The following is a 288,358-nucleotide window of genomic DNA, read 5'->3' on the forward strand; positions in this document are numbered from 1 at the left end:
TCATTTGATTTGCCCATGCTTCATAGACAGTGAACAAACATCCACTTTCTCTTGATTTTTATTTTCTTAATATACTAATGCAACATTTCACAGCTTCCTGAAAAGTTGTCCCTGTGAAGAAACACCTTATTTATGTGGCCAAAACATGTCATCTGGCCAGAAGGACACATGACTCCCTCAAAAACCTATGAGTTATTTTTGCTCTCAGAAGAGAGCTGTAACAGTGCATAAATGCTTCACTGTCTCAATCCTCTGCTGCAAGTCTGCACAGTGCTGGCCAATAGGGTTGAATGCATGGACCCTATTTGCCCTAGTGAGTGTGCATGGACCTTCTCTGTTCCACTGATCATGCGCAAAGGCCACTTTTGCCTTAATTACTGTGTGCACGGACAGTATCTGCTTTAGTGACAATTCAGGCAGCTCAAGCTTAAGTTTATCATCATGGATACTTGAATCTAGCACATCCATCAGCTGAAGGGGAGAGGGGTGCCCATAGCTGCTCTCTGCTCCAATGGGGAAGGCTGAGCTGCCTCACCTCCAAAAGAGAGATGACTATAAGCAACCCGATGTTTGACATAACAGTGATCCTTTCCTTCTACTTCCTTTGCTTTCTTCCTCTTTCTCCAGTACATTTCCATTTCTTCATATAACTGATTCCTATTTCATCATTCCTCTTATTCATCTAAGTCTGAAATTACTGTAAGATTTCCTAATATGAAGAGCAAGAAAGCTACACTCTCTGGCTTTCTTTAGAAGTTATAAGTTTTCAGAAATTAACTACCCTGGCTGTAAACCCCAGGGCATCTTTGTAAATGGATTGCTGATCAGAGCCTTCTGTGGAGCCCTGAATATGTGCTTGGTCACATAATTGTGTGTAAGTGATGCACATATTTTGGAGGCAAGAAGCAGTCATGGCTGGAGGTGAGATGGAAATTGAGGGAAGTGGGCTCTGCAGTAGGAGCTTTGGCTGCCCACTGGAAGATGCAGTAGAGCCTAAGGGCTTTCTTGCTAGACAGAAAGGAAGATGAGCATAGACAGAGTGAATCAAGTAAAGATATATTACAGTTATACATCCAAATACATACAGATGCTTAACCTAAATTAAGAAGATGTTAATTCTGCAGCCACTCCAATCACCAAGTCCACATTTCCAAGGCCGTATTTTAAATAAATAGTTAATATATTTTCTGTTGGGGGATAGTCACAGAGAAGTTTTAACTTAAAGCAAAATTAATTCTTTCATACGGAGCTTTTTGGGATAGGAGGAACTGAGAATTTATTAGCAACTCTATGATTTTTAATCTATAAAATGATTTTCATTACTTTTCCAATTGGCTGTCTCCTTCACTGCTTTTCTCATTTTTTCTGCTTAAGAATTGTTTGGGATCTCTGACACTAATTTGTTTAACAAATATAGAGAGCTCTAACCTCTTTGCTTAGCATATTTAGGAGGTAATTTTGATAAAAGTTTGGCATGGGAATTAAAGCTATGCAAAAGCTGTTAATGCTGAAACCAAACTGAAAGAAGTATAGGCATAACGCTGATATGTACCATGGGGACCATGAAAAATAGTGATGAAGGGGCACACAGTTCTTTCCCTGACATATTCACCATCACAGAAAACATATCTCAGTAAGAGTAGTTATTTTATTGTTCCTTTTCTCATGGAAAAAAAGTTTGGAGGACTGGTTGTTGTGGTTGTTTTTAAATACGTATTTAGTGGAATATGCATGATCATGTAGCTTTTAATGAAAAAAAAACAGAATTCAGATAAAACTGCCCTATTTTGATAGGTATGGATATTATTATTTATGGGAACTAGACAGTAATTCACACAGCATGAGGTAGTTTGCACTACAGGTTAAATGATCACCGTGTTGCTGAAGAGGAAATATAACTGGACAAGACTTCTGATTGCTCACAGGACTGAAATTGAGAGCAGACCTACAGAAACCTTATGCTGGAATTCTAGGACTGCTGAAAGACCTCTATTTTTCATTTTCTATTTACAGAGAATCAAAAGTCACCCACTCAGCTACTCCCTGCAGCATATCTGCATACTCCAAGCTGCCAGGCAGCAGAATAAATGACAAAAGTATTCATTTCCTCATCCTCAGGCCAAGATTGCACACTCAGACTGCAGGTTCCCCAGACACGTTGATTACAGCCACAAAGCCTCAGTTGTTTTCAGCTCAGAAAGCACTGCAAGAGCAGCAGGTGCTGCTCTACCGCTCGTCTGCCCCTACATCTCTGTCAGTAGGCACAACTGCAGGCAGAAGCAGCCAAGGAGGCAATCAGAGTTTAACTTATGCTCATCTCCAGCACATAGCTGAAGGAAGGTGAGATAACAAAACAACTCCATTTTGTATCCCTATGCCAAGTATGTGTTTGAAGCTGTAGTCTCATTTCTCTGGTGTTGTCAATAGAGGAACTCAACAAGAGATGCCAAACTCGTTGAGTTGATCTTTAACCCAGGCACAGCCTCTGGTCTCTGTCAATTCAAGTCTGATCAGGTGTTGAAAGAGCAAATATGGGGAAAATAAAGAAGTGGCATGATTTCTGAAAGCTTAGAGGCAATCCACTGCTAAGCAGTCACTCCGCAGCCTGGAGGGCTTAACATGGTTTTGTCTTACTAGTGGAGAAACTCCTCACTAAGTACATAGAGATGTACATATGTGCAGACAGGACTGTTGTTTAGTTGAGGATCAGAGAAGTTTACCTTTAGCTTTTCTTCTTAATCAACCTATAAACCTGGCTCTTTGCAGACAAAGCTTTTAAAAGAAAAGAGATTAGAAATGGAAACTGCAAACAGCAAGCCTCCAAAATAGTTTTCTCAATGACAAGCCACTTCAAGTCCTTCCTCTTTCTATAGCCCAGAAGCACTACAGAAATCCACTCAGATTGTACCCTTTGACGCATAGCACCCTGCCTTCCTTTGCTTTCCACCCAGTAGAACTTCTCCCAGTTGCCTCAAAATGTTTCAGAGCAGTTTGGGCACAGGCAGTGTTTTGCAGGAGAAGATGAGAGCAGGGATGGGCAGCACCATCCTTTCAAAGATTTCCAGCCAGCAGCTAAAGTTTCATCCCATCAGCTGTTCCTTCTTGGAACAAAAAGGGGATGGTTTGCTGACAAGCCAAATTGCGGCTGCAGTGGCTGTTGCCTGGAGCCTTTACAATGGAATTGATTGTGTGTGGTGAAAAGGGATTGAATGTGAGCAGATAGGAATGAAGATGCATAAGAATGCTAGTGTTAGGCTTTTTCCTATTGAAACAGCAGCTAGTGAGGAGCAGCTGTGGTTATCTAAAAACACTCGTGCATGGAAGAACAATTTTTCTTCCAAAATCTGAAAGAAACTCTAATGATGAATCATAGGCCAGGCTATAAATAAAACATGTCTATGGATTTGCAGACCCAGAAAAAATCTCATTAGAGAATGTTGTTTTTAGGGCCAAATTGTTTTTTTTTTTTTTTTTTTTTTTTTTTGTTTCCCCTAATCTATCAGAACCATTTTGGAATAATTACATCCATGATGTCAAATCCCTTGGAGAAGTGGAGTTTGCTGCATGAGCAAGTGATGAGCACTAGGGTTAAACAAATGAGCCTGGCTAAATACCTGCTAATTAGCATGACTCACCAGCATGATATTCCGAAGTTTACAGTATTCTTCTATAGATATTAAATGAGAGTAGGGACTGGAGCTGCCAGTCCTCGACCTTCTTGTGCTGAAGAACTGAACGTTTTCTTGAGCTTCATATTCCAGATGGAAAGGTCAAAGATGTTTTCTGCATCTGACAAACAAGATGGATTAGTGTAGAGATTGGGGTATTTACTAGTAACAAATATAGGTAAATATATCTAGCAATAAAACCCATTCTTGCTACAGAACACAAAGTTATCCCAAACCAAAAGTGAAGCGTTTGTGAAGGATTAGAAAAATTGGGGTAGAGGAATCTGTTCAGTAGACTTTGTGCAACTTGATACCCAGATGGCAAAAATTCTGAAATCTTGTCCTCTGCATGTATGCTGTGTCTTGTGTAGGACTTGGAAACCGGGAATCAGAAATAATTTAATAATGCTCTGTATGCAGATCTTCATTATTATTTTGTACCACAATCAGCATAAACAAGTTTTACTGCCCTCAAAGTTCCAGTGAATTCTGCAATACAGAGTCTAGGTATGCTATCTAGGAATAAGGTCGTTTTCCATCACAGCATAGTTTGAAGTAATGACAGAAAGACTTTGACACCACATTCATTTGAAAGCAGAAAATTAAGTCTCACCAGAAAGTTGAGTTGGTTCTCAATTTCTTTTGTATCTGAGTCTCATTTTAACTGGTTCAGCCAGTTATGATACATAGTAAAAGCACACCTGTTTATCCTATCATCAGCCCTTCCTATGTTTTTTCACATGAGCACTGGTAAGTTTTTTATCCTGAGAAGTTCAGTACTGCTGAACTCAACATTCTGTCTTGCCTTGATTCCAAAGACAATGTTCTCTATATGAAATATCATCAAGGGACTGTAAAACTGTGTTGAAAAATGATTACCAAACAAATGTTAACAAGTACACTAATATTTAGTCAGCCATTCCACAAAAATACAGATACACGTGCTTATTTAGGTAAGAGATGTTTAAACAGGGCTATTTTTTTTTCACTAGATATTCTCTATTTTGTTGTTGGTGGATTTTTTTTGCATTTTTAAAAAAATGTGAACTGTATTTCAGCACTTGATGTGTCACTAGGCAAGTGAGATTCATTGAACTTGTCAGCAACCTCTTGCAATAAAATTTTCAATAAAATAAAGATATTTCATATTGATACATTTACTTTATTTTCGAGAGTCATAGCCTCACTACTCTTCATTTCAAAGTGTATAGAGTTTTTCTGGTTTGAAATTAACAGTGCCATTTTTTCCTGAGTTTTCTTCATGTGTTACCTCAGTTTCTTCCCGGTTTTCCAGTAGCGTCAGACAGCCAGATAGGGTTGCTTCTGGTCAAGAAGTGCACTCCCTGTACAATGGCAGGTAATACATTCTCAACTACAACCTTTCCTTTATGCCTGGAATATCTCAGCTGAGAATTTCAGCTCAGGAGCAATAACCAGCACATGAGCTGAATACTTAAATGCATTTGAAGAACAAAAAGGTGAGAGTGATGTGCTTATTCTAGTTTGGATATCTTCTGTATATGGATGGTCTATGTATCTTGCTACAGATATTTTTTGTCCTCAGCTGCCTTCGTTTTGATCAGTCAGATGTATTAGTACTGCAGGACTGTTGTCTATCAATGCTACAATAGGACGGGGAGGAAAATGAACAGATCTCTTCAGTTAATGAGCTATTGCTGGATAGCTGGTGGATGCAATAATTACAATTTTCTCTTGATCAACTATCAAATTCTTTTTCTATCATTCTTTTCTATTTATTCAAACCGTCCCTCAAAGAGCTTCTTTTCTCCCCTGGAAAGTTCATGTTTCTTTATTGCTCTCCCTCTCTCTCTCATTGTGTGCATCTACTACCAGAAACTGATGGCATAAAATTGCTTATGTTGTCATCTGAAGCATAAGTAAGATACATAGCATACACTTTCTGAGTCAAAAAATCCAGGTTCTGTTCCACTGGGATCCAGTACAGCGTTCAGATTCAATCTACTAGCTTGCCATATGGATAAGCCCTGCTTACAAAGATGCCATCTGTCTAGCTATATGTAACCATGTATTCATACTTTCTATTTTAAGTTTTTTTCTCCCAATCTTTAAAGTTGTTTCTGTTTTGGCATTTGACTGGTCACCTGATCAGTTATAGTAGGTTTTATGAATTATTCAGACACATTGCATGTGTTTTGCAACATCTGATGGCAGAAAGCCCTCCCAGAAGGCACTACCAGCTACCAATCCTCCATCTCACAACAAGCCTCTGGTGGCCACAGTCCCAGATGGCCCTCAGTGGCCTGTGGGGGGAAATGGCTTCAGGATAACTTCAGGGGCTCTCCATGCTTTGTCCCTGGGTACCTCCAAGAAGTATGTTCCCATGGTTATGCAGTGCCTGTGGGCATTCATGTGTCTTGGGCACCAGGACTCCATGAGACCAAGATAATGACACAGGTGAGTCAGTAGACCAAATTAGTGATCCTGGTTAAGAATTCATGTTGCATGAGCTAAGATAAATATTTTGTAGATGGACAGGAAGCAACCTCCTTCTATTATAGTTGCAATAAGTGATTTATTTTAAGAAATAAATGTATTTTTTCTTCAAAACTTATGACAGTGTTTGTTGCTGTTAAGTAGTAAAATACTTTCAAATCACTGAAATGAATAAAGTGGCCCTGACGGATACCCAGCTTGGGTCAGTTCAGAGATCTGAAGATACAAGGTGAACTTCTCAGCTTTGGACTCTCCACTGAAAGAAGCCCTAGAATCAACGACATTTATGGAGAAACTGCCAGTGATTTCAAAAGGAGACAGTATTTTACATGGTATAAGTTCCAGTCAAAATAATGGCCTTTTACTGTTATTAAAGTATCATTTAACTTAGAATCACAGAATCACCAAAGTTGGAAAAGATCTCCAAGACACAACTATCCACCTGCCATCAGTATTTCCCACTAAACTATGTCCCTTAGTACAACATCTAAATGTTACTTGAACACCTCCGGAGATGGTGACTCTACGTGCCTGGGCATCCCATTTTAGTGCCTGGCCATTTTTTCAGAGAAGAAATTTTTCCTAGTATCCAACTGAACAATCCCTGGAGCAACATGAGGCCATTCCCTCTCACCCTATGACTAGTTACATGGAGAAGAGGCACATGCTTACCTCACCACAACCTCCTTTCAGGTAGTTTTAGAGCACAATTAAGTCTCCCCTGAGCCTTCTTTTCTCCAGACTAAACAGTTCAAGTTCCCTCAGCTGCTCCCCATAAGACTTGTGCTCCAGACCCCTCACCAGCTTTGTTGCGCTTCTATGGACACATTCCAGGGCCTCGTTGTCTTTCTTGTAGTGAGGGACCCAACCCCAGTTTCCACATATCCCACAACAGAATTTCAATAACATTTCAGGCAGAACAGGAGTCCTTAATATCTTTAAGACATGCCTTTCATGCTTTTTCATGTTGTTATTTTTAGAGAAAAGACAATGAACTGGAACATTTTGTTTTCTTGGTGACTCTTGGAGGAGGCAGTCAATGGTAGAATTGATGATCGTGGCAGAAATTTAAAGATAATTGAACAGTAAAGGAAAGCATTTTTTTTTTTAATAGATATGTATCTCTGCCATCTGTAGAAAGATGAAAGAAATGTTATCTAGTGTAAATATCAAAAGCTAGGTCAGATGGACAGATAGTTACACAACAAAGACCTTCAGGAACGTACGTACACACTGATGAAGAATGGTAACTCACTCAAAAAATTCCAAACAGGTTTCTTCAGTGCCAAAAAAACCCTACAAGGATAGGACTACAAGTGTACTCATCTCCCAGCAGGCATACAGCAAACCTAAAAAAATTGGAAATTATCTGAAAACATCTGAACCATGCTGAATTTTAAGTCACTCTGTTTTGAATATGTTTGGATACTCTGGAGGACAGCAACGCTGCTGAAGTGGTAGTAAATGAGTAGCAGGATATCAGGTTCCTGCTCAAGGGTGAACATTGCTTTGCTGATAGAGTAACTGGGATCTTTAGGATGATTTGTGGAATGGAAACAAAATAGTGATAGGAAAGTTTAAATATCAAAATGCACTTTTTAGCAAAAGAGATTACATTCTGACTCTCTGAACGCAAGTGAATTCATTAGGAGACCTATCAACGCAAATATTACTGGAAAAAGAAAGCCAGTAAAATGTTCTTTATTTTCTTCTTCAAGTGTATGATTAGCCAGACAGTTAAAAAAAAAAAAAAAAAAAAAGGCCAATATTGCAATATTGTTTGGACTTTTCAACCAGCAGTCTTTAATTTAAGGAATCTAAGGAATCTAAGGAATCTAACAAGTTCTAAAAACTTAGTTTTTTACTCAAATCTACTGGGATTTAAAAAAAAAAGAAGTGCAGTTGCATAAATTGACTTTGTCTCACTGTCTTTGAACTACTGTGATGTGAAACCTTCCAGAAGACAAACCAGAGATCAAACACTAAGGTGTTTAGATGCTCTGAGAAATAACTCTCATCATTCTTACACAAAAAAAATTCCAAGAGAGAGCACTGATGATAATAAAAAGCTCAAGGACCGTGTGACTAATTCTGATGTGCAATATGACATCAAAATATTTCCACCAGATAAGAGAGTTGTATTGTATTTCTGAGAGTAAAAGGTAACTAGACACTGACAAATGTTATGCACAGCTTCATAAATTAAAGCATGATAATTTTGCCTTGCTAGAATAATGATGATGATGAGTGGAATTAAGTACGTGATTAAGAATCAATTTCCTTACTCTTGGGAAGTCTCAGGCAGGCATTTTAGCTTCCACCATTTGGCAACTGCTCCTGAAATCTCTTTTTGGTGCAGAGAAACCAGCCTGTGCAGAACTCAGGCCACCACATGCCCTGTCACACCTCAGCCTAGCCAAGTCCCCCTCTGCTGACAGAGACATTGCTGCCAGATCCTACAAGAGAACCTCATTAGTCACTGAGAAGCTAGCCACTGTTGCCAGGCTGGTATGAATTTGGAAATTCTGTCAAACAAATGCCAGAATTTTGAAAGAAAGGTGCAAATTCATAATGGCGAGTGAAAGAATTATGCTCTTAATAACAAGGACGTGTCCTTTTTAAACCAAGAGGCATTTTTTGCTAAGGCAGCTGGAGGAAATTTGTGATTTGCTAAACAATTGGAGATTTCTGTGCTCAGTGTAACACACAGGAAACCCTCATAAACAGCATAAGCTCTTTCCCTATTCTCTGCTCTCAGCAGGTCCATCTTGTTCAGCCCTGTCAGCATGATGTTGGAATTTGCCCACATCTTTCTAAATGTTGACTTCAGGATCAAATCTTGCATTAGGATTTACTAGGCAGGAATTTTGTACAGCGCATTTGGGGCACAGTAGTCCTGTTTGTGCATCTTCACCTCCATGCAGTTATTCTGTGCAGATACTTGGCTCATGAGTACGCATTTAAGATATTTCAGAGAAATGAACACATTCTTAAAATATTATGCAGTGTGAAATCTTGCAGCTTGCAAAAAGACAATTCCCCAGACCGCAGGGAGCTTGTAGGGAGAAGATTAGTATATTTCAGTCTTAACCTCTGCTCCTGAATTTTCTGCTCTTTCAATATGCACCCACCTGTTGCCATGGTTTCTGGTGCCAGTTGCATCTTTGTCTCATATTTGTCTTTTTCAGATATAGCCTTTTTATGACAGGCTTCTGATTCCTTGTTCTGGGCAGAGCTGTGTGGTCCTGTCATTCTCTTGTGCTCTTCCCCAGCAACTCTTGGCCAAGTACATTTGGCCCTCACCTGCTTTCTGTGCATAACTGTGGCTACATTCTTAGCACTTTTTTTTTTTTTTTTTTTTTTTTTTAATAGTGAAATGCATGGTTAAATGGTAAATTCCACATCAGGAAGCTCTGTATAATGTAAAACATACTGACTTCTGAAAAAACCACACCTTGTATGGAGGCACAATGCTATACCATTTCTTTATCACACAACCCATGAGAAAAGCAGAAAGCAGAATGGCTTCTTTCTCCTCCTGAATTACTTCATTCTGTTTCACCTACTGTGAGTCAAATAATCTTAAGAATTCTGCTTTAAGAATTCTCTGCTTTAACTCCACAGAGCATTAGTCCCGATGAATATCAAGATTTATTGGCAGAAAGATCTCAGCCTATGAATTCTTACTGAGCAGACAATAAATCTTCCTGCTCACCAGAAGATCTCAGATTCCCTATGGTTACAGACATACTGTATAAGCAAGGTCAAAATCTAGTTGACTCTTTACATTGTTCATTTTTGGGTTGTTTTTTTGAGGGGGGTTTTTTGTTTGTTTTTTTGGAAACATCAACATAAATTAGAAATTGGATTAAAAGTCTCGTAAAAGTGTTACCTGCTGAGAGTCTAGTCAAAATTTTCTATATTGCACTAAGAAGTTATGAATTCAGGAATTAATGCTACAGAGATCTCACAGGCTGGAAACTCACAACATCTTCAGGCAGTCTGCGGACAGAATTTTTCTCATATTTTAAAATATGTATAAAGAAAAGATTAAAAATGAACAATAAAGTAGAAATATAAGTCTTGCAAAAAAGATAGATAAATAAATAAACTGCTGTAGGTCCTGGCAATGTATATTTTCACAGCAGTTTCCTTTTCAGGACAAGAAATTCTAACATCCATGCTGATTCAAGTTTGTTCACAGCTTCAGGACTATTATAAATAATATAGGGGATGAAACTGTGTCAAACAGACCAGGATTGTTAACAAGATGATAGGAGAGGGAAAGTAGCCAAAAAGTAGACAGGAGTCAGAATTTGCTGTGAAGGCTACATTTTACTAAGTTTCACTAAAAGTAAAGTAATAAAACAAGGGTTTCACATAACTTTCAGCAATGCTAAGCAAGCACAAGAAATATGTAACAGAAAACAAAATTGAGAGGCAGGTTCAGGTAATGATCCAAGATATGGTAATGATCCATTTAACCTGATCTCATCTTCAAGGAAGCCTTGACTTTTAGAGAAGGGACAAATTTCTAAAAGGCAATACGACAGCTGTATCTATCTGACGTATTCACAGTTGAAAGAAAATTGACCCCATACGAGCACAGAGATCTGCTCTACAGCTGAAATTATTCATTTACATGCAAAGATTGCAGAGTTGTAGGGACGTGCCCACATCTTTCTCCGAATTCATCCTCGGTTCCAATGAGGAGACCTGTAGCCTTCTGAACAAATAGATGTGCAAATAGGCTAAAGGAATGGGGAATAAAAATGAAAAAAAATGTCACACTATGTTCTTAATGCCTGTCAAAAACAGGCATTCTTTCAGGGCATGTTAGCTTGTCTGGTGGAGTGGATATTTTTGATTGATAGGACTGAAATAAAAAGGCTGAAGTGTTGTTGATACTTTCTGCAGTAAAACAGCTGTATTAAATTACATATTTCCCACTTTTTGTCAACAAGTTGGCAGGGTGTATGCAATGTGTCAGCTCTGCAATGACAGGCACCACTTTAAACAGCAGTTAGAAGCACTTAGCATGCCTGATTGTTTTTGTGAATAGGTACCTCTAACGAGGGAAAATATAACCAGTCATGTTGAGAATCAGTGGGTAATGTGTGTCAAAGGCATGCTCCAGCCTTATAATATTCAATTCCTCTGTCCAGATACTAATTGGCAAGGAGGAATATTCACAGTCTGAGTCATGAACTCCTGCACTTCAAGTAACAGAAATCCCATTCCTGCGGTGTTTCTAAGCAGACGCTCCATTCCTTGCCTACTGTGTGGTTGGTGATGGTAACAGCACACTCACCATATGCTTGCTGTGGCACTTTGGAATAGCTCTGTTGGTCCTGGCCCAAAACGAAGGAGAAAAAGTCAAAGAAAAAATGTGAAAGAGCCACCAAAAAAAATTGCAGACTTTGGTTTGATATACCTTTGAAGTAAGTTACTGAGGTGGATCTCATGCAATTGTTTTGTATATCCTCTGGATATGGACAATTTTGTTCATTTTACTCTATCCTAATGCCTAGTGCTCCCTGGAGCACCCAGGTACAACTACACCTCATCTGATGAATATGAGGCTTTGAAAATTATGTTTTCAGATACCATTTACAAGACCCCATACAATTCCACACACTAAATATATGCTTTCTTCCTGTTGGCTGGCAGTGCACTGTTTCTGCAAGATATTGCTGTTTTAGAACCACATAGCAGGGTTAATGCATAAAAGCAAGGCAAAGAGAGGGATTTCGCTCACCTCCAGTGAGAAAAGGGTGAGGGAGCTCACAAGCAACACAGCCCTGTCAGTATGGTGAATGTAGTCCTGGTAGGAAGTGGAATAGGGACAGCTGAGTGGAGAGCACGAAGGATGAGTGCTGCTTTTGCCACGTAACCATAGTGACTACAGAGAAGGTGACAGCTGTGACACTAACCCAGAAGGTTATTGCATCTGTCTCCAAACAGAAAACCTGCTCCATCACCAAAGGCAGGAGGAGACAGAGAGCAGGTTGGCCTGAGATAATAGGTCTGCCAGTCAGAATATTTTAGTCAGATTTTTTTTAGTCAGAATTCTTTCTTGGTTGAGTAGCATTCACACCCACAATGAAATGCTTTTGGTATGTGTCAGTATTGACAGCTTTTCATTTAGGAGGAAAATGCCATGATACTGAAAAGCCTATTTCAAGCATTTTGGAAAAACAATATTGAAAAGCCGTTTTAAAGACAAAATTAATATAATCATGCTTTCATGAAAAGGTGAAATCTGAAATGAAATATTTTGTTTCCTCAAACCAAAACCAAACAATCCAGACAACTCAATACAGTTTTCAGAATTGTGGATGTCATTTTGTTACTACAGAGCAAAGGAAATATTGAAAAAGAATAGAATTTGAAGGGAAAATACATTCCCAATTCAATTACTCAGCTTACAAGTCCTATGCAAATCTGACAGCCACTTAGCTTTGTGCATATATTAGCATGAGTTTGCACATATTCCACACATCTATCTGGAAATATTTTGGTATTGCTAATGCCATTTCACCTTCTCAGAGACTATTTTGATCTTTCCTTCTGAGTTATCTGGAGTAGGCTCTCAAAGGAAAAGAAAGGAAATTTTGAGTCTGTAACTTCCCACTAAGTGTATGTCCTGTGTATTAGAATCCTCATTTGGAATTTTGCTGTACTTTCCAAAGCAACTGTGCACATCCATGGTCCTTAAATGCTCCCACTGCAGCTGGCTGTGTCCAGCCTAGGGCTACCCCCATCTCAAAGGGGAGACCAGCAGCACCCAGGTGTCAAAGCCTTCACACCTCCCTGGTTCCAGGCTCCACTTTTTGCCAGGAGAGAACTTTAAAAAAGTAATTTAGACCTCTGAACATGGAAATTATCTCATTTTAATTGAGGAATTATCTTATTTTTAGCCATCACAAGTTTAGACTGTAAATGTAAGGTAATGTGTGGTCAGCTTTATAGATGCTGTAGGAAAGACATGCAACTTAAAGGGAAATGCAACCTACCAATTTTAAATGCTTTTCTTTAAATAATCTGCATCACTCTCCAGAGGTGTGAATGCTTTCTTTTGTCTTGTCCTCTTGTAGAGGAGATCCTGGTTACTGACATGACTAAACATCTCTTTCAGACATCTCATGCTTAATAATCTTCAAGGCCACGTGCTGAAATGAACACACAGCTCCCTTTCTTTATCAGTCTATGTAGTTGTTCCTGTATGCTGTTCTTTAAGGAAGAGGCTGACGAGTAAGAAAAGGAGAAAAACTTTTAATAGAAAAAAAGATTAGACAAGAGAAGACAGCTATACAGCCTGTAGTCTGCAGGCTGTAGGCTCGCAGAAAGCCAACCTGCCCTCATGCAAGTCCCTGCCAGACAGATGAGAGCAGCCACTCTTCTTCAACATTGAGCTTTTCTGCTGAACACAAAACCTCAATGTGGATAACCTAAATAATTTACAGATTGTAGTTCTGTAGCAGCTAAATGTATCTGGCAGCCTTAGAATTTAGATATGCTATCATTCTCTTGCAGTCAGTTGTATATGTTTGACAGATTCACAATCTGTAAATAAAATCACTGCCATGTATCAGTGACAACAGGAGTACCTGGAAGACCTTCGCAAAAGATGAACTATTTTAAAAGATGTAAAATCTACCACTAAGGCTATCTCCCCCATATACATATTCTACTGTCATATTTAATAACATTTTGACAAGGGAGGGCATTATATACTCCAAAGCTTTCTTGTCAGTGAACATTAAGGCCCTCTGTTGTGTTAGCCCAAATACCTGATGACACAGCTTTCACAGTTTCAAAGCAAAGTGTTGAGCTGCCCCAATTTCAATTACAGCTGATAATGATAAATGGCAATGTACTTTGTTCCAAATATTTCATTCTTTCTGAACAGATAAATTCACAAAGTCTGTCATACCAGTTGCTGTTCAGTTACTGTTCATTCTTTTCTGCATTTCAAGGCAAGTTAATTTGAACTGACTTTCATGGTGTTTACTTAACTGTATTTTCACAAAGTTTTAAAATTTTCAGTTACGTTTCTGTTATCTACATCAGGTTTAATTCTATGTTTTGTAACTTCAGTCTCTCACAATTTGCTGGAACTATAATTTAAACGACTGAAATTATCTTAAGTTTTTCTATGTTTTATTCTCCCAGCTGTTTGAAACCAGCAGTATTTATTATTCTTTATTATATTGTTATTCTATAAATTGTTGAACAGTTGATCTACCTCTACAGATCTGAGGTGATCCCACACATGTAAGAATCCAAGGTTGGATAAGATCTCCAAGATCGTTCAGTCTGACTGTCTACCTACCATCAATGTTTCCCCAGTAACCCATGTCCCTTAGTACATCTGCATGTTTCTTGAATGCCTTCAGGGATGAACACTATTTCAGAGAATAAATTTTTCCTAATGTCCAAACTGAATCTCCCTTGGCACAACTTGAGGCCATTTCCCCTACTTGTCCTGTTGCTAGTTACACGGGGGGAGAGGTCGACCCACATTTTGCCACAGTCCTGTTTCTGGTAGTTGTAGATAACAAAAAGGTCTCACAAATTAATATTCCCTCATAGAATTCCTGCTTTTGAAAAAACACAGGAGCCCTATTCCTCTTAAAAATATCTTTTGTTCAACAGCCAAAGAATGTAACATTTCTCAAAATCCTGTCTTATGTTCTTGGTTGTTTTTTTTTCAGGTTGCATAATGTTCCCTGCAGAGATTGCCCAGGCTGGTTTCTGTGCCATAGTGCTCTGTGCTCACTGATGACTAGTAAGATGTACAAATCAAAGCTAGAAAACTAGTGACTGCTTTCTTTCTGTCTGATTCTGAATCTACAGGTGACTGACAGGATGGCACAAATATAGGCTGGAAGCCGAATGATTGTTTTCATTTTATTTTTTTCTGCCCAATGGTGTTTCTTTTTGATTTATCCTTGGTTTCAATAAGATGTACAGTCTCTTTTTATTTCTTGTTACACAGCATTTCTGTAGGCTGATAAACAGCTGCCAAATATTTTCTTTGCCAAAGAAGATCATAGCAGTGGTGGAGAGAATGTAATTCTTACAGAATAAAGGAGACATTGTGCAAACAAAAGACTTTTGAAGCCTCCAGGCTACAAGGTGTCATCCAAATAAGACAGTGTCGCCCACAGCCTCATGTTCTCTGTAAAAATAATCAGAGTTAAGTGTCAGTTTAGATGTGCATTTCAATTAGGGTCAATAGTTTTACATTTTATGACTCATAAGAAAGCGTTTGTTTTGGGGGTGAGGCAAGACACACATGAATTTTGCCTCCAAGAGGGATGTGTTGGGAAGGAATATTTTGCACATTAGTCTGATGGTTGAACAAAAGCACTTAGAAATCTCTGTGTTTGAAAAAGCACCTAGAAGCTGATTTCAGAGTTCTCCCAAAATACAATTAGAATAAGCTGATAGAAACTGTAGCTCCTCTTACCTGCTGAGACATAGGATCCAGCATTATTGCCTTGGAACTGCAAGCTGCAAAACTGTCACTCTGTGTTATTAAATTCTTCAGTTTTCCTTTATTTTGTTCTCGCTGAATGGTTTTCTATTCTTATGCAAGAACTTGGATGCATGTAAACCCTCTAGTGAATGCACTTTAATACTTGCTGATCAAGGATGACCAAGAATGGGGAACCAGGGTAGGCAGCAGTTCTTGCTTCCCTTTAGAAAGAATTCTGTAGCAAAGGGATTCAAGATGATAGTAAGAACCCAGAGATGACCTCGAAACCTGGATCAGGTGATTAAATGTACTTGAAGATGTGGGCCTTGATACTGTTTGTTAGGTGCCAACAGCATATACTGTTTTACATATTAAAGCATAGTGAAGAAGCCCCATACTCTAAAGGACTGGCAAGAGGCAAGACAGTCAAGAGGACATTCTTACTGCTGAGTATCAGCTGCAACAAAAATCTTTTTTCCTTTCTTTTTCTTACAGACAAAGAGGTTGTCACGATGATGCAGGACTTACATGTCCCTGATGTTTTACAAATAAATGTCTGTGATATCATTTGCCTTCAAAGGCAGTTAGTATTTGTATCATCTTCAAAGGAATCAAGTGCAGAATAGCACTCATTTCTGTGAGTTATGTAGAGTGTAACCACAAGGAAAATAAAAAGGAAAATACGTTGGTAACTGAAAGAGAGCAGAAGTTGTACAAAAGGAATCACGAGCTAGAAGCAAAAGTAAAGCTGTGTTCAGTCTGAGAGCTCAGTGATGCTTCCAGACAAAGAAGAGGAAGTCCCACACAATAGAAAAAAAATGTTCCAGCAATTAATCAGCAGATAAATAGGATTTTATTTATTTTATTTTATTTATTTATTTTATTTGCTATTTTGGTGGAAATGTATTGGACAGAGATCTCAAAGGGCTCTGTGATCCTCTGTCCTGCTGTCACAGATCACCACTTTATTTCAAATGGGGCACACTCATTGAGAGCAAGAGTTACTGGGGCTGCCAACAATTTCTACTGACACAATAAGATCCAGGCAAGTATTTTTTAATAAGGAAGACTTGGATTTGTGAAAAATGTGCAGTTTTCCACACAGCTGAAAAACAGGTTTACAGAAAAGAACGTAGGGGTACTCGGGTGTCCTCTAACCTCAGTCATTCAACAGTTAAATGAAAATGCAAGGTAAAAAGAGTTAAAAACATTGATCACTTCATTTTATAAAAGGTAAAAGTTGTTTTCCATCCAGCACTGGTAACTAAATATTGAGTTTTACCTTCTGCACAGTCTCCACAGGCCTTCATCACAGTGTATGTGTCTCCTTGCTTCACCTGCACACATCTTCTTTTGCAAAAGCGTAACACAACCCTTCAATAACTCTTGAATGACAAACAGCTGACAATCAAATAGCCTAATCTGAAGCCCATCTACTTCATAACATCACCATTGCATTTTTGTGGAGAATTAAAAATTCTCCTGTCTTCAGCATTCTATTGGATTTTCAGACTGAAGTGCCCCCAGATATACATGGAAGGACAGAGAGAGCTAAGAAAGTGACCAGCTGAAGGAGACTATTATTTTGCTGAGGGTTTGATCATGGAGCCATGGTGAAATACAGAGAAGTGGGGTCCTGGTTGCATTAGGACAGCAGCTTTAGCATAGTAGTCAGAGCTGTGTTACGCTGAATTTCCAGAGCTGCTACCTCAGCTAAAGGTCTCAAAATAAAAAATGATCAGGCGTAAGTTTCTAGGGTGCTTGAACAAGCACAGGTATATACAAAAAAAAAATTATGTTCTGAAGCCCACTGCTCCTAGCAGTTAGAAAATAAGAGTTAGAACTCAGAGTTAGAACATAAGCTGGAACCAAGCAGCTTCACTCTGCAATTCTCCAGAATAATCACTAGTGCAGATTGTTAGATGGGGCCCTTAATTTCCAGGAGAGGGAAAAATAGTGTAGAAGATTCATGATATGGTGTATTGATCTGATTTGCAAATTCTTGTTTTCCTTCTCATTTGTATTACTTATATCTGTTGGTGCCTTCAATCATCAACAGTCAGTTACAGTGCTGTCCATCTAAAAGGAAAACTAGCAGTAGAAACTGAATTGCATTCACTTGGTGAAGACAGAAAAAAGTCGTAAATTCTTCATAACAGCATTCTTCCCACACTTATAATTCAATTGTAGCGCTGCAAATAATTATTGCATGAATCAGTTGAGTGTTGTTTTTTCTATTCTTTTATTTTTGACTCCATAAAGAACTTACAATTCAAATGGATTCATGACCATTTAGAAATATACACAAATCACAAATAAATTTGACCATGTCTCTCTTGGCTTTCTTGTTTTGGTTTGTAAACTGACATTAATAACTTGTTTCAAATAATTCAGCAATATCAAATTGACTCATTCATTTTCCATCAAGGAAGTATGAAATGTAAAGATTTTGGTATCGTTAACTTCAACCAGACATTGCATTGTGTTGTATTTTATCTACTTAAAACCACTAAAATTAACCAAGCACGAATTTTTGGCCATGGGATTTTATTTAGCAATACCAATTCCTTCATATCAAGGGTTATTAAATTTATGGATTAATTTATTTTCATTTGAAAGCTTGGTTAAGTGGTAAGTTAATGTAATATTTCAAATTAAAGCATCTTATTTCAGTTAGAATTAATTGCATCCAAGACAACATATCTAATACTGCAGAAGGAAAAAGCTCCAATACAGCCATTAAATATAATTTCTTCATTAAATCAAAATAATTCTATTCCATTCTCCATCAAAAAGAGAGATTTTTCCTTTTAACTCCAGGCTGCTTTCATCTGGTAGAGAGAAAAAAACAAAGTGAGTTCATATCTTGCTAAGTTACTACCTGAAGCAATGTAATGCTCAGTATGGTGTGCCTATAAAGGGACAATGTGATTTTGTGCAAGATTCTCTTTGTGGGAAAGAAATTTCCCACAACATTCAAAATATCAAAAGGTACAAACCGAATCTAATTCAATGATACAATTCCTTATTGCCACTGGCCAGCTTGTTGAACAGCAGAGCTGCTGATGTTCTGGTTGCATTACCTTTTGCCGTAAGAAATATTTTATTTTTGGAAGAATTTATCCTCAGCATAGCTAGAGTCTGACAGTACTAATAGTTAAAGTATAGCGTTCCAAAGTTTAAAACTTCTGCTGTATCTGAATCAACAGCATGGAATTTGGTAGGTGTTGTTTATTTATAACTTTCTGGCCACGTAGAGCTTTATGGAGATTCTCCAGCTGACAACATGGAAATTCTCCCCCCATCAAATCAAGTCTGTTTGTGGGGTGGCTGATTACTAATATGTCCCATTACATAGGCAGAATATTCTTACTTTTAATGGAACAAAACAAATCAGAAAAAAAGAAAAAAATCTAACATTTCCTGTTAATCCTATCTTCCTGTTCTGCATATAATTTGGGAAGTTCCAAGAGTTTCTGCAGGCAACTCCAGAATGCACATTAAGGACAAGGTTCTGTCAACATTGTCCAGTACGAGGATTGGGGACTTTACAGGGTTCAGAATATAAATGCTGTTGAAGGATGCAGGTACTCAAGGAGTAAGACGACATCTCAAGCCTGCTTGCTGCCTTCTCCTATCACATCAATTGTGCTGAATAATCAGCTAATGGAACATTTTTCTTCTAGTAAGTTAAGCCTTATTTGCAGGTAGTAGGAATCAGCACCCTACTGGAAGGAAGCCAGCTGGCCCAAGTGGGACACTTTAATGACAACCTATTCTAACAGTCTGGTTCACTAAGTGAATAAAGAAAAAATCACTGCAGATTATCAGACTCCATAGATTTGGGAGCAGAGGTTGTCATGGAATAAAACATATCTACATTTTTTTCCTTAAAGAATGACACAGTTTTTGCCATTCTACTTGACATTAAAATCCTATCTTCATAAACTCTTCTATATAGGTCACATTTTAATTACAGCAACTCATTTGATACCCATTAAGGAAGCTATATAATCATTATGCCCTACTGACCGATGAGCAACATTAAATTCCACTGAACAATCAATTCAGTACAGGAACAGGGCACAATGACAAAATATCAAAGGTCTGACACAGCTCATACAGATAGCAATACGGGCCTTACACAGCACAGCTGGCAAAGGATTTATCAGCTAATTTACAGAAATGTTGCATTTTTGGCAGAACGTCTTCGTTACCCTTCAGTTTCTCAAAATGATGTCCTGCAGAGATTGAAAAGTCAGTCACTCTAGTATCAGTGTTATTAATAACATGTTTTTATTGCTGGTATTATGTCAATAAAGAACTCCACGTAGTTTTCAGGGCATTTTGATTATCTTCTGTAAAGGAATAAAACTCTCATAAGACCTGACAGCTGCAAAAAGCAATCAAAAAAATTTGAATTAGGGAGCTCCCAAACCATCAGGCAAAAGGATAGCACTTGCTTAGTGACACTCAGAAGGAACTCTCAGGTTTAAAAACATAGGCTTTTACATATCAGTATCAGATTTTAGAGAAAGCCAATCTTTCCCTTACACTGTCTTGCTTTTCTGCCTGCGCAGACTTTGTTTCTCTTAATTATCTCAGTCTTTTTTTGATTTTATTTGTTTTGAAGGATTTGCCCTTTTATTTTCAAGACTGTTATTCTCTACATGCAACTCTGGGAAAATCCATCTACTCACATCAAAATCAACAGGAATTTTGCCATACTTTCATGTCATTTTGAGCTTTTCTTTTTATTTATTCTGCATTTTTTGTCTTGCATTATTTTCTTTTCTCTCCCCTTGTCTCATAGAATCATATCATGGAATCACAGAATGGCTTGAGTTGGTAGGGACCTCCAGGATCATCAAGCTCCAACTCCCTGCCACATGCAGGGCCGCCAAGCTCTCCTTTAATTTGTCATTATATCTTCCCAGAAGCTTGTCATTGCTTAGCAATTGCTATGTTGCTGCACTTCACTTTTGACATTAACAAGACTCTAGATTTTATTTCTCCACTGCAGTTGAAGATAATTGTGAATTTATAAGGAGAGCTCTGTATAGTCCAGTTCCTGAGATGAAAGCAATACCTCCCTTGTACAGCCTAGGGTTCTCGTGTAAGAAAGGGACCAGAAAATACAGTGTTCTCAGGAGGAAAAAATGTGGGTGATCTGATTAAGTTGCTCATTCTTCAGTTATACTGATGTTCCTGGATCCAAAATAAGCATTTGCATTTAGAAGCCTACATTTAGAAACCTGAATCTATAACCTCAAGCTCTACTTGAATTAAATAAGGGCTGCTCCTGCCATTTGTTTCCACACTGAAACAAAACACTCAAAAAAACAAACAAACAAACAACAACAACAACAAAAAAACAGGGAAAAGAATTAATCCAAGCCACTCCAAGGGGTAGTTTGCAGTAAATTTCCATTCATTGGATTCATTGGTTAACACAAGTTCTGTCATTCATTCAGAAATGCACATTTCCAGCTTTTAATGCAAATGAGTCAAGAGTGAAAATAAAATATGTGAAAGTATAAAAAATAAAGTTTCTTAACAGAAATTGATGATGCATGACCTGGAGAGGTCAAAATACATGGACTTAAATTGAAAAATCCTTTCAAAGTGGGTGCAATTAGTTGAACTTAATTGCCTCGTGTAACACCACCCATCACGCTTGTGTTACATCATGCTTGTTGGTTTTTAGCCACCATCAGGAAGGGCATTTTAGCTTATTGATTTTATCAAATGGACAAATCATGCAGATGAACCCTTTAGATTTTCTCTCATAATATTAATACTAATTGAATAATAATTGAAATAACTTCTGCATTAGCCTATTGTATGTTTGAATACTGATAAACTTGGAGCACTATAGGAATTTAAGGTGTTTCTGAATGGGAAAAATATATATATATATATATATATTGTTCTCAGTTTCACCATTCACCTGGAAAGTCACCTAGGAAAAAAAAAATCAAATGTAAATACTTTGGGTTAGCCCTGCATATAAAAACTGCATGCCCAGTATGCTACTGCCTACCCAGGATCTACCCTATGAAGATACTTTTGTAAATCTGATGACAAGCTTCTCTTATAAGGTTACTACCAGCATGGAAGTGTTTTAAGTTGAAAAAAAGAGTAAGAAAGGGATTTTCATATATGAGAAAGACACTTTGGTTACAAACATGGGAATGATAGTAACTTAAATATCATGGGTAAACAATGAATATGTATGCTGGAGTCAAAGTAAAACTGTGTCAATGATGGCTTTTGGAACTGGTTCTCTAGAGACTACTGCTATGGTTCTTTGATTTCTGACAGATAAAGCATATCAGAAAGCTCCTTTGCTGTTAGAAATTGTTTTGATGATATCAGTGCAAACAACTAACTTGGAGGGCACTCTGGTTGGGCACTGCTTTCAGAAGAAAGAAAAAGAATGGAAGCTGAATCCTAGGCAGTGAAACTCATGCACTTTGAACACCTACAGAAAGCGAGACAAACAGCTCAAACTAGATTTAGCGAAATTTACTTGGAAATGTACTTCCATTATACCAAGACGATAGGTCTCCTTGAAGAAGAAAGGTGAAATTTCAACAGAGCATTTTGGAATCATCTGCAATATAAGAATGTGCAAATATCAGTTAAATATTTGCAGATCACTCTGAAATTTAATAAACTTCAGAAAAAATACATATATCCTTGCTGAATTTTTTCTGAATGACATATGAAAGATGTGAAAAGATTTGTCTTAGGAATCCAAGCTTAAAATACCACCTTCTCAGATTCACAGAATCACAGAATCATACAATGGCTAGGGTTGGAAGGGACCTCAAGGATCATGAAGATCCGACCCCCCCACCATAGGCAAGGCTGCCAACCTCCACTAGACCAGGCTACTCAGGGCCCGATCCAACCTGTCCTTGAACACCTCCAGGGATGGGTCATCCACAGCCTCTCTGGGAAGTTTGTGCCAGCACCTCACCACTCTCTCTGTAAAGAACTTCCCCCTGACATCCAACCTAAATCTTCCCTCCTTCATCTTAAAACCATAGCTCAGTTCACGATATCAAAACTCTGATGTCATCAGTTACTACTTATTTACCTGAACATGCAGGTAAATGCATGGACCTTCTCTCATCTTTACAGTGCAATGCTCGTTTTTAATATCTGGAGTGTTTTCTGGTGCTACCTGACATCCTGTGTGTAACCACAATCTCTGTGTCGCCTTCCAGAGTTCCTAGTTGCTAGTTGCAAAGAAAACCTGGAAAATACACAAGTGCTTAAGCAGCAAGAAAAGAAGTAAAAAATTAATACATTTATTATTTAAGTCATCATTCTAAGGGTATTCTTAAGATTATCAGGGTTCTGGTGAAGGGTTTCTGAATATCTTGCTGAGTTACATCCAGGGTTTCACATAAGGATAGACAGAGATGAATTATGATGTTACTGTTCCCCTGGCTTATTCCAACAGGTCAGTAGGCGGTAAAAGAGATATATGACCACTGCTTAGCAAAGTCAAACACCTCAGAGCTCAGGGCATGAGATTTTGCAAAGGAATGATTGACGAATGATCACATAGCCACAGGCTGCTGCTGCTGCAATAAGCACTATCAGAGGGACAGGAACAAGCAGCTGCAAGATGCAAGTGCCAGAAAGCACCTCTTCCTGGCACTCGCTGTGTTGATGTGCTTGCAATCTGAGGAAGAAGCATGAAAGCATGCACAGAATTCAAAGTATGGTACTAGAATTTGCATGAGGTTTGTTTATCCGGGTGCTTACATACTCACCATTAGCTGCTTAAGGGTATAGAAGACAATATTCAGAAGGTAGCCCAGGTTAAGAATAACAAGGTTATATATGCTTCTCCAACAAATGAGATTCCTGTTTAACACTGTGTACTGTACCACCATAACTACGTGGTGGTAGACAAGTCTGCATCTCTGAATGCTGTTAATAGAAGCAATGGAAATTTTAGCATCTGAATCTGCACTGAGAAGTTTAAGTGACATCTGCTGCACTTCAGGGCTGGACAACAGCGCTGGTTCTGCTCCCACAAAGACATCTTTTTCTTACTGTACCAAGCAATATTGACTGAGTGATTTGGAAAAGTTTATTAGAAAGTGTTCAATTCTTCCTTAGTGTTTTATATTCTCATTTTCAGACAGCTTGATAAGGCTGATTTCCCACTGCAGCATGACAAAAAAAAAAAAAAAAAAGTCTTCTTCAAGAAGTTCTCCGCAGGAGTTGAAAATAAGACACTGAAAAGTATAAAGGGCTCATCAGTATAGATAGATTGACATCCATGATAGGAATAAGCAACTGCATACAGCATGGGAAACTCATTGCCAATATCTGCATGTCCTCAGTGTCACTACCATAAGCTTTCAGTGACTAATTCTGTTTTACAGTATGACTGTAAGGAACTGTAATGAGGGTTGATAAGGTTGCACACCTAACTGTCACTATCTGAAGTCAGACATCCGGTCTAATGTAGGCATCTCTGCTTTCTACATTCAATAAAATTACCTCTGAAAGCAAGTCATCCCATTTAGCTTCGACCCTTATCTTGGAAGTGGCATGAACTGCCCACAGGAATTTCCTATTTCCACTGCCTCAAAGGAAATGGCTTAGACATTACATTCTCATTCTCATTCCCTTAGTATTACTTAATTCATGAAGGTGGATTGGTTTATTTGTTTGTTTTCAAGTGTTCAAGCTTGGTCACGTCCTTTGTTTTACTTTGAGAGGCACATAGATGATCATTTTTACTTCAGAAACTCATGGTTAAATGTTGCTGGAATTGAACATAATGATGCCCTTTGAGAATGGGAAGCACTTTCTCTAACAGAGAGCAATGAAATGTACCTTAAATGTCTGCAGAAAATATGGGGACTGAAAAAATGACTGTAATTAGCTGAACAACTTCATTGCTGCGTGAACACTAACATGTATTGTTATTTTGATCTCCCATTAAGGCTAAATAAAACTAAATAAGTGAATGAGGAAACAGGTGAAAGGACTGCTAGACTAGAACAAGCAGCTTACTGGAGGAGCTAAAATGTAACAAAATAGAGTTCGGAAGTTCAAAGTAAGAATTGCAGACTGTCTCATATTACATCATAATGAACAGTTCTGTGTAGCTATTTAGTTTCAAGAACCGTAGCTCAGCCACCAGCAGTCTCAACAAGTCTGTCATAGGCTTAAAATGCAGTGACTCTTCCATGACTACATGACATGGAGATCTTCTGTATTTGGTGCCCATAAGCTGCAAGGGGACAGCCTGATCCTCCATGGGCCTTTCCTGGGCTGCAGGTAGCTTCCTGGAGGCTGGGGAGGCCATCTCTGCAGCCTTCCACTACCAAAACCTTGCCTCATAAAACCAGTACATTAAGCTATTCTTACATGACAAGGACCTTACCTCTGGCTTCCAGAGACCTCTCCAAGGTGTACTTGAATTCTTTAAAGCATTCACTACTTTTATAGGGGGAAGTGCTGTCACCATTAATGGTCACCTACTAATGTCTTTTACCTTTGAAAGCATTGATCAGAATAGGGAAACTACTGAGAGGTAAAATACAGCACCGTATCATTTAAAACTTGACTGAAGAACATAAGAATGTCTTCTGTATAGAAAGAGCAGTTATTTATTGAATTTTGGAACGTCTTCTATATAGAAAGAGCAGTTATTGAATTTTGGAAGTCCAGTTTTTCACTGCTCTTTCAGTGCAGCATGACATTTAAAGCTGCCATTAATATCATCATGGGAATTTCAGAGCTTGGTGCAAGGGAACAAATTCTCTGATTAGTATTTCACTGGATAACTATACCTGATGGAAGTTGGAGACAGCAAAAATGACAACCTGAAATATTACTATATCCATTATATGTCCATAGTCCCTAAATAATGTAAAAAAAATGTATATGACTCTTCATATAGTATGCAGCCCCTCCAGTAATGATTTCTATGATGGGTGTTTGGAAACTTGTAGTTGGTGTCAGCTATGATTTTTTTAGTTTTTTTTTCAAAAGTTAAAAGTGACTCCTTTTGTCAGCTTAGCTTTACCTATTTTGTTTTATGGCTATGATTCCATCTTGAAAGAAACAACCTCAGAAAAGCACGGCTAATTTGTTTTCAACCAGATACCATAATTTTTCTTTTAGAACCTGCAGGTTTGTTGTGACTTGCCAATGAAATGATGTGTGATACTTGTACTTCATAACGTAAAATTTTAACACAGACTATTTATCATTACAGTCTCTCTTCTGCCTAATGACACCCAGATGAGTGAGGACTCCCCATCTAGACAGAAAAGAATATTTTTTTCTTGCGACTTAGCTTCTTTAAGTGGTCCCGATAGTTTTGCTGTGGAATTAGAAACCATAGATCTAGTAAGAAAATCAACTTATTCTGCTTGTGAAGAAATCCAAATAACATTTACTTTATAGTTTCCTAAATCGAATGGATACAGAAGGTATGCCATTACCTCAGGCACCCTCCTGTTCCCATCTGGAAGAGAAGCTCAGAACTTGTGGCAGTGCTCTCACAAGCTGACAACTATCTGTTCACCATGTTTTTTCAGTTTTTTATTCTTAATTCATATGTTATTTGCTACGAACTGGTATGAACGGGTATTAGCTCTTGATTTTTTCTTTTGTTTGTTTGGGTTGGTTTTTTTTTTTTTTTGGTGGTTGGTTGATTTGGTTCTTTTCCTGAATTCTACATGGGACTTTTCATCATGACATCTTAAAACAATTTAAAAAGGAGACCAGGATTGATATCCTGGTTTTTACAGATTTGGAAAATTAAGGCACAAGTTGCCTAGGCCATGTAACTGAGCAGCCCAAGGCCAACCCATGTCTCCTGAGCATTCAAGGTATGATTAGACAAACCCAAGAAAAACAGAACTAGCAATTTGCCTGAGGTGCTTGTATCTGCCCATGCTCTACTCACAGATCACTGCCTTGCCCAATAAAACCAGTTGAAGTGGCACTGAGGACACGCAGGGCTGAGAAAGTCATAACTTCCAGCTGAGGAGGCATCAGCTCAATGAAAACTGCTGGCTCATACGCAAACAACATGTGTAGCCCAGCTTTCTTCTGCCTTCTCTGACTCTCATTGCCTTGCTATCTATACTGAGCCACGTACTTGGAATTTGTTTAATTTATTCTTTTGCTCTGCTAGTAACAATCAAAACACTACCATTATTTTATTTACTTCAGAGAAGGGTGCCATATTTTAAAAGAAGTTGCCAGTTCATTGCAGATATTCTATTGAAAGGTTAATAGGTGCTGTTGCAAGCTATTAGAAGCTGTGCAGATAGGTGACTAGGACTTCACCTGCAGTCTCCATGTTTTTTTCCAAGGTAAGGGCTCTTTCATGGTGTTCGGGATTTGAGAAACCCCTCTGGATGCAACATGCAACCTGTTATCCTCAAGCTCATAAACGAGTATTCAGAAAGCTTCCACCACTTCATGTATTTTTTATAACATGAATGGGTTGGGTTTCTGGGAACAGTGTGACTTCAGTTAGAGGTTTTTAAGCCCAGCATCAATAAATTTTCCTTGAAAATCACTAGATAAACTTGTGATTTTTGGACTTATAACCAGCAGCATATACTTTATTATTCCTCTGACCAAAGAGATTGGTAGATCTGTCTTTGTGGTAGGAGGTAGTGATCTAGAATTTAGCAGCAGGTTGAGATTCCTGTGATATATACTGCCTGAGCCATGCCATTGTTCATAATTATTGCTCAACACAATTTACAAGAGAAATGACAGTAATCTACATTTCCTTTAAATCTATTCTCATTCTGCTATGACACTAAAATTCAGCTGCCCTCAAGAAATGTTTCAATAGGAACCTCCATATATAATACATGTGTTCAATTTATTATTAATGCACTTCAATCTGAATCGCAAATTCAACATGATGCCTGCATTTTTTTCATACTCATTCTGTTCTGTATCAGCTCTTATAACATGTTCATTGCCATAGCATCTGAGCAACAGACCCATAGTGCATTAGGCGATGGACTTAAAAATCAGCCACACACTGCTTAGCTTCTCAGCTTTGCCCCAGAGGTGGAAGCCTGGTCAGTGTGGAAAATGCAGTTTTGGTAGGGTTTTCGTGTAGGTAGCTCCAAAAGAAATGCCTCCTATTTATTTCCATGGATACTGCCACAGCTGTGAAGAGCACAACGCTATTTGATAGAGAAAATTCTCAGCTACCAAATACTATTTTTCAACATAGTCACCATCGTTAGCTGCATAAGTGCCAGAGTCTGCATGTTTCGCTCATAAAAATCTGCATCAGCAAAGGTGCCCCACTGTCGCTGTCACCATTGCTGAAAGACACCACCCATCGCCTCATTGTGCTCATATCCACCAGGCGGTCTCCATAAACATTCAGCAACTGTCAATGAATGCTAACGGGTGCCATTTTTTTCTGCACAGAGGAATTCAATTCCACACCTTTGCTTCATACACACTCCCATGCCAGACACCGTTCTGTCAAATTGCCCCTCTGCTGCCATCTGTCACACAGCAACAACATGGAATGGGATATTGGTGAGAAGGTTCATCCTGTACTGCCAGCATCTGCCTCTGACATCAGGGGCTGACATAATAACATAGGAACAGAGCAGCCCTTGTATTTAGTTTGATCCGATACAGTTTGTTTAACATCTTCATTTTTGTGCAGGTCAAAGTGATGGCTCTCATAATCAGAGGACATGGTGGCCAGGTTAGTGACAGTCCTCAGTTCCTACAGTTAGATGCACAGTTTCAGCTCAGCCATCAGAAAAGGACCGTGCCCAAGTCTCACCTCTGTGACAGAATTCACGTTGTCACTTGGCAGTTGTCAGCTTTGATCTTGATCCCAGCATGTTAGGACATTTTGAAGAAATTCTGGGCCCACGTTCAAAATAAAGACCAAAGTTTAGCAATTAGCTACAAATCCTACGACCTAATCCCATCTGCATGCTGAGCCATGGCAGTGTCAGCCTGTGCTTGTCTGCAGTGCCAGACTGACAGGGCAGCGAGTCACCTGCACACTGCTTGCACCTTGGCTGAGGAGTTAAGCCCTCTCACCAGGCACAACTGTTTCTAAAGCTTGTTGGGTCTCTTCCCAGCTTGTCTCTTGTGGAGAGGAGTTTTAATAACTCTGTTACCGCCTGGTGGGAATAAAAACTGTGCCACCAGGCATGCAGAGCCAGCAGGATCATTAAGCTCAGATCCAAATGCTGATCAGTGGGATTTCATTAACCCTGTTCAGGAAGCTTGAGGAAACTCAAGGGAGAGTGGAGCCAGAAGCAACTTAGATGCCACACATTGTCATTTTCCCTCATAGAAATCTAAAAAGGAGCTATATGGAAGTACAGACTTTATACAGGGTTGGCTCTTTCCAGGAGCACAGAATATTTTGCTGTCAATGTAAATATTGCATTTATGACTGTCATCTTGTTATCTGGCTCCTGGAGGTTGTTTAAAAGGCACCCCTCAGTATACTTCCTCTGGCAGTCAGTGAAATACTAAAAATCCCACAAGTCAAGTCATGCTGTGCTACAAAAACACAAGCACAATGTGCTATACACCAGCTGGATGAAGATTGTAAGTGCATTAAAGTGTCCCTTTGATGTTCTTTGAGAACATGTTTGGCAAGCTAGTAATGCAGTGATACTAGTGATCAACTCTGTAACCAGAGATGCCAAGAATGAGATTGCTTTACTTGAAAGGAACAATCCAGCCAAATTATCTTTCAAACCTCTAAGAAGACAAAAAAAAAAAAAAAAATCTTTCATACAAGTAAGCATATCAGAAGAATGCAGCTCAGCCAAATAATCATCATTTTGACATTTATAAAACACACTTTGATAATGACCTCAGTGCACAGTGCAATATTAATGCATTTATAAGCGCTGAGGCACAGAGCTTAACCTCGTCATGGCATCAGTAAGACAGTAACGTACTGTTTACTACAACGGATTGAGAAGGAATATTTTCAGTAAATGCTGGAAAAATAGTAATTTTTAAGGAGTTACATTCTATTATCAGCATTTAATTCAGAAGGGCTCTCTGTACAATGTGGAAAAAGCCAAGCAGCATCTCTTAGCTGCTGTAAAAATGAGGTTTATAGGGTGAATCTGTGACCATGGAAGAAATACTAAGAGCTTAGGTGTTTTCCTTATGCCTATCTGTGAGCTTCATGCTCTGCATGCCTGCAAATCCCCTGTGCTAGGCAGTCAGTCATTCCCCAGTACAGGCCAACCTGCTGATCACTTCTTTCCTCTGGATGGAATTCCTGTTCATGAAAGCCAGCTGTCTTTCTGGTGTTCCTATTAAATTTGTAGTCCAGAGTGGTCTGAGTGCTTTAAAAATTTACCAGTGCTCCATTTGTGTGAAATAGCTGTATGATATTCTAAGGAATTATATTGTAGTTTATAAATACTTGATTAATGCAGTTGCAAAAATAATACCTTATCAGCTCTTCTCTATGTTTTATCCATATAACGAGTTGAAGAACAAAGTGTACAGAAGTTGCAAGGTCCCATTATGGAAACGATAATTTGGGGGATGAAGAAGCTCAAAGAAGGCTGAGGTGACACGGGATCAAGGATGCGGTGACTCACTTCCAAGTACACAAGAGACATTTTGTCTTCACAGTTTGATAGCTGTACCCCCAGACCTAATGCTGAACACATGAAGGTATCATCCCAAATTGAGGGAGGTCTGATGCCTCCCAGCTGCTGGTCCATCCAACACAGGAAAAGACAGGCAGTCGTGTAGGCAGCTGTGAGAATTTACTGCTGGTGGTGGAACATCTGAGACTTTGGGAGTTAGCTACCAATGAGTACTATCTTGGAGGCACTGGGTGTTGGACATGGGAAAGCCCCCAAGTCTCTGTATATCAGCTTTACTGATTTTGCCATGAAGAGTTATAATAGATTTCACAAAGAAAAGTCTTCTTGGATGGAGCGGTACATATAATTATGTTAATGAATAACCCAAAGATGTGCAGTCTCCAGAGACATTAAACATTTAATGCTGCTATTTCCAGGTTAATTTATGCTAGGCATTTTTTTTCCTACTGTCTGATTATTAGTAAGCACAAGCTATAATCGCCCTTGAAAAAGAGATTCTGTGTGAAGCTGCCAGAATTTTCCTGACCTTGTTAAACATTTCCACTGGATATTTTTGATGATCAGGTCTGAGTCACCTGACTGAAAAAAGTAGAAAAGGAAGTAATCATTAAACAATATTGCCTAGCAATGACTTACTAATTCTTCATCTGTTCAAAAAGCATTATTTTGCAGGCTAGATTTTGAACATTAGGGTGATTCACTAAAGCACTTGAAGATGTGTTTTTGGTACATTTAAAGTCAATGAGTCTTGCATAAGTCCATGCATTCAAGTGTACCTAAATGCTCTGATGGAAAGAGACTGTTTCTTAGAACAAAGATTTTATCTATTAGCCCTGACATTCATCTGAGCCAAGTGCTTCTGGCAGAAACATGCTCTGTGTGAAGAGCTTACACATTCAGCCTCAGAAACAGTTTGCCTCAAGTCAGAGCTCGTAAAGAAAGGCCATCGGGAAATTTTGAATAGAAGATGAAGCAGCCACTGGCAACTACCTTGGCTCTACCTTGGCTATGAGTAGTGGATAAAATCCAAATCAGGAGTACTGTGGACAAGCACATAATCCTCAGTTGCTTCCCAGGTGAGGAAGGGAATTGGGTAAGATGTTTGTGACACATCTTCTTGACTAGATTGACAGCATAAGAGCAATTACTAGGTAAAGGCATTTGGTGGAATCGGGGGTGAAAATCTTTCAAGAGCACAGGAAGCTAAAAAGTTCTGCATATTTATGAAGCAGAAGACAATGTGGCAAAGAAGAGATAGTAAAGAGGCTGTAAGAACTATCTCAGGTACTGGGATGCATTCAGTGTGTTATGTCTGTCCCCTGTCCAGTCTAGTCACCTCAAACTGTCTGGGTTTAGTAGATCTTGGGGGTGCCAGCTGGATCCTTTAACAGCAACATGTGCTTTGCAGCTGTATTCTAAGCTCTTCACAGAGAACTGGGCAACTTTCGTAACACTCTAAGTAAAAACGAAAATCAGCATCACCCTGTGTCCTTATACAGATAATAATGGCCTCTGCTGACTATCAAGGTACTTTCCAGGAGGTGAATATTACCAAGCAAAGACAAAAGCAGAACCCTCAGGAAGGTCTAGAACAGGACTCTGTCTGCACTGTCTGATGACAACCCTGCCTGAGCTCAGATACAGTGTGAGCTGGGGCTACTGTAGTGCAGCTAAGGATGACAACTGGCAGAGGCAATCAAAGTTATAAGCAACCACATGAAATGCTACCATGAGCATTTTCTCAGCCCCTAGTGTCAGTGAGAGGGAGACCTCTCAGTAATTCATTTTTTTAAATCTTTCTAGAAAGAGGATGGTGTGTCATTCCCAAATGCTTACAGAAAATATATTTAAAGGCTATGTGAGGGTTATTTAGGGACTGAAAAATTTCAGGGGGAACGAGAGACATTTTAGGTTGACCTCAGATGAACTGTGGCATTATGGAAAGTCTGCAGGTTTGTCACATATGCCAAAATACGTAACAAGTCAAATGAAACAGCACATTTTGGTACCAAGGAAAGAAGAAAAACTTGCTGCCTGGAGCAAAGCAGGCATTAGTTTGTTTAACCTGGTGACAAAAAATGTTTCTTGTTCAGATCTATTTTTAAAAACTAGCGGAGTCTCTTTTCTAGATCTGGATGTAGTGTGTCAAGCATCACACATGAGTCATCGCTTGTATTTTAATACACTTATTTGAACCGTTCCCACAGAAGTTTTTTGGTATTGCTTTAAAAAAGTACTTTTGAGTTTTAATCTTAGTGGCACCTCAGTTCAGTTTCGGTTAAATCCATTTGTGAGCAGATCAAATTAATTCAGTGCATTATTTTAATCATAATAAGAACAAGCAAGTTTTAGGACAGCGAATGCTTGCTGTGCTGGCTTTTGAAGAAGATGCCAAGCTGTGGACACACATAACTGTGGAAAAAATGAGCATTTAATTGACAGATAATAGTGATTATAACAGAAATGTTGGTTCACTGAAAACCTGGTCCAATGAAAGGATATATACTCTAGCAATGCAGTTGTTATAGTACCAGAGATAGCCCCTGACAAGCTGAAACAAGGATCACTCATAGACCCTGTGCACTCCACACTCTCAATAACTGATATTCAAATTCATTTTCTCCTGTTAGCATCCCCAAATGATATAAATATTAACATCTTGGAGCAAAAGAAACCTTATAAGAATAGGAAAATAAAAAATTGTTCCAGAATGATGTCTAAGATTTCACCCATACACTTTATGTTCACAAGTATGTACACAAATTTTCCCCCAGATCCATTCCAGGAAATCATACTCTACTTAAAAGCACTAAGAAAGGCCAAACTTTCGAGCTGAATTTTTAGTTCTGAATTATAAGCTTCTTGCTTACTCCATTACTTTTTCACTTTCAGAGCTGGACAGGTAATCTAGATTTCCTTTCACAGATACATTTCATCAACATTAATCTTTTCCAGGCAGAGCAGGTTACGGTAAAACTTTGTGACTCAGCAATGTTATTACTTTGTTGCATCTTTGCTGGTTTTTTTCCACTCTGCACAAAGACGCATTGATAGTTCAAAGATGCCTGCTCTTGGCACTCCGCATTTTAACTGGTGGCTTCTGATGTCTGACCATGACAGCATTCACTGATGCTTTTTTTTCCCTGCAATTCTATATTTTTTTTTAATCATCAGCTTCAGTCTTCTTTTGTAAGGAATAGCTATTTCCTTCATCATGCATTAGTGCTCTTCATGTCTTCGCAATTTGAAAAGAAAATTTCACTATGCCACTTTGGTTTGAAAATGGGAATGCAGCTGCCATTTTGATGCTGTTCTAAAGAAAAGAACAAAAATTGTGCTTGAGGCCAACTTGTGAGCCGGTGTGAAGTTTAAGGTGAGTTTTCAGGAAAGGCCACTTTCTGTACTTACGTTGCTACTGCTGAGGAATGTGGGAAATGTGGGAAGAAATTCAGAGACTCTGTATAAAGCAGCAGCAGTATTCACAGCCCCTCACTCTGACTGTGAGTCACTCTCTAGTGCCACTCACGCTTTTCTTCTGGTGGTCAAGGGAATTACACTTGTGTAAGGTCTCCATGGTGAGAGAGAGAGTGAGAAATGAGAACACATAAGCTGAGGAAGGGCTGTTGTCCTTGTACTTCCTCTCTGTATTCTAAGGTTCAAGTTTCCTCTGGCTGTGGCTATGGTGGCAACAGTCTGGACTCTCTCACATTCAATTTTAGAGGTCAAGGAGGGAAATGAACTATGGACATCCAGTGTTAAAGGCAAGAACACTGTTCCAGCAGATCCTGATCTGAGGTATGTTATTCTGGTCTCCTGTCTTTACACTTGGTGGGCCAGTGTAAGCTCTCTATGCCAATCACGAACCACTAGGTTTTCTTTTCATCACGTTGTAAATGAATTTTTCATGTAGCCAGTATGCATAGGATAATGTATATAAAATTCTGAGAACAAGATGCACTGAGGTTTGGACAAGGTTGATAGGAAAAGCAAATCCTTCTCATACTTTTCAGAAGCAGAGGGCAGCTTTGTTGTTGTTTTTGTTTGTTTGTTTGTTTGTTTTGTTTTGTTTTTCTTAATCCCAGAGTACCTGGACAGGCTTCCTGACTGTGGAGCAACCTTACCTGTGGCTGATGTGGGCCTTTTGTCCTGCCATTGAGAATACCCCTCCTGCCTCCTGCCTATGTGCAGCAGGAAAACACCGTGCGCTCTCATAGCATTCATACTGCTTTCATCAGTAATTTCAAGTCCGCATTTTGAAACTGTGCTCCTAACCCTACATGGCAGGAAGAAATGTCTTCCCTGACAGAAGGCTGGCTGTGCTGTGAATAGAGGAACAGGTGAGGCATTCAGTATTTGTGTCAAGTAGGAGTGCTGGAATAGCGCTTACACCAATTACAGCTGTTTGAATGACTATGGGGCTGGGGCCAAAGGCTGTTTGTTTTGTTTGTGAAAAAGCTGGTGTGCATCACACACTTGTAGCAGAAGAGCTCATCTCTCTGCAGTGCTCACTGTGTGCTCAGGCTGTGCAGTCAGTGAGACAGCTGGGAGCGTGACCACTCTGCATGGTTACACCATGACTGCAGCACAGGGCTCTGAGCTGCCTTCTCCACGAGGATGCATGTCTCCTTGCCGATGAGTCAAAGCAACCACAGCAGGAACAGCTTACTCAGAAGCTAAAGCAGATTCAGCAGATGTTTAGCAATATTGATGAAAGCTGAACGTTATCTCAACGGAACGGACTAATAGATATGGCATCTGAAAATAACTCAGCTGAAATGGAAGTTTCATTAAGACTTCTATATGCAATGTACAACTTTCCTACTTTCAGCTTGCCAATCATCATTTTTTAAAATAGTTCATAGTCATATTAGTCTATAATGTCTTTTGCTGCTTCTTACACAAGGGTCAAAAGCAAAAAAGTTGAGAACATTAATGCTGGACACTGTCCACACAGCACGGCTACTGTTATAGCCTGTTCCAGTAGTGCTTGATGTTACATTACATTATTGTTTCTGTCAGTGGTACAGGATAATATTAGTGTGGGTGAAATCTCCATTGCAAGTCAAAGAAATTGTCAAATATTAAGAGAAAGTAAAGCTGAATTTTCTTTATATGTAGATGGAAAAAGTAACTCAGTTTGATCAAGATGATAAAAATACAAGATACATTTGAGATTATAAAAAGGGTTGCTTTTGTTATTATTGTAGTTTGTTTATAAACAGGCAATAGGAGTCTTTTCAGTGACAGACCCAGGAGATGCAAATTGAGGAACTATACTAATGGGCATCCAATAGATTATATGAGTTTTGTTTCCTTCCATTATTTTGGGGGAACTTTTTACCAACATAATTCTTAGCCATTATATTAAACAGTGTTCAAAGCTTCAGACTGCTGCTTTGCAAATAGAGTTTGCTTTTATCCTTGTTTCTTTTTCTCTGAGAAAAAATAAATTAAAAAATAAAAAATAAAGTGCTAGTTAGTTCGCTGACAATTCAGAGGAGCACTTCCAAAGGAGGAATGATGTCTGAATTAAAGCTGGTAACAGGTTATGAAGTGCCCATGGGCCAAGGGAATACCCCAAAGGTGTCCCACAGGAGGCTGTAGAGATGCTGCAAACTCTTTTCCTTTGGGGCACAGCTCAGCCTGATGTGATGCAGCCAGCTGCCAGGCAGGGCTGCACTGTCCCTATGTTTGTTGGACAGCTGCATGCAGTGTGATAGAAAACCCTGGCAAGTCATGGCAGTCCATGTCATTCAAAAAATGCAGTGCCTAGGTCTGAAATGTGCAGTTCATTTGGTCACTGCATTCACATTCACAAACAGAACTTACAGTGTCTGAAAATCACTTTCAGGAGTATTTTTGTATTGTATGCTAGTGCAGTGTGGCTTAGGAATTAGCATTCTCCTGAGGTCCCAGCCCTGCTGGAATCCAAGTGCTCCCCAAGTCGCCTGTAACCAAATCACCACCAGCATCTTTTACAGCAGTTGTGTCTGACATGCAGACTGGGAGACACTTCTTTCCAACTGCACTGCATCCTCATTTGCCCCAAGGCCAGTCCCAGGCCAAAAGTACCATTTAGCTCAGTTCTAGCCTCCTCCTGCAGAGTGCATTACAAACAGAACACCTTTCAAGAGTTTAAGCCTAGAATTATCTGTTGTTTTTGGTCTTTGATTTTTTTTTTTTATTTTTTGTTCATTTTTAAAAAAGGAAACAGAAGCCCAGACACTTGGCATTTAAGGCACAACAACACAATTTAAAGATCAAAGTTGGAATACCAAGGCTCCGGCTGCCTCATCTGGAGCAGATTCACTCCATCTGCCATATCCAGAAGCATTTACAATCTTAAACCCCATAGATTTCAGTGAATGCTTGGGCCCCAAATGGCAGGCTGTCAACTTTATCATTGGTCCCCACTGTTTCTTTTTCCCTGGCTAATGAGCAGAATAGCTTGACACTTCCACCCACGTGAGCAGGTGTGGGACAAGAGCAGTGCAGAAACTAGTTAGACTGGAGTGTTCATGTTGGAAACCCCTTGCTGAGCCATTCTCTCAGGCTCTGCCTTCCCTGGGACTTCTGGAGCAGGAGAAATGTGAAGTCAAACACTGATAAGAGGGAGAGTTCCTGAGAACCTTCCTTGAACGTTTGATAGTAAGTACAGCATTCTTAAAATCTATTACCTGAGATCCACAGAGTGAACAAAAGGACAGAATTTCTCCCTTGTTTATTCTTAGATTGAATCCTTCATGAGGATGAGGAGATCAGCCATAAGTATCCATTCTAACAGACACTCCTGTTCATTTGAAGTTATGTAAAGTTAAATTGGAAACACTGATAGCCTTGTAATTCTGGTGAGGCCAAAGCCCACATGTAGCTATGGAACTGTGAGCCAGGGCCTGCATTTCAATGTCAGCTGCCGTGCTTTTGATGTTTCCTTCAAAATGCCATAAGTTGGTCTTGAAAGAGAAAGTAGTGTTGAACAATGGAAAAGAAGGAATTTCCTATGTAGAAGCTAAATTGGATATTCAAGCCTGCCTGACTGAAGGAATAAATATCTATAAAAACAAACAAGCCCTGCTGTCACTTCAAACACAAACAAAAGCAAGTTCTGGAAGAGTATGTACATTCTGTATTGAAAATGCATGCTAATAGTCACTTCTGTAGAGGCAGGGAGCCCGCATCCAGCCCACGGAGCCAATTAATGAACCTTTCCTTTGACCACATTGTTTTGGACTGGTTGCACTGACAAAATGCACATGGTGCCAGCCTTCACGGTGACCTGAACTCCTTTCAATCTCCAAAAAAAGTATTCCATGCCATTTAGCACTTAACAGCTGAGCTGCCAGAGGAAAACTCCTGCTGAGAGATTTAGGGCAGAATGCAGACTCCTTGTGCCACACTATTCCATCTACAGTTTAAAACAAGCAGCATATGTGACTTGATAAAACACTGAGATGTAGAATTAGTCAAATATTTTTATGATGATGTAAATTTATAGCAAGAGGGCTCTGACACATTCAGTGCCCACTATACAGCTCTGTTGCAAGAAGCTTGTGTGCTAAGGAAAACATGCTAAATAATTTCTCCAGATATGAGGAGAGAGAAACCCTGCTTCAGTGGCTGCTTCTCAGGCAAGCAGCACATACTGTATGACTTGCTAGAACTTCTATTAGGGATTGCACAGATGCTGTTGTACTTACTATGCACAGCACCACCAAACCAGGTATCTGCCTGCAAATATGAGTTATCAACATCATTGTTCTCCTAAATTCAAAACACAGCATCATAGCAGCAACAATGAAGAAAATTTACCCTATCCCACAATATCAGATCCAGGCCCCCAGAGGATGCTGGTTATGCAGATGTAACTCCAGAGCTGTGTCCTGGAGGTTGTCTGCACTATATAGTGAGCTTGGATGGGCTTTTTAGGGAGAAAGGGAATTAAATCCTGGTGCTGGCTTTGGACAGATGCTGGTACTTCTCAGCTCTACATGCTGAAACCATTATGGGGAGGCAGATGGATGCAGTCCTAGCCCGCTCCTTTCCCCTGGACATGGTAGCAGCAGCCCCACTGAGGCGAAGCCAGCCCAAAAATCACAACAAGGACCAGATGCAAGCTACAGACCATTAATCTGGTGCTACCCCGTATATCCCTGCTCTGTTTGCTTGCCAGTCACATACAACACATCCCTAGAAGCACTTTCAGGCTCACCAGAAAACTTGGAGAAAGCACATAACACAAGGGGGGGAAGCCTGTCCAGCTGCCTAAGGATGCACAGGCAGAGGTTGTGCCTCTCCCTGAGCTTTACTTAGTGCTTTCCAATGGACACAGAAATGAATTAAAATCTGACCATTTACTGCCTAGAGATGCAAATACAGATAAGTGAAACAGGCTCCCCACTAACATGGGCAGTAGAAATCTAAAATTGGGCTGTATTTGAAGGGTAGTGAGGACTATGAAGAAAACTTAAAGAATGACTTTCATCTAAGACTAGCATATAAAAATGTTTCCTAAAGTAAATTCTTATAGTTACTCTTGGGAGATGTTTATTCTCTGACATTTATTTAGATGAGGCACTTATTTTCATTGTATTTATTTTCAGGTCTGAAGGAAATTCAGTATCACAGTAAAGCCTTAAACAAAGGCAGAAAGAATCATGTCAGTATTTGCCATTATTTTTGATAAATTATGATATATTCAGCACTCCAATCAGAGTGCTCAGTACTGTTATATTGATTGGCAAATCAATAGTCCAGTGAATATGTGGTTGGAAAATCTAATTTATAAATTTGGTTTCTAAGCAATCTTTTCCATCATTTTTTGTCATGGGCCTCCACAGTGTCCCTGGCACTGGCTGTATTCCAGTTGCAAATTGTTCCTCATTCACAGCTGGGGTGCTTTTAGGCAATACTTTGTTGTTCCAAAATTTGATGTTCCCTACTGTGGTGGCCACAGAAAAGGAGCTGCACAAGGCTGCAAATTCATTCCACGCTGGGTTGGATCCAACTGCTTGATGCAAGGGTGGCAACTCCAGCAAGTTTTAGTCATCTTTACAAGGAAACTCAATCAAGTACTTCTCTATGCTTGCGGTTAGGATTCAAATTCATTTATCTTTTCCCCCACTGAGCCCTCCCAGCAGTTCTCATGCACAGCACAGCTGCACTGTAATGAGGTGGGAGGCAAAGGAGGCACCTGGATGAATCTTGAATACAGGATGGACTGAGCTGAAGCTAGGGAAGCTGCAGAAGGTAGAGAGAAGTAATGATACATGCAAAATTAAACATAGGTGGAATAATCTACATAGTAGGATTGAGAGACTGGAGAAGGATAAAAAGCAAGTAACAAACCTGAACTCTGCTTAAAGCTTTTCGAACAGATAAATGATTTTCCAGAAAGTATTTCTGAAGTCTGTCTGAAGCTCACACAGCAGGCCAGTTCCAGCCAGGGATTTATTTCTTGCATCAAGAAAAGAGAAGAAACCTTGGCAGACAGAGAACATGTCGACCCCATGCCTCCTGAACAGGCTCTGATGCACAGTCTTCCTCTTCTAAGAAGAGTAGCAAATAGGGGTTCTGTCTAGGGCAAGTGGAAATTACTATGAAGCAGCCTTGGTGTCTTATGGGTAAAACACAGAGAAGGGCAGGTGGTGGAGCAGCGGCACAATGCCTCTGCAGGGATGGAAGCAGGTAGAAGGTGATGCACATCCTGCAGGATCCAGGGAATCACATCCTTACTTCACTGCTAGAACTCACAAAATATGAAAGAGAGGAAGTAATGACACTTTTTCAGAATGAGAGAAGAATAAGAAAGAAATTCACCCAAACAATTTTAATTCTCTTCCGCCCTCTTCCTTCCAGAGGTGGCTCACCCACACAGCCACTTTTTTTTTTGTACCTATGCATTAGGATTTTCTCCAGCAACAGTCATAAGGTAAGTGATAAAGATGCAAATGTGACAGCAAGAGTAACACGAGGCTCATAGCATCAACAGTGATCAATTCCGTAAAGAATTTAAAATACTTAAAACAGTTTTAGTCACATCCATCGAGTTCTTTTATGGCAGTTGATGCAGATATGAGAGAACAATGTTATTATTTAGGAATGCCCTAATTTTTCAGATGCTCTTACATGAGTGAAAGCCTCCTTTGGGGCATTAAAAGATATTTAATTCAGGCACATTGAATGCAGAACTTTAATTGATGTGACTTCAATTCCCTCGATACCCTCATCTAGACGAATTCTGGGGCTGCAACTCACCACACAGAGATTTGATGTCTTCCGGTTAATTGCCCAGCTTCAGCTACTACAGTTACATCAGCCTGTTGGCCAGACAATGCGGGGTTCCACAGGGCTCCCTTTTAGAGATATCTCTTCAATATTTTCCTAAACAACTTGGATACAGGACTTGAGGATATACTTAGTGAGTTTGGAGATGATACTAAATTGGAGGAGCTGTTGACTCCCTGCAGTGCAGCGAGGCCTTGCAGAGACCCTGATGCACTGGAGGTGTGGGAAATCACCATTCACAAGACATTTAACAACAGCAAATGTCAGATTTGTCAGATCCTGCACCTGGATGTAGCCCTGCAGACCCCTAGGGTGCCAGCACTGTCAACCAGATGAGGAAAGGGGTTGTCCCACTGCGCTCTGACATATGTGGCCTCACCTTGAGCACTGCTTGCAGTCTGGGGGCCACAGTATCAGAAGGACATAAAACTATTGGAGTGCATTGTCCAAAGGGGGGCTATGGAGATGGTGAAGTGTCCGAAGGGCAAGACGAGGAGTGGCTGAAGTCCCAGCTCAGCACAGAGCAGAGGAGCTGAGGGGAGGCCTGATGGTGGCTGCAGCTCCTCGCAGGGAGCGGAGGGGCAGCGCTGTGCTCTGCTCTGTGTGACAATGACAGGGCCCAAGGGAACGGCATGGAGCTGTGTCAGGGGAGGGGCAGCTGGGGGTTGGGGACAGGGTCTGTACAAGAGGGCGGTGGGCATGGGATGGGCTGCCCAGGCAGTGGGCATGGCACCGAGGTGCCGGAGTTCAAGGTGCATTCACACAAATGCTCTCACACAAATGGTTTGATTTTGGGTGGTATTGTGCAGAGCAAGGAGTTGGTCTGGATGATCCTTATGGGTCCCTTCCAACTCAAGATATTCTATGGTTCTGTGATTCTACTTCCTACTTTTTTTTTTTTTTTTTGGTATTGGGGGGAAGTCAGTAGACGTTCACAGAGATCAGGTTGTCCCATCCTGAACCAGATACTTCAGATGTGTGCAATATGCACTAGGCACACGTGAGTGCTGCTGCATGCAAGTGAGCTGGGTGTAGGGGTGATAATCCCCATTTCCTCTGTCCTGCACCATGACAAGGTTCAGACCTCTCAAATGCAGTGCAGAGCCCTGGGCACTGGCCTGAGCCACTCTGCTGCAGCCACAGTAGGCAGTGGAGGATGGAGAAAGGGGAGCAGGGCACAGATGAAAGCTGAGGCTGAGTGTATTTATGGCTGCAGAAATTGTGACCACTGCAAAAAATCACAGGCAATATTCATCATTATCACGTCAGCTGAAATATGTTTCAAAGCTAAGATACTGATGATAAATGTTCTGAAAATATCCAGATATAGACAAATTGCTTACCAAAACCTAGTTTCTCTTGAGTAAGCTAAGGACAGTTTTGCCATTCCTTTCAGTGAGGCTGTTTCACTATGGGAACTTGCTCAGATTATGCCTGTAATTCTTAATTCTTAATTAATTCTTAATTATAGATAAATCCACCAAGTTTGTGAATTTTCCTCTGAGCTCAAATGTGGTGTTAGGCTCTGTATTGTTAAAGCAGGTTTACCAAGGGTGATATTGAGGTTATAAACAGCAGTAACTAAATTCTGTTGCTGTGATTTCCAACCAAGATTGAGAAGGGGAGGTTCCAGAACATAAAAAGTCAGTGATGAGATACTGACTGTGTATATTTATTTCTGTGTAGATGTAGTTACATGCAGCAGATTACACAACCCATCAAGAAAACTGTCCATCAGTGCCTCCTTTATCCTCTCCTCTAATGCTGCTCTTCAGAAGAAATGTGAATTTCATGCTGGCAAAATACAAAAAAACTACTGGCAAACAATGAGATAATTCTAAGGCCTTCAGAATGTGAAACATGGTACCAACAATAATTGTGTAGCAAATACAATTTTCATAAAACCCAAGTTGTGAATTTAGTCACAAAGCAAGGAAATACATGTAAGAAACTGAAAATCCATTCTATATTTAGAACCAGTCTAATAGGATAACGTGGCTATGGTTTATTATTTTTCCTATTGATGGAGTTTTGCAGTATTTCACTACAAAGACCAAGATTCCTAAATAAGCTTAATCTTGCCGCTTTTGCAAATGAGTAGTCTTAAGGTCAAGACTACTTTCCACTTTCATTATTTTATGCAGGTCTAATGCTGCTCTGAGGAGCCTGACAGGAAATCGTCTGCTTTCTATGCTTTGAAGAAAGGTTGCCTGTACCAATCTGCTAGTCAAAAATGGATTACAACCATCTACTACAGCCTCAGTATTTCCTAAACAATACCTTTCTTCATATTGCAATTCATGTTTACAGTCCTATAGGGGTCACAGACATTCTGTAGCAAGAACATCTATCATAAAAACAGTACTCTCTGTCTTGCCCTAGCAGCTTATGCCCAAATCCTGTTTGGGGAGAAAGCAAAGAGCTTCATATAATAGCACCATACAGTAATGCTCAAAGCAGGTGTGGAGGATAAAATGAACTCCTCTTCCAATTTTCAGGATAGTCTGCCTGTAGTCTTCATTTTAAACTGATCTCCAGACTTCCACCTGCAGATAACAGAGATGTTAAATGAAATATATTACGTTTCAGTTTCAAATTTTCAAAAAGTGTCCATCTCCTTTTCTTTTTTTCCAAATCTGCTAGAATATTGCCATCTGGGAATGTGAAGCTGTCAAAGCACAAATCTGAAATCTGTCAGCTGTTCATCAACATGCTCGTGAGAAAAAAATGCAACAGAAAGGTAACTTCTGGGGAGGAAGTGATGAGGCAGCAGGGAAAGCGCACATTTCTTGCCAGCAGGTAATAAGAAGTCATAGATAGATCATAGTTTGAGGTGCTTCTGCACTGGGGTGCTTTCACATGGAAAGCTGGCATGCACACTAGTGCCAGGTAGCCAATAAGCATGGATTTCCTTACCATGGAGCCAAAGCGTTTCATACCCACCTATTTGGGGCCAGGAATCGGACATCTCCATAATTTCAGTGTTAAGGATATCCAGTTAAAGAGGAGAGAAATGCTGGTACTGGCACAGCAGTTTAGTCCCTAGCATGAGGACATATACATCAAGATCTCAATATTTGTTCACAAACCATTTATCTGCTTAGAAATCACCTTTCTTAAAATAACTTGCCTCTTTATTAATTAAATAAATAATAAGCATAACAAAGGGGAAAATAATGTCTTATAAAAATATTAATATTTCTGATCATTTTGACTTGATAGAAACCTTTGCTTTTTGCAATTTCTTCTCACTCGGTTAGTATTCAAAGGGTCTATTATGAAATCGTTCAAGGCACTGCTTGTAATACAGCATATTAATGTACTCATTTTCTCTTTCTACTAGCAGTTTTCCATTCCAATTTCCTTAATCTGACTTCTGCATGATTTATTCTGATGATAAAACACCCTTCTCTTTCATATAGATTAATTCATTCACAACTTTTTAATTTCATATCTTCACATAAAATACGTGGGCAAGTTCACCGTGTCAGATCAGTCCCCCTCAGGTTTTCAGTCAGAACAGAGGTTTCCTTACAATTCTTTCTCCTTTGGAAGTTTTAATTTAAACCAGACATTTTCTAAGAAAATATTTAGAAATGATAACTTTTTTCACACATGAAAAAGCTGCCAACGCACAGCAGCTTTTAATTGTCATTAGCTGCAAGTTTCTTAGCAATTCCAGTGCCAGTTTGAGATGGTCTTTTAACAGAGCATCTCAAATTAGACAGGCCAGCAAAGTTTTCTCAATGCTGAATAGGGCCTCATAAGAACAGTAACTCTGTTCAAGGTCCAAAGGGCTCATAATCTGCTCATCTCTGCAATATATCAGATTTTGATCTCTGCATCAATCCTGTTGTTGCACTAGTTTATCTTTCAAAAAGATGGACATTTTTGACACAAGAAGGTTACAACTTTAAAAGGCAAACAAACAACAGCCCTTAGTAAATTGCTTTAATGGATGCATTGTTTCTGACCTTATTTCCAGTTTATGTGTATCCAGTTTTGACTTTTAATCTTCAAGTTTTATTTATAAAAGGCTTAAATAACATTCGGACTCTTCATGCCCATAAACTCCCACAGCCACCCCTCAGTGGTTAATGATCCATCAGGTACCTGCTTTCACACAGTATCTTCCTGCTTGACCCAAGAGTCCTTCCTCCAAGCGCAGTTCTGCTGCAGGGCTTATGGTCCCTGGGCACCTGTGTAGATCTGCACACCAAGCTGGCAGAGTGAGCCTCCCTCCACAAAAGATCATTGTATTGACCCACCTATCCTAAAGTATGCCCAAGAGAAGGAACGGATGGAAATGTGCTGCCCATCCTTTACGTAGTATCTGAGATGGAAGTACTGCAGTACCCTGAAGATGGAAGCGAAGGTTCAAAGCCTCCCTCCATCTGAACAAAGTAAGACTTGATGGTGCATCACCCATAGAAATGCTCTTTTTGGGCCCAGAGGTGGATGGAGACCAGAAGAAGGCTGGTCTTTGTGTGATGGTCATTAAGCAAACTTCTCTTCTTAGAAAAGTCAGATTTGAGTTATAGTCCATAGACACATGAATTGTTAATGGACTCATCAACCCCTTGTCCTGCTGGTGAGTTTTAAAAGAAAACATCTAAACACAGGCTTGTTTCTATGGGTGCAGATAAGTGGCTGCAACCATAATATTCTGGACTCAAGGTCCTGTGTTGGTGGAGGTCCATTCCTACCCTCCAGGGGCAGCAGATGTCAAACACCCTCTGGCCATTAGTGTTTTTTACTGTCTTGGTCAAAGCAATGCACAGCCTGGTCTGCATCTCATCTGGGGCTTCTCTCTGTCTCCATGTAGCACTGAGGAGAGACAATTGCAATCACTTCTCTTTTGGGGTAATTGGGACAGATACCGAACCTGCTCAACTGGAGCTGGCTGCGAACCTTGTCCTGGTTGACCACTGCACATCTTCTTCATGTAGGTACTGCTTATAGAACAGAGTAGCTAGACAACCTTTAACCTTTGGGCCAACTCAGCACTTCGAGGTTTGGTGGCGTATCACTAAAACACATTTTCCCAAACTTGAACAATTTTTGAGCTTGCTTTCCGGAATCTTCCTTATGTTCTGACACCCCATTCAAAATACTGAAGTAACAGCCTCTCAGATCATGTGTGCAGGTGTACTAACACCTTCATCCTTCTCTGATTTTCTGCTTCTCTATTCATGGACTGCCTCAAATATGGATTTGATTAGAAGCTTTTAGTAATCATTTATCACTTTTTTAGTTTCACTTCACACCAGGTTGCAATAAAACTGTTTTGAGATCGATAATACCTAGACCGATTACAATGTCCAAAGAAGGCGCGAGGTCATTATCAGGAAGGTTGATTTTAAATTGGTTTAGAAGCCAGCTCATGCTAGTCTTTGGATTAAACCTCATGTGCCCCAGGAAACTCTCTGAGAATTGGGATGGCCAGTGGCAGGCAAGGGACAGATATAGCTAAAGAAAGCGCATGAGCCACTTCAGATGATATGTTCCAAGTTCCTCCCCAGGTTTTTTGCCTTTTATTCTCCAATTCAGGTATTACATTGCCACTGGTTTCCACCAGGATTGTGCATGCACCTTGACATGTTCACAGAAGTTCCACAATACAGAGTTTCACAACTGGGACAGGTCCCTACAATTGGGACACCAGGGTGACAAAACAGATTCTGGAGAATTTCTCACTGAATAGGGTGGAGAGAACATAATTACCACATCGTAGCACTACAAAGCCTCATAAACATAGAATAGACTAGATCCATTTACCACAAAAATCACAGAAAGTAGCTGATCAAAGAATATCTCTTTTATGTAAAATATACATTTTTAAGATATAATTTTAATACATTTTATATTTATTGATGTTGGGTTTGAAACATTTTAAATTAAAAAGAAAAAAAAAAATACTCTTGCTGCCAGAATTTTATTTCTCATAATACTTATAGTCTGAGGTAACAATGAAAGAAGACTGTGTGCTGTGAACAAAGTTGGTGATGTTTGTCTGCAGTCACATTTCACTTATTAAAGTGAAAAGCAAAGTTAGGACTTAGCATGTACACTAGAATTCATACAAATATAGCTTATGGCAAACTGAGAAAGCAAGAACTTATGCAAACCTACTCTGATCATATTTGTGACCTTTGCAAATAATACCATTGTTATGACAGAAATCAAGACAGATGTAGTTTACATCACTATCATTATTAAGTGTGTGTCTTTGTATGATCCACAGCACAACTTACTGCAGGAACCAGGAATAATACACATAGGGGTGTGGGTCTTTGCATGGAGCCTTAGCAATGATGACTTTAATTCAGCTTTCCTTGATATAGATAAAAACTGATATTCCATGCACACACATTTTATTTACAGCTGACTCATCAACAGTGACTAATCACCCCCTCCTCTGGCAGCAGTAATTATGAGCAGTCTTTAATCTTCTTTAACAAGCTCTACTTCTCATGTAAAGCCTCAGTGACCTCCTCAAGGCGTGAGCTGTTTATCAGGGCCCATTCAGCAGCAGCAGTCTCTTTCCAGTACAGTCCTTGGTATGGCTAAATTCCATTGTCCCTTTTTCAGCAGTCAAAAATCCATGATAAATTCTGTACAACACTGTAGTTAATATAACAGCAGCACCAAATATTATATTAATTCCTTTGCTAAAAGCTGTTTGCAATTATCTCTCTATTGACAATATTTTACCAAAACTAAATCAGTGTACATCTCTAAATATCAGAAATGTATGCTCTGATAAATATATTATTGTACAAGAATTTTGTCATGCAGGTCATGCTGTTGGGGTAGGCTATATACAGAAGAACATGTTACATGGTTAACAATACTTTTTACTTCTTGGCCTAACAAAAAATAAAACATGACAGTCAGGGATTATTCAACAATCTCAAGGATCTCTTGTGATTTTGGTAGCTACAGTCTCCCCTACGTAATTCTAAAATTCTGTATTTTAGGATAATTGTTCCTCACCAGCCCAGAACATCAAATGTGCTATTGCATTTGTCCCGTTGCATAAACACAAGATTAATATTGAATGAAAAAGCCACTAGAGCAGATACAGTTTCAGAACTGTAAGGAATGCTGGTTGCTAGGAGGAGGACTGATGCAATAGGCAACTGGTCAGCATTGTAAAGTTGTTACTAAATCTCACTCTAAAAACCATGAGAGTGCTCACTCTGAGTTAGTCTATATAATATTAACTTGCACTTGAAAAATATATTTATGTATCTATACACATATGAAAAAAAAAAAAAAGGAGAGAGAAAAGGAGAAAAATGTCCTTAGTTAGCCTTAAAAGAAGGGGGCATTTTAAGAGTATCTCTGTGCTTTATGGAGACAGATGGAGAATACATTAGACAGGTCGCAAAACAGACAGACAAACAACACACAGGACAAAGCACCTCAAAAAACATTGAAGAATTTTTCAAAGCGCATGAGCCAGAGGTATTAGTCTGGTCAAAAAAAACCCACTTGAGAACTATGACTCTCTTACAGTGGTACAAAAAAAAGCCCCCAGTAATCTTCTCAATTTTACTTGGTACTCAGTCTCTGAAAATGTTGAAGAACCCTGGAGTAGAGAAATGACTACAGTACCAAGCAGCACTTGCTAGCTTAACATTGCAAGTCTGGATGGCGTTTACCTTTCTTGCATGTTTTGTGCCTTCCCCAAGCCATTAAGAAAGAGATCTGGCTTCTGCTTGCGTGTAACCAGTAATGACAACCTCTTTGCAGTTATCTGTGTGCAAACAACCGGAGACATTCAGAACTCTGATACAGTAATCCAGTACCAAGTAAGTTAATCACAAAATAAAACAATTTATAAACAAGTAGATCATTAAAAACTAAAGGAAAAGGTTAAACAAAGAAAAACAATCCCACATGCAGACCAGTTTATCAGTGCTTTCATTTCAGCAGGATGTTACAATGCAAGAACACACATCCAGAGCCCTCTGTGGTCTCCGCAATCGGCAACACGGCTTGTCGGGTGATGGGGACAGGATGGTCCATGCAAATGAGCAGACCCAAGTCACACTGTGTGCAACCAAGACACAATTCCAGACATCTTCAGAATGGATTAGAGTCACAAGAAATGGAGGTTCAATGGAGTGACGGATAATTAGTTGGAAGCACATTATTTTAAGTAAATCTCCCTGAAAAACTGCTTATTTATTGTATATACTGTCCAATGGCATCCACTAACTGCCCTTTTATTGCCACAGGAAAGTAGGACAATATAGTAGATGAAAGAAGGAGCGCTACCTTAGATAATCTTCAAAAGCCAAGATAAAATTCTTCAGCTACCCAGGTGGCATTTCTATAACTAATGACAGTTATATCATGCAGGAGTTATACCATATTTCTGGAGCCTATGGTTTAAGCTACATTTACGTCCAATATTTGGTAAACAGTATTTGAATTAATATTATGTAGCCGGTTGATGCCATCTGGTTTACAAGATAGAAGGGATGGGAGACCGAGAACGCCTTAGAGGACAAGGTGAGCTGTAGGGTGATGTTACTGGAGACAGTCGCAGAGCATTGCCTGTCAAGCCAGCTATGTTGTTTAAGCTTCGAGATTTTTCGTAGCCTTGTATGAGAAAATGCACAGACATCAGTTGAATTCAGCCAAAAAAATAGACAAAGACAAACAATACAATGTCATGTAATCCAAGGAGCTATCTGGGACTCGGGGAATTTGCCTGCGAAAGAACTCAATACTTAGACGCAGTACTGTCAAAAGACATTAATGAATAAAACAATTTATGAAATACTGCAGCTATTCTTTCCCAGGAAATTAAACACAGAACCACGTCAGAGGTCTGGCCTGTTCTTCCACTCTGTGCCACTCTGTTGGCTTCAACAGGGTTGTGCAGAGTGTAAGATTAAAGATCACAACAGGGTTTTCGGGTGAATTATGTGACTAAGCATAATCCCATTAAGATAGACCATAAAAGCTATTAGAATGATAAAACCTCTGTTAAAATCAATTCCTAATAAAGAAATATTTTTCTTTAAAAAATGAAATTAAAAAAAGAAAAGATAAAATTGCATCAATGTTTGTAATTTCTGCAGAGTACTGAATGATACTATGGAAAGAAGCTCCATCTGCACAAATGTTAAACTTACGACTTTGTGTCTACTATTAAATTATAACATGATAGCAGAGTTTGACATATTTTCAAACTCTTCCTGACTGGCCAATTTAAATCACCAAATTTGTATTGCTTCTCCAGCTGACTGAGATGAAATAATTGATATTAATCTGCATAAGCAAACAGTAAAGAATTAGTCATTAAATGAGGAAATCACATAATGCTTCACAATTTGGAGAGAACACTGCACTTGCAGACATTTCTGTTCATGCCATGCTACCTACTTTTAGCTGCACACCGTGGTTTCACCTCCTAGAGGCTATGCTTGAAAAGCAGTGCTACGCGCTCTCTGCCTCACAATCTTCATAATTAAGTATTTGCAAGAGCATCTGAATAATTCTACTTATGAAGGAAAGGATCAGCAGATTGGTCTAGAGAGAGATATCAGCTAGGAGAATGACACGAAGATCAAACTGGATGGGATGCTACTCCTAAAGGGCACAGATACATGCATCACTGCAAGCAGGAGAAGTCCATTGATTTCAGTTGGTGCTACCTAACTTCCTCAAAAAGTATAATGCCATGTGCCATGTGAAGATGCTTAAGTAAATTGCCTGCTCTGAAATACTGAGACTTTTTCTCAGAGAATGTATTGAGTGTCAGTGACAACACATCTATCTAAACATCATGGCAGGGCAACAGTGTTTTCTAATTGAAACAGTTTCTGGTTCCAGATGATACACCATAAGCAATAATGTTCTTCAGGAAAAAAAAAAAAAAATCACACTTGAGGTTCTCTCCAGAACGAGATATTTTTTGGGAAGCACTGTAATTCTGTTTGTGTTCATACAGGTCCTGAGTAACTGAGAGACGAAAACATATATAATAATAACAATTATTATATTTGTTAAATACTGAAAATTGCATGCTGTAAACCTGTACTTAAAACACACGTACAGCTTTCATGTCTGCTAAACTATTGTGCAGTGTTCTCTCCAGATTGCAAGGGCAGGCTGAACTGTGATGCTTCACAGACTGCTGATACATTTAAAATCCAGTTTCCTGCTTCTGATTTTCTGTCAGTATTTACCCAGATTTGAGAAAATTGTGTTTGAAAGGGGAACAGAAGGGATGCACACTGCTTATGTATATGTTTAACCTCCTGTGTAAACTTAATGCTTTACAAAAAGATAAAAATAAAAAAAAAATAAAAGGAATTAGTTAACTTTTTCACACAGAAACTGGGAAACCTTTTTATTATTATTTAATATTTTTTCTGCTACTTTTCTAATGATAAAAGCAAAGAACTGACAGAGGAAGATAGTAAAGATGACAAAGAAAACAAGGACTTCTAAAAAATGAAAACCAGAAATACAAGATGAGTAGAGATAGAGGCATAAACCAAAAATCAGTGATGTCCAGATAGTTCAGTGGGGTTTGGATCAGCTCTGAATCAGTATAGTCTGAGAAATGAAGATAAGGTACCAAGGCAGAAAAGCTCAGAACAAATGATCACTGAACAAAACCAAGTACCAATCAAGGAAGCAACCAAAAAGAAAGGATATACCAAAAGAAAGAAAGGGAAAAAAATTAAATGAAAAACTAGTAGACTTGAATTCTTAAATTCTTGAATTTAACTTACACATCAAGTATGCTACTTTAAAATATTTTCTGCTCATCAGCTAGCTTCCCCACTCTGTCTACAATAAATTTCAAAGCCAGTGGCTAAAACATTTCAACCTAGTTTAAGGTTATCATTAGAGTCAGTCAAAAAGCACATTTCTCATTGGGAAAATGTCAGTTCTGAACTCAAGCCCTGTTTTTCCAGTGCAAACTATAAAACAATGACTTTTCTCTTGAATCTAGATTTTGAAATGAAAATGTTCATGCATTCCTCATACAAAATATGCTGTTTTATTGTCACATGAATATGTCATTACTAGTTAATTAGTAACTTCTCCCATTATTTTTTTATCTGCTCTAATTAACAGTTACCACCAAGTGAACAACACTCAAATGTTTATTCTGTCATTTCTAAAAGAAGTCAAGAACCTTGTCTTGCAAGATGCCATGGCAATCTAATCTGCGTTATTCAGGTGCTTCTGACCTCCTCAAGAGACTGGAGACTTACTCTTAAAGATATTGCAAATAATCCTAGTTGCCAAGCGACAGTGCAAGACATACACTCAGTAGACAAGAGTCCTAAATCCATGTGCAAAAAAACGAAAAAGCTCCATTTAATCTAAACATTATTTACAGGAATATGTAAAATGTAGGTGCACAGAGATAGCCTTTACAAACACCATACACATCAATTTCTGGTTACATATCTGCTTTCACAAGCTAAACCTACTGAGCTTTTGAAACATAAAGAGCATTTGCAGAATAACCAAGAGAATTGCTTTAGGATCTGCTGCTGGCTTGGTCAGCTACATTTACAGTAGACACAGCCAGTAAAAACAAAAACAAAAACAAAAACAAGCAAACAAACAAACAAAAAAACCTGTCCAAAAAACCAACAGAACAGAAAAATTGTAAACTTTGAAGATTGCTACAGATTAACAGGGAAAAAAAAAAAAAGAAATTCTCTTTTAAGGAAAAGCAAGACTACCACTGGCATTGCTGATTTTGGGGTTATGCCCTGGGTTATGCCCAACTGTGGCCTGATTGGGTGGCCACATCATGGCTGATTCATAATGCCAAAAGGTTATTACAGCTCCACCAGGGAAACCCAAACCTGTGGAACAGGGAGCAATTAGGCTTGAAGAGGTTGAACAACTTGTAAGACAGCAGCACCTTGCAAGATCAAGAGCAGTTTACTATAGTTGAATTCTGGTTGGGGGAGGCAGTCACCATTCAGCATTAGGTAGCATATTACAAAGAGGGAATGTTTTGTGGCACTATAAATTCAAATTTTTCTTTGAAATAAATCTAAATAGCATCTCATTGATACGCTTTGTTGCGTTCAGAAATAAAAATGTTATTGACTTCTGGTATTTCAATTTTTTTAAATATAATTTATTCAGCTATAATTTTTACTAAGTTATTAAGTGTGGATCAAAGTTACTAAATAATTAATTTGTCTTTCAAAGTGACAAATGGTATCAAGTGACGAGTAGTGGAATGAGTAAAGTCTGAATTGCAGACTTGTCCATAAAAAGTAACAGACAAATGAAGACACAAGTGAAATGAAGGTCCAACATCAAGCACTTTTCATGAAGACTAAAGGAAATGATTTTGTAAAAGAAAAGCAGGAAAAGAATGACTAGGAATAAAGAAAAAAAGATACACTGTGGTACAGTCTTCCCTCTAAGAGCATTGTGCACATCATTTTACTCTAAGTTTGCTTTTCACACGCACATTGCTGAGTGATCTTTATGATCTAATGAAAGAAGTCCATACCTTTCCTGATCCCTCCATCAGTAGCACACGTGTAATCCCCTGTTGTCAGTAGGAAACATGTTCCCCCTCTTCTGTTTTTGTCTCTGGTACTAGAGCGTCTGATGGGAGGGAGCCTTTCACCAGGTGAGAGTGGCTGCTCACTTCCTGCACTGTCTTCACCTGATAACACTGGTTAAAGCACCATGCCCATTTACAGACAAGAATGAATGAGGAAATGAGACATCACAAAGAGCTTATGTAGAACGCCAGATATTCCCATCACTCAAAAAGTAGTTATAAGGTAAATCATTAGAAAACAACATTGCAGTTCACCAGTAATCAATACAAAATGGCAAAAAGTTGTTTTGTTTTTTTTTTTAATTCAAGAGTAAATTATCTTTTGACTTTCCTGTTTTTCTTTTAAGTCTCACATAAGCTTCCACTAGACTATGATATAAGAAAGAAGCAAAACAAGGCTCAGTTAGTTGCCTGTTAAAGACTGTAAATAGTCAGTTTCAGATATTTAAAAGATGCATTTACTATTTTTTATATCCTTTTTATTAAATAAGAGGTCATGTTAGTCATTTTTACTTAGAATATGTTACTTAGCATTTTGTAAAGATAACCCCTCCCCCAGAAGGGTTCAATTATCAATATTTGACACTAAAGCCTGTTTCACTATGCACACTTAGTTTTCATTTCTGTACTTGCTATAATGTTTGCACAGCTTGTCACTTTAAGTACCCAACATTAAATGTTGTCTGTGTGGTTTATTTTGTCAAACACTGAAACTCTTACCTCTCCTGATTTGCGTCTCCCAAAGGACTATTTAAAAAAATACTGATTCGGATTCAGGCCACACTTCAATAAATAAATCTCTGCTAGTACAGCACATAACAGGTAATGGCATGATTTTGGCTTCTGCTTTACCTTTGCATTTAAATCTGAGCATGTGCTTTTGTGAACTTTTAATGCCACTGGCTATATTCAGCCTAAATTTTTTGCACAAGATTCCTAATTACTTTAACAGCATTTTCTACCAGAAAAAAAAGTCGGAACATATAGTGTGAGTGCTGGCACTGCTAAAAAGTTAACATTTTAAAATTACTTCTTTTTTGCATATCTGTTTTTGATCTAACTTCAATGATTACACCACCTTGTAAATAAAGCTGCAGATACACAAAAGTGTCTCTTTGCTCTGATCACATTGAGCCTCCTCCATTCTGGAATACCTTTGGCAGGACCTGATGGCATGAAAAAGCCATTATCATTATTACTTTAAAGATGTTGTCTGAAAGTGTGTATCAGTCAAAGCACTGTAAAACTAACTATATTTCACCCTCAATGTAAGTCCTTTCAAAGGTTTCCATCCTCCTAAATATATTTAGGATGTTCAAAAAGCTGTGTTAACTTTGTGAACACTCACTCAGAGACTGAAACTGAGTTTCTTTGAAGATAAATGCTATTCAGCAACAAAGCAACAGAACCAAGAAAGATATTGTTCAGAAACTGATTTTCCAGACTCTACTTTAGAAAAAATAAACTTCAGTTACTGAATGAGACTAGTCATGTACTGTTTTGTTTTGTTTTTCTCTCATATTAGCAATCATCAGCTTTCCAACAGGTACCTAACGACTGGCATGTAAGCTTTGTAATCAGATTGCATTTTGTTTAAGAAAGAATGCATTCAAGAAAGAAACAAACAAACAAAAATCCCTGCTATTAAAAATAATGTTTTAATTATACTGAGAGAAAAAAAAATCCTCTTTAATTGGAAGAAATATAGAATATGGGGCAGTGGCTCAGAGGGGCAGAGGCTGTCATTTGATCCATTTTCAAAGCAATTAGCACAAAGCATCCTCTTTCATGAAACTCTGAGAAGTAAGGTATTAAAAATTATGAAAACCAACACTAATAACATGGATGTTGTCAGGGACTGCCATTTTCATTTTTCTTGAAAAACTCAACATCAGTTTTACTGTTATCATCCAATTAATAGTAAATGTCGTGCAATGTCTCATCTAACACAGATGAAAGATTTTTTTTTCTAGCCAGGGAAGCAGAATGCCAAATAGAAAGAAAACTAGAGAGAGAATTTCTCTTTATCTCCTTTGAGTGCTGGGCTTTTGATGTAAAGCACCTGCTCCTTTTAAATGACTGCTTCTTTGTAGGATCTTGCTTAACAGGCCACGATGTGGCACAGGCAAAGCTGACACAAGAGACAAACACTGAGGCAAAACACCATGGAGTCCAACAGAGTGGGACACAGTGGCTGCTCAAATAGTCACAGTCATGCAGAAAAACAAGAAACATCCATATAACACAACAAACAACAGGCAAAAGAAAAGGTTGATATCATCAGCAGGAAAGCATTCTCAACAGAGCAAGCAAAACTGTATAGACCAGCTACATAGAGGTTTGAGAATGTCACTATAACTATTTTGTCCTCTATGAGACTGACACACGCAAACACTGGAGGGGAGAAGGGTGGGAGCTACGTCTTCTCCTGGCAGAAAGACTGGCTGCTTTCTGACCCCTACCAAACATACTGGTCTATAAAGCGTTCTCAGAGGACATGCATCTCCAGTGGGGTCCTACCTGATGATCTGTTGTGCTCCATCAACTGGTTGTCCTTGCCCAGGCAGATGTCCCCTTGTGTGCTATTGCAGGCCATGTTCAAGTCTGTCTTGCAGAAGGTGGGAGAGCTAGCTTGAGGAGCAGGAGGGATGTGCTTCTTCCTCTTCCTCGGCAGTTTCTGCTTTGCCATGGCCAGGGAGTAGTACATCCCAAAGTTGTTAACAATCACAGGCACAGGCATGGCTATGGTGAGCACCCCTGCTAACGCACACAGGGCTCCCACCAGCATACCTGACCAAGTCCGTGGATACATGTCCCCGTATCCCAGGGTGGTCATGGTGACTACAGCCCACCAGAAGCCAATGGGGATATTTTTGAACTGCGTGTGCTCGCTTGCTGATGGATCATTGGGCTGAGCTCCCACACGCTCTGCGTAGTAGATCATGGTGGCAAATATCAAAACACCAAGTGCCAAGAATATTATCAGCAGCAAAAATTCATTGGTGCTGGCTCTCAGAGTGTGGCCCAGCACCCTGAGGCCCACAAAGTGCCGTGTGAGCTTGAAGATTCGCAGGATCCTCACAAACCTTACTACCCTGAGGAAACCAAGTACATCCTTAGCAGCTTTGGAGGAGAGCCCGCTCAGGCCCACTTCTAAGTAAAAGGGCAGGATGGCCACAAAGTCAATGATATTCAAGAGGTTTTTGATGAATTCAAGTTTGTTCGGGGAAAAAATAACACGCACTAAAAATTCAAATGTAAACCATACTACACAGACTCCTTCCACATAGGTTAGGGCTGGATCTGTCTCAATTTCATACTGTGGTACAGTTTCTGTTCCATTGACAACATGCTCAGTTTTATTTATAATAGTATTGAAAGCCTCATGCGTTTCCAGGCAAAAGGTTGTGATTGAAACTAGGATGAAGAATAAGGAGGCAAAGGCGATGAACTGAAAGAAAAAGGAGGAAAAAGAGATATCAAAACAACACAGCTTTTCACAATAATAATAACAGATCAGTGCTCATTATCAATCTTTTACTGGTTCATACCCAAGTGATTCACAACTTCAAATATACAAAACTTAGCATCCAGGACAGAGGAGTGGCAGACAGCTCTCTCCTAGGAGTCTGGCTGCAAGAGATGTCTTTGTGATGGACACTATAATAACATGGTGCAACTCTTCCAAAAAGTAGTTAAAAAAAAAAAATCTCAAATCCATGCTAAGCCTATCAAGGCCTCTTCTCAAGAGCCCCCATACATACCAGCTGCAGCAATATTTAAGGCTGTTGAAGAAAAGGGGAAAACTGGGCTGACTCTACCAGTTTTGAGATTATGGCTCAGGAGTTCGTATCTAGTGTGACAAACACCTTAGAATGTCTTAGGAACACATTCAAAAGGTAGGCTTCTTTTGGATTTCAATGATCCACAACCACAGGATAGTCAGAGAATTGTAGATTCATGGAATCATAGAATACCACGAGTTGGATGGGATCCACAAGGATCACTGAGTCCAACTCCCGGTGCAACACGGGACCATCCAAAATCAAACCCTGTATCTGAGGGTGTTGCCCAAATGCATCTTGAACTCCAGCAACTGGGGCCAGGCCCATGGCCCTGGGCAGCCCGTTCTGTGCCCGTCACCCTCTGGTGCAGATCCTATCCCCAACTCTCAGCTGCCCCTCTCCCGACACAGCTCCATGCCATTCCCTCGGGCCCTGTCACTGTCACACAGAGCAGAGCTCAGCGCTGCCCCTCCGCTCCCTGTGAGGCGCTGCAGCCGCCATCATGCCTCCCCTCAGCTCCTCTGCTCTGCGCTGAGCTGGGACCTCAGCCACTCGTCTTGCCCTCCAGACCCTTCACCCTCCTTTGGACACTCAAATAATTTTATGTCCTTCTGATACTGTGGCACACAAACTGCTTGAGATGAGGCCACATAGCTCAGAATAAAGCAGGACAACCCCTTCCCTCACTCAGCTGGCAGCACTGGGCCTGGTGCACCCTAGAGTACAGTTGGCTCTTTGGCTGCAGAGTACACTTCTGGATCATGTTCAACTTGATATCAACCAGAACCTCCAGATCCCTTTCTGCAGGGCTGCTTTCCAGTCTCTCATCCCCAAGTCTGTACTTAGATATAGAGTTGCCTAATCCCAGTGCAGCACTGACTCTTACTAAATTCCATGAGGTTGACAACTACTCAGCCCTCTAATTTATCATTTCTGAAATCAAATTTAGAAGAATACATATTTTACCCATTTTCAGGAATACACACAACCATTTAATGGGAAACATTCAGGAACATTCAAAGTCTCAGCATTTGGGCACAGACTTGAGCATTACAATTGCACCTAAACAGAAAGTCTGAAAAATCCAAAATGCAAAATGCAATGCGTTAGACACCCTTCCAGCCCTCTACTGATATATTTATTATCTTGCTTCTCTGAGGAAGGAAAGACAGCTATTAATTTATCTAAGCTATTAAGACTAATGACCTAGTTAAGTACTTGGGGATCATCCAGCAGTAAAATGATCCTTGTAACATAGACAAGCAAGTAGATCAGAAGAGCTGGATGACACTTGTGTTGACATCAGATTCTCATACTAAGATCTTGAGCAGCAGCCCTGAACTGTATCTTGTTCCATTCCCTCAAAAGGCCCTTAGCAGTATTTAATGGGGAGTGCAGCATACACAACACTTTTATACAAAAACAGTCTCTCTCACTGTCATGGCAGTGCCTTATCAGTGCTCGACCTATCTCTTGTTATCAAAATTGCAAATCCAGGATAAGTTGAACAAATAAGGAAGCAGAAATTCAGTTCTGGTAGTGGCACATAAACATCAAATGCAGTTATATAACATGGATTGTTAAGGACTTAAAAAAATGCATTGCTGATGTTCAACTCAGTTATCACAGTCAAGTCATCCAGTCATTGAAGCAAACGGAACTTCCAGCACAGGATCTCACAGAAAAACAGCTGGAAGGTGAGATAAATCTTAGTTACACTTAGTAAAATGCACTGAATGAAAATGTGTTTCCAGGGCAGTTGCTCCACTGCTACAAAGGCTATCTTTTTAATGTCAGCTCTTTACCACCATGTTAGTGCTCCACAAGTAGGTATGGTACTTGAATAAGCAGTGTATTTAAATGCTTCTTCTCTGAGTCACTGTTTATTTTCCAATTAACAGATGTTTTATGTCCAGTATTATTACTTGGGGAAAAAAAACACCTTACTGAAGACCTGAATATTTTCAAAAGTGGTAAGGACCCAAAGAGACAAAATGATGCCTAAACAGGTTTAAAAATATATCTCACCCTCTGAGCTTCCTTACAAATCTAGCATCCTGAAAGTGTACCATCATGTGATATCAGGAAAGCAACACAACAAAATGGTATGTTACCACACATTACAATTCAATCTCAAATCCCATTCGAAATACATATACACATAATAGTGGAGACAGAATGCAGCCATAAGCAAATACGCCTCCATTCTGTCTCTTTAATCCAGAATGCAGTACTGTGGTAAAACTGATTTTGTGTACTTCAGGTGATCAATCACTGAATGTAGTATTAGCCCACAGGTTTACCAGCATGCACTAAAGGAACTCCTTCGGGCTGGTCTAATATTGAGTAGCTCCATTTTCCTAACAGAGAATGTTAGTTAGACAACAGAAGCTGTCTCTACAGCTGGTAGACAGAACTGCTTTGATTCTAGAAAACAAATTTAAACTTGCAATGCAGGTCTGGTTAAGCATATTATATTCAGAGTGACAAGATATATCTATCCAAAACTCACATACTTAATACATCTATAATAGAGACTAGCAGCTTGGTTATGGCTTACTTTCCTCAATCAATGAAACAGTGATTATACCAAGCCTCCCAATTACAAACACTCTAAATCTGTTCTCTTTCAAAAAGGACTGACTCAGGGACTGAAATGACCACTTATCATCCAGTCTGAGCTTCTAGGCACATGCTAGGCAAGCAATCTTATACTGTCTGGCCAATTTTTACCAATGACGTTTTTCTGCTCAAACTACAAAATTTCTACACATTCATAGCTCATTTCTTCCTCACCTTATACCAAGGCACCAGCACACTAGCACACACACCAACACACACCTCCACACCCATACAGTTTCTGTGAAACAGCTAGAGTCAGCAAATACAACCAGATTTATATAGCCTAAATGAATTAATCTCAGAAGATCTTTGCAAAGGCTCTCCTTAACAGGGACAGAAAATATCAGACTCTAAGCCAGTGGTGGGTTAAGAATCACCCTTGGGATGCTACTTCAGCATCCTCCAGCATCTTTCTACACAGAAGCAGGATACAAACAAACAAATGTGTGGAATTTGAGTATTACTTAAGTTATGTCAGTGCTGTAGTTTGCAATTTGAGTGGGATTTTTAATAGATAAAATACTGGACAAGCTCTTTCAGCGGCAACATTTTGGTGACTGCAGGCAGCTATGAATGTTTTTTGTCTGGAAAGAACAAAAAATTACATTCAGGCTAACCAAATTCAAATTTACCAAGAACTCGGTTATAATAGGGATTAAATGTGCATTTGGCAAGGCCCTACATCTAGAAGCAGGTAAATAATTAACATCTATGTTGGGGCTGTATTTCAGAAAAAGACTCCACCATGGTTCAGATTCTTTCTAAAAAATGCCAAACAGCAAGAACTAAACATACTATGAACTAAAAACTAAAAATTATGAACTAAAAATACATAGGAAGACAAGCAAGGACAAGAGTTTGCATTTCATTTTTTGAAGAAACCAGTTTTGAATACCCGCCCTCTACTGGAACCAAAATCGTGCTTTCTCTACAAAAGATAAAGAGTTCAGTAAACAAATCTTAACTTTTTCTGAACATAAAAAGCATGGGGGATTTTCCACAGACAGTTCTTCTCCTCCCTACCAGCACTTTCATGCTAAACAAAACTCTGAAATCAGAGCAACCTTTCTGTTAGATAAGAAAATACCCAAACGAGAAGCAGGTTTTTTTTCTTAGTATCACATTCATTTTGAAGAAAAATGAAAATATTAATAAAAAAAATGCTTGGGTGATACAATCATTATTTCCAGTGATGCCAATTGGTTAAGCCTCTACACTTTATATTTCAGAAAATAATATGGTTTATTTGAAAAAATAATTCATTAGGTTTATTTTTCCTTCTGATCCTCGGGCCATAGAAGTAATCTATGTATTAAACGCATCCAATTTCAGTAACTGCAACAATTTAATCAGATATATTAACTGCAAGGCTGTATTTTACAATTTTTCTTCATCTGTACTTTTAAGACTAATTGATCAGTGCTACGTCTTGATTAAAAATAACCCTCGAATAAGGCAGTTATAACTAGTTATATCAAAATTTATCATTCCCATCTTAAAAATTTATAATCTGACATTTACTGTTTTTTTGTTGTTTTTTTTTTTTTTCTTCAAGAGCCCAAGAGAGAAAATAATTGTTCATTTTCCATGTATTCATCACATTCTCCATTAGCCTCTTTTTCAGGAACTCAAATCTTCAGCTCCTTTCTGAATCCTTCTAGGGCTATAGAAGTGGGTCCCAGTCAAACAGGTTCAATGTCACAGATGCCAATCAGTGATGTGCAGCACTGACCTTTTTAATCAAGTATTATAGAAGTTCAGTCATATAAAACCAGTCTTGAAAAAAAAAAAACAACATAAAGATTCCAGTAAATTTGGGTAATTTGGACGTTCAAGGAAACTGTGACTCAGCTACGGATATTATACAAGCAGAAAAAGAAACTGTATTCATAAAGTACATGATACGCTTCACTCCAATGAGCAGTAATTAGGATTGGAATGAAATCACAGTATTAGATATAACTTCCAGCTTTAAAGAGAGTTGTCTCTAGATTTAGATTGGACAGATTGTTCTTATTTCTGTTCTTAACACAATTGATTTTTTTCCTCTATTTAAATTCATCTGGGTGTCAGAAGACTGCTAAAATCATAATGTGATTTCAGAACGAACTCTCGTGATGACCTTACTTCCTTGTATGGTTTAATGTTCTAAGGAGCAAAATTTAAGCACTAAGGCTCAGTCTACACAAACCTCATCACAGATAGAGGTTATTCCAACACCTAAGCAAAGAGATCATCACTGTATTCACCTCTTTATTCCTCAAAGGTGCTATTTCTCTGTAGTTACAAGATCCCCTTGGAAAATTACTATTACTCTCAAATGAATAAACAGATAGATAGATAGACAGACAAATAGGTAGATAGCTAAGGAAAAATCCCAAACACTTTTATGCTGTGATGTATTTCCAGTTCATTACATCTGGGTCTACTACCAAGTAAGAAACCATATAGCTACTACAAAGAAGCTACTTACCAAGCAAGTGCTATTTAAAATATAAACTCAAGGCAAATAAAATATCATTTTGCATCATCACTTGTAATCTCTCATATTGTCATTCTCCACAGATTAAAGAATGTATACAGACAAAGCATTTTAAATAAATCTTCAAGGCAAAAACAAAAACTTGACACATAAAGCAGTAGGCACTGAGAGAAGGCTGCTGTCTGTAAAAATCTACAACTTATCCTTTTTAGGGCAATGGGTTACAGTACCAGCATTAAAATGTTTTTATATATAAGCATAAAGATTTAACAGCACAAACCTCCCTGAGAAACTCCTCACTGAGAATAATTTCTCAACCAACATCACACCGTGGTTGGTAGAGTTCTTGCCAACATTTCGGGTTTTATTCTGTGAATGCTGTCTCCTGTTTTCAAATCCCTAGCACAGTTCTTCCTAATTTGTACTCCCTTCTTACTTGGCATTCAATTTAACAGTTAACATTCTGCTGCTACAGTTCTATACAGAGTCACATTTCAATGAAAAAAATCTATGTATCAATGTATTTCTATTGTTATACTGAGTAAGAACAGTCTATAAGATAGACAATAATATGCTACGAGTAGATTTATAGTACGGGAGTACTTACAGTTAAGACTGGCTACCATCTGTAGGTAGTAGTGGGAACACAAACGTGCCTTTGCTTGCTCGTTCTTTCCCCATTTATTGAAATCTTACAAAGAAGCTGTCTCACTACCAGCTGGAGCACAAATAAAAAGGTTATGAATGCCTCTCATCGTATTCAGAAACCCAGTTACACAATTAAGTCTTTCTCAGCTGTCAGGTAAATCAGCAGTCTGACACTACAGATACATATTTGACTCAACAAATCTTACACTCATCTACATTTTAAAGCCGATCATAAAGAAAACCAGAGTTACAAATTAGGCTGCATTTTAATTGCATTTAAGTGACATATATCTTCCAAAGGATTCAAAACTGATCTACAACCTAACGTGATACATACACGTGCTCCGCCACTCAGCACAGAACACCTCTGCTGAGCAACCAGAGAGGAGACACGACAGCACGTTTCAGTGGTGGGGCCACACAGCACGTGGTGGGAGGTCCTGGGACAGGACTGACCTGCTGCCCACATCATTTGGTTGCACTACAGACCTAGTCAGCTTACTTTCCACAGAATCACCAGTTTCCTAAAAGATCAGAGCAGTTTTATCCTAGGCAAGCCAAAAATTATCTGATTTCGTTGTTCCATTGAGCAGCTAAGTCAAACATTTCACACTGACACACAGTCTACCTCCCACCAGCTGATTTTTGCTCCTGCAGCCTCAGTAGAACTCATCAAAAAGCAATTATGCTCTCTCCAGAAGCTTTCCTTAGCCATCCACTTGAATTTATCAAGCTTGTTTTACTTAGTGTTTCTCTGAGCTGTGACTATCCCAGCACTATCCTAGATCTTACAGCTAGCCGTGCTTGTTTTTTTTAACTAGACTTTGCACTTATATTCTAGGAATCATCTTTTAAAAAAGGAACCATTAAGGCTGTGACCTTGCTTTATTTAAAATGTCTGTGTGGTTACATGAACTGATAAGACACTCACTCGTTAAACATCGCTATATATCTGTGCACTATAAAACTATTTCCAGCAGCTGCAAAAAAGCAATGGATGTTGTTCCTGGAGTCAAGGCAAAAGTGAGAAAACAAATTCTCAATCCATCTTCTGGGTCTAGTGTCAGATATTCAGTGGCTTCTTCTTACTAAGAAGGCATCTTCCAAAACAAAGCTGAAATTCACTGAATGGATGAAGGAGGCAAATTATGAAGGACCCATTTCAGCCAATCCCAGATTTATGTGCAGTGTTGAATTAGCCTTTCTGCATGCTTGATTTGCCTTCCCCTGACTACCCACTGCCTGCAGCATCACAGCAGAGATTAGGCTCTGGGACTAGGCAACCTGAAATACTGCACGGGCATTATCTTCTTTTCCCGCTGTGATTTCTTATGAAAAAGTTTTATTTGGTTCAATGGGCCAAAAGTAGAAAAAACCTTCAGTGTTGTACTATTTAACAGACATTCACATCCATGCAGATAAATGGAGAAGAGAAAGAAATTCTTAAGAAAAAATGATGAAAATTGTATTACACCAGAGTTTCCGTATGTCCATTAAAATTGCAGAAACATTTTGAGTACTACCATCTCTCTCTCATTTAAGCACTCAGGCTCACTTATGTTTATTTTTTCTCTGATTCAAAACAACTCTGACAGTCTAATTTAAAATTACTCTCAAGCAAATTTTGAAAACTTTAACATTTTAAGGCTTGATATCCATTAAGATTTTTACAAGAAACTAACTTAGCTTTCACCACAGAAGCCATATAGCCATATCATACCTTTTTGACGACCCCAGTCCAATTGAAACACATTGGAATTATTTAAAATTTTTCCAGACCTATGTGTTTCCTGTACAACACAGTAAAACTTCAAGCACTAGAACAGAAATTACCATGTTTTTTTTTTTTTATTTAATGGGATTGAACCATTGCCAAGAGTGTACACAGAGCCTTCAAACAGATGATTACAAGGTCTCATCTGACTTGAAGCTCTTCCTTATACTAATTAAGCAGCATCAGTATAATTCTTCATACTGTCACCAAAGAATATGCAATACAGTTGATATTAAGTGGTATCCATGTTGGCAGTTAGAAGGCAATAAAAGAATGAATGGATATGGAGGTTAAAATCTAGCCAAAGACAAGTCCAGAATCAGAAAACTGAGATATTCTGAAGAGACCCACATCAAAACATCAAGGGACCAAACAGTCTTCTAAAGCAGATTAATGCTATCTATATTTAATTAAATGCATGCAGAAAGGTTTCATTAAAAGAACATTATGAAATTGCAAAGTTGAGCACTTGAAAGTAAGAAAATGTCAAAAGCAAGGTTGGCCGAGCAACCTTCATTCTGCTCCCTTGGGCATTTGGGTTTGGATACTATTCTTATTTAATGATTGCAAATTAATTATGCAAAAGCGTAAGCATGTTATCTAGACTATGGCATAGCCTAAATCTCAATTTGTTTGGTATAGCAGTCTTAATGATGACCAGGGCAGCAGATTTTGTGTATAACCTTAGTTTGATTAAAGTAAATGATGAGCCCAGAAACTTCCTTGTACAGCCTCTTAGGGAAACTGTCACCATCACAATTCAGCAGACAAAACCACTCTGCCATTTGCACGAGCAAGGCAGCCAACAACTGGAGTAGTCTGAACTGACTCATGGTAGAACACTCTGTGCCAATACTCAGGAATCTCAATTTCCCTGTTTCTAATATGAAAAGCCTCTAGAAAGCACAGATGGTTTTATTTTTTTCTTCTTTTTTTTTTCCCCCTCTGCATTTGTCTAAGCATTGCTCCTTTTTCTGCCTTCTCCTTCACTTCTTGTCCCAGCTTTACAGTTGGATCCTAGACTTTTTTCCTCTCTTCTTCTGAGCAGTGGGTTCTTACCTCTTTTTCCACATCCACTTCCCAGATCTCCAACCTCTACCTATTTCCACACACAACCCTCACTCAAGAGCTGATGTCTCCCTTCTTCCTGGGTCTTCCTCCAGCCACAGCCCTTACTTCACTTGCTGCCCTGGCTCCTTGTCCCAGGTTGGTTGGTTGTGGCAATGTACTCTCCCTGAGTCAGTTCCGTGACTTTTCTATTTTAACCTGCAAGGTTCACACGCCTGCAAACTGATTTGCTGAACAACTGGTCTAATGAAAGATACCTTGATGAAAGATATTTCTTCCTGCAAACTTGGCCTCGCTGTGAGTCTGATGGCTTCCTCCTCTACCTCAGCTAGATGCCAGGAAAGTGGAAGGGAGCACAGGAGAAATGCTGATCTAATTAAACAGATCTACCATCAAATAAAATTAAAACAGTTCTTCATATGAGGATTTATGCCTTTCTATAGTGAAGTCACTGGATAGTCTATAAAATGCAAACAGTATGTCAGCTTTAACCTTTTCCTCAGCTAGATGAGGCAGTGCCCTTGGAATTCCTCTCCAATCTCATAAAAACTTTAAAAAAGTCATTCAAGGTTTTTAAAAAAATCTTTGAGATGCTTAAATTAATGAACTGTGCGCCCTAACACCAGCACAGTAAAACAAGTGATGCATTTGGAGAACAGTTTGAGGTCAGAAGGGTGTTTTTATGATGGGGGAAGGGCAAAGCTGTGAAAGCTCCTGTGCATGATGTATGTGAATATGTTCCAGGCTCACAACACAATCCCATAGACCCAAGCTAAATTTAGAGACAGTGAATTATTCATTGCAACAGTAGTCAGCCTGGCTTATGCAGGCTCTCAGGAACTCAGCCCATCATCCCAGACAACAGTAGTTCATATATACACACTTTTTTTCAGATTTAATTTTTCACAATCTTGTGGAGAAAAAAAAAAAAAAAAAGCATTGGTCAACAAGCCAGTCAGAATCTTGTAAAGAATTACATATTTTTAAAATAGATGGGTTAAAAATACATGTAGCCTACTTGCACTTTTCAATCATACAATTCCATTTACCTCTACCTCCAAGGATGCAGCTGTAATCATTCAACTGAAATAAGAAAGGGAACAAGAAAAAGAAAAGCCACCAGTACAACTATTAGGACACTCAGACAACTGTGACGTTCAAAGTCCTGTTCAAAGCAGACACTTGAACTGAGATGAACAATGGTTCAAGTCCCTCTCTCAACCCTGGCAGAAGCATGCTGAAGTGAATGAAAAGGATTACACAAGTCTATGAGAAGGATTTTATGACTTCAGAACTGTGATAATGGAGAATTGGATTGAATGACCAAGAGGCTCCTCCAGCCACTCTGTTCACATGAATATTTCCAAATCCAATTTATACATTTATTTAATACATAGATTATGTTCTAAGCCATTGCCCTTGCAAGCATTAGCACTGAAGCTGTACACAGCACCATTTCAAAGGAATTCCTGTTATTAAATCGCATCTGCATTGCCAACTTTATTTAGTTTAAACATTATCTTAGAGCTTTGTCACCAGTTTGCCCTAGAGACTGACACTAATCCTTATACTCAAGGCTGGACTAATTAACGCAGTGACAAAACCCCTTGTGCACAGGCCATCATGCTACTGAAGATTTCTTTACATGGGAGCTTGTTAGCGATGAGAGGGAGCTGCTAGGAGCAGAGGGGACCGTACATGTCTTGCCCCATGACCCCAAGAGAACCAAGGAAGTAATCATCAGTACAGCACAGCACGTATTTCTTCAGAACCAGATGGCTTCCCAAATTGCTGAAAGGCACTGACTGCTTCTACTTTGCACAATGACTCCACCTCCTTAAAACGTGCAACAGTTATTCAAAAAAATACTTATCTTTATCCTTTCTCATGTGATTCTAAACCCCGCTTATTTATTTCTTTTACTTGCATTAATAGCTTACTTATGAAAAATAAGTAGTAGAATATACAGTGGATCTTCTTTATTAAATTCTCCACACAAACGGGGTGTGGGTAGAAATACAAATGTAGAATAAACATTTGGATGCCTCAGATGGCTAAAACTCATCTGCAGTAAAGCAGCCAGCAGTGTGAATACTTATATTATCATTTATATGTCAGAGTCAAAAGGCCATTGAGCCAGCTGCGGCAGTTCTTCCTCCATGTAAGTAGGATTTCAGGAAGGGAAATAACTGCACTGCTTACAGTATATCCTGTGTCTTCAAAATATTCCTCATAGCAACGAAGGCATTTCTTTAGCATTGCACTGAGAGACCAAAATTCTCCAGAGAGAGTTTCTGTGGCAAAGATCAGAGCCAGGCAGTCACTCAGTGAACCAATTCCTTGACCAGACTTGGGATCTTGCTGATGATGATGATACATAGGATGGGCTGTCTGGCAGAGCAAAGTGCCATCACAGTCACTCCAAGCAGGCTGTGCTCATTAGGGACTGGATGCAAATGCAACCTGCAAAAGGAGCGGCACACAACATTGCTCAGAGGCACACTGCAGTGTGAGATCTACATGGGACATTTACTGCTGGCACATTTGTTGGCTACAGCTGCCTGTATACTCTTAAATAAGGAGCAGGTTACTTGTACATGGATTTACAAGTGCTGTCACTGCTGAAATATGCATGCGACACCAACAAAGGCTGGTCACTGGTGGTGGTTATGGAGGAGCAAACTGTGCTTTGGGGAATGCTGTGCTTTTATTTAAGACTTTGCTGTTCTGATTTGAAGGATAATAAATTCTCTTTGTTTACATATCACTGACAGCCCTGCAACATCTTGATACACGCCACGAAAAACAATTTTACTTAACAGCATACAAGCAGAGAAGTCTAGAGGTAGGATCAGCCTTGTTTTTCCTGCTCTCTCATCAGTTCACCTATATTCATTCTTTTACCAACCTGCAGTTCAAGATGCAGAGAAGGAAGATAAGCCACCTTATCACAAATGTTTCAGACAGTTTGCTTCTTCAGGGTTTGAATGAGAGCCTATTTCCCTGACGATGTCTAATGAAATTTGCCCTTGTAACTCTTCAGGAAACAGAAAACAAAATCAAAACATTAGCAGGATGCTAGTGGCAACTGCATTCTTTACAGCCTAAATTCTAACAAAAATACTATTGCTCGCAAAGGATTCTTACATACTATCTGTGCATTAATATGTTCACTATCATACTAAAACATTAAAGGATCATCCTTTACAGTTTTACACCCTAAACAGTTTTTTAGGAATTTCTTTTCCCTTTTCCCCCAGTTTTTTTGTTTGTTTGTTTGTGACTGCAGCCACTAGAAGAGGTAATGCTCAGTAAATAATAAGTTATCACTTGCAGTGTGCGGGATGAACTTGCCAAGCAAAGACACATTAAGAGACTGTATGTGACAACCCTGGAAGAGTGAGAGAAAACAAGCTAACTTAAATGCAACATGAAGTATTTCCTTTTAGGAATAAAAGAGTGTTCCTTTCTTTACTGAAGGATACTCTATACCATGAATGTTGCACCAGCTGAACTCAACACGTGCACAGCTCAAAAAATATAACTCCTGAACAGGATTTACCATGTGTGTTTTGTTTACCATATGTACTACATTAATGATGCACGTTATGTCTTATTCAGCTTTGCATTTCCACATTCAAATACAGGCTTTTATAATTCATTCTATTTGACCTCCAGATTTTTTACAGGCAATTTTGCTGCATATCTCAATGCAGTTGTGAGTTTGGTACCCAGGGAGTAACTGGTGTCAGAGATGTGCTGCAGCACTTGCAGGAGAAGCCAGTCAGGAACAGCAGCACGTCCACTCAACAAGTGAAAGAATCTTGCCACTGAAGGGATTTTGAGCTTTGCAGAAAATTGTGATGGTCTTATTTCACAGCAGGAGTAGTGACTACTGACTGCAAATCCATTCTCCCTATTCTCCAGAGGAAAACAATGAAAAGAGACGTTACTCGCTAAATTGAAACTGATAATAGAGAAACCCATCTCTTCAGAACATCTTTCATAAACCCTGTTCAAGGTCCTGTAAAATGGTCTGAGACACCACTGTGTGGGCTGGGATTTTGGGTCCCAAGTGCCTCCAGTGCCAGTTGCATCTCACCAGATCAGGGACATGCCGCTCCCAGGCACAGGGCTGCTCCAGATGCCTCAGTGCCATAAGACACTATCTCTAGATTTTTCATATACAAAAGAGATGAAAATAATTGAAGTTTTGACAGAACTAACCTTTCTCCCACATAGGGAGACTGTTTGGTTCCTAAATCTTAAAGTCCTCCCCTTTATCTGTCATATCTAAACAAAGTGAAAAATTTCTAAATAGAGAATGGCATTCTGTCATAAAGTAGAACTTCTGGGCTCTATTCTGCTTTGGTTTATTTTCTGTAGGTCCAAATATGCTTGCTGGCATCTGTTTAATTCACATGAAGAAACCCTGGACACCAGAGCTTGCAGCAGTACCCAAAAGCAGCAACTGGTAACAGCCGTCAGCAGCTCCTTTACATGAACACTGCATGAAAGGATCCGGAGGGACTGCACAGTGCATGACATACAGACTTCTCTTTTATTGGCAAATTCCTGCGTGGAGACAAAGCTCCTATTTCAGACCACTAGCCACATGCTCTCCAAACTTACACACTTACATACGAATAGCATGTTTCTAGCAATACTCTTCTTTTACACTGAATGTGGCCATTGATTAATCACCCTTTGTATCAAGACAGTCTTAATACACAAATGTAGCACTTCTGCTTTTTAAAGCTTACTGTGGCACTGGATCATCCAAGCATTGTGTCAAGCTTCTTCATCCCAATGATGTCAATACATTTTTAGGTGGGAGGACATAGAGAGGTGCCACACAACCTCTGGAAATGTTCCAGTGTGAAAAATCACGTCTGGTCAGCTCTCTTAGTCTTAATACATCATTTGCATGCTGCTACTTTGATTTCTAAAGACAAGAAAACTCCAGTTATTCAAAGAAAAATTGCTCACAAAAGTTCCATTAGGAATTCCAGTTTATCCAGATCAGAATTTAATTTATGTTCTCTCCTTCCTCCCTGCACAAAACAGCCAGAAGTTAGGGGCTAGGATACTCAAGTGGGAGTTGATGCCCCAAACAACAGCCTTGGATTGATGTGGAGTCCACCTTTCCTTGCCTTCTAAAGGCCATGCAGAATTACAGCAAACTTTAGAACCCTAAAGTTTCATGAAACAAAATTCTTGTTTTCCTACGATCCCTAATGATTTTATCCCAGTTTCGAGTAGGCAAGATCTTCCAGCTGCAACGCCCCAAACATACTCTGCCTCTTGCTTTTCCTTTCCATCTCTTTTTCTGCATCAAACACCATCTGAATTAACAGACAGGCAGACAATGCATCAGCCTTTTCAAGCTCTACTGGGAAACACACTTGAAAGAAAAGTACTAAACCCATCCAAAACCACACACAAAATATAATGGCATGCAATTAATTAACCTGTCAAGAGAGAAGCAGACATTATTGTTCTGATGAGCTTTTTAGATTGAGGGTTGCTTCCTCTTGCCAGGTGCAGCTGCAGCGATAGCGGGGGGGAAGCTTACAAAAACACTATGCTGCCAACCCAGAACAAAACCTGGCCCTCAGACAGACGAGCTGGCCGTGCACTCACTGAACACAACAGCTTCTCCCCAGAAGAAGTCAGACACAGGATGAGACAAAGCAAAGATTTATTTCCATTTTGTACAGCTGGCACCAATGCTATCAGAAAAAAAAAAAAGAAAAAAAAAGAAAAAAAAAAGAAAAAAAAAAGTAATATAATGAATGGCTGGAGCTCAATCAGAGCCAAATATATGGAGCTTTAAGGATTCATTCCTGGGAAATCTTAAGCCTCTCCTGCAATGAAAGCTTGATGCAGTGGGACATAAGCACAACATGGGAACAGTGTGATGAAGGCTGTTTGCTCAGGATCCCTGTTGGAAACATACAGATGTGGGAACCTGACAAAGCTCTTCAGCTTTATGGAAAAGAAAAACAGTGGAAATCTCAGTTTGTACACACTGCATCATCTGACTCTCCTGAGATTTTATCTGTTTCCATATAGGATTTACACTAAGTGCTTTCAGAGTCCACGTTTTGCTGTCATAGCTTTCTGGATTTTTTTTCCCACTTTGTTAATGTCTCATCTACAGTTTCTTTGAAAATACAATGTCCAAAATACCCTGCCAGTTACAGTTGTATTTTCCTGGCCTAGTCTTTAAAAATTACCTAGGAGTCAGAAAATTTTCCATGTTATATGGGGTTAAATCGGTACGAAGGTTGAGGGCTTGTTGAACAGCTGCCATTATGTAAGTATCCTTACCCTGGGGCCTTTCTTGTTCATAAGTTCATGGTAGGTTATTCATAAGGTAAATGAGTAGAAAATAGATAATCCTCTAGGGTACAGATAAATGCAGTACCGGGATGGAAGGTTCTCCAAAAGAAACAATATTTTATTTATGCATTATTATTCTTTTTAGATTTCAAACACAAAAGTTCAGTTGAATCACAACAGGCAACCAGGGCTACAGATACACTTTACAATTTGGGAATACCTAAGAGCTATCTTCTGAAAATATGGGTAGCAAGAAGTTAATTATTGCTTCTCCAAAACACTACTTATATCCTGTGGCTTTTGGAAATACTTCTGTAAAAAAAGTGGGTTATGTATATTCCCAGTTGAAGCATCTGTCAGGTCAGATGAGATGGAGTTTTGCTCACTGGGTACAGGCCAGTGTTTAAAAGATAAAAAAGTTTTATTCCCCATGTTGCTTGTAGGGATTTCATTAAACATTATGACCATTAGAAAGTTATCAACTGATATATGCTTTCAATAGGAAGTGATGAGCAACACTTTTCATATTCAGTTTCACAGCTTCATATTCATTATCAATTTGTTTCAGATATATAAAAAGTTATGCTGGATATGAGGAAAAAAAATACACCAAAGATTGTTATTAAATCACTTTTATCTAGTGATAGCTAATGATCCACATACTCAGATGTCAAAAAATGAGTATAATAAAGAACAAAGATGGTCTGGGAAGGTTTGTGTACATCTGTTGACAGACCTATGCCCACCCCAGAAGGACAGACTACTGTTAAATTAAAATATTACTCATTGTCACCAATCCATGACTGCATCAGATAATCAGAACAGCAAAATAAGAAGTCACTACCTATACTACACGAGCAAAAGTGTTTCCCATATTTTATTTTACTTATCTGTTAATAGTAATACATGCAAACATTACTACATTTGTTTTCTGGAGTTCCGCGTGACTGAGATACCCATATTGCAAGAGACTGAAAGGCCCTAACTGGTTTAGTGCGTGAGGTTCTTGCACTTCCCAAGGAAAGGTCATAGGATAGGCAAACTTCCCCTACAAAAGTAAAATAAGCCAAAAATTTTCTGGACATGGAGCTTGCTATTAAAAGTGTTTTGGATGTTTTTTTGCAGAAATGGTAATGAATGACACCGACTCATGCAAGATATGTTCATATAAAATTTACATATATAAGTGGATACACATGGAGAGCAAAAGCAGCCCAATTAAACATTTGGGCCATGAAAAATAACAGAAAGCATAAGGAAAGCATTCAAGAGCAAAGGGAGAACATAAATCAGTTGAATTTGTGTATACTGAAGATACTGAAGAGGCAGTAGGCTGTTGGGTAGGACATCTCCTTCATTCAGATCTAGATTGACTGCAATGCTAGCTGGTAACAATGCCAATCTTTAAAAAATGTAGGCTGTTTCTGGCTTGAACTCCTTCAGTGCCTGATCATCACCAGAAAAGACCCGATGATGAATGCAGCCACGCTGCTATTATAACAGGATAGCTTAGTATGGCTCTGTGGAGCATCATGTTGCTGGAATTGTGACCAGAAATAAACTCAATGTCAAAGAATAGGGAAAATGGAAGAGCAAGCCAAAAAGTAACCTAGACAATGCCTGACAATATCAGATCATCAAAGACAGTGACTGTGCAATTCTCCTGAAGTCAACATGGTGACACAGAGGTTTCAATAGGGCAGCATTTAAATATCTTGCTGACTCAAGAATAAACACATTGATTTTGGTAATGTGATGCTGAGTCTGTTCTCTGTGTGTGTGTGTGTAAGCTCATTCAATGTGCACAGACTTCTGCTGTACTGCTCTATAGCTAGTAGGTGTAGTAAATTTATAGAGAAACAATAAAACAGTGAAATTCATTGTTAAATGGTCCAAGATTTGGTTCATGACAGGCACTTTAATATCCTTCTCTTCTTTGAAGTAAATCTGGATAAGCTCACATGATTTAGAAGTGCACAATAAAATATTCAATGCAGGCTTGTAAGATATGCAGACTTGCAGTGAGATGTTGGTCGTGAATCATCAATTAAAATCTCTTACAGGCTTACCTCAGAAGTAAGCTTGAACTGAAGATTAAAGCAGTGAGAATATAAGAGAGGAAGCTCCATCTCCCTGCTAAATTTCTCCACGAAGATACAAGCATGATAGAAGCATAGATTAAACTAAGTTTGAATGGTATAAACACATGAAGTTATTTGGCCAAACCAGCCAAACGGAAAGTACTCCATTGTCACTGCTAACTAGGCACATGCAGAGTTGGGGTAAGGGAGAAGGTCTCTAAAGGCCACCCAAATAAAGCTTTCCAGTTCTCCATGCAGCAGTTCTCAGATAATCATGACCTTACCATTTTTAAGATTATCAGCCAGAATGACTTACAGGAAACAGTAAGCAGCTGCTGCTATTTCCAAACTAGTCTCATAAAGGGACTCCTAAATTCTAAGAATAGTACTAATTATTATGCCAAATAATTAGCTGAGTAAAAGAGAAAAAGTAAACATGGCCTTATTCAACCTCTTGATTATTATTCTTATCTCAACTGCAACCCACATTGACGAAATGCCAGCAGAAATGCTTTGAATTAATAGCATTCATTTGATCAGAAGCTGTGTTTTGGTCTTCAGCTTTAAACCTCAGGCTAGACTTGAGAGCTGCTTATCCAGTGTGTTCTCAGGAGCTCACTGAGCAGACAGAGGAATCTGCAGGTTAGAAAGGAGGGAGAGGAAGGCTCACATACAGGTATAGCCCACCATTTTATGGCGCAGCTCAGGTAATACAAGCAGCTCATGAGCTCCAGCCATCGAGTCAAACTGAGCTCTTAGCTCAGAAGATTCAGTCAGAAGGTTATTTATGATGTTTACCCCAGGAGGAGAATCCTGATTCCTCAAGTAGGAAGCCTGGCTGGGGAAATTGGAGTATGGGCAGAATTTTGCTTTGATCATCGGTACCAGTTAAACAGAATAGCCACCAGTCACTTATGCCACAGTCAAAAAGTTTTCCATAAATTTCTGCTGTCTCTCACAGAAAGACTGGGAGGTCTCAGCCCACTGACCATATACATAGCAGATCAGAGGCTTGTTCCGTTTCACACGTCCACAGCTGATGAATCAATACCAAAAATTTGTGAGGCAGTACCTTACCACAGTTAGCATAGCTTTCTATCAAAATAACTGAAAAACTCTCAGGGCAACAGCTTTATGAATTGCTCTTGTACTCTCAGCAACAGAGGATGGAGAGAAAGAGCTACTGGTTAGCAGATAGGAACCCTCGCTGATAAATATGCATAGCTGAAAACACGCCCTTGCTACTTGCTTCTCTGCAACCTCCACAGCATGCTAGTCACTCTGTTTAGGATGTTTTAAGAGTACATCTGAAATGAGACATATTTTCACTAGCAACAACAAAAATAATACATCATCTCATCTTTAACCTGACCATGCCATATGCAATTAATTTGTTTTCTTTCCAAATGAAAGGGTAAACAAACATGACATAAATATTTAATCTGCAGTGCTTCCCTCTTGCCAGTACGTGGTTGGTTTCTCATAGCAACAACAGCCATGCCATTTTCAACAGCGGGCAACTTGCATTACAGCAACCCTGGAGTAATTCCACTGAACATAACAGTACTACATCTGTCCTTCATTCTAGCTGTTTGCCTAGTGCCAGCTGGAAAGGATTGCTCATGGTGGTTCTGTGAGCCAAAGGTTGATAAATAATCCTAGTCAAAGTCCCACTCACTTCCTCTGGAACATCTTAGATGGATGTTTTTCCCACAACGATGCAGGAACAAGTGGCATTAAACACACAGATAGCTACGTGTTCTCCAGACAGAACAGAGAGCAGAAATAGCTCTGCAACAGAGAGGAGAAAACAGAGGGAGCAGAAACTCAGGCTGCTTCAGCAATTTCAGAAGTTTGTCCAGATTCAAAGTAATACGTCAAGCAGCACCCAACACACCCCCATCTCACTGAGCTGGAATAAATCATGATCTCATAGACCACACTGCATTCATCCTTCTGGCAATTAGTCACACAAAGTCCCTGATTTAATTTAGCAGATGATCATTCTACTTATCTGAGAACCAGTTTTCTGCACAATGGCCATCTTCTTAATCTCCAGTTGGCCTTGGTGAAATTCCAAATTAAGTATTCTCTCATCTCATCATGTTCATATATCACCTTTAGCATAACAGCACACAAGTCAAATTGACAGCAGTCACTTCAAGAAGATTTTATGCTCCATTCTAGTTAGCTGTTATTTTCTCAAAGTGCCTGTAAATTTCACAGTTCAACTAATAATGCAGCTAAATGTGAGGAAAATTGCAACAAACTGAACTATAATAGCTTTTTATTATCATTTATGTTGCCAGTGTCTAGAATCCTGGAAATATTACTGATCAAATCACTATTATTGCAAATAATTGCACATAACAGTGAATTATTCCCTCATAATAAGTGACTGCAAAAGAAACTATATAATTCAGCGGGAACATTTCAGAAGAAAAGAAAAAAAAAAAAAAGAAAATCAGCCAAGATGCACAAATTTTGTATTGAATAATAAGGAACTGTCAGCACAGGTAGGAAATATCCCAAGTTAGATTTCACTGTAGTTGCTAGCTTCTTGAAAGAATTGGAAATATGATTTTAAAAATCCCTGTAACCAATGGACTACATGTGTCAACTTGCCTTGAAAGATTAACTTAATTATGTTGAAAGAAGGAAGCAGAGACGGTAGGATTGGTAGGATTTAAAACTCTTTGATGTATGTTTCTTAAGTGCTGAGATAGGGCAGTTGAAACCACATAAAACACCATGAAAATGCGCTTTTTAATGTAAATGTCATGCACATATTTTCTTTGAATGGAAAGTGTTATTAGTATCTTTGACCAGGCAGGAAGTTATCTCAAAGAGGTCTTATTGAAGGATGTTTTCTAACATCCTCTAATTTCCTGTTATTGTAGGACTAATAAATCTCATCAAGGTTAGTGGGAATTAGGCTTGGGTTGAAAATCTAGCACTTGCTCTCATTTTCCTGAATTGATACCTATGTGTTTTTTATTTCTCTTTACCTAATAAACAAAACTTCTGATGTATTCCCAGACTCACGAGGCCATGTCCAGAGGTCCTAGACAACACATGCGACACCATGTTTTAGCAGGGAAGCTGGGACTCTTCAGGTCCCTTCCAACCCCTGCAATTCTGTGATTCTGTTTAAAAAAGCCTCCATCTATATCACCAGAATTTAGAGGTGCCCCAATTTAACAGCTGACTCTTCATTGCTTCCTTATAATTTTCTGAGCATCATGAGATCTGTATATCCTTCTTACTCACAGCATCCCCCTTTGGGGAATTTCATCATAGATTTCAAGGACTCCATTAAGCTGACTGAGGCTCCAGACAATAGATGTTCTCTCACATTTACAGCATGTTCTCACCAAATTCCTACCATCTAGTCTCTTTTTACAGTCAGTGGAGAGTCAGGCAAACTTAAGGTACAACTCATCTGAACCATAAAGAGATCTCCTGTAGAACTGAATCAAGGACATGAAAGTGTGCCTCTGTGAACCATGAAAGAAGCCCAGTGTGACTGGACGACACTGTGAATCATAGAATCATTAAGGTTGGAGTCCAGCATTTGAGCAGATGACTCCCATCTTTGTATCTAACACACTCAGGATATTAATACTGTGGAACAACTTGTAGAAACTTCCTACACAGAGAGAAGATTCCTCGAGACAAGAGTTTGATAATGACAGACAGTCTAATTAGATCTGCTAGACTTCAGTTACACTTTGAGGAGAAGGAAAAGAGAAGCACAGATATAAAATTCATATAGTGTGAGGACCATCTGATACGTTAAATTTGAGATTTTACATTGCAGAGAAAATTCAAACTTACTGAATGTTTATGGAATTCTGAAATTTGACTCAAAAAATAGCAAAATGTTTGTTTCAGACCCTGAAGCACAGTAGAATAGTTTCTGCTTGTTGAATCACAGGCCATTTGTAGCTGTAAAATTGTGTCAAAAGGAAGATTTCTGTTAAGTGGAGCAGTAAAGGGAACTGGAATAGAAGGACAGGTTTTAAAAGATTTTTTTCCAATGTATTGTTAAACCCAGATCAGAATAAATTTTTATCACAAGAATAACACTACAATTTTATCAGGTCATGAAACAAATGTGCTTTCATAGTGTGACCTCCAAAAAACATTCTATTTGGTTGAATGACTGACCATTTACTCCTAAAACACAGATATACAGCCTGGGGTCAAAAAAACAATCAGCAAAGGAATACAGGAAATCTACAAATGAACTTCCATGTAAGTGACAAAGTACTGTTAATAAACAAAGCCTCTCATTTTAAATGCAAATTAAGGAATATTTTTCTCTAAAGAAACTGCACACAGGAAAGTTTGAGAGAAAAACATTTTTCCCCATAGTTTCATTTAAAGAGTGCTTACAGCCCTTGGGACAAGTGATATTGCCTTTGACACTGGCACATTTTTATGTAAAGGGAGCAGAGCTGGATTCATTTGCTACAGTTCAAGCTAGACATTATGACTCAGAGAACTTGAGTTTCGAGAGTCTTCCCATAGATTATCAACAAAATTGGTTTTAAAAGTTAAGAAACTGAGGCTTAATGCAGTCAAATGGGATTTGTTAGAAGAGGACAGAGGAATACTTTGCTCCCTTCTTTTGCTGTGGCTCCACAGATTGATGTAGTACCCTCTCCAGTAGTTTACGTCATTTCTCTGAAGAATGTCACTGAATTGCTAATACTGCCATCACATTCTCTGGCTTACCCAAAACCAGCTTAATCTTGCTGCTTCCCACTTAGGCTGACTATCTGAGCAGCCAGTAAAAGTCTAATCTTCCCATGTGTTCCCAGATGAAACACCAGTGAATTCAAAGATAAGGAAAGGAACTACACCCCAAGCAATTTGTTTGTGTGAGAGAAAAAAAAAAAAAGTTAAAAAATAATCTCCTTTTCAAAGTGATTATTCATTTTTTCTCCATCATACCAATGCTTTGAAAATATACAGCACTACTACACAGATGCTATTACAATTACTGTATCTAAACACAAGCTTATCAGTCTTTCATAGAAATACTCATTCAGGAAAAAAAACTAAATCCCAGTACTCTAGTCACACAGAAATACATTCTTGAATGTTTCCTATGAACTGGTTTCACAAACCTCGTATGCATTACTGTGATACATAGAGGGCAATTCAAGCAGTACATCAATATTCCCTTTCATAATATTTGATAAATGAGTCAGGAATATTCACAATCAAACCCCTATTTCCTTGATGTGTTATCAATGCTACATTTTCTTAAGACACATATATTTTATATTTACAAGAAATACTTTGCATTTCTTGTTTTAGTTAAGGAGGTATTTATTTTTATTTTACTCATAGCAAAAAAATACTTAGGTGGAAGATTACCATCTTCTTAATACAAGCAGAACAGGTGGATGATTGTTGTGTCGTTTGGTAAACTCTTCTTATGAAATTAATAGTATAAACTAATGAGCAGATTTATAACCACTAACTGTAGACATTATGTGAAATATTGTCCCTATGGGGTAAAAAAATCATTTTTCAAATGGCTGACCTACAGTTCTGCTGATATATACCTCTCAGTTTGCATCATATGAAGGAATACTTGAACTTTCACCTCTGGACTCTCTATTCTTGGTTGTTGGTTTTTTTCTAGAATAAATGAAAGAAAATAATAATAAGAAAAGTTCAAAAGAAGTCAACACGGCATTCCAGATAGCTCTTAAATTTCCAAGGCTAAGAAATTGTTAGCAATAATAATTGAACAGTCAACACAATACTACTTAAATAATGCAAATAAATAATCCAAAGCAAAGCAAAACAAAACACAATAAATGCTGCTTTCACTGAAGGAGGAAAACTAAAGAAAAATTCAGTACCTGATGTATTCCATTCCCTACTGTTGTAAAAGAAAGAGTACATCATGTTAGAAAACACTTTGATTTTTCATTTAATTCATCTGGAAAGCCTCAGAAGGGGAAACAATGTCTGACCTGCAAACCACTGCCTCAGGAGTTCTTAGAATTCCTGAAGTATTTAGTTGCTTTACTCTCCTTGTCCTTCATCTTCCAGCTTCATGTAATAAGGTTAAAAAACAACCTGAGTCTTAACAGGCAGATTCATGTGTGAGTTAAACTGCTATGACATTCACTTCTTGCTTTTCACATTGCAAATGAGGCTTACTTCTCTACATCTTTAGTATTGCTAAGTTGTACTTAGAAATATCTGAAAAATCAGGCAGAAAATAACAGCTGTAATGCTGCTGCTCAGTGCTTTTTAGTTTTGCACACAAAAGCACTTGCTGTAGTGACCTAGAAGGGACTTTATTTTTGAGGCTGATTTTTGCAGTACTGCAACATTGTTTGATTTTTAAACTTGCTAAAGATCTTACGTTCAGTGGTACTAATTTTCATTTTACCTGTGAAGTAATATTCCCACACATCATAATTCTGTGATTCTTCTCCTTCAAGGGAAATTTTTCTTTACATCCCTTGCCTCCCCGATCTCTACCTGCTTACAAATCTGTAACAGTAATCAACAGAGAACAGAGCACCAACTGCCTTCCTATCTGCAGAACAGAAAATATGCAAAACATGTTCTTGCCCTTTGAGACGCTATAGGCCAAGAAGGCTTTTTGATCCTGCTCAATGAACTAAGAAAATCAGACATATTCAGCTCTAAAAACTCCCATTAAGTGCTATTACATTTGCAACTCCTCTTATTATTGTACTCTCATCTTTCTCGAGGTCGGCGGGGTTGAAGTTGGCATTTTTCGCTTGCCACTGAAACCAACAGCGAGCCAATAGAAAGAAGATTCCGTTAAGCCTCTCACACTCATCTCGTAATGCTAAAAGAGAATTCCTTTGTTTCAACTGGCACCTCTCAGTAAAGGGCTGAAGAGTCTCTATACTTCACTGTTCAAAGCTATGAAAATGATCAAGAGAAAGCCCTAGATGAACCTTCTCAGTTCTCTGTGAGGCAGAGAGCAATTTCATCTGTTGTCAGAGCAGTTATTTCTCCTCAACTTCAGACATCTTATTCTTAAAATACTGAAGAAAGAAAGAAAAAGTAACTTCCCTCAGCATTCAGCAAATGTCTGTTTTTTATACAGTTCTCTCCAGAACTACATGCTCCTTGCAGATCTTCTTGATGAATCAGTGATGGCTGGTGGGTTGTGGGGCTGCAAAGTCCAGAGAAGCCAGGAACAAAGAAAAATGCAACAAAGAGAGCACTGCCAGGGAGCAGCAGGATCTGAATGACAGCATAAGCCATTCAGGAGAGCATCTTAATAGAAAGAACAAGTGGCATGCAGTCTGGAGGCATGGGCAGTGAAAAGCATGTCCCATGGCATAAGCATACAGGATGTGGGGCGTGCCTCAGACTGTGAAATGCCTGCATGAATGCCCAATAATATGCTACTGTGGTCCCAAAAGTACATTACTACAGATTGCATAAACCTTCAACAGGAAGGTTTATACTACACAAAGGTGCTTCACAGCACAGACACAACACAGGCATGATATTGTGACATGAACTGTAAACCCCTGCATAAGGCACCATACAGGCAGGGAGGTCTCCATTCTTGAAGAAACTGCAGTGAGCAGCTGAAACTGCACAGCTTAGATGAACAACACAAATGGAAAAAAAAAAAAAAAAAAAAGCTAGAATGAACAGCAAAGGCATCTTGCTGATTTTGAGGTACTGGTCTCATGTTAAAGTTTTGTGTAATTTGTTTTTGATTATCCAAAACCATTAATATCCGTTTTATCTTCTAAGTGGCATGACTGAAAAACCTATTGCCTCATTATTCAAGAACTATCATGATCAAATGCGTTCCCATTTGGTGTCTCACATTTGCAGAAAGCTTTTCAGTCAATGCTGTTTGTTCAAACGTTTGAACACATCATTCAAGGGAAATCCCTTTGAGCTGATCACTGCCAGAGACAGCCATGAGTAGATTACCCAAACCTGTGTTTTAAGAGGAGACAGGGAAACATTTCTGCCATTGATTTGAAGGTTACATACAAGATGCCCCTTAGAGAGAGCTTCAAATGACAACAGATGGTGTTTACATGATTTCAATCCTACTTGACTCTTTTATGGATATATCACTTATCTATTGCTCCATTTGCCATATAAACAAAGATTAAAGGAAGAAGTTTAGACACTCATTTTGATCATGCATTTTCTGTTTGGTGTTGAAGTGGTTGCTTTTCATAATTTGATACTCTGGATGACTCACTGTGAAACTCATGAAATATAAAATAATAAAATTACAAAACTATGAAGTAAAGAGTTACACAAAACATGTATTTCTGCAACCATTCTTTGGGGCACATGCTTGGAGCTAAAATAAATAAAGCACCTTTCTGCTTAGAAGACTTTGGTAGAATTATATTTTAAGTTCTTCTAAAAAATGTGAATGCATTGCTTGTTACTGCACTGATAGACACAAAACCAGAGGGTTAGAATCGGAACACAGCTACCACCGTGACCACTTAGAAATCCTGGTATGTCTCTGCTCTTTCCTCATGTCCCCTCTGCAGAAAATTCTGTAACATGTATTTGAAGTGACAGCACGCATACCAACATATGCCAAATAATTTCAAATTATTTTATGTATATAGGCATATGTATACATGTAAAATTCACACTTCCAAAAAAACTTGCTATACGTTCTGTTATAATAGTGTTTGAAATTCTAGAACATTGTCCCTTTCTACAAGAAACAACTTTCTCTCCCTCCTTCCATTGTATTAGGACTGATACCATGTTAGAAAGAAGAGAAGGCAAAGCAAAGCAGAAGGAATGCTGCTAGCTGACTCAAAGTTCCTGAAGAACACTGACTAGGGCAGACCTGTAATTCCACCTACTGGGGAGATCCCACACAACCTCTGCAATACATAAAGTCAAAAGCAGTTTTCCTTCCTAGCAACTGATGTCAAAATATGTCAAAGGAGTCTGATAACTGATTATGAGGAATAAAAGAGATAAGAAACAGCAGCTTCCCTCAGCTCCCTCTGACAGCCTTGGAAGGGCTGAATCCAAGGGCTCTCCACTACACATCCAGCCAGGAAGGGCACATTCACAATCCCCTAACCTTGGAGATCAGCTCAAAGCCACAGTTTATTTTTAAACGTTTTAATAATAGAAGGCTGAAATAACCTTCTGAGGTTTGCGTGGGACGGATCCAGTGTGCACATCTGACAGCCCGAGCATTCACACTGTCTGTACAGCTCAAATACCAGTCAGAGAGGCTTTGAAGGGAGCGTGACTGAAGTCTGACACCAAGCACTGGATGTGATTTGGAGGCAACTCAGTTTCCACAAAATACATGACCCTACATATCCTGTGAGCATAGGAAGGCTTTTTAAAAAAAAAACACATACATATTTATATCTGCAAAGAAGGGCACTTCACAGAATCATCTCAGGGCTCCTCCAAAAACATCGCTCTAGAAGGCCATTCCACACCATGCTAATTCCAGCTCCCTTCCGCATAGTGAAGTGAGCACTGTCCAGGAATCACTTTCTCTCCACTTACTATAGAAGGTTCCTCAGAAGACTGTCCTTTGAATCTAGCTGTGGTTTCACAAGAAGCACCACCTCTCTAATTTCAGTTTTTCCCAGCTCATATACTTCTTATGCCATCCATTTCCAAATCCAATTTGCTGCACAGCTGCACAAAGGGAGCAATGTATGGAGTAACAGGAGGGGAAATTACCTTGTGGTGACAGAGTAGGAATACCACATTGTCCATACACTATTGTCTTTGTCTTACAGCATCTTGGCTGCAGTTAGATAAGAAATTTGGGTCATGAAATCTCCTGTCTTCTCTCAGCCCACACCTTAGTGTTTAAGGGTGGAAAATAACACAGCAAGGCTAATGGCTAAAAGGAACTCTTGCATTAGGAACCTTTTTCATACAATCCCCATGACTTTCTACAGTCAGTAAACAGCAGAACACTAACAGTCATATTTCAGTGCTATTTATTGGAATAATCAATCTACCACAGAATGATTAGTACTTCTTGTGCAAAGTACTGAGCATGTTACTCTTCCTATGCTGGCAGAGATACTAAACACTGTACTTGCCCCTCCAACAAGCAGCCAATGAGAAATAGTACTTGTCAAAAGTAATATGAGAGAGGAGGGCACATGAATAAACAAACACAACAAGACTATTCCTCCCTTCAGGACAAACCAAATGTGATTGCGATCAGGAGTCACTGAGGTCTTAGCCTTGATTTAATACAGTGAAAGCATAATCATTTTGTCAGGCTTTGGGCAGGAGAGATGGAAGGGACAAAAAGTCACAACGAAATCGCTTTGAAAGCCACACAGGGCTAAAAATGGTAATTTCCAAAAGACAATTATCCTTCTCACTACTTCATACAAAATATCTTTCTTCAGGTCTAGATATATAGAGATAATGAACATTTACATAGCTGCTTTGAGCTTCAGTGCTAGCTGCCAATACTCAGCAAGTTCAAACTGGAGTCTTTCAAATTGGAAATGGACAGCTAAAGGTAGACCTTGTTCACTTCACACCTCCTCAAGCATTTAAGGTATCAACCACTGTTGTTGTCCATTAGCTGGACAGAGGAAAGGACTGTATATTTCCTTGCTGATCAAATCCAGCAAGGTCTTAATTAGCATCAAAACAACTTTTCATTGATAAATAAAGAGCAAATATTTAAACACAGAAACAATCCAGCTCAAGCAGCTTATTCCAGCAATGGAAAGTGACAGCATATGCACACATATAATCACATGGGAAATAATAATAGTACATCCCAGTGTACTGCATAGCATGAGAAAGCCAACTGCCCAAGGGATATGTCAAGAATGATTTATTTGTATACAGTGCTCTCTTTCCATGTGTCACTGCCTGATTTCTTCAATGGAATCACCGAAACCTTGGTGGAAAAAAACATCTATACCTTCTTTCACTCTCCTTCATAGAATCATCATAGAATCATAGAATGGCCTGGGTTGAAAATGACCACAATGATCATCTAGTTCCAACCCCCCTGATATGTGCAGAGTCACCAACCACCAGACAAGGCTGCCCAGAACCACATCCAGCCTGGCCCTGAATGCCTCCAGGGATGGGGCATCCACAACCTCCTTGGGCAACCTGTTCCCGTGCGTCACCACCGTCTGTGTGAAAAACTTCCTCCTAATATCTAACCTAAACCTCCCCTGACTCAACTTCAGACCATTCCCCCTTGTCCTATTGCTATCCACTCTCATAAACAGAAACTTCTTATGGCATTTGAAAATAAATTTACTACTCCTTTTGAAAGAAATATGGGGTTTTTCCTCAGTGGTTGAAAAACTGGAGGAAGCTCTTTAAAAATACTTTGCTTCTATCTTACATTACTACACATATCAGATAAAATGTTTGGAAGATCTTTCCATATTCAGTCAAGGTGGGTCTGTATGAAACATGCCTTTCAATAACACTGAATGGCATAAATGATAAATGTATTACACATCTTTGTTTTCACTGTTCTTATTACTGTCAGTGGAAATGAAGACAGACATTAAATACAGACTCATAGGATTATATGGTATTGACCACATTTAACCTAATTATTATTCTAGGTGAATAGAAATGTTTGATACCTGATACTACACATCATTTTTAAACTGGATGCATTTGGAATTCCTACTGATGATCTGCTTACATTGTGCCAGATAGATCAGTAAACTGTTGCTATTGTTTGCTTGACAGAATCAAAAGTTGTCATAAAAAGAGACCCTAATCAACAGATGACAGCAAATCTGGCAAAAGAAGCTGTATGTATTAAGCCTGTTTCTGAATCACAGGGATGCAGCAGTAGTGCTCTTTATGAAGTGAGATAGAAATACAAGAAGCTGCAGTCCATGTGTGATACAGTGAATGCCAGAGGTACATGCCACAACACACATCAAAACATGGCCAGGTGTGAGCTACAGAAACTCATTTCCAGCACAGAAGTTAAAGGTTTGTTCAGCTAAGGAGGAGGGCAAAAAACAAAGGCAGGAAAAAAAGAAAAAACACCAAAAGAGGAAGACACTGCCATGGCACTGTTCAGAGAGGAACTGCAGAGACAGAGCTTCTTGGATGTGAGAAGTAGAGGTGGGAATTTCCACATTAGCAACCACATCCATTGAACTTCTAACATCACTTTAGCAGTATATTTGACACAGTATGATTAAGTAGTGACAAATTTATTTCAGCAGTAACAATTACTGTCATTCTCCTTGCTAGTCTGCAGAAAAGAAACCAAAGACATAAACATTCAGTCAAGTTTACTGATGAGCTCAAGTTATGCAAGGTAAAGGACTTTGCGTCTTACACATTTTCAGTCTGCTTACAAAAAAAGTCACTGCATTCACTTATCATCAGCCAATTTGCATAAAGGAGAACAAAAACATAAACAATCATCAGGGTTTTTTATTTTCAAAATGTTGTGACCACAAGTCTCTCTTGCAAGTTTCATAACCTGAGCTATTTTCCACCCATATTAGATAACTGAAGCAGGGATGATTATGCATTATACAAATTGCATTAGGCAAACCTCTAGAACAAACGATACGTTCCGAGCTAATGCCTTTTAATCACAGACCTGCATCAGCAACTAGAAAAGTCACCCTGCTGTTGGAAGTGGGGTACGTGTCAGGAGGCTTGGTTCCCAAATGTCACATTGCCTCTTAGATTGCAGAAGCTGAGGGTGGGCAAACCTTCCCTGAGCCTGAGTTCCTTAAAAATGGGCTACTTGCCGATGTCAGCAGCAATTCATTTCTGCGAGGTTCCTGATGCTCTGCAGCCTCACAGCAATTGGTCTGTAGTTGGTTTTGCATCCCCTTCTTATAACTCCAAATAACCTGAAATATTACCTGCAAGTCTGAAAATGAAAGAAATGTGAGCAGCTCTCAGACATGCCTACACCGTGAAGATCAGAGCAAGAGCAAGAGCTATAAAAGTGCCACAGTCAGGATGTAATCAAGAACAGGTTTGTTTTATTCATAACAGAAACATCACCTCAGTGTGCAAATGTGACTCTACGTTGAAGAGAGAAGTAGCTTCTGCAGCATTAGTTATGCTTAAGAAGTCATTTCCCTCTCTTATTCAGCACTTTTTAAAAGGCTTGGAAGACATCTGTTCATTTTGTTATTTGACTGCTGCTAAGCAGACAATAAGAGCTTGTAAATACTCGTAAATACTGCATTTGCCAGTTCCTTTAAATACAGTTATGAATTGCCATGAACTAAATATGAAAAACTTCAGAACCAACCATTCAACCATCTGAAGATCAAGTTCCTTCTCTCCATAACTACCAGGATTCATTCAAATACAAAGACGTGTAAAGCCAGATTGTGACCCAAATGTCTTCTAGGCTTTAACCTTTAGTTTTGTTTTTATTTTTATTGTACTTGCATCTAAAAGGGCTTTTTATTTCTCTGAGAAATATGAAATGTTTTATATATGGAAGAAAAATAAGCATATACAAAAGTGATGCATTCATAAATGAGCCAATTTATGAATGTCACAGTTCTACAGTCCCTCCTATTACACGGGAAAATGCACATTAACATTGCAAGTTAATGAAGCACATGTTGAAATAAATAAAAAAAGTCTCATTTTTGAAAAAGCACCAGTAACATTCGTCAGATTCAGAAGAAGCAAAGCAGAGCCCTAAATAAATGATGTAATGCACATCCCTAATATATGAAATTAAAATATTCCTATCTTCTACTATTAATTCAACTGTGATACCAGAACCTTCAGTTGCAATTAGAGCAGAATTTTGCAAACACTGAAGTGACAATTCCCTACCCCAGAGAAACAACATTTGAATTTATGCAATCAGTAACAGCTAAACTGCTTCAGAATTTTTGAGGAAGAATATAAATATCTATTTGATGAAAGCACAAACGAAATTTCTAAGTAAGATAATTGAAAATACGAACTGATTACTTCATTATAAAATATGGCATGATGTATAGTTATTACTTCTACTTATATCAACTTGGATAGTCAATGCGCCTTAATTAGCTACTGTTTTGACAGACCATAATCTTCAGGAACTGTAGAGTCATTTTACATTGCAGCCATTAATCTGTTAAGACCTGTAGCTGTATGCTTAAAAAGTACATAGTATTTATAACTCATGCAGAATGGAAGTAGATTGCACGGATTAGGTGAAAATAAAACAGTTATCCAATAGTTCACTCTTTCTCTAAAACAGATATTCATGGACATCTGCCTTTGTCCCAGCTGCACAAAGTCAAAGCAAGACTTTGCACAAGGCTCTAGCACAGCAGTTAAGCAGCAGGTCCTGTCACCCAGCTACTTCCTTTTCATCCTTAGACATCACCCATCAAATGATACAAGAGCAAAACCAGCTCCTCTCCTTACTCTTGTAGCTGATTCCCCAGGTTCTCCAGGTCCCTGGGTTATTTTATACAGAACCAAAAAGATATACAGCACAGGTAGCATTATGTAGGCATTAAAGATCAAACTTAGGTGCCTGTCTCATACACATACACATCCCTTCATAGACAGTGGAGAGAAACAGACATTCTTAACAGGCACTGAATCTTTGCCCAAAGAGAACATTTTCTCTTCCCACTGCAGTCGAGGTAGATGTGATATCATAGTCTGGAAACAAATACATTGTTTGACATACTCAGTTCTACAGAGACGGAAAAAAATCAAATGGGAAAAGTGGGAAGTTTTGCTGGAGATATCCTCTTATGTGCACGAAAAGTACATAAAGATGAGCAAAAAGAAGCAGACACGAAGGAATAAACCAAGTAGCCCCAGTGTAAAAACTGACACTCACAGAAACGCTGGAGAGGGCAAAGCACAATCTAGGTCCTGGGTGGTTTGATTTCATCCGCTGCAGAGGCTGTTCTCCACCTCCTCAAAAGAAAATCCAATGCAAGTACCACCAGCCAATGTGGCTGCTAGAAGGAACCGAGGAATATAAGCTGATAATGAAAACAAAAAGATTAGCACTTCCTTTCATTTTCTAGTAGATGGACCCTCTGAGGTTCTCTCCATTCCATACAAGATCTGGCAAGCACAAGGAGGGTAATTCCACAAGTCTCTCATGAACAAGCAATAAGAACAGGAACTATCCTGCCTTTTAAATTCATCCTTGGGACTACTCAGCCATGACACATAATGATAGGCATTTGGGGTACTGATACTAACATCAGCTTCCTAACTTTTATGTTAGGAACTTTTATGTGTTGCTAATAGATGCCCACGTGCAACTGTTACACTGCTTTTCTTCCATCATGTGAATTTGCTTCAAGTTCTCACCTATCTCAAGGACCACATCACAAAGTTCAGTGCTGACCCTGAATTTCTCCAGAGCCCATGAGGTAACCAGGTTCTGTCCAGATGTTTCTCTGCTCCATGTAACATTAAAGAACAACAACAAAAAAAAAGACATTTCAAATAAAAAGTAGTCTTAAGAATTTACTGAAACTTCCTTGTTCATTTTGCATAACCAATGCAGACAGGAATACTTGGAGACACTGTGCATTACATTTCAGAGTGAAAAATTCAAAATCAAGAGGTAAGCATGGTATAGTTTCCACTTTCATTTACGCTTTAATCTACAAATAGGTGACATAAGACCATTCATTCTTTTCTCATGCCATACCAAAGAGAGGAAATACACTCGGGAGCTCAAAGACCCAGTTAGTTTCTTATTGGATAAATGCACTGTATGGCAGCTTCAAAAGAAATAGAAAATATTTGTTGTTAGCAAATGAAAGTGCTCAAGGCCCTCTCTTTTTCCTCAAGAGTATGTTCTTGCCTGGAGCACAGAAAGGTACTTTCTTGCTAATTCCTGCAGGTTTCTGTCCGAAGAGTGGAAAAACTCTCAATAAACTCAGTCAAGATTTCTTATGCATTTTCTTCGTGATTTCTCTCCCTGGCCAGTGAATAGCTTGATCTGTTGAAATGTGATGTTGTGAATGTTCTAGCAAGGAACATCAACACAGCCTAAGCAGTCACATGCATGAGCCGTGAGTCAAACTGTCGTTCAAGTATTTTCCCAAGTTGACTGCATATACTTATTGCATCAGTTCCTACATTTCTTCAGGCTGACTGGTACTTGATTTTGTATTTGCACTCCACTCTGAAATTTTCCAAATTCTCTCCACTTTCTAAAAGGTCTGAGACTGAAGTCTCTGAACCTGCAGAGAGAATGGCACAGATTTCAATGAGACAATTCATAGAATTAAATCTCCAATTTTGAAGTGTTTTCTTAGGGGAAAAAAAACAGCTTAGTTGCAATTTATAAAGCCTGCATTCACTTATTTTTTATAAGTCCTCTCATTTCAGTGTTTAGATACGAAGATGAAGTAGATCTTTGCCCTGAAACTTATACATTCTGTAGGATTATCTGAGGGTGAACTAACATTTGGAATGGCAGAAAGAAACATTAAACTGGTTATTCACATGTAACATTTGCAATAACATAAAATCTACAGAAGACAGTGAAAGTCACAGCTTCCTTGTTTAGCCCAAGCCTGAGCCTTGGAGCAGAATTCCTGCTAAAGTAACACTACACTGCCAGTCCTTGTTTTCTTAGGAGGAAGATTTTCTAGCTAGCAGAAATCCCCAGCCATCATGTTTTTTGCTTTAAGCTCAGATTTTCACAGGCAGCATCTCACTTTGACTCTAACTTTAGCCGAGGGTTACCTTCCTTGTGTTCTAGTCAATCTTAGGTTTGCAACCATGAGGGCTGCAGGCAGCATCTCTCCTCCAGCACTCATTGTCCTTATCAACTGCAGACAATTAACATTTGCTTAAGGGACTTCAAGAAAGCACTCAGTTGTTCCCCTTCTTGGAGCTGAGCTAAATATCAGTACTAAGAAAAGTACTAAGAAAAGTATCTTTACTAAGAAAAGTAAATACCAATTAAAACTTAAATCAGAAGAAAAAAATAATCCAGCTTGTTTGATAACCTTAAAGGTGTGTTAAAGAATAACTCTCCATCTCGATTACAAGGCTCCTGCATATCAAAGCTGTGGCTGAGCTTGGACCTGGGAGTTCTTCTGAGCTCGTGGGTAATTTGTTCTGACTTGCCCTGACACTGCCAAGATCCACACAAGCGATAGTTCCCTCTCTCCCCTACTCTAGAAGTTTTCCCCAGGAAGGAAACCCAGACACACAAAGCTGTGAGTCCTGGGAGGAACTAGCAGATCCCAGATCTCTGCAGGCAGAAATTGTTCAGCCTCAACACAGCCTGAGGCACCCATCCAGCTCTCCAGAAAGAATGATTTGAACAGCTGAAATTATCACACTCTCAGTATGCCGAACCTCTTTTTCCTCTGGAATAGTGATTTCAACTCCTCCACAGTCCTTGGGCTCACCTCCGTGCCACCAAATACCTTAATTCAAGTACCTAGTTAGGAACAAAAATTTCTCAATTTTTTGCATGGCCAGTGGAAAAAGAGAGGCACCCCTCTGGCCTGCCAGGGTCTAAGTACCTCCCAAAAGCCTCTGTTTAAATGGAGGGTGGCACTTTCTGAGAAAATTGATAATTAATCTTCCTCAACGGAATTCTGAATTTCTCTAGAGATGCATACAAAAATGCAGCTACAGGCAACTACCTATGATTTCACATTCAGTCAATTTTCAGTGCATTTTCATACTAGGATGGTGCACGTGGTTTTTCAAATCTTCCTGTCTGGAGAGTCTTCTACAGTTCTATGCAGGACAACATACAACCGGCGCAGTTTCGTCTATACTTCAGAACTCTCAATCATTTTTAAAGACAGGGCTTCTACAAAGCATTTCGACTTTCCTGTTTTTCCCAGTAAGTCGCTGCTGTCAAAAGGTCAGTGTAAGAAACCATATATTCCCAGCTAATAGAAACTGTCCTGGTCAGATAAAGACTTCTATGTGCAAATAACGCTTGTTTTTCTTTCCAGAACTACAGCTTTTCAAATTCATTTTGAAAAACCAAATTGAAGTTTGTTTTCATTCTGCCTCAAATTAAATACCTATAATTTTCAAGTCAGTGCTAAACAAGACAGAAATAATTTTAATGCTAGAGGTTATGCAATTAGAATTACTGAAGTATAATGTTTAAGACACTTCTCTCTTTTGCGCAGTTAGCCTTAAAGATGTAAGAAAAAGAAGAAAGGAAAACAGTTAGCCAAGTTAGCATTAGCTTCTTTACAGAACAGAGATGAATGAACACAATTCTAAGTGCTCAAGGAACGGAGACGATGAAATGTCTCTGTTATTTATTCTTAATAAACATTTATTAAGGTAGAGAGCAACACAAACCATCATGTTTATTCTACTACTTACACTGTAAATCTTTATTTGATTCTACATTATTTGCAGCTAGTGACTTAGCTCTGATAAGACAGGGCTCTTCCATCTATTAAACAATTCCTCTATCTGGCCAATACACCAAAACGCATTTTGAAGTTGGAATGTGAAAACTATAAGAACCAACAAAAAAAAACATGTAGGATGTCAATAAAATATGTGGCTAGGAAAAAGCCTCAAATACATTTGATCATTTTTCCTTTAGAAGCTGACAATGGTGACAAAACAGTAAACCAAAAGTGTAGGAATGTCTTGCAAAATCTTAGATATAACATTCAAAGTTCCATCTTCTAATCTAAAAAAAAATATATTGGTGCAGTCCATCATGCTTATCACCAGTGTACTGGCTGAGCCAATTCACTGCACAGATTCATTCTGCATCCCTCACAATGCATAGAATAGGATTATATAACCTAAGACTCATTCAAAGCTAGTGCCAGAGATGGGAGAAACTTCCATTTTCATACAAAGGCAGATTGTAAAAAAGTGTCACCACCTACACAGGTTACTACCTCTTCCTGAAATCGACACCTGGATTTTTCATTCAGAAGGCCCCCATTTTCAAATGATTGTGTGTGTCTATTTTATTTTCTACCTTGCAATCATGTGCCTCAGATGCTTGCAGACATGGAAAGAAACATTGAAAGTTTTTCCTTCTGGATCACGAATTCCTTTCTCCTTTCACCTGGTTTACCTGCTTCCTTCTTTACACGTGCTATGATAAACCATGTTAAGGATAAGATTTTCAAATATGCAGCATTTGCCTAACTTAATAAAACTTTATTATTTACTTAGAAGAAAATTAATTCCCACATTTTCAGTATTTTTCCTAGATGAATAGATCTCCTTCAGTATTTGTTCCCTGTGAGGTTAGTCATGGCAAATAGGGTATCTTCCCGCTGACTGATTTTCCACATCACCAGGAAAATATACAGACCATTTCATTCTCTTTTTATTGAGGCAATAAACCCTCAGAGACACTTTAACAAGTAATATGCATCACATTAATTTACTATTCACTTATTTTAGCTGCTTGTTTCATTTGCACAGACTGGTTCTTCAGTATTTCACCATGGGACAATAAATGTTCTAATTCAGAGTAAATCAAAAACAACAGTATGCTCAGTCTTAATGGGAGGAGTATTTTAAAACATGAAGGTGTTTGACCGTAGAAAAATTACTTACTTGAAGACAGTTCTATTAAAGAACATTTACTTTCCACTTCATACACTGATGTGAAATTCAAAGTGATTCAAAATTCAGACGCAAACCCTTTGCTTCAACTGCCTCAACCAAAGTGGCTCCAAAGAATTTCCATTCTCTGCTCCTCCAGATGACAAGACCTCTGGGGAACTCTAACGGCAATTCCAAAATCAAATAGATATGATGGCCATGAAGGAACAGAGACAACCATCCACGAAAATCCTGTGCAAGTCAGCTGAATTCAGAGGTTTTCCATTAAACTTTTTGAGTTCAAGTAATCGGGATTTTGCTTTATTAGAAATTCTATAATAATTTACTTCCTTTGGATAATGTCTGAGTATTCTTGCTGTTGCATATTCCTATTAGAAATTCAAAATTGTCTCAGTTTGAATAAACTAAACAAAGACCATCAAACTAGCCTTTCTTATACACCATGAAAATGAAAGTCAGTTCCAGTTCTTCCATAATTTTCTAGAAGTTACTACTCTGATACACAAGTTATTCAGTAGTGTGCTTTATGCTCTGCATAAAAATTAACTAGCATGGTAATGAATTTGATTTAAATAAGATAAATTTCATACTGCAATAAGTTGCAGATATTCCCCTCTAATACATCTGCAGGACTCCACATACTTTGCAGTCTTGCATTCACTCAGCCTCCCCATACACCTTTACTGTGCCATTATAGAGACAAAGAAACAAAGACATGTGAAGAGATTAAACAGTTTGGTTTACTAAAGCTTCTGCCAGTGCTGGAAATACAGACCATGCCTGACTCTTTATTTCTTTGCTGTAATTATGAGTCATTTTATCCTCTAAAATTCTTCTACATAATCACTTTCAGAATTTCTCTCATTCCCTGCTTACATTCCAGTTTGCCACTAGGTTTAGAATTCCTGTCTTGGGAGACAGGAAGGAAAAAAAAAGAAAAGCTGTGCTATTAAAGAAATTTAGCTTGAAAGTGCAGTAGTCTGACTAGAACATGGCAATTCAGCAGTAAAGGCATTGGAAGCAAACTGGCTCAGTATGTAGGGGAAAAGAAGAGCTCACAAACATAAATTCAAGTATTTTAGTATAGCTTTTACTCACAGATTTGACATCACCGTATGTCTTTACTGTCTGGTTAGTCAGTGATAGCTAATGCTGAGGCAGTTAGTAGCACACATGTCAAATCTACAAAATTTTACTTGCCGCTTATGCCTGAAAAGTACTCGAACACTATTAATTTATTAATATTAATTATTAATATATTTAATATAGACTATTTCATTTTGTCATAGAAATCTTCTGCAGTAATACTTCTTTTTTTTTAACCATTATTTCGCCAGTCATGTTACAAAAAGTCATGTTACTTGTGCAACATATGTATAAGACCAGCAACAAAAAGCACCTGTTTGCAGCTATTAAATCAAAGCTAACTGAATCTAGATGGACAACGGCAGCGTAGCACACTCCTTCTTTTTGACGTCACATTTAATAAGTTGAAATTTTATTTTGTCAGAGAAAAGAAGTGTTCAGTCTTCAAATCTCATTTAATAATAAGAGCATGACAGCTTATTTCATAATAATACAAAGGCTTAATTGCAGCCTTGCTCACATCTAATATGCACAAGGTAAAGTACGTGCTACATGAGCCACTGCAAAAACAGCTGCTTTTGCCCCTGCACATATCTTAGTCTCTAAACCCTAAGAATAATCTGATACTCATGAACTGAAACCTGTAACAGCTCTGATTATGATACTGTTATCCCATCTTCTATTCTCCTAGGAGAGTTTAAATCCATGTATCTGCACTGCACCAGTCATTTGGTTGGACTGGAGCTCCATAACACACGGAGCTAAGATTCCATACCCACAGCACAGCCCTGCATCTGTAAAGAAACACTTTTTTTTTCTATAGGGAGATCAAATATTTTTAATAATTATATTTAAATATTGGTAGACAGGGTACTGTTCGTGTCTGATTTTTCTTTCAACTAAAGCACCATGTAAAAATGTTACCCACTGACTGTAACAGCAGTAAGTTGTGTATCATATAGGCATTTCAGAACAGAGGCTTGCTTTGATAGGGAAGAGAGATCTCACAGATGAAGTCATGGTAAAACAAGAGATGGGCTGTGAATGCAAAGAAGCAGCAATAGCAATTTTTCAGCTTTTCAGTACCATTTAACATTATTTAAGAACTTCATTCATGCTTACATCATCAAGTCTCATAACGCTAGAAGAAAATACTCTGAAGAAATGAAACTAATTGAACAATTATACACAATATAATCCACAATCAGAAGCAGGGAGGTGAAGCGGTGTGCTCTGGTTGAACTTTTCCATCTCCCACCTTTCTTCTGCACTCATACACTGCAGCAAGCCTTAACATCCCCCTGGGCTTCACACATCCCTTTGAAGCACTACAGACCTTTCTGCACGGTGCTATTAATAGTTATCTTAGCACATCTCCAACACGGAGAATTAAAAATAAGCTACCTACCGCTACGCACAGGCTTTGTTAGAACAACTTGTGGAGCTCCAATGAATTCATCATACAGATGCTTCAACAGATAAATTCTTTACAAAGAAAGTGATGAGGTGCTGGCACAGGCTGCCCAGAGAGGTTGTGGATGCCCCGTCCCTGGAGGTGTTCGAGGTCAGGTTGGATGGGGCCCTGGGCAGTTCTAGTATTAAATGGGGAGGTTGGCGACCCTGCATGTGGCGAGGGAGGGTTGGAGCTTCATGATCCTTGAGGTCCTTTCCAACCCAAGCCATTCTGATCACGATGATGATAAGAGTTCACCCTTTCGCTTATCTGAGTGATAATAATAGTTAATACCAAGAGCTTCTAATCAGATATGGCATCACACATCTCTTCCAGCACAGCACACAGCCTGTGGAAGTTCTCCTTGAAAAGTATCTGTGACAGTATTCTTGCAAGAGGATATGTATGTCTGCAGCTATTGTATATTTCTGTGTGTACACATGAAATATATTTTGAACATAAAAGTTGCTTTACGTTTCAACTTAAAAATTTTAAAAATACAGTTCCTCTCTGCTCAGGAAAAGGATATGACTGTTAAACTTTCCCTTCTGTGCACTGTAAAGTAGTTCTATTCTACTATGCAGTTAATTTTGCAAAAATAAAAGCAGCTGAAAAAAGAGATTTGTAATGAAAAATAACAGGTAATATAACTGCAGGTTACAACTATGGATTGCTTTGATTCACAGAATCACAGAATTGTAGGGGTTGGAAGGGACCTCTAGAGATCATCGAGACCAACCCCCCTGCCAAAGCAGGTTCCCTACACCAGGTCGCACAGGTAGGCGTCCAGGCGAGACTTGAATATCTCCAGAGAAGGAGACTCCACAACCTCCCTGGGCAGCCTGTTCCAGTGCTCCGTCACCCTCACCGTGAAGAAGTTCTTACGCACATTCGTGCGAAACTTCCTGTGCTGCAGCTTATGTCCGTTTCCCCTCGTCCTGTCTCCACGTACCACTGAAAAGAGACTGGCCTCACCGCTATGGCCGCCACAGCTCAGATATTTATAAACCTGGATCAGGTCCCCTCTCAGTCTTCTTTTCTCAAGGCTAAACAGACCCAGTTCACTTAGCCTTTCTTCATAGGGGAGATGCTCCAGGCCCTTCACCATCTTTGTGGCCCTCCGCTGGACTCTTTCCAAGAGATCCCTGTCTTTTTTGTACTGGGGAGCCCAGAACTGGACACAGTACTCCAGATGAGGCCTTACCAGGGCAGAGTAGAGGGGGAGGATCCCCTCCCTCGACCTGCTGGACACGCTCTTTTTGATGCACCCCAGAATGCCATTGGCCTTTTTGGCCACGAGGGCACACTGCTGGCTCATGGCCAACCTGTCGTCCACCAGGACGCCCAGGTCCCTCTCTGCAGAGCTCCTCTCCAGCAGTTCATCCCCCAGCCTGTATTGGTGCATGCAATTATTCCTCCCTAGGTGTAAGACCCTACACTTGCTTTTGTTGAACCTCATCCGGTTTCTTACTGCCCAGCTCTCCAGCCGGTCCAGGTCTCACTGAATGGCAGCACAGCCTTCAGGCGTGTCAGCCAATCCTCCCAACTTCGTATCATCAGCAAACTTGCTGAGGGTGGCCACTATCCCCTCATCAAGGTCATTGATGAAGATGTTGAACAAGACCAGACCCAGCACAGACCCCTGGGGGACACCACTGGTTACAGGTCTCCAGCCAGACTCTGCACCACCAACGACGACCCTCTGCGCTCTGCCAGTCAGCCAGTTCTCAACCCACCGTGTTCTCACCGTGTTCAGAAAAACTGAACTGATTCTGTCTTCAGAAAAACTACTGTTTTTGCTGATAAATGAAAAGAAAGCATAAAAAAGACCACAGTGAGAAAATCTGAGCCACTTTTGACCAGAACAAGGGGAAGAGTACAGAACATCCATGGGTGACTGTTCAAACCTTCATTGTACGTTCTTTATTTTTTTCAGGCTGGAAAACACATAGCTGTCTCTAAGAGAGGGGGCAAAAGCATCGACATGTAATTTGCTTAACTGGAACTGACTTGCATATGACAGAAAGAAGACAGGAACTCTTCATTAATTTCCATACTGGCAAAATCACTAAAAATGCCTGATCTCGTGACTTTTCCAGCCCAAAAGTATGGCTGAGCAGGGGAAAGGAATATTCATTTGCATATATGTATCTGTATAAATATATAGATGTGATTCATGTATATAAATATGAGCATATATACACACATGCACATACATATACATAATATATAAAGTTACATGTTAAATTTACAATATATTATCTATATTCCAAAATCTGGAAAAGTCTCCAGATGGCAGTCATAGATGCAATGCAAGAACTAAGAACATCATCTGTTCTACTGGAATTTTTTTTTGTTTCTCCACTTTCTGCTTCTAGTCTGGCAAAACGAAATTCTTAATCATTACAGAGCATCATAAGCATTAACATCAAAAATCAAATTCCTGTTTTCTGAGTTTAGAGGGGAAAAAGAATTCTCTTGTGTGGGAACATCCACCAAAATAGTACATGTGGAATGTACACACAAGAGAAGTTTAAAGCCAGTTTCTAAGTTCTTCTGAGTAAAAGTTCAGAGCTGTCTGTACATAGGAAGCAGAAATAGCTCCATTTCTCTCTCAGAATTAAGTACAGACGTCTCCGCAACTGCCAATTAAATAAAATATGATACATTATCACAATATTATTTTCAATCGCTATGAACAGCTGAAGAGGAGGGATTTGAATAAAACGGCTGCCTCAGCATTAATCATGGAGTCATTTCCTCAAAGTTGTAATAACATACATTTTTGCAAAGCAGTTTTTTTCTTTTTCCCTTTGCTTATTTTATCTCAGGAGCAAGTGCAAGATTAAACAGTTCTTAAAACTGGACAGAAACTGACAGATTACAGAAAGATTTAACAAATCCTATGAATCGATTCACAGGTGAAAATTAAGAGGGAAAGGAATAAATACAGAACACCAAAAATCATCACAAAAGAAGCTGTTCTGCTGTGAGTGTTGTAAAAAAAAAGGCCACTCTTGATCTATTTAATACTGGAAAAGTACTTGAAATATTTATTTCTAACTATGAATGTGACAAAATCACTTGGAGTGAAGGTACACAAGTACATCTAACTACATAAGCACATTCACAAATTGTTCACAGATCTATTTCAGCTGTTCATTTTTATCCTAAATCCTTTGCAAACAGCAAGTAAAAAAGGCACTGAATGGGCTAGAAATGTTCTGGATACTTTACAGACCTTTTACAGTCTGAATCACCATGCTCATAGTTTGGCTGAAGGTCTTCCATAAAGCAGACAGTGCCAGAGTGCCAGCCAGGAAAAAAAAACACCAGGAGTTGTTCACTTGTTGTGTTGCTCTTTTTTTTTTTCTTTTCTCCTGCCAAGATAAGAGAACTATGTCCACTGAAACAGAATGAATCAGCAAAGACAACGCAGAGAATGAGCCTACCTAAGCCCCAAGGTAGCACAAGAGAGACTGCAAAGTACAGACATTACAGTGTGGGCACAGTATGCACAGACCTCTTCAAGGAGGCATCACGCCCAATGTGATGTTGTAGACCAGTGTCAGTCAGCACCAAGGCTACCTGTCCTTTTGTCTGTTGATGCCTGAGGCTGATTTCCTGAGTTTGGAAAGAAGTAGAAAAGGTTAGCAGAAAGCACTGTTAGAACACACAGCTGCCTTCCAGCCTTCTACCTCCCCGCAAAGGCAAAGGATGGAAGAAATAGGTCAGCCAGGTAGTTAAGAACCCAGAAAAAGGTTTGGCAGCAAAATGTAAGTATATATGTAAATATACAGGAGTACAGTGATAAGGCTTCATATCTCTTTGGTAGTAGAATCACAGAATACTTACAGTTGGAAGGGACCTCTGAGGGCCATCTAGTCCAACTCCCCTGCAAAGAACAGGGACATCACAGCTAGATCAGGTTGCTCAGGGCCTTATCCAGCCTTGTGTTGGAAGCGGGGACGGGGCATCAACCACATCACTAGGTAACCTGTTCCAGCACCCCACCACCCTCACTGTAAAATATTTTCTCCTTATATCTAACCTAAATTTACTCTCTTTGAGTTTGCTTTAAATAGCAGGGAGAAGGACAAACAGGAGCCCACATTTGGGGCAGAACCCACTAATATTTGCTGGTGTGGAACACAGAATCTGACCACAGTGAACAAACTAGTTCTGTGTGCTAATACTGGAAATAACCTGACTATGGACACCATAGGTAAGAACGCTGTCAGTTCCACTCCGGAGGGCCAACTCTAAAAAATCTACACTCCTGTCCTCTTATTTCTGAAGTCATTGAAGGAAAAATCTGTAGTCTCAGATAACTGAGACCAAGAGGAAGCTACAATTAAAAACAGTGTTCATTCTGTTTAGTTGAGGAAAGCTAAAAACACATTAAAAATTAAAATTTTTGTTTCCTGGATACGTCATTTGGGATATCTGCCCACAAACTGTTCAGAGGTTTTTCTACAGCTTCCTAAAACTGCAGACAGTTAAATTTTCTAAAGTACGGTCTGGCACAGTAGCTAATAAACACAAAACCACATGAAATCTCTTACTGGCTAATTTATTTCTCAAGGGGAAAAATTACACTCAACAAATATTTTTATATAGATGCTTATTTTCTTTTTATATTTAAGCTTTGACTAAACACACTAATTACATTTTGAATGGCCTGTGATAAGAACAGGCAGTATCACACTGTGTTGCTGTCACCGTGGAGAAGCAAAACTTCAAGTACATAGGGTCTGGTTCCCAACTGTTTCCTGCCTTGGCCAAACAGCATGATGCAGCCCTGCTTGTGCAAGCAGATTGTAGTATTGCCTTCATTTAGAAATAAATATACACAAATGCAGGTATATATGTTATCTCTCACAGCGTAACAGAACTGCTCTCATGTGTTGAGTTTAAAAAAAAAATAGATGTTCAAGGTTTTGGTTTGGGGTTTTTTTGTACATCAGTACAATCAATCTCATTGAGCATTAAGGCAACATAATGCCTGTGAACAAAACAAATCCCTTTTCTTGTAAGAGCTGTCTCAGTTGGAGTTGATGCTACCATATGGTTGTACACTGGCCAATGTGGAACGTTAGCCTGTTGGGCTAAAACTAGTCCTGTCCAATCACTAACACAAAAACATGGAGAAAAAACTTGTAAAAGAAGCACTTGGACAGCAAAGAGGTTGTAGGGCAAATTGTTGCTGACATAAGTTTTTTTTAAATCTTAAACTGGCACTTTCTCAACCATCATCTCCTACTGGACGTTCTTCCAAACTAAGCTATATTGTAAAGCTAAAATGCTTTATTGTCTTATATCAGATTAATTATTATTCTTTCCATTTTATTCTACCCACAGCAGTCTTTCATTACTTCTTTCCAAGTTGGTGAGTTGCAGAGTTTTAGATCTGTTTTCTCGAGAAGGCAATAGCTAGGCTGACTTTTCTCCCAGACGTAACACTGCAGATCACAGCACACATGATATAAAAGCTATCCTGGGCCAGTGGCAACATTCAGAACAATTTCCACCACTACCTTAGTTCTGTGCTGCTGAATACTGATTTAGGAGCACAGCTGCCAGAATGCAGGCCTCCACCTCACCCAGCCAATGCACAGTAACTAGGCCAAAGCCAACCTCGATAAAAATGCAGCAGGAAGGCACTGACCCCAGGGCCCAACCCTTCTCCAGCCCTGTCCCCACAGCTTGGCCCAGCAGCCCATGCTCAGTAGAACCCCTACTTCTCAATGGAACATGCCCTGCTCTGGCAGGTATTATGGTTTGCATACCATGAGAAATGCAAGCAAGCAGCTGTCAGCAGCACCTGTCTGTATTGGCAGACAGACACACCTCTGATGAAGGGGAAAAAGTGTCTCCAAACCACTGAAATCAACACCTAAGATCATTCTCCTTGGCATAAAAATAGTGTGATGATGCAGTAATCACACAAAGTACAGATGGGAAGAGATATTTGTGACTATTCTGGAAGCTCCTGGACTATCTCAGCATTAACACTCTATCCCAAACTGCTTATTTGTCCTCTCTTTACCAGTCCCAAACTGCTTATTTGTCCTCTGTTTACCAGTCCCACAGGAAAAAATAGATGCAAGCATCCTTACTTCATTTCAAAGCAAAGCTTTTCATCTTAGCTCTAAAATACCTTCCTAAAGCATTGTGGAAGACCAAAATGACAAATAGATAAATAATTATTCTCTTCATCTAGCTTCTTTTGGTCATCATAACCACTATCTCCATGACTACTCACAGGTGATTGTAACAACATCTTTGATGTTGTGCAATAAAGAGTAATCTGTCCTTGCCCCAAACACAGGAGGAAACTGTATGTCATTCAGGTTTCCATTTAATGGTAATATTTCTGTACTGGTTACAGCTGTGCAATCCCACTCAGGTCAGTGCATGGGCACCGAAGTAAATTAAGCTCATCTTTTCAGTTTTTGACTCTCCCATGCCAACAGAAAAGTCAATCTATACAATTAATAACCACTAGCCATTAATTTTCTAATAGGTAAAACTCCTATTTAATTTCAGAATCACAGAATCATTGGTTGAAAAAGACCTTTCAGATCATCTAGTCCAACCGCTCACCTACCAGCAGTATTGCCTACCAAACCATGTTTCTAAGTACCTTCCCTTAAACACCTCCAAGGATGGTGACTCCAACACTTCCCTTTCTTTCAGTACCTGACCACTCATTCTGAGAAATAATTTTTCCTATTATCTCAACCTGAACTTCCCCTTGTGTAAACCAAGGCCATTCCCTCTTGTCCTATCACTGTTACCTGGCAGAAAAGGCTGACCCTCACCTCGCCACAACTTCATTTCAGGTAGTTGTAGACAGCAACAAGGTCTCCCTCAATTGCTCCTCATAAGACTTGTGCTCCAGATCTTTCACAGCCCATCAATCCAGACTGTCCAAATCCATCTATAGGGCCTTCCAACTCCCAGGCAGATTGACACTTCCCCCCAACTTGGTGTCATCTACAAACTTACTGAGGATGCACTCAATGCCCTCATCCAGGTCATCAATAAAGATACTGAAGAAGCCCCAGCACCAACCCCTTGGAAACATCACTTGTGACCAGCTGCCAGCTGGATTTAACTCCATTCATCACGACTCTCAGGGCCCAGCCCTCCAGCCAGTTCTTCACCTGGCCATGATTGTATGTGCAAGCCAAAAGCTGCCAGATTCTGCAGGAGAAGAACACTGTGGAAGACAGTGTCAAAGGCTTTGCTGAAGTCTAGGTATATTACATCAACAGCCTTTCCTTCATCTGCCAAGCAGGTCCATCCGATCATAGAAGGAGGTTGATCAAGCAGTACCTGCCTTTCATGAACCCATACTGGCTGGACCTGATCCCTCAGCTGTCCCACAGACGCCATGTCTTCACACTCAAGATGATCTGTTAGATATTGGTTCTGTTTAATGTCAGCTATATAGCCATGAAGTCTTCATGCTTACAAGAAAACACAAAGTACTATAAAATATTATTTTTCCCACCTTTATTTTTTCCTTTTCCTACACTACTGGATACTCTGTAATACAGATTATTGTGCTGTTGGGCTGATATTATGAAACTTTGTGCTGCAGCGTCTTTGAAAAACAAAACAGGAGGAAGTTATTCCATCAAACTTTGCCCAGCTATAAAATAAAGTAAAAGAAGCAGGACATTTCCTGCCCGTGAATAATGTGAATAAAGTTGGATGAATACCTGTCATCTGCTGCTGCTTGCATTTTCCAGTTCACTCCCTTTAAATCAACATAAGAAAGCCAATGGAGCTCTATACTCTGTCCCTCAGAACATAAAAAAAATGGAATTTCAACATCCATTTCAAGCCAAATCAGTTTCTGATTAAATTCAGTCTGCAAAATTGAAAATGGTGCCAATACACATATTTCTCATATTCCCTTCATTTTCAGTTTTCATCATTCATTAGTATGCAATATGAAAATCTTTACTTTCTAATTATCCTCATATTTCCCAAGAAATAGTTGCTTCTGTTATCAAATTCCATGAAAAAATGTATTATTTCCACTAAAAAAAAATGTTTTGGCCCAAATTTACAGTCTTTCTTTTTTTTTGTTCAATTATTGATTTGAATCCAGATTTTCCAGCTGAAAATCACAATGGAGCACAGGTGTACTTCAATGCAGTCAGTGAATTGAAGCAATTGGAGTCCTTTTACACAGCTATACACTGTGTAGTACCCAGCTCACCCACATAGCTATTAGCTCATTTGCCCATTAAAAAGCAGAAACTTAACAAACTTTAATTTTGCATAATTCATAAGCAAACAATTTCCATCTGTTTTACCTTCAGAGTCAGCGCTGATTAGGGGCATGAACACATTGAAGGAGTGAATGCTCAGTGGTACTCTGCTGGTATAAATATATGCTAAGAAAAGTGCCTGAAGGCTTCAAAGACTTGCAATACTTTCAAGCTTATGTGCAAAAGGAAAAGTGATCAGGACTTGAAAACCTGAAGAAGGATTCAGTGTATTCCAGCACCCCATTTAATTGTCACATTGTCCACCGTTCCAAGAAAGGTGTCCACAAAAAAAGCAAAACAAGTGCAAACGGGAATATATAGTATCTTACTCTAAGTTTTATCTTCCTTTCTTATTGATAGATCTGCCAAGCAAAAGTCCCTTCCTTAAAAGGAGGCAAACCCAGACCATTTATACAGTCTTCTCTTCAGACCACTTGGACTGGACGAAGGTTCTGCGCTTATCCTGCTCCCCTTGAGTTTCAACAACACTTTATCCTTTCATGAGGCTGTGTTGGAGGCATCTCTCCTCCAACTGCTATATATGCAGGCATACAGATTTCATTAAACAGTTCACAGGGTAGCTTGATTTTTTCTCCAAGTACACAATAAATAGTGCTTCAAATCCTCGGTTTCAACAGAGGAGCTATGCACACTGTACATGTCTTGAATACATTTTGGCTTATCCTTTCTTCTGATTAACAGGGTAAACACACTTAGGATACTATTATGCATTTTAGGATTTACAGAAATAAAACACAGGCTTCTGGCAAATCTGCTGCTCCTGTAAACTGTCTCCTTTCTGTGCATTTCTAGCCTCCTTCCACCAGCCACGAGCTGCTCAGGTACTCCTGGCTGTCCTAGGGCATCTATGCTCTGCTTCAAGGGACAATTATGGAAGTTGATTACTAGTCAGTGATATTTCCCTTTTTTTTTTTTTTTTTTTTTTTTTTTTTTTTTTTTTAAGGCAGCAATTCAGCTGTTGGCCCTTCTACAGAAGATCTCCTGACCACTTCTGAACTACAGCTGCGGAATGATTGCCTAGCTTTAGCATCTGTAATAAATAAATGTTGGCAGCTGCTGAAGGCTTTTCTGTCTGCTGCCTCCAACTACAATACATGCAGATTGCCCCTTTAATTCTGTTCTAGACACCATGCAAGTGATATGACATCTACGGAACTTGTACTGGCATGTTCAGTTAATACTCCTGACATCTTCCCACAGAAAAGAGAACTTTCTGATTAACATATAAAAATAATAGTGAGACATAAGCTAAGCACATTTATAATAGGAAGGAAAGAAAAGATCCTTTAAGAAAGGGGAAAAAAAAAAAATAGAACAAGGGTAGGACAAAAGTAACTCTCAAGAGTCCTGGGGGGGGGTGTGGGGGGGGAGGAGCTGTAAAACAATATTTTAAAATTGCATTAGAGTAATTTGAACAGATGCCTGCCAACATGCAGTAAAATAAATTCCTGTGTGGTGACAAAATAATTGCCTAGACAGAGATGATCACACATTCCCCGTAACGTACCTATAGCCTGAAAGGAAAACCTGTACGTCAGCACATCTCACCCACCTAAGGCTTGCCTCCTCCAGATCAAAACTATGACTATCACAACATCTCTCTCTGCACCACAGGTAGGAAGAACCCTTTTCTTTCTGTCACCTACCTGGTCTGTATAATTAATTTAAATTCACAGTCACTGTCTTCAAAGTCTCTCTCTGTTTTTCCTGTTTTTCATCTGAACAAGGGCTTACACAGCTAAAGCCTTGTTTATTTCTTCTATCTATGCCTTTTGATCCAAGAGAAGTTGTTATTTCTACCTATAAGTGGTATTTCTCTTCATCCTTTAACTACAACAACCTGACTGCAGGAACGAGGATGAACATCTCATAGAGAATGGCCAACCACCACAACAACAAACATTTGCCAACAATCCATATTTGTGCTTCTGTTCTCAATTTAGGACATTACAGAAGATTACAGTTCACAGCAGCAAAAAGGGCTCAAACTGCATCTTGCTTCTGACATTCAGCATTACCACTTCAGAATTCCCATTTTTGGACTTTTTTTTTTTTTTCCCCCCTCCATGAACTGCCCCAAGGCTAAAGATACCCTCATTGTCTGCTGCTTAGCTCAGTTCTGCACTAGGGCAACTTCCAGATGTGGTCAGCTCTCAGCAGCAGCAAGGACTGCTAAGTCAATGGGAGTAACTTCAGGTTTGTGGGAGACAAAAGGCTGATTCATCCACATGAAAACAAATCCCCCAAAAAGGAATAAACAAAATAAAAAATGCAGGTCTGGCATGTTTGCTACATGGTTACTTTTCATCTCACAAAATAAAATATTCATGAACTTCCCAACACTAGCTGCCTAACGCTCAGGAGAAACTGTTAAATATGCAGTAGGATGATGTGCTGTGTGAGCTTTATACATTTAGACATTCAATTTTTTATATGATGCTTTTAGGTTTTTCGTGTATTTCACAGTTTTATGCACCAAAGTTCCTTGCCAGTGCCTCACAAAAGGTACTATATCACATGGAAAACAGGCAAAGAAGACTGGAGAATTTTCTCTTTTCAGCCAGGAACACTGCTAAAAAGGCAGAATTTATGTCAGACAGAAGGGCAAAATGCAACTAAAGAAAGCATGTCTTTAAAAAAAGAATAAATACTTTAATTAAAAAATAATTAAGAAATTTAGGCTGAGAAGCTTAGAAACCCTTTAGACTGCAAAAATCATAGAATTAAATTATCTTCCTCTTATCTCCGATGAGCATTTCAGTGGTATAAGCAACACAGGAGTAAAGTAATTCTCACTTTACCATCTGTATCTACCCATATATAAAAGCCCTCGGTGCCTGTTTTTATTAAAGCGCTCATCCTAGCACTGTCCAGATCCATCTCTGACCCGTCTCATCCTTAAGACCTCCTTCCAAGACCTTTATATCTGCAGCCTGCATGAATTCAGGTCAGGTCACAGCGCGCTTCTTCCTCAGCCCTGAAGCTATGCGATGCTGCTTCCCATACTTCAGACAACTTCAAAGATGCCCATTCTCAGCAGCCTTATAGGTAGAAATTAGACAGCACGCTAGGTGATTAGATAATACTCCAAACAGTTAGGTAATATTCCAAGCAAAAGCAATGGCTTTATTTCTCAGCCCACACCAATGCTCCATTCGGAATATTTTGAAGTAGTTTTTAATGATTAACACTCCACAGCTCACAGATAATTGATAATGCCATTCAGGTAAAAAATTCCTTCACTGATGTGCACAGAAGAGCAATCATTAGTCAATGCTTTGTAATAGCTGCAGGCTATGCAGTGACAACAGCAGTCCCAAATTCCTTATTAAACACAGAAATCTGTTAATATGTTTGAACAAAAGATCTTCAGAATGAGAAGGTGAAATATTTGTGCACTATCGTGGCACAAAGTAAATCTGCAAATGTTTAAAAAGGACTGATCGTTGAATCAGTTTAGTTTATAGAGATTTACCTTTTATGAGATTCTTCTACTTCTGTAATAGAAAATATTTTTAGGGGGATAAATTTCATGACTGACTGGAATGCATCCAATGAAACTGCTGCTGAAGCAGATGCCTGTTGCTTGTCTGGTTTGTAAATGCTTTGTCTTTCAAAATTATTACTGCCTGATGAATATACAGCTACAAAAGGGTAGCACTGCAAGAGGAAAAATAGAAATTTTCCACCCTGATTTAAAAAAAAAAAACATTTTTTGTATCAAACTTGTAATTATTTCCTACATGAGAAAGTTGAGATTTTTTTGTTGTTGCTCTGAAAAACGAATTAGATATTTTCATTTCCTCTTCAGTGTTTTTCAAAAGCAACCTTGCATAAAACAATATTCTATATTACAGACTCTATTCGTAAGGAAGCACATAAAAAAATGTTAATTAGGTGTTAAAAACAAAACACTCATAAGCTGGAAATGCCAGATTCACTTGTTCTGTCCTCAGAGCACAGTGACAGTGTCATCAACATTAATCCCTCATAACTGCAGGCAACTGGGTGATATATATATATATATATATTTTTATTATTATTATTATTTTTTTTTTTAAGCAGCACCCCCAGCAAGGGCTTTAAAATATCCATTGGGAAAAAAAAAAAAATCTTCCATTCTTTCATACAAGAGACCTAACGCTCTGAGGAAGTATCCCAGGCCCCTTTCTGCAATGCAATTACAGTGATTACCAGCCAACCAACCTGACATTCAAACCTGGGTGAGAAACCCTGCCCCTGCCAGAGAGACCTCATGGCAGCCCTGAGCATGTAGGCATGACAAACCACAGAGGGACTGATGACACCCAGGTACTGCTTACAGCATCAGCAGATGCCAGCAGTGTCTCCTGTCTACGTACTTGCAGCCACACTTGTATGCTACAAATATAAATGAAAAACACCTGAGAGAAGATACATAGTGGAAGCTCAGGGATCAGTAAGCAAACACCAGAAGACTTGAGGGCTGGGATTAATAAAACAATGGTACAAATGGACACTGTCAGCACCAATAACATCTTGGGGATACCAAGAAGCAAGCTAGACACCCAAGGACTCATACTAGTCATCAGTTTCTTACAGCCTTGTCACCCAGTTCCATCCATAAACTTAGCAAACTCTCCAGTAAAGTCTGATTTCCTAAATCCAGGAAAGTCCAATCATTCTACACCAATGTCTGATTTGCCACTAGAGCCCACAGAAGCTGAAGTGCATAAAGAATTGGTCAAATGGAAGAAGACTGTGAGATACATATTCCCTTGAACCTACACTCTCCGAGCATCGCTCTCTGGAGCACCTGTCCCCATAGCTGTCCTTTCATGGAAGATCTCCAACTGCTCCCAGGTGCACAGATGCTCAAAGAGTGCTCAGCTTTGTTTACATTTCTTTTTACAAAAGATTTTCATTCTCCCCTCATACGCATACCCACATGCACAAACAGTCATGACCAGCTCCTAGGGAGTGTATCTTGAAGCCTCAGGGCACCATTCAATTTCTTTCTGGTACTTCTGCCCTTAGGAGCCTTTTCCTTTAATCTGATGTACTGACAGAGAGGCATAATCAAATGGCAGGCACATTTTCAGGCTCAGCAATCAGCAGTGCTCCATGATGTCTAATCACATATTCAGCGGCTGCTGAAGAGAGGGGATTTTTACTTCCCAAAAGATCTGTAATTATCCTCCACAAGCAAAATCTGCAGACTTTTTGCAGGCCAGCAACTGCAGAAGTGAATTTCTCATTGCTTTAATTCTCAGACAGTCTGACTGTATGTGTTCTTCTCAATTAGTAATCATCTAAAGGCACGCATGTCTCATTAGGACAGCAAAAAATTGTCCAAAGCCTGATGCCCCTACACAAACCTGCAGGCTTAGAATGAGTAAAACAGGATACTGAAAAGTGATCTTCTATTTAGTCTTCTCTACTATTTCATGAGTAAATATCTTCCTTTTAACAGAGAACATGAAATGGGCCAAACTGGCAAACCTTGTATTTAAATGTCTTAATGACAGAGCTGTTTATTTTCCACAAAACTGGATTCAAGTTTGACATTTAGTAAGGATGAAACTAAGGCTGTTGCTCTTAACCTTAGCGTCCGGAGGAGAAAAGCACTCCTACCAACCTTTTATCCTTCCGCCATAAAGCAGAGCCCATGCAGGAAGGCTGGAACACAGCAGCCCATGGGAAGAACATAAGTTTGCTACCAGAGCCAAAGGCAATTTCCCTCACTCTCAAGAGCTTTCCACTACAACGAATTAATTAAAATCAAATCTTGTTGCTAACACACCTTGTCTATCATGGTTCAGAGCAGAAAAAATTTACTTAGTGTAGTTAAATTCTGAAAAACATGGCTTAGAAGAGGCATGCTCACACATCCTAAATTGAGGCCACAAGTAGCATTGTGATGGTTAAATAGAATGCTCACAAGCATCATTTCAGTAGTTTAGGGACAATTTTCAAGAGTGGTAGCTGTGCATAATAACATCATACACAAAGGGTGGCCAGGCAGTATTATCTCTGAAAGCAACTGACCACACCAGATGAAAGATACCAGGAGCCATTATCTATGGCAACAGCTACATGCAGCATGAGTCCAATGCCCCCCAGAACCTGGCTTAAACCTTCTCTACATTGGAGAAATGTCTCCACACTGAAGGAAATCAGAGGCAACTCTCATTAATTCAAGCTGGGTTTCTATTGCTAGTGCACAGTCCTCATAATTCAAGAATGAAATGCTTGCTGCTTCAAAACAAAAGATTTCACATGCATTTCCCAGAGTATGCAATTACAAACCCAGCAAGGCTGTAGAACTTTTAGCTGAGAAAAACTATCTTGCCCTTTGGCATGGCAAGTTAGGCTAATATTAATAGAATTCCTTCTCATGTTGTGAAGCAGACATCTGGATGTTTTCTGTGCTGTACTTCTGCCTTTTTGAAAAGAAAGAGACCCGCTCTCCCACACAAAAGCCACCCCGCTTTTGCTGGCTTAAAATTAAAACCAGCTGCTTGTATTGTAAAATTTAAACTTACAGTAGATTTTCATGTGAATGACAGTGCAATTGTTTAGACTCTCATTATAAAGGAGCCATTCTGCACTATCAATTTTTCTGCCAGCAAAAGAGACAGTGTGGAAGTACATTGTTTTAAAAATTAGTATTTGTTCTACTCACTGAGCTAAAGACTTCTTCTAATAGCTGAAGGGAATCTGTGTCATAAGAATTTTGTTTTCTCAGAAACAACAACAAAAAAAGTTTAAGCAGATTTACTCCTCTTCCAGTAAAATTAAAGCTTTTTCTTTTAATCAAGTGCACTTTTAGTAGCAAAACCACATGAAAATGCAACAATAATAACTGGCATCAAATGGAATACTACAGATATTGTTTTTTCATGTGGTCTTTGAATAATCTAGAAGGTCTGTGTGTCAGTGCTTTGAGACTCTCCATGTATACAGTTTGGTGCAGGTACATCATAGTGATTTGAGTGTAGGCCTGATCCTGCTCAGCTGTGCATCAGTGAAGATAAAAGAAGATGCTAACACGGCTCTTCCCAAAGAAGGCTGAGCAAGACCCATCTCAGGTGATCTCAGAGATAGGGCAGTTTACTGTGCAGATGGCCATGCCCTGGCACAGTCTGCCCTGAGAGGCTGAGGCCCCTCCACCCTCAGAGATCCTCAACCCCACGAGCACCCTGCTTCGGGCTGGGTGTGGGTTGGAAGGTCTCCATTGGCCCTTTCCTACCTCTGACTCTGCCAGGATGTCCTGAGAGCACAGATGATCACAGATTACCACATTATTCCATATACGTGTCATCAGTACAGCTCTTGCTCCAGCCTAAGTAACAAAGCTAGTGAATAAGCCTTTTAGTTAGAGTCTGACTTGGAAGTACCTTCATGTTTTCCCTGGGCCAGGATTCTAAATAGGACTGCATTAAATGAGGGAAATGAAACGCGGCTTCAGTCTCTAACCAGATGTTAGGAGACAAAGTAAATAAATAGTATGGCAAAAGATGTATCATCAAATTATACAAGGAACTATCATGCTAAGAAGAGTGAGCATGAAATCAATATCCTGGTCATGTCTGGGAAATGCTCCCTTCAGCTGTGACAATGACATTAAGCAGTAAGTTGACAGTAAATCTGGAATTGTTCACAGGCCCCAGAACAGGATTACCTTTTGGCTTCCACCTCATATTAATTTCCAAAGCACTGCAGATATACCCATCAGTACTTCATGCCAAACTTTCAAGCAATTGCCTCTCATGCAACTTATTTTGGTATAATATAAAAATGTTGTTTTCTCTCTCAGAACTAAGCTTTTCTCCCAAGGCCATTTTGAACTGAATAACTAAAGGAAGCACTTTTTAATGGAGTTTCTGATCCAACAGCAAAAAAACTGAATATTTATTAAAAGCAAGGCCTTGGAAGTCTCATATGAAAAAAATGGAGGCTCTTTTCCTACTTAATGAAAAGATAGTAATATTGAGGGAAAAAATCCTGAAATAAACAAAGAAATATCAACAACAGTTTTCTAGTGTATCCGTTCAAGAAAAAAAGTGAGCTCCTACTGTAGTATAAACCAACGTTACTCTGCTGAACTACACCAGTATGGCTTACACAGAGTTTACAAGATGGGTGATATATTTGACTATTGACATCTGTCTGCCAGGATTTGCAAAGCAGTTTTAACAAGTTAGGCATTGAAATATTGTTATGCTATGCCATTTGGCACACAGCTCTTCTCCTTTGAAAATGGGAGCTCTGAGCCATGGAGAATTTCAGCAACAAGGAGCCAAAGCATCACTTAGTTCTTCTTTTGGAATAAAGAAAGTCTCACTTGATACCAATTTTATTCATCACTTGTAGGATAAAGACAATCAGTGACACTTATTAACTCCAATGCTGTGATGCAGCCAGATGCATAATTTCACTCCTCAGTTGTTCTGCACAAACATTTTAGTGTTAAAGAAACCAGAATTCTCCTCAGTATATACCTGATCCAGGGATAAAAATACAAGTGCCGCAAATCAGAAAATAATGCTGCATTCAGAACATAAGAAAATTAAACATGCAAATCGAAGTGACCCTTCCTGCAAATTCACTGGGGTGGCATCCCCTTTAGCATGACCCTGAGACTAACTTTAAAATGCTCATCAGCAGGATCAAATCACTCACCTTTACCTCAGCAGGATGCATTCAGTGAGACTATGGCTGGATCTAAACTCTACTTTAGAAACAGCAGGCTTGAAGACAGTGATTAAAGTTACAAACCAAGGTTTTTCCTACTTTCTTATGGATTCTAATACTCTCGTAGTCTTCAACACCAGATGCCCTTACTTTGTCTGATGAAGATCTGCAGTATCCCATCCGACCAACGATGCATTACAGTGTCATAGTTTTAATGTTCAGTCCCGCTGTGCCCCCTGAGAGACTTGGAACTCTACATTTAGCACATCCACAAGGAGGGAAGAATCGCTGTTACTGATCAAACACACTGTCTCACAACAACTCGCTTTTTTCTTTCTTTCTTTCTTTTCCAGACACATTTCACCTGGTATGTAAAATAAATAATCTGAAAAGCCCTAAATGCCCGCTCTGTTACGGCAGAAGTTTAATTAGACCTAAAACTAAACTAAAAGTGTCAGCAATATCTTCTCTGAAGTGCATTTAGGTATACTCCATTTAATAATAACATGACATGAAGTAAGTAATGAAATTATTACCATAGGAGTGAAAATTGTTTTAAAAGAAAGACTATTATTCATACTGAATACCACATGTTTAAATGACTGGCATTGTATGAATAATTATAGTAGTTATCACTCTCTGTTGAATAGCAAATGTATTCAGATTACAAGCTCTATTATATTATAGCAAAAAGAAAAAAACCAACAGATTTAACAAATGTTACTGCCTAGCTGGGGTTGTCATTTGCCAAATTCTACTTCCATTATTAGTAGACAACTTGTTTTGAAGTTGCTGAAAATCTGGCTAAGAAAACTGTTATTGATAGACACATTTTATTGATAGCAAGACAAATAGATACACACACAGTGAGAATTCAGAGAGTATGTTTTTAAATACATTTGGGTTTTCTTCCTCTTACTCTATCTGCCTCAGTTACTATAGTAAAAAGAGAAAAGCGAAAAGTTTCTTCTAGTTCCCATTGCTGTATGACATGCAAATTTTGTATGTAAGAGAGATGGACATAAAACTGCATCTCAAAGCTCTGTTTTCTATCACAGATAAGCCGGAGGCATCAGAGTTGTCTATCAGTTCTAGCAAACCAGTTCACAACCACTTGTTTCTCCTGGGAAGAACAGAATAGACAGCAGAGATACTCCACACACATGCATTTTTTTGATTCTTTTCATGTCTCTTTCCTCACCACATTTCACCATCAGAAATGAGGTGAAGGGCAACCTCATGAGGTTGTCCTACAAAGCCCTTGGACCGCACAATCCGGAAAGTTGGTTTCAAAGCAGTGAACCCCTGTGCAATGCAGGTACAGCTCTGGACTGAGCTGAGAACTCAGAACATCTAGTCATGTAGTTAATAGGGTGGGTCTGGAGTTTCCAGATGGGGAGATCTTTTTTCCTCTCTTTTTTGATTGAATTAGTCGCTGCTTCAGTCATTCAAACAATTTTTTTAACCTCAAATATTCAAGATACGTATTTTCATTAAGTCAGCATTTCTTTCTCCCTTCAGCAACAGTGCTCTGAAAGGAAATAATTCTCTCACATTTTGAGTGCCAGAAAGACAGCGTTACATCTCTCAGCTGCAAACCCTCCAGTAGCATCAGGAACGCAGCACTCCTGGTAAAACATCTGCTGGAGACAGTTAACCTTGACAGTCCTGCAAGCAGAAATATTAATAACAAAATCAGCCTGAGCTGTGGCTATGTGTCTGCCGGCATTCCTGTCCAAAGGGCCTTCACCTCAGACTCTTTCCATCTTCATTACAACATCAGAGAGCTTGCTGAACTGAGTTAACTCGTATTTCAATTTGTGCAGTGGTAGTTAGGAAACAGCATGAAGCGTGGTGCTTACAGAGCCTGCAAAATATTTTCTATTAATACCAGAACAACGTTTTAAGACAATTAAGGATCGACTGGTGGGTGAGTATTCCTTTGCACAACACGTCCTTTGTGTCATAGTTACTCAAGTCCCATACAGCTGCAGGGAACTCAGGCAGCAGCAGTAACATTCATCAGGCATAAGGCAGCCAGCAAGTTCTACAAATCATTTTTAGTCACAGAAAAATTATTTTTACATGTATATATTTTCTTTTTTTTCTCCAAATTGTAATCGGTGGCTAATCTTGGAAAGAAGTTTTGTTCAAAATTTCTGACCAGTTTCTCACTTCTTAACTTGGTCAGCAATCACCATTTAATAGATACAGCATTTCTCCTGCTTTGAGTAATGTAACTCTTAAAAACAGGAGTGGGACTTATTAGGTTCAGCCGAACTAAGTAAACACTGGGTGCTGTGCCAAAGGTTTTGTATTATGTGCAGAGAGAGAGCATGTCTCTCGTGCACTGGAAAAGCAAAGACCCCCCCCCCACTACATGGTAGGTCTACCATCCTATACAAGAGGAGAAAAATTCCTCAAGTCCACAAGATGACATCACACCAGGCAGCTGGGACTTTACAGAAGGATCCAACTCTACTGTCACTAGATACTTAATGACAAGTGCTCATACAACAGCTCAGCAGCACCTGGACAACATTTGCACGCACATCTTACTGGCAGTTTTGAGTAGGCACTCTAAATCATAGAATCATAGAATCATAGAATAGCTGGGTTGAAAAGGACAACAATGATCACCTAGTTTCAACTCCCTGCTATGTGCAGGGTTACCAGCCACCAGACCAGGCTGCCCAGAGCCACATCCAGCCTGGCTTTGAATGCCTGCAGGAATGGGGCATCCACAACCTCCTTGGGCAACCTGTTCCAGTGCGTCACCACCATCTGTGTGAAAAACTTCCTCCTAATATCTAACCTAAACCTCCCCTGTCTCAGTTTAAAACCATTCCCCCTTGTCCTATCACTATCCATCCTCGTAAACAGCCATTCCCCCTCCTGTTTATATGCTTCCTTCAAGTACTGGAAGGTCACAATGAGGTGTCCCCTGACCCTTCTCTTCTCCAAGCTAAACAAACCCAGTTCCCTCAACCTTTCTTCATAGAAGAGGTGCTCCAGCCTCTGATCAAGCAACTGATTTCCCTTGAAGGAAAAAAATTGAGGACTTTTTTTAAAGAGTTTTTATTTTTCTTTTTTTCCAGCGGCGCATCTAAATATGCTGGTTTTTAATTCCTCTAAGAGCAGTGCCCCTCTCTTGCCCACGTGCAGTCAGACTGCTGCTGGCATGGAGAAGTTAAGCACTGTGATTTCTTACACTGAAACTTCTTTTGTTTGTTTTAATAACATGCAAAATTCATCTAAATTAATAATATTTATATTTCATCTACCAAAAAAAAATCCATTCAATTTCTGCTGATAATTGGGCCATCTCTGTTACAATTCACTTATTAACTACACAGAACAAAGCTCATCTTAGTAAGTTATGCACATTAATAACAGCCTATTAGCCATGCCGCCTTCTTATGAATCAATTAAGTCTAATGCTCAAACTTTAAAATGAGCAGAAGAGACATATTTCTGCATAATGAACTTTGTTAAAAAGCCAATAAATGTTCATAAAGACCCATTGTCTTTACTTACACAGGCTTTTACTGAAAGATATTCAAATTTACTATCAAATCTCATCTACTTGTGTTTTTTTGTTTATTTTATTTATATATACTTGAGCCTGAGATTTAGTTCACTCATCAAGATCACCAAGCCTTTTTTTTTATTATTATTATTTATTTTCTTAACTCTTTGCATGCATATAAATTCTGCTGGGGTTCAATTTGCCCTCTCAGGGGACAATGATTTCTCTAGAATTAGTGAATGTTCACCAGAAAACTACTGGCAGAGCACACATGGCCCTGACAACCAGCTGCACAGTTCAGACTGAAAGCAGTAAGGTTTGCTTTGGGTGTCTGATGTCCATGTGCTTTGCCACTATTTACCATTTAGTACTCTATCCAGCAGAGTACTAAATTTAGAGTTCTAGGTGCTAAACACTCCCATTTCTATCTCAGACAGCCTTGAATGCCCAGCCATGGCTAGTCACTTGAGCAATGAAAATAATGGACTTCTCAGTTTGGAGAACACATTGAAATACTAAAAGTTAATATGGATGAGTCCATAATATATGTTTTTTCTGTTTTTGTAGGGAAAACTTACTATCTTTTGTTAAAAATTAAAATATATGTTTCACCATTCTTTCTAACCTACAATGAGATTTCTACTGAAAATGCTGACAAAAGTAAAGTATTTCAGAACTTTTCAAATGTTGTCTCTTTCCATTATCTCCTTTTCCATACATGCACCACTTAAAAGAGAATATTTTCTGTTTCTTTTAAGCTGCAGTTTGGACAAATTTATTACTGACCGAATTTTAATTTTTGGTCAGAAGTAACGACTGCTGAGAATTCCCACTACTTTTCACAAATCTGAATGGACTTCCCTGTATGAAACATACGTACTACACAAAAAATATACAGCTCTGACTCAGAAATGTTTGAGAGCACATTCAATAGGCAATTATCTGCATAAGCACAAACATGAAAAGGCAGCAGAACATCAGAGGCACACCAAAGCTAGAAGAAGAAACTGTTGAATGAATAAAAATATATCCAAGATAAAATCTAGTTGAATTCAAGGTTTTGGAGGGCATTCCAGAATTTTTATTATTATTATTACTTTCAAGTCTTTGTAAACCTACTTTCAGATCTTCTTTTAAGGAAAAAATGTTGCTACGACTTCCCATAAGAAAGGGATAGATCCCTTAAAAACAATCAAATATTTCTGGCACAAGCATGCACTATAAATTTTCCCTGCATTTCTTCAGACACGTGACTGGACTATCAATAGATCGTTTCTAAACTAATGCAAATTTACATGAAGTGTACCTATAGAGATATAAATTGGCCAGCATCTTCTGTTACGTAGGAAGGGCTTGTAAATCCTGATTTGAGTCACAGAAATCCTAAGTGATGACTCTGGATTTGATGTGGTCAAGACAATATGAGCTGGCACCTTCTTGATCACCTTCCAAAATCCACTTGCAAACAACTAAAGCTTGCTTCAAGACTCCAACTGGAGATAGTAAAGCAGAAATTTAAGATTACAAATTAAGGCTGTACAGCAAAAATGTTCCAAGTCCCCAGTCTGCTGTTGTTGGCGGACTTGTCCTACCTATCATCTGAATTGCACCCATCCCATTACTGATATGCAGCAATTGCAATATGAAGTGAAAATAGTGTCAGTCCACCACATTGCCTTACTGCACAATCCCTTTCACTCTCAGCACTTCTGTCCCAGGGAACTAGTTTTGTTATTTGATTCTTTTAGAAGCTAGAAACAATAATACAGAGTAAGAAAGTAATAATGCCCACACACACACAAAAAATAAAAATTTAAAAAAATCTAGAGCACACCAACCTTAGCCTATAATCTCAGGCAACTCTCTTGTTCTACAAGTGCATGATCACAATCAATGGATAAATACACATCACTAAAATTTATGTGACTATAAAATATACCACCTCCTAAATATTAACAATTTCTACTGCTTTCAAAAATTATAAAGTAACTCCGCAATTAAGAACATCCACCAGCTACTTTTATTTCTTACAACCTTTCTACGTAAGCTACAATTCAAATATGAATCAAGTGATACCCAGCAGCCACATACTGCACGGCTGGGTTGGATTCCCTCTGTCAATACCTGTTGCCTCAAAATGTAAACCAAGTTGTTTTAATGTTTATGACATTTGCAGTGACATTCAGTCAAATAATCAATCTCACTCTGATGCACCACAAGACAGTTTCTTCGGAAATGAGTGAAGTCATTCATTTCAGTCAAGCAAATGGAGTCAGATTCCAGGTGCAAACAAAATCTACTACGAAACAAAATAGAAGTGGTCAGGCACCCTTAAGAACAGAACATTATTTATGGCAATATTAGGGGAGAGTTTGTGGTGTTTGACAAAGTCTATATTTGTTGTCTAGCCTCTTTGCCAGCACTAAACACCATACGGTAGTAAACTCTCCATTCATACCAGTGCATTTGTCAGTCATCCTGACCCAAAATTCAGCCTAGATGGATACAAATCCCAGTGATGCTCACAGCAATGTTCAGAGGATAGCTCAGCATGCAACGATGAAACCAAGAAGATCATTACATCATCATTACATTACCTTTTGTCTAACTTCTGAATCTCTTTCTCTAAAACACACACTGTGAAAACACATCCTGCTCAACGTTTAAAGTTACAAGAATTCAATCCCAATAGTTTTTACTACTATCAAAGATTAAAATAGCAAAATCAGAATTTCAGTTAGTGAATTTGCACAGCTTCATAACGTTTAAATAAAATAACAAAAAAAATCACTGACCAATCTAAATAGATCTACCACAGTGCTGCACAGGTAAATAGTGCTTCCCATTGGAACAGCGCTGAGCAGGTGCCTGCTTACTGCAGCCCAGTGTGAGGTTTCCTGCTGAAGCCTTTGTTTTACCTCTCCTGTGAGCATAGACTATTTGCATACCTTTTAAAATAAAAGCGTGCCTGGGTTATGGCTGGCCTCTGTTTTGATTGACTGTTGTCGTCTGTTGAAAAACAGCTTCTGAAGTTGATGATGCGCTGAAGCATCTTACCCTGGCAAGAAAGACTGAGGCTGCACCTGCATGGACCTCCGCAGCTTCATCCAGGCAGCTCTCTGCTTCAGTGTTGTTCTCCTTGCCTTACGTGGCAGAGAACAAACAGAGCTCACCCTTCGACCCTCCTGCACATGACCCCCGACAAAAACACAAAGCCACTGTTTTCAGGGAGAAATTCTGAGTTTAGAGTGCAAGACATACGAGGAACAGCTGAGGTCCTTCAGTTTGCTCAGCACAGAGCAGAGGAGCTGGTGGGAGGCCTGATGGCGGCCTGCAGCTCCTCACAGGGAGCAGAAGGGCAGCACTGGGCTCTGCTCTGTGTAACAGCAACAGGGCCCGAGGGAACGGCATGGAGCTGGGTCAGGGGAGGGGCAGCTGGGAGTTGGGGAAAGGGTCTGCCCCAGAGGGCGGTGGGCATGGGATGGGCTGCCCAGGGTACTGGTCATGGTCCCAAGCTACAGAATTCAAGGTGCATCTGGACAACACCCTCAGAAGTAGTGTTTGACTTTGTGTGGTGCTGTGTGGAGCCTGGAGTTAGACTCAGTGATACTTGTGAGCCTTTCAACTCAGAATATTCATGGAATTTGTGATTCCATGACTGGTCACAGTACAGCCAAGTGCAGCCCTCCTTGCCGTGCAGCCAGCTGAGCCTCTGCTCCCTTGCTTGGAAGGGCAGAATTTGGGGAGGGGGAGAACAGAAATCAGTAATGTAGAAATTGCAGCTTTAGAAGTCTATCCCTGCGGGGCTCATGAAGCCACAGCCCATCCAAAGAGCAATGCAGTGTTGTGCGCCTGCGGCAAAGCGGGAATGCAGCACACAGATAAAGAATGATAAAAACAACCACTTGGTGGTTATGGGATATCATAAATTGTAAGAATGTATGCTAGCAGCTGTCACAGTTCTTCCCCATTAACACTAATAAATGTGTTAGAATGAAATTGAGATGATTTTACTAATTTCCTAAAAATAAATATTAATATGAACACATTCAAGCTCTCTAAAACTATACTTAGATAAGATTGTAAAGTCAACTTCAAATTGCACTGGGAACCTATCTCTGTCTACTCCATTATCAGGGAAACCTAGAGCTGATATCAAGACTCCAGCTGCACAGTCCAAAATGTGCACAAGTTCTGAGCTTACACAGAACTTAGAGCTGAAAGAGATCAAGGCAAAGAACAGGAACAATAAAGTACGAAACAAGTGCAGGCAGTGAGTGGCTCCAAAGCAAGCCTTTGAGTAGTTGAATCACTTCAATCTGATTTTTTTCAAATATTTTAATTTCTAGAGTAGTACCACATACTGAACTTCAGATATACCAAGCATTCAGATGCAGAACACAAGGTGTAAAAAAGAGATTTCCTAGAATATCTAATTAAAGTCTAAACATCCTAATATTGCAAGTGGTCCACACAGAAACTGCACCAACTTGGTTAAACTATTTTGGAAATTGACTTATTTAGATTAGAGCAAACTTCTGGCATGTTCTGTAAAGTGTGGGAAAATTGGCTTGGAAGCCAAACTAAGCTAAACAAGTACATGACACACTCTTAACCTGAGTGAGTTGTACAAGCCTGCTATACTAATTTAGGTAAATCAGCTCTAGCAAGCAATTTAGTTGTAACAGTGCCAATTCTGTATGTGCATAATGCACAAAGACAACAATTTACTCTTTTTTCACTTTTCCTCTGCCTATTTCTCAATTGTACAACTTATTTGCAATCAAGGAGATTCCAATGAAATGCAGTGATCACAAATGCCTGTTTTGGTCATACACAGCAGGATTGCATTGATAATATTTAAAAGGGGATTTGTGCTGTCTGGATATATGTATCTATCTTGCCTATTTCTCATCATTTGGGCCTGTATCTCTTACTACAAAGAAGACAAAGAACTTAAAATTCCTACTAATTTTAGGTGTTCCGAATTGCACCCAGTTGCAGCATTACATACCACAACACCTGGGAACTCTTCAAGCAGAAACTATGTAGAGGTAATTGAAATAAAATGGATCAGTATGTAGGATTCTTTTAAAAAAGCAGAGGCAGTCCTTCCTGCTGTTTTAAGTTTGCAAGTGTAGTTGTGTTTGAAAATGAAGAATTGTTTGTTATACTTAACAGCACAAAATTCTAAGTCTATTTTTACATTACCTACTAGCTTAGGGGGGGGAAAAAATTCAGACTCCAATGTTGAATTTTGTTTGCAGGATCAGATATTTAAGGCCACAAGATACACCACCCTACAAATGGAAAGACCTGCACTTATGGAATGGAGCTTTGCTGATGAATCTTTCTACAGAGAAACAACAGGCTACTTCAATATATTAAGTCCTCAAGTAATAAGGAAAATGAATGGAGAGGGGGGAAAAAAAAAAAAAAAAAAACAGATTAATTAGGAAAAAAAAATGGGAAATAGCCAAAAGAAAAATAATTTGTTCCAAACAAATTTATGAAATAAGGATGATGTAACATACACATAGTTGAATAAAAGAACGTGAAGAAAAATCTAAGTTTAATGCAGAACTGTAACTGTCTCTGATTATGCCATACCTACGAAAGGTTATCCTTTCCACACAATTATCAGTGAGGCCTTCCAAGCAAATCTTTTATGAAAGGTGTCACAAAATCATCATTCACAGATACTGATTTTCATATGTTGGGTGGGTCTGTTTCTTCCTGTTTGTTCCAAAGTATTTCCAATTTTCATTAAATGGTCTTATTACAGTCACAGACAAAGCAGTTTTTCAATACTGTCTGACACTTCAATTTACATCATCTATAATTCATGAAAAAAGATACTGCAAATCTTAAGGCTTCATTTTCAACTTTTACTGCTCTTCCTTTTCCAAGCCTTCATCTTAATTGAATGGATACAGAATAAGTCTCCTAGACCCAGTAATGAAAATGTATCCTATAGATCAGACAATCCAGCATTTTATGTTGTTGCAAGTCATTCAGTCATTGTTGTCTCTCTTTCTTAATATCAAACTAATATTAGCTAATGGCATTAACAGTGTTACCTTTGAAGACAGAAAACTGATGACAGTCAAGGACAATTATGCCACTTCTTTTATGGTATTAATAAATAGCAGGAAAAGTACTTGGCAAAACTCTCCTTGAAAATAAGACTCCTACAGCCAAGCAGAAGATTTCCATGTATGTATTACATACATATAGGACTTGTTTAACTAGTATCAGATACAGAGAGGCGCATTACATTAGCAAAGAAGCAGATCACCCATTCTTCACTGATATGAGCATAAAGGTACATTGCAAATAATAATAAAAACTATCACAAAAAAATTGTATTTTCATAATATAAATTTACCATGAAGAAAAAAAAATTAAAACAACAGAACTCCTACAGAGCTTCCAATAGCTTTTAAGGCAGTAAAAGTCAGAAATTTGTATAAGCTCAAGTTCTAACTTCAGGGGTCATCACATTTCTGTACTCAGGCAAAGACTGAGAGAAAACGTAGCCTTTTTCATTCTACAGAGAAAAGTATCAAAACAAACAAGCCAAAAAAAAGAGGTTATTTGCAAAAAAGTCTATTCTAGACTTTATCTTTGGCCAAAGAAGAGCATGAGACAAGATCAAGGGGGGAAGGGCTTTGGAAACAACATTTATTAAGCTTCTAATTCATTCCTAATTTTCCTTATTAAATGAAAAGGGATTCCTGTGCTGAAAAATGCAGGAAAAAAAATTATATCTTCTTTTAAAAGTTCTGCCCCATCATTTATGGCTGTCTTCACTTTTTCTCTGCAGAGCACATTGTTAGCCATTCTTGGCACTGTATTTGGGGATTTTCTCCCAACAGAATAAAAACCACTGCTAGCTTATACCATTTAAATGCGTTGTTTTCAGAAGAGTACTCCATAATGATCTACACGATGCATGTCTTTCCTAGTGTTCAAAAGCTTCAGAAATGCTCTTTGTTTAAAGAATTAAAAGAATTACTTGGTATTTAAGATTCTCTAAAACCTTGCTAGTATTTTTTCTTCCTGCTGCAGGACCAGTGTCCAACAGCCAGAAAAAGGATTGGAGATGGAAAAAAAGGCCTTGACTTGAGTAGGTCAATTCATAATGATATAGTCTGTCATAAGATAATTTCATTCAAGACTATTTTATTTTTAGCCCATTAACTTCTACGAAGGAAAAAAAAATCTTTATGCTACTTACCGAATTTCAGATATTAAAAATTTATCTTATTAGCCTCTTCTGTCTCTTTAGCATGACCTATTTTTCATTTTCCTGTGAACTGGAAAAAATAGCACTCAGTTTTCTTGAAAAATCACCACGTTACAATGTCCATAACATTAGTAAATAAATATATCCTTACCAACTCAAAGATGAAGTGCTTTGTCTAATGCACTTGTATCTCAGTGCCATACACTACCTATTTTCACGTATTTGATATCTCCTATCTAAGAAGCTACAAATATTATAGAATAAGCATCAGTTTGGACACAGAGTGTGTATACAAGTAGCATCAAGAGCAAATCCACATTCAGGACCACAATCCGGAACGCAGAGGTACACTGAATTGTGTCATTCAGATAAAGCCTCAGACAGATTCATGGTAAACTGAAAGATTTTAAATATTTCTTTCAGAAGTTCAAGAGCCAAATGTATGATTACACCTAAGACGACTGCACAGCTCTGTACAAATGGGCACTTAGGCTTCTCCCTGCCTGCCTCCCTACCAATACTTAATTTTAATCAGCCAAAGAATTCCCACGGACTGTGATAAATGCAAATATTTTCACCCTACAAAACTGTTAGCATGTATTTTTTTTCTTCCCTAGGCTGCAGAATAAAACAAATCTGGAAGCAACTATAACCAACACAACCTATATTTCAAGGCAACACTAGTCTCTAGTTTTCTAAGCCTAAGACTTTGTGGCTTAAAAATATAAATTAAAAAATCCCTCCACTCCCTTTTTCAGGTCTTTTTCTTTTTTCCTCTCATCCGGCCTTTTAAATTAATTGATATTTCAAATGTATCATTCTTCTTCAGCAGCTCCTGATTAGATATTACCTTTGTGATTCTGTCTCCTCAAAGACTTAGTGTAATTTTTTTCAGATTGGTTTCCTACTTCCAGGTATTTATAGGAACACTCAAACCCTCAGGCATACTTATCAATTAGACAGTGCACAGTTTGTGCAGGATTCATTGCATGTTCTAGGAAATCCTTTCCTGATTCAGAGATTGCCAGGCTAACGAGAAAAGTCCAGAGTCATTCTTTTAAACACAAATATTCTCAAATGGAAAGAACACTGCAGTGAACTCCAATCTTTATTTTAAAACAACAACAAAAAGAAGTATTTAGCTGGATAGCACTCAATATTTCATTTTGTTTCATTCTGTGATATCTATTTAACATACAGCGAGGGAGGACCTTTTCAACCTCTAGTGCCAAATTCAGCTCATTAGCACTCCAACTCATAGCCTTTTTAAGGCCAAACTAGCAATCCATGCCAACGATTAGCCATTACCACTAGGAACACACACAACTATTTTTTCATGCTAAACTTCTGTAATGGAGGATTTAGTTTTTTAGAGTTACACAGTGAATGTAAAACACGATCGGTGCTGTACTCCTGGTTCACCCTAGCACATTCAGAACCCTGCACAAAATTAGCACAGTACACATGCTTTCTCCTCTGTGTAAGTGGCAGACATATAGAGCTATAACTTTACGTGTTTTTGGTTGCTGATTTACTGCTCAGAAGTATACATTCAATTCTACAAATTGAATAAACTCAAATATTTTATTATTCTACATGAGGAACCATGCTGAAATCCAGCCTTATTTTATGTGGCTATTACCAGCACTGCAGAGAACTTTTCAAACTTCAAAAGCCTCAGAAGTTGTTCCAAAAACGTAGCTCTTCACTATCAGGACTACAGGCAGCAATCATTTCAGATGGAAAATATCCTGCAATTAACTGAATGAAGAAATTGCTTGCCATTCCACTGTCAGAGCAAGACTAAACACTTGTAAGCTGCCATATTCTGGGCTGAGTTCAGCCAGCACTGTCATGTGCTTCAAACACATCCTCAAGTCTTGGCCAAATAGAGTTAGAAGTCATTTCCGACATAGAAGCATAGCAGCTAAATTATTAATGAATTTCCTGTAATAATTCAGTATGGCTTCCAAGACTTGTAAAAGTACTGTAATGTCTCTGCTGAGGTGGGAAGAAAATATCAAACCAACAACACTGCCCTTCAGAACTCTTCAGCAATTCTTGTGGCAACTTGCTTTGGCTTCCACTACTTACATAAGCTTTAAACTACAGCTGCTTGGGGAAGGGAACCTCAGGCTATCCAGTTCCTACTATTTTGATGCCAGTGCCGGCAATAGATGCCCAGAGAAGGATCACAGGTGAGGGGGAGAATATCCAAAGGAGCATGAAGGAATTCCACTCTCTCCAGGCAGTAAGGCAGCTTCATTAGGAGCCCACCTTAAATGGGATATGATATTATGGGGATCACAGAGACATGATAGGATGGTTCCTGTGATTGTTGGAGATGACTCTTGTGACTCCTACGGAGTGTCGCAATGGGGATATAGGCTTTTTAAGAAGGACAAGCAAGGGACACGAGGAGGGGATGTCACTCAACATATTAGTGATCAGCTGAAGTGCTGTGAGTTAAAAATGGCCAGGGACATACAGAGCAATGCGAAAAGCTTCTGAAGGCACATCTGCAATAAAAGGAAGAGAAAACGTGGGCTCCCACCAGAAGGAAATAAGAGACCTGTCTACTTGGGATGTGGAGAAGGCTGAGGTACTCCACATTTTTGTTACAGTCGTTACCAGCAAGCGCTCTAGTCATACTGCCCAAGTCACAGAAGGCAAAAACTGGAACTGGGAGTATGAAGAACCTCTCACTGTAGAACAGGATCAGGTCTGAGACCATTTAAGGAACCTGAAGAAACACAACAACATGAAATCAATGAAAATATTGAATAGTTTTTCTAATATACTGCAGATCGAACTGATAGCACAGCCAACTGTATAGATTGGCCAATATTTCTCATTTTAAGACTCTCTACTCTGATGCACCTGAATTTAACTGCACAGGCTTTGCGAATATTACACAAGTGGTGAGAAGACTGAAAATAACATTTTTTTCAAGTGTACTAAAATCTGGAAATCTTTATTTCAGAAATTCTAACAGGAAGTTTCAGAAGGGAAAACTGTCAGTCTGCCTAACTGAGCCAATCCCTGCCTTAATTTGATCTGCTTGCTTTCATACACAAATCAACCTTCATAAATGCGACTGAAGTTCCTTCCTACACAGACCCTGCCTCAGTCAGCTCACAAAGTGAAACAGTCCTTACTTACTCAACTCAAAGTTTCCTTTTTTTCCAGATTGTTGAGATATGGGATATACACCCTATTTGAATATGTACTTCCAACTGTTCTCCAAACAAAATTATCTATATATTTCAGGGATTTCCTTTCATACTCTTTAATGCCTATATCCAAAGGACACAATCACAGTTTATTCCCAGCACAGATCCATACTGTAAAGTGAATAAGACAAAGGTATCAAAAAACAAACAAACATAGATCATAAGATGATTATACATACTTAAACCTTTGGGCACAGAAAACAACTGTCCTCTTTCCCTTCTACAAAATATAACTAAATGTATAATTTCTTTAAAAAAAAAACAACCTATTAAATGAATAATAAAACAGGCTATATTACTTAAAATGAAAAATCATAATATGTTTATCAGCATCATCTGAAGAAAACAACAGCCAAATCTGAGGTTTTCTTAATATTTCCCTTTTATCAATAGCTGTAGAAAGGAAAGCTAGATCCCTGGGAGAGATGATTTTCTTAAAATGTCTTATCATATTATGAATATGCATAATTTTGCAGTATAAAAATGAGTAGGGTTCTAGTGCAAAACTATATAACTTACTAGAAGAACTTGACCTTTCTATAGGTTTTTGAGCCATTTTGTCTAACTCTATAAATTCTCTTAAATGTTCAAGGATAATGGAAACAAACCTGTGGAAAGAATGGTCTTATTTATATTTTGTAGATACTGTCCATAAATATGGACACCACAAAATATTGGTTTGCTTTGGAATATATATTTTTTTTTAAATGACATCATGCATGTCATATTGCAGAAGTGACTGTATGAAATACTAAAATCATTTCCATCTTGATTTATTATTTACTGAACAAAAAACACAGCTCTCAAGTGCAGATGTATTTGCCTATATCAGCAAAACCCACTCCTGGTAAAAAAAAGTCTCTGTTCTTTTCTCCTTTTCTTGAGGTCTGCGGTGGAGTTGCACTACCTGACGATGCAACAAATGGAAACGCGAGGGCTTTCCTGTCCTCTGTTATTGAGACTTCTAAGGTAAAAGCAAATTTACCTTTTAAAAATTAAAAAACTTACCTGTCTCACATCTAAGAACTCTGCAGCAGCTGGCCATTCATAATGAAGTTGGACCAAGGGATAGAGGTCTTGAAAAGAACTGAAGCTGTATAGGACTGTAAAAATAAGGTGCAGTATAGACAAAGAAATCCTTCCAAACTAAAAAGCTGTAATGTGAGCTCAGAATCTCCTGACAGCAACAAATCTGCACTCAAGACTTCATAATATGACAGGGTAAGGAAAAACTGTAAATGGAGCTGAGTCACCTCACCAGCTGAGGTACACATTCACAGAAAGCAAAACTTCCTTGGTTTCAGAGCTCACAGAACTTCAAAAATTTTTCCCATTCTTTAGTAAGAAAAAAAAATTGCAAAGAAAGGAGCACTAGTTCTATCATCAAATAAATGAGAATATGATTAACAGAATACTACGTCAGTATAGAAATACATATGTATACCCACTAAGATCAGTCTACCATATTTTAATAAAGCAAGATACTCAGACAATCCCACAAAACTCTACTTGAACTAACAGTTAGAATCTCTATTAAACAAGTGAAAGCATTAAGTTACGAGACTGGGATGCAGCCTTCTTCATTAAAGTCTTTAAGGACAAACAGACGGCAAAAAAGCCAAGTAAATAAATAAACAAAAGGGTAGAGAAAAGAAAAATCTTCTTGTCTACCATAATTACTGGTTAGGAATACTCAGATGCACATTAAAAAAATGTGTGTGTGTGTAATATTTTCAGATGGATGCAAAGCTCCGTGGTGCAGCCAACACGTTGGAGGAATGCCATCCACAGGGATCCTGACAGGCTTGACAGATGGGCCCATGAGATCCTCGGAATGTTCAGTAAGGCCAAGTGCAAGTTCCTGGACATGGGTCAGGGCAAACCCAAGCCCAAATACAGGCTGGACTGAGAATGGATCGAGAGCAGCCCCAAGGAGAATAACTTGGGGGTTCTGGCTGATGAAAAACTCGACGTGAGCCAACAGTGTGTACTTGCAGTGCAGAAGGCCAGCTCCATCTGGGCTGCATCAAAAGAGGAGTGGCCAGCAGGGCAAGGGAAGTGACTGTTCCTTTCTGCTCTGCCCTCGTGAGGCCACACCCGCACTACTTCGTCCAGGTCTGGAGGCCCCAACAAAGGAAGGATGCAGAGCTGTTGATGCAGGTCCAGAGGAGGCCACAAACCTCATCAGAGGACTGGAGCATCTCTCCTATGAAGAGCTTCTGAGGAAATTGGGGCTGTTAAGTGCAGAGGAGGGAAGGCCAGAGAGAGCCTAAAGGAAAGCTGGGGAGGGACTCTTTTTGTAGAGACAAGGGGGAATGGTTTTAAACTAAAAAAGAACGGGATTAGATAAAATATCAGGAAGAAAATTCTTCACTTCAGGACTGGTGAGACATTGGAACAGACTGCCCAGAAAAGCTGTGTGTGCCCCCTCCCTGAAGGCATTCAGGACCAAGTTGGATGGGGCCCCGAGGAACCTGATCAGTGGCTGGCATCTCTGCCTTCAGCAGGGAAGCTGGAACTAGAGAGTCCTTAAGGTCCCTTCCATTCTGTGATTCCTTGATTCTACAACTTGCATTCGTATTTATAGAGAGATATACAGATACACAGATACATAAATATATGGATAAAAACACCACCTGAAGTCTGAAAGCATAACAACCACAAACATTCTCCCCTGCGTTAGATTCACACTTCACAGCTGGTCTTGCAAAGTACACGGCTGTTGCACTGACATGGTACTTGTCCGAGCAGTAGAATTTCAACGAAAAATTTATAGCATAAGCTTTTATAGCACACAGCATTTTCCTTTAGTCCCCACTATTGCCAAGACCTTCCCACAATATCACAAGGCTTGGGTTTCTGGAGAAAGGATTTTGCTCACATTAAGATTACAAACCGTGACAATTACCTCATTACTTTTAAAAAGCTTTGCCAGTAAACAAAATAAGATTTTGCAACGTTTGTTGATTTTAATTACTAATACACATCTCCTGATCCGTGTCTTCAGGGAGTACACAAAGAACAGCAGCAAAAGGTGGGAGTTGAATAGTTTTCCTCGCTCTGTTTTAGAAACTTAGCTATTGATACTTTTTAACTAAAGCAGACATTTTTCCAAAGAAAACTGCCTCCATCTCGTGAGTCTGTCAGAACCCGAGAACAAGACAGGTTCCTCTGATGAAATACAAACCTAATTTGAACTAAATCTGCACTTCTCTAAAGACTACTGGGTGCGTTTCTACCACTGAAATTCTATCACTTTAAATTCTTGAGAATTCAAAATCATCGAAATGAAAAACCAGCAAAATTTCAGTACGTGATGCATGCCATCAATCTTTCAAAGAAAAGCTAGCATAGATATTACTGAAGGTAGCAATGAAAGTAAAGAGGCATGTATATCTATCATTGTACTTCAAGCTGAAGTAGAATGGTTAATTTTATTACAAATGGAAAAGTCCTTGTTTGGAAAGTATCAGAAAAGTCAGTTAGTGGCTCAGAGGCAGTGCAAGGTATTGAGTGGGGGACAAAGAAAGAGGACATGAATAACTAAGAAATCAGCTCTGAGAGCCTTTGAAGACATTTGGGGAGACACTTGTACCTTTCTCAGAAGCTGGATTAAGGTGAAAACCTGCATCATGACCATAATTGCTGCAATAGCCCTTTACAAAATGGAATAAACCCTGTAATTAAAGCAGTAATTCTGAAAGCTCCCTCTGCACTTTAAGGAAGAGGCAACTGCAATGAAAAGCATCAATCTGTTAGATATACCTGCAGTTTAAAGACAACGGACAACTTCCATCCTTAACTTAATGAAAATCACTCATTAGAGAAATAGATAAAGAACTGGAGAAGACTGTATTTTATGTTAGAAGATCTCATAGACTATATCGTGAAAAACTAAAATAATGAAATTACATTCCTTGTTTCAATCTGTAATAATTCATTTTCCACTAAGATGTAATTTCTCCCTCATATCAAATATTCTCCGCTTTTTAAATTCCCCACTTCGTTTGTCCTGCTACCGAGGCATCAATTTAAAGCACACAATGACTAACCAAGGAGACCCTGCAGCTGCAATGCATCAAACCAATTTTGTTGACCATTCATGGGTCAGTGAAACATCAGCTTCATCTGCCTTTTTTTTTGGAACAAATGACAAGCATTACCATTTATTTCTTCAACCTTACAGGTTCAATACCACATAGGTAAGCAGGAAAGTAACTCCCGCCAGCTGTCAGAAGTTTCAACCTAGCCTAGAATAGAGTCAGTAATGATACTTACTGGCCAAGGGATGGACATATCCAAAGTTTTTAAATAATTCTGTTTAACATCAATTATCAAGAGATAATGAACAGGTAATGAGTTACACAGCTGCTCAGATCTTCAGTACTTGGGCTGAACTGCAGTCCTGCTTGAATTCTACTCAGTGAAAAGCCTCTGATGTCATTTACTGTATACACTTAAACTATGAAAACATGAAACTCAGAAATATTGCTGGTGAAAGGACTTCATTTCCTACTGTAAGGGAAGTTTGAAATATGAGAATTTAACTCTGTACGTGGTCCAAACTCAGCTCCTACTCCAACAAAACATTTCAGCACAAGCATAAGTTTAAGCACACAAGAAATCAAATATGCACCTAATTTATTTAAGTAATTTCCCAGACTAATGCAAGAATGTTTAAGATGAAATCCATATGTGCTTGAAGATCAATTATGTCCTAAAATTCAAATGGAAAACTAAAGGTAGATACTAGACCTAGAATTTAAAATTAAAAAGAAATGAAGATCTTTTCCAGACCATAACTGGATTAAGTTTAAAATACTGCAAAGTTTTGGTCAGAAAAAAAGAAGGAAAAAGAAAAAAAAGCAGATATTAAAAATAAACTAACTAAACCAAACTAACATTTTCTCCTCTTAACCATCATAATTCTGTACAAATTAAAATAATTATTCATCATAATTGGTTTCAGAATTATGATTCATATGAGCATAGGTGCCAATGACCAAAATAAAACACACCGCTCACTTGAAAATGACTATAAATTTTTGAATGCCTGTTTACCAATAAGGATGTCTTCTGTGGCACTGTCTAAAAAAAAAAAAGAAATTTTATAGCCAGGTGTTTGCATATTTTAAAACATCCTTTATATTATCCCACAGGAGTTTCTACTACTACTTTGAAGTATAACCTGTGGTTGCACAGGCTGTTAAATACCAATAGACACGATTACCCTTTATCTCACAGTAGATAGAGTATAAAAGTCTTTTGTGAACATTTATGTACTGAGAAATTAAGCAAGCCAACCAAAACACAACTGGAGACGTTACTCTTGCTCCCACTTAGGAGCACCACCAGCAGCAGGATGCCAGCTGTGACAGCTGACCACTCTAACCCTGCACATAGATGGGCACCGCCAGTGTCCCCCAGGCAAAATCATTAGGATTGCAGCTCACAGTCCTTATTTTTGCATCCACGTGTATGCAGCGTTTCACAGCACCGTTCTGGAGCCCTCTGCGTCATCATACTAAACTCTGTGTTCTCCAAAATGATTCACTGAGAGAGAATTTTCTCAGTCATTCAAACTGCATCTCTGTTATGATTTCTGTTGCTTTAAATTCCCCTATCATTACAGTCACCCTCTGCTTTTACCAAACAGAGCATTTTAGTCTGGTGGTAGTCATTCCTCAAGAATTTTTTCTCTTCGGATAAGGATTAAATATTTAAGAAGAAGATTACTGCTATGCAGCTGGTACTCAACCCATTATCAAAACCAGCAACAAGCTCCAAGAGGTGTTCTGCCTTCTTTAGAGAATAGGCACACTTAAAAATACAGGTTTGTATGCTGCAATGTAAAAATTTAAGAAACTATACTTATCTCAGAAAAATGATACTGTGTTTTATATCCAGTACATATTTCTGAACCAAGATAACTGTTCTCTATTTACATTTTTTTCTGGAGCGTATCAAAGACATGATACCCCAGATTCACCTAGAAATACTAAGGATCTACATGTCTGTAAATAAGAAAATACTGAATTATTACACCCTTGCAATAATTAACCTAGTAGTATAAAGATCAAAAACACAGCAACATCTCAAAATTCTCAGACAACTTAAAGGCAAGGGAAAAAAATACAGTTATAATATGTAATTGGATAATTTGGTTTTTAAGTTTCATGTCACCACTTCAGTCAAAAAATCTGTAAAGCAAATCACAAGAAATTGTATGATTAAATGGCATTCTATTTTTAACACTTCTGATTAACAGATGGGAGTTTTTCCTTCAAAAATGCTGTAGTCATTATAAAGTGCTAACAATGATGTTAATGAAACACATTTGTAGGACTAAAAAGAATGTGAAATCACGTTTTTTTTTCCCTCTACAGCTACATCCAAGTGTTTTTTTGACAAGCTTATCACTAAGTTACAGCAATACGTACATGAGCATGTCACGATAGGGCAGTGAACATACCAGACCAGCACTCCAACTTACGGTCTCTTTTATCACATTGATAATGCTAACTTTACATCAGTATGTCTGTACACATTTCTGCAATTGTATATTGAGTTCACCAGTTCAAATTGGTTTTGATGCAAGAAACATCCTCGTTCCAGCCCTTGCACCAGGAGAAGGGCGTTTGGGAAGTAACAGTAGACATAAAAATGTATTGCTATAGAAATATCCTTTGTAGAATTATAAGCAACAGCTTGATATTCCATTTTTTATCCTCTCTGTATTTTTACTGGCCTACCTACTTTACTCATGATAAAAAGTACACTGCAGAAACCCCCACAAGCTCCTACATGGGATCAGTAAGCTTATGTAAGTCATAAGCTGCCAGCAGAAAGGTCTGAAGAAGACGTCAGTAATGAGAACGAAAAGGGAACATCCCACCCCATCAGGTGCCAAACACAGAGAGCACAAACCCTTTTTCTCTTGTGCTGGTTGAAGGAAACATGCTTCCCCAAGATGAGGCAAGTCCAAAGCGAAGGAAGATCAGTAGCCTCTGCAAAAATGAACAGCACCAAAGCAGCTCTTCCACCAGAGATGATACAGAATGTTAAGAAAATATACAGAGATGCCTCACCTGTGCTCTGATGCTTCTGCCCTGATTACCTGAAAGGTAATAACTTCATGAAGAGAGAACAGACACCTTCTAGCAATGATTGCTGAGGGAGAAAAGGCCAAGTAAGTTCTAGACAAAGTTCCTTTAAAAATCTTCACATTCTGATAATGAGGGACACTAACCAAGGATGTGACTGAGTTTTGATTTTTTTTCATTACAATTCAAAATGAGTTCAAAAAAAGCCAAGCAAAAACGTTGTCTTCTTCAGAAGGTATTGGTATCAGGCACCTTTTGAATAAGAACGACCGTGAAGACACCATTTTTTTAAATTCACTTCTTGCTTATCCTGACAGCATCACTTGATGACACGATACTGTGAGATCTGACCAAACGGAAACACTGAAACCTACGCAGTATTCCCCAGAGCTGTGGGCTGCTCCTCCACCACCACATGAATGGTTATGAATGGGTCTGAAGACACGTTCTAATCCCAAAGTATATTGTTTCAGCACTTCACTGCTGGAAACAAAACGTGACAGAGAGCAGCAGGGCATTATGTCTGAATTGCACACAGGAACGGGATGCTGTCTGCCAGATTTCTCAGCCAAGAATAATTCTCAATACTGTTATTATCCTGGGCTGTGTATGGTAAGCTAATTTCCACTTCCAGTTATACCAAAGCAAATTCAGAGCAAGTTCATCAATCGAATTATTTTAAGTCAGAGGATAAATCTGGCTACGTGCATGGGTGCATACGGACCAGCATCCATTCCTGAGATGCTCAGGCAGATCAGCTCTGTGGCGCTCATGTCAGAGCCATGACAGAATGCTTTTCTGAGATTAATAAGTGACAGAGAGAAGGCTGTTTCCAATGGAAAAAGGAAGCCAAGAGCTGGCTTGTTTCCATGGAAACAGTAGCAGCAGCAGGCAGAACAGCTGTAGAAAAAAAGGCGGAAGTTAGGGAGGCAGAAATCTTTCTGATTTTACCTCACCGCTATGTCAGTGCCACCAGATACCATCTAAATTTAATGCAGATCAAAGTGGCTTACCTCGAGCGGGTAACTTCTTAAGCAACTACTTGCAATTAAGACTCTTAACAGCCAGCATTCCAGAAATGAATTAATAAAAAGTACTTCTAATATGATTTAGTCAGCCCGTGCACCCATGCAGCCATGGAACGTGTGAATACCCAAAGCAGTGATGTATGACAGTGTTTGTCCCAGGCACAAAGGTGCTGTTGCTTTAAAAGCAGCCAATGTAAATGAACGGATTCTTTTCCCACTTAAGAATAAACACCACACTCTGATTAGCAAGATGGCAAGAGGAAAGCCCACTCTTTCAGTTTCTTTGTAATCTCTACTGTCTTCTTTGTACATTCCTATAACCATTTTCAGATAGAAGAAAAATCTTCGTAAGTCACAAATTTCTAAGACTTGCACTTAGAAATTAAATGCCAGTTCTATTTTTAATAAAGCAAGTAAGCCCTGCACTTCACTATTAATGTACACTCTGAGCTGGCCATATCCTCCCCACTCCATTCATGGTGTGTCTGTCAGACTAGCCCAGCAGCGCTGCTTCCACCAAAAATAAAAGCCATTTGCATCCTGAGCAGCCCACATAAACCACCCTGGTACCCAGCATATATCCACCTACCTGGAAAACAGTGCACAAGCCACCAAAGAAAGATGCAAGTTAATTTCGCTATGAACGCTCTCCCGTATGATTTCTGGGGCTCTAAGCCTTGAGGGGGCCCATTAACCCGGTTCTCTCCCTGCCTTGCCTCCCTCACTTCACCAACCCTTCGCACAGCCGACCTGAGTGCTGGAGGTCACCAGAAGTGCCACTGCAAGGAGCCTCCAAAGGCATCATTGGAGGTACAGCCGCACACAGGAGCTTCTCCTTTCCAGCAGCACACAGCCTGGCATCCCCGTCCCATCCCTGCTCTGTACATGGACAGACAGGCTGCTCCTGGGGACAGACAGACAGCTGTGAACACTGCGAGTTCCCATGCAGCTTATAGGTTCCTGTGCTAAGTGCAAGAATAATCCACAATCCTTAACAAAAATCAATGATGAACATTTATTATTTCTTTAAACAGCATCATATTTCAACTATTATTCAAAAATAAAAGGCCTTAAAAGCTTAATTAATTTGAAATATGGTATCTGAGACTGGCGCTGACATTCCAGGTCCCGCCGGGCATCTGCAGACACTCTGTCAAACTCAGTGCTAATTACATCTCTCGTACTTCCTTACAAACTATTTGGACGTCTCTCTGCATGTTACTAAAGCATAAAGAGTCCGTTGTACTCATGAGCCAACGGCCATCGAGAACTCCAAAATACCCCACCATTGTTAACCAGTCACATGCAGAGCACACAGTGCAATAAGAGTTAGGTACGGAACTGCATCACACAGGAGGATTTGGCTGCCCAATGCGTCTCGTGCTGGGGCAGCCCTTATGCTGGGACCTCTCCATCCAGACAGCAGAGCTCCGCCAAAGAGCAATCTGTGAGAGGCAGCTCCAGGGAGCCCAGAGCAAGCAGTGCCACTGCACCCTTCCTTACAATTCAGAGAAGAGAAATCCGAAATGGTGAACTGCAAACAAACGATATTCAGATGCAATTCCTGAACTTGAGATACAAAGAAAAGTGTTGCAGGTTTCAAAGCAGTCACATGCATACGATATGCATTACATTTTGTATTTACAAAAAGTATGGTTAGCAGATGCCACTATCAAACTGCATATATTAAAGTTGATTTTTTTCAAGTCCCTAATGCACTACACCTCTTTGTCAACAGATGAGTTCCACTGTTTATATAACATCGCTGGATGGTCTTGCTAGAATAATCTGTGTGTGCACTATCCCCCAATAGGTTACCATGGCAACTTATATTTGAATTTCTATAAATTTCTATTTTTAGAGATCACAGTTTAGGATAAAGAAAAACAGAAATATTAAGTGCCACCCCATTAATTAACCAACATCCAGTTTTTCTCAACATCACGGTCCTCCAAACAGTGCGGAAGTTCAATCAGGCAGCACTGCTTGGGTTACCACCGTTATTAAGAAAGTTTACCAGCAAGCTGTCTCACCACCATCCCAGCAGCACAAGTCAGGAGCTCGCACTGCAAGGCACAATTGACGCTCACGGAGCTTTTCTTGCACTCAGTAAGGATCTCACCCAAATACTTTTAGAGTTAGTCATCATTTCAGCTGATACACAACAACGCTGTGTTTGCCAGAATACTCAGAAAACAAAGTGTCTATCTCAGGTGCGGGGAAATACTGAACTGACAATGGCACTTCAGCTGCCAGCTGGGTGTACCACCACCAAACTGCCACACATTGGGGTGTGGGTGCAGGCGTATGCTGGCCCCGAAGCACAGAGGTGCCCCATGCTACCAAGTTGCCAGCAGCAATCCGAGCAGCCTGCCTGAGGGGGGGGGGGGGAGGGGGGGGGAAATCACTGCACAGAGCAGCAGCGCTCAACAGAACCAGAACTCGGAGCTGCAGCTCTGGCACTGCCTCGCTCTGCCTGCCAGTGGCTGAAATCAGAACATATTACTTTAAACCCCTTGCTAACTTTAAGAAGGTAAATATCTTCTCTAATAAATGATCATTTCCAGCGCTTCACAAAGTTCAGTGAAATGCTCCGCGCCGTAAAAGCTGCAGATCTGCTGCTGTCAGCAGCTTCTCCAGCAGCGGTGGGACCACCACACTGCTGTTAGGTCAGGTACCAACAGCTGAACTCTGCTGAATTCGGGCAGCCAAGGTGTGAGCTGCGTGTGTCCTTAATGAGCAACAATACAAACACTACCAATGTGTATTCCGAACGCAGTCTGCTCTAGAGACAATTGGGGTATCAGCTGGAGCTCAGAACCCCTGACACCTCACTCTCTGTCACGCTGCAGTGACCCCAGTGGCACTGTTGGGGGACAGTACTGATCACTGACGCAGGATGAGGTCTGGGTTCTTCACAGGGACACCCAGTGAAAGCACTGTTAAATGCTTCCTGCAGCTTTAAATCCAAGCCCATTTCAACCACGAGCTCTTTCTCGTGCTGCAGGCAGGACTCGCTGCTGGGTGCTGTTCCCACTGAGTTCAGCCTTGAGCTGAGTTCAAGGCATCACTGCATACTTCTCCCAAAGGTGTTACAACCATTTGCTTGTTCCATGGGTTAGAAAGCAAAACCCATCACCACCAACAGCAGAAACTACAAGACAGGGCTGAAACTCGCACCGTGCTCCAGCACAGAAGAAAGAGCCAAAATCTAAAATGCCATCTGTCAAGAACTCGCTGAGGACCAGTGTTCCCTCACAGCCCTCAGCTGCAGAGCCACGAGAGCCACCCTGACAGGCAGAGGGCAGGTGGGTGCCCTGTATGGGTCCCGCAAAGCTCATCGGAGCAGGAGCACCGAGCAGGAGCTGCCAGCAGAGCCCTCCTGGAAGGGCTGTGGGCAGTCACCACCTCACACAACCCAACACTTCCCTGAAAGCCAGAGCACATTGTGCATATATACAGCCCTGCAGGCCCCCAGAAAGGGCACTGTAGAGCCCACTGACACACAGCGTGGTCCCCCAGTCAGTAGCACTCCCATGTCCCCACTGAGACCAGGATGGCAGGCACAGCTCAGCCCAGAGGGGCCGGTGTCAGACCTCACAGCGTCCCAACACGGCACCACTCCACAGCCCACCCCACACAGGCCGAGCTCCACCAAGACACCCCACACTGCCAGCACCCCGAGGCTCCCGGGACACCACCACCGCCATCACCCAGAGATGATGACGCATCTCCCGGGAGCGCCATCGGTGGGCGCTTACCCTGGCGGCCCGGGAAGAGTAAGGGTCCTCGAAGAGCGCCCAGACGCGGGGCTGCAGCCGCCTCCAGCGCCCACCCTTGCCCTCGGCGGCCGCCGCCACGTCCTCGATGCCCAGCCGCTTGGCCGCCATGTCGTCGTCGTCGCCGTCGGGAGGCGGCTCGCCCGTCAGCAGATCGGGCGCCTCGAAGATGTCGAGCGCTTCCTCGGCGTCGCGGTGCTGCCGGTAGGTCATCCAGCAGCAGGGCTCCACGTCGGTCTCGTCGATGCCCCAGAAGGCCAGCTCCTCCTCGAAGAGCGGCCCGCACACGTCGGCGGGGCAGTGCAGCTTGCCGGTGCGGTAGTAGTTGAGCACATAGGCGAAGACCCCCGGGTGGCGGTCGAAAAAGAACTCGCTGGCCCCGCCGCCGCCCCGCGGGCTGCAGCCGCTGCCGGGTTCGGGGCAGCCGCCCGCCGGCGGGGCCGCGTTGGGGGGCGGCGGCGGCGGCTCCTCGGCGCCCGGGGACTCGCCCTGCGACTCGGCGGCGAGCAGGGCCAGGCGGGTGCCCGGCAGGGTCTTCAGGGTGCTGCGGTAGGTCTCGTGCCGCGTGCCCCCCACGTTGAGGATCACCCTCTCGTTGTCCTCGAGCTTCCCCATCGCTCCGGGTGGGACATGACTGGGGCGGCGCGGGGCGGAGGAGCGGGACGAGCTTCTGCCTTCAGCGCAGACAGAGAGAAGGAATGAAGGAGAAGCCCCCCCGGCATCCCCGCGCCATTCCCCGCCTATCCCGGCCGCCTCCGTCCCACCCCGTTTCCCGGCGCGGTGTCCCCGCGCCGAGCTCTGCCTCCCGCCGCCCCCAATGGCTCCGCTCCTCCTCGAGCCGATGGCACGGAGCGCGGGCAGCCGGCACCGAACGGCGCCTACAGCCTAAGCACACAAAGAGGGGTGGGAGATCCGCGTCTCTTCTCCCCACCTCTAACCCTGAGAGGGGGATGGCCTTGTGCAAAGGGACGCGACCCCCGGCAGCAGCAGGCAGGGCGGGGGTCGCTGCCTCTCAGACGCGCCCGCGGCGGGGAGAGCCGGGGAAGGGCTGCTTCCCGGCTCCCGGCCCCTGCCCCTCGGTACCTGGACGAGCGGCCCGGCGGCGGCTCCTCGTCTCAGGCGTCGGCGGCTGAGCGAGAGCTACTTGTTGTATTGCTCCGCGTTCAGGTGGCCGCGCCGCCTCCTCCCGCGTTCAACTCCGGCGGACGGAGAGGCGGCTCCGGCTGCCCTCGTGGGAACCCCGCGGCCATCGCGCACCGCGGGCGGACACCTGAGGCCGCGCCGCTCCGGCACCGTGCGCGGGGAGCCGAGCGAGAGCCGAACCCCGGCCGGGGCCGAAGCTCCGCCCGCGGCGGGGGCAGCGCCGCCCCCCGCAGCCTTCGGCCCCGCCGCCGCCGCGGTGTGCGGGTCTGCTTCGGGAAAGCAGCGGGGAGAGATGGGCGGGTGGCTGCGGGTGTACAACTCGGTACACCCCGTCCTCTGTGTGCTGAGGCGGGGGGGGAGCGGGAACAGACCGAAGGTGAGAGCTCCCGTAACGTACAGGGGAGCGAGTTGGACCCCTGTCCTTGCCTGTGCCAAGCTCGCTGCCGCCAAGGAGGCTGAATTGTTTTATACAGCGTATTCCTTTTTGCTCTGTACTCAAGTTAGTTGGAGGGAAGTAGGCATTCAACCTCAGAGGCTGAAAGAGGGGCTTTCAGCCCTAGAGGCTCTGCCTGCCAGGCAAAGCGAGAGGCGATTCCTCATAGTGCTTCCTCAGGAAAAAGTTCTTCCTCCACACGCAGGGCACTTTTGGCACAAGGCGGGGTAACAAACGGGATAAGGCTGTCTGAAGTGTCCCCCTCCATGTCGGAGCCTCTGGCTGGACTCTGCTGCCTTAGGAGGGCAGAGCTCTGCTGGCAGCGCTGCTCGGAGGACACCGTGCTTTGACCAGATTGCTCTAACCCAGATCTGTCTCTGTGGGGCATCCATGATGTAAATACGGCCACCCAGAGCTGCAGCAACTTTCAGAAACGAGTTTCAAAAGCATGATGCTGATGTACGTTTTGAAGTTTTTAAAACATAAAAAAAATAAAAAACTGGAATACTTCCTGCCAAGATAGATAAAGTCAGTTAGTGGAAACTCCGGGGAGCCCAAATTAATATTCAATTATAGAGTTGGAAATCCGGTGGAAAGCACTCACCCATCTTAAACCAGAGCAACACTGCTCCTGCAGTGCTTGCTTCTCTTTGCAGAGGGGATTTGTGAGAAAGGGGACGTGGGGGAAGGCAGAGCAAAATGAATATTTTCATCATCTTCTCTCTGACCTAGGAGAGGTTTCAGGAGAAATGCAACACATTGGAGCACTGCAGCATTCATCCCTTATGGAAAGCCATGGGGTGGCAGCAGCTGCCAGAGCACCAGGTAGGCTGTATCAGTGCAAGTGCTGGGATGGCCCCTGGGCTGCCGCTGTCACCCAAAACCCGTGTCCATATCGGGGTATATGGTACAAGGTCTTCTTCACAAGGACTAGCCACCACTATAGGGACTAACTAACAGGGATGGCATCTCACAAGCAGAGTTTTACTGTTGTACCCCATAACGCAGATGCCATGAGAAAGGCCCGGGTTATGAGAAATTAGCTTATGCTTCAGACTTCCTTAAGACAGAGCGGGGGGTTTTTTACTCTGTGGGGAAGAATAAGCCACAGAAATAATTTTTCTAACTGGTAAGACAAGAATGGTCTCTTCTATAGCGTAACATTCCATCGGTCAAGTCAAAGCGTCTGTATCCTACAATCTCTGTTTCTAAATATAATGCTTTTCATTTCTCTGTGTCACTCTTCCCTGTGTTTCCAGCATGCAGCACATTTCTCAATGAAGGATGAAGTTATGTCAGACATTGACTTTCCAGAGCCAGCGTTTTATTAAGTGATACCACGGAACAGGCAGACAATATTCAACATAGGTGGGAGAATTAACAGTTATGAATTAATTTCACCCCCCACAGGACACAGAATTTTGGCACCACCATTTTGCAACAGAAGCAGAAACAAATTAGATGTAAGTACGAGAGAAGTGTGCCTGCCAGGTTAGCCTTACCATGAAACATATCTGCAAACAAACAAAACGAATTAAACCTATTCACAAACTGTCAAACATTTTCAGGTAAAAGTTTAGTGGGAACATTTCTGTAGCTCAGGACTGTGAACTTTCCTTGAAGAACTGAGTGACACTGAGCAGTACACAACCAATTTTCCCTACTGGGTAGGAGGGTTCCTATGGGATTGCTTTAACTGAGAAAGCAGTGACATCAGATGCTATTAGAAACACAAGCCAAATGAGCATTTTAGCTACTAGAAGCTATCATTCTTCTTGCAAGCTTGAGTACTGCAGTGCAAAGTCATTGAATGAGCAGCTGTCTAAATGGAATAAATGGGAAAAAGGACAAGGCAGAAAAGAAAAGCAGATCTGATGGAGAAAGCCACACTCTGGATCCTGCCCCCCCCCTTGATAGGAGCTCAGTTGACTAGAGGGGGCTAACCTGCTGAGCTGCCTTCTAGGGTGAAACACAAGGCAGAAGCCTCTGAGTTTCTCTGGTGTGGGCACCATTTCTTATTTTTCATACGATGTTGTAATTGGAGAACGAAGAAATCAATTTTATAATTGAGAATTACAATGAAGATAGTGCAACAGCCAAAATATGATCAATTTATATCAGGTTAGTTGATGATTAAATAAGCAAGTAATTATTTTAAATATTTGCCATCATTAGCATGTTATTAAGGTTCCACTTATTTCTTTTGCTTATTTTTCCATTCTCCCTATTATTTATAATCATTCTCACTGTTTACATGTACTAATTAATTCCAGAACTTGTGCAGTGTGACAGCCACATTATACTGAAGTACACTGGTGATAAATCAGAATCTCTATTTGGAATTTGGGGACAAAAAAGAAGTCTTGGATTAAGTAAATGTCTGTAAAATACAACTGTTAGAAGCCATGGGGTAATTAAACTGCACAAGGCTAGAAGCAGAGCCAGCAGGAAGATGTCATCATTTTTCATTTCTAGAGAACAACTGCATTTTTAGTCAATGCAGTAGAAATGTAAATGTGGTTTGATCAATACCACAGAATTGGTGAAAATAGATCTCCTTGTAGAAAATGATCAAAAAAGCACTAAGTTTGGATGAGATGAGCAAAATGTGAAAGTGTTCGTGCTCCTCAACAGTCCCACAGGAGCAGGCAGAAGTGCACGTACACAGATGTGCTCCACCCACCTTCTGCCATCACAGATCTTCAGCTCTTCGTGCCGTCCTGGTGAATGGGGTGTCACTCACTGGAAAAGTTCCTTTTATGTTATATATATTAAAGAAAGAAAAAAGTAGAGGACTCAAGACTGGGGTCTACTGAGAAGCCACAGCACGTGTTGGAAGCACAGGTGTGTGCTAATTGCACTGCCAGATTAGTAATGCACAGCACAAGTAGGGTGGGGAGTGAGTGGTAAAATCCATAGTTTTCCATACATTAAAATAGGCTTTTGGTTTTTCTTTCCAAAAGAGGGGTGTTGGGAAGCGACATGCCCACTGAGCTGGGACTGGCACATTCTACATTATGCAGCTCCAGATCTTCATCACACCCAGCTCCCATTGCAATGCACACTTCACTTACCATCAATCAATATTCCAACTGTCATTGAACAGCTAGCCCATGTTTTCAAAAGAATAGAACCACTTACTAAAGTAATTTAGGAGCGGTTTTATGTTTCATTTAATGGTAATTTTAAGGGATCTTCTCCTGAAATCAATTCAAATCTGATATAGAACCAGCATAAGATGGTGATTTATCTGAGGAAGTCAACAAACTCTCCTTCAGATGACATCAAAATCAATGGAAACACACAAAAGAACCACAACCGTTTTCAGACAGCTCCAGCATTACTCCACCCAGTTTTTTTGTTCCATCACAGCTGAACTAAAAACCCACCTCATCTATCATTTTCCTCCTTTCTGTGACTAACCGACTCCATTAATTTCATTAATGTTTAATAAGAGACCTCACTTTATCTACTCCAACAAGACAAGGGATCTGCTTTAACAAGTTATCTTCTAAGGACATGTGCACTGGTGATCTTTCAGGCATCCCTGGAGGAACAGCCATTTTCATTGATCACTGATTTTTTTAATAATGATTCATTCTCCACTATTGATCCAAGGAATAACAATTATATTTTGCAGTGGTTTTGTTCTCTCATCATGAGCGTTACAGTTTATCTGTCAGAAGGAAATCCCTGGGATGCAAGTGGCAGAAGTCTCACACAGAGTCTCAGTGACTGAGGCAGGCAGATCTGATGCCGTAGCTATGCGGGAAGCAGAGGTTTCTTCAGCGTCTGCAGTCTCATACAGCAGATCCAGTCTCACTGCATGCAAGCTTGATTAATTTTGACTGCTTCCATTCAGTTGCAGTCAAGTTTTTCTCTCTGACTTTTTTTTTCATACCACTCTGCAGACAAGATTGCCCAAATCTGGACTGAGCTGTCTACTGCCATGGAAACAGAACAGTATTCTCAAGAGATAAACACTGCATCTCCTCTGCTAGCACTTCAGCCTTGCTCACAGAAGTTAGAGGTGATGGCACAGGTTTTTTTGCAGTCTGTAAACTTGGCTATTACTTTGCCTGGAAGGAGAGAGCCCGATGGGGAATCCCACATCCACCACTGGTTGCACCATCAGCACTTCTCCTCTGAGGCAAGGGGTCAGCAAGCCTAAGAAGCCATGCAAGCTTGTGCTCAAGCAGAGAAGTCTTGGCAGAAACAGCCTCACTGGCTGTTAGCAGCCTCTGTATAAGGAAAATCAAAGGAAGCTTCAAGTTTTCTTGAGTCTTTGTACACCTTTAAATACATCACCTTGAGTGCAGAGCAAGCTGGTCACACTGACTGTTATACTTGATTGCCAAAGATGGCATGTCCATGCTGATCTTGCAAGCATTATAGCAACATCTGATACCCTCGAGAGCTTTTCCAGATTTGTTTTGACTAAGATTCTTCTGCAGTAAAAGTCTACAACAGAGATGATTGCTGGGCCCTGAACTGATCTCACCTGCCAGACTACTACTTCCTGTAAGGAAAGGTGAACAAGGTGAATATCTTCCTAGCTTTAGCTATACCATTTTGCTACAGTAATTTCCTTATCTTTCTTACATATTCAACAGGAGAAAGGTACGTGCCTCTACAGAAAGGCCTGGATACCCTGCTTTTCCTACAGAAGTGGACAGACTGAAGTCTGCAGCACCACAGTGCATGCGCCAAAGTTAGGCAGCAACTTGCCAAGACCATTCTGCAATGCACGGCTGTTCCTATACCTTCAAAGGTAGCAGTACCTTTGTGCTGTAGCACCTTCTTCATTCCCTCTCAACTTTTTTGCAAACAAAACTGAGCCAAGAGCGTTATCCCCCTTCAGAACCATTGCGCTTTAGAAAGCCAGCTCAGGCCGCAGCATGGCCTTCGCTCACTGGCAGGCCCCAGATGGACCCCGAAGTTTATGGCCTGCATCGAGCAGCTTGGTGTGCAGCCTGACAGCAGGACAGGCAGAGACAGCAGTCAGTCTGCCATCGCTGTGCTGAGGAAAGCTGCTTCAGTGCACGAGGCAGCTCATGGCGGTGTTCATGAGGCAGTCCCTCACTACCACTTTGTGCCGCTCAGATTCTTATCTGCTTTTTGTTCCCCAAGATGGAGGCTAACAAAACACACACACAAAATTGAAATCTTTCCTATTATATTTATGAGTAAATGCTTACTGTCAAAAATGGAAGTATCACTTAATAATTCGTTTTTTTAAACTCTGCAGTCAGAAACATCACATGGGATATTCAAAGTGTCTTTTGAAAACATGAGTGAATTCTAAAGATGATCTCTTTGAGAGTTGCTTAAACAACAAAAATCATCTTGTTTTGAAAGCCTGCCTTTTTAGGGTTACTCTCGTCTGGTGTTCCTGCTAATCTATGCAGAGAAGATTTACTCTGACTTTTAAATTATCTTTTCTTTCTACAAATTATCGATATTTGTTAAGCAAGCAGCAAGCTGAGACGCCTGTGCTTACATTACACTGCAGCTGCTTGTATTATTAACATAATATTCCCTTCTACAGCTTTCTCCCTCTCCTCTTTTCTAACACAGATGTTACATTTCCTGAGGCAAGAACTGCATCCTGAGGGAACTGCTTTGCCCAGCTCTGTAGCTCCGGGCTTCAAAGCTAGAAAACACACTAATGAAATAGTGACTGACCCAGCACAGAAAGATTCTGCCTCATCTAAAGAATTACGGTAGAAGCCCAAAAGCAAAGAGAGTTGCCCAGGAGCAGCCTGCCATCCCAAGTGTAACTTTAAACCCTCCAATGCTGTGACTGAAAGACTGCCAACCACACTCCAGAAAGGGCCGCTCCAGTTTAAAATCTACCAGAATCACTATTAAGACTCATTTCCAGTTTTTAATAACTACTCGACTTTGGCATTTAGCATTAATTTAGAAAATTGCTTTGGAGGTTATTAGGATCAGCTCCCATCCTACAGTCACCTGGCCCTTTCCTTGCGCAGAATGTGGTCATGAAGACAGATGCATAAGACTGATAGCCCATAGGCTCTCCTCAGGGAGGAGCATCATTGCACCCTGTTTTGTCACAAGCACATTCAGCTTCACAAACAAAAATGGCATAATCCACTTCTAAGAGCACAGAGGCATGTCACAATTCTCCCCCTACATTTTTATTAATTTGTACTACTACTAATTGACATTTACCATTACGATTTTTGCTTGATGATTCTCAGCATTTCCCATCAGGACAGATACTAGGAATTGGCAATTTCAACAGTCTACTTTCCTATGGTTACTTGAAACTATGCAACAATAATGCCTGGAAGCACATTAAATCCACAAAAAGCAGAATATTATAATTTGGACTACATTTAGTTGCCATATCAGGCACTTCCAAAATGCTGCTTTCAAAAAAATAAATTTAAAAGAGACAAGTTTCAGCACCAGTTTGACCTCTGTTGGTGTTTATTTGGTCTTGAAATGCTGAAAAAGGGAGAATTCAAGAGCATCTACTGCATGAAAACAAGTGTAATCCTCACAGATGAAGCTTGTGCTTAATGACTAACATCTGCAAGGCGAATACTATCGTCAGAGGAAGTGACTTCAGGGGAGTAATTTTACCAGCATGAGTACAGGATCTAATTCATGCCAAGACAAATCACAGGATCTAAGAATTAGTCATAGGAGTCATTAATTGTGCACTTACTTAACATAGGTTGTAAGAAAAGGGAGTAGTGCTTAAGATAGATCACTGAAGCTGCTATTTTAGTTTCCACTGATTTTAACATGCACACTCCTCTAATGGCCCAGGGTTTCCCCACATAAAGTGTAAAGCAAGGTAAAGCAGGCTTCCCCCACAGCATCTTCCTACCAAAGCGAGTTTTGTGAGGGCATCAAACCTCAAAGTAAGAACAAATATGGAGTTATCAATACCCCCCGAGACAGGATTAAAAAAAAAAAAAAAGACACCAGAAGTATCCTTGACACTGAGAGGTACCCTTGTAACAGAGCGATTTGGAATCTGAATTAATCAGTTCCTACTGAGTTTAGCTCCCAGCTTCCATCAAGACAAATCCCTGCTGCCTTCCTACTGTTTCATCTCCCCTACTGCCCCTAAAAGTACTACCATTTGATGTCTTTTGCTTTAGTTCATCTCTGTTCACTCTCTACCCTCTCCATTATACTTGCTTGCAGCCAGACCATATAACTGCTTGATATTTTCGAAAGCTTAAAAAAAAAAAAAAAAAAACAGTAGCTTTGCCATAAGGTCAGCTTTCTTGTTCTAGTGTGGCAAAGACAAAAATGTAGATGTGTGTAAGTCATCTCCATCCCAAAAGCCACCCAGGAGCCAGCAGCAAGGTAATGCTGGGGCATTACAAGGGCTGTTTGAAAAGCAGTGCCTCCTATTTTACTATGTTGACCCTTGACATCAGAGGCAGATGTTGGTGGTATGGCCGCAGAGGCTGAACCTTCCCACCAGTGTCCCATTACACTTTGTTGCCGTGTGACAGATGGCAGCAGAGGGGCAGCCACAGCACTGACGTGGAAGTACATACGAAGCAAAAATGTGTCACTGAATTCCTCCATGCAGAAAAAAATGCACCTACTGACGTTCACTGATGCTTGCTGGATGTTGATGGAGACCAACCATAGGCTGTGATCACCATGAGGCAGTGGGTGGTGCATTTCAGCAGCAGTAACTCTGGGTCACCTGCGCTGCTGCCGATGTTTACAAGTATGGCATGCGGTCTCTTGTTCATTGCTAGAGAAAATGCATAGCTAATGGTATTGAAAAATATTGTTTTGTACCTGAGAATTTGCTCTATCAAATGGTGTTACTGTGTTCTTTGTATCTGCTGTAATTTCCCTGGAAATAAATAGGAGCTATTACTTTTGGAGAAGTGTGTGTGTGCGTTTGTGTGTGTGCATTTATATATATAACTCCTGTAGGGAAAAAAAACAGCCTAACAGGGTCTGGAAGGAAATACTAGGTTCCTCTGTCATCACTGATGATACCTCAGGATTATAAAGCAGAGTCCACCTGACACAGCTTCCAATAGACAAAGGTAACAACATGACAGGCCAGTACAGAATTGGCTCAGTCTCTAATTCATGACTACAAAGGAGAGGAAATATAGATTATTAGATGTTATATATGCAGAAAAAATTATACTATTTTTGTACCAGCCCCGTTTCTTCCACAGAAATTTACCTGTTTTGCTTTTGTATGGGCTTATGGAGACCAACACAGAAGAAATCAACTCTAGGATTTGTTTTACATTAAAGATTGCCTGTTCAAAACCAGACACAAACTAAAGAGTACCTCAGTGTGCATGTTTTAGCCAGGATGCTGTCCCTGAAAGAGAACAGAATTTGATCATCTGGCTGTGGCTCTTAAGGAAGAAAAATAAGTGTGTGTGTGTGTAAATCAGTCAGAACACCTTATCTTACCACCAGAGCTATCCCAGGTGAGGATGCTACATTTCCATTAACTGACAAAAGAGAAATTTCTGATTATTTGTACTGGCACTTGTATTTTGCTTCTTAAAATGTCCTTAAACATTCCAGCCAGTATTACCAGTGCACATTTGTTTGACGAACTCACCTCAAACCTTAAGATTGAGGAGTTACATCACTTCATTAATTTTCACTTGTCTTCTGGAAGTGCTTGCATTTCTTAGTGCTTGCAGCATAATGGACTTCTCCTATTCTCAATTACATCAGAGTGCTAAGACTTCTTAGCATAAATTTAAATTAGGCTGTCATTAAGATCACTAGTTTCTATTAATTTTAAGGAAAGAAGCCAGTTCTGTGACTGAGAACACGATGTTTAAAAACACATTCTAATTCAGAAAACATAAGCAACTTTGAGATACTAAAGCACGAAGTACAGAAAAGAGTTTTGTTAAAACACATTTAGAGGCATTAAGCCCTAGCAGATATATCCAGAAAGTGTTAAAGTTACAAAGCGTTGACCAAAGAAAAGGCTTCGGGTTCATCAAATGATTCACAATTAAAAAAAGAACAAATCAGAACACAATTAAGCAGAGCACTGAGACCGCTGTTACTAAGAACGTCTTTTGACAGCTTTTCTGAATACTGGAACACAAAAATACAGATCACAACGGTTGGATATTCTCAGGTCTGAATAATTCATCAATAAAAGCAGATTTCAAGCTCCTTCAAACAAACAAACAAACTTATTAGATACTTAGAGAAAAAGAAAACCTGTTGGGGTTTATAGAATTGCGCTGCTGCCCTGCCTTTCTTTGCTATTTGATTTCCAAAGAGGAACAGTATAGACCAATATCTACAGCACTGATGGATGCTTGCTTCCAATACAGAAAACAAAAAGAATCAGATGTCACAGACCTTGGTTTGAATACAGTTTCAGTCCTTCTGGTTTCACTAGTAATTGTGAGCAAGGTGTGCCACATTTGCATAGAAGTTTGTGTCAATTTTTGCCACTTTCTTAAGCTGACAGAACAAATAACAGCAGGCAAATGGAAAATGACTTTTTAAAAAAGGAGCTTTTGTGAAACTCCATTAAAAATTCAGAGACATCATAGCTGATGTTTAGAGGCAGCCACTGATGTGTAACTGACCTTGAAGTTAATAGAAATGAAATACCTAGCAGGATTTTCAGAATTACCAAAGTACGTACATACAATTTTTGACCTTTAGAGTTTATTGCAGATTAACCAATTAAAATTCTGACTTCAGATGAAGCATTACTACAAAAATTATAGAAATATCATTCATGTACATCATTCACCTAATTTTTGTGCTAAGAACAAAATTTTAAAAAGCACTTAATTTGCAGCACATATGACCCGTGCATCTCCTGCTGAGCATGTCCATTTCAGAATCACCAGTTCCACGACCAATTGACAAAACCTTACCAGCAAGAGAAATTTCAGCAAGAATGGGGAATAAAAAGATTGTAATGAGCCACATCAGAACTCTTCTTAGAATAAGCATTGACAGAATTTTGCCTTGTTTCGTAAACCAACGCAGGTATCTGCAGCCTCAAAAGAACTGGAAAAAAAAATCCTTCAGTTGAAGGTTTAGAGCAGAAACTGCAACTCTAATTACAAGAGAGGTCAGGCTACAGATATTCAGATGATAACAAAAACACAAGTAATTAGAACACAAAAATGCTATATCTAGAACAAACCAGTAGGACACAGAGGGTCTAAAGTCCCTCATTTCAGCACTGTCCTTAAATTTCTGTAGAACACAAATTCTGTTTCAGAGGAAAGTCCTCCAAACCCCAAGCTATATATTCAAAACTGGTCAGACAAGTAAGGGGAAAAGGAATATACTGTAATTGCATAAGCTTAAGAAATGCAGTTCAACACACTGTTAATTTTGGTGAGAGATACACTGAAACCAAAGGCATCAATGCATACATACATAATTTATTAATAACACATTTTTTATTAGTTAACACAATTAACCTTACAGAATTAAAAGGATGTATTATAGAGAAAAGCTTACCTGGCTGAATATCTGAAGTAGTAAGAAATATTTTAATTCAGAATTTAGTTTTTGGTGTAACGGTGCTCTTTAAATATAGATTTTTCTGGTCTATACTTTTAAATTAGACATGAAATTCTGCATATCAGTCTGACAAAGGATATAATTGCTTAATTAAAAAAAAAAAGTCTCAGCAATTCAAACTATAGAAGTCAGATATTTACATACAAATCTGATTTGAAAATAATTTAGCAAAATATAGGCAGATGGATACTGAAAAATATACTTGTGCTTATTAAGCTTTTGGTATTCAACATTCAGCTTCAGATGCCTGACCAAGATGAAAAAATAAGATCAATAGAGATGATCTGGGTACTGGTTTCAAAATTAATTTGTGTGAACTCTGCATTTTCACTACTGCAGACATCCTCCAAATTGGATGAAGATGGCCTTTTCCAGGCTGATCACCAACACAGTAAAGGAGAAATAAAGCAAATAATGTTTTAAGAGCAATTATACTATTTTTATAAAATAAAACTGAAAAAAAAAGATATCATGTGTCTACACTGTCAAAACAATCATAAAACTGTTTTTTTTTCTTGCATTACTCATATATACATTTTAGTATTCTATTCCACTTACTTTTAAAATAAGTCTCTTTGTTTAAACATCCACTAAATGATGCTCCTGGTATGGGGAACAGGCCATAAAGGTGCATAAAGAGCATTTACATTAAAACAGTGGTCATCTCTGCTCAACAGACACTCTAAGAAACTTACCACGTTTTGTATGATTCTGAAAGCATCTGAAATTTTCAGTCCTTGAAATCAATATAAAGCAATAATTATTAAGCAATGCACATCATGATCAAATCCTCCCTGGTGTAGCTCTCTTTTTGTTTCGGAGGAGTCTCTCCCTCATTTTTGTCTTCTTCCACTCTAAATTCCCCAAGGGTTCCTTAAGATGTTAACAAAATCATCATCATCTGTGATTCCAATACTTAATCCTTCATAGTAATCTTCAAACTCAGAATAGGACACTTCTTCAGGATTGCTGCAGGATTCTCCTAATGTCTCTAGAAATGACAATTTAATTTCTTCTTCTGTAGCTTTGCCTGTGAAAGTTTATTTTTTTCCATCAAACACATTTCTAAGACCAGTGAATATACAGCTTTTAGTCTATTTTAGGAAACGAAACTTAAAATTCAATATTCTGACTTCACAGGGGGCAATGAAATCATTTGCTCACTTGGTATCAGCTGCAGTATTTACCTTACTTTGATAGCAAATGATAGCATTAAATATAAATGGAAACATGAGGCCAAAGTCGCTTTCACTGGATTATGAGATCAGGAAGATTTTTCCTCAGATGACTGAGAAAACTGAACAATGTATTCTTTAATTAAAATGTTGGTAATTCAGAGGTAAACTTGTAAGAAAACATACATTTAATGTAAAACAAGCTCAAAGCTCTAGGAACACATTAAGATATGACTTTCATTCAAAAACGTTCTGGAATTGACAAGTGCTTTTTTGTGACTTAATAAAGATTATACTCAGATAACTTTTACTGCACTGAGGAAAAAATGGGAGAAAATACAGCATTATAACACAGAAAAAAACTGCACGTCCATCATTCTTAAGCCACAGTGTGTCCTCATGTGTTACTATTGATGTTGCTGGCAAAACAAAAAACATCCTCTTTTCTATGGGTAAAATAGAAGGAGTCAAGACATCAAGAAGACTTTCACAGTAATGAGTTTGATACATTGGAGATGTTACTTTAGAAACTGACCTACAAGATTTAAACTCCTATTATTATTTTTTTTAGCAGCAAGAGTTTAAACACGCTGCTATCTTCATTATTTTTTCAGAATTCTCAAACATTTCCTCAGTAAAGAGGAACAACCACGAGCAGAAATAAATGAATAATTTATTCAGAAGGAACTTCAAGTGATGAAAAATTCGTGTCACTTGGAAACCTTATGTATATTGAGAGAGAACAGTAACATGAAAGGGAGAGCGTCCTCCTAATTTAAAACTGCCAATATTGTCTATGTCAGTGAGTACTTGCACACACAGGAGCTAAGATACAACTACTTAAATATAGTCCTATACAGGTAAGGAAAGGAACCCAGCCTGCCTATCTGAAGTATTTGCAGTGTGATAAAAGTATTAAAATTATGTAGATGAATTGCAGTACTATTTATAGTCCTGTTTCACGTTATGGGTAATCAGAAAAAAGTTCTTGTCAACAGCTGACGTCTAGGCCAACACAAAAACATTTAATATTTGCAACAGTCTCTGAATCTGTTTTCTCTGCTAACATGGTGAAATCATTAATTACAGATGTATTCTTTTTGTTCATATTAATTACCTGCCAACACTAGAGGATGTTTCTTTGCACAGTAACATTTTCTGATGTCTACCATGGGAACACTTCCAGTTTTGTTGAAATCTAGTTTCATATAAGCCTAAACAAGGTAAAATTAAAAAAAAAAAAGGAAATATTTAAAGATCAAATATACTCACATACCTAGTACATACTTCTAGATCTTTTGCAATTAATTATTCTGACATAACCATTTTACATAAGTAAACAGAGTCTTCCATCACTGACACTTGGGTGCCAGTAAAAGATTCTATGGTGCGGAATTTTGCAATCATTTTATTTCAACAACTTTCACATTAAATGCTGTCCCTCACAAACTCAAAAAAAAACAAACCTGTATGCTCTCCAAAATTTCTAGCACATCCTTGGAGGAGGCAGAAAGGAAGCATCTTGACAGCGGATTCCAATTAGTATGATTCCAATGTCATTCCAATAGAGGCTTCTTCAGCACTGCTTACAGCAGTTTCATTCTCATTCCAACAGTTTACTTTTAATACACACACTCAATACATAAGGCCAGGAGAGTCAGATCCTTCATAATTAAAAGTATAAAAGTATGTGTCATAGTTTCTGATCGTTATGATATTCCGTCCCTACAATACTGGCTGTTTTGCAATCAGTGTTTCATATTGGAAATGGTTCCACAATACACTGGCACTATAGTTTGTCTTTCCAATTTCTAGATACACGTTTAACAAATGACATTTCCAATATAAAAAACTCTCACTAACTTAATGCTTCTAACTGTACATTTCAAAGAAGGCAAGTATTATTGCCTCTATTTCAGACATTGGAGGAAAAAATAAGCACACAGTATATACAGATCACAGACAGAGTGATCTGCCAAAATACAGAAACAGACTTCTGGAAGATATTGCTTCAGAGTGTCAGATGCTTTACACGCTGGAGTGAACTGTAAGAATAGCATACATACTCAACCTCAAAATAATAAAATATTTGATTCTAGGTGGCAGAGTTCAAAACTAAATTTCATTCAACAGTGGAACAGCATGCAGTCTTCTAATTTACATTAATTTTAATTCACTGATTTGACAATTTAAAAAGACAGTTACCAGAACAAAATGTAAGGAAAAATATTCAAATAAATAACCAACTTCAAAGTTAGACTGCAAAATATCTACAATTACAGTGCAGTGAAACTTACTTTTCTTACAAATGCTTTCCGATATTCATTCATTTCTCCAGCTATAGCATGAATAAATTCTCCATAGTCGACTTTATCACTCTTGCTATCATCAAGAATAAGCCATAAGGATTCAAAGTCCTGTAAGTTAAAAATATTTTGTCAAAGCTTTTTATGACGTCCTGAAATAAAGCAATTGCTACAGTGCAAACTTCACAAAGAAGAATATCCCAATCCAAACTGACTTGAAGATTCATCGAAATGATTCAAGTTATCATCAGTCACTGATAGCCATAATTCACATTTGCAGTTTTGATAGCTGTGTATTGTTTTTGTAAAATAATATTTAAAAGGAAGACTGATAAGTAAATGGCATCATATACAGTAACTGCAGAAGGTCCCAAAAGAAAAATAATTGCAATTCCACTCATCCCTCAGAAAGATAGCTCTTTTTCTTTATTTTCTTTTTACTTATTTCAGAATTTTACAAGGGACTGAATGTAGAAATGCCAATGTAGCACCAGAAGAAAAAAAAGCCTTGCAAAAATTAAACCATATTAAACTATAGATTTAAGCAAAGAAAAGAAGCATTTCATTAAATTAAAGTGAGATACTGCCCATTGTTACAATTTCAGTTAGACTTACCTGTTCAGACACTTCCAAATGGAATAGTTTTAGAGCTTCTTTAAAGTCTGCCTGAGAAAGAAACCCATTTCCATTCTTGTCTATGTGTCGGAAATACTTTCCTAAGCCTGTTACAACTCTAACTCCTCTTTTACTTAATGTCTTTCTGAGCATACCTGAGGATTTACAGAAAGAAAAGAGTGCAATAGTCAGCCAAAGTTGACCACACATTACAGAGCTGTTATAAAAGCAAACAAAACCACAACAGCCTGTGATGCTGCAGGTTAAAACAGCGAATTCATACATCCAGGCTCTCTTATCTTTAATGATGGCATAGGAGTTTAAAATGTAACTATCAATTACTTAGCATTTGAATGGAAATTGTATAAATTAGCAGGAACATCTAGCAAAACATTTAGAAGAGCACAGGAGGAAAGAAAGAATGGCTTGATTACCTTATATGTGCTCATACGATAAAACTGCTAACTTTCAATGGAATTGATCACATACATAATATATTTCAACAAACAAAACAATTTAGTAATGCTGTACTTTGGTAAAAACAAATGTTCCACTAATGAATACAGAGTGCCTCCTCTGCCTACAAACATGCCAATACACGTGGAACCAGAAACAACTATTAGCAAGTCTGCAAAATCATTCCAAAATTTCTATGCTAATAATGACAGCATTATCAACATCTGTTTTACTTCAGGGATGTCTTAGTTTCTCAGCACACCATAACAGAAGCCATCTATTATCTCACTAAATTTTCAAAGTACTGGCAGCTACTCTTAAAAAGCAAAATAGAGGAGAGAGGAATGCATTTTTTCCACTAAAGATCAAACTTGAGAAGTACATGAAAATACGTCTTGCCTTCTTCCAAGCCACACCAGCAAACTTTAGATATATTCAGATAATTGAGAAATCAATTTGTGTGTATTATGCTAGGAGGGAAAAAAAAAAAAAAGGCAGAACTAGAAGATCAAAAATTGTCTCCATTATTTGAACTATTTTTCTAAAAGTAAATGATCAAGAAGATTGCAGTGACTGAGGAGCACCTGCTGAAAACAGGTTTGACTCATGAAATGTAGACTCTAGAGTCTACAATTCAGCTGTTATGTTGACTACCAGTTACACAGCAAGAGCACAGCAAGATGCTCATCTTGTCACAACTTTAAACACAAAGCTGTGCCCTTGTCCAAAATAAGACAGGTAGGAACCTGGTAAAATTCAACTGCATATTCTAGATTCTAAATTGTATTCACATATTTAGTATGAACACTGTTAAAAGAGTATGAAAAAACAACTTCTCAATGTGTAGAAGAATGGTCGAAGAACTACTGAGCACAGAATTAACTGATGAAATGAGAACGTGTTTTTACATTTCATCAGTGCTTTTTTAATTTAATGCCAGTTTAACAAAAGATTAGTGTTATACTTTAGCATATTTTAAAGATTTTGTCATCACAGAGAGTAATATCATATTGATTACATTCACAATTATTCCACACTCTTTCCAAAATCATTAAGCAGACCATCTATTTAAAGGAAAATGAGAGTAGAAAGCATTCTTATGATAGGTTTATTCCAATATCAGATCCCAGTCATATTCTGACAACTACCGAACTCTTGTTTAATTTTGTTTATTCAAACAGAACCTTTGAACTGTCATCACTGTTCCTTGCGTTGAACAATAAAGTTAGAGATACGGGAATTAAAATCAAAGGGGTTCTGGTAGGCACAAACCTTGAATTTTCTTGAACACCCTGCCGTCATCAATCAATTGCTCAGAATATTCTTGGTTGAATTTCAAGGAGGAACCTCTACAATAACCAAAATTTAAATGTTGGTTGGTTAAATTCACATGTAATATTACTTGATGCAAAATAGCTGTAATAGAAATGCATTTTTAACTTTACATTTGATTCTTAAACTGCTCTTATCAGCATGGTGACCAACCGATCAAGTTTGATGCAGCACACACAGAATAGTTGCAGATAGACATAGAAATAGAAATTCTTGTCTGACAACGTTCCATTAGCATTTCCTCTGCTAATTTATAAATCATGGATTTATAAGAAGAACAGAATTACTTAAAAATTTCCATGTCAGTATTCAGATATTTCACACACTGTCACCAGAAGTGGGTTCCATATGAATGTATTCATTCAACTGACTGACAGATACGTCCCGAACCAAGGAGAACACGGTCCATCAAAGACACCTCAGAGCAGTAAGAGAGACTACAAACTTTGTAACTGCAGTGAGTGTGCATTCTCTAGGCCAAAAAGCAGCGGCCAGAAATCCACTAAATATGGAGATATGAAGATGTTGCAAGCTGAAGGAGGAACATTGTTCAGAGAAGAAATGGCCATTAGATTGGCGTAAGACCAGAGGACCTGAGGATTTTTCTGTCATGAAGACCTCAAGGAAGGCAAACATGTCCGTATGCTGATTATTGGTTAAAAATCTGCTTCCTTTGCTTGGTCACCACAACACTACATAATGTAATACTTTTTAAAATGTTCTGATAAATGAATCGTGGATTTCTAAAAATGTGCTTAAGGGAGAAAAAAAAAAAAAAAAAAAAGAGCTAATGAATGGGACACTATGATTGGGAGTCACATCCAAAGAATGTTGTGAGATAGCTCAGAGAAATTTCAAGAGGTGGAAATTCCTGTATGGCTTTATAAAATATCCCATGTATTTTCCACATCTTTTCTTAAGAAAAATGTTTCCCTCACAGTCTTTGAACTTAATGACTAGAACAAACTAGTGGCAAGGTGATTCCGCAAGAAAAGAATTAACTAAAAGTGTTCTACACTCATGTGTCTTTATTGTTAGCAATCTTAGGAGACATTGGAGACAAAGATCTGAACGAACTTATTCTTTCAATACCTTCATTGTTACAAATAGACTGTGCAGATTCCAATTACCTTTAACATCTGATGACACTCAGAAAGATGAGGCACTGAGCATTAAAAGGATGAATAACAGGGTAACAAAATCTCACATAGTTTCTCCTATTTGTTCCAGTGTTAATCAGCCATCTTAAAAGAACGTCAGCAAAGTTGAAATCTCCCAGAAAACACATACACAGATTTGATCTGTATTTATTTGGACGTTGCACAGATAATCAAATCCTCCAGGAAAAAAAAAAAAAAAAAAAAAAGAATCTCTCAAATAAAGAAATCAATTTCTTGAAATGTGCCCAGGTAACTAACAAGCAATAATGAGGCATATTAATGACAGATACATCAACACTACACAGTTCTGGGCTTTTTTTTTTCCTCCTTACTGTGCCAACTTACAGGAAGAGACCATACAGGAGTCTTAACAACCTGACTTTAAAATGCCAGTTAATCACAGAAATTTTCTCTTGTACCAGAGATTAAATGGAGGGACTTTAGGTTTAATGAGAGCCTAATTGGGAAATGCATGAGCCTTCTCATTTCAAATACAAGCCAACCACTAAGAAACAGGAGAAAGACAAGCACCTTTCCATGAAAAAATAAGCACCATTCCATGACAAGCTGGTTTGCAACTTTTCCTATAGAAAGCAGGATTAGCTACATATATTTGACATTGAATATAATGCAACAAAGACTGAGTTTCTGACTTCATTTATATTTTCATTCATAATGCTAACTGTATGTCTGACAAAATAAATGAATGCAAACTCAGTGCTGTTAATGAAGTTTGTTTTCTGGTAAGGGTACAAACAATAGCAAAGGTACAGATCAAAAGCTGGATCAGTACATCATAGGCATGAACAAGGAACTATAGTGAAATTGTGTATTATTTTTTCCTGGCAAGTGATTGTGTTCTGAAAAGGCTCCTCCAGAATCCCCAGTCAGAAATCATTACAAAGATCAATAGAAAAAATACTGTTGCAAATAATCTATATGAAGAAAACGAACAAAACAAAAGAAAACCTACTCCTACTTCTGCAACTACTTTAATCAGAATAGAAAGGCAGATGCAAAAGCTCTACTGTCAATTTAGAACTGCTTGTTCACCAGTGCCTTGTCATGAAGGAGTACTTCTTCCTTCAGAGGAAGAATTACTTCTCTCCTGTCTATTATGGATTTACTTCTCTCCAGTTTGTTTACCTTCCATTACGAAGTCCCTATGAACTTGTTCATATCAAACCACCTAAACTGTACATTACCATCAACAGCCATCTACAGGGGATAACACTCTAAAATAAACATGAAACACAGAAGATTCATAACTTGTGACAACAGGACATAGCTGCTCTTGTAAATCTGCATGAGATCTTCAAGACTCTATCTGAGCAGGATTCTCTGTAAGTATAGTAATGAGGGTGAAAGAGTATTCTGCCAGAGAAAAATAAGTTATAGTTCAATATCATCCCCTTCAAACACACCATTCAGAAAAAATAGACTGATTTCACAATCTGAAATTTAGTCAACTATCTGGAAGAAAAAAAAAAAACAACCCACAACACTTCAGCTAGAGAGAATGTAGAAGAAAGAAACAATTTGTTCCATCACAAGTAGCAGAAAATATGATATTATAGCCTGAAGAGAGAGCCTTCAGAAATAACACTGGATCAAATCCAAATTTCACAGGTAGAAAATTAGCAACAAATGCAAGAAGATATTTACCAAAATGATATGCTTCTGAGATGTAAAATATCCTACATAAGCTATCCAAAATTTAACTATATTATTTCATGAAAATGCTGCAGAGAGGGAGCAATTAGCAGTAAGTATCATACAGATATACCTTTCTACAACCAATTAAGTTTGAATACACTGTTCTATGGACTGTTAGCTCACTATGGTCCCTTTGCAGAGCTTTCAGTGTAAAGAGATATTAAAGTGAATATTACCATAACTGAGAATAAGCTTCATGCATCTAAACAGTTTCAGAAAGAAGAATAATAGTCAGTTAAATTGTTCTGAAGAAAGTAGTTTTTACATACTGAATGTATTTAATTGAGGCTTTGTTATTGCTGTTCCAATCAAGAGGTTGTGTGATCTGAGACTGGTTAGACTTGAGAAAGCAAGGCTCAGGGGTATCTTACCAGTGTGTACAAATATCTGATGGGAGAGAATAAAGATGACTGAGCCAGGATCTGCTCAGTGCAGCCCAGTGACAGGACAAGAGGCAACAGGGACAAACTCCTCACCAAAATTTGAATAATCAAACTGATGGTATTTCAAACTCAATTAACTTCCATATTCAGGTATTCAGGCAACAAATTTTCATACCATTTTTTTTTCTTTTTTTTTTTTTTTTTTTTTGGTGCTAAAAACCAGTATATTCACAATAGAAACCAGAAACCCCAGAGAAAGACAGTTCATTGCCTTGACTGTTTACTTCTGCAGACAGTGAGATAACAGTACTGACTGTGAAAAATAATGCATACGTGGGGATTAACTGAAAAAGTTCTATGAAATTCTCTATAGAACAATGTAATTTACTAAAACATATTTTGAAAGAGCAAGTGTAGAAATCCTGCTCCAAAAAAGCTTTTCTGCTTTACCACGTAATGTATTAGAGTTGTGTTTTCATCATACATCCCACTGTTCATAAAAGAGAGAAAATGCAAAAGAAGACAATTTTCTCCCTTCGATCACAGCCCATCCTCAGACATTATCAAGTTCTATTTCAGCAGGAAAGGGGAAAAAAAATCATGTGCAGATAATCTGAGGAAATATCTAGGCCATGCATTCTAATGAAACATGTTAAGATCACTCATATCTCATTATTACGAAGTTTGCAGGAAATCTGAGTAAATGTCCAAATCAGAAGTGTCATTTAATGACTGCTTACTGTACACACCATGATTACAACGATTTAGGGACCAGACAAAACACTTGAACCTCTCTCTCCACAGTTTTTCGCCATAGCAAACCATACCAGTCGAGACACAAATAACAAGAGACTGGAAACACAATATATGGCATAATTTGATTTCTCACCTAGATATTGTTAATGATATAATGTAGCACAAAAATAATCCTTTTTTCTCCTCTTTGTTACATCATGCACTTGCAATAGGGAGGGGAGAAATAGGCAATGTAGCAAAATTAACATTTTAATTCTTAAGACATTCAGTATCATACAATATCAAATTATTACGTGCTGATATGAGCCTGTGCCATCTGTTCTGAAATTGATGGACTGTGTATGATATAGTAGCAGATAGAATGCTACCAGGATTTGTATTCTTCAACAGTAATTCAGAATTGCTACTATGAGGCAAGCACCACCCTCTGGTGCAGAAAGGTGCACTACACCAAAAGGCTAAAGCAGATTTGCAATATACACAATTGAAGAGACTGAGGGAAAGAGCATGTGATAAAAGATTCTGTTGGAACGTGGAGATCATTACAGAAAACAAATGAGTTGCCCCAGTGCCTGCAGTCTACAGTGTGTAGCAATATCTGGAAGAAAAGAGATAGAAAAATGAAAAGAAAAAAAAAAAAAGAGAAACTTTCTATCCTTCCATTGATTGTGTTCAAACATTTGTATCATTACGACTAATATAAGCTTTTAATATAGGCTTCACAGAAGATTCAATTATAACATTAATAACAAAAAAGTTTTTTTCTCCTGAACACAGTATATTAGTGCATTACATTGAAAAATGTTCATAAGGTTTTGTATTGAAAAAAACTTCAAAGCAAATAACATAGCTTCATCTCTAATTTCATTTTTCATATTACTCCTTATCGTTCTATAAATAAATTACATATATTTCTCATGTTTATTACTAATTTCTCCTAAATACAGATTTATTTTTTTTAACAGTATAAATAAGAAGTTTTAAGTTCTTATAAAAAAGATTTTTCACTTAAGTAGGGAAAACTAATTTGAAAAACAGTTAGTGGCACTTACTTCAGAAAATCCATAGCAGCTTCATCAATACCTATTACACGGAGGGTCAGAATTGGATTCTGCTTGATGCTTTTTGGAAGATTATGATCAACACTTTGGAAAGTTAGGTTAGCTCCCTATTGAAAAGCGTACAATTATTTACAAACAGGTCACATAATTTGTAAAACACAACTACTTTCAAGAAGCATGACTATTAACATTTAGGTATGTAATGACAAAAAAGTGTAGCTAAGGTCAGTTAACTTTCTAAACAGCTTTTCTAGTAGTAAATAAAAATAGCTGTTTTCCTTTTTCCAAACAGTGGGAAATTCACCAGACCTCCATGACCTTTCAAATATGATGAATAGCAGCTTGGCAACTTCATCCACCAGTTCCTTAAGATTATGGATCTCATCAGGTCCCATGGACTTGTGCACTTTCAAGTTCTTTAGATGGTCTTGATCCTCATCATCACTTACAGCAGGCAGATTACTTTCTCCAAGTTCTTACCATTGCTATTGGCAACTTGGGCGGTGTGGCTAGAGCCCTTACCAGTGAAGACTGAGGCAAAGAAGTCACTGAGCACCTCAGTTTTCTCCTTATCCCTCATGACCAGGTTTCCAATTACCTTCCAGAGAGGGCCCACATCCTCCCTGACTGTTTCAATACTTCACTCAAATACATTGTTTTCTCTAAATTTAAGTTTTTCAGGAGGATGCAGACAAAACATACCGTATTTGAAAAATTATGCTAGTGTTTATGAATCAGGAATACTTAACCCAAGTGATTCATAGTCATTAATCAGATTAGCTGGCGGATGAAGTTTCAAATGCTTAAATAAGTATAAACTTGATTAGACATGCTACTTATTCAAAAGACGTTTCAATCACTTTCTGCAAGAAAAAAGTATCAAAAGCTCTCTTTAAACAGCTGGTGGTCAATATTTTCAAACTTCTGGATTAAAACCAATTAACATACAATTCCCTCGTGCTTAAAAATATTTAGACACTGACTCTTGTCAAAAATTCCCAAAAGCAAACCCTGGAAAAATCATTACTTTTTTAAAGAGTGCTTTGGTCTTCTGTTTCATCTTCAGGACTCCGTGAATCATACGTTTTTTCTACAAATAGGTCTACACTGCAGTCTTCTGCCCTCTAGTGGGAATACTACAAACTGAAGTCAAAAGAGGAATCTCTAAAACATGAAGAATAATTCAGACTCCTGAAAAATGTGTAAATTGAAAATGCTACTGAAGGAAAGACCAAAAGTCTTTCCCTAAATGCTATTCCACAATTTTAAATTTGAATATTTAAATATCAGTTCAAATTCGCCAACATCATTGCCTTGAGTTCAACAGAAAAATACTTACGATGTAGAAATCACTGAGATCATAAGCTTCTCCCTTCTTTTGTCCTCGCTGATGATGATAAACCCCCTTCTGAATGAAAGGCAAGGCATTTGTTCTGTGAAATAATTCAGAAACAACCTTAAAACAATTACATTTTGTTAAGTTTGCTAAGTAAAGTTAAAGACATTTTCTAAAACCTTTTTAAAAGAAACTTAACCTACCTATTTTTTCCAAACTGGCGGAATTCATATACAGTAAGGGATCTGTCACATGTGAAAAAGAATCCAATCAAGTCCCTACAAGCATCACGACCATTTCTGGAAGGAAAATTGAAAAGTATATTTATGTTGTTACATACATACATGCTTAATTCAACCCAAACACAAATAGTACTTCTATTCTGAAGCACCCACTTTGTGTCTACTCTTCCATATTGCACAACCCTTTTTTCCTCTTAAAAGCTATCTACTTTCTCTAAACCACTGTAGAATTCCTCTTCTGGATTTGTGAACAAATCTACATGGAATATTCTGTTCTCCTTCATGTTAAGAACGTCTATCAAATTTTCATGCTTTAGTAGATCAATGTAATTTTCATACATTAACTAAAGGGTTACCTAAACCTGGACTACTGTAGTTATTATGGTATATGAAGCTGTTCAGCTGAATCCTTGGCTAAATATACAGTTCACTGCTTCAGAGCTGAAGAACATGTTTATGCCATCACTACTCAATTCACATCAGTTTCAAAGCTGCCCTAAACCTACAAGGTTTAATATGCAAGAATCCACAAATAAGACACAAACCCATCCCTTCCATTCACAGTGGTTGCCACATACTATAAGACAAGACCATAGAATTTTCCATTAACTGATTTGCAGTGGTTGTCCTGCACAGACACCTCATTGTCCTATGACAGACACGATGGTAACATAACATGACTTATGCACTTATGCATCTTAATGCTGTACAATGCCACTACGAGCCAGGTCAAATTTTGTACTGTAAGTGTGCATGTATATGTATATATATACCTACACTGCATATTCATTTTTTTTCCTATACATACAACAAAGGAAGTTCATTATAATTATTTCAAAATAGTTACAATCATTATTCATACATTCACAGAATTGAAAAGTTTCAAAAAAAATTGTAACTACCTGGATATAATCCTACTATCAAAGCGTAGCTTGTTAGAAAGCATGTTTTCAGTTAATCCTGATTTAGTCCTTATTCTGTAAAAATAATGCTGCATGTTAGTGATATCTATGTGGTCAAAGAACAATGTTATATGTAATTCAGCTGTCCCAAAACAGCAAAAAAAAAAAAACAAGTGAAATATGGTATCAGTGGCAATTGGCTGAAGAGATGATCCTTGTAGTTGAATTAGGAAGCAACTCAGAATTGCAATGTGGAAGGCACTCTGTAATTACATCATATGAGAGTACATCTACAGAAAGCATAGACATGAATGGGATATTTTGTTTATGAACACTTGTCAAGAATTAAGATTCTACCACCCATCATGTTTGCCTGCATATTGAAAAAGATCAGCAGAATAAAACCAGGAAATGCAGATTCACATTTCAACATGGAATGCTGAAAAGCAAAATGTTTTCTCAACTTTTCTTAAGCCATTGGAATTATGATTTCAATACTTGCAGGCCAGGAATAAAATTTAAATGCCAATACATTTAATTACTGCAAAATAAATCAAAACATAGAAGAAAAGCATGATTACACTGTGAAGATCTACATTAGTATTTATAGATGTATATTTATGCAATTTCATGCACCTCAGGATGGAAGTCTCTAAAAGGATATGACAAGATCTCAAGCACGCAAAAAAGGTTGGCAAAACTCTGTGATAAACAATATCAATATAAGATTAAGTTGGCTCTCTCCCATGTTTTATAAATACTGTGAATTAAACATTATACACAGAGAATCCACAAAAAAGGTCCCACTAGGCAATTATACCAAATGAGGAGTCTAGAAAGAGATGAAGCTGTGGTTCCAAGTCAGGAATAAAACACCTGGAAAGACAAAGAGAGACTCTGCAGATCCCAAAATAACAACAACAAAAAGAATATTTCCAAACAAATGACCATTAGGGAAAACTTACTTTGTTTCATGCAGTGTTCTTTTTCTAAAACGCACGGGTGCAGTCCCAAGTCCCAAATGTCCATGAGCTTCCTTGGAAACATCACCTCGTGTGGATTGTTCTGGATCACTTATGACAGCTCTGATGAAAAAGAGTAGGGATAAGCCTTCTAATTTGTATTAAGTTGGTACTTCAGATTTTATATGTTCTTACTTTGAAAAATAAAAACCTCACAATAATGCAACAATAGCACACTGAACTTAGCTATTATAGTTGAAAAAATTAGGGGAGAGGGTGTTTATTTTTATTTGGTTGGTGGTTGTTCTTTTGTTTGGATTTGGTGGATTTGGGGTTTTTTATTTGTTTTTACAATTCTGAAATCTATTATTCTAAATCAAGTATATGAAATAACAATCTGGTAGTGAACAAGTATACTTTGCATGGATGCGTTTATTACTTTATTTCCTTAGAATTATGGAGATTTTTTATTCTCCCTTCCTCATTTCAGTAAATATTCCATCTTCAATTTTCTTTATCCCTGGATCCCTCCACAATCAGTGGTGGGAGTTACTAGTACTGGCTAGGAGCATCACTCAACCAAAACACAGGCACCTCCACTGCCAAGGCAGTCACCCAATTTATAGGAACTCAAAGTCCGATCTCACAGATAACAGGTTAACTGGATTCTGAACATTTTGATATTCTCTGTAGCTGTTTAACAAGTAAAGAAGAGAAAAGAACCCGTAAAAATATTCAGAAGGAAAAATAATTTTGTACGGCTGATACAACTTATGTTTATAGAGTTCTCTTTGATCCACACTAAGCCATCTTTGCATGTGTCAGTTACAATGATTTTACTGCAAGATTGGCTCTATTAAAACAAATCAAAAAACCTTTTGCACTTTCTTTAATAGATTTGCTGTGCAATAGTTTTGAACCAATCTTCCCCGATTAACATCTTGCTCTCTGATACCAATTTGTTTGGCAGTTCTGGCATGGTTATATATGGAAGGTAAACAGAGAGATTTTTTAAATTGAATGTTCATCCTGATGCAGCTGCGGCACTGCTGAATATTGTTCTGACATTTGCCAACAGAAGGGTTTATGTAAGTAGCAGGAGCTACTTACATAAAATTTTTAGCAAGCATAAAGTAATGTGAAATTGAAATTGTGTTACACCAGTCTATACCATCTCATAGTACCATGACCAGACAGCTTAGGTAAAACTCTGAAATACTAAAGCATGCATAGAAATGAGAACAAATTTATAGGAACAATAGTAAGATGTCTTAATTATACTCATCTTCACAGGTAAGTTACTTTTTTTCCCTTAACCTATGATGAAATCTTTCTATATAGAACCAATGATTTCTCAGAGCTGAAGGGACAGCAGTGAAGTTTGGAGAGCTTCCCTGTACAACCTCAATCAGTTAGCTTCATTTGCTCCTTTTTTTTCCTGCATGCTTAACATTGGTATAATACTCTTTCATAGAATCATAGAATTGCTTAGGTTGGAAAAGACCTTAAAGATCAGCGAGTCCAACCTCAACCTAACCATACTACCCTAACAACCCTCTGCTAAATCATGTCCCTGAGCGTCACGTCCAGGGATGGCGACTCAACCACCTCCCTGAGGAGCCTATTCCAGTGCTTAACAACCCTTTCTGTAAAGAAGTGCTTCCTGACACCCAACCTAAACTTACCTTTCAACTTCAGAGAGATATTAATAGAAGAATATTAATAAAGGTAACAGACTTAGGACAGAAAATAAAAAATAACAACAGGAATCCATATATTTTGCAGAGGTACAAGAGGGTTATTTATGAAAAGTACTGTATTGTAAAACCCTTAAAGCTTCAGGTATAAAATTAACAATTTTTCTCAGAGAAAAAGGAACTTAAATGTAGCACTTGAAATTGATTTTATAATTACGGAGTCTTTTAAATGGAAAACAATTTTCATTTAAAGGGATTTCACAAATAGTAATACTACATAACATGAGTTGCAATGAGATGATCAAAACATCTAGGCAAGAGAAGCCACTCATAGACCTAAATTCTTCAGTAAGGAAAGCTGTAGTTTTACATCAAAAATCCATTTACCTGCATAACTGATCTAGCATCACTTGTTCTACTACAGCCTGTTTCTTTTTCTCTGCAGCAACATCCTCCTATAATGGAAAAGTAACCAAAAGCAAAGGAAATACAACAACAAGCACTTCAAAAAATAAATTAGCCTTTAAGACAGCATTCAGAGCTCTCAATCCTATGAATGTTACAATTAATTTGGAATTTTGAAGGTTTTTTCCATCTTTTTGAATAGAATCCTATTTGTGTAACTAAAAGACAAACAATGTTCTCTGCTACACACTCAGATTGTCTGTGCATTAGCTGACAATAAGTATGAGAGTTCTGATATTTCTGTTGTTTCCAATTACTTTTTTTGAAGTACAATAGAGCCTGAGGAAACTGATGCTATTCTGGGTAAAATGGCTGACACAGATCTCCATTCAGAGAGAGGGACTCCACCTCCAGCAACATTTAGCTAAAAACTCTTTAAAGATATAGTCTCAATTCTCAATTCATACTTGCTGCTTGCCAGAACAATTTTCTGCTGATACAGGCCAATCTGAAAAACATTTTTTTGTAGAAGAACAGATATTCAGAGGATGAAGGTGATTTAGCAGGACCTTACTGCCACTTTTAGAATAGGATAACACTCAACCACAATCTTGTACCCTTCACTGTAAAGTGTTTGGTTATCAGTCATCATTCATTTCACAGAAAGAGAAACCAAAGGCACATGAGGATGTCTAAGGTCAGCATGGAGGCCACTGGCAAAAATGAGGCTCTGCTATCTTGCTTCATTTCACCTTCCAGATCTCTGAACTTCTTGACTACACTGATATTTATTTTCATTCCTCTCATTTTACTTACGAGAAAAGAGAGATTATCCTTTCTGAGGGGCTTAGGTAACCTCTTCAGTAATTCGTCTTGTAATGTGTTCTGAAGCTGAAGAATTTGATATTTTGTGATTACTTTTTTTTTTTCCTGTGTAGCTTATCATGCACCATCCAAATTCTACATACAGCAAGCCTGCCTACAACTGAAGAAAGCAGGTTGGTTCCCAGATAGCAGGTAACTGTAAAGGACAACTCATAAGTTCCCACAGATAGGAGGGCTGTTCCAGAAATAATGCTTCCTATTTCAATATGTTAGTCTGTGACATTAGTCAGATGTTGGTGGCATGGCATTACAAGTTGAACCTTCCCACCAATATCACACTGACATCCATCAATACTTGCTGAACACTTATGAAGACCAAACAATGGATGTGAGCACAGTGAGGTTGTTGGTGGCACATTTCAGCAGTGGTGACAGAGACACTGGGTCACCACCGTTGGTACATGATTTTCACAGGCATGGCATGCAGGTTCATGTTCACTGCTGGCAAAAATACAAAGCTAACAACGGTGACTGTGATGAAAAAATACTGTTTTATAGCTGAGAATTTGGTCTATCAAATAGTGGTAGCTGTGCTCTTTTTAGCTGTTGTAGTTTGCATGGAAATAGGAAAGAGGCATTATTTTCAGAGCACTACCAGTATCTTCAAAAATCTTCAAATAAATATGGATTAACACTAGCCAAAACCAAAAAAAGAATAATTAATGTAACAACAGACCATCTGGTGAATAGACTTTAAAAAACTTCTGAATTATAGCAGATAGGGAACTTTCTGGTTTTCTTTCATATTGATTGTTGCGTTTAACTATCATTTCTGGTACTTCATTTCAAACTACTGAAGCACTGAATACTGAAAAGCATTACGTAAAGGAGAACACTGTTATTACACAGAACAGCGTTGAAATACAACACAGATTCACCTTATAGGTCCAAATTATCTTAGCATGATTAGAAGAATCCAATTTTAAGAATTCAACTTTATTCTCTACATTTCAGTTGAATACTGGAAGGTCACTAAATGTACTCTCCCATTCAGCTCTTAGACAAAAACTTTACTATGAATTTATGAAGTTGCTAAGGCAGACACTGAACTTACAGCAGCTCTGAATGGTTAAAAAAGAAGCAACTCTTTTGCCCACAAAACAACTGTTGATAGAAAAACAACTCCCCCCAGACCATGCTCGGCTCCCCAGGTGCCTCTGCGGAATAGATTTGAGGCCCTGGAACCCGAGGGAGAGGTGTGCAGGTGTGGAGGGAGGCCCACCTGTGAGGGTGCCTCGGGGGAAGCATTCACCCCTGCGCCTCGAGACTTCCTCCACCCAGAAGGATAGAAGGGTGGTTGTCATAGGCGACTCCCTGCTGCAAGGAACTGAAGGCCCTATATGCCGGCCCGATCCTACCTGCAGAGAGGTGTGCTGCCTCCCTGGGGCACGGGTCAGGGACATTGCTAGAAGACTTCCCAGACTGATCTGCCCTTCTGACTACTATCCACTATTGATAGTACAGGCTGGCAGTGAAGAAGTTGGTGAGAAAAGCCTGAAGGTTATCAAAGACGACATCAGGGGACAGGGGAGGGTAGTTGAAGGAACAGGTGTGCAGGTGGTTATTACATCTGTACCTTCAGTGGCAGGAAACGATACTGGGATGAGCCTAAAAACCCATCTCTTGAACAAATGGCTTAGGAGTGGTCGCAAACACAGGAATTTTGTTTTTTTTGATCATGGGGCAATTTACTCGGCACCTGGCATGATGGCTGCAAATGGAAGCAGCCTGTCTCCATGGGGAAAGAGCGTTCTAGCCGAGGAACTGGCGGGACTTACTGACAGGTGTTTAAACTAGGTATGAAGGGGGAAGGGAACAAAATGAGGACCGCTGGGACTGAAGGGGCAGTTCGAGGCTCCAAACAGAACTTGATGGGTGGAGACAGTAGAGTTCAAAGGCTTGGAGAGGGGTGGGGGGATGCTGCTTCTCTTAAGTGCCTGTATACTAATGCACCTAGCATGGGAAATAAATAGGAAGAGCTGGAGTGCTGCATGCGGTCATGAGGTCATGATCTCATTGCGATCACGGAGACATGGTGGGACAGCTCGCATGACTGGAATGTTGTCATGGAGGGCTATGTGTTTTTTAGGAAAGATCGGCTGGCTAGGCGGGATGGTGGATGCTCTTTATGTGAGAGAGCAGCTAGAATGTATTGAACTTCACTTGGGGGAGAGTGATGTAGCAGTGGAGAGCTTATGGGTGAGAATCAAGGGGCAGGCTGGTAAGGGTGACACTGTTGTGGATGCGTACTACAGGCCCCCTGATCAGGATGAGGAGGCTGATGAGGCCTTCCATAAGCAACTGGATGTAGCGTCACGTTCCCAGGCACTGGTGCTTATGGGGGACTTCAATTATCCAGATATTTGCTGGATGACCAACATGGCCAGGCACGCACGGTCCAGACGGTTCTTGCAGTGCGTTGAAGACAACTTTCTGATGCAGGTGGTGGAGGAACCGACGTGGGGAGGGGTGTTACTGGACCTTATTCTCACCAACAGGGATGGACTTATTAAGGAAGTAAAGGTTGGGGGCAGTTTGGGTTGTAGTGATCATGAGATGGTGGAGTTCAAGATCCTGAGTGGAAGAAGCAAAGCAATAAGTAGGATTGCTACCCTGGACTTTAGGAGAGCCAACTTCGATCTCTTCCGGGACCTACTTGGAGCTATCCCGTGGGCTCGGGTGTTAGAAGATAAGGGGGCCTCTGAGAGCTGGTCAGCATTTAAACAGCTCTTCTTCCAAGCTCAGGATCGGTGCGTCCCTGTGAGCAAGAAATCGGGAAAAGGTGGCAGGAGACCTGTGTGGATGAGCAAGGAGCTCATGCGCAAGCTCAAAGGAAAGAAGAAGGTCCATGACATGTGAAAAAAAGGTCTGACCACTTGGGAAGAATATAGGAATGTAGTCAGGGCCTGCAGGGATACAACGAGGAAGGCTAAAGCCTGCCTGGAATTCAATCTGGCTAAAGTGATAAAGGATAATAAAAAAGGCTTCTTCAAGTATGTTAATAGCAAAAGGAAAACTAGAGAGAATGTGGGCCCCTTACTAAGTGAGGGGGAGGTTCTGGTAACGGGGGATGCTGAGAAGGCAGAGATACTGAATGCCTTCTTTACTTCCGTCTTCAGTGAAAAGGCTCTCCCTCAGGTTTCCCACACCCTGGAGGTTAGGGAGAGGGTCTGGGGAATGGGAGACTTCCCTTTAGTCAGGAAAGAGGACATGCGTGAGCGCCTAGGCAGTACTAAGGTCCACAAGTCCATGGGACCTGATGGGGTGCATCCACGTGCGCTGAGGGAGCTGGTGAAGGTCATTGCCGAACCGCTCTCCATCATTTTTGAGAGGTCCCTGAAGACTGGAGGATAGCCAATGTCACTCCCGTCTTCAAAAAGGGCAAGAAGGAAGATCCGGGTAATTATAGGCCTGTCAGCCTCACCTCCGTCCCTGGAAAGGTGATGGAACAGCTTGTGCTGGATACCATCTCCAGACAACTGGGAGAAAAGGAGGTTATCAGGAGTAGTCAGCATGGGTTCACCAAGGGGAGGTCGTGCTCGACCAACCTGGTGGCCTTCTATGAATCTGTCACATGCTGGGTGGATGGGGGAAGAGCGATAGATGTAGTCTACCTTGATTTTAGAAAGGCATTTGATACTGTCTCCCACAACATTCTTATAACAAAGCTGAGGAAGTGTGGGATAGATGAGTGGACAGTGAGGTGGGTTGAGAACTGGCTGACTGGCAGAGAGCAGAGGGTCGTCGTTGGTGGTGCAGAATCTGGCTGGAGACCTGTAACCAGTGGGGTCCCCCAGGGTCTGTGCTGGGTCCAGTCTTGTTCAACATCTTATGCTTACTGTAATTCATATTAGATAAGGTAATTCTCATTCCAAACCTCAAGAAAATTTAAAAGACAATCTATTTTAACATTAAAAGTTTTAGTAATGATCATAGTAAAGAAAAATTTTAAAAGTACTGTGTATTCTTAAGCAAATTTTTAAATGTACTTTAAAAATCAAATGCCTACAATGGAGGCAACACATATCCAATTTAATTATTACGTAAGCAGTAGTTACTTCTAATTTTTTCTATTATTACCACTTCTATCAGAATCTTGAACATGAAAGAACCTAAGAGATGCTCCTAGAAAGAGATAGGCAGCCTGTGTAACCATGAGTGCTAATCAGTAACAAAAGGGCTTCAGACAGTCCCTCAGAAACCTGCTGGCTTCCTTTTAAAGCATGCCAGCTGCAGTGTACCTGCCATTTGGCTGTTCTGCACTGCTCCTTTTATCAGTCTCTTCAGCTTATTTGATTTAGCAGTAGTTAATCTAAAAGTACATCAAAACTTCCCCTCCTGCCTATTATGCCCATTGTATTGTATAGATTTTTAGATTTATTTTAGAAATAATGAACAGGAAATTCTTCGTAAGAGTACTTTCTATAGAGATTTTCTGATCATAAAAATGAATGGTGACATCAATAGCACAATGTTCATATCCAATTTAGCAAGACCAGAAATCAAACATATGTTTGCAATGACGTGAACTTCAGTACTTAGTAATGAACAAACAAAATAAGTGAAAAATTATTTACTTTCATAGTCTCATAAAATTTATCATGGCTTATTATTCCATCAGGATGTTAGAATGCTAATTCTGTTTGATAATACCTTCAAAATTAAGTTATGAAGGCCATCACTCTGCACATGAAAATACTGAATCAAGCAGTACCTAAAATCTTAAGATTCTTCACCACTTCAAATAACGCCCAATTTAAAATTTAGCCTTAAACGGACAATGCTCCAGTTGATCAGTCCTAAAAAGAGTAAGAATTGTGTCTACGTAAGAAATAAAAGAAACATACTGAGTATGTCAATATAAGAGAAATTAGCATTTCCTCTTGTAACAGCAAAGCCACATCTATTTCCAGTTTGAAGGGCTGCCTTTTCCACAAAATTAATAAGGATGAAAGGAAACTGGAGAGGATCCAACAGAGGATCTGAACAGAAGAAACTGGAAAGAGAAACTAAGGGAATTTGGTTTTGTTTAGACTGCAAAGGAAGCAGGTATGGGGTGTTCTAAATCCTATAACTAAAAGGCAAAGATGACATAGCCAAACTTTTTTTTTTTTTTTCCTTCAGATAGCAGCAGCCAGCCTCCAGGAGACCAAAGTCACACACTGGGCCTTCTGAGGCTCAACAATGGTGATAGGAAGAAGTACTTCATAAAGGGAATAGTGAAGCAGCACAGGAACATGTTGCTTATAGATGCTGTAGAATTCAATCCACCCTTGGAGCTTGGAGACACCTAAATCTAATGCCAACAGCAGAGTCCATACTGCTTACGAAGAGGGTTATCATCACATGTTCCATTCCAACAGTTAATGAGGAAACTTAGACCATTTACTCGGGAAACTAGTCAGAGTAAAAGCTGACAGAATCATGAAATCTATGCACCATAGAATACAGGCTCATGTACAGGCTAGAGACTAGAAGACATAGAACAGTACAGTCAGATTCACACAAGTCACTCAGCTCTTTTTAGTTGTACCTATTGATTTTTAACGCGCATTCTCAGTTATTCACATTACAGCATAAAAAATACCAAGCATTGCAAAAGAGATTTTAAAATTGCTCACTGGATTACTTAACTCAGCTCCCATCGAAACAAATGTTTAAACCCCTACAATGACAATTACAGACTAGGACCAAATCATCAAAAGCCTAACTTCTACTGAACACCTACAAGTCATTCTACAAGTATAGAGACAGTTAACAGTCCAACAACAGCCAAAACACTTACAGCTTCTGATTTCCTCATATTGTGTTGCGTATTGTAGGGTTTGCTTGTGTAGCATTGCTGCAGGAGAGCTTTCTCATCAAGAGCTGTACGATCATCATTGTGCCCATCTTCAAACTGTGAACCCTAAGCAAAAATAAATTATTATTTTCAGAAATCAAATTATTAACATCAAAACAATTTCCTTAATTTATTTAAAAGCATTTTTTAGAAGTTTATTTATCCTACTTTTATGATAATTAAAAAGGCGAAGAAATTATAAGCCTAGCTTTCTATTAAAACAGAACTCTATTCTATTTCTATTAAAACAGATTTTGCTCACTAGTGTTGCTTTCCAACTTCTGAATGCTTACCAACTTCCAATCATACTGAAACAAGTAAACAACAAAAAATGTCAAAAAATATCACGGTTCTACAAACTTTGCTGAAAACCAGCAGCAAGTCAGGGAGAAAGTGGACTGTAAGTACCTCTCTGAAAAAGACAAGAGCTCTCTCTGTTCTGTTAAAGAACATCAAAGATAAAGCAAAAGGTTTGCCATCAGGTGTATAAGATCTCAATCACAGAGGTGCTGCTTTTTGATCAGCAAAGAAGTTAAAATGCTGTCTGGATAGGAGAAAGGACTGAAGCGTGTTGGCTCTAAGAGACTTCTAAATCAGTCTGACTAGATTACAGAAGTATTTCCCACATGGAGGATTACAGAACTTGGAAAAGAGGACACATGGAGACAAATCAATAGGGACAAATTATTATCTACGTTGCTATAGGAGCAGCTTCTTTTCAGGGAAGAAAAGTTACAAGTTTCAACAATGGAGCAAAATAATATCTTGAAATCTAATGAAAGTTTATTATTTAATAAGATAGCAATAATGTCTAGCAGATTAATTTTCTTAGTTAGATATTATATCTGCCACAAGAATTGACAGACACAGCTTCTGGTGCTTGGCATTCACCTGTCTTGAACCCAAATGTGCTGGAATGGGCCAGGCCTGCCTTTTCTCTGTGTTTAGGCTTGTTGCCTATTCCTTAGTTAGTTTCAGACTAACTTGGCCACTCATATCAATACCCTTTTGATGGGCTTGCAGAACAGTATATGAAGGATTCACTCCTTGGAAAACAGATGACATCACTGTGTCAGGCTGGTGCGTAGGAGTGGAAACAAAAACAAAAGTAATGCTACCACAAAACACCAGAATGGACTTTCTTACCCACCATCGAACATAAAAGCACACTTAACAAGACAACAAATTTGTTTTCTTCACACAGTTTTTACTTGAAGTACCAATAAATAAAGGTTCTGTATGTTCTCCAAGTATTACCTGAATATCAGAAGTGTGGCTCGAAGGGGAGAAAATCCTTTAAAATTTTAAGTAATATGTGCAAAAGAGACCTTAACCCAAGCAATAAAAAAAAATCTTTGTTTTCTACAAAGCCATCTCTCTTCATGCTACTGAACACTAAGCAAATAAAATAATCTGTCAATTATTACAAACGTTTTATCTGAAAAGCAATAGGCACAGCATATTAGCTCAACAACTGTGTATTTAGCCATTAATATTCTGAATGTTGTATGCCAGTAATACTCTGAAGCGGTCATCTACCCCCAGCACAGTCTAGCTTTGACCAGTCCTCATATAATCTGCTCACTTCTGTTTCTGTTCCTTGCTGGGCACCTTCACTCAAGAACCTGATCTTCCCTTGTTTGTTGCTTAGTTTTACCTTACAATTAAGAAACCTGGTAGAATTAACACAGCTTGCAGTCCAAGCTTTGCGGGCTACACGCGCTGGATCTTACATAAGGTCAAGACAAGAAGTAGAGAAATTATTTTCTATTCTCTTAGCTCCATATTTCTGTCCATTTTCAGCATGAATAGTTCTTAAAGGTTCAGACCACATATTTCACCATTTCTTTTCTAAGTCCTCGGTACAAACATAATTCAACAGAATACTCAGGGGGAGGGAAAAAAAAAAGCCTGAATGCATTTCCATATTTGGAAATAACATTTTACCAAGATCTTTCCCCTGTCACTTATCTTCTTAGGCTCCAGGCTCATCCCCATCAATCACACTAATGTCAACTTCCAGGCCAGACGTGCGCTATGAGGGCAGACATGATAGCAGAGAACAGAAGCGTATTTACAAGGACCACCATCTCTTATTCTATAGAGCAGCTGAAGTAAACTTCCTATATTCTTTATTCTCTGCTAAGTGTTAAATGCCAAAAAGCATATATGGAAATCTCTTATATATACATATATACAAATGCATATATATATACACACATGTATATATATATATATATATATACACAAATGCAAATCTCTCCACACACTGAATGAAACACCAACAAACATTTACCACTTAAAAATGCAATTACTACTTTGCCAGCACCTTTACTGAAGCTTCTGGACACTGGAGGTGGTTTCTTTTCTTTTCTGCAGTTCTCTCAGAGTACTGCTTATACTCTTCCTTCATATCTGCTTCATACTGACGATACTTCTGTTTATATTTGTCTGTAGGGGTTGGCAGATTTTCTGGTAGTGTCCTCTGCTCCAGAACAGAATGCAGAGTAATCAATACAAGTTAGTCTTTCTTTTGACAGAAGGAGTAATTAATATAAATGCCTCTGGTTGGGATCTTAAAAGAGAACAGCATTTTCATAATTCCCATTTGCAATAACTTCTGAAACTATTTGACACTATGCTTCACGTTAAGAAAAAAAAAGTGCATGACAGCAAATTCACGTTAAATTTTCGTAGAGTTCTATGAAATCTACCTTTTTTTTTTTTTTTAAATCTAAGTAGTACACAGCCAAATACATTTATGCAAAGTTAAGATTCACTGGTGCTGTCCTATAAGACGTTACAGATTAATTAAGCAGGTATTCTGACAACTGATTTTGAAGGGCTGAAACTAGGTTGATGGACTGTTTTTAGTCAAAGATTCCAATAGTAGATGAGTGCTAGGCAGTCCACTCCCTTCCTGAAAACATCAGCTGAAAAGGCTATGAAGGCAACTAAGTATCTTCCTAACCTTACATTCCTTTTAGCAGTCTGTGCAATGAAGGCTGATGAGTAGGAACAGTTGCAAGAAGATAAGCTCAAGATTCCATTCTTCCTTCTCTTCCTGAATAACCAACACCTTCAATGTTTAATTGATATCTCCTCAAAGCTAACAAAAATAAGATTCTTAAGATGAGATGTGTCCAGTAGAAATGCTGGATATGGACATCAGTAAACAGTCCTGTTCTAGAAAACGGTTTTTCAAGAAACTCAGATCTTCAAAATGTTCTTTAAAGGGCAACTTTCTCATTCAAAAGGGGATCCACGTGCCTTTACTAGTTTATCCCTGAATAATAAGACCACATTCAAATTATTATTCCAAAAGTGACCTATTTTGGAAAGATTTACTTACACGGACTGTTACTGAGGAAGCTGGAATATATATTGCTAAAGGAATGCTCAGTCAGGGCCCCAAAAGCAAGCAATGCAGAAATAAAGGGCACTCGCTGAGATGAATGTGATCTTAATATTTCAGAACTGCTTGAAAAGTCTTCTCCCCAAAAGTCAAGCAAAATAATAAATAAGAAGAGAGAGAGACGGCAAAAAGAAAGTAAATGAACAGAAGATGCATTACTGTAAATTTAGCACTACAGTATTTAAGACATAACGAAGGCAGAAAGGGAGCAGCCAAGATAAAGGAAAGCAGAGAAGAAAGGAAGAAAGACTTTGAAACAGTCAAAGTCATACCAACCTCTTGTAGCATTCCTGCAGCTAGATAGATTTACTTGTATGAACATATTAAAAAAAAAAACAAACAACTATAGGCATCCAAAGCTAAGAAGAGCATAGCAACTGAAATATGTATGCACTGTGATTATAATGCCATACAAAGGAAAATAGATAATTTGCAGTTAAAAATAGAATTGAGTTGGAAGAGACCTTTAAAGGTCTCCTCTAGTCCAACTTCCCTGCAATGAACAGGGACACCTACAGCTAGATGATGGTTGCCCAGAGCTCCATCCAGCCTGACCTTGAGTGTCTCCAGGAATGGGGCTTCCACCACACTTCTGGGCACCTGTTCCAGTGCTTCACTACTCCTGTCATAAAAACACTTTCCTTATACCCAATTAAATCTCCTGTTTTAGACTGAAACCTTTTTCCTGTGTTCCATCACATCCATACTTGATAAAGAGTCTGTCTCCCTCTTTCATATAGATTCTGAAAAATCACTATCGTGCTCCCCCTGAGCCTTCTCCAGCCTGAAGAGCCCCAGCCCTCTCAGCCTATCCTCACAGGAAAGGTGTTCCATCCCTTGGATCATTTTTGCGACCCTCCTCTGGACGCACTCCAACAGGTCCACATCTCTCCTGTGCTGAGGACTCCACATCTGGATGCAATACTCCAGGTAAGGTCTCACCAGTGCAGAGCAGAGAGGCAGGATCACCTCCCTCACCCTGCTGGCCACGCTTCTTTTGATGCAGCCCAGGATATGGTGGCTTTCTTGGCTATAAGGTCACAGTGCAAGCTCATGTTAAGCTTCCCATCCACCAGTACCCAGAAGTTCTTTTTGGCAGAGCTATGCCTTTTCTTTTTCTTCCCCCCGTGCTTACAGGTGCATTTTAAAATGTGCATGAATACCTTTGTTGGATATAGAGATATTCTGAGAGCTAAAGCACTCCTAGTCCAGTTATCTCAGTCTGTACAATCCATACATATTGCCTAATTAATGAACATACTCGTTAGCTGTGAACTCTAAGAAACAATAAAAGAGTTAGGTTTCAGGCAGCATGCAGAAGCTTAAGCAATAATAAAGAGTAGGTGAGAAGCTGCAGCAAATCAGTGTTATTCAGATTCAGAAAACCTCTTCAGGTTTTTTGTGATGGATATGTTTTATGTTTGTCTATTTTTATTCACAATTTTACTAGTTACCTTCAGTAAAACAGGATGAAGTAAAGGAACCTGAAGGAGGGGATGGGGGTAGAAAGGAGACTGTGCCTTCTCTGGAGGAAATGACAAGGTCAATCAGGAGAGAGACTCTTCTACAGAGCGTGGAGGACAGGGAGGCACAGCCTGGAGCAGCACACTTGCAGCCCAGGGGCTATAGCTTATACTGTGAAATTGCAAGGACCAGACAGAGAGCATTTAGCAAAGGCAATCAAACCAAACCCCCTCTAGAGACTGGTCTACTGCAATTCAAAGTGTTTGATTTTACAGCACCCATGAGTACATGCAAGAGACACAATGTGCAGGAATGAAGCTATATACAAACTTTTTAATTCTCTCCTACTCTACACTGCTCTATATTTTCTCTATTTAAAAAAGAAACAACAACAAAAAACCTACTAAATATTTCAGATTTAAATATATTTTGTTTCAAGTTGGGAAACCACTTGGTCATACAGGGAAACAAAATGATGATACTGGCAGATTCACCTTCGAGTGCCAGCCAATCTGGAGTCCTGCCATATAGGTCAATAAATTAGGAACAGAGATTATATGTAAATGTATTCATAATTGTTTTCTCCCTGGCAGCATTACTGCTCTAGACAGACATAGTCATTCAGTAGTTCTTAGGTTTAAGTTAAATATTTCTGAAATAATAGATTTTTAAACAGTAGAAAGTACTTCCCAGTTCTTCCAGATAACACTGGTAAATCAGGGTATTTTCTGCACTCTAACCAAATAAAATTGCACAAATAAAACATTACAAAGTTTATGTTAAGTGCATGACAATGACAGAAAAATATGTTGGTACTACTCTTCCTGAATTAATTTAAAAGCTCCTGATACCTAACCTCTCAAATATTTAGGGATCACTAATAGAGAAGTGTTGTATTAAACGTCAGCATTTTCTCTCTAATTATCATTTTTGAAACATTTTCAAAATATTATGGGATGTAGAATAACACATGAAGAAGACTGTTAAATAAGCTATTTCCTGGAAGGCAAAAGATGTTGAAACATACTACACTTTCAGACCATTCACTGCTGTGTTTACTGTTCAGTTGCTAACTTAGTCAGTGTACATTTCTTAATCTGCTTTACCTCTCTTTTCATCTGACAAGACATTCTAGAAATCTGTTTAAACAAAAAGAGAAATTAAATAGTAATTAGCAAAATCTCAGACGTATGGAATGGTCAAAAAAAAAAATTGTCACTTTTATTTTTTCCAAACTTAACTCAGACCAATGTTCAAAGGAAAACTATCTGAGCAATTAACTTTTACATTTATTATACTGGACGCTGATCCTGAACAATGCTGTAATTTTTAAATCAGAATGCTTTACCATCTGCACTACTGATATTCCTTATAAAGCATCGAAGATTTGCAGCAATTAAGTTTTAGTCAACCAGAAAATAATGCTGGTAGGTGACTGGGATATTTTAACAATGAAAGCGCTCAGTCCAATTGAGGGTACTTTCAAAATTAATATCAAACATATCTTAAAGATAAGAGACTGAGGAAAAGTCTGAGAGAAATATCTGTACCTAATTCCAAAAGTTCCCTTTTCAAAAGTAACTGTTCTTCCATAGAAAGAATTCTTAATTGTTTATAAGCTTATATAAGCTTATTTAAGCTTATTTTAGCTTATATAAGCGTATATAAGCTTAGGTTGTTTTCTTCAGTCGTGTGTTTAATGATCACTACTGATCTTACCTTTTAACTTTTTTAAGTTAACACATCAGAAAGATAAAGTTACATGCTATCTCAATGCTACTCAGTTTCTTTGACAAACTGTTAATAAAGCTAGTTATTAATATCTCTCTTGCAAGTGATTGTGAGAAGGATAAATGCATCTACCAACAAAGATGAGCTCAGGCATTAAACAAACACTGGATATGCTATAGGCTTCTCAGTAAAAACTCCTTTGACAAAATTATTTTGGACCATTAGCAATTGGATATGAGAATTTAATTGAAGGAGAAAGAAAAAAAAAAAAAAATCTGTATGATGATACTAAAATATTAAACTACTTTTTCCAAATTACTACTGAAGGGGCACATTTTAAACAGACTTGTTATGAGAGACTGACCTGTTGAGATGGTAGATGCTGCCCACGTGGCATTTCTAATGATGTTCTCCAATCCGAAGATGAATTTAGAGAGTGTGTGTGAGGAAAACTTCTACTGCATGGTACGTAAGAGTTCCCATCCTAAAACAAGAAAGGGCACGTGATCGGGTTTGTTTTTTTTTTTTTAATATTCAGAAATGTATTTGCTAAGTTCTTGCAACACGTGAGTTCTAAAAACCATTCAAGACCAAATTAATTTATAATTACCTCATCATCAGAATCTCCCAGCTTCCCTAGATCTAGGCACGGCACCCTGCAGAAAGTTAAAATGATTTTAGGAACAATACGTTTCTTATTTTTCCAGTTACATTAAAAACAAACTCCAATAGTTACTCCTATTAGTACCTACAAAAAAGTTTCCTTACAACTAGAAACAGCCTACTTAGGAAACGTCTATTAGCCCCTCAGGAGCCAGACACTGAGCTTTTCCTCCTTTATACCAGCAACCACAAAAGGCCCCTGCAAGGTTCTCCTTCCTTCCCAGCCTCAGACAGCCCCAGCAAAGCAACAGATCATAAATCAAGAATTCTTATTTCCATTATCCACAGCAGGACTGTGGAAACACCCCTCTACGATCAGTCACCAGAGAGCCCACAGGGAAGCAATAATTCCTCAGGATGCAAGCCTTCTCAATTATCTGAACTAGACTAATACAGTGGAAGCTAACTACATAGTGGAAGCAAACTATACTTCAGTGTGTATAGACACACACACACACACACACTTCTGCTTAAAGAAATGAAAATATCACAGATTTATTAAAAATTTCTGTGTCTTATGTCTTTACCTCAGGTACCCTCTGGGGGACTGAATTTTATTGCTAGTATTTCCAAACAACTCCATTATAACATGATTACTTCTACAAATAATAGAGCTCATTAATTTCCAGTTGTTTTTCATTACAAACTGACTGACAGTACACAAAAAGTTGAAGTTCTTTGATGCAGATATGAACAACACAAGGCCATAATGACACACAGTTGGAAAATAATATAGAAAGATACAGTGGCTGTAAGGCACTTCACTAATGTAAATAACGCATTGAAAATTTTTGCTTTAAATATGTCACAGAAAACAGCCTTAAGATGATAAATTTCTTGAAACACCAATTTACATATCAATAGAAATGCAATTGTATGGTGTAAATTATTAAAGAAATCAGATGAAAAACATGAGCAGACTTACTCTGGTGGGCGAGGACCCCGAGCAGCACTTGTGTCTGGTCTCCACCCCTAGAAGGATACATTATTACATGCTGACAGAGATCAGGAGATAAACACACAGTTGTCTCTTTCAGCCTGCCTTGGTTAAGAACCAAGGTCTCCAGACATCTGATACATGTATTTGACTGAGATAGCACTAAGAAAAGGACAAAACAAAAGCTTTTCACCAAAGTTGATTCTTACAGATCTTGAAACAAGAATATTCAGTAGTCATCAATACAGAAAGTTTTCTTGTCATTAAGAATACAGACAGCATCCACACCAGCTATTAATACATTAAAAATAATCCATGTTCCTGAGATTTTGATCATACAACAACTGCTCACCAGATTTCAGGTCACACGGATGATGGCTGGAATGTTTCTAAGCCAGCCCTCAGCCAGCCCATGAACTGAAACCACAGACAGACAGCTGGTTTACATCGAGCCAGGAGCAATTCCTCCAGCTGGCCTTCCAGTTGGGAAAAAATATATATATATATGGCTCACAGATGTTCTGCAGCATCTTGTTTTTTAAAAGACCTTAACATATAGATGTCAGCATTGCAGCCTGAACTGTGCAAGCATCCTGCTTCCAGCTGTGGCCTAATGCATGCATGATTTGAAAGCCATCACAGAACTGTTAAATGCTTTCCTCCCCACACACCCTGGCAGCATACCCCTGGAAAAGAGAGTTCAAAACTGAGCACCACCACCTTCCGGTGTCTTCAGAAAAGGGTATTTAGGTTTGGGGGGAAAAAGGGAAGAAGGAAAAAAAAAAAAAAAGATGATAAAAGAAAGAATCTCTCTCAGAGCGGCCGCACATAATGAACACCACCACCTTGTGGTGAAATATGTTAAAAGCTTTTAAGGGATAAAATACAGTCTTACTCCTCAAACTAACCAAAATAAACAAACTCTGGTCTTTTTTGGATAATAGTGTGCTGTCTCATGTATTTTTGCAGTGCATTAAATCACAAGTTTTTCTGCAGCATTTCAACTGCCTTTAAGAAAAAAGAACACAACACGTTTAATGCCTTTTCTGAGAGTCATCAAATGAGGAATAAAGAAAAGTTGTCCTACCCACAAAAGTTGACTACCCACATTTACTAGGACACAGTCTCAACGTCATTTCAATCTACAATTTTTCAAGCCACAAAGAGTCATGTAATAAGGAGTCTAAATTTGTAAACTGACAGGCATAAAAAGAATGTTTCTTTTACAACCTAGAGCAAATACCCAAGTTTTTTCAAAAAACATGGAAGGTAAATGGGTGCATGCGGGCTAAGGGAACACCGCAGATGAAGTTTACTTCACTGCATACTTTACGCCCATATCTGTGAGAAAAATCAACTCTTACAAAAAATATTTACTTTACCTGTAATAAAACCAGTAGCTCTCATAATCCAAGATCGTATTTACTCTAGTCAGCCTTTCAAAAATTAACCTGAAAGTCTCTGCTACAGTAATCCTGTCTACCTATCTTAACTCAAAAGGTCAGTCACTGCTTGAAAAATAAGATTACCTCTCATAACGAATGCTAAGCACTAGGATTTATTTCACACAAAGTCAGTGTGGAATCACTCCTTCTGAGATTATGTTTTGAAGGCTGTTATACTTTATTGCTCTTTTGGAAAACAAAACGCAGTCAGAGCTGTCATCAGTTTCACCAGGAGTCTGAAACAGCACAGAGCACAGGTTGAGTCCTTGCTGCAAACATAATTTGTTCTTACACTCCAGGTAGTACTCAGCATGTTGGTGTGCCTCTTTCTGAAATCCTTCTCTTTATTTGAGAAACAGTCGTATTGAGTTATCATACTAAACTATCACCTTTGTCAGAATTAACTTCTTTATAAGCTTTCTTCTCTACTGAATACACTGAAGCCCTGAACTCAAAACCTTAGTGTATGGTTAAAGTTCTGTAAAAAACTCAGTTTAGGGACAGAAAACAACCACACACCCTCTGTTAACATACCTGACATTTCTTTCCTCTCGACAACAGCTGAGTCTGCCTTCGAGGGGATGCAGCAATTCCTTTCACTTCCAAATCCATACAAACGCAGTGACAGCCTTCAGAATAAACTGAAAAACACAGCTCACATTTCACCCGTTTGCCCTCCCTGCCGGGCTGTTTTTTCCTTCCACCTAGCGAGTTTAAACCCAAAGCTCATTGCGTATTTTCCCAGACAACAGACGCTCCCTTTTTAGACCGCCATCCACGAAGGCTGACCCCGCTTCTACCTTCCGGACCTCCCACCCCCTTTACCAGGCGGGAAACGCACCCGCGCTGTGTACGCGCAGGACTCGCTGAGGCGGCCTCCCAGACGCACGACCTTTCTCGAGGCGTTCGACACAAATCGGCACAAACTGCCTGGCACGGCCCCGGCCCTCCCAACGAAGCTTCAGGCGGAGCGCAACGCAGCTAACGCCGGGCAAACCAGGGAGGGCCGGAGGAGGGCGGCCGCCCCAAGCGTCCCCGTGGTAACGGCGCCGCGTCACTCCGCCCCTGGCCATGCAGGGCGCTGTGGAGGCTCAGCAGACCCTGGGCTGCCCTCAGGCTCCGAGGGAGCAAAACAAGCAGAGAAAAGGCAGCCGAGTTGCGTAAGAGTCACGGCACTATACCTGTTTAAAAGCTACGTACTTCTAAAACCAAAAACCAATAGCATTCTTCAGGCAAACTGACCTCTTAAGTGATTTCTGCAATTGAAGCATTGCAGCATCATAGGCACGTGCATGAAGTGAAGAGAAAACTAAGGTCTGGATAGAAATGATTATGACAAAGAGAATAATAAAAGCTTTTTAAAAATTGACCCAGAAAGCCACAATCCAGTTGGCACAATACATAAGAAACAACCAAGCCCTACAGTTCTTGGATGAGAAGCACTAAAACATCTGGTAATACTAACTTAAAATAACAGCACGTTACAATGAATCAGGCCAGGTTCTATAGCCTTAATATGAAGCAAGGACACAAGTACTAAGGGGTAAGTCAATGATTACGCAGCTGCAAGGTCTAACCAGTAACAGCTGTGGGAAAAAAAAATGAAGTTACCCAGTGTAAACCTTAATGCATTACACTATCATTAAAACTATAGACCATTCCTGATGAGACAACAAATGAAAATTATTTCAACAGTGTTTGCAGCTAAATTTCTCTCCCAATCAAGAAATTTCTCCATTAACGCATCTCTAACACATCTACCCTGTAACTGTTTCTTATTATTCTCCCTCCAAAGACTTCCACAAAGAGCTAAATTCATCACTCATGCTCTTTAATGAACTCAAGAAATCACACTTCAAGTGGTACTGTGCTTACTAGTTACAAAACATGAAGCACCTATTATTTTCAGTCTAAATTACAAGATATTCCAATATTTCAGTGAAACATAAGATTACAGTGTATCATATACAGAATACAGAAATATCTTTATAGGAAAAAATAAATAGATAAAATATGTAAACATTCCCAGGGAAACTTTGCTGCCATTGAAATCAATTGCAGAACGATCAGATACGAGCAGTTTTAATCCCTCTTTTTAAAGCATACAGCAGTGCACATAACTTCATAACTTCATTCAAAACAGTTTAAAGTGCATACAACATTGTGAAAAAAATTCATAAGCTTTTTAAGTTTTACACATGCAGATTTCATTCATATTTATTACGTCTCCTCAATCCCATCTCTGATTCTATTAAATCCTTGTTTATCACTTCTTGGTCTTCTACTACATCTGTTTCAAACTGATGTACTTCACATTCATCACATAATTCATGCTCCTCTATTCTGTAATCATCATCAACATCTTCATGCAAATCTTCATTACCGTCATCTTCTCCGTCATTCATTTCTTTCTCTTGAGAATGTTCAGAAAATGACTGAAGGAGATCTTCAAGTTTCTCATTACAAACGTGGCTGACATCTTACAATTTACCAAAAAAAAAAAAAAGTTAGTTTAAATTACTGGACAGGTTTCAAGTTTAGAGCCAGTTCAGAAGTAGAATATTTATTTCTTTTTTCTCTCTTTTAATAAAATTCAACTAATGGAGAATTGCCAAACTTCTAACGAACTGTTGCTAACATTTAAAATTTCTCTTGGACTACTATTCACCTTTTGGAAGATTCCAGAGGAAACTAATATACAATCTGCTGTTCAGTGTAACTGTGCAGTATTGCCCACAACCTCTAAGGTCCTCTCTAAGGTAGGTATCCTCAGACTAAAGTTAGATCAATACTAATAGGTTGCTCAAGGACTTTCATTCAAGAAGCTTGTTTCTTGAAAGCATAACGTGTCAGTTCAAAGTATTTTAGCATTTATTCTTTTAAAAAAAAAATTATAGTGTATCAAAAAACTTGATAATAGATTCCACTCAAACAGGAAGAATAGTACAACTGCAGAATAAAATTAATTCTACACTCATTTCACTTAAGATGCAAGAGCTGAACATTATCACAGAACGATGTTGACTGTTTTAAATGTAAATTAATTAGATAACTATCCCACTGAAAATTGGAAGTACCTGTCATCTTGTTTTCTGATTTATCCAATCCACTTTCTTTCATCAGTCGTCTAATTGATTGGATCTGTGTCATTATTTCATCTTTCTGCTCACAAGCTAAAGCATTAACACTAGAAAAGAGATGTTATCAACAGCTGGAAGATCACCTTAGAAATGACTACTTGGTAACAACGCATACGATAGCAGTTTCTATACATAAATACAATAGTTAGTTTAGCAATCATTTTTGTCAAGTTTTTCTTTGAGAACTTCTCCCATAAAGAGATCTTAACAGATTAGAGAGCTGTACAATCACCAACTGTATGAAATTAAAGAAGAGCAAGTGCCAGATTCTATACCTGGGACGGGGCAACCCTGGATATGTACAGACTGGGGATGAGAGGTTGGAGCACAGCTCCACAAAAAGAGGCCCAAGGGAACAGCACAGAGTTACATCAGGTTCAGTATCAGGAAAAGGTTCTTTACCAGGGGGTAGCTGAAACAGGCTGCCCAGGGCAGTGGTCACAGCACCAAGTCTGATGGAGCTGAAGGAACATTAGGTCAGTGCTCTCAGACATGGTTTGAATTTGAGTGCTCCAGCATGCAGCCAGGAGTTGGACTTGGCGATCCTGGTGGATCCCCTTCCAACTCAGGATATTCTGTGATTCTATGATCACATACACATACTGAATAGTTGTTGAATTCAAACAGTGGAGATTCAATCACTCAGGTTGAGTAATGACTACTTAAGGAAACGACAACCCAATTAATTTTGGTTTTAGGAAAACAATGGCTAATACAGAAAATTTCAGCTTAGAGCATTTTCTTATTTATTTCTGGTTTTATTTACTCTCTTTCTCTTCCTTATGACTGTCAGGAACTTGGTAAACAAATTGGCCAGTGTATTTACTATTTAATAGTTTCAATATATATTAAGTTCAGAAGTATACTAAAGGAGCAATCATGAAATTAAACTAGGCCTCATGAAAGCTGTCAAGTCTACACAAAATGTACAGTGTGGATACTTTTATTTCTGGTACATGCATAAGGCCCTAACTTCTTAAAGAAAGAACATCTTATAAAACTACAGAGAGGTAATATTATTCATTCCCATTTTTTCACCACCAAAGATCACTTATGCTTCTCTCCAATGCACACATTCAGTTTAAAAGTTTTTTCAAAAGACAGAAATAAGCAGCTATAGCTTGATAACTGATTTCATCTTCTAATGACATACAAATTGAAAGAATTCATTTTGCTATCAAAAATTAATTCCCACAAGGGTTTTCAAAGGCTGCTGAGCTTAAGTATTTTTCCAGTATTATTGTTCTCAGTCCACTTTACAATTTAACTTTTTAAGCGACAGTAATCTGATTGTTAGTCTGAGCTTTGGCATTTCTGTTGATGAACAAAAGAAAGGAAGTGCCTGCAGAAAATACCATTAATGAAAGAATGGTTATTACCTGCAAAGTGCTACATAAACAGTAATTAAGGTTTCTAAGCAATATTTTCTACCTGTATCTCAGAAATGTGTTATTAACATTTTGCCAGAAGTTCACTTAATAGAAGATGGATACTAAAACATTTTTGAAACACTCACCAGTTTGACAGTGGATCCAACTGAGTCAACAAAGAATTTAACATTTTCTCCGTCTGTGCCAGATGCTGCTCCAATTCTAAAAGCTGATGTTCTAGCAAACAGAAAAACAAATTGAAAAAAGAGGGAAAGAGCAGGAAGAAAGAGAGAGAGAAAATGCTACATTAGAAGCGTTTACAGTGCCAAAACGATATTACTTTATACTTTTGATTGGACAGATTCAAAATTCAGAAAGGTTTTTTCTCCAAAATCTAGAATGTGAAAAGGAAATGGCTGGGTTAAGAACAGAAACTTTACAATGCACGTCCTGAAATCCCTCTTATCCAGTAACCTATCTCTAACAGTATCCAACACAGTGTACCTTAGTAGAATCTGAGAACTGCCACTTTCCCAGCCTCAAGAACTATGCAATTTTAAGACTTTCTGAATCAAAGGCAGTGCCTTCATGCTTCATACTGTCATTAATTTTTTTTACTCATACCTTTTAACTACATTCAAGTACATGCATTCAACAAGTGCTTAAGACATTGAGAGGAGTAACTCCTCCTAAAATACTGTGAAACTTCGAAGAAAGAAAAATACAATACACGAGGGTGGTGAGGAAGCAGCATAATAAATCACCGCCAAAAACAATTACAAATCTGTTGTACAGGGACACCAAAAGAGGCTGCCAGTTGTTTAGTTAACTAGAAGCATGCCTATAAAAGGGGAAAGAAAAGGTATGAGAACAGTACAACTTTGATGTGCCTTAACTTTTTCTCCAAAAGAAAGTTCAATTCTTGGTGTGTCCAAAATATGCTGAATCAGACAGTCAAAGGTACTTCTGCTTCATGAAGATGGAGCTTACTCACTTACTTTTTTTTACTACTCACTTACTTTTTCTCCTCTATGAACACATCATGGCTTTGATCTCTAATTTGGCCCAGAAATAGAGCAATCTGTATATCTGCATAATATTGTTCTATTCTCCTACAACATCCTATTAATTCTAAAAGATATTATATCCTATTTTAACACTCTAATCTAATGAAGCCGTTCACCAGGCATCGAGTGACAAGATCATTACACATTACAAGGCAGAGAACCACTACACAATGAGAAAACTGAAACCATTATATAATGGTTCTCTGCCTCGTATTACTATAACTGTTTTAAAGAATAATACCATCGGGAGTTTTCAACCAAATCCAGTTAGTGTTTGAAACATACAGAATAACAAAATGTTTTTTGTCCTTTTCTAATGGCACTAAAGTAACTGAAAAGAACTTTCTTGTTGAGCTAGAACGTATTCATGAAAATCAGTAGCTTTGTTTCAGCAGGAAATACGCGTAGGTGGTGAATGTATGCATTCTGAGTGGGAATCTTACCCGTTTCCTTTGCCTTCCTTTCTGTACTCTTTTCCTTCTCAGAGAGATTTTCTTCATGTGCCTTCATCTTTGATAAACAAAATTGTGTTAAAAGATTACATAAATATCTTTATATTAAAAATAAAAATACATTAGAAATTCGCTGGAAGAAAACAGCAACTGTAAAATTTATGCTCCATTAATGAAATTTCATTTCTGCTTTGCCTTCTTGCAATATTAACGTAACACTTCAAAGCAATGACAACATGACTGAGAAAAGCTATAAAAGTGGCTGCTTCCTCATCTTCAGTTTTACAAAAGTACTGGAAGAAACCTTCTAGATTACTATTAATTAGGAGATAAAACTGTTTTTCTTAAACTAATAAAAATGTCATAAAAATATTATATAATACATACTATGTAATACTATATAAGCACATTTGTTTCAGGCCTGCAAGCACAAGTCATAGAGTCATAACATCCAAAATACAGTTTTTATGATATTAAACCTTACTACCTAATTACTTTTAGTATTACATTCATTGTTAGACCCAAACTGTTCAACTTCTACCGTCACCTTGCAGATTGTATTCTTATCATATAAACAATATGAAACTGATTATAGACATGCATAGACTGTGTACATCGTTCAGCAGCATACATATAAGTTTGACTTATTTTTTTATTTTCTCCCCCTGAAGGCAAGCAACAAAATTCCAGATGCACTCAGTCTTGCAAATGCTATTTAATGTCACAAGTGTGATATTAAAACAATTAAGAACAAATCGATCACGCATTCTCCTTTCTTAATTCACTAAGGTACAAAAGGTATTGCATTTCACGGCTAGCAGTCTTTGTTACAGCAGCCTGATCAAATGAGAGGGGTCAGGGTGGGGAGAAGTTCTAGACTGCTCATTATTACTGCTCACTGTTCTATTCAGTTGCTAACCTAAAGCTGTTATTTTGCAGGAATCGCCTCGTTCCCATGTCCCAGCTCATTCTGAAGAATGAAAAATACTGACGAAACTTAAATTACAGCTTCAGGTAACAGCACTGTTCATATTCTCAGACTCTTTTATGAGACTGGGAGAAGAAGCATAAGACTCATTTAAGCATCTAAAAAAGATAAGACCAATGCCTTCATTAGGAAGAATCACACATGCTACTATTTTAACTACGGCATTTATGTTAGAAGACAGATCCAACGTCATTAACAATCACATACATGAGTTCAGAATTGGGGAGAAAAAAAAAGTTTCCTTCCAATTTCAATAATAATGATTTTCTTATATCTCACCTTAAGGAATTTGTATGCTGCAAACACTCCCACTCCAAGAGCATACAAGGGCATGAGTGTGAATGCTAAGTCTCTGCCATTTCCTCTCGTCCTCTCACTCTTTATCTCTTTTGCCACTGCATTTCTCATCTGCTGAATACTCTGGTAAACACTACCTTCAGGATTTCCTGGATTTGGGCGACCTTGATGAACTGTCTGAGGACTACCTTAAAAGTTAAATTGAAAGAAATAAGACAAAATAAAAAACGAAATCAGAGGTGCAATCAGCTTCACAACCAGAACTAATTTCTGTCCTTCTTGTGATCAGCTTTACTCTTCACTCCAGCAGATGATGCTGTCAGCTCTACATTCAAACAAAGTTACCAGTAATCAACCTTTTATAAATAGAACATAAAGTTAAATCAGAGTAGGAAAGATTCTCAAATTAAGTTTCCATGCTCCTTTAAGATACAAGTTTTGTGTTTCTCCCTTCATAGACATGCTGGCTAATGCAGGGACAAACCACAGAAGAGACAGACATACAAAGAAAACATTTTAATGCTGTATTTCTGTTCTGGTTCTTTTAAGAGTAAATACAATCTTGCACCATGTTCCTTTCTGTCAAATGAGTCCCTGCTGAGGCCACAGCAGTTTCTGGAGCAAGGCAGCAGCTATATTAAATGTGAGGAGTATTTGTGGCCGTCCCTTTTAGAAAAGGCTATCTATCCTCACCCCAGGAGGACAAGGTCAAAGATGCTTACGGCCAGCACACAGAGACATTTACCCCAAAGCTGTCCCTGAGGGTCTGAGTCAAGACGTACCCTGCCAGGCAGCTCAGGCTGCCTGAAACGTTAAGTAAATAAATCAAAAGACTATATATGTGGTGTGGCCACAACAGCTTCCCATTTATAGCCAAGAAGTACTGCCTGAATGCTAAATGCTTCCCTCCCTTGTCTGCTTCCTTTCTCCAATAGTGTTTGCTCTCAATGACAAGACTGCAGGGCTACAGGAAGCAAAGGCTGGCCTGGCAGGAGCAGGGCACAGAGCAGTGCCCTCCCAGCACAGGGTCAACTCTGCACAACTTGGACCACGGCTGCATCAGAGGTGCTGCAGACACCAGCACGGATATTCGCAAGCTGAACAGGCTGGATGGCAAGGGGAGAAGAGTTTTCATTCCCGCAGCCAACGCAATACACCTACCCGTTCGTTACGCCGACCGGCATCACACATTTCAAGCGACACGGTTTCACCTATACTCTGTAAATAATTTTCTAAAGACAAACATACAGCAACAGGGCCATAAAGGAACAGTAGATACAAAATTCACACACGCTGCTGCTGGGGTCCCGCTCGCTCACGTGTAAGCATTCCCAACACCTCCCTCAGGGCTCCCTCCGTACCACGGGCTATCCTCGGCCCGCCCCTACAGACACGGCTCCGAGCGGCCCCTCCGGCATCGCGGGCCCGTACCTCTGTGCTGCTGCTGTTGCCGCGGATCGAAATGGCTGGGCCCGGCCCTGCCGCCCCGCGGAGCCTGCCCGGCCCTGCCGCCGCCTCCCCCGAACATCCTGGGCATAACGACGAGCAGGCAGAGCACCAAAACCACCGACACCACCGCCTGCTGCGGCACCGACAGCACCATGGCTGCCGCCGGACCAACGCCCGCCCGGCGGCCGCGCAGCAGCGGCGCGGAGGAGGCGCGGAGGAGGAGCGGCGGCCGAGCGGGGCGGTCCTTGTGCCAGCAGCACGTCGCTCTTTCAGTGCTCCCGCACGGCCCGGAGCTCTAAGCGGCCGAGACCGGGGGAACGGGAGTAGTGCCGTACTCGGGGGGGCGGCTGTAGTTAGCTGTAGGTCGGCCGGCCCGCCGAACGTTCTGGAAGCGGTATCGCCGCCCGTCGCGTGCCCGCGCGGTGGCGGCGGTGCGGCGTCATGAGGCTGTGGGTGATGGCGTTGGTGGCGGCGGCGGCCCTGGGCGCGGTGGCCAGGCAGGTCCCCGCCCTGCCTCCCATCTCCGATAAAGCTTTCATCAGGGAGTGCGTGCGCTCCCACAACACGTACCGCAGGAATGTCGAGCCCCCCGCCAGCAACATGCGGTACATGGTAGGCAGTGGCCTGCAGCTGTGCGAGTGGGGTGGCACAATGAGGTGGCCGGGGTAGAAGCAGTGCCGTGTGTGTTCAGATAACATCACGCTTATTTGATGAGAAATATCTTAGGAAGTTGGGTTGGTTATAGACAGGTGAGATAGAAACAGCTGTGCGTGCAGCTTGATGCTATAGAATGGACAAACAGAAGAGGTTCGCGTTAGCCCCAAGGAATTTCTGGTTGGGAAGAATCATAGAATCATTAAGGTTGGAAAAGACCTCTGAGATCTAGTCCAACCATCAGCCCAGGACCACCATGCCCACCGAGCCACGGCTCCAGTGCCACATCTCCACACTTCTCAAACACCATCAGGGGCAGTGACTGCACCAGTTCCCTGGGCAGCCTGTGCCCATGACTCACCACTCTTTCTGAGAAAAATTCTTCCCAATATCCAACCTGAGCCTCCCTGGTGCAGCTCTTGGCCCCTATTTTTTATCCTATCATTGCTACTTGGGTGAAGAGGCTGACTCCTACCCTGCTACAGCCTCTTTTAAGGAAGTTGTAGAGAGCCATGAGGTCTCCCCTGAGCTCCCTCCGGAAGATAAGTAGTCCAGCACCAGAAGGCAGTTCAGTTTTCTTTCCAAAGCAAGAGTATGATCCGGACTGCTGGGGCTGGAGATCTCTGGTATCAAGGAGAAATCTTTGTATTTGGTACTGACACAAACTGCACTGAAAACTTTGGTTAAACAAAACTGAAGAACATGCTGAAAAAAAGAGACCTGACATCTTGGAATTTTGAAGTAGCTTTGAAAATAATCACATACTCTCATGCTGCGGGAACAGAATGGCTTTGTGTGTAGGGGTTAGAATCCAGAACGGTAGATGGGGAGCCATATAACTTCTAGGCTGAAGCACCTTGTTAAAGTGCTGTGCCAGGGTTTAGTGTTCTGGAGTAGGAAAAGCAGAGAAAAATGATGAAAAAAGGAAATATGAATTTAGAAAGATAGCTAGAAAAAAAAAAAGCAACAGGCCTTAGTGACATAACAGCATTGGCAGCCATGTAGAGACAAAGAATAAACCAAAATCTCTGCACAATGCTAAGCTTAGGGATTAAAAATGGGGATCTTTTCTATAAGACATAAAACTAGGTAGTTAGAAGCCTGCTGAAAAACACTCATGACTGGAACACAAATACAAAAGGCATTTGCTAAATAATCAGAAGTTATGTTATAGTGGTAGACTGCAGAGAAATAATAAATAGCAGAATAAATTATTTGCCAAACAAACGTATTTTATGAAGCTGTGTTTGTAAAATGCTCTGGTGTATTTAAAGCATTAGTGCAGGATGTGTTTGTGGAGAATCTCTTAAAATGCATAAAATATTTATACATCTTAATCTACAGAAGCTGTGTATTTTTTACTCTGAATTAATGTTTATGTGATGGAAATCCTTAACAATTCGTTCAATAAGAAAAAATCCCCCAGAAGTTTCACGCTTACTTAATGACTCATTTATCTGAAGATAAAAGTGCGTTCCAAACATTTTTTTAGTTGCTATTATGTGCTCTTACAAAGTTAATTTTCAACAGTGAAAAGGGGAAAATTCTTATAAGTTTGTATTTCTGTGCTGCCACTGGAAAAGTCAAAGTAAAACATGAGTACTTGCCTTAAATAAGGAAAAGCGTTTCTTTATGCAGCTCCAATATATAAAGTCTACCTGTTATTAATATATAATGATCTGTATCTGTCCATTTTATTGCGTGACTGGTTTTATCTGACTGTTGGAGACTCCTATAACTTGACATTGCACAACTATTTCAACTTTATTGTTTTGCAGACTTGGGATGTAGCTTTGGCAAGGACTGCCAGGGCATGGGCAAATAAATGCATTTTTGATCATAACACGTATTTAAACGTGAGATATCACGGCCATCCTCATTTTGCGAGTGTTGGAGAGAATTTATGGATTGGAAGTCATCAAATATTTAATGTCAGATATGCCATTAAAGCGTGGCATGATGAAGTCAGAAACTACAATTACTCATTACAAACATGTAGTAAAGTCTGCAGTCATTACACTCAGGTAAGAATCATCTTCAGTAAAATCTTCTGTGTAGTTAGTAGTATAGTGCTTACCAGACAAATCAGGGTCTGTCACTAATACAGAATTGTGAATGTGGTTTGTAGTGACCATCAGCTTATTGTCTTTTCTCATCTCAAGCAGTGGCAGCACTGCAAGTTACCTGGTTCACCTTCTTGTTTCATAAAATCATGTGTAATAATAATCCATTACTGCCTACAATGTTAGTCTCACTACTCATTTAATTGTATCAGTACTTTGTGACCTCTACTTAATAATCACTCCGAGTTCTCCAGCTGTGTTCACACACCATTCTGAATTCTGGAAATGTTGAGTTGGTGTTGGAAATAATCACAGTAATTGCAAAATATCTTCGGGAACTCCTTAGTAGGAAAAATAAATAAATAAATAAAACACCAGGATAAAATGAAAATCCAGCCAAAATCAATTATATCCTATTATATCCATTATATCTAATAAGAAAAGAGAAAGATAGTCCTTAATCTGGGACTCAGGTAGTACCAAATTAAACATTTAAGTCCTTTTCTAAGCAAGGTTATGTCTGCTTAACATAACCACTTCTGGCAGTTAAAATGGACAGGACAGAACTTCTGGGGACGTTCAGGTTGTTTTGTCAGTCTGAGGCCTGTACTATTCATGCTGGGGAGATACTGAGAGCAATCTGGTTTGTCTTTGTTTTCCAGAAGTGGGATATATGATCATCCAGATATTGTAGGTATATAGTTAAAAGTTCTTAACTGAACTGGGGACACATGCAGAGGATATAGAAAGAATCTCCCAAGAAAAAGTAGTGGATACTCAGATTGTAAGCGATAGTAAGCCATCTTTGTTCAAGTATGGCCGCTAGCACTGGTTAGTCTGAAATTGTACAGTGCTAAAGCTTTCAGGCTTAAGTTTGTTGTAGTTACCAGCCAGGCCATTTTTAGCACACATAAGAAGCCTTTTTCTCCAATCCTACTTAAAGAAGCTGTCAGGTAGCTGCCACTAATTTCTCTTCTGTTCCTTGGAACCTGCCCAGCGACCGTAAAGCCAGTGATGTTTACTAAAGTTGTTCTGCAGAAGATTCTGGAAACTTGCAGGATAGCTCCCTTATTCCTGAGGTGTATTTGGATGTACATCTTAGAATGCTTTCTTAGCAGCAGTTCTTTTATGAGTAAACATTAAGAGTAGATCAGTTACTGCAAAATGGAACTAATATGTAGAGTCTCTTAAAATAACCTGATATTAGCTAGATATTAGATTAGGTTACCACTGTGTGTCATTTTAATTTATTTTTGTTCATTTTTTAGATTGTTTGGGATGATTCATATAAACTAGGCTGTGCTGTTGCTTTCTGTAAAGAAATTGGAGGAATAAGAAATGCAGCAAATTTTGTTTGCAACTATGCACCACAGTAAGTTGTTCTTCTAAATATGAAGAAAGAGGAATCAATTATAATAATAGTTCACTAAAAGTAAACTGAGATCTTATTTATTGGTAGCCTTGTAACTGCTAGAGAGAAGTGCTATTCCCTGTAAACCTAGAGAGAATACTGGTTGTCTGATTCATTTACTAGCAGAGACATAACCATTACAACATGTACTTGGTTTTTTTTTTAATCTACTAACTTTACTGATAAAGTCATTCTGTGGCAATCTTAAGCAAATCCCCCTCTGGTTTATAGTCCTCTTCATTTCTTTGTTTTTCATATGAGCCAGAAGAAATGGGAAACTCGGCAGATTTTTTTCTTCTAGCAAACTTGGGCCACTGTCATGGAGTTCAGTTAGTTTGAATGAAATATCTCCTTTAAGTTCTGCCCTTATCTCTTCCTAGCTGTCCTTTTAATTGCATTATTATTTTGAAACTTACTGGGATATGGAGTTTTGCTGTTGTTTTCTTTTTAAAATCTGATGTAAAAAGATTTCCAATTGCTGATTCAGAATAATGACTAATTGACATCAACAGTGGTCTGTAAAGGTTTATTAATTTGATCTTTCTAATCTGTAACAATTTATCATGCTGATATCTTGTGCCATCTTACAGATTCTTGACAACTGATAGCTCAGCTGCATAGTGGTCCAAGTTGGAAGGATCTTCCAGTTCCAAGCACTGTGCCATGGGCAGGAATGCCTGCCACTAAATCAGGCTGCCCAGTGCCCCATGCAACCTGGCCTTGAATTCCTCCGGGGACGGGGCATCTACAGCTCTCTGGGCAGCTGTCCAGCGCCTCACCACCCTCTGTGTGAAGAATTTGCCTTTTATCTAATCTAAGCCTGCTTTTTTTAAAGTTTAAAACTACTACTTCTTGTCCTATCACTTCAATCCAACAAAGAGATGAGGTCTAACTGCTTGATACTAAGAACCCCAATCTCTATTTCACCCCAGGAAATAAGTGGAGCTAGAACAGTAAGACCATTTTCTCAGAGAAAACTGAGGACTCAGTTACCCTGACAGAGCAGTTTCTTCTCAGAATTGAGGATGCACCAATTAAAAGATCACCTTGCTAAAATTACCTTATTCAGCATAGCAGTTGTGGAGTGTAGCCATCTTATAGATGTTTTTCAAATGAAATAGACAGCATGCTGTGGTACCATCCGTGTCTGAGGTTCCCATCACCTCCCATCAGCATTCTCATGCCCAGAGTTAGCTGTCCCATCTTGCTACAAGTGTGAGATGGTTTCACCCCAATGGCCAACTGAACTCAACCATGCTGCTCTTTCACTCCCCCTTGAGAAGGGGACTTTTTTTCCTCTTCAGAAGTTAATCTGTGCCTTTTTTTCCCCATTCATTATTTCTTCTCAATGAGGTACCACTCCACAACTTAGACGTTACTCAATGTTTAGATTTATTTCTTTGTAATGAAAAGGCAAGGCATCTCAGGAAACAGGCAGTGCCTTCCATCTCTCTGGATATGTAGCTCAGAGTCTGTTTTATCAAAGAGGATTTTACAGAGGATTTTAAACTCTGTAGTAACAATACAATTATTGTTTGCAGTTGAAGCCTTTGATACCAAGAAAGACCTCCTGAACTGCAGCTCAGGCTATCTCAGTGGTTTGTATTGCATTCCTGCAATTGAGCCGTGCACAATCACCAGCTGGCCCTCCTTTCACATGTTATCTGATATTATGCTTTGGCCAGAGCTTCTAGAAGCTTTGCTTTGTCCTTCTATCTTTCCATTCTGGAGTCTGAGACCCTTTTCAGGTTAGCCTTCTGTTTGAAATCACTTATGCTGTGAGTGTACATATGGATGTTGACTTAAAAGTTTTGCCATTCAACCTGCAACTTTTGTATATGTATTTATTTATTTATTTGTACGTACACAGAACTCTCTCCTGCTTTTCTATAGCAGGTTCAAAACAGTTTTTGATTCCTAGTAACGGAAGAGTTGAGAGGGTGAGCACTCTGCTTCCATTTTCTTTCTGTCTGAGCTTCAGGGCAGTGCATGTGCTGGAAATGGGCTATTTTAGCTTCTAGGGTAGCAGTCAAGCCAACCAACAGCGTGTGTGAATGTGTATAAAGGCATGTCAAAGAAAAGTTGCAGTTAAATTGCAGGTAATGTCTTGTAGGGGTTCTCTGTGCACCTTCTTCAGCAATGTTTTACCAGCTCTTACATCTTTATATCTGGTGGGTAACTCCTGTTTATAAATACAGATAGTACAGAGTGTGTGTAGAAACTTGGAATCCTGAAAAAATTATCATAGGTCTTGATGCAAGTGATCTCCGTCAAAGACAATTATTCAAAGTGTCTGCTATTGAGGTGAAAAGTAGCCCACAGTCCTTCAGGGGAGCTAAATTTGTCTCTTTGTTCCCAGGGTTAGGCTGTGAGCATTGCATTGCTTCATTTTTTTGAGCAGACCATACAGCATAGCCAGGATACTGTGCAGCTGATTACCTGGCGGCCAGAATGGTGGTATCTGAAATCATGGTATCAGAATGATGGCAACAAAATTCTACCTAGAACATTCTCATTTATCCACCAGTGTAAAATTTGAATAAAAAGCCATAGTACCTTCCTGTAGAAAAAAAAAAAAGAAGAACTTCTTAGGAGTCTTTTCTTTCACATGGAGAGAACAAAGAAAATGAAAAGAGAGATTTCAGAATGACTCCAAGATTTTTAACAAGTAGTGAGCAATTCATTGTATTCCAGTGTATTTACTTCAACCAATGACTTCTTTAAAATTATGCATTACCAACTGTCTGATAGAAACTTCTTTTTCCCTTGTAGTGGTAATTTTCGAAGAAGACCATATAAAGAAGGAGCACCATGCAGTAAATGTGGCAGGAGGGACTTCTGTGATAGGAAACTGTGTAGTAAGTGAAAGACAATGTAAAATGTAATACATAAAAGGAAAAAATACAACCAAATGTTTGATAAAAACTAATGCAAAATGTGGTTTACCCCTTTTTGATACTCTCTCAGGTCCAGTTTGCAATTGTATTATTTAGTATTATGTATTATTGTATTATGCAACTATAAACTATCCATAAGGCTATTTATATTCTGGAAACAAATGCATTGTTCATGTTACTGAATCAGTGTCTTAGTGATAGTTATGAAGTCTCAATTTGCTAATTCATGATTGCAGTTTTAAATGTATTATGGTTTCTATTGTACTCTGTAAAGGTTCAGAGTATTTGGTATGACATCATTAGCTAGATAAAAAAATCAGCATCTATCTGTGTACTTTTAAAGGTCTTACTTCGGTGTCTCTCTTCAGAAGGTCCCAAACATACAGTTTCTACCTACTGGAAAGCCAAAAGCTGGAAGATTCATGTAGCTAAAGTTAGGGCATAAGTTTTTAAGTTTCATTCAATAACTGGAAGTTATGCTTGTTTTTTAACAATTAGTTGTCTTAGTATATGTTAGTATAGCTTTAAAAGCAATACACAATGTTATGGGTCTTAATTAGTAGTATGTACTAACTCACGTATATGTTGTGAATATAAAACAGTACTTATTATTTTGAGAAGCACAAAGAAGAGAGGGTTCAAACTGAAAATGATCATATAAGGCTTCAATTCCTTTTCACGTGGGCCTTTTTTCTCATCAGTGCAACTGTTAGAAGCAAGAATATCTTTATGGAGGCATTATAAAGTATTGCAGTTTAATTTTTATGAAAGCAATTTCACTTTTTTTGTAAGGTTTCTCAGTTCAAGTTCTCAGATTTGTCAGATTTTCTTGTTTCATTGATAAGTTTCAGCTTACTAGGAAAGATTTAAGGAAAGAGAAATTCTGGCTGCCTGATAGAACTGTTTCTTTTTTTCCTTTCTGCAGGAAATGAAGAACGTGATAAAATTGTTTGTAAGTGTTATAATTTTGTACTGTTGCTTATATTCCTTAGTTACTACAAATGAAAAAAATGTACACCTAAACTTTTAATTATATGTTTATTTTTAGATTACTCAAGATGGAATCCACCTTGGGAGTTCAGAATTATCTGTGATGAGGCGTGTATTGCTGTTATAATTTCAAGAGCATTGCTGATATTTGTTGGTTTTCTAGCTATTTATTTGTTCAGAAAACAGTTTACAAACATGTTTATGTCCACATAAATTTATTTGAAATACATGCAATATTCTGAACATAATCTTTAATGTTTTAAGCAAAAATCTATATTAATATGATTTTAAAGTTAGCTTTCTTTTACAGTAGTTTTGTTACTATTTTAAGCTCCTTACAGAAAACTTAACATGCTATAAAAATTAAAAAATTATTCGTAGGTAAGACCCATTTTGAGAAACTAAGGATGGCATTTGATGATTAGAAGCATTGTTTTTAATTGCCAAATTTATGTATTTAACTCTGTTTAGTTACCAGATTTATGCACTGTATTCTCAGAATTCATGGAGAAAAATGCCTATCAGTTTAAAAATTTATTATAGTTCATGCTAAGCCAATATTTGAGGTGACAAATGCTTAATTTTAATGCCAAGAGGAAGCTAGCATCAGATTACATACAAAGTCCTTTTTGCTAGAGTGACAGAATGTTCTGAGTAAAATCTGTGAAGGCGTTTCTTTAGAAAGGCAGTTCTTCAGAAGTACTGATGTCTGTGAAGCAGTACAACTTGATATTTATTCAGTTGTGCATTTATTGTTCCTTATTCAAAATAAGATTGTTCAGATTATTACTTTGTTCCTAACTTCCTCTAAACCTTGTGTTTATTTGTAAACTTTTGCTGTTCTATTGTTTACATTGTACTGTTACTGATGCATAGAATATTTACTGTCCTCTAAGTGTTCTGTAGTTTTACTAAAAAATTTTCTTGTTTTTTAAATCTACTGAAGCCTTTGTATTCAACACTGATTTCACTCTTCTATCTCCAACAGATCAAATCTTTAATTGTTTCACTTTCTTTAAAAAACAGATGTTATTTATACAATAGTCTGAAGCTTCTTTTGTTACCAGTATAATAAAAGTAGATGTTCCTAATTGTGTCATCGTCTTGTCTAGTAAATTCTAATATAGCTGTTTTCAAGTTCATTATTATTAGGTAATATTTCACCTTTATTGAAAAACAGACTGAAAAAATCCAGACTGAAAAACTGCTATTTTCTGAACTTAATCTGAGCTTAAGGAAGCTTCCATGAGTTCATCTTTAGGAAATAATTTGTCTTTTGCTTCCTTTTTATGTGTGTTTGATTGACAGTCTGGGTCTAAAACACTGCAGATTATTATATAAGTTAGTATTTGTAATTCCACTGATTTTATATATTGAAAGTATTTATTATAACACAGTCTTGAAGAAAATAAGCCAGACTTTTCTTGAAAATTAATTTATGATTAGATACAATAGCTATTTCTTCTGTAAGTTTTCTCAGATTACTAAAATATGGAACAGACTGCAAATTCAAAATCAATGGATTACATTCTCAGATCTAGGAATCTAATTTTATATACTTATGACCATAAACAGGCAGCTCTTACACACAAAACTGTTCAGTGTGGACATTCCTGAGGAGCAGCTCTTCCCATTGCTTTACTGAAAGATAAAATCCTTCTTTAGATGGCTTCTTACGATGGAGAAACTGAATTCCAAACGGTAAGGAAAGTTTCCTTAGTACTTGCAGTAGATAATTAGGAAAGGAATGGCCTAGTTCTGTACTATGCTTTGCTCAGTATTGGGAGGCACAGGAAGGGTATTTCTATAAAATGATAAAATGTCAGTTTGTTTACTGCATTGTTACCATCCTCAGTGCTGGTTTGTCTGATGTTCACAAAAATCATATTGTTTGCCCCATTCCCTAATTTGGTGTCTTTGGGGAACAAATCCTCTTGTACTTTGGTCCTTACAGCATCCCAGTATATTGATCAGAGAAATCAGCAAGCAGTGGGTTACAGTTCTGCTCTGTTGTGCTGCCAGGCATAGCTGGAGTAAGCAGTACTGTACAAATTCCCCTAACCAAAAAAGCAGTAAAACTATCAGAACTACCTGCAGTCCAGCCATGTAATGATGACATCCCGTGGTAATATTGTCTGTTTATAGCCTCATTATTACCCCCCAAATTAACAAATATACCTTTTCTTTTTAATAAATAATAACAAAACAATTTATTACAAAAGAATTCACGTGGAAATCATCCAGTACCAACATGATCCTTCCAATTAGTCTCTACCCTGAGGTGAAATTGTGTAATACAAATAGCAACAGATGTCAGATTGCTAGCTTATTCACACCCCTGGAAGAGCAGGTGATCTTACATCTGCATATCCCATGGGCAGACCAAGAAAGCCTAGCAAATCCACCCGCTTGTTAAGCTGAATCAAGCAAGTCAAAGACAAATAGGTCTCTCTGTCCCCAGCACAAGTAACAGCATTCATTAGAAAAGCTGATAACTTGAGGAGAAAGCCAAATGCAATTTTACATCTTGGACTTCTGTTAGTATGTAGTCCACCAGTCCTTATTTATCTAACCACGTGATACATTAGGGAAAAAGAAAAAAAAAAAAAAAAAAAAAGGAAATGGAAATCTTCTGCTTCCAGCCATTTTAGAATGAAAGCAGGAGGTACGAAGTGAGAAAAAGGAATCTAAGCTTGGAATTATGGAATTTTCTTCCAATTTGGCTGTACAGTTCCTGCCCATCCCTCACTCATTGTGCTAAATCTCACTTGAGATTTATGCAAGGACAGGGAACATTTGTATCATCCAGACAAATACTACATGGATATCCAAATCACATTTTCATCTGGCGTATGAAAGAAGCTTGTTAATGCTGGTGATTAATTTGCTTTCTGTGGAAACATTACTTGTGGGCAGGCTGCACTTCTATTTTAAGGATAGACTCACTAGATGGAGCCAGAGTCATCTCTGCAGGAAAGCATCTTACAACCCTGAATATGCTGGATAGGCCAAGATTTCCTGCTTCATAAGGTATCCATTCTCAGTCTCCACACACATTTCAGCTACACAAATATAAAACTGCTAGATCACTGGATTGCTAAATCGATGGTGCAGTTTTGGTATGCTACTTGTGTTCTATTTTTACAGTTTGTGTGTGTGTAATATAGCCAACAAGGACAACTGTAGGCCCTGTTTCTTTCTCTCCCAGAAGATCCAAAGCCTCAGAAGATGCCCACCACACCATTGCTTTCTGCAGCTGGCCCTATCTTCATGAAATCAGCCAGCAAATCATGGCTGGGCCAAGATGTGGGTGGGGAGAATTAGTGTGCACACAGAGAAATAGTTATATGCCTCCTATGAATAGCATAGATAGATATAAATGTGATGGAGTTGGAGGACCACTGTTTTGAAAAAAAAGATTAACCAGCTTGTGGAAGGATTGACGAGACAGTACAAATCCCACCAGTGCACATCCTATTGCCCCAAGAAGGGATCAGGCTTGGAATTTTACACCAGGAGCACTAATCCCACAGTGTTCTCTTTCCGGGAGCACAGAAGGCTCTTCCAATAATGTCAGCCTATCAGATAAGCACAGGTGCCTACTGAAGGAGAATCAACACGCATTCATAGCTGGGATTTCTAAGTCATGCTTTTGCTACACACCAAACCAAAAGGTCAGGAGGTCTGTTCCTGCTGCTTAGGAACTTTTTTCCTTCTGGTGAGGTCGAAATTTAATGTACACGGTTTCGCTAATTCTGTTTGTTCCTAGAATAATTCTGAGAAGGAAGAAAGGTCCTGCAAAATAATGATGTAAGAAAATCAGATGAACAGCAGATCTGTGTTTTATCATAGCTAGAATTTTTATGGTTCACAGAAGTTTTAGCAAACTCATTATGCAGCACCTCTGTAGTTAGCACCTACAGCCACCAAACAGCTTGGCAATCAACCAGAATGAAACACGCTCAAAGAAAAGACAGAGTCATATCTTTAACGTTGCCCCTTGGCGATATGCATGACAGATGTCTGTTTCATGGACAGCCAGCAGATGTGATGTCAGTTAGAACCTCATCTTAGGAAGCAGTTTCAGTTCCTGTTGCTTTGACAAACACTTTCAAGTGTTTCAACACCCAGAGGACTACAGAGGAAGAGCTTAGCAGTACTGACTCCACCTGAGCAATTCTTCTTTTAAAAACTTTAAAAAAATACCAAAAGCATTGAAGAATTATGAAAATCACCTTTTTCTTTGCTGTGCAGTTCTTGCTTGATCTCTTTGCTTGCTGTCATACGTATGACCAATATCCCTTGCCTGACATAGAAGATGCAAAGTTCATTGAAGACTGTGTGAGAGTTCACAATGACTTCCGATCCAAAGTGAATCCACCAGCCAGCAATATGCTTCGTATGGTAAGGAGACTTTTGTGATCTATTTGAAAATTAATGAAGATGGTGCTGCTGATTTAGACCATCCTTGTTTCCATTTCCTCTGTGCTTTTCTTTCCCTTTTTGTCAGTGATTTCTGTACTATGTATGATCATTCTTAGGAAATAGAAAGCAATTCATTTTCACAGTACTGTTCTATCTTACTAATTGGAAGGAGATTTCTTGTATAGGAACAGATTGTTGCTCTAATTGTCAGCCACAGCTAAAGACTGTATTTGAATAAAATATGTATAATGTTCAGTTCTCAGCATTTCATTTACCTTTTTCAGAGAGAGACAGTAATCTTCCTTATATTAGTCCAGTTTTCTTACAAGAAATCTGTTTGGTATTATCCTGGAAGGCAATCTGTACCACAGGGCTTATTGGAAATCTAGTGTCTTGCCTTGTTTCTTCCAATCTAGAATAATGTACTGAAGAAAGAGATTTGCTTGGACATTCAAATAGATGCCTCATCTTAATTTGCTGCAACAGGACTTGGAGAGCAGGGGTGCTAGTATCTGGACTAGAAAGCAGATCTCCCCGTAAATGTAATGGATGTCAGAACAGGCTGTGTATCAGTCTTAGCTTGCCCAATGGAGTGTGTAAGGAGAAGACAGATAGGTGGGGGAGATAACCCCAGTTAGCTCATATCATTACTTTGAGCCTTCCGGCAGTGCTGCTTAGCTGAAAAGGAAGCTAAATGCATAATCACAAAAATGCTATGAGTCATTTCTATGTAAGGAAGATCACAGCAAAGAAGTAACATTCATACTACTCATGATTTTAATTTCTTGGAACTTTGTTAAATCTATCTATATTTAATTGATAATGCAAAAGCACCAGAGCAAACTTAGCTGCTCGGACCAAAGATCCAGCAATGCTGGAATAAGAAAAAGACAAATATAAAGAAACCTGTTCTGTTGTGTTCGAAAGCTCACAATGGATTTTCCTTGCATGACTTTTTTCAGCCTCTGCAAGTTTTTATCATCCCTAACAACTCGCAGCAAAGAGCTGCACAGTCTACCTATAAGCTACGTGATGATATCTCCCAGCATTCTATTTGCTTTTGTTAACTACTAGCTTCCTCTGATAGGCTCTGGTGCCAGTATTGGAAAGAGCAAGTGATCATTGCTTGTTTGCATACTTAACACAAGATAAAAGCTACTGTGTAGGATGTTGCTTTATGAAAGCCTTCCATTGTTAGGATGATCTTGCTCCCCTATGTTCTCTGCATCCCTTCCAGTTCCAATGTCTCCTTCTTAAAGTGAGGTACTGTGCACAGTTTTTAACAGGACTTCCACAGTGGTGTACTTATATTTTTTTTTTCATTCTCCATTCCTTCTCAAGGAATTTCTAAAACTTCATCATTTATAGTATTACTCAGCATTGATTTATCAGTAGTAATGGTCAGCTCCAAACCTATCATTACGAACACAAAGCTAAAATTCTTTTTTTTTTTTTTTCTCACATCCCTTCACTTACTTATTTTAACTTACTTATTTTTCCATACCTACTTTTACTTGCCATTTTATTGCCTGGTGGCATAAATCTTTCTGCAAGTCTCACAGACCAGTCTCCATGCCGACATGGCAGCTTAAACATCGCAGTCCAGCTCTAAGCATTGTAACAAGTCTTGTACTACAGAACAGTGAGAGGTGCTACATGTCCAGTAATATCTGAGGGAGAAAGAAGAAGAGAATTTCTTGCTTTGAGAGTAGAAATGACAAGACAAAGAAGCTGAATGCAAGGGAAAAAAACTGCTATCTTCTCTTTAAGAATACTTGAATCCAACTAACTCATTGCAGTTCAGGTTACACTGTATTTTCACTTCTTTCTACAGTCCTGGGACCCTGCTTTAGCTAAGTCTGCCAAGGCATGGGCAAAGAGGTGCATGTTTGAGCACAATATCTACCTTAAAATACCACAGAAGATGCACCCTACCTTTACATCTATTGGAGAAAACATCTGGACTGGCACTGCCACCATCTTTTCTGTGCACGTAGCTCTGACTGATTGGTTTAATGAAGTCAGCAGCTACGATTTCAACACCCGTCACTGCACTGACAAGTGTGGTCACTACACCCAGGTGAGTCTTCTGTGCTCAGTGATTTATTATGTTTTTTTTAAAAAGTGCAGACATGGACCAGACTGCTTTGGAACACAAGTTATGGCAGGGTTTTTACCCCATATGCTAGTGCTTAATGAGATTGGAAATAAATTCTCATCTGCAGGTCTGTCTGAGCTCTGTTTCATTAATGGTTGGAAGAGATTATCTCCCTGACAATGTCAGGCTTCTGAGGGAGTCAGGCAATAGCTGCTAGACCACCTATCAGTCATTGGTCTCAGGCACACTTTGGGTTGTCAGTGTTACCCATTTTAAACTTTCACAAGATCATTCCACTCAGTCACCAATTCATTCATCAATACTGTGAATTCTGGTTCTGGTTGCTTTTACAGACCCGGAACAGGTGCATCACATGTTTCACTTTTCTCTTCAGGTTGTTTGGGCAACGAGTTACAAAGTTGGCTGTGCAGTTCATTTCTGCCCTAGAATTCACAATCTTCAAGGATTCAACAATGTGGCGCATTTTGTTTGTGACTATGGGCCAGCGTAAGTCAATTATGACATTTGGGGTTTCATGTTTTTGTTTTTAAATGTGCTTTAACTAACAACATCAGATTTTACCAATGGCAGGAGCATTATAACAAATTTCAGAAGCTATGTCCACCAATCTGGTTCCCTGACATCTAGAGCATGAGGTGCTGGGCAGTCTGAGCTGCAGAAAATCACTCTCTATAAAAGCAGACGAGCAGATCCTGGCAGAAAGCACGTGCTGTCAGCAATGGAATAAAATCCATTTTCTGGACAAAGTGAGATTGAGAGAAGACCTCATTGTTCTCTACAACTACCTGAAAGGAGGTTGCAGTGAGTGGAATGTCAGTCTCTCTTCTCAGGCGACAATTGATAGAATGTGAAGAAATAGCTTCAAGTTGTGTCAGGGGAGGTTTAGATTAAATATTAGGAAGAATTTATGTGTAGAAAGGTGGTCAGGCATTACTGACCAGGGAGATGGTGGTGTCCTTGTACCTGGAGGTATTTAAGAGATGTGTGGACATGGCATTAAGGGGCAAGGGTCAGTGCTGAACCTGGTAGTGTTAGTTGATGGTTGAACTTTGTTATCTTAAGTGCCTTTTCCAAACTAAATTATTCACTGATTCTAGTATAAAAGGAAGACAGTGCTCAAGTTCATCTCTAGACATATTCTAGACATGTCTTCTAGACATATATTTTATGGATTTTTAAAAAATACAGATGGGTAACAAGGGGCTAAAAGCAGATTCCCATATACTTGGTCTGAATAGTACAGCATTGCACAAGAAACCTCCCCATGTCAGTGAGTGTATGAGTCTCACCTAAGTGGAATTTCAAATAGTGATAATTATCCTTTTTTGGATAAGGGTTGTTTTGCCCAATAATAGCTTCCCAATATATATTATTCTAGCATGTGTGTTTAAATTGCTCTTCTAAAGACTGAGCTAACAAAATACTGTTCTTCTCCTCAGGGGGAATTACCCAACAAAGCCTTATAAAGCAGGACGACCATGTAGTGGATGCAGTAACGACCAGTGTCTAGGCAATCTCTGTGGTAAGGTCAAAGTGATTCATTAAGGAGATTGCATAGAAATAGTGGTGTCATGAGTATCAGTAAAAATACAGTAGTGGGTCAGTTTGCACTAAGTATGTAGTGGGTCTGTAGCCCACCACAGGACTGAAGTCAGGTTAGGATAGAATGTGAAGTTATCAATTGGAATATTTTGTAATTTAAGGTTTCTGGAGGTACAAAGCAGAGTTTCTAATCAATTGATACATCAAAGATGTATCAATTAGATTACTTTTTACCTTTTATCTGATAGGGAAGTCAAAAAACTAAGATATACCCAACAAATATTCCCATCTGATTTTTTTTCACTAGGAGAAATAGTATATTTAACTTTTCCATTCATTTTATATGTCCTAACACATTTTCCAGAAAACTATAGTTCTGAACCAATAATGAGACTATACTGAAAAATACTTTAAGTGTTAGAATTTTCTGAAACAGAGCAATGAGAGCTTGTTTTCCCACAGCAGTTTGCAGACGTGGATCTTAATTGTCTCACCCAGTCCCAAATTAGTCAGAAACAGTGTTTTAAATAGTCAGAGAGTAACAGGCATGCAACAGTGTCTTAAATATTACCCTTGTGCAGTGTTTTACAGGAGATGTTCTCTACTAGCCAGACTCTAGATAGCTTCAGCTGTAAAAATAATTGAGCATTTGCTATTCGTTTTCGTTCTGTGATGTTCTAGCTGATTCATTTTGAAGTCACAGGCTGACAGGCCACAGAAAGGCTATCAGCATCACAAAGACTAGGGGGAGGGAGAGGAAAAAGAGAGCTTCTGTTAGTTCAGTGCTAGATCCTACAACCAGTTTTGCTATATTCTCCTATAGGACAAAGACTGTTGCATTGATATCTTTTTTCTGATCTCTCCACAGTAAATGCAGAACGTGAGAAACTTATAAGTATGTATTCGATTGCTTTTCATTGTTTTGTTATGAATATGGCTAAGTTGATCAGGCTTTAGCAGTCATTTCTTTATTCTTTTTTAGGTTATACCAACTGGTATCCGGACTGGGACACTCAGCCCCAGCCACCGCGGCCCCGTCCCCCCCAGCCTCCAACCCCTCGGCCTCCAGCCCACACACCCACAGCTGGGCAACTGCATTCTTCCTGTGACCCCTACTGTGTTAGTGTCTTGATTTTAAGGCCACTATTTTTGGTACTGAGTGCTGTAGGTGTTCGTTTAGCACAGGGGTGGTTTCCACACATGTGTATGTATGTGTAATGATTGTTAAGATACTGATAGTGATTATACCATTCCATTAGAGAACTGCATGTTTGATAAAAAACAGTTAGTCATCTCTGCTATACTTTGTGATGTTTATCGAATGCAAAATGCTTCTGCATTCAGGGCAAGATTTAAATGGCTGTGCATGGAGTTGCTGTAATTTATTAGCGTGGCTTCTACATCTGTAAGAGCCTCTTAGTTCTGTTTCAGGGGTAGTTTGCTGGAAGGACCATGTAGGCAGTGTACTGCTGTATATGCTAATAAGCCTTCTGGAAACCTGGAGCATCACAAAGATATATCTGAATCATAGAATCAAAGAGTATCCCAAGTTGGAAGGGACCTCAGTGATTATTGAGTCCAACTTCCAGCTCCATGCAGGACCACCAAAAAATCAGGGGGTCTGAAGTGAAAAAGGCCAACAAAAAAGCTCTTTTTAAGGCTTTTTTGAATCCAGCAAGGAGTGGAGCTGGCACATTCTTAGCACAGTTTAAATATCCTAGGAACATGTCATCACTCACCCTTGACTTTGGCACCTGCTGATAAGCTTTAAATAGCCTCAGGGAACACAGAGCACACCAGGTGAGTAACCATTGTTGCCCATTGAGAACGCGGAGGTTCTCGGGAACTGCAGGCCTAAACATGGTCTCCACCAGACAGTAGGCTTATTCCAAGAAGAGTGTCCCAGACAGACGGCCTGGCCGGAAGTATGGTCGTTCAGGTCTCCATCTGAAAGGAGTGCCTGAACCAGCACTCCTGGTTATCTGGAGAGGTCCCAGAGGACTGGAGGCTTGCTGATGTGGCTCCCATCTACAAGAAGGGCTATAAGGAGGATCCAGGGAACTACAGGCCTGTCAGCCTGACCTCGGTACCCGCGAAAGTTATGGAGCAAATCATCTTGGGTGAGATCACATGGCACATGCGTGGCATCCAGGGGATCAGGCCCAGCCAGCACAGGTTCATGAAAGGCAGCTCATGCTTGACCAACTTCATCTTCTACGACTGGGTGACCAGACTGATAGACGGGAGAAAGGCTGTTGATGTAGTCTACCTAGAATTCACCAAAGCCTTTGACACAGTCTCTCACAGTATTCTCCTGGGGAAACTGGCCTGTCCGTGGCCTGGACAGGTATACCCTTCTTTTGGTAAGGAACTGGCTAGAGGGCTGTGCCCAACAGGTAGTGGTTAACGGAGTTAAGTCAAACTGGTGACCCTGTTACAAGTGGTATCCCCCAGCGGTCAGTGCTGGGGCCCATCTTGTTTAATGTCTTTACTGATGACCTTGATGAGGGGATTGAGTGCACCCTCAGTAAGTTTGCAGATGACACCAAGTTGGGAGGTGGTGTTGATCTGCCTGAGGGTAGGGAGGCCCTTCAGAGGGATCTAGATAAACTGGATGGCTGGACTGAGGTGAATGGGATGAGGTTCAACAAGGCCAAGTGTTGGGTCCTGCACTTTGGCCACAATAACCCCATGCAGCATTATAGGCTTGGGGATGAGTGGCTGGATGACTGTGAAGAGGAAAGGGACCTGGGGGTGTTGGTTGATTGCTCAGCTGAACATGAGCCAACAGTGTGCCCAGGTGGCCAAGAGGGCCAATGGCATCCTGGCCTGCATTAGAAATAGTGTGGCCAGCAGGAGCAGGGAGGTGTTCATCCCCCTGTACTCAGCACTGGTGAGGTTGCACCTCAAGTATTGTGTTCAGTTTTGGGCCCCTCACTACAAGAAAGACATTGAGGCCCTGGAACGTGTCCAGAGAAGGGCAACAAAACTGGTGAGGGGTCTGGAGCACAAATCTTATGAGGAGCAGCTGAGAGAGCTGGGATTGTTTAAGTCTGGAGAAGAGGAGGCTCAGAGGAGAACTTATTGCACTCTACAACTTCCTGAAGGAAGGTTATGATGAGGAGGGGTTTGGCCTCTTATCCCAGGCAACAAACAGGACCCGAGGAAATGGCTGCAAGTTCTGCCAGGGGAGATTTAGATTAGACATAAGGAAAAACTTTTTCTCTCAGAGAAGTGGTCAGGCACTGGAATGGCCTGCCCAGGGAGGTAGTGGAGTTGCCATCCCTGGCAGTGTTCAAGAGACTTCTGGATGAGGAGCTACGAGATATGGTTTGGTGCTTGTGGTAGCAAGGGCAATGGGAGGATAGTTGGACTAGATGATCTTGTAGGTTCTTTCCAACCTTGTGATTCTATGATTCTATCAAAACCTATGTCTGAGAGCATCGTCCAAGTGCTCCTTCAGCTTTTGAGTTGAACTTAACTCTGAATCCAAAAGAAGCAATAACTCATTTTCATTAAATTTCAATTATCCCAAACATCATTTTTTCTCGATATTGGAGATTTAACTATGTATTACTTTTAAAGAAGAGAAAGAATAAAGCTTGTCCTTTACTAAGCCTGTATGTGTTAGTCTCCATTTAAGTTATTCTATTGTCAGTGGTACCATTCCATTCTTCTCTCAGAGCTAATCTTTGTCCTGTGTAGCTCAAAAAATACAGGTGAAGATTGATAGAGCGAGGTTTAAAATTGAGTGCCAGTGGAAGAAACCTAATATTAGGACGTTTGAAGGTGACAAAACCTGACATGCGGAATAGGTAACATCCACCCTGAGCTGGCAGAGAGAGGCAGTGGGGAGTGGGGAGGAAAGCCAGATGTGGGAGAAATGAGGTGGTCTCAGAACAGGTTCTGGTTCAGAAGTGAAGATCTCAGCCTCATTCAAAAAGCCTGAATCACTGGTGGCTTCAGTTTGTTTTTAGAGTCTTTTGGCCTCAACCACCTATTGTTCCTACATACCTCTGTTAGCAAAGGAAAACAAACCCAGCCATGCTTCAAGTTAAGAAATACTGGCTGAAATTAGCATGTGTAACTGCTATTAATGTTTCTCCTCCTTTATCTTAGATATACTGTTTGTGAACACAGTATCTCAAATTCTGAGCCACAATGTAGCTCACAAGGAATGTGGCATCACACAAAGAAAATGAGCCCCAGGTATTCAGGCTTTTGTTAAAATGTCAAAATTAAAATTTTGTTAAAATTTTCTTACCATGTAAGAAAATACATATTTAATTTGACCATTGTCAGTTCTTGTCTGCTGCCATCTTTCATACTAAGAGATAAGTAAAGATTTAAATTAAAGGGTTTAAATAAAGACTTAGAGAATATATATGCATGCATTTATTATTGTTTGCATTTAACAGACAGGATAGTTGACCTGAATTGGCCAAAGGATATATCACATTGTGTAACATTGTGGTCAGAAATGAAATCCAGAGTAGAGGAAGAAGAGGCAGGGGTTTCTTCCAGGGTGGCCACTGCTCACAGACTGGGCGCCTATATATCTGTCTATGAGGGTGATTGCCTTCACAGCACTTGTTATTTTGTTTGTTTGTTTTTCTCCTTCATCTCCACTTCTGTTGAGCTGTATTTATCCTGACTCATGAGTTTTCTCATTTCTGCTTTCTCCTCCATTCTGCTGGGAATGGGGACTGAGCAAGTGGCTGTGTGGGTGTGTCTCACTCCAATTTATAGGAGGGAGAGGAGGTTCTTTGATATCTGTATACCTGGTGTGAGATTAAGAAGAAATGGTTCAAATGTTGGTCCAACCAGTTTATTACAAATCTTAATCAGGGTGATAGGGAAGGGGAGGACAGACACTATTATGAAATAGGGTGATGGGGAAGGGAAGAAGGGCAATAGAAAAGATAGGAAAGAAGCAAGGAGTCTTTATAGGAAGCAAGAGGGAGATAGTCACCACCATGGATCCAGTGTGGTTCGTAGCTCGGTCTTCAGTAATGGTGGGTCATCGAGCATTGTTCCGTTGACAATGATAGTCACCACAGCGATGGTGATGGAGACTTCTCAATGGTGGAACCAACTTATTTATAAGTCCAAAGTCGTCGAGTCAGCTCTCCTTTGAGTGGCAGCTTCTGGATCTGGGATCTCAGCAGAAACTCCTTTTTTCCCATCTTCTGGGCCTTGCCACCAGATAAGAGGGAACAGGGAGGTGCTAACTTGTATCTTGCCTTCACAGGATACAATGGTATCATTCCCCAGTCTCCCATAGCAAGCTGGAGTTACTTGGTCACAGGCTAGATCTTCTGCCAGTAAACAGTCCTGAGCACTCTCTTCCAAAGGCAAACAGCTCCAAAGAAATGCTTTCAAATTGTAAAATTGTCCACACAGTGATGTTGATTGCCACATGCAACACCCATCACTCATCTACTAGACAAGTCAGTTTTATCACAAGAAATACCTCAGGAAGCAAGCTTTGAGCCAAAAACAGAGGATTCATACAGGGTGCTTTACTGCTGGCAGGGGCCAACCCACCCTATTATTCTTCTTTAAGAAGTAATCTGTAGTGAAGTTGGGAGCATGGTGTTTCCTGCACATGATTCCCTCAGAGGGCGTTCTTGCCCATAAACAGTCTCCCCCAAAAAGCTGAGATGTGCAACCCATGGCACATAATGTGTGGTGGTGGGGCTGCTTCTGTAGGCCCACAGCATAACTTGCTATGACCAAGGCCAACGTTTATGGCATCGCATGCACAGAAGTGGTAACTGTGACTTACAACTAAGTATTCCAAAGTTGCAAATTCCTAAAATGAAACATGGAGTGGGAAGAAATCCAACTTCATTCCCATGAAGATGTCCAAGTTGGTTCACAGAAAGGATCCTGAGCTTGGTGGAGAGATTATAGTTACAGGCAGTGTGAGGAAAGGGTGGTGATGGTGGCGGGTCTGGGCAGGGGGTGTTGGGTACATGAGGCAATGTGACTGGGACAGCAGCTGCTGGGTGAAAAGCCCATTGTGGGTGCTGGGCACCTAGCATGAGGCAGCACCAATCTCTGTGGCACACAGCTCCACTGTAGGCTTGGGTCACGGGGAGTGATTCATGAATTGCTAAAGTTGGGGAGGAAAATTTGGGAGCAACAAATACCACAAGCAAGTGATCACAGAAGAAACCCATTAGTATGCATAGTACATTTAAGTCACACTTCTTAGCCAATAACTGCAAGTACAGCCAAAGTGACTGCTCTGCTATAGTAAAAGATTTAATTCAGATCAATTATGTCTCATTGCATTTTGTCTCAGAACAGCAGACTTAACAGCAATGCTGTTTTTATGAGAAGCAGAAAAATTGTCCAAAATGTTCTTGTAACCCATTGTGATTGCTATGGATGGGAGGTTACAAAAACAAAGAAGCCCTAGGGCTAGGAGACAAGAAGCTTGCCCACTGCAGTGAAAGAGAAGAGAGAAAAAGATTCTGCGGCTTTAATGTGAATTCGTAGCTTAATTTCCTTATTCTCATAGCAACGCTCTTGAAATATGACTCATTTCCTGTGACATGTGCTGCAGTCAATTACCATGGCTAAGACAAGTCCAGCCCACAAGCCTTCCAAGCAACACAAGCCCACAAGCTGCAAGGAGAGCTAAAGCCACCTGACGCAGCTGAAGTGTTCTGTTCTTCAAGCTGACAGACTGGAGGCTAAGTAACATGATAAGCAGATTTTTCACTTGTGTGCTGGCTTTATTGCATTTCTGCCTTTCTTCTGGCTTCTATCAACCGGAGACGTTGCCTGATATTGGAGATGCAGAGTTTATTGAGGAATGTGTGAGAACGCACAACAGATTCCGGTCTGGAGTGAGCCCCCCAGCCAGCAACATGTTGTACATGGTAAGGGGATATTCACAGTTTACATGCAAGTGTGGTGTTTACAGTTGTTAAAGATGATTTTTCTAATCAAACGTAAAAAAATGAAAAAGAAACCAACTCCTGGGATCATAGCTGCAGTTCCTCTTTAAAGCAGAAGATAAGGCTCTGATTGTTGGATGATGTTATACAATCAGATATGTGTGTAGCTCTGCCTGACTTAGTTTTTTCATTCCAAACTCAACATTTCAACCCACAGCACTGTGAAAAGTGCTGTGAAAAGGCTCCTCGTTACAAGGCATCGAAGTTTAGCAGCCTGGAGTGTGATTTATGTGCAAACCTTAGCACAACCTTTCATACTTGAGTTGGCAAGTGCAGAAAACATTGCCAAATGTCTTTGGAGAGCTTGCTTTTAGCTTTCTTTGCAAAGATCTCAGCAGCTTGAGCCAATGGAGAGCTGTTAGCTGCAGCTCCTAGGTGCTGGACTGCAAAGGAAGCCAAAACAAGTGCAGCAGCAGCAATAGCTGGAGGCATTGGTCCTGCACTGTGGTGCCCATCTCTGGCTGCAGCCATCATGCAAAAGGCAGTATGTTGTGATTCAAAAGAACCCCAGCCCTGGGAAGTAGCTTTAGTGGGGCATTAGGATCCCAAACCTCCACTGCATATTGCTCCAGATCTTTTCTAAAACTTTTTCTAAGCTGCTTCACTAGCTCTACATTAACAGAATCTTGCTATGAGCAGTATCCATCTTTTTAGAATTTCAGTGATTTTGTGCCTGATTTTTCTTTTGAAAAGCTGAAGATCTGGAACCAGAGGGAAAAAAAAAAAGCAAACAAAGACAGGTCACCACAAAGAAAAGAAGAACTAAAATAATGGCAGCTTTCTTTTAAAGTGCTGCAAAAAAACTAGTCTTGGGTATGACCTCTCCCAGTAAGAATAAAGCAGTATAATACATTATAAAATCAGTGAGAAAAGTAGAAGTATTGGAATTGAAAAGAGCATGTATGTTTATTGTTGTAATTGACCTTAGCACTACAAAAATGAGGAAAACAAGAAAACTTTTTTATTTCTCAGAACACTTCTGTTTCCTGCTGATAACTGTCCATCTAGATGCATAAAAATGAAGGATATGAACTCAAGGCATTTCCATCCTTTGGGAAAAAAATACTTTTTAAAACTAAATGCAAGACAGAAACTCCTTTAAGCACAAGCGACAAAGCCTAACCAGCTACATTTGTAATACAGCTGTTATTATTAATACTAGTACAGGATGAAGAAGAAAAGAGGGCTGCGAACTCTCCAGAGTCTGAAAAATGGGACTGTGGAGGACTAACCTATCAACTGCTATCACAAAGCTTTTGTCACGGTCTTCTGCTTGTGACCTCACAGCATTGCCAAAATGTAGACTGCAGCCTCTGTCTCAGCTTGCAGCAATGCTAGGACTGGGAGATAATGCCTGAACAAAGCAAGATTTTGTTAATCATCCTTCAAAGTTATCATCTAAGGAAACATCAGATCTTCAATTGCATTTAGGCCCCTGCTCCCAAGTTTACCTTTATTATTCCATGTACTGAGTTTTTAGACTTATTATTTATGTTTTAGTTTTGTAAGACAACACTTCTCCCAAATAATTGGCATAGGGAGAATTGGAAGACAGTGGTTACAAAATATTTTCAAATCTTTGTAGATCTATTTTGATGTCACCTGGCAATTTCTCCTTACTTATTCATAGCATAAAATTAAAAAAAAAAATTTAGACATCTTCAGTACAAAAAAACTATATTATGTAAAACATAGGCATGAAATTCAGCAACTTCCAAATCTTTCCTCAGTCACGATCAGATCGAAACAGTTTCTCTGGTGATCCTATTGTTTGCAGAGGCAACTGAGAGATTTTTAATCCATACACAGAAGGATAAATAAGGAAGTCTTATTTTTTTACAAAAGCCCAATCAGAAATTATCCAGCAGTACTGAACAGCTTAATTTTCATGACACATTGCTTAAGCAGGGCTCCAAGAGCTGTGTTTTCCAGGAGGTACAACACTGCTTGCTCAATCAGATTGTGTACACAAGAAAACCCAGTGGAATCGGACAATGCCTCCAGTGCAAACAAAAGACATTCATATAACTCAATAGCTCTCTGTTGGACTGAATTGCAAGTGAGTGAGTGATTCCACAAATATGAATTCAGTGCCAGTGTGTGAAGCCACAAAATTCCCTGAGTTTAGACTGTTTCAAAACTCCCAGCATGTTTGTGACTTGACCAGCAAGCTGTGGCCCTAATCTGTGAGGCTGCATGAGATTTCAGACAGTTTGGAACAGAAAGCACAACCCTCTTCTTCCAGGCTTTCTATAAATACATTTTTTTAAGGTTAAATTAACATTCTCCCTTAAGTGGCACAGCCTAAAAATGTATATTGTGCTCCAGACACTTTGATGCACAAGTCTTGGCATCCAACAAGCATGTCAGACACAATTGTCCACCTCTCCAAAATCTTCCCCATGTTTAATGAGCGATTAGATTCCCATTAGAACTTACAAGTCAGTCTACTATACAGCACTCGAAGTCTCAGCAGAAACAAACAAACAAACTTGCAGTGTATAGACTCACCTTCTCCAAAATCTGTTCAGCACTACTGCATTGCTAAGATAACCAAGTCATTGTTACTTGTCTTTATTTTGCAGAGTTGGGATCCAGACTTGGCAAAGACTGCAAGAGGTTGGGCAAAGAGATGCGAGTTTAAACATAACATATACCTCCAAGAGCCAGGGCAGGCTCACCCCAGATTTACCCCTGTTGGAGAAAATCTCTGGACTGGCTCACTTTCAATTTTTTCGGTGCAGGGAGCCATCACCTCTTGGTACAAAGAGGTCGGAGACTACACATACGCCAGCAATAGATGTAGCAGAGTATGTGGCCATTACACACAGGTAAGGCATCACACTTGTCCAACTCTGTCAAGTTTAGATGTACTGAGTGCTGCTGAGGCTGCACCTTGAGTACTGTGTCTTGGGCTTCTCACTGCAAGAAATATATCAAGGCCATGGAGCCTAGTGTCCAGAGAAGGGCAACAAATTTGTTGAGGGACCTGGAGCACAGGTCTTATGGAGAATGGCTGAGGGAACTGAGATTATTTAGTCTGGAGAAGAGGAGGCTTGAGGGAGACCTTATCGCTCTGTACAACTGCCTGAAAGGAGATTGTGGTGAGGTGGGGTTGGCCTTGGCCTCTTCTGCCAGGTAACAGTGACAAAGCAAAAGGTCATGATCTTAAGCTGCATCAAGGGAAGCTCACCTTGGATATTAGGAAGAATTTCTTCCCAGAGAGAGAGGTGAAGTATTGGAATAGGCTATCTGAGGAAATGGTGGAGTCATCACCATCCCTGGAAATTTTCAAGAAACATGGAGATGCAGCACTTAGGGACATGGTTCAGTGTATATTGCGGTGATGAGTGGATGGCTAGACTAGATGACCTTAGAGGTCCTTTCCAACCTTAATGGGTCTATGATCCTATGGTTTTACGAACTGGACTTGCAATTCTGACAAAAAAATTCTAAATTTCTGTTGAAGTCTCAATGAAGTGAATTCAAAGTGCCGTAGTAACTCTTTTGTGCCTGTGTGCATGAGATGTTCTCACGTCGCATTTTAGAGAAGAAGAGTTCCACTGCATTATTTTTTTAATACTCCAGCTGTAGTTTGTTTCCAGGAATAAAACAGGACAGAGATCAAACAACCAAGGTTAGCCCAGCAGTGGCTGAAAATCAGGCAGTGGCTGTAGGCTGCAGTGCATGGTGGGACAAAGTCCCCACTCTGGCAGGTAGCTTCCACACAGCACCATGAGTAATACAAGGGCTAGTTCTGTGATTCTGTGTGTGATTTGGCTCCTGCTGTTTCCCCCTCACCATCCTCAGGGATGCGGTTGTCCACCTCTGGTGTCATGGGCAGCCTCTGGTTGTTACTGTGCTGAGAACACTCTCAGAACCCTGAGGAACATGTCCTGTTCATGGACCTGGCAAACAACAAGGGGCAGGCTCCCCTTTGGAAAAGGAAATACGATATACAGTGCTGAGTTGAATTGGATAACTCATGCTACACAGAGGATCATAAGAAGATCTGATGCTCTTGTCTCTGTTATGTCAGTCATGCTCATGATCATAGAAGGCAAGACTGCAATCTGGATGTGCTCTTTCTCCCTGTTTTTCCTGTAGCCCCCTGCCTTTTGGTCATTTGCCTGTGCAGTAAACCCTTGTAGAAGGCAGCAAACAGCCTTGTCCTCACAGATTTTATATCCTCCAGTGGGAAAGGCAGAACTATCATGGATTACCATGAAGGAAAGGAGACAGATTTCCCCTTCTCCTTTGCAAGAAAAGAAAACTGTCTGTCACAATCAATTTTTCTTTCTTTCAGCCATTTTAATCATAAACCCATAGAATGGTTTGGGTTGGAAGGGACCTTTAAGATCACCTAGTTCCAATCCCCTATAGGCAGGGACACCTCCCTCTAGACTAGGTTGCTCACAGCCCCATCCAGCCTGGCCTTGAATGCTTCCAGGGAGGGGCATCCACCACCTCACTGAGCAACCTGTTCCAATGTCTCATCACCCTCACAGTAAATCATTTCTTCCTGATATCTAGTCTAAATCTACCCTCTTCCAGTTCAAAACCATTTTCCCTCATCCTGTTGCTATATGCCCTTCTAAGAAGTCCTTTCCCAGCTTTTCTTTAGGCCTCCTTTGGGTACTGGAAGGCCACTATAAGGTCCTCCAGAGTCTTCTCTACGCTGAAGATCCTCAGCTCTCTCAGCCTGTCCTCATAGGGGAGGTGCTCCAGACCTCTGGTCATCAAATAAATTAATAAACATCTAGTGAATTAGTTAAAAAAAACAGATGTTCTTCAGAACAAGCTATTATTTAGATATCCATCACTATTGCTTGCCACTGCAAATCATGTCCAAGGAGCACTCCAAAGCCCATCCGTCGTGTAATATAGAGGAGGACAAGGCTTTTCACTAAAACTGTAGCTGTTAAACCAAATATTCAGCCACCAATGCTTGTGTCTGTCTTTGCAGGTTGTTTGGGCTCAAAGCTACAAGGTTGGCTGTGCTGTCCACTTCTGTCCCACAGTGTCATACTTCTCAGGAACCAATGCAGCACACTTCGTCTGCAACTATGGGCCAGCGTAAGGTTTCCAAAACAAATATTTTAGAGGATTCAGATCCTGCCCCTTCTCCCCTCCCCAAATGTGCAATTTGACAGGATCAGACCTTTTTTTTTTTGTGTGTTTACGGGTAGAAATGGTCCTCAAAACAGAGAACGAAACATACTCAAACAAGGATTGCTTGGATAGATGTAAATGGGAGATATATATTGTAGCCAAAAAGCAGTGGTGCTGGTAGAAAGAGTAAAATATAAGACATTGAAATAAGCATACCTAAGTGATCATTTGAAGGCTGTTCCCTTGTTCCTCAGTGCCGAGGTGGCCCCAGATGGTTGCCAAGGCGCAGATCCAAGGTGTGAAAATATTTACGCATTTGTCTGCAGAATCAAGTCTCTTGATCAATGGTTTGAGTAAATACTGAAGTGTGCAGTGCTTGTGGCTGCAGGCTAAGCTTTAGTACGAGAGGAGAGCTTGGACATGTGATGCTGGGCTGCTCAAGTGTCATCAAGACAAAATTTCATTGAGAGATCCTTCGTATGCATTGTAAGTAGCATATTTGCTGCCTGAGGTTCAGAGAGACACAGAGGCTCTGAAGGACCTGCTGAACCTTGGTCTCAGCTTATGAGGGCAGGATGCTTTCTTGGTCCTGGTTGAGGCCCTGATCTGCTCAGCCCTTGAGATCACAGGGAGCATAGAGTACAAAGCCCTTACTGTGGATATTTACTGCCTGCCAAAATCTTCATGGAGCAGCCTGGACATCTCCTGGTTTAGGTGGGAGCAGGGCAGTCAGGCAGGGCTGACCAGGACACAGTTCACTGTCCTGGTGGAGAGAAAATCTCAAGTTCAGAAGCAAATTAGCAGAAGGGATTGCCATCCCCTCATAAGGGCAGCTTCAAAGCAATGTTATTTTCCTTCACAGTGGGAATTACAGACGGCACCCATACGAGACAGGAGCAGCATGCAGCAAATGCAATGGCGAGCAGTGCACTGACAATCTGTGTCGTGAGTAGACAACCCACCCTCCTCCATAAGCACATGTAGAAAGAGAGGGAGCATGCAAGAAGACACTAGCAGGAAGCACAGCATCTCCAATTCCCAAATACTGTCTGAAAAAATGCAATGAGGAACCAAGAGAGCAGTAATGCCCAAGGAGGTTTTAAAATACCAGCATCAAGGAATGACGGGATTCCTGGCTGATGGGGTTGTTTGATGTCAGCTAGACAAGTGAATCTTGAACATGAGAGCTGGGCAAAAAAAAAGTGACAAAGTGTACCTGAGGGATAATTCCTCTCCAGCCAGCCACTGGCAGGGGCACTCAGTAAAATGCAATCGAGCTCTCTGCAGCAAAGCCCCAGAATCACCCTCTGGAAGTCTACAGGTCCTTGGTTCTTCCTGGAAAGAAACACAACTGTATTTCTTGTCAGCCCACTGTGAGCGAATTCTCCTCTTTCATAACTCACATTGTTTGCAAATTCTAAGCTTGCTGCTTACATTCACTTCTTCTTCTCTCTCCAGGAAACACCGAGCGTGACAAAGTCATTAGTAAGTAGCACAGATATTACTGCCTCGGTTTGTTGTCCCCAGTGCAGTTACACTTGAAATAATTGATCTGTTTTGCTTCCAGGTGATTCCAGGTGGTACCCAGCTTGGGACAGACCTGCCTGTGATGAGTACTGCATCTCTGTGGTTGTTTTAAGGCTGTTACTTCTTATTCTGACTATTGTAGCCACTTGGATCCTACCCAAATACTGGTCCATAGCACCTGCCACCAAGTAATGCACAGGAGGCTGTGGCAGCACTGAGGTTGATTCGTCCCCTCCCTGTGCTTAAGCTACTGGCAGCGCTGAGATGGATGGAGTTGTCGTTTGCATCCACAAATCATTCTGAAATATAGAAATACCATCCCCATTTCATGGAGGAGCTGGCAGAGCTGATAAGGAGCCTTCTCATTGTTCAGAATCAGTAGCTGGTTTTAAATTATCTGCTTATTTTTCCAAAGTGGAACACTGTGGCAGAGATGGGTATGCCACCCACACTTCCCAGGGAGGGAGTGGGGTGTCTGCAGCCCAGCAGAGTAGACTCCTCTATGCCTATTGAGCTCTCTCCACACATATTCCTCCAGTGAGATGCAGCAGCATGGTTTTGGGCAGCCTGGAGAGATTTTCTTTTATCATTTATAGCTTTTTTTTTTTACCTCATAATTTTTGGGCACAGGTGAGTTCCAGCATGTGCATCCCACAGCAGGCAGTGCATTTCCCCGTTTCGCAGTGCACAGGGACCACTGGCATTTCTCTTTGCTTAGAATCTGTTTTCAAACACGTCATCTCTGCCAAGACACAGAGCTTCACCCGTGTTTAAATGTGACTCTGCACCACCTTAAACTCCTATTTATTTATTTTTTTTTCTTTTTCTGAGCATGAGGTTTTTGACTTCTGCTTCAAACAATAAACCACTATTTCCTGCCTCCTCCCATGCATGGCGATCATGTATCTGCAACCTGATCTGAAGGTCTACTGGTGCACAAACCCAAAACAAATGCATTCAGTTCCAGCCTGCACAATGCCGAGAAACATGATGCTGGGAAACAGTACAGCGGTCTAAATAAAATCATGCTGTGCCCAAAGTCGCGCCCTGGGCTCAGAGGCTGCCAAGCTCCAGTCTCCATGAGGCTGTGCCCCCAGAGCAGGCAGGGTTCAGCCAGGCCCCTTCGATACATCACACCATTCTGCTGGGTGCTTCTATGCAGGAATCCGGGGAGTCCCCCAGCTGCTTCCTTTCTGTGGTGCTGTCTTTGCTCATTTCTGTCAGTGTTGCTGCACAGGTCCTGCTCTGATGCCACTGCTGGAGTCAGTCTCACCTGGAAGTACTGCAACTGCAACCCAGTTTCTGACATTATTCTTCCATGCAGTTAGCTGCTAGTACTTGAATCATCTCAGCATCACAGCATGTCCTGAATAAAATCATTTTCCAAAATGTAAATGCGGTCAGGGACAGAATTCCTAATCCTCTTCCTTGTCCTTCACTTATATTTACACTTTCTTTGTGCCAGAGCCTCTTTTCTGCCAACCAGTGACCAGTGTCACAGCACCTGTTCTGGCCAACATAGACATAATTTTGTTAAATAAATAAATAAATAAATAAATAAATAAATCCTCACTAAATATTCAAAGCCACGGGTCTATCTGTTGAAAAAAGCAGCCACTTTCACTCCCACTTGCCTTTTTGCCACACTTTCTTGAGAACCACTCAAGCCTCACACTTCCTGTACTGCAAACTCCCATCTGGAAATCCCACAAGGACGATAAGCAGCACACGTTGGCAGCAGGACGTACTCTGCAGTGTCCTTTTGCAGAGAAGGGCTCTTATGCCAGCATCTGCCCCATGTGCAGAAAGAACCTACTGATGCAAGAAGAAATGGAGGAAAGGAAAGCGCATACAATGCTGTGTCCAGGGAGCAAAACGAGCTCAGCAGGAATGCTCCCCTGCTAAGTTTAATCTACACTTGGTTTCCAGGAGAGTAAACAGAACCAACACAGAGCCCTTAAAGTTCAAAACATTCACAGTGCTGCCACTGAAACACATACCTTAGCAGCTTGAAGGGAATTCCATAGAGAAAGCTTCATTAAAAAAACTGTAAATCACTGGGGCTAATGGGGGAAAAAAAAACAACCAACCAACAACAAATTCTACAGCATGGTAACTTTCAAACAAAAAATCCAGAAAGTCAAGAAGTCAAAGCTAACCAAGAACTGCATCTCATTTTTTTAAGGACACCCAAAATCCAGATATTTAACTCCTGATGATTAAACCCCCTCAAGTTGTTCACATTCTTTTTATGGCATACGTCTGTGACTTTCACATGATAAATGCAAAATACAGAAACAGCCATTGAGTACTTCTTTGCTACTCTGTAAACTCTAAAATCAGTTTAAGGAGATAGTTTGCAAAATCTCAAACTAGTTCTAAAAATACTAAAACAACTACTTTGCCCTTCTAAACTTATTTTTCTTTTTTTTTAAAGACACATTAGAACAGGTGCAAAAAGCACTGTAGTGAGCCCAATGCAGATGGTTACCACAAGAAACAGATTCTAAGCACACAAATCCTTGGTTTATCTTCCTTACGTGAATGAAGGGCCTTTCTATATTTTCCTGTTTAACTAAATAGAAGTTTAACCACCAATCCCTGAAACTCAGCAGCCATAACAACCAAAAAAAGATTAAACATAACCCTTTCATCTCATGAAAACAGAACAAGACTCCCTGAAATCAAGCAAGTTCTACTGTGGTTGGGGTTTTGATGCCCAATCTACATAGATACCTCAGCTGGGGAACCAAAGTTCAAAACACTCATTTTCATGGAAGTACATATATGCATTTTAAGGCCAGGCTGCCACCAAGCTAACGTATATTTTCCTGCTTTGCGACTCAGGCAACTATGCAGCTGGTTGATCCAGCTGGAAAACAATCACTTAATTAGCAGGTTCCTGAAATAAAAGGCCAACCTACAAAGTCAAACAGCCCTTCACATCATGGAAGATATAACTTAATTTTAGCAAACAGAAATTTGCTGCAGGGACCTTCTGCAGTAAAAGGGGCCTCATTCGGTCCAAAATATAAGAGAGGACTCTCCCTCCTTGCACCTCCCCTGAATCCAGTTCAGCTCCTCCTTACTGGCTTCGGGCTCCGCCGATTACTCTGTTGAAGTACTCACTTGTGGGATCACTTGACAACTATTGCAATGCCTCCAAGGGTGGCTCAGGCCCTCAATATGTCTGACCCACCTGATGCTGAGCTCAGGTCTCCCCTTTACACCATCAACAGCTACATATCAGGTAACATGTCTAAGAGTTTATCATAGGGCTGATATCCTAAACATATCAGCTTACTACAGCTTCTGAGATGGGTGTGTAATTTACTTATTTTCTCAGTGAAGCATCTGTTGAGCAGTACTTTCTTACATGATTTTATAAGTAATTAAACCGACATTTATGGATGATAGAGTATTGAGTTTTCTCTTCCAGAACTAAGTTGCAAGAAAAGATCAGGCAACAGAAAGGGGTACCAATATTGTCCACCACCCTAAAGGGCAAGAATCCTAGATCATTTTCTCCATGCATACACACACACTGACTCTTTAACATACATTCTAAATTCTTATTTAGACATGTAACAAAGAAAACAGCTGTGTTTTCAACGGCCAGTCCCAAATAAAAGGCCACTAACCAAAGCAAAGTGAGCTGCAGTGTTCTAGCATAATCATCTTTTCCACACGTGCAAGGAATTCCAGTCTGGCAAAGCACTCAAACACTGTCATGAAACTGGTGTGGCCTGACCACCTACTTACTGTTACATTTGCTTCTTGAACCTCAGACACATCAACTAAGTAACATCTGCTTTTCTAGTGCACTCTATTTCATCATAATTTCCATTTTTAGGAAACTAAGAACCTCTGTACTTCCTTCAAAAAAGGGGAAGGGGCTGAATAAAGTTAAAAGGAACCTAAGTTCTCATTTCTTGTAAGAAATGAATTAAGAACACATTTAAAGAAAGGTAACAACATTTACGTTTCCCCTGCAGCACACTTGCTTTGCGTCACATTCTGCCTAACAAGATAAGTTAATAAATGACAATTTATTAATGGTGTTCAATTAAGATTACGGTTGTCTAATCCTCACATGAAGCTGTAAGCTTGCTTCCAGGAATACAAGATGTGGGTTTTGCAGTAGATGACTAATTAAAGGATTTAACATCAATATATTAAAATAGTTTATTAACTCCAAGACAAGATACACAAAAAAAACCCAGCTTGTACAGAAATAAAAGCTTAATAAAACTAATAAGTCTTGCCTATCTTGACAGTTATTTGGCAGCCTTTCATAGAAGTATTCCATTTAACTCCTACCGAGTTCTCCAATCCTTACCATTTCACATTCTGTATCAAACTCCTGAATGTTTCTAATATGAAACTTCCTTTAGGCAGACAGATATTACCCAAATACACTCTCACTTTGTCAATAAATATGAGAGAACAGATTTATTACACCAATTTTGACAATTTTGCATAGCTGCTCTAGGTCCATTCGTTAAAATGGGCTTGGAAAAGAGAACAATCTTTCTGCCCAGTATTTTCTCATCCACACTGCACTGACAGCAAGAAGTGTTTTACTCCACGTCTCAGTTGTTCCAAGTGTGAAAATGTTCTTTACTGTAGGAGAAAAGTGCTCATTATGAGTGGTGAATTACTTCTTTTTTTTCTTCTTTTCATCTGCTGCCATTTTTAACTTGACTTCTTCCATAGGACGTGCTCCTAATTTCTTCTTCTTTGCGTTCTTTACTTTTTCCTTGATGGCTTCAATATCAATTTTTTTCTCAGTGGAGGCTACACAGTAAAAACACAAGCACAAACAGACACAAGTTTCACTTTTCTGATTTTTCACAGCCTGTGAGATTACTTCATACGTATCCACGGTAAAGTGCATCCTGTAGCATTGGTTAGGACTAATTTTATGTTTGGTAACAATTTTATAAACTATTCCTACCATTTCTACTGAAACTAGCATGATATACAAACCTCTTTCAACAGAATTCAAGGAATAGTTACATAAAATCCTATACGACTGTGTTTGAAAACTGATGCCCTACTACATTGCACACTTAGAAATTGTCACCCGCTTATCAGACCACAGCTGTACTCCAAGATTAATACATACATAGTCTGCTGGACATGTGTCTATTGCCTTGTTGGTCTTACATAAAAAAATAAACTACTTATTGAGTACTTATTTTCAGAGCTTTCATGGCATTTTATATATATGCATGCAACTAGGGTGATGAGTTCACAGACATGCCTGTACCATCCTTATTTTCCTTCCCTGGCCGTGCATTAATGATGGCTACTGGAAAAAGTCTGATCTCAGCATGAAAACCTTTGCAAGAGATTTCTACAGGAAGTGACAGAGCATGAAGAACATCCTATTTTATGTTCATAAAACATTTTATGAACATGCTTTATAAGGGCATGTAGCGACAGAACGAGAGGAAGTGGTTTTAAACTGGAAGAGGGTAGATTTAGGCTAGATATTAGGAAGAAATTCTTTACTGCGGGGGTGGTGAGACACTGGAACAGGTTGCCTAGAGAGGCTGTGAATGCCCCTCCCTGGAAGCATTCAAGGCCAGGCTGGACAGGGCTGTGAGCAACCTGGTCTAGAGGGAGGTGTCCCTGCCCATAGCAGGGGGTTGGAATTAGGATCTTAAGGTCCCTTCCAACCCAAACCATTCTGTGATTCTATGATTCATCTGGTATTTTCTCTTTTGGCCAAGAGTCATGAGCTTAGGTCCAACTCTGCCACCTCACATGGTTAATTCCTACACACCATCAGGTGTCCTTTTTGGAACTCAGCTTCTCTACATACAAAGTATTTCTGTTATTTAGTTCTGGAAGACTGAATGGTTTCATTCAAAACACTTATCAGCTGGAAGAGCACAGTATTTGATATACAGAAGAGGCAGTAGCACGATTACAGAAAGTTTACTGCTATCACAAAAAAGTATTTTATACAAATCAGTGCTCCAGAACATACACTGCTTGAGAAGTAAACAAATCCTTCAGCTCACAAGAAACAGCGTATTAATATGTAAGTAGCATGACTTTTCTTACTTCCTGTGGCTACATCTCCACATAATCACTTAGGCTAGAAATTAACACTACAAATGTTTAGAACGGGGAAAAAAAAAAAAACACGTTACCTTTCTTTGCTTTCACAACTGGCTTTTCCTTTGGTGGGATAAAAGCTTTATTTCTTTCTTCTTGTCTCTTCTTGACTGCATCAGCTTGCTTTGCCTAAAGTTACCAATAACAAGAATGAAGTACCAATAGAGCAGGGCAAAAGGGAGAAATCAAGTCAGAAATCAAGCCCTTTTAAATTGGTTGTAACAAATTTACCTTTATTTCTTCCACTCGTTTTCGTTTCTTCTGGCTTTCTTTCAAGAAGTATTCACCACTTGCCAATTCTTTATCAATCTGTTCAAGAAAAGTACCACAAACCTTTAGAAAATTATACATTCTAAGCCAGGTATGTAGTATCAGGAAATAAAAACTTGACAGAAAAAGCCTTAACTTCATCTTAACAAAAGCAGGATTTAAAATTATCATATACTCCTGCATAGCCAAATAAAGTTTCAGCTGACCTGGCTTTCTGGCTGTGGAGGTGGGAATGGTGTGTACTCCTTCTTAATATTTTTCTTCTTTGGCTCCTTGCGTTTTTTCAAGTTCTTCCGCTTGAACTTAGGCAAAAATCTTTCCCAGTTTTGTGTCCTCAGTTCAGGATCTTTTGATAATTCACGTTTGATCATCAAAGTCTTTGGTAATTTTAGAACGTCATAAAGAAGAATAAAACAATAGTATTGCAGTAGTGCCTAAGAGCTCCAAACTAAAAGTTTCTTATAGTATATTAACAGTTGAGGGATTTAATTATGAACAGAAGCAGAAAGGTGAATATGTCTCAGGACAGGGACAATTTAAATAGCAGGTATCAAGCAAACAATCAAAGGGAAGAAAACACTTTTCTTATGATATTTTCTCAGATACTATCAATGACAACATATCCCCAGCAAGTAGACTATCTTTTTTTTTTTTTTTTTTTTTAAGTACAAAACAAATTCTCATAAACAGTTTTACATTGAAACATATAATTACTAACATAAAGCTCTGTACAAAGACATAATGCTTGCAGAGGTGCACACTGGACCGTACCAACCTTAATGTTATATATGGGATGTATATTCTTCATTGTGTCCAGAACAACTTTCCTAACCTGTATTTAATAAAAGAAAATGAATGGTACACTCAGCAGGTACTTCATATTCTAATCAAGTAAAATATCAAGTACCCTAAGTTTCTTCAAAATCAGATAATTTCTCTTTCCTAGCTTCACAACAAAAGCAGCTAGACTGAAAAAGCCCCAAAGCCAACTAGAAGGCACAGTGCTTCAAAAATATCATTAGCTCTACTGTCACGCTTTTGATACACTCCAGCATCACCTGTAACCACCACTTTCACACCGCTCTGAATGTCTCTTTGTTTTTTAGCTTTTGACATGCATTTTTCCCGACAGAATTACTAAAAAGACATGAGACGTTCACCCGTGCTATATGCCATTAACACTGCAGTATTTTCACTTAAACCCCTTAACTGAAACTACATAAATTCAGCACAGTAATCTACAGGGAAAAAAAAGCTGAAGCACTAGATACATTATTCAGAATTATATGAAAGCACCCCTTTGATACATCTGCTAAATCTTACCTTAAGAAACAAAAAATACTTTTTCAGCAACTAACAAAATTCAGAAACTAAGACTACAGGCGTTCACATAGAAGTAGCACTAACATGTAGCTGAAAGGACAACTCTTGAGGCTGTCAGATTCTGCCTGCAGCCTATGCCAGAGCTGGACACAAAAGTGGGCTACATAAACCACTCATCTGCCTTCTCTTACCTCTTTTAGCCCACTGAAAGGTCCAAGAGCTGAAACAGTGTTGCCTTGCACCATAATATAACAGTTGGTTAACAATTCGAGGGCCTAGAACAACAAAAATGAATAAAGTCAGTGTGAGCTCAAGGTCTGAAACAAATCTGCACCTAAGATTTTTATGGTAACCATACTTATTAGAAATACCTTCAGAGTAGATCCTTTTGGCCCAAGAAGTCGTCCTCTTCTTTTCACAAAACTTTCTCTGTTCCTCACTAGAGAGCCTATTTTAATGATGTCACACGCAACATCATCCTGAAGAATACGAACTGCCTGAAGATACAAGCAGCAGGTATTAACATCTGAATCCAGAAGTATTATTCAGAAGAGCCAAAAAACTCATTTCATTTGCAAATAATATGTTTATTTTAAATATATATTTTCATATAATTATCAAATCATTTGAGTTGAAGGGACCTTTAAATGTCAGCTAGTCCAACTCCCCTGCAACAAACAAAGACACCTACAGGAAGGTCAAGTTGCTCAGAGCCCCATCCAGTCTGACCTTAAGTATCTCCTAGGATGGGGCATCCACCACCTCTCTGTCCAACCTGTTCCAGTGCTTCACCACTACTACCTGAAAAACCCATATTTTGAAAACATACTACTTTATAAGCATTACAATATTATTTGCTACAAACCTGTTCAAACGGAACACTTCTTGCCAGAAGCTTTATTAAATCTCTAGCCCTGATGATCGCATATGGATCAAAAGTCTTCTTAGTAGTAGTGACTGTCATGCTTCCTTCAATTAGATCCAGCGTTGCATTCACGTACTGCAATGTGTGAAAACAAACAGCAAAGCAATCTCTAAGATTATATTTCTGGTAGCATGAAATTCAGAAATATAAAACTACACACTGCACAGGCATGCAAATCCATTATCCAAACCTCTGAAAATGATTCTCAGACACACATATACACACACACACACACACACACACACAAAAAGCCACCAGACTGATAGTCCCTATGTATCACAAGGCCTGAAACACTATCCCCCCCTCATCTCCCTTAAAGGCAGATCCCCCTCATCTCCTTGGCAGATTATGGAGAGCAACTGCTACTACAGCAAGCTTTTATGCAAAAGTAACACCTATATCCCTCAAACAATAGAGCACAACATCACAACTCATACATGCTCACTCAGGGCTTTCTGGACAAGCGGCCAGCACTCCTTCAGGTAGGCTTCTCTGTACTTGGGGAATAACGTTGCAAAACTGCTTTCTTCCAGGAGCCCTCTGGGATTGTCTTCCCTGGTAAACGCGGGTTCTTTCCAACCATCCGGCACAGTGAGCAGTTCAGACTCATCAACTACTAGAGATTAAAAGACGAAAGGAAGTTTGTTTCTCCTTTGTCATCGATGGCAGCGATAACTGAAAGCAGGCACACAGCAGGCGGTGCGTTCAATGCTCCGTTGAGGCGTTCTGCATTTCTCCTTAAGGAAGTTACCGCCTTTCCAGCCCGAGGCCGGGCCCCTCAGCGAGCGAGAAGGAAAGGATGGCGGGGCAGCAGGCCCAAACCCCGCCGCCAAGAGGCCGCGCAGCCCACGGACAGCTCCCACAGAGCCCCGCACCCACCTTTGGCCGCTTTCTTCTTGCCGGGACGCCGCGCCTTTTCCTCCGCCGCCTCAGGAGCCGCCATGCTCACCGCGCGCACACAACTTCCGCTCAGCGCCGGAAGTGGGACGGGGGCCGCGCGGCACGCCGGGAACTAGAGTCCCGCGCTGCACGCCGTTGTAGTTGAGCTCCCGGGCAGCACAGCGCGCTGGGCAGCTGGGTTGGGTGCTGTATCTCCACTCAGGCAGCAGCTGCAGGGTGCTGGAGAAGGCTTGGCTGAGGGGCGTGCAGCAAGCACCTTCTTTCCTCCTTCCTCTTACATATCAGACATCGCTCCCATCCGCGCTCCTCAGCGCTGAATTTGCTGCTGGCGTTTTGCAGCGCAAAGGGAAAAAAAATCCAGCATCATCAAAATCAAACCAAAGCACTTGGGTAGATGCTTGAAGTACTTTAGTACTTGCAACTAAAAAGAACACATGTTCCTGATGAGACCTAATTATTTAGTTGAATGACATAGCTTAATGCCTCCTGGGTGATGCCCTGCCTCCTCCCCACTCCCCATCCCATACTTGTACCTCAGCACTTTCTTCAGAATGAAAGCAAGCTTGTGCAGCCTTTGCTGCTTTCCTGGGCATCCAGAGAAGCTGGAAGACACGTTTGAGCAGGAATCCCTGAGGCAGGGCAGTGTCCCTGCAAACGTTCATCACACCTGCTCACTGTGAGGTGTTTAATTATTGTCATAATCATGGAATCATAGAATGCCTTAAGTTGAAAGTGACCTTAAAGATCAATTCCAACCCCTTCCCCATGGGTAGGGCTGTCCCCCACCAGCTCAGGCTGCCCAAGGCCACATCCAACCCAACCGAACAGGGATGAGGCACCCACAGGCTTTCTGGGCAGCCTGTGCCAGTGCCTCACTGCCTGCTGAGTAAAAAAATTCTTTGTAATATCCACCTTAAATTTCCCCTTTTTTAGTTTAAAGCAATTCTCCTTTTCCTATCACTATCAATCTGTAAAAATTTGGTCCCCCTTCAGCTTTTAAGTCCCCTTCAAATACTGGAAGTCTGCAATGAGGTCTCCCTAGAGCCTTTTCTTCAGGATGAATAAGTCCAACTCCCACAACACTTCTTCATAAGAGGCTCCAGCCCTTTGATCATCTTCGTGGCCCTCCTCTGGACCCTCTCCAACAGCTATCCCCACTATCAACTCTACTCATAAATAAAGCATCCATAACTCAGTTTTGACACCCAAAGACGTTTCATTGGGCCGCACTGCTGCTCTTATCCGCTGGGTGGCACTGACCGCCGCGACAAAAGGAGCAGCCCAGCGAGCCTCAGTGCCCGAGGATCCCTGAGCTGCTCTGGCAATGAGCACGGACAGACCGCGGCTCAGAAGTTTCTGGTGAGACGCACCTGGATCTTCTCCAAATTGCAGGCACGCTCCAGGGACGTCTGTCTCCAAGGAAATGGGAACAGAGCATCCCTGTTGCTCGCTGGCTGAAAATATAAAACAATGGAGTAATTCAGGTTGAAAAAGCACTAAGATCATCAAGTTCACCTGTCAAAGCTCTGCACCCCAATGGGGTCATCCACAAGGCCACCCAAACCACAGCCCAGGCAGAAGCCAGCTCGCAGCTATTGGTGTGTGCAGCTCTCTCACCAGTCAGGAGCCTGACAGTGTAATTCTTATCTGGGGAACTTGAAACAATAACAAATCCAACTCAAATGCTATTTATTTTTCAAGATTTCACCCTTAGTTAGCGCTGTTGTTCTGCTTTAATTATGCCATAATTAATTGCAGCAAAACTGTTTGGGAAGTGCATATGTGCATGGCAGAAAGGCTCTGATATTGCAACCTGCTTACCTACAACAACGAGCACTAAACAGGGAATTTATGATCCTGGGTTGATAGAGCACTTGGTGTTCACTACACTGCCTTCATAGAATCACAGAACCAGAGAATCATGAAGGTTGGAAAAGACCTCCAAGACCATCAGGCCCAACTGTAGACCCAACCCCACCATGCCCACTCACAGAATTGTAGAAACATTAAGGTTCGAAAAGATCACTAATATCACCCAGTCCAACATCAACCCATCTCCACTATGCCCACTATACCCACTTTCATCCAGAGGGTCTCCAACTCCTTTCAAAACCAGACCAAAACCCCATGAATGAGTTATTTTGCACAGAGGAATATTAAGGTGCAGAGGAGCTAATCTCCTTAATTTATCTCTAGGTGGGGATCAGCCCACATGCAATATGAGGATGAAAGAATGTTATGCTACAGGGAAGAAGATCTAGCCTCAAATTAAGAGACAGCACCAGCAGTTGTGCTATCAGACTTGGAAGCTGTGACTCAGGAAGGACCCTCATATCCCATCCTGCCTGGCTTTCTGGTGGAGGCAGTGACTTCTCAGCTTTCCTCTTACCTCAAATTTTGCAGAGGAGTTGAATACAAGGAAGCCGCCTCCCTAATTCCTGTCACAGACCAGGTGTTCCTATAGACCCCTCTCCTGCTCCAGTCAGCCCACTTGGGCTCAGACAATGACAGATTTATATCACTTTTGTCAGACACTGCTCAGACGCAATGGCCAGCCCCAGCATGTCTGGCAGTGGCGGGCTGGGAGGTGGGGACAGCTGTCTAGGGCCAGGGACTGCTGAGGGGACAGCGAGATGGAGGTTGCTGCAGGGAGTTCCAGCAGTCCTGTACCAGACTGTGATGGGGCAACATGTTTTCTTAAAGCAGCTCTCAGTAATCACAGAACTGTAGGGGTTGGATCATACCTCTGGAGATCATCGAGTCCAAGGCCCTGTTGAAGCAGTTTTCCTACACTAAGCAACATGTATCACATTCCCTTTGTGTGACCACAGACCTGGGTGCAGAAGGCTCCTTCGAAGTCTTCTGCCTGAACAACACAGATCTCAGCCTAGCAAGACCCCTACATCTGCTGAGCTGGTTGCTGGGCTCTGGAGGAACCTAGGCCAGCTGTGTGTGTGTCTCTATGTGCACTCACTGTTTTCCTGTTAGAAGCAATGCAGACGATGAAACAGCACAGCCACACAGCCTCCCCTGAATGCACTTCAGGCTGTAAGATAAAATAGGCAGAGCGCTGCTGTTAGGCTGAAGGTGCCTCTATTATGCAGCAAAGTAATTATTTCCCAGTCAGTAGATAGGACTCAAGCCACTTGGCACTTTCTTATGTGCCATTTTCAAATCCAAAAGAGCAACTTGGGATTTTGTGATAATTCAAGCAATCAGATGAGCTCATGCACATGGCATCCATTCACTAGAAATGCCATGCAGATCCCATTCAGCCCCAGCACTCGTAAATCCATGTGACACTTTTATCTATTTATAAACTTTTAACAGCAGGTTATGATTGTTATGCAAGCCATTTTCCAGGGATTAATAAGCAGCTTGTGTTGATGGCAGTGAGAAGAGCCATTAACTGCTCTGGGACAGACATTAATCTGTAGTAAATGTTCAGCATCTGGATCTTTTCTGCGTAATTAAATAATCAATACTGCCTTTTGATTGAAATAACTGGAGAATTGTATCTCAAATTTGTCTTAGCTTAGGGTATTCTTAATTATTTTTGCTCATGGCAGGGCAGGAAACAGCCACAAGGACAAGTGAGAGTCTGAGCTCTTTCATGCAAAACATCTCATCAAATAATCAAAATATAACTCAAACTGGATACCAAAATCTATTCACTGGTCATGATACAGGGGAAAAAAAAAAAAAAAAAAAAAAAAAGGTTGAGAATGTGTTGTCCTTTTCGTGTTAATATAAAACTCCTTCATTATTTGAGTAAAGTTATGGCACGAAGTGACCCAATATTCAGAGGCAGCCTGGCAGAATAAAAATAATGAAGTAGAAAGTTCCTGTGCCCAGCTACCTCCAGAAAAGCCCTGCTAACACGACCAAGGCTGACATGGCTATGCTCTCCATTTCTCTTTCCTCTTCAGTTCTCTCTCTCGCAGAGGTGTAAGTCACTTTTCTGGTTCTGTTTTATTCTTGACTTTGCTGCTGAGTGCAGCAATCTGCAGAGGTGCTGACAGATAAAAGCAACAGTGCCCACTGCAAACCACTCTGGTGCAGTGCTGCTGCCAACTCTGCAGGGAGCCTGAGGAGGGGGAGGTCATCACAGGTGGCAAGCAGGAAGTAGGAGTGGAAAACACAAATTTCAGAAGAGAGAATGAGACTTAGTGTATCATCACAGGATCATAAACAAATTCTCAGTCTTCTGGGCTCTCTTTTCACCACATAGCAAATCCGCACCTTGCTACAAGGACAGGATGGAGAAATAACTGCACATATTCCTGCTAGTTGGGTTAAGGGTGAAAAAAGAGCAAGCGCTCACACTGGCAGTTATCTACTAGTGTTTCAGAGCTGGAAAGCCAGAAGGAAGGTTTTGCTAGAAATGAGAGGAGTATCACTGATTCAAGAGCAAAGTTTTCAGATGTAGCTAGCACTTGCAAGGCTAGGCATGGAGAGATCAGGAAAGAGGACAGCAACCACCATAAATTCAGCTCAGCTGAGAACTACCTGACTCTAGGAGAGTGAGGACTTCCCTTTGAAAGAGAGCAAAAAGGAGAGCACATGCTAAACCCTAAAGAGGAACAAAGAGCTGGAACATGAGAGGGCCACGAAGCACAAAATCATCTGAAAGGATTTGCTGGAAAACCATAGCAAAGATAATTAGATGCAGAAGGAAAAACCCAGAATAAGAAGAAAGAACCAACAGACAGAAAGGATGACAGCTTTGTCTGGGGAAAGCCGTGCTGCAATAAAACTGCTGTCACCAAGAAATGGATGGAGCCAATTGGGAAAAGGATCTCAATGTCATTATGAAATCAAAGCAGCAGGCTTAAATCAAAAGGTCTTTGGAGCAGGGGATGTGTCTAATCATGCATCGTACAGTGATGGACAGGATGGGGCTTTTTTCTTGACTTGAGCGTCTGGGAGTTGTCAGAAAGCAAACTACACACAACAGAAACTGTGCCAGGACCTGAGATACACACAGAGAATGAGCAGCTGAGAGTGGTCAGGAAATACAGTCCTGAATTTCAGAACTGAAAATTCAGTCGTCCCTGAATTTCTCCAAAATATGTGATTAAAATCATTTTAATATTGTACCTGAGCAGCCAGGTTTTGAGCATTGTGGATTTTTAGGAATGCGCAATAGTGCCGGTGTGTATTATTCTGAAATGTGCAGATAAAATACTCCCTCAATCTATTTTTCTCTTGTACTAGAATCCAGGCATTATTATGCAGATTTCCACTATAGCAAAATTACAGCAGAATAAATAGCTCTGCTATACACGAAGGGGAATCCTATTACATCTTCAGTAACTCTCAGTAAGCATCATCGCTATTATACCAATTGAAGAGACAGAAAACAATTTTTAATTAAAAATATTTATAGCAGGCATAATACCAACTGCCAGTTTCACTATCCAATGAATGCATTTTGCAGCTGGTACTAATTCTCTCTTATTTCCATGAGGTTAGCCAATATCAGCTGTTCATTAAGCAGAGGACATTTCAGGAGTATCCATATTATAAGCTGTAACTAACTGCAAAGTTCTTCCTTTGACAGATTTCAGGAAATCAAGATTGCTTCACTATGTTATTCTGGGACTTTATAATAAGGAGGTCATTTCCCAGTGATCTGAGTAGGCTGCATCATCAGTTTTATTGAAATCAATCCTACAAACTGCTTTCCAGCAGATAAGAACATTTTAATTAGCAATATATCCTTTGTCTCGTATCCGCAATGGAGTAGGGGGTGGGAAACTGATTGCAGCACATCCTTTATTTTACTGGGATAGCAGCATAATCAGAAGGTGTCAGCAGAAGCACAGATGAATTAGTTTTGAGATGCAGAGCCTGAGCTGTCAGGCTTCATGGGTGAGCTCACCACTGTCGATGGCACCAGGCAGGCTAGAGGCATAGCATGGTGCAGCTCTTCTGGCCCAAGGACACCATGACAGTCACCCTGAAACACTCATGCTTTCTGTACCAGAAAGCAAGTAAGATCTCAGCTCTTGCTCTTTTTTAATGTATGTGTCAGTGAATGTGTTATGTGTAGCTGTAGGTACCCTGGAAGCAGCTATAAGGCTGTATCCTATGCTGCAGGCAGAGGATCAAGCCCAGAGGATCCTCACTCCCATATCTCCATTCCTCCTGTCTCTGTGTGCCTGAAATCCTGAGCTGCAGTGGTGTCCCCACCAGCCTGGTGTCCACGGGGAGCTCTCTCACCATAAAAGCGGTGATTCAGCAGCACAGCTTGTCCTTGGTTCACAATCATGCGACTCAGAGGGAACTCAGTATGCTGAAAGCTACAGCCCATAAAATCTGATACGAAACTTTGTGTTTGCTGCATTTACCCCTGAGATAGCCAGTGTGAAATTCCCCTGTGATTTATCAAAGTAGCAGCTGAGAACTGGCAGACAAAACGTCTGTTCATAACCTGCCCTGTGACTTGCTAAATCCCACATGGTTATTGTTTTTCACTAAAATATTAGCAGCCAGTTTCAAAGCCCAGAATTTAGCAAGCTTTTTTTTAAAACTGAACATCGAGCCTCTTATAAATCTATGAAGTCGTTTAGTACATGTGTATCCTTCCACCCACAGCAGATTTCACAGCACTTTCCCCTGACCCGGATCCACAGCAACCATCTGGAGCCTGGGGGACACAGGTGGGGACACAAAATGTGGAGTGCAGGGCAGCAGGAAGTGTCCCAGAGGCAATTTGGGAGGTGATGCCAGGACTTCTTTCAGAGCACTTTGGGCTGTCCCCTTCCCTTACCAAAGTAAAGATTTTAGGTGCCAAGCTTTCTCCAAGTACCGACTTCTACAAGACAGCAGTTTGAGAGGAGCTTGTGCACGGTACAGCTGCCGCATGGGACACTAGGTTTGTTGTAAAGTCATATCCGATGTGGAAGGAAACACAATGGAGCTCGTGGGTGGTGAAGTAGCTGTTAAAACAACCATTTCGGATGAAATATCGCAGACCAAAGTTTGAATGATAAAATTTCGTTTTTGCATGCCACCGGGAGGAAGAAAAGAGGCCATCTGTTCTCCAGGCATTGCACATTGTTAAACAAACCACTTGCAGCTTGGCAAATCAGAACATTAGAAGGAAAAAAAAAAAAAAAAAGCGGACGATAGATGAACATGAATACAAGATGAGTCATTGAAGTTTACCCAAAAGCAATATAAAAATGATGGTTTGTGCCAGGAAGCTATGCCAGGGTATTCTCTGGACCTTGGCTGGCTGGGGCAGAGGCCTAGCAGTGCATTCGCCCACCACAGAGCCTGGCCAGGGCCGCTTGGCTGCCGGTGCATGGGGAGCACGCGCGTTGGGTTCAGCAGACAAGGGACACCATTATCACGTACCTCAGCAGGGCTGTCATGTCAACCAAACAGTCTGTTTTGTTTCAAATGTGACGTCTGACTGGTGAATGAGGCATTTTGGGTGTCCTGGAAAGACTTTATATACAAACCAGCTGGAATCCCATTGACAGGCACAGCCTCTTCCTTCCCCTCTCCCCCCTGCCCTGTGTTCTCAGACAGAACTGGAAGTGACTGAGAAGAGCTCTCAAAGCCTGTGCCTTGGAGCGGTGAAGGCCGCTGATGCTGAACATCTGACAGTTGTTCATTAAGAGAGACCCTGGGCAGGCACCGCATCACTGAGATGAGCTTTTAATACATGAATGGGAAGTGAGAAAACATATTTGTGGGCATTTCAAAAGGCTGTCATACAAGGAGACACCAAGTCTGAGCAGGTTGGAAAAGCTGTCAAGCGCTTTGGAAGTGTCTCAAATGGACTCATGCTTTTAAAGCACAAAGTTGCTATTGGAGCTTCCAAAGGAAAGTAAGAAACAGAAACAGCGGGCAGGCTGTTTTCTCCAGCACACAGCCAGGCTATAAGGCAGGGAGGGAAAGTTATCCAGCTCTGCAGCTCCCCATGCACAGGATCACAGCTGCATCCAGCCACCCCAAAACAAGGCAACATTAGTCCTGCCTCCTAGCTGCATAAGCTATGTTCTGGGGCTTCCCAGGTCCAGGTAATTCTATTACATCTCATGCCCAGTGAAGGAAAAATGAATTTTCTAAATGTGAAAAAGTACCATATGTTCAAGGACAATTATTAAATGTAAATATGTTCAAACCAAAACTGAAAGTAGACCTCCAATAGTGGAGATAGAAGAATGTTTAAAATAATGCAAAGTAGAGGCAGAAACATTTGGGAAAGCGCTTTTCCTCTGATTTTGAAAGATGCAGGGTTCTGGCTTCTGTAACACAGGCAGAGTGCCTCTTGTGCATCCCAAGTGTCCCAGAAGAGCTGGCTGAGAAGGGAACGATTTTTCAGTAGCTTCTAAAATACCAGGGGAACTACAGGAACTTTGAAGCAAGATGATGAGGTGCTAATTGAAGAGGACGCAAGGATGTCACTAGCTGACAGCTGTGGACTGGCTGGTTAATTTCCATCCTACTTGAAACTACGGAGGAGCTTGATATGAGATTCAGTGATGTACATTTAATTACTGACACCAGTGTTTTGCAAGAACAAACCTACATTATTAATCATATATTTCACTTGCCCAGTGTAGAAGTTCGTCTGATAAATGGCAGTTATGGACAGACCTTTAACTCATATGTACTAAGACTATATGGATGTTATCTCAAAAAGCTCCACCAACATCAACCAAAATAAAAACCTTGTCACACATCACACAGGACACAGCCAGTGGATTAAGACCTTCCTGATTAACAATGAGGAATAACCCTGAAATGAGCTGCCAGATTTGTGATTCAGTCTGCATAGGTCCAAGGTAGTGTTTTTGTTGAGCACCTGAAAACAGCTCTAAGAGCAATGCAAAGCCAGTGTATGGAAGATGCCTGGGATGTAAAGCAGATAGGCTGTAATATGGCAGTCACGTAATGTGCTGGGGCACTCACTCAGCTCGAGTCATCCAGACAAGGAGTACTTTAACATAAGATGATGCAAAACACACACTTGGGAAGAAGGAATGCTAGCTGGACCCCTGTGGGAAATAGGATCCTGGAAAGAAGTGACTGTGTGTAGCTTGTGGGAATTAAAGAAGCACAAGCAATACAGCTGAAGTGGTTGGAACAGTGCTGTGACAAATACATAGATAATATTTACAAGAATGCAAAAATAAGGATAATTGTTAAATGCTCAGGATAAAAATGTTTTCTCCACTTCTTCAGCTGAAGATTTGGTGCCTTTCTGGATGATATGCTTTACTCTAACATCAGCAATTTAGTTAAGTATATGGACAGTCAAACAGTCTATTCCCAGGCAGTTGTGCTACACTTCGTGGTCCTTTTCTGACATGAGATCTGTTATCCTTCCAGTTCTCTCCCTGAATTGCATATTAAGGCTTGCACTGTGGAAACCACAAGTAGGCTAGGAAATGTCCTCATAAATCACTGTGGCTAAGCAACACTTCTTATTTAGGGTTTGAGGCCATCTCCAAATGAGGAGAGAGGAAATACAGGGAGTCAGCAGGGAAGACAAGTTATGCCAAAAGCATAACAAAATAGCATTAGGGCTGTGGGCATGCAGCAAGCTCAGCGGGACCCAAGGGCACTGCTGATCACATGGGTCAGATGACCCTATTTCAGCAAGTGCTGGACTGAGACATCCTGCCTGCATGGCCCCAGAGCCTTTGGCTGTAGGTTTGGGTAGTGTGCTGATCCTTTTATCACGCTTAAGAGCAGGAACTGCGGTCCTGCCAAAATTAGATAAGGGTTAAACAAAAGACAAGGGCAGCAGCACACGCTGCTATCAAACTGAGCGCTTGCTTGTACTCTTACATGGTTGGAAATCATCAGCAAATTAGGTATAAAAAGAACAGGCAGCATGTTCCCAGCTGAACTGCTGTAAATGTCACAGCGCTTATGTTGGCATCACTTCTTCATTTATATAAAAAAAAATGAAGAAGAAAGGAGGGAAGGAGGGAAGGAGGAAGGAAGGGATGGAGGGAGGGAAGGAGGAAGGAAGGGACAGAGGGAGGGAAGGAAGGAAGGAAGGAAGGAAGGAAGGAAGGAAGGAAGGAAGGAAGGAAGGAAGGAAGGAAGGAAGGAAGGAAGGAAGGAAGGAAGGAAGGAAGGAAGAGAAGAAAATAAATATAATATAGCAAAGAGGATTGTTTTTTTGAATGAGAAGAGTTAAACATTTAGCAAAATCTACTCTGCAGGCATCTAATAGTCAGGTCCTAATTTGCTGATGGTTATATGATGGTTGGAAGCTGAATGGTCAAGTCATAACTCTTCACCATCACTGATAAAAAAACTAAAATGTGTGAAATATTTTATACCATAGAGCAAATGAGAAATGAGATGAAGATATGAAAGTGCTTGAGATCATTATTTGAATCAGAAAATACTTGGAACTGGATGAAGCTTGGGCAAAAATAAAAGTAATACTGCAAAAGGTACTGTATTGCTTCATGGGAGTTAATGGTCTGCCATTAGGATCTCCTAATTCACTGTTTGTAAAGAAACAGTGCTTCTCATTAGGTGACAGAACCCAGCACTTTCTCTCTTGCTGCTAACTCAGTATCCAAAGGAGAAATTTTGCAGGAACTGTAAGTAAAGTAACAACTATTTCAGCTCACCATTTTTTAAGGGGAAAATTAAGTTTGAAAGTCGTCTTCAGGAGCCTGGCTGAAACATGGCTTTCTACAACCAGCCTCACCCAAAACATTCACAAGCACCTGCTGCTTCCCAAAGCAAGGCCAAAACAAGGCCAAATTCTCTTGGTTTCAGTCCGTGGTGAATTCCAAAGTTGGGACAGGTTTGCAAAGCTCTGGGTGCCTGGGTATGACTATGGGAGAATGTCATGTTTCAGAGCAAGCACTGGGTGGTGCAACAAGGCTCAGCAGTCACCCTGACTGCCATACTGAAGGGATGAAAACCATGCGAAATACTGGCAGGTGAAATGACTTCCCTGAGAACCAGCTGTATTCTGCAATCACCTGAAAGTTTCTGGAGTACTTCGGCATCTCTTGTTGTGTTGGTGAAGAAAGAAGCAGGATGGGCTGCTCCTGCACTCAGCAATGCAAGCTGGAGACAGGATCCCAAGTTGCCAAAGGGATTTTATGAAACCTTAGTGCAGTAACATCTGCCCATTCAAGACAGTGTGGATGTGTTAAGGAGTCTCCTACGTTGTTTTGAGTACCACAGTGCATCATATGTTCCCTTTCACCCAGGAGGAAAATTTTCTCATAATTTATGATGCTGTATTTGGTAACAAACAGGCTGTGACCTCTCTGCTGGAAACCTTGGAGGTTAATTCCTATGGCACAGGGAGGAGCAGCAGAATGTTTCACAGAACCCTTCAACCTGTCCTTCCTGGGGCACCACAGCTCTCATCTCTACCTCATACAAGTGAAGTCAGGGCATACATTGCAATAAAACAACATTTTGATACAGCAACCTACATATCAGGCTCACAGTCTGAGAAAAATGACCATGACCATGCACACACACTCCTACAGCAAGAATGTTTCTTCTCATGAAGACCAGTTTTGCCTCCATGCCCAGCCAGTGGTTTACGCTTCAAATTTGGTCTTCAGATGTACTCCACCTTCAGTGCTCCTTGTTCTATAGTGCCAAACCTTAGAGACTTTAAAAAAAAAGTATTCTTTGAATATTGTCTGTCAGTGTTTATTCAATCTGGGCTGCTTTTATGTTCTATGGTAACCTGAAAGTAGGCCATCATGATTTTGAATTTCCTTTCTATTCTCTATTTATTTTAATTAAAAAAAAAAAAAAAAAGCAAAGTAAAAAGCGTACATGCATTTGTCAATATGTAAATCCTACACCATATTTATTTAATAAGTCTTGGTCAGCTAAATGCCGTATTTGCTTAAATTGTTTCTGATTACCCCTGCATGGCAGGTGTTGCAGAGCAGAACAGCCTTCATGCCTGCATGAGGCCAGGTGCCCAAATCCAGCACCCATCACACTCAGGGGTAGAGGAGGACGGGGCTTGGCTCTGTTAATACAGTTAATATGGGGGCAGGGGCCACATGCAGGGTGCTGCCTAAGTACAGTGCAGGCATTTATCCCATTGGGGTGGGCAGCAGTTTTCCTGGATGTCCCACATCTGGAGCCGTGCACATCTGATGGGAGGCACCCATGGAGCCTGTGGCTGAAGTCATTTTACCTCTAAGCTCCACATCCAAATACAAGAGTAAAATCCTATCTCATGAAGGCATTAGTAGAGCTTTCTTCCAAATAGTGTGTGAAAAGATGAAAGCCCCATGCAGGACAGTTTGAACAGATTATGGTTCTATTTGAGAAGGATTTCTGGTGTCCCTGCTTGTAAAGCTGTCAGTGAGCTTTATTGCTGCATCCACTTAACCCTGAGCATCAGCTCCAAAGCCTCCGTGATTTGTGAGTGATGTTGGTCTTTCAGATACAAAAAAAAACTGCTTTTTACTAAAAGATGTTCTTTGTTCCTCTTGTTGGAAAAGCAGAATGTCCCGGCAGTCTTAGCATTTCATCATTAACTGCAAAACACAGTTTGTGCACAGCTTAGGAAAGATCTGGTGTGAAAAAAAAAAACGCATTTGCCTCGTTGCCCCCAAACCCATGCCACCTGTTATTTTTCACAAAATTGTTTCCGTGTTTATGAGCCTAAATCAGTATCTTTGGAAAAAAGTGTCTCAGAGCAGCAAAGGGAACAATAAAAATCCCAGGGTTTTATGAATGAGAGGGATTGTTGGGCACTGCTGGGCTAAGATCAATGCAGGGCTGGCAGGTGATGCTGCGGCGATGCCACAAATGCTGCCATCTGTCACTCTGAAGCTCCCAGAGCACAGGAGGCAGCAGGGAATGGCAGCCATGCCCCGACACAAGGTGCTCAAGCAGCTCCCGCATGGTGCTTGGGGCTTACTTCCTCACCCTGTGCTGCCTGTTTGCCCTTGGCTGTTTTGGAGGCTCCAGGGCTCGATGACTTGCATGTGAGCATGGTGTGCTGGGGAGAATGCAGAGCTGAGATACCTGCAGCTGAGCTCCTGAGCATGGAGGAACCCTGAAAGACAAAAGGCTGTAGTTCTCTGCAAGGCCAGTGTCTTAACAACAGAAGCAGAAAGAGAGACACCCATGTATGAAAGCAGTCTATTCAGAAACTATGCTGTTGTTATTAGTGTGTAGGAATACTCATGTTTGCAGGCTTTTTTTTTTCCCACTCCGATTCAATGCAGAGGATGGGACATAGCTCCAAAATAGCTCATCATTTCCGTTTTTCTTTACATTCAGATAATGTATTTTCAGGTTAGAGGACTTAGCAAGACAATACTGGCTACACATGCAACACTGCTGGAAATGGAACTTATCCCTGAAAATCCATCTCCTGGGGGATGTGATAACTTCTCTCATTATTCCAGCTATTCCTCTCTGACCTCCCCCCCCTCCTTCAGGCACATCACTGCCTCAAGCTGCAGCTGAATTCCCCACAAATACATGGGAACTTCCGACTGTGCTGCCTGCCTGCTGCAGGGCTTCAGGGGTGGCCAACTGCAGCTTATTATGGGCAGCAAAAAACCAGCCCCAAGGCAGGGACAAGCATGCAGATGAACCTCTCAAAAGATTTAATTATGTAGAAGCAATTTCTATTTTGAAATCCCATAGGATTTCTGTTTTGAAAATCAACTGTTAGAAAAATGCTTTTTCTGCCTCTTTGTCTCAAAACATTTGTGTCCCTCCTACACTCTCCCTGAATGTGCCTTGTATTTATGGAAAACAGTGCAAGCACCGTGACACTGTGTATTCTAAGCAGCCTTCTTCCTCAAAAGCAGATTCAGTGATTGTGTTGGAGTTTCCGCTGGATGAGAATAAAAGTCAGTCGGGGCCTCACCTCGAAGCTCATCATACAGGAGTGGTTAACAATACACAGCTAGCTGGGAAAAGGCAAGACAGAGGCTTGCACTGCTAAGCAGAACAGCCTTTGAACTGGTTTTTAATGGTTTTCATCTAGGAAGAACTTCACCAGAAGGAAAATAAGACTGATCAGACAAGCAGAATAAAGATTTCACATTAAATAAACCTACAACTCGCAAGTCACTTAGGTCTGGAAAATCTATTAGTGGGTAGTTGGAGCTATCTAGCTACTGTTGATCAGTGATTGGTTAGACAATCTGGTGGTCCAGCAGTTCTTTGCTACATCTGCAGATAAATGTGCTTGATCAGAGCTATTTAGTAATTCAGATAAGGCATGGGCAACCATCACCCCACGTGAAGAAGGGAACAGATTTACAGTGATCTTAAAACACACTTTCTTTTTGTGCATATTCAGAAGATGTATGGGAGAGCGGCACTTTTTGCGTCACCGAGTGTTGATATAGATGCAAAGCCAAGGCTGGAAGAGAGCCAGGGAGCCAAGTATTTGAATCAGGTGAGCAGGTGTGAAGACCTGGGGCTAGGATCGGGGGATTTTAGGTAACTCAGGTAGGAAGAGGCCTCGGCAGGGCCCTGTGACCACCAGCCTCCTGCTTGAAGCAGGGTCAGCCCCTTTACCATCTGCTCATGCACAGCTCACCCTGAGGAGCAGATTGCCTCGCAGCAGAGCTGCCAGGCTCTGCCATGGCCTATCCCTGTGGCAGAGCTGCTTCCTCCTCTGAGCAGTGAGGGCTGCCGTTGGGCAGCTGTGGGCACAGTGTGTGCAGGGGTAGGGATTGTCCTCAGCAAGTGCCTCCGTGGCTCTGCAGGCATTAACTGAGACTTTGCACTGAGAGACAAAAGGTCATATAATAGGGAATGATGTTTTATTAAATACATTGAACACGACATGATCTAGCATCCTAACTGATGCGTATGTTTATATACAGCACTCTGCAGAACTCAGTAGAAGTGTCATTTCTGTAAGCCTGCATGCAGGTGTCAGTAGGGGGACTGAGAGAACAGAAAAGCAAACAGGAAGCAAAAGGCAGCCCTTTATTTGGATGTGGGAATCATCAGAAGCTGACAGAGGGCTTGGCTCTGCATTAGCAATGGTGAACTGCTGCAACAGGAACCTGTTTTGTTACTGAGGCACACTGCATGTCAGGAGACAGCCACATTTTTCTGACTCATCAGCCGATATTAATGAATGACCTGCGGATGCACCAAAATTCCCACTGTATTTCCTTCCTTGAAAGGCTGCGGTTGTTTCTCTTTCCATTTTCCCATCTCTAGAAACAAATCATGTTGGCAAATCTATAAACTTGGTCCATGGAAGATGGCTGAAAGAGCTCAGCCCCTATTCCCTGTAGCACAGTGCTGTGCCTGCAGCAGGGGTCCATACCAGCTCCCCCCAGAGAAGATGCAGGACCCCAGGGGCAGAATGGAAACCAACTGAGGAGCAGAACAGATGGCAGGCAGCATTTGTAGCCTCTCTTTTTTTTCACATGAAAACCTGCCTTGTATTTTACAGAAACTGCCCATGACAAAGCAAATGCCTATCTCTATGAGCTACTGAATCTCCTTGCCAGTCAGGAAAGTAATTCTGAGCACTGGCATTCTGGGTATATGCATTCACAATACCTTAATTTCCATCAAACAAAGGAATGTGGCAACTCCACCTAACTCACAGCTGCAGGGAAAAAAAAAAAAAAGACCAGTGCTGTCCTCCTTCAGTGAGAGCACCCACCTCCCTAAGTGTTCCAGGCTCTTTCCCCTGTGGCACACTTGAATCCTTTCCAGGGCCAGGATTGGTTAAAACCCAATCTCCAAGATTCACGTCAGGGCTGACTGCCAACACCTGAATTTGTTTGTCCTAGCAAACAGAGGTACTCATCATGTGTTCTCTGGGGGATCCTGTATCTCTTACTCTAAAGTCCAGTTTTTGGATAAATATCTGCATAGATATGAAACTTCCCTGTAAATGTTAAACTTCAGAGAAACATTTAGAAGAAAAAAAAAGTAGTTATCCTTATATAAATTTGTTTGGACCAAACAACTGCCACCAAGATATCATGCAGTCTCCAGGGTATTATGAATTGTCCTTTCATCCTTTTCCGTCACTGCGTAGTAATAAAAAGCTCTTTTCTTGTCTTGAGACACTACTGGAAAAATAAAGCCTCCTTGTAAATGATCTCAGGTTCCTTTAACATGAGCACTAAAACAGAGCAAAGCTGTGCTTCCTAACTCAGTCCATTTTTAACACACACAACCCTCTTAATAAGAACTTAGCAGTGTCTTTGCAGTCACAGATGCTCAGTCAGGTCTTTCCTTTGGTTCTCATTATCCTGGAGCACCAAGGAGCATCAAACAGATTTGTAGAGGAGGTTTTAATGAGTGGGAGCCCTGATGAAATAATCCTACCTTTATCATGTATGTGTCTAACTCCAAATTAAATATTAAAAAGTCTTTGGAGGTGACAGGTCAATAAAGCAACAGAAACACTTACTAACCCTGACTACCTCTGCAGTAAATGGTGTCTCCCAGCGAAAAGTAGGTAAGAGTAAAGTTAATTCTGTATTGTACCCTTGTTCATCCAAAGCCTAGCCTCAATTTAGTCTTAAAAACTCAAAAAAAAGTTTAAGTAATTAGAACTAGAATAAGTTTACTAGTGAGTTAGCTTGCTTATGAATTTGTGAGAGCACAGAATTGTTTGTTTTTGTTGTTGTGCTTGAAATTTACAGTGGGCCAGTCATCTGAAGATGTGTTTAGCTGATCTCCAAATTGCTTTCTTCCTCACTAGACAGTAATAGTTTTGGTTTTTCTTTCATTCAGACATGAGATGCCTTTTACAAAAAAAAGAACAACAATAAGAAAATAAGAAAATGGAAGCAATAACAAAATGATACATACTTATATGCATTTGAAGCAAGAAGCATAGACCTGTTGCTAGCCTAAGGAAGACAATCCGGTTTGTATTTTTCCAGCACAAGACTTAAACTCACCCCCCAAGTGTCTCTGCACCAAAGATAAATAATTTTCCTCACATTCTTATTTTGAGGAGCACGTGCTTTGATCAGATGAGGCTCTGGACTTCCTAGATGAACAGAAATGTCATTCTGAGCCAAGGCTTTGGGGCAGTTCCTAAAGCAAGCGTGGAAAATGTGTCTGAGGTTTTTTCAGTAGAATTTGTGTGTTGCTTACTGGTGCCTAAAACTGTTATTTAAACCCAGAGGGCTTATGTTATCTGCATGGTTGTACATGATAAATCCAAAAACAAGGTTTGACTTTAATAGTGGAGGTGACAGAACTAAAAGAGTGACACTAAAGCCCTGCAAATATCAAATCCTTTTGTGTGTGCCCTCAAAATCCAGACTGTAATCCACACTGTTTGCATTGGATTCTCCTCTCTGCTTTCTCTACTTTTGCTGAAAAATTACAGTTTCCCGATCTAACAAGTGTGCCTGTACAGGCCAAATTCACGGAGAAAATGTGTTCATCTGAGTTTAGCTCCCCAGTTCATCAGCCTGACCTGGGTTACTCATGAGTGCTGTGCATAGCAGACTATTTAAAAATGGAATCTGGGAGTGATTCTGCCTGCTCTGCAGGAGTGAAAAACTGAGTTGTATCAGATATCCAAACAGACATCCTAAACCAACAGAGCATCTTCAACTAACCCTAATAAAAATGTTCTTTCCAGAAATTTTGCATGCAGCATTTGGCAACTTGATCTACCTAAACATGGACTCAGACTGCTGCTTGTATATTATTGCTCCCCATTGTAATATGTTCATATTATCAAATTGTAAAATAACAGTGATGTAAATGCTATATATGATGTATCCACATGCCATGGCATTACGAACTCTTTGAGCAACAGCATTTAAACAGTGGCAATGGTACACCAACACTACTGAATGATCTAACCCAGAAATTCATCCAAAAAGGACTGGTGTTGCAGTGAGCAAACTAGCATCCAGCACAGCATCCCCACTCACTCTTTTTTGCTCCTCTTTCTCCTGGTTCCAGCCTACCACTGCCTTTTCCTTTGGCTCATTGCAACACCATGCATAGATTCTGAAGTCTGCCTTGAACTTCCAGTGTTGTAACAAACTAGTTGCTGAGAGAAAAGGGAGTCAAAGTCCTTAACAAGTAGAAAGATCACACAACCTAGCAATGAAAGACTTTTTTTTTCTTCATAAATGATGTACTCCTGCATACAATAAAATGTGGTTTGGGGTGATATATAGGGCTTAACAGGTTGTTTTTTCAAACCCTGCTGTATAAGTCCTTGGTAGAAGGTCTGGCCACTTTGGTTTCTTCTTTTTCATTTCTAAAGAGTGGGATTTCAGCTGAAACTCCCCTAGGACACAGCTGCCAATTCATCACTCAATCATTTATTGCCATAGTTGCCTGTGATGTTACGGAGTGCTCCCATGAAGCTTTGCATATTGCAGTCTGACTGAGAGACATCTCCTCACACATTATCTGTGTGCTAGCACATAGAGCTAGAGATCAGCCAAAATTGCATTTCGGAAATCAAAAACACTGCAAGATGAATGCAAAAAGCATTTGGTAGACATTAAAGACACTGAAATGATTTTTTTTTCCCCCATGCTGAATTAGGAATTACAAGATTCCCGGGAAGAGATATAAAAAAGAAGGGCTATAAAAGGAATTACCAGATTCAAAGACAGATCTGTGAGAGATCACCGAGATCATTTGATTTGATGTTTTGCAGAGCACAGAGCTCAGATTTCCATGTCAACTCCTGACAAAGAACACTCTTTCAGCAGGAAAAAAATGCAGTCTACTCTGATCACTAATGAGGTTAATTGTTGACTAATGCTATTGTTAGATATTTGTGCCTTATTTTTATTCTAAAGCATTAGCGTCTTCTACTCTTCTTGATGGATGATGCTATATATTTTTCTGTTAGGCTGAAGAATTATCTGCTAATAAATTTGTGTTTCATCTGTAGGCAGCCACAGGTTGCATTATCCTGATTTTGATAAGATAAACAGATTCCCCTCCTTGGGTCTTCCTCACATTTTCCATTTTTTTCTCATCCTGGTAGCTCTCCCTTGAATCTCCTCCAGTTCCTCAATATCCTTTCTGAATTGCTGACACCAGAAATGGACTCACTTGGCCAGACACAGAGGTAACACATCCTGCTCACTCCCACTCAGTATTCCCCTGCCTTTAATCACTTGGCAGAAGGGCTGGGCTAACTGCTCAAGTTCAGTGGGGCCTCCACCTCTTTTCCCATCTGCCACAGTTTCCTGGGAGGAAGGGCTGTCTTTCTCCCATAGGATGCTCAGAGCCCCATCTCCTTGGATGTCTGGATTTGAACTTGGCTGCAGTACACCATACTGTTTAACAGCAACCAGACCGCCAGGCGATGCAGGCTGCTGTGTGCCACTGCATTGCTCATGGCTCATTTGCCTTTTCTCCAATCTGTACATCACTGGCAACCTTCCGGAAGATGACAAAGCTTTAAGACCTATTCCACTGAAAAAAAAAAGAATCATCTTTCTGTCGCAGACACAAGCACAGGCTCTTTGTTCAGGGATACTTTCTATCCCCTTTTCTCTACTGTTTAACTGCAGACTTCTTGTCACTGAACTACTATCTTATTATCAGATAGTATTATTTGTCTGGATTAGGTTTAGTTCTGCAAAGGATCAATTCCAGTCAGTGGGAATACTTCATCAACAAGAAGTTTCTAGCAATCACTGGCCAGGATGTTAAAGCATAAAAACACTGCATTGCTTTGCCCCTCAAGGGATGTTACTGCTTACTTAGTTTTCACGGAAATAAATTGTTACAATGTGAATGCAGCAAATGAGAATGTATAAGCTTATTAATAATTACTTTCTTCTAGTTACTTCTCATCCTTATGGCACTCTTTTTCTGGCCCTATAATTTGAGCTTTCCAAACCATAAAGAACAGTTTTAAACTTGTAATTTGCTTCTGGATGCTGTAATTGTGCATGTCGGGGTGAACTCAGCTTACTGCAGACTTACACAGCATCTTCACACTGATGCAAACTGCAGCAACCTGCCAAATCCCATGTGAGGTGCCCCAGTAATCCTGATGTCCACCCTCTCTATTCTACAGCATGTCAGCACCAGAGCCCCCTAACCCCAAAGTGGGGATGCCTGGAGACTTGCAGCCTGGTGCCCTACCAGCTGGAGGCAATAGAGGTCTTGCAGCATGGGGTGAGTGAGCCTTGGGGGCTGCAGCTGCTCCATCAGCCTACCAAGCAGCTGTGCTGATGTTCAGACATTTCTTTCTCTGCTTGAGTGACGCAGTGAGCAGAAAGGCTGGTTGGTGTTAGGGGCAATGAGCATCCTATTGAGGCGGCACTGGTGCACCGTGATCTGGTGAGCTGCTGTGCTCTTGGCTCTCCCCTACCACTGAGCTATACATGTATGGTACTGGCACTGCTGGGCAAGCTGCTCTAAGGCCAAACTTTTTCATCTGCTGCTGCTGTAAAAGCTTTCGCTGATCCCATTGTCTTTTGAGAAGCCTACCTTGCCATTCCAATGAGATCATAACATCCTGGAAGCATCAGGAGGCCACGTGCTTCATTAGGGGATGACTAACGGAGCAAAGGCTTTTCTTCTCTATGCAGGCAGACAACACACGTCCGCAACGACCACCCTTCCTGCGCCACCCCCACCCCATCATTTTGCTCTGTATTTTAAAGTACTGGTTGTTAGGGAGAAAAAAAAAAAACAAATTTAGTCTTGAGCTTCTGTGAAAAGCTCATCCTTGTACTGCTCCAGCATGGAAGGATAAGGTACATGACCAGCACAGGCTGCTCTTCGTGGCACAGCATTCACAGGGCTGTCCAAAGGTCTTCTTTACTGAAGCACACAGGTTAAGACCATCTCCAGCTGATCCCGAGGTGGAGTAGACTCAAGTGGCATAAATTCAACTTCTAGTCCTCTCTCAGGGTGACAGAAGCCAAGACAAGCTTGGCTGGAAGCAGCAGCCTATGCCTAGCAGCACCAGGGTTTGTGTCTGATGGCTGCCAGAGGCCAAGGCTCCTCCACCTTCCTCGTGTTGCTGGCCCTGCCTGCTCTAGGCCAGCCTGCAGCAAGAGCATTTAAATCAGGACTTGCAACTACCCATTTCAGGCCCTGTTTCAATACACAAAGAGAAAGGATGAGCTCAGCAGGACACAGCAGGTTGCAGTCCCTGAGGTATAGAGCGAGGCTGAGCACAACACCTGAGCACCCACTGTGGGGAGCAACCCTGGCTGAGGGCAGAGGAGACAAGTGCACACACTGAGCCTGTCTCTCGCTTTCAAGCACCACTTCTTATGCTTCTTGTTCCCTGCAGAGCTGAGCTAGTAAATACACATGCCCTCCCCTTCTTTTTGCCAGCCCTTCTTAACACCTATGTAATTCCACCCCTGATTCCTTTTTGCTGCCATCCACGCAAATCCAACAACCGAGTGGTCAGTATATAAGTGATTCCTATTCTTAAATAGCTGTAAAGCTGCATTACAGTGCAGATTTCTTCTTATCCATGACATAGCCTTTCAGTTGTGCAAACCTCCCTCCCCACAAGCTCTGAGCTCAGTCCCTGGAGAAGGGCTGCCTGGTGAGGGTCAGGAGGAGGGATGACTGGAAATACTGCTCACTTTATGCCCTCAGAATGGCTGTGTTGCTCTGAGCAGACAGCCACTTTCAACTTGATAGAGGGTCATGAACACTCCAGATAAATATCTGCTCATGACCTGAAAATGCTAGGAAGTGTTCTATTTATTCTCAGCTTAAAAAAAAACAAAACAAAACAAAACAAAAAAAAAACCAACCCACACAAACTAACTAACTAACTAACTAACTAACTAACTAACTAACTAACAAGAACCAACAAAATTCATACACAGAAATCAGACTGCTTTCTTCCACCCTTTCTTTTCCCCATGCCCAGTTACTCTCCTTGGAGAGCGCTGTAACACCTCCTTGGCTCAATTAGCAGAGAGAGCAGCAGGACAAGCCAAACAAAGTGACTGGTATTCTTCTAGAGCTGCAATGGTTCTCCATTCTTTATTTTTTCTTTCTTTTTATTTTTTTTTTTTCCTCTCACATTCTCCTTTGGTACTGTCCTTTATTAAAAGCAGGTGCTACTTTTTATTATCTGTCCCTGTGCCTGCTCTCCCCATCACTCACATCCTTCCAGGAGTTTAAACGGACTTCCACAAATGCTGAGCTCTGTTCTGAAGGTTGCTTAAAAGGACATTGCCAACTCACTGCCTCTGCTTATGTTTTAAAAAGCTTGCTTAGAACTGTAAGACATGTTATTTCATATTGGAAGATATTGGATGCTTAGCCAAGCATGGGCAGATTCAGCTTTCACTTACTACCTGGGCTATAACTGAACTAATATTTTTTCTTCAGTGTAAAACTGCTACCAATATAAACATTCCTCAGACTATAACACAATAAAACAAGTATTCTGCAGCTAAAAAAGAAAAAAAGTCTGGCTTTAAATTGCCACTTTATGTAGTGACAGGAATTGTTGTCAGTCTCAGTTTTTTATTCCTTTTCATACCAAGACGCATGGGAAGAAAGGAAAAGTTACCAAGAATGTCAAGCTTTTGTTTCGTGTACTTAGAAAAAATAGCTTTTTCTGTGAACGTTTGTTTGGAAATCATGCAGTGTAACAAGACCCACTGCAGGGTACCTTCTCATTCTTTACGATAGAGAATGAAAATTGTCCTCAAGAAAATAATAATCAAGCATTATCTTTGACACAGTCCCATTGAATGTTACGTCCTCCTCCTTTTTCAGTTGTTTTATTTGGTTACCAGGGTAATATTGCCCACAAAGAACAGCTCCTGACCAAGGGCAGCATATGGTAATGAGGTAAAAGCTATCAATGGCTGCAACCAAGTAGAAGGAAATTTAGGTGGTGATAACGGGATGGCTTTTACACAACAGAATGATGTGTGAAGGAAATTAAATTGGACTACAAAGCCTGCAGTATGTGACCCCGTTACTCAAGTTTATCTACTGCAAGACCAATTCCCTTTTTCTCTGTATTCATCGTATGTTTCCACAGAATCTTATTTATCTCCTCAGTGATCCATTTACTACTACAAATTTCAACTCTTCTCTTGGGTTATAAAATAAACAAATAAATAAATGTAGCCTCACATCTTTTTTCTCCTCTCTTCTTCTTTCCAGATCTTCCCTCCAAATCATTGGCACAGCACAGTCAACAGCCTGGTCCAGCAGCACATGTCAGATTTTAACATGCTGCCCACAGGTATTTTCTCCATCATGCTGTACTCTAAGATTGCTGTGCTGCTGTGGGTTGGGAAGCAATATCAGAACGTGATCTGCAAGTATTTAATCCCCTTCCTGCTGCCACTTACTATGAAGAAGTCCCAGTAGAGGGAGAGTAGAGCTGAAGTGTGGCACTGGGACTGCTCAGAGCTGATTTCAGCCTGTGGCTCCTCCAAAGAAGGGTCTAAACTAGACAGTGTTAGAGTCAGTGCTTGTCTCCCAGTGACATTTGGTGACTACTTATTCAGCATGCAAACAAAAGTCTTACCCTTTTCCAGTCTTCTTGTCCTGCTTCTGATGGCCAACTGAGGCTGAATGTATATTGCTAACTATAATACAGTGTTCTGACAGGTAAATCCTGCCTTACTTTGTTTTTTAGAATCAGTTTGTCATATTTTTCCTGCCTTCTCCCTGTTGTCTGCCCATCCCAAAATCCAGACTCCAGAGCAGCACCTGGATTGCTGTGATAACCAAAGTCAGGGAGGAGTGGGAAACTGAACAACTACATGAACCAGGCTGAGGAGAAGGATCTCCCTGCAAGTTGCTGACCCGGAACTGCTACTGGAAACAAAATTGGTAACAAAGAGCATTTTGGGAATTTGTGCTCTGCTCACAGGTTTGTTGATTATGAAGCTGTTACTGGTTACACATTGTCACCTTTCTGAAATGACAAAATCCTTTGCTGCAGCAGTGAAATGCCATGTGAATGTGCTTGGAAGGGAACTTCCCCAAGCAAAAATGTGTCCTGAGCAGAGAATCATCCCTTTTACTGCAAAAATGCAACTACAGCAAGCACCTTGCCTTTGAACCAGCAGTACTCCATATACCGCCTTCTGTGCCTCCCATTGCGCCAGAGAAAAAATGAACTTAAAGTGCTCACTCTTCAAAACCACACATGAATTATCCCACAGAACCTTGTGTTGATTTACGATTTTCAGACTTGACTTGAAATGCTTTCCTACAGAAACAGAAAGTAGTTCAGTAAGTATCTAATCTAATAAGGCTGTAAAGAAACAGTTATTTTGGATGAACTCACAATTTTGGTCTTGGCCAGAAGTGACAAGCATGAATTATATTGCAAGTAGTTGTGGATCCACTTAGTCGTTTGTCCTAGAAAAAGAAATCATTTAATAACAGATAAGAATCAAGTCAGTAAAAGGAGAGAGAAAGGAAGAAAAAAACACAAATATTTTTAACCTGCTCTGCTCAGCAAGATGTTTTCCTTGTGTAGGGCCACCAAGTGGCACTTCTCCCTCCCACTGAACGAGACATAAGGGTTTGTTGCTTTTATGCCTGTCAGTAAAACTTAAGGCACAAAGAACATCATGGGGATGCTAATATTTGAGCACCTTTGTCAAAGAAGGTATTTTTGTTATTTTTCTGAGGACTAGGCATTAAGTGGAGACACTTTCATGCAGATATTGTTCCTGCACATGGAGATCATGTTGATATCTCCTTGCTGCTGCAGTTTGGCACTGAAGCATTGTCACTTCAGAGAGCATCCTTGAGGTTACTCTTTCAAAGAGAACTGACTGCAGAGATTTGATAAAATCTGCAGAGAAATCAACAACATTTTTACAGTTGTTGCTTTTATAGGACCCAATTATTTCCTTTCAGACCTCAGTCCGTTTGAACTAAATTTACTTCAGTATCAGTCCTTCTTGCCTCACAGTTTGAAGTAACCACAAAGATAATCTTTAAAATCACTCCTCTGCAGCTGGGAGACTGTGCATTCCCTTCTCCTGGCCAGAACAAGCACATTCTACGTGACATGAAATTAAAGCTGCTCCACTGGGTCAACAGCAGTATTTTACAACCAACACATTCTCTTTTCAGGCACCCAAGAATGACAACAGCAAATATATCAGCACGTGTTACTGTAAAGGCAAAGTAAAAATTTCATATATATGTTAATTTCCAAATATTCACAATGTATTGTCTAGAGGATCTGTGGAAGTGAGGGATGTTTAAGGCAGTAAGATTTGAGAGGACTGCTTTATCCCCATGTCTGGCACAGATTGCTCTTTAAAATGGTTAAGACTCATCTTTCTGCTTATGAAAAGGACGCTTGACTTCATAGAATCATAGAATGGTTTGGGTTGGAAGGGATCTTAAAGCCCATCCAGTCTCAACCCCCTTCCATGGGCAGGGTTTGCTACCCACTGGATCAGGCTGCCCAGGGCTCCATTCAACCCAGCCTTGAACACCTCCACGGATGGGGCATCCTTGGGACTTCTCCCATTTCCAAGAAATTTATAACTTGTAATGGGAAGACAGTGTCCTACACCTTGCACAGTGCCATGTACCAAGGGTTTTTCAACTCTGAAACCTACAGACACAAAGATAATATAATTAAGAGTTTATTGTTGCAGTGACTAACTTTCAGTTGAAAGATTACTCAGGCTTGTAACGGTAACTATTCTGTTGTTTGTTCCAAAGCATTACATGTTTTTTTTTAGATGTTATTAACAAAATTTGTCCTGGCCTGTAGTATGCTTGAGTGACACAAGCAGCTGAAAGTGAATCAAGCACACCTTTTCACTTATTCACTTACTTTTGAGAGACACTTGACTCCAAATTGAGCCAACAAGGCATTTCCAAAAAAGATACCGCCAAGTGTTGATAGTTTATAATACACAATGTCTTCCAGAAAGAGGTTTCCGCTTTCTTTCCCCATTAGAGAGATCTGAAGGGGCCAGTGGGGTTTTAACCACAGTAGGTGACAGATGGAAAATTGTCCATTACTTAAAAGAAAACAAATACAACATGCAAAATCTTGAGATGCCTTAGAAACACAAATGCTCAGGTAACTGCTGCAGAAGTAGCACTGAAAAGCTTTTTCCTTGAGCCACAACAAACAAAATGAAACCCTTTTATACTTGCAGAATTGTATAGTAATCAAGTAGATCTTCCTGATAGGTCATTCACTCTGTGACTACATCTATGGAGGTGTGGGTGATGGCAGGTTGCTGTAAGAGCAGAAAGAAGGGTCCAGAGGCCTGGCTGGGACTCTGGGAGCGTGCTCAGAGGCTGACTTTGAAGAAGATTCTGGCTGCTTTTATGCTGCTCAGGGAAATGGGATCACAACGTGGGCTTGAGTACCAGCCAAGTCTGTACTGTCGAAGAGAAGATGAGAAGATCATCCTCATCAGTTGACTTTTACAAACACTTTCCTGATGCTACATTTGTTTCGCTTCTAACAAGAACCTGAGGAAGATGCTACAGCAGCTCAACTGCTGTCTTCTGCACATTTCTGACTGAGCTTTAACTCAATGCAAACACTTTCCATGATCTGCAGAGGTGGGCTGCAACCCACCCAGTGCCTGCCTGGCTGACTGTGATGCCTCAAGCCACAGCATCCTTGGGTAGGGGCTCAGAGAGCCAGCAAGAAAGATATTTGCATTTCCATAAACTGCTAAATTTTGATTTTAGGCTTCTGTGTCATTTTAATATCTCTGAATGGCAGCTGAAATGTAGGGCTTTTAGCTCCAGTAAGCAGATATTGTTTTGGCTAGCTCAGGAGACTGTTCTGTAACTTCATCTTCTCTACTGAACTGGATGTTCCCTGAGTGGGAGGAACTGATATCTGAATTTCAAAGCAGTTAATAGTCTTACTCGCACTTTTGCAATATTTGGAAAATTGTAATTAACCAGCTTAGCTAATTTACGTTTTTAATATTTAAATGTTGCTTGTTACACAGAAGATGATTGCTGTAGTAGCTTCATTCTGAAAGCTCATTAGAACTGCTAAAAGGTCTAAATACACACAGCTGAAGAAATACATGCATTTTTATAAGGCAGGTATTGTGGCAGTATTTTGGATTTCATTGGCCTCGACAAATACGCCAGCCTTCTGCAGAAGGTTTTAATCAAGCGCATTTGCATTTGCTTGGGAAGGTACATTGCTTTTTTTCTGTATTAACTGCTTAAATGACATTAGCTAGCAGGATTTCTAGCTCTATGTTTTTCACTGTCATTAACCTTCTATTATGACAGAGCCAAAGAAAATCAGACAGGGGCCCTTTTGTGCTGCTTATGACTCACGCAGGATGTAGATAGCACGTGGACAGGAGGAATGAGACTGGAATTCGGAATTTTCTTTTGAAATTATTTAAGTACAATATTTCTTCAATTGAGGATGTGTGCTATTTTTCCAAAGCTGGGATGAAAGGAATTCCTGTGGGATGAGAAGCCCACGCATCACCTGCTCACTGCTGAAGGTGATGCAGATGACAGGATAAGAAGGGTGACTGGGGAGGAAGGATGTGGTGGGGACATGCTGCTGTGCTGGGTGACGTGGCATGGCCTGATACAGAGCGCGAGGACAAGGCAGATGTCTGGCACAACCGCCTCACATTGTTCATTTCCAGTTCCATGTTCCAACCTCATCCCAGCCTGACAGGCATTGACTCTCCTTGGCGGTGGGCTCTTTTCCTGTTTAAACATTTACCAGCAGGTGTGATAATCTGTTAGCTATGGTGGTAACACCGCTTATATTTTCCTTCCGTTTTTTCCCCTCTATCATGTTGTCTCCTCTTTTAGTTTTTCCTCCTGCTCTAGTACTCCCCTTTCCCCAAATGTAACTGATTCCTGCCTGGAAATATCACAGAAATATTCAGAGTGCCAGGCTAATGATTAGGAGAGCATCACCAGGCCCATCTGACTGTGTAAATACCCCTTTGTAGTTTGGGCTTTTCTGTCTGTTCAGCTGTTTGGGAAAAAAACACCCCAGAAGCCAAAAGCTATATATATGTGTGTGCATATATATATGTGTGCATATATATATGCATGCAGAATCCCCAGTCAGCAGATCTTACAAATGAGCTGACGTTACCCCACCAGCAGAACCGACAGCGCGCTTAGTTCAGCACAGGGAGAGCCCTGCTGTCGTGGGCTGCCCATCCCTTTTCCTCTTCACCCTGGCTCCTACCATAGGCCCCACATCCATCTCCACTCCTTCCTGTGCTTCAGCTCCTGTCTTGGCCTGCAGAGCTATGAGGGTCGGATGCCCCCTGGGAGGCTGCTGATGTCAACTTTGAGATGCTTGTCCAGGGCTCCCCCAAGTGATACAACACTGAGCTTAAGGACACAGCTCTGATATTTGTTGCAGGCCACAGTCCCACACTGAGCTCAAATCATGGACTCATTAAGGCTGGAAAAGACTTCTAAGATCATCTAGTCCAACCATCAGCCTATCACCACCATACCCATTGAGCCTTGTTTCTCAGTGCCACATCAATGCATTTCTTGAACACCTCGAGGGAAGTGATGACACCACCGCCTCCCTGGGCAGCCCGTTCTAACATCTCACCACTCTTTCTGAGAAGAAATTCTTCCTAACATCCAATCTGAGCCTCTCTCAGTACAGCTTAAAACCATGACCTCTTGCCTTGTTGCTGTTACCTGGCAGAAGAGGCCAACCCTACCTCACCGCAACTTCCTTTCAGGCAGTTGTGGAGTGCAATAAGGTCTCCCCTGAGCCTCTTCTTCTCCAGATTAAACAATCCCACTTTCCTCAGCCATTCTGCATAAGACTTGTGCTCCAGACCCTTCACCAGCTTCATTGCCATTCTCTGGACATGTTCCAGGGCCTCCATGTCTTTCCTGTAGGGACGGGCCCAAAACTGAACATAGCACTTGAGGTGCAATCTCACCAGTGCTGAGTACAGGGGGAAAGAAGGGGACAGGTCCACATTTCCTCCTTTTCCTGCCATTATTGTCTGTCTGATATTAGAGCTTTGACAGCATGTGATCTTTTTTTTTTTTTTTTTTTTGACAGCAGTAAACTTGATTGCCTAAAACCATCAGCTTCATTTTCAGTAGTAAATCCCAGAGCGATACAGAGGTTACAGCAAGCTGCAAGCACAAGAGAGGTCCCAAAATACAGCTCCTCCTTCCTAAGTGAGACAGACAGCTGTATCACAGTCCTGTCAAACAGCATCTTTAAGACATGGGAAATGATTTTTCCTTTCTCTAACTTACCATAGAAGCCAACTACCTGCTAAACATAGGAAGGGTGTGAGAGGAAACATCAAAGTAAGAGCATTGATTGGAGAGAGTGGTGATGCTGAGAGAGGCAGTGCCACAAGCCTAGAATAATTCTCATGCTCTGGTCCACAGCAATCCCAAGCAGGCTGTGCATACCAGACTGTCAAGCTGTGTCTCACAGAGATCCTCACTGAAAGGTACCTAGAAGCAAATTAGGCTTGCAGGAGGTCAGAGGCTTCTTGACTTACACACCTGCGAGTCTGCAGGAGCGCTCTCCTTCCCACAGGGCTCAGGTAGCAGTAATAGCCACCTAAGCCAATGCACAAGCTTGCAGTGCTAATGTTCCCCATCCTCTTCCCCTGCTCTGGCACAAAGAAGGTCAAATTGCTCATTGGGGATTCTCAATGCTTCCCGCACTGAAATCTTTCCCACCAACAGATCTCACATCTCGCAAAAAACACGTGGGTCCTGCCCTGCCTTTAAATGTCTGGGGTGCAAAGCCTCTTGAAATAGGCACCATGGGATCCCAAGCCTTAATGAAACACACACCCGATGGACTGCTGGAAAAAACAGGTCTGCTTACAGCCAGCCTCATACTTTCCAGCAGTTGGAAAGCTCTAAGCCTTGGCTCTGCCAAAAAGGGGAATTTCCATTGATCTCACCATATTTTTGATAAAAGCTTTTTGTAGCGCATGCATACCCAATTTGATTTCTAAATGCTCAGAAGACACACTTAGAAGCACAAGCGCAAAAAAATCCCTCTCTGCCCCCAGCATGTGACATAGCATTACAGGAAAAGAAGCCTTCATATTAGGTCATTGAAAAAGACCAAGAAAAAGGGGATTTTCACCCAAAGATGCATGCTAGTGTGACTACAGCCTGAAGTATGTGAAAATACCAGGATGCAGTTATCAAATATGAAAGTCAGGGGGAAATCTCTTTCATGGTCTCAATCTCAGTAAGTGAATAAAGAACCAAATTTACAACCAGTACTCTGCATCTGCTCACTGCTGCGTGCCCTCTGCAGACAGCTTCTCACTAAATCACAAGCGTAGTTAATCTGGTAAGCATAACGAGAAAGAAGCAGTAATAGCATCAAATTTTCCCTCCTAGGACACTAATTGCCTGACATTTTGTTCTCATTATGAAGGACATTTCATTGTTTGTCATTGTGCTGTTTGGGGGGAAAACGTAGTAATAAAATCCCAAAGCAGATGCAAGTGAAATGATCTGATTTGAGTTCTGTGGAGAGGTGCTGACACTGTTACCGGAGGTATAGGTGTGTGCTGCTGTCTCTGGAGAGCATCACACTCACGTGCAATCTGCTGCAGTCCAGTGGGCCACAGCACAGTGCCCACACTGCTTCAGAGCAATGGTGTTAATTCCTGCAGATGTCCCGCACTGCTACAAGTGCGGCAGCTGATAAGCAGAGGCTTTTACAAGAGATAGCACACAGTAGTGCTTTCAAAATAAACCCTAGGAACCTGGACCAGCACCAAGAGTGAGTCTGTGCTTGGAGGTGGGTAGAAGGTCTGAAACGAGTGTGCTGTGCCTAACTAGTGCTTCCCCCTCAAAAGCAGATGAAAGGCTTTAATGCTGCAGAGATCGAGACAGAGCACATTACATTTCACCTCTGCCATTTCAAAAATGTAAGCTGGAAAATCCAGGCAGCGATCCTGGAGTTTAATTCTGCCTGGGCTGCTCTCCAGTGTGCAGCACTCGCAGGCAGTGTGCAGCAGATCTTTCTGAGACAGCAGCTCCCTCTCACTTCTACATGTTCTCTCTCAGCCAAAGACATGTACAACAAAACACGTATGCCTGAAAGGATCGTCCCTAGTTGCTAAGTTGACCCAGAGCAGTCACAAATGAAGCCGTGGCTCCAGCCCCATGGCTAATACGGGAAGCAGCTGACTTGGGGCTCAGGACTTGTCAGGTTTTGAGCACAAGCTGTGCTCAGTGTGCAGATTCATGGTGCTATGAAGAGATATTTACCTGCACAGATGTAATATGAAGAAAGGGGAGAAAAGGGGTTGTGCTCTTTGCAAAGGAAGACAATGAAAGAGAAGGACCAGCCCTCAGACAAAAAAGGGAAGCTCCCAGAGAGCTTGGTGACAATTATTCACCAGCACCAGCATTTATTATGGAGGAGCATGCCTTGCCCTGATTTATGTTATCCAGGCATGGACAACTAAATATGGCAATAAAGACAATTCCTATTTTCTAGCTGAGTGATGAGCCCAGCAGTGCCTCACCAAACTGCGTGCCTGAGCAGTGAAGATCATTTCACATTGCGCGGCTTAGGGAAAAGCATGTGGAAACCTCATTTGCAAAGGCAAGATTTTTCAAACATTTTATCACACTTCGGGTAAACATAAACCAGAGAACAAAGCAGAAGCACAGCTGTACTCACAACATCAGTGTTTAATTTTTCCCCTGTATTTTCTCTGTCGATATTTGTATAAGCTACGAGACTTGAAACACTGCATTTCTGCCTCTTCAAAATAATTCCCAGCAGTGACTTGTGATGTAGTGTAGCTGTCCACAGTTCCACACACTCCCAAGCTGCTGCCAGCTGTGAAATACCAGATGTACTGCCTGTGAACCAGAAAACCCAGAGTTATGGACTTTTTTACTTCCACAGCTATGAAAGGAGATAATGTATGTCCTGACTTATATTGCATGCTGCGGCAGTGAAATAAATAAGGTGAGAGAAATTAAAATTAAAAAAAAAAAAAAAGCCCACAGAAAAGTCACCTTACTGGCTCCATTAATGTCGAGATGAACCTCCCTGTGATCTTTAGCAGCTCCTGGGTCCAACTGCTCTCAAAGGCAGGTGAGCCCTGCTGGGGTGGGGATACCGTGGGGAAGATATCACTTGGGGGCCTCAAGATCATCCCTCTGTGCTGTAGTGGATGCTGCTCATGTCTGACAGAACGGCACATGGATGGTCACCAAGCCAGTGTCACACCTACCATGAAGCAGTGGTCTGGGAGGTAAGGAAAAGGCAACTGGCCTGAAATGATAGCCCAGAGAAGAAGAAACTCCATTGACTTCAATGTGTTTAACACAGGGCTGAATTTCACTCTCTGTCCACCCTGCTCAAGATACAAACAGGCTTTTCTTGGACATCTATGATTTCTTACAGTGCTGAATTAAAAATATCTTTATTGTGGTCAATGGCAAGAAAACAAGTCTCCATTTATAACCGAATTTCCTCCTATCCCATTTACAGTAACAACCTAAGGTATTCATGGGCTGGGGATGTACAGTGCGTGCTCACATCTTTGTTCTCAGCAGCACCAGGGCCATGTCACAGCTGGTGGGACTCGTCCTAAGTCGTGCCAGTAATTGTACCTCCCAGTAAAGCATCTCCCACTGTCCACCAGCACTGAAAGGAGCCAGTGCAACAATTACTTGCCATTTGCTGATCTGTTATAAAGAGCTTTAAACAAAGAGCTCCTCTCCTATACTTAAATGGGAGGAGCTATACGTACTTGTGATCAAGACAGAGATACTAAAAGACGGGGAAAGCATAAATGCACTCAGCACTGAAAGAAAAAGAAAAGACAGTTGGAGAACAAGAGGGAGTCTGAATGAAGGAATGAAAAATAAAACTTTGATTGATGGAAGGACATGGAGGTCACCCAGAGAGAATAAAAAAAAATTAAAAATTTAAATTTAAATTTAATCATATAAATGTTTTTCTTTGCAGGCAACAAAGGATTACCTGCTTGCACAGAGCTTTATAGCTTTGGACTTATTAGTTTATTTTGTAACTGCATTCTTTAGCCTACCTTAAGAATATCAAATCTGAAATTTAAGGCAAACCACTCGATTGTTTCTGAAAGGCAGCGGGCAATACTTTAACCTTGTCTTCATCAATTTTCTGCTGCATGTATCTCTAATTAGATTCATAGCTTACATTAATATTGTGTTACCAACTTCTCAGCAGTCACATCAATATTTCTCAAACCTTCCAGCAGAAAATGATTCATAATTCAGCGTTACTTATTGATTTTTAAAACGCATGACTTTCAAGCTGCCTCAAAAATGAATGGGGCCAATCTGGGGTCATGTCTGCATATAATTGATATGTGGCTTCTGTAGCTCTTTCCCTCAAGTGAGAGATAAGTAAAGTACCTCAGCATTGCCTGACAACCACTGCATCCTAAAGAACAAGAGAAATATCACCCATATATCCTTTACTTTGCCGCATGTTCTCTAGAGCATCGTCTTTCATCCGTATACCATTACAGTTTCTGGAGGCATCATATTTCCCTGCTGGACTGAGAATGCTTGCTTGTTATACCCTTTTGGTCCATATTGCTTACAGTGATGTAATGTTTGGAGAAGTTTGACTTCCCCTTGCTTCCCATGTGCTCCCCTTCCCACCACCAGCCACGACCACCTTGCAGGAGGGAATGGTGGGAGGAGGGGGCTTTCCAGATTTCATACATGGTAAGCACCATGAGGAAAGCTACTTAGGCTTGGATTTGTTATGCAGATTTCAAACTTGATCCCCAGTGATGATGGCTTTCAACTTGGTGCTGTGGATGGCTGCAAGAAAAAAAAATTAAAAAAAAAAAAAATCAAAAGCTCTTGCAAATGAAAAATATTTCTAATTAAAAGAGGCTTTCATTTTGGTGAGTCCTAGGAAGTAGCTCCAGAAATCACAGTTGGAGGAGAGAAGAAAATATTTCTAATATTTCTAATATTTCTATGGAGCCTCCTTTTGGTTCCCTAAACAATATTTCTGAGCCCAAATTTGACATACGGTGAGGCCTGTCTAACACTGTCTGCATTTAATTTGAGAAGCAGGTGACCAGCAACCTTGAAGATCGTGCATTTATGTAGGTTCCTAATGCAGTCCTCCAAAGATGTGATTTTTCTTGAGCAATACAAAGGAGATGAACTCAACCTCACCTTAACAAATCACAGCTGTGTTCAGTGATCCAAATCTGGTAGTTCAGAGCTTGTTCATCCAGGGAAGATGAATCTAGCTGGTAATAATTTATACATCTTTCACCTCGCATTGCTTCAAGTACAGGAAGGGAAAGGCTCCAAAAGTCCTGGAAAGATCTTTTTCAGCAGAAGAGTGACAGAAGGAGCAGATTGGGTACCCCCCTCCCTATGGAAAGCTAAACTCTTCTGCTTCTTCCCACTGTTATCTTTATGGGGAGAAAAATAATTTCCAAGCACCCTTAGTCTCTATATTACTGCTTGTTTGTGTATTCTTTGTAAAATAATTGTGCTACAACAGCCCCAAAGGCATCCACTATGGTAGGAGCACTGTACAAAAGTCAGTAGCCTTTAAAGGCTGTCACCTGCCCCACCCGTTACAATTTTAGTTTAAGGTGAGAAATAATAGATGGGAAAACACAACCAAAATAAAGGAAGAAGAGCAAGGCTGGTGTGGTTTCCATAGACTGGCTGTCTACACAACTTCAGGTATGTCTATAAATATCTAAACAAATAATAGCACATTTCCTCTGTTTAACACGAAAAGTGAAAAATAGGATTTAATTGTGTAAACACTGTGCCAGACACTGTGTTTGGAGAAGCAAGTGATTTCTGATGCAAACATTTGTATATAGCTTTTGAGTAATGACTGATCTTTATGTTACTTAAATCTGACCCTCTGCCCATTATTCTCTAAGTAAGATATGTGATTAAATTTAATGTCAAAACTTCATTGTGTTCCCAAGGCTTTTGATCAGATAGTTGGTTGCTCAGTGATTTGTTAGGCTCATGAAGGCATGATTGCTACTGTTCTGCTGGTTGCTTTGAGTGTTATGTCTACAGAGAAAATCAGTATTTCTGCATTGCTAAAATGTTTTACAACTCATTTTTCGAAGAAGCAGCAAGCAGATAAAATAGTAATAATAATTAATAAAAAATAACAACAACAAAAAAAATACATGGGGTTGGTAGACTCATGATAGTAAACTTTTCATCTCTTGCATTTTGTTCCACAGCATTTACACATTGATCCTAATGAGACAGCCTTAGCATCCCATGCTGGTCCTCTGCACTGATTGAGAGGATCTCGGAGGTTGGGACAAACAATGGTGATACTGGGGAGCCTGCATTTAGTGCCCCCAGATCAGCTGAGCAGACACCTGCACAGAAATCCTGAGCTCATTGTACCAGACTAAATCCCAGACCTTACCAATTTCACATATATGAAAGAGGTGTGCAAATACTTCTAGAAAAACTGGTGCAAAACTCTGCAAAATCAAAAGGTTAGAAGGGCAGAGCTAAAAGACTAATATACAATCAATAGTAACTGAACTTTCAAAGCATTTGTTCCAGTAAAAAGCATTAAAAAAGGCTTCAAGAATATTAAAAAAAAAAAAACCAACATGAAACATAAAAGGCAGAGCAAATATGTTAGGAAGTATTTGCAGTCAATGCAGAATTTCCCTCTGAGAGGTGGAGATTGTGTCCTCATTTTTCCATGACCATTCCCTGTATCTCAGATGTAGTTATCCCAGGACAGAACCAGCAAGCAGTCGAGGTGAGGCAGTTAATTCTTACATGAGCAGCACAATATGAAGCAGTAGTGCAGTTACTGATCTGCTCTATTAAAGCTGCAGTTTGCCTTCTCAAGAACATTGTATCTGAGATCAAGAATCCACTGTAAAACATGGATGGTATAAAGTCTGACAGTTTGTAATGTGGTCTCAGCAAAGCCTGCTGCTTTTGGGAAGGGGAATAGGGTACAGAATTTGGAGTGCTCAGTCAGAGCCTCCACATGCAGGAGGGCTGTGCCTGCTGGAATCAACCTCTGCAAGGGGAAGCCAACACCAGACTAACAGCTGGGCTCAGCCAGCTGATGTGAATTCATCTGAAAACTGTCACTTTGGTCTTTCAGTTTATTCAAAGAATTGAAAGGGACCTCTGAGGGCCATCTAGTCCAACTCTCTTGCAATGAACAGGGACACCTCAGCTAGATCAAGTTGCCCAGAGCCTTATTCAACCTCACCTTGAAAGTCTCCAGGGACAGGACATCAATCACATCTCGAGGCAACCTGTTCCAGTGCCTCGCCACCCACACTGTTAAAGATTTTTTCCTTATATCTAACTTAAATCTGTCCTCTTTGATCTTGAAACCATTTCCCCTTGTTCTATCACCACAGACTCTGCTAAAGATTCTGTCCCTTTCTTTCCTGTAGCTCCCCTTTAGATACTGAAAGGCCACTCTCAGGTCACCTCACAGCCTTCTCTTCTCCAGGCTGAACAGCCCCAGCTCTCTCAGCCTGTCTTCATAGGAGAGGTGTTCCATCCCTTGGATCCTTTCTGTGGCCTCTTTCTGAGTGTGCTCCAACAGATCCACACCTCTCTTGTACTGAGGACTCCACATCTGGATGCAGTGCTCCAGATGAGGTCTCACCAGCACAGAGTAGAGGGGCAAGATCACCTTCCCCAACCTGCTGGCCACGCTTCTTTTGATGCAGCCCAACATACGGTTTGCTTTCTAGGCCGCGAGGGCACGTTGCTGGCTCAGATCCAGCTTCCCATCCACCAGTACTCCCAGGTCTTTTTCAGCAGAGGTGCTATTTACACATCTAGATGCAATTAAAAGCTGTGCTAAGAATCAGGTCATACTAGGGCAAACATAGCTTTGGGCTATGCCTGTGACTCTGAGCCTGCAGGCAGCTCTCAGACAGCTTCCAACCCGCACAGCCGTAGAAACCCACATGCTGTGTATGCACACCAGAGCAAAAATAAATTGAAAGAATTGGTGCAAAGGCAATACAGATGATTTGTATCAGGATGGGTGCATCAGAAGAACTCACTGGAACAAAAAGGCTGTGGATCGAGAAGAAGCCAGCCCACAGTTTTAGGTGCTGCTGCTGTTCCTGAAGTCATGTTGTTGCTGGTGACACGAATGAGGTTCACTTGTGCAAGTACCATTTTGTGCAAGCGGACTGGAGGCAGCAGGGCCCTTACATCCACTTAAGCAGCAACAGGATTTAGGCACCTAACCCTCTTAAAACCTTTTGTAATCCCCAGTGTAAATGTCTCTGATGCAAAGTAAGAACAATCTCTCCTGTCAGTAGAACACATCTGCTTTAGTTCTCTGGCCGTGAAACAGAAAACACCTCATTAACACCATTGCTGTCTCTGCACACTCAGTGTGCTGCATGCTGTACCCGTGTGTCAGGGAATGCAAGGCTGAGTGAAAGCAAGCCTTGAGTGAAAACAAAGTGAAGAGAGACTTTTTCTTGTCAATAGCATTTGGACATCCACCCCAAAACAAAAACAAAAACAACAAAAAAGCCAAGAACACAGAACTGAGGATGTACAAGCCCAGCACAGTAAGGTATTTGTGCTGCTGGATGCAGCACTAATCTCCTTTCATTGCATTTTTCTGTATGTATAGCATAGAGGCAATATTACTTTATACTTCTGGAATCTGTTTAAAGGCCCAAAGCAATCTGACAAATGTTAGTCTGATAGCAGTTTAGGGCAATGGTCAAAGAGGGAACTGGTTCCAGGGCCAAAAAAGGCTCCTTTTCCCCTGGAAGAAGGACTGCCCTGGAGCACCATTATCAGCCTTTTCCCGAGTTAAGAAAATTATTGTTTTTGTGTTATTTTGAGTTCCTACCCATCATTAGATCACCCTGGAAAAAATGCAGAGAAGGATATAGAAAGCTCTGTAGTCACTTGAAGTCACAAGTTTATTTTGTTCCACTGGACACAGATGAACCAGAAGACACACTTAATAGAACAAGAGAAGAAAAACAAATATTTCAATGAGCTCAGTGTTAGCAACTACTGAACTGCAAGCCACAAGGCAGCAGCAGCACTCTTGTGGTGCCTTGATCTCAAGCTACAGCAGTCACCATTAGCAACCGCTGCAGCCAATGCTGCACATCACCACTGACAGAGGAGAAGGGGGAATATTTGCTGTCTTAAAGCAACTAAACACAGTAGAATGCAGAACCCTGTATAGAATATATTGCTGTTATGCTTCAATCATTTTAATGTGGGTGTTCTGACTGATAGAGCTTCTAGAAAATAGGGCAAATGCTTTGTATGTGCTGCAAAAGAGGGGTTTCAGCTCTCCTCCAGTTGCAGGAGAGTTGTACCCCTAACCCTGGTTGCACTCAGCACAGCTGACCTCAGACTTGCCACTTGGCTACTCCTGCTCTTCTGGGAATGAATCCAGCATTTTGGATAGCAAACTCAGCGCACAGTTTGACATCGATGGGCAGGAGTTTCCCACTGCTCAAGAGCCTGGAAAATATTACTTGTGGAGCTTTTCATCCCTTTTCTCAGATCTAGCAGTGTGATAAGTAGTCAGACTTCTGGGTGTTTATATTGACTAAAAAAATCCATTGGCAAACTTCATCTACACACATTCATTTTTGATTTCTCTTCTATTTTGAAGATATAATGAAGATGTTAGAGTACAGAGAAAAGAATAAATTAAAAAAAAATATAAATATATTAATTAATAATACAGAAATATTCCTCTTTAATGACTATACTATAGACAATTTTATATTTTTGCCCAAATTTAGACACACCAGACAGATATTCTTTCATTTATATGCTTTGACATGTGTGAAAATACATTCAAGCCAAGACTCAGCATGGCCTCTAGTCTTTTCAAAGTGCTCACACATTTTTTGTCATAGTTCTACACTAATTTCAACCATGAATCTGTCTTAGCTAATTCTCCTGGTTATTTAAGAATATGTATATACTTCTGATGTTCAAGATATTCTTCTTTCTCAGGAAATTCCCACTTTTCGTTTATAAAAACATCACCTGAGTTGGTAGCAGCATCAGACACCATGCATAAGATATATTCCTAAGTAGGAGTGTTAAAATCCTTATTTTGTTGCTTCAAAAAGACATCAGACAAAGTGTTCCCCTTCCTTCCTTTCCCTTCCTTTCCCTTTCCCTTCCCTTCCCTTCCCTTCCCTTCCCTTCCCTTCCCTTCCCTTCCCTTCCCTTCCCTTCCCTTCCCTTCCCTTCCCTTCCCTTCCCTTCCCTTCCCTTCCTTCCCTTCCCTTCCCTTCCCTTCCCTTCCCTTCCCTTCCCGTTTTTCTTCCTTTTCCTCTTTCTCTTCCCCCTTCTTTCTAAAACTGAGTGGTACCTGTTGTTTAAACCTTACTTTTTCATACTTAAGTGCAATTTCTTCTGCAAAAAAAAGTTGTGATAAAGAGTGGGAGGAACCACAAGACATACAAGTGCAAAACTCGACAAGGCAGTCACCGTTGCCACTTAGTGTCCTTCAGCTGGGTAAGGGCAAATGACATTTTCATTTCAGATCCTACCACCACCCTTTCTCTATCAGGCATTGGAAGCGGAACAAACCCAAGTGCCTATGTTCTTCCAGTCTGAAAAAGTCAAAGTCCTTGAAATCAGCAATTTAGTATTCAGGTGGTTGAAGTCAGTGGGGTTTGATTACATGAAATCTACTTCTCTAGGTCAAAATAACAAATGACACAGCAGCCTAGAATGGTTTTATGAGCAAAGCCTAGTATCAGACTGGAAAGTAACTGCAGTGACCTGCCTTTAGTGATGTTACTCCAGCAAAATACCACCAGTTCTGCCCTGGTTCTTGTCTGGATAAGTTCTGCAAAATAGAGGTAGTGGCAGTCAGTGGGTGTAATTGGTCTATATAGCTTTTGCAACGGTGCTCTCTTCCCACACAATGTGCTTCTCAGCAAAGCTGAATCCCCAGCATGTGCTGGTGCTTGGTGATGTTTCTCCTCAGATGCAAAAGTTTGCATTCTCCTGTTTTGAAAAAGTAACTTTTGCAGACAGCTCTCCAGAAGTTCACCAATATGAACAATATGTAGTTCAGTTTTATTTCTAGAGTATTTTTCATATGTCATTTTCATCAGCAGTGTCGCCTTGCAGTAACCTGAATCATATGTTGGGCTGCAACTATTTTTTGCCTCTCCCAAGTCTGCATTTGGCTTCGTGAAGCTCATCCTCATTCTGAATCCAAACAGCACATCCCCTCCCATTGGCAGTGGCTGCCTTGTTGATAGGATGGTAAATAGTATCACTGTGCCCCCAAAAGGAGCTTAAAAACAAAACAGGGAGATTAGACAGCAGCTGTTAGAGGAGTGGTGATGATGGGGCGGAAGGAGGACACTCCCAAGGCAAATATCCTTCTGTATCATGGTTAAAACCAAAATAAACCCAACTAAGAATAGATAGGACTAAAGGAGTAGTCACTGTATATAAAATGTGAGTCAGATCATACGGAAGAACAGGACACGTGGTACAACACACTGGACAAAAGGCTGTGTGCCTTGAGCTGGAAGCAATCAGAACAGACTGAAATGTATGTCACCACAATGTCCACCACAAACCAGACACCATCCCTGCACAAGAGTCTAAGGAAACAGGTGGGAGTGTTTCTCAGGGCTTTTCCTGTTGGATTATTCAGGCATATTAATGGGTTTGGCTTAGGGCACCTATGGGCAGTTGCTGCTGGTGGGCTTATATGGCAAGGAGGCTGGCTGTACCTCAAACATTGAAGAAAAATTGGTAGAACCCAATTGCTTTCAGCATTAATTTTGTCAACTGATTTCATTGCAAGCTTGATGAATTTACTGGCTGGGTAATCTGAACCCATTGATTTATAGATTCTGGCTAAATTATAACCTTAACATTATAATTGCATTGCTCATTTTTTTTAATTAGCTCAATAAGACTGCAGTAAGCGAGCCCGACAGACTGGTCTATGTGTTTATCTGCCTGTTTGTACTTAGTAATAAAAAAAACACAGAAAAAAAATGAGTGTTAATAGTTATTTAGAATCCCAGACACTGGGAAGGAAAAGCATAACAGATGCAAGATTTGCTTGTTTGTTTTTTTCCCCTAAGTAACTCACACAAGGCAGAAAATACTGCCTCTCCCATGCAGATAATGAGCCACAGCGACTAAAGGATCAAAGGAGAAATAATTAACAACCCACTACAACTTCACACTTCATCAAAATGGCTAATTTTCCAGAGTTAAGAAAAAAATACCCACATAAAATGAGGGAGATGAAGAAGAATGATCAGGAGAAAATATTCTCCTGCAAATACTTCACAAAACAGGGCACTGTCACAGAAGGACTATTTAAAGAAAAACAGACAACAGTTATTAAGACCTTTCGGGAATTTTCATTACTTCGGGTCTTCACAGTGGAGGGGAGGATCTTGACACAGCAAAGCAGAGTGGCACAAGGTTAGTGACTGCAGCAAACCCATGTCAGATGGCTGTTTTCCCTGACAATGCAGGGAAGGCCATATCCTTCGACCTTATGCTTCTGTGCCATTTATTGCTGGCCGCTTTTGTTTGCCACAACAGCAGTGACAAGCGCTGGCGCTGACCCCTCTGCCATTTGTGCAGGTCTCCGTGCAGAGAGGAGCCTGGAGCTTTCCTCCAGCTGTTGTCACAGGAATGAAATATCAGCAAGTGAATGCCTCATATACTCTGCAAACTGGGAAGTTCATGGCACTGCTTTGATCTTTTCATTATTCTGCAGGGTCATTGCCTGACTACTCAACCTCTGCTTGACAGCTTCGATCATTAGAAAGAGGGACTTTAATGCATTTAATGTATATATACAACCAGGATGCTGGCTGTTGACAAGGTCAAGGAAAAATAATGAAATGCTGCAATTAGCAGAATATATTGGCCATTAAAATATGACGCCTCATTCTCTCGATAGAGACACTAACAAGAAAAAAATGACCTGATTAAAAATCTTCATGTTCTTGTAAATCAGAGGCACAGTTTTATGGCCACAGGTTCCAGCCAGACAAACCTCCATGAGGTGCTCTCTGCAGAGCTATGCAGCCCCAAAAAGCACTGGGCAGAGGTGTGACACTGGGTTAGAGCTGGGAGACATCACTGGGAGCTGTGCTCCTGCTGCAAGCCTTGCTTTAAAGCCACACCAATACACAGTTCTCTGAATTAAAGTGCCTCAGCATGGCTGGAATGAGCCCTGTGTATGTGTTGCAGCAGCAAACAACAGTAAGAATTGGATGCAGCTGAAGAAAAAACACATCAGCTAAAAGTAGCCAAAAATAAGCAGCACTACCTAGCAGATTCCAGGGCAAAAGGCTTGGGTTTCTCTATCTTAATTTACTGCAGCCTGTTTACAGTCTTGGCCCGTCCATAATTCATTCTTCCTGAGCGTAGAAGATGGAATTCACCACTCATTTCTAGCACACTTGGAATTTGGGAGAGGAGTGGTGCTGTGCAATCTGTTATTCTTATTGGCAGACACTGGTTTCTGGTATTTTGGCCTAAAATCTAAAAGCCCATTAGAGGGTGTATTGACACGACAGCTACAAATAAATCTTTAAGGCTTGAAAAATATCTCTCCTTGAAAAACATTTCTTCAGTTGCCGGGAAAAAAAAAAAAAACAAAAAACCAAGCTGCAGTAATGTTAGGATGAGGTTTAACTAATTTCTGCTGTTCCATACACACACTCAGCAACAGCTGGAATAACAGAAAGAGGTGTCTGACTTGGAGCAGCAGATGTTAGGAATTTTATCAGGTCAGATCTGATGGCTGATGTGGAGGTCCTGCTTCACATCTGTGAAACAGTCACCAGATTCCACATACCGCATTTCTGAAGCAGACATTTCAGGGGTCTTAGGAATAGAGGAACACATTTGTTCCAGAAGTGTTGAGAAGGAAATAGGAGTGGGGCAGGAAAATAGTGAGTGTGTAAAGTCACTAAATGCCAATGGTGAGCACCAGTATGTTTAAAAATCATGATCTAGGCTCCAAGCATCACAGTCTGCAAGTTTAAAGTTAGAGATTACTCAATATTAAAATTAGTAACATGTAGGGGAGCTTTATTACAGTAATTAATCCACTTCAGTTGCTAGCACGGATGACATTAATTACACTGAACACAAATGTCTTCCATGTCTTCCTTATGTGCTCACAAAAGATTAACTGAGGTGGGATTAAGCCCCCAATCCTCACAGAACCACGCCGATAATAACGATGAAATCCAAAGCCTGCAGTTTGGGTGGAAATGGACATCCATGTATTGCAGCGGGGTATGAAAACCTCCCACCCCAGCGAGCAGCCACGGTCACCATGCCACAAGCACTGGGGAGTTCCCCCAGGAAACAGCAGGCGGGAGGAGTCATGGCCATGCTCCCTGCTGGCAGGGTGATTTGGGCAGGGAGCGGGGAGCTGGGCCTGGCTTTGGCCTGGCTGCAGCGGCTGCTAAGATTTCGCATATGGGAGGGAAAGCTTTGTTCCCTGCTTCTCTCCGTGAGCAGATTAAATTACTTTTCATGCACTTCATGGACTGTGACCAATGCTCTCCAGCTGACATTGATCCACGAGGGCTTGGGTGGGGTTGCTGATAAATCCCACTCAGCGTAGCCAGAGCTGCTGCTGTTGCTGCAGGAGGGAGGAGGTGAGTGAGATGCGGCTGGCAGTGTGGAGCTGATGCTGTCTGGCTGCTGAGATCTGGATTAGGCAGTCATAAGAGCTATGCTTTTCCACCCTGTGCTGGTTTGTTGCATTCATTCCTTCAGTCTGACCTTCATCTTGTTTCTGCAAGGAGCACTGACTCCTGTTTTAGATCCAGTGGCAGAGGACTGTGTAGCAGTCTATACTCTTTTTATACTGGAAAATTGTAAGGGAAGCTTATTTCATACAAATTTATATTGAAAATGTAAACAAAATTTGAAAAGCCAGGCATTGTGCTCTGTTTGTATTGGGTGATAAATATGTAGGGAAAGCACTTTTCTCATTCCCAAGTTGTCAGAATGAGATCTTGATTTTGAACAAAGTAGCTTTCACATTTCCCAAGTATTCCACTTCTGTTTCATTGTTCTTTTCTTGCTGGCTGCCTGTGAGAAAGGAAACTGCCCCTGCCAACAACCAAAAGCCTGACTTCTTTCAGCAGGAGTGCCATCCTACACCAGGTTAAAGCATTCACTGAATTTCAGCCTCCGCCATTCTGAGCATTAAACTACTGGGAAGCACCCTGCAGACATCTGAGTTGGAGGTGTGGTTCTGCTTTTATGGCTTTTTATTCCCCTTGCTTTGCCTGGGCTCCATGACTGGCTCCCTTCCACTTGCTTTCTGGGTCTCCTGCCCTTCCCACTCTCAATGGCAGCAAGCCTGCTTTACAGATACCAGAAATCCTTTATGATGGCAAAAAGACAAGCAAGTTACCGGTATTAGCACAGTTGGTTTTTTTTTGTTTTTTTTTTTTTTTGTTTGTTTTAAAAAAAAAGACAACCTTCATGACATGTATGTGAAACCTGAATATCCCCAAAGCCAGACTTCTGCAGACTCCACACCCCTCTTCCCACTTCATGTGCTCATGTGTTTTAATACACCTCTGTTCTCGTTCCAGGCTGAAAAAAATCAGTGAAACACAATGAAGTTCTGTAAATAAAGATGCTGACATCTAATATGAGTATGTTTCTTTTTCTTTCTTTCTTTCTTTCTTTTTCTCCAGCCAATTAATCAATCTTCTGTCTCACAGTTATGAATGATTTTTCTAAACGTTAGAAGAGGTACTGCTGCAACCACTCATCCTTCACACATTTCTCACACTGAGCTTTCGCTGCCTTATTTCTCCCTGATCTAACTGCACCAGGTGTGGCTGCTAGGACTGTGTGTTCGTTTGTTGTCTGTTAGTCAAATGTTCAGCTTCATGAAGCCTGAGTGGATTCCAATTCCTGAAAAAGAAAAGAGCATGAGCTCTGCAGGTGAGGCGCAAGTGAAAAACGGAGAAGAGTTTGTGAGGTGCCTGGCTGTCAAATGCGCTCTGCATAGCATCATTCAAAGCACCATGGTAAATAAATAGAAGCACATGGGATTTGTCCACAGATACTAAAACAGCACACAGAGCCATCTACTTGTTAAAGAAGCATACGGCATACCGCTAGTGGCTGGCATGCTTGCACCTGCTAAATATTTGTTGGCACTGATGCTGCTTGCCAGCTTGAGGTCAGTTTGACAAATGTGTTTATGGAGCCACATCTCTGCCTTTGACTCTCTGGATCATTTCTCATGCCCATGCTGTAATTACAGTGAAGTAGAGGAATTTGACAAGCTCATGGTTTGTTGACATAACACAAACAGGGCAAAAAACTTTCCTTAGGAGAATGAAAACTGAGCACAAATTAAATGAGCCCAAACCTAATGCTCAAGTGATCCTCTGAAATGTGTTGCTTTAGTTGAAAGAAGATGTCTAAAACATCAGGCTATGGCTGAGCAGGGAGTTACACATTGCCAGCCTTCAAGAAATTGTTTCAGAACAATCAAAAGGAAATATATCTGCTTGAATCCAGGTCTTCTATGAATTAGGAGGGAGATGACAGCAGCAGCTAAGGCTGAAGAGACAAAAGATGTTGAGGATGCAGGGGCAGTCTGATTTGAGACAGATTGTATGGAGCAGTCCCAATTTCTGCTCCAGGCAGCTACAGCAGAGTTCAGATGGAGTTCTGGGTGCTGAACACTTCCTACAATTGTCACTATGTCCCAAATCAGAACATTTGTGGAAAAGACAAACTAATGGCTAATACAAAAAGGAAATTGCAGGCTGAAATGGATCAGCATTGGGATGCTTTAAGAAAAACCACAGAAGCTAACTACCTGTGCTGAGCAGAATAAAAATCCAGACTACAATCTAATTAGTGCCTTGAAATGGGATTCCTACATCAGCACAGGAATACACAGTAAGCCACATGGTTATTTGTGAACAACAGGAGGTCTGTCTGGAGCTTCGCATGCACTTATCATGTACACATTATGCAAAGGGAGGGAGCCAAGGGGGTTGGGGTCTCCCCTGCTTGCAGTAGCATTCTACTGCTGCCTGCACAGCCCCTGCTGCACAGTGTAGTTGTGGACATTCAGTCACACAGCTCACCCCATTTCTCCTTTCCCTCTTTCTTCCATCCACAGCCGAATATGGCCTCTATGAGGAGAATTAGGTTCTTCCAGTCTGATAGGGATGTTTCATGTTGAACAACAACATTATTTTGTTATGTGAATAAAATACAAGAAAGATTCACTGATAACCAAAATCTCCCTGTTACCGTCAGCGCACTTGAAAATGTCTGTGCTGCAATGGGAAGAAGTGCTTTATTTAGATTGAATCCACAGCCTAAAAGGAAACAGTAAGCTTTTCAAATTAGTGCTGTTCTTTAAAAGCTTCTCTTTGATAGTGTTAGAAAAAGACTTCTTCCATAAAAGGAAATTTTCTATATTAATTCTCCAGCTGGTAGTACTTCGCTGTCCTCATAAAGATGCTGCTTACATTGAGGAAAGAAAGATTAGAGCAACCCCCCCTACCCCCACACCCAGAGCTGCTTTTATTTTGTTTGAAGAGATGAAATTATTCTGGAGAAGTTGAGCTCCATGGCAGAGAGGGGCTGGAGGCACTTACTGCTGAGCACATTGCCAGCAAGACTCCATTGGAGACCAGCGGGTGCACATGGATGGCATGAGCAGCTGTTCAGCCACTCTAAGTGAAAATGCAGGCTGTGAGCTGGGGCAAATCACTCTTCCCAGCAACTATGGAAGAAAGTGGATGTGGAGGGGGTAGGGATATAAGATCTGGTTGGAGTGAGCAACGAGAAGAGCTGCTAATAAATTGACATATTCTCACAATTATTCTAGGCGCCTGACCAGATGTGCTAATTCCAAATAAAGCGGGCGAGATCACAGAACTGCAGAAAAAAGACATGAAAAGGCCTTGTTATTAGAAATTCCAGTGATTAAAGAACTTTGTCCTCTTGAGGTACTCTGCTGATCTGCTGCCCTTGCGGCCTGAACATCAACACTGTATTTCCTCTACTGTAATTTAATTTCCTTGCTCCTTGTTCACCTCTGGCAGGACATGCGTGAGGGGAGGAAATTAACCACCACTTTTTTTGTGATGAGCTTTTATGTATTTGCAGACTACACCCTCTGTCTCCTTCAGATTTTCCTACTCTGGACTATGCACTCCTAGTTCTTTCCAATTTTCTCATATTTCATATATTATGGGACATTTTGTCACTTTCCTTTTAGGCTTCCTCCATCCTTCTTTAAGATGATATCCACCACAGCACTATAGCTGAGAAGCTGGAATAAAGCTAGGTGAATAATTATATCATCAAAGTGAAGGAAAATAACTGTATTAACTATTCTATATTAAAGAACTCAAATATCTAAGCATCCTCATCTGATGATTGCTTTTATTTTCCACATTGGTATAGAACTTATTGCAGTTTGTGCAGTGTGCACCTCCTCCCACTGGTGCCTACATACTTTTTTTTCCATCCAGCAACAGATTGTTCCTAAGCCTATGTTTTCACAGAACAACATATTAGTTAAGACTATTTCTCCAATTTGTCACTATCCCTTGAAACTGTACTCATCTCACCAGCATGGTTATAACCCTTTCTAGGCTTTCATCACAACACAGTTATCAATATACAGCCTATTCTGTCACCCAGATTACTGCAGAAACTAAAGGACAGCAAAGTCAGGATAAACTTTTGCCAAGTCTTTAGTCCTTAGTTAGACAACAAACCAGTGGTTGACTACCATCTGACTTCCCCTTCCAATGTATTCTGGTGCCAAGAGTGGGACTTGCTCTCACTTAATTTTAGCCACATAAAAATTGACACATAGTCTATTCCAGTCAAGCAGGCTCTTCTTCCCTGCCAGTGCCGAGATACAAACACCAATCTTCAACTTTGGTCAGAACTTGCAAGCAAGAATAAATTGCCAAGAAAAAAAGTGAGTTTCTTTGAGTAGCTAAATTAAGCAGCACACATGAGGTGAATGTAATTCCCTCCTCTGAAGGTTTCAGTTTCTCCTTTCTGCAGAATTTCAATAATAGCATCCCCTCTCTCACTGTCTGTCAACTGGGGCTCTTTGCAAGATGGATAGTTTTTCACTACGTATTTATATGGTGGCTTTTTCATAAGAGGTCTCTGAATACCATTGCAATACAAAGAATGAAAAAAAAAAAGTTGAATCTGTTCTCTGCACCTACACAACAACTCAGATTTTATAACTTGTGAAGAGAATCAAGCTGATCATTTTTTTCTATAGACCAACCCATCTAGGCCTAGATAAAGACTTGGATTATAATTTCAAAGAATAGAGTGAACGTTTCTTACATTTCTATTTAACAGAAAAGTTCTCTTCAGAGCACACAGAACTTCGAGGCTCTCCCATCAGGCCTTTAGGTCATAACAGAGCAATCCAAATGACAGTCACAAGGGTTGTTACACCAAGAGAAACATCTTCACTAAGGATGGTGAAGTGGAGCACCCTCTTCAGCCTCTGCTGAACTTCACTCCTGGTTTCATGTTGGCCTGCAAGCAATGGCAGATGGAGCAAGGTCATCAAATATATTCTCGAAGGCTTCAGCATAAAGAGATGTAAGGGATGTGAATCAGCTCTTAAGCAGCTGTAGTTTACAGTATGGCTTAAAAGCATGACCCCAGGTCAGCAGCAGCTTCCCATAACATGCTGGGCTGTGAGCTCTGAAGGTTGAGGAGCTGAATCATGAGCCTTCCTGTTACCCCTGTTTTGGGGACAAATCTCCCTCAAGAAAGATGGAGCAAACAGCTACCATGATCAATCTTAACCTGTTGTCATAGTGTGTCAACACCTCTGAGTCATCCAACGAGCTGCACTTGTGCTCTCCAAATCTGCACAGAGAATGATTTCATCCACATATTTGCCAAGCACAGGGCACTCTGCACCTTTCAGGAGTTACTCAGCTGCAGCAAAGGAAGCCTCTTCCAGGAGACCTGGCACACATTTATGTTGGGAGGGCTGATGGTGGGTGACTCCGAGGTGGCTGAGACTGATACTTCTGCAACCCTGGTGAAAAGCAGCCTGGGTTCCGTACTGAATTAGAATTCCCCAGGAATTTATTACTGTGCTCACACTGCGCAGCCATGTGTAAGATGCCGTGTGGTATGAATGTCCCTGCTCAAGGCCTTCCTCTTTTTGAACAAGCAGTGTAACTTACACCTGCCAAATCTCAGGCAGTATGGCATCCAAGTATTAAACATCAATATGCTTAGCCTCACTAGATGTATTTATTTCAGTAAATCACCACAAAAGCACAGATAACCAAGAGAGATCATCCAATGCGCTTCTGGTACTTGGTTCTCTCTCTCATTCTCCATCCCTGTCCTTGTCTATTGCCTCGTCACTTTCTGCACATGACATGAGACTGGAAGCATTCTCCCGAGTTACTGAGTCCCATTCTCCCCCAGACACTGTTCAGAAAGATCTACAATAGAGGTGTGTCTTCAAAAACATATTGCAATAGACAAAAATTGAATTCAGAAGACCCAAATAACAGATTTTCATGTAACAAATGGCCCCAGACTGTGTGGGACTCATCCAACAACATCTCCTTTGTTGCCAGCTGAGTGAGGAGCACTTACCAAAATCTGTCTAGGAAACTAGTGCCTTTAAAGGCTGTCACACCTTACCTGAGGTCCTGCAGCACATGATTACTCCAGCCAGAGGGATGAGTGCCCGGCTATTTGCCACTTTCAGTTCTCAGACCTTGTATGTTAAGAATAGTTTGTGCCAAGCCACTGCTTGGCTAAGACTTCCTCATATAGGATGATGGAGCAGGGGGAAAAGGGAGGAAAGGAGGAAGCTGAAGAGTAGCAAAGATTTACAAGGTCATCCTAGTTCCAGAATATGGCAAAAACTGTCTTGAATCTAGGAAGAAACTAGTGTGATGAGCAAATTTTCATTTTATCTAAATTATATCTGGATCCTTAGCTGGTCCTTTCTTTTTCTTCTTCTATTTTTAATATTTCTCATAGAAGCAGAAAACTGTCTACGACTACTACTATCATGCAGACTAGTCACGCAGACAGTGCCGGGAAGATTTGGTCATGATGAAGACCACATCTCTTTCAACATTTGAATGATTTAGCTGAACATCTGCAGAATGATGCCACAGAATGATGACAAATAGTAATTTCTGACTTCCTTTCTTCTCACTCAGGATAATATTAAATAGAGTAATATATTAAGAAACTTAGCTTTTCTATGAAAGAAAGGGATGCTGTATGCCTCCCAAATAGATTTTACATGACTTTTATGCATGGAGAGGTAATGCATCCCATATCTATCTCAGACCCAATACTTAGTGCAGGTCCCAATACAGACCTTCTGTGTATCATCTTACGCTTTTAGGCTTTTGTGACATGAAATAATGAAAGAAAACCAGTCAAAAACTGAATAGCTACCATCCTCTTTGCATAAAACCGGGTGGGAAAATGTAGATCTGTTCTCTCACATCGTATAACTTAGCTAAGATTACAAAGAAATGAAAAGCAATGTATCCAGTGACCAGAGCAAGTCTTTTCAGGATGGCACATTTTATTAGTAATCCCTCTTCCCATATAAACTGCCCTTCCTCTCCCTCACACGCTTTCTCTCTCCTCACACCTGTTATTTTCAAGGTTAGGATAATGGATTTTACATCCCCAAGGAACCAACAGAATGGGTACAGAGCATTTGTCTTGCCAGAAAAAACAAGCTCAACCCAGACATTGTTTACACAAACAGACCTCCCAAAACACTCGTAGTCTGCATTACGTTTTTTTAAATACAAACTCTCACAAACTCACCTACAGATTTATTGGATGAGATGAGTGATTTCATCTTATCGTAATGTATCAGCCTAACAGAACGTACCCCTTGTAGATCCTTTCTGAGAGTGTGCATCACTCTTCCACAAAAAATACCGATAACGATGTCAGTGATGGTCAGCAGGACAAGCATTTGCATTCTGTCCCAGTTTTAAGTAACAGAGGCCCATTTTCAAAATGAGTCAACTCATTTTATGCCAAGAACAGTTGGCAGCAAAGCTACAAAAGCATGTATGTTGCCACATTGTGTTCAGTCATTTTAGTTTTGCAATCATAGAGCCAAACAACAGGATGTGAGCTAATGCACCTTTCAGTAAAACTCAGGCTGGTTTTGGCTATTAATGAGCATCAGAGTTTATTGGCTATCAAACAACGCAGTGAACTTGAAACAGAGTTCAGATTATTTTAGTAAAAGAATATCCAATAACAGCAATCAGTCCCTCAATGAAAAGGTTCTAAATAATTCAGTAATGATGGTGTGGCTACAGGCATAAGGATGGGATTAGTAGCCTATGCACTTTCTTTAAAAAACCTTATACTTCCTTTATATCTGAGCATCAATGATCTAAGCTAAGGACAATAATAAAGTAGGGCCTAGCAATTCATCTCCCAAGGTTATACCTATACTGGGCTCTATGCTGCCTGTTTAGGAGGCAGAATGGCGTAGATGTACCCTTCAATAAGGACCTATCAGCTCTTCTTACAATAGGACTGGCTCCTAAACATTCTCCATCATGTCCCCCCACTACTAAGCCATACTGCTACTCAGAATAGTTGGCCAATATTGACAAAGAAATGCTTTGCTCTGAAATACAACAAGACTTCTTCCAGACAGGCATCACATTACTCTGCGTGTAGACATAAACCTTTACTCCTATTCTGTACTCTAGGGGCTGTTCACTTTTTAGTCTGGACGTTTTACCTGGCTGAAACCTTGTGTCTGAGTAGTTGGAGCTGAGGATGGTAAGCTTCAGTGGAAACAGTATTCACTTTCCTAAAGAAGCTGCAGCCAATGCTCTCCTTAAATCTCTACTGTTGTCCTTTAACAGGCTAAATAAAAATTTCCTGGATTTGACCTTGTTTTGCTTTTGTTGCTCTAGAAGAAAGAGTTTTGCTTCCCTATCTCAAAACTGTTTAAGTCACAGTCTTAACCTCTCCTTGACTTCACTTGTATCAATGGGTTTGCTTCAGTATAGCTAGAGTGGTCAGAAATTGCTATGATTCAGCTCTTGTTGTTCCCTGCTATAAACTGGATCCTCAAGGCTGTGCTGAACATACAGGGAAAGAGAGGACTTTCAAGCAGCTTTTGGATTTTTGGATGTTTATTTTTGGTTGGTTTTGGTTTTTGTTCTATTTACATTTCCCCTCCATTCTCCCTAGAACGGTGCTGCAAGGAAACACGAAAACCAGTCACATTTAATCAGCGAAATACGAACAGTAGAACTATCTCTTGTACAGGTGTTCTTTACACTAGGGGACTCCAAATGCTGCTTCCGCAGCAGTCCAGGCTACCTGGCAGCAATAGCTTGACTGCAGAGCACTCTCAGTGCCACACATCATGGGGTGCAGGAATGCCCCTAAGCAGCCTGGTGTCAGATATGTTTCATGGATAATGAAAACAGCCTGATACATTTCCTTAGAGAATGAAGCAGCCATAAGCAGAAGCAGGCTCTCTCCTGCCCAAAATTCACTGAAATCATGCAAAGAACTCATCACTTTGAAATATAAAAGAAACTCTGTCCTTTTCAGCAGGACAAACTCAATTAGACAGAAAAAATAGAACAGCTGCTTTTTCAAAGAGACAGACGACCTTATGGTGTAATTTTCACACTCGGTCGATCAAAGCTTGTGGTGTGATTCATTGACCATGAGAATGAAACTAGACAAGAGTCATTGTTGAAAGGTCATTCCCTCCTATTGATACAAGAGACTTAAGTCAAATATTACAGGAGCCTCCTTCAAGAGATTCTGGCTGCACCTCCACCTGCATTAAAAATAAATAAATAAATAAAAGAGATAAAAGAGAAGATAAAAGAACAAATATTGTGCAGTGGCATGAAACATTATGGTCAAACTTTAAAGTTTTCCCCTGCCTCCATCGTCAGTGATGCAGTATTCCCACCCCCGAGCTTTTGCTAGAGAGACTTGACCTGGCCAATGAAGCCAATGAGAATTTGTGTTGATTACAACAGACAGGCCTGTTGTGAAGGAAGATGGAGAACAGCTGAACAGAGATGACAGCTACAGCTTATGAGAGCAGGTGTTGGGATTTAGCTTCAACTGTTACCATTAGCCTCATTTAAGCCAATATTCTCAAGCCTGGGGACCTATAAATACAATAAAGGAATGAAAGTCCCTCTGGATGAATGCGCAGATGCAAGCCAGAAAACTTACTCAGTGTATAATGATGCCTCTTTCTTCTTTGCTGCTTGCAACAAGGGGAGGATCAGAGCAGTTCCTTCCCCTACACCATTGACTTTGAGTCCAGATTGGGGTTTTCATCTCTCCTAGACAAAGCACAAGGAAATGGCATCTCCAGTGACAATTCCTAAAGGAGAAGGGGATCTCTCTTCAGACAGTATTTCATTCAGAAATGTGATGCATCATTGGTGGTGTTGGTAGTCCCTTTTTGAAATGAACACCCCACTGCAGTGCAGCAGCATGACAGCCTTAGCAGTGGTAGATAGCCACATGCCTGGCTACCTAACCAATGCTGAAAACTGTCCGCCCTCTGCAATGCTGAGTAACAGGTGGCTAACTCCAAGGAAGGCTGCTCAGCTCTTGCATTCACCTACAGGAAACAGATGGGCCAAAAGTTCCTAATCCTACCCTCTATTGTTGTTTGTTTGCATCCTTCTCTTGCCCATGTTGGGTCACTGCTCTCAATGAGCTATTGAGAAACCTCCCTCCGCTGTCTCCATCCTGTACCTTAATGAGTCTCTTTCATAAGTTCCAGCCAGGCTACAAACACTCCTATCTATAAACCATCAGTTGGCTTGGGGAGAAGTTTTAATTGAAACTTCTTCCCTGCACAAGACCCATCAGTTTGCGTATGCACATACACTTAATGGTTTTGTTTTTATCAAATTGTTTTGGTTTGGAAAAGTAAAACAGCAACACAATTGCCCCTCTAAACTCTCCTCAGCTTCTTTTATTTTCAGACTTTGAGAAAAGTTTTTTTTCATCTTTGGAAAAAAAAATGTCATTTCATTGAAAAATATATAGTTAAAAATAAAGATATTAAAGCTTAAAAGCAAAATTAAGTTCTTTTTTTTTTTCCAGTTTTTTGGGACTGTTTCCCAGCTTTTCTGGTTATCCAGACATCCCTTCCTTCCTTTAAACTATCTCTGTAAGCCCAAAGCACAATGCTTACAACCAGGAAGGAAGACAGACTGTTTCTCCAGCCAGAATACTCATATATTACTGTGTCTTGATTCATCTGGAATTACCCTTGTTTGACTCTTCTACAAGACTGTTGACTTTGACTGAACAGAGATTTACATAATTTACTCTTGGGAATCTTGAAGGCTGATAACACGTTGCCCTGAGAGTGTCATTTCCCTATTTCATTTCAACAGCAAAATAAATCAGAATACACTACTGCATATTACTGTGCATGATGATTTTTTATATTCATTTTTGAATCAGACGAAAAACACAAGACAGAATTTATACCTACAATCCTTACTTGGGTGTGGTAAAAACAAACAAACAAAGAAATGGCTCCTCACCTACTTTTCATATCTGCACTAGAGACAAAGGAAACATTAATCAAACTATTTAATGAAATCTTCCTATGTGGGGCCAGAAAAAATGCAAGCAAGCTTGCATGTGGCTGGAGGCAGCAGTGTATCTACCACAGGCTGCAGTGCTAGCGCAGTACATTACTTACTCTCCTTTCTGCTTCCGACAGATGTAGTGTTCTGTATTATACATGCTCCATATATCCCATAGAGATGCCAGTGGTGGGGATCCTATTCATGAGAGGATGATGATGCAGGAAGATGAAATGATTTCTTGCTTGGTGAAGGCAGGTGATAGAGTAACTATGGATCATCATTCATGACTTACGTGGGCTTGGGAAAAGAAGGTGAGCTTTCTGTTTCTAAAACCTTGTTAAAAGTCCTTTTGAAGTGACCTTGTTTAAGTAAATAACAGCACAGAGTGGGAAGCACTTCTGTAGGCACAGAAGCATGAGGACAGGAGCCCACCATTAGGCATCTGCATTTCTCAGTGCTTGGCCCACCCTCTGTTTTTCCCAGCTGTAAGATGGAACAGAAGGGTGCAAGGGTGCCACAGTGCCTTGTGCAAGAACTAGGAACTGCTGCTTGATGAGGCTTTGTGGAAGTTAACATGCCTGAAGGTGCTAGTAATGTTTGGGCCAGTAAAATCCTTTCTACATCTCCCATCTCCCCGCTGTCTTTAATGTCTGTGTCATCATAATGCAAGACAGCCTGCAAACATTGCAGCTTTCCTGCTGTGAGCAACCTTGTCTGATAGCTGACATTTCACACTGTGGCTTCTGGTCTTTAGCTTGTGCCCTAAAGAAATTAACTGGTTGGAGTCTGACATACATTTTCATGAGGAAAGAGGTTACCAAGCTCGTGAAGTGCTGCTTTGAACTGCTACTGTGTGAGCCCCGGCAATCAAAGCATAGTGCTTTTTTACACAGTGGTCATCATTAAGACCCACAGAACAGTCAAAACCTTGCCTTTTCCTACTCTTTACCATAAAAAGCTCAGTGGATTATTATAGTGCCAGTTCATCAGTTCATTTATATTCCAATGTACCCTGCTTTTGGTCTGACCTAAGATATGTAAAACGCTGTACTAGCAATTTCAATATTTTCTTAATTGATACATTCCCTTAGAGTCATTCTGCACCACTGGAGCAGATCAAAGAGGATTGGCTTTCACTCTCAATCCTGCAGCAAAGCCAGAAGCATCCTAATTCCAAGCAACACAGGAAGATTTCTTAAACACCATCATTTGCATTTTCCTGAGAGCTCAGCTATCAATACGCACTGTTCCCTTCACTCTCTCTTTTCCTCTTTCCCTCATGAACCATTTCATTGTCTGTTTACTTCATCTGATATTTTCCACTTCTAGTGTTCTCTTTTCTTTTCTTTTCTTTTCTTTTCTTTTCTTTTCTTTTCTTTTCTTTTCTTTTCTTTTCTTTTCTTTTCTTTTCTTTTCTTTTCTTTTCTTTTCTTTTCTTTTCTTTTTTCTTTTCTTTTCTTCTCCTTTTCCTTTTCACACTGTGCTATTGCTTCAGTCTCTCTCCTTTCCACATGCAAATCCCTTCTATTCCTATTTGTTGTCTTCGCCGCATGTCATTCTCTTCCAGCCTCTCCCTCCTTTCAGTCTACCTCTCAATTTTTTGCCCCATTGATCTTCATTATCCATTCCTGTTTTCCTTTACACTAGAGCACAGGAAAGGAAGAGCATTGTGATGACTGCAGCCTCTCTCACACCTGAAGGCCCTGGGAGAACAGGTGCCCCTCTGTGCTCAGCCTTGCAGACATATTGCTGCTCAGTCCCTGCCCAGAGCATTTGCAGTCCTTTCCT

The 288,358-nt window shown here is 40.2% G+C and overlaps 7 protein-coding genes and 1 long non-coding RNA gene across 17 annotated transcripts; 4 read left to right on the forward strand and 4 right to left on the reverse strand.

Annotated features, from left to right (window-relative positions):
• Positions 1 to 33,895: 33,895 nt before the first annotated feature.
• Positions 33,896 to 37,272, forward strand: LOC146545255 (uncharacterized). The gene is made up of 3 exons (XR_014882617.1): positions 33,896 to 34,064; positions 34,352 to 34,606; positions 34,772 to 37,272. It is a non-coding gene; the product is annotated as an uncharacterized LOC146545255 (long non-coding RNA).
• Positions 37,273 to 46,061: 8,789 nt separating this feature from the next.
• On the reverse strand, positions 46,062 to 140,281 carry KCNC2 (potassium voltage-gated channel subfamily C member 2). Of its 5 annotated transcripts, XM_085221418.1 has the most exons (6): positions 140,018 to 140,281; positions 138,917 to 139,608; positions 55,651 to 56,581; positions 53,074 to 53,241; positions 48,221 to 48,315; positions 46,063 to 47,177 (listed from the first exon to the last, which is right to left on the reverse strand). In XM_085221418.1, the coding sequence occupies exons 2-5, from the start codon at positions 139,547 to 139,549 to the stop codon at positions 48,254 to 48,256; spliced, it is 1,794 nt and encodes a 597-aa protein (XP_085077544.1). In that variant the 5' UTR covers positions 139,550 to 139,608; positions 140,018 to 140,281; the 3' UTR covers positions 46,063 to 47,177; positions 48,221 to 48,253. The 5 variants fall into 5 exon arrangements, with proteins under 5 accessions (XP_085077532.1, XP_085077544.1, XP_085077540.1 ...); XM_085221406.1 differs by having other exon boundaries at positions 46,062 to 49,166; XM_085221414.1 differs by having other exon boundaries at positions 46,063 to 48,315.
• Positions 140,282 to 150,906: 10,625 nt separating this feature from the next.
• On the reverse strand, positions 150,907 to 185,144 carry CAPS2 (calcyphosine 2). Of its 5 annotated transcripts, none has more exons than XM_085221455.1 (19): positions 184,792 to 185,141; positions 184,485 to 184,591; positions 182,494 to 182,540; positions 181,516 to 181,561; positions 181,270 to 181,389; positions 180,281 to 180,313; positions 176,625 to 176,780; positions 174,239 to 174,361; positions 167,551 to 167,618; positions 165,470 to 165,589; positions 164,505 to 164,579; positions 163,564 to 163,659; positions 163,364 to 163,457; positions 162,016 to 162,131; positions 156,889 to 156,965; positions 155,161 to 155,315; positions 154,537 to 154,656; positions 153,357 to 153,453; positions 150,907 to 152,055 (listed from the first exon to the last, which is right to left on the reverse strand). In XM_085221455.1, the coding sequence occupies exons 1-19, from the start codon at positions 185,021 to 185,023 to the stop codon at positions 151,919 to 151,921; spliced, it is 2,019 nt and encodes a 672-aa protein (XP_085077581.1). In that variant the 5' UTR covers positions 185,024 to 185,141; the 3' UTR covers positions 150,907 to 151,918. The 5 variants fall into 5 exon arrangements, 4 of the variants coding, with proteins under 4 accessions (XP_085077581.1, XP_085077572.1, XP_010706524.2 ...); XM_085221446.1 differs by having other exon boundaries at positions 150,907 to 152,094; positions 184,792 to 185,136; XR_014882623.1 differs by lacking the exon at positions 150,907 to 152,055 and adding an exon at positions 153,706 to 153,903 and having other exon boundaries at positions 184,792 to 185,144.
• Positions 185,145 to 185,760: 616 nt separating this feature from the next.
• CCDC107 (coiled-coil domain containing 107) lies at positions 185,761 to 192,867 on the reverse strand. Its single transcript, XM_010708214.4, has 6 exons — positions 192,696 to 192,867; positions 191,247 to 191,452; positions 189,971 to 190,037; positions 188,607 to 188,697; positions 187,028 to 187,137; positions 185,761 to 186,429 (listed from the first exon to the last, which is right to left on the reverse strand). The coding sequence occupies exons 1-6, from the start codon at positions 192,865 to 192,867 to the stop codon at positions 186,158 to 186,160; spliced, it is 918 nt and encodes a 305-aa protein (XP_010706516.2). The 3' UTR covers positions 185,761 to 186,157.
• A 287-nt stretch (positions 192,868 to 193,154) lies between these two features.
• On the forward strand, positions 193,155 to 201,790 carry LOC104910218 (GLIPR1-like protein 2). The gene is made up of 6 exons (XM_019611278.2): positions 193,155 to 193,325; positions 195,146 to 195,391; positions 196,699 to 196,802; positions 199,614 to 199,699; positions 200,664 to 200,690; positions 200,787 to 201,790. The coding sequence occupies exons 1-6, from the start codon at positions 193,155 to 193,157 to the stop codon at positions 200,939 to 200,941; spliced, it is 789 nt and encodes a 262-aa protein (XP_019466823.2). The 3' UTR covers positions 200,942 to 201,790.
• A 3,023-nt stretch (positions 201,791 to 204,813) lies between these two features.
• On the forward strand, positions 204,814 to 212,434 carry LOC100551190 (glioma pathogenesis-related protein 1-like). The gene is made up of 6 exons (XM_085221503.1): positions 204,814 to 205,132; positions 206,988 to 207,233; positions 207,646 to 207,758; positions 208,712 to 208,794; positions 209,683 to 209,709; positions 209,797 to 212,434. The coding sequence occupies exons 1-6, from the start codon at positions 204,953 to 204,955 to the stop codon at positions 210,030 to 210,032; spliced, it is 885 nt and encodes a 294-aa protein (XP_085077629.1). The 5' UTR covers positions 204,814 to 204,952; the 3' UTR covers positions 210,033 to 212,434.
• A 2,952-nt stretch (positions 212,435 to 215,386) lies between these two features.
• LOC100550421 (glioma pathogenesis-related protein 1-like) lies at positions 215,387 to 224,009 on the forward strand. The gene is made up of 6 exons (XM_003202092.5): positions 215,387 to 215,707; positions 218,371 to 218,616; positions 220,752 to 220,861; positions 221,760 to 221,842; positions 222,356 to 222,382; positions 222,465 to 224,009. The coding sequence occupies exons 1-6, from the start codon at positions 215,528 to 215,530 to the stop codon at positions 222,614 to 222,616; spliced, it is 798 nt and encodes a 265-aa protein (XP_003202140.1). The 5' UTR covers positions 215,387 to 215,527; the 3' UTR covers positions 222,617 to 224,009.
• A 2,586-nt stretch (positions 224,010 to 226,595) lies between these two features.
• Positions 226,596 to 232,095, reverse strand: KRR1 (KRR1 small subunit processome component). Of its 2 annotated transcripts, none has more exons than XM_003202093.5 (10): positions 231,951 to 232,095; positions 231,509 to 231,687; positions 231,012 to 231,146; positions 230,518 to 230,643; positions 230,338 to 230,421; positions 229,599 to 229,655; positions 229,030 to 229,200; positions 228,785 to 228,862; positions 228,589 to 228,682; positions 226,596 to 227,221 (listed from the first exon to the last, which is right to left on the reverse strand). In XM_003202093.5, exons 1-10 carry the CDS (start codon positions 232,012 to 232,014, stop codon positions 227,082 to 227,084), a joined length of 1,128 nt encoding a protein of 375 aa, XP_003202141.2. In that variant the 5' UTR covers positions 232,015 to 232,095; the 3' UTR covers positions 226,596 to 227,081. The 2 variants fall into 2 exon arrangements, with proteins under 2 accessions (XP_003202141.2, XP_031409526.2); XM_031553666.2 differs by having other exon boundaries at positions 231,509 to 231,684; positions 231,951 to 232,078.
• Positions 232,096 to 288,358: the final 56,263 nt, after the last annotated feature.

The sequence above is a fragment of the Meleagris gallopavo genome, chromosome 1, assembly GCF_905368555.1.
Source record: "Meleagris gallopavo chromosome 1, MGAL_WU_HG_1.1, whole genome shotgun sequence".
NCBI classification, from domain to species: domain Eukaryota; kingdom Metazoa; phylum Chordata; class Aves; order Galliformes; family Phasianidae; genus Meleagris; species Meleagris gallopavo.

Coding starts and splice junctions, on each gene's coding strand:
- CAPS2 (XM_085221446.1), bottom strand. CDS start 185,023: ATGGCCAGGGGCGGAGTGACGCGGCGCCGTTACCACGGGGACGCTTGG. Junction 184,592..184,791: donor CCTGCGCGTACACAGCGCGG/GTGCGTTTCCCG, acceptor TGTGTTTTTCAG/TTTATTCTGAAGGCTGTCAC. Junction 163,458..163,563: donor CGCCAGTTTGGAAAAAATAG/GTAGGTTAAGTT, acceptor ATTATTTCACAG/AACAAATGCCTTGCCTTTCA.
- KCNC2 (XM_085221406.1), bottom strand. CDS start 139,549: ATGGGGAAGCTCGAGGACAACGAGAGGGTGATCCTCAACGTGGGGGGC. Junction 56,582..138,916: donor ACTCTTCCCGGGCCGCCAGG/GTAAGCGCCCAC, acceptor TTTTTCTTTCAG/TTCATCGCCTTTGCCTCCTT. Junction 53,242..55,650: donor GGAGCACAACAGATCATCAG/GTAGGACCCCAC, acceptor TGCTTTAACCAG/TGTTATCAGGTGAAGACAGT.
- LOC104910218 (XM_019611278.2), top strand. CDS start 193,155: ATGAGGCTGTGGGTGATGGCGTTGGTGGCGGCGGCGGCCCTGGGCGCG. Junction 195,392..196,698: donor TCTGCAGTCATTACACTCAG/GTAAGAATCATC, acceptor TTCATTTTTTAG/ATTGTTTGGGATGATTCATA. Junction 196,803..199,613: donor GTTTGCAACTATGCACCACA/GTAAGTTGTTCT, acceptor TTTCCCTTGTAG/TGGTAATTTTCGAAGAAGAC.
- KRR1 (XM_003202093.5), bottom strand. CDS start 232,014: ATGGCGGCTCCTGAGGCGGCGGAGGAAAAGGCGCGGCGTCCCGGCAAG. Junction 229,201..229,598: donor ATCCCATATATAACATTAAG/GTTGGTACGGTC, acceptor AAATTACCAAAG/ACTTTGATGATCAAACGTGA. Junction 228,683..228,784: donor AACGAGTGGAAGAAATAAAG/GTAAATTTGTTA, acceptor TGGTAACTTTAG/GCAAAGCAAGCTGATGCAGT.
- LOC100550421 (XM_003202092.5), top strand. CDS start 215,528: ATGATAAGCAGATTTTTCACTTGTGTGCTGGCTTTATTGCATTTCTGC. Junction 221,843..222,355: donor GTGCACTGACAATCTGTGTC/GTGAGTAGACAA, acceptor TTCTCTCTCCAG/GAAACACCGAGCGTGACAAA. Junction 222,383..222,464: donor CGAGCGTGACAAAGTCATTA/GTAAGTAGCACA, acceptor TTTTGCTTCCAG/GTGATTCCAGGTGGTACCCA.
- LOC100551190 (XM_085221503.1), top strand. CDS start 204,953: ATGAAAATCACCTTTTTCTTTGCTGTGCAGTTCTTGCTTGATCTCTTT. Junction 207,234..207,645: donor AGTGTGGTCACTACACCCAG/GTGAGTCTTCTG, acceptor TTTTCTCTTCAG/GTTGTTTGGGCAACGAGTTA. Junction 209,710..209,796: donor AGAACGTGAGAAACTTATAA/GTATGTATTCGA, acceptor ATTCTTTTTTAG/GTTATACCAACTGGTATCCG.
- CCDC107 (XM_010708214.4), bottom strand. CDS start 192,867: ATGGTGCTGTCGGTGCCGCAGCAGGCGGTGGTGTCGGTGGTTTTGGTG. Junction 191,453..192,695: donor GCAACAGCAGCAGCACAGAG/GTACGGGCCCGC, acceptor TTAACTTTTAAG/GTAGTCCTCAGACAGTTCAT. Junction 190,038..191,246: donor CAGCATACAAATTCCTTAAG/GTGAGATATAAG, acceptor TGTTTATCAAAG/ATGAAGGCACATGAAGAAAA.